The sequence below is a fragment of the Streptopelia decaocto genome (assembly GCF_964273445.1).
Source record: "Streptopelia decaocto genome assembly, chromosome: 2".
NCBI lineage: Eukaryota > Metazoa > Chordata > Aves > Columbiformes > Columbidae > Streptopelia > Streptopelia decaocto.
The window spans coordinates 12,256,602-12,537,091 of NC_138655.1; the positions used below are offsets into that span (position 1 = coordinate 12,256,602).

At 41.5% G+C, this 280,490-nt stretch overlaps 4 protein-coding genes across 6 annotated transcripts; 1 reads left to right on the forward strand and 3 right to left on the reverse strand.

Moving 5' to 3' along the window:
- Positions 1-814: 814 nt before the first annotated feature.
- On the reverse strand, positions 815-6,566 carry TRIB1 (tribbles pseudokinase 1). The gene is made up of 3 exons (XM_082046853.1): positions 5,793-6,566; positions 5,115-5,407; positions 815-3,049 (listed from the first exon to the last, which is right to left on the reverse strand). The coding sequence occupies exons 1-3, from the start codon at positions 6,093-6,095 to the stop codon at positions 2,581-2,583; spliced, it is 1,065 nt and encodes a 354-aa protein (XP_081902979.1). The 5' UTR covers positions 6,096-6,566; the 3' UTR covers positions 815-2,580.
- An 8,899-nt stretch (positions 6,567-15,465) lies between these two features.
- NSMCE2 (NSE2 (MMS21) homolog, SMC5-SMC6 complex SUMO ligase) lies at positions 15,466-146,056 on the reverse strand. 2 transcript variants are annotated; one of them, XM_082046490.1, is made up of 7 exons: positions 145,900-146,056; positions 142,437-142,584; positions 116,009-116,115; positions 84,453-84,606; positions 19,559-19,644; positions 19,132-19,238; positions 15,466-15,842 (listed from the first exon to the last, which is right to left on the reverse strand). In XM_082046490.1, the coding sequence occupies exons 2-7, from the start codon at positions 142,567-142,569 to the stop codon at positions 15,683-15,685; spliced, it is 747 nt and encodes a 248-aa protein (XP_081902616.1). In that variant the 5' UTR covers positions 142,570-142,584; positions 145,900-146,056; the 3' UTR covers positions 15,466-15,682. The 2 variants fall into 2 exon arrangements, with proteins under 2 accessions (XP_081902616.1, XP_081902615.1); XM_082046489.1 differs by lacking the exon at positions 142,437-142,584 and having other exon boundaries at positions 145,900-146,052.
- A 5-nt stretch (positions 146,057-146,061) lies between these two features.
- On the forward strand, positions 146,062-173,610 carry WASHC5 (WASH complex subunit 5). 2 transcript variants are annotated; one of them, XM_082046471.1, is made up of 29 exons: positions 146,062-146,194; positions 147,147-147,447; positions 149,750-149,895; positions 151,015-151,099; positions 151,368-151,468; positions 152,403-152,595; positions 153,487-153,639; positions 156,115-156,228; positions 157,326-157,497; positions 158,291-158,418; positions 159,218-159,347; positions 160,472-160,584; positions 161,217-161,383; positions 162,031-162,106; positions 162,825-162,935; positions 163,049-163,189; positions 164,584-164,664; positions 165,339-165,440; positions 166,084-166,263; positions 166,942-167,066; positions 167,450-167,612; positions 168,349-168,451; positions 168,557-168,636; positions 169,573-169,676; positions 170,131-170,260; positions 170,380-170,476; positions 170,875-171,028; positions 171,310-171,397; positions 173,213-173,610. In XM_082046471.1, exons 2-29 carry the CDS (start codon positions 147,262-147,264, stop codon positions 173,267-173,269), a joined length of 3,480 nt encoding a protein of 1,159 aa, XP_081902597.1. In that variant the 5' UTR covers positions 146,062-146,194; positions 147,147-147,261; the 3' UTR covers positions 173,270-173,610. The 2 variants fall into 2 exon arrangements, with proteins under 2 accessions (XP_081902597.1, XP_081902596.1); XM_082046470.1 differs by having other exon boundaries at positions 146,097-146,229.
- A 7,860-nt stretch (positions 173,611-181,470) lies between these two features.
- Positions 181,471-201,964, reverse strand: SQLE (squalene epoxidase). Its single transcript, XM_082044251.1, has 11 exons — positions 201,000-201,964; positions 198,611-198,863; positions 198,141-198,321; positions 195,235-195,331; positions 191,929-192,042; positions 188,740-188,911; positions 188,355-188,450; positions 187,648-187,790; positions 186,546-186,642; positions 185,934-186,021; positions 181,471-184,906 (listed from the first exon to the last, which is right to left on the reverse strand). Exons 1-11 carry the CDS (start codon positions 201,282-201,284, stop codon positions 184,714-184,716), a joined length of 1,719 nt encoding a protein of 572 aa, XP_081900377.1. The 5' UTR covers positions 201,285-201,964; the 3' UTR covers positions 181,471-184,713.
- Between the last annotated feature and the right edge of the window lie 78,526 nt (positions 201,965-280,490).

Sequence of the window (280,490 nt, forward strand, 5' to 3'; positions counted from 1 at the left end):
AAGCAGTTGCTCTGATGAACAGATTTCAAGGAAAAGGACAAAGTTAAACATGAGGCAAAGTATAAATAAAAATCAAGACTGTCTTCCTCCTCCTCCTCTCTACTTGTGAGCGATGATCTCACCGCGCCGGGTGGATTGCAAGGGTGGCTCGATCTCTTTCAGGAAAGCACATTCTCTAACCTTGATACTGCTGCTATTTATACTCCTCTCTTCTCACCACAAAGAAAAGCAGCTCTAATAATCTTTCCCTTCGTTTTTAACGGGAGCACCAGGTGGCCCCTGTGCCGGCTCCAGGGAGCCAGGTCCAGCCCACTGGCTTCGGCTCCCGGTTAAACCCGAGGCTCTCAGATGCTGCTTCTGCTCCTGGCTGCTCACTTTTAGACACCTGAGATCTGATTTTCCACCGGCTGGAGGGTCAGGTCACCGCGCACATGGGTGCAGGGTGGCAGCCTTGTGGTGCCGCAGCATTTTCTGCTCTCGGGGCACAGATGGAAACGAACGCATGTCCTGAAAGGCAAGAGGGTGTCTGAAGTGCAGAGGCAGAGCTGTGACCCCTCTCCCCCTTGCTGATCAGATGACGGCTCATTTCATGAAACCTTTTCCACTCCCCCGGGAGGCAGGAGACATCCCTGGTCCCCACTCATCTCCATGGGGACTGGGCAGAGCTGGAGGCATCAGTGTTCAGACCCCAAATATATATATAGGGACCATACATCAGTTCATCCCCTTTGAGGCCAAGCTATATTTTCCCATAAAACCGAACATACCCGAGCTGTGTTCCCTTTGAGATACCACAACAAAATGGGGACAAACATTATGAAACCAAGTTTATTAAAACTTTCTACAAGTCAGACTTTTATCATCCAGGTTTCCACAGACATATACATATTTACAAGTCGGACCATAGTGTTTTTAGCTTTTCTGGCAGAGTTTTCCACCAATATATACAAAGGTACTGTATCTCATAGAAGGGTTAAACTGTATCACAGATACAAATGTCAAGCAATCATGAGAGGTTTAGTGCAACGGAGAGCTGTAGCGCCCTGCTCTCAATGCTCATGATTCTGTCAAGTTAGTATTGCCAACAATAATTCACATTAAATTGCTCTTTGACACCTCTTATTAGGACAAACAAAGTACAACAAAACAAGAAAACAAAACCCCAAACAGTAAGGTATGTACAAAGTACACAGTCCATGAGGTATACATGGTATTCTCACACGTGTGGTGGGACTGCAGCTTGCTGGGGTTAACCCTTAAATGACTTCACTCAAACTGTGCCCTCTCAGGGACCTACGTTACCCACCTCTCAGCCATTTCAGAAGCCGCGCTCTCGCCTAAGGCGAATGGACATCTCTTTGCATAAGCCACGGGGTACAAATGTGAAACAGAGCAGAAATTTTAGGCAGGACTAAGCTTTACTTACCCCCAACCCAGGAAGCTAATGATTTAGATATATTCATTATCCAAGCACATTGGAAAGACTATGAACAATCATGCAGAAAAAAAAAAAAAAGGAAAAAAAATGTAGCTGGAGGCAAACAACATACCTGGAAATCAGCTAAGGGTGTATGGAGATTTTACTCTTAAGACTAACTTTTTGGGGGGTGGAAGGGAGAAAAGGAGGGGATGTGATGCTTCTAAGAGTTGAGCCTGTAGGAAAACACAACCGTGTTTACATGTACTGTACAAGATACCCCTTATCGTTTTCCAAGGGAAGGCGCGCCAGCCGATAGTGTTACGGTTTGGTAAACGGATACGTTTTGGCACTCGGAGCTAACGAGACCTGCTACTTGACGAGCAAACTGAGGGCATAAAGTTATATAGGCTACACCATGGTAACGCGAGGCTTAAGTCTATTTGAAATACTTTCCTGGGCAGCAAATGGAATCGAAGGGGATCCGGCTGGGAGATCCACCCATTTCTGCTTCGAAAAGAGCCACAGCAGTGATTTGTCTTACGGGTGGATTGAGGAGCTTCGTGCCTCTGGAAGCGAGATGAGCTGGAGGAGCAGCAGCGAGCGAGCAGCTGGCCATGGCGGGTGAAGACCTCCTTCCCTCATTAAAGTGCGCTTACAGTCAGAAAGCTACTTTGCAAGCCGGCCGGTGCGGCACGCCGAGTCCATTCCCCTTTTTCCCCATTTCTGTCAGATTTGCTCAGTCAGAGGCGCGTCTCACACCCCCACCCCATACGCGTCCCAGCCAGGGCTCTGCACCCCCATAGCCACCGCGGGGAAGCAGACGGGGCTGCCGTTCTGTCTCACACCTTGTCAGCCGTAGGACTCGGTGGCCAAGATGTGGCCAGTTCCAGTGGTGGAGGATGCGGGAGGCAGGAGAAAAGCTCTCACAAAGCTGCACGGGTCCTTGGGGCCAGCAGGACGGACCTACCAGCAGAGCAAGAGGATGAAACTCTGAGTGCACTCAGGGAGCGAAGAGCTACGGGTTGGTGTTCATTTTAAAGAAGGTCACTTTTCTGACCATACTGGCACTTTAAGATGCTGTTCAGTTCACAAACGTGGAAAAATGAAACCCTACGAAGATGTCAGAGTTGAGAACCACCGAGGTTTTTGAGATTTCGGGGTCAGCAGAAGAAGGAACTAATATCGTCACTGTCTCCGTGGTATTCTGGAACAATTTGATCTGAAGCTCCCGTCTCCTGGTCTGTATATCCAGGCTCCAAAACCGCCTCGAACCAAGGGTGGAGCAAGATCTCCGGAGCAGTGAGTCTTTCAGAGGGCTCCCGCCGCAGGAGGCTGCGGATGAGGCATCGGGCTTTGGGGGAGACGTGGTCAGGAATACAGAACTGTCCGCGCCGGATTTTGGAAAACAGAGTGCTAGGGTCCGAGTCATGGAAGGGATAGCGTCCCACCAGCAGGGTATAGAGCATCACTCCCAAACTCCACACGTCAGCCGATTTTCCAGAGTAAGTCCCCGTTGTGTTTAGGATCTCAGGGCTGACGTACGCTGGGCATCCGTGCTTGTCTGAGAGCGCATCGTCTTCACCTTTGATGATGTGCGTGTCTTCCAGGCTCTCCAGCCGCAGCTGAGTCCTGGGGAGGGCAGGAGAGGAGCCACGGGTTAGAAATAGCAACACCCAGGCACCAGCGAGCACAGCGAGCCCCCGCCACGGCAAACCCCGTTCCCCTTCTCGCACCGGCATAAAGGAAACACTTTGTAATTTGCCTGGACTCCCAGACCTGTCTGTATAATGGAAGTGCAGCTTTGTGCATTGGGTGGGCGCTCAGCAACACCTGCTTATTTTATTTACTGGGGATTTTAACAGTACAGAGGGCTCTTTAGGAACACCAGCAAGTCACCTTCTGTCTAGGCAGGTTGCACTGCAACTGCAGGAGGTTAATCGCCTACAACACATCGTACACGCTGCTATTTGCCATTCAGGCTTTGAGCAAACAGTGTCCAGCTGCTCGATTTTGCAAACTGCAAAGTCCAGCTCCCTTCCACGCTTGCAGGAACCACCAGCTCTCCTGAATTTTGTATTTGATTTTTAAATTTTATTTTAAAATTATTATTCTTTTTGCCTTTCTGGAGGGTATCGCTGCACCCGCCACCTCCCAGGTGCAGACGGGTCCATCCTGACCTCCCGTTTTGGGGGGCAAGGGGAGCTTTGCGCCAGCGAGGCAGCCAGGGCTGGCCCGGGAAGGGCTGCGCTGGGTGCGATGCGTTGGCTGCAGCCTGTCCCCGGCGTGACCTCGCCAAGTACCCATTGGTTCTGCAAACGGAAAATATGACTCAACACGAACCGTGGGCCCGGGATTGGCTGCGGGAGCCCTGAAACTGCACCTGTGTCAGGGGAGCCCGAGTCCGCCTGCCATTGCTTAACCCTCTTCTTGCCAAATGCGATGCACATGACACTCGTCTGTGCAACGCGTTATTTCCTAATGAGTGAGACTGTGTGCAATGTAACATTTCAACAAATGTTTCATCTTCTAATGGGCGGGAAAAGCTGCAATAGTTTCCTTCAAAGGAATTACTTTCTTTGGATGTCAACATATGGTTGTTTCTGTTTAAGAGGGGCAGTGCTGGTTAATTTTCTTATCACGTTTGCAAATGATATCCCAAAGAAGGGTTAGCCCAGTTAAAAAAAAAAAAAAGGAAGAAAAAAGGCATTTTGTTCTGCCTCAGTAATATCACATCCAGTTTCATCAGATTAAGCACAACTCTACTACAGCTTTCACTTATTTTTTTAGCTTTCCACGGGATAAGCAGCTAGTCGGTCAGTTCTGCGGATCTAAAATGTATTTCTGGCTCTGCCACGTGCGGTGAAGCACTACTAGAGCAGCTAAAACTCCAGGGAAATACTGAATTATTTCTGTAATCTAACAACTAGAGTCTGGATGTCATTTCTATAAACCTAGGCTTTAGGCTAAATTTTACCAAAGTGCTTTTCCTCGGTGCAGGATTCCCAAAGCGTTATTTAACCATGTCCCACCTTCCCTCCTGTGTGTGCCCACATCCGCGGGCACAGGGGGCACAGAAAGCACCACCACCGCCGGTAGTGGAGGAGGGATCAAAGCCTTGAAGGACACAGACAATCTTTCTTCAGCAGTGTAACCCTGATCAGCAGGGGATTTCAGCGAGGAGACCCCTCCGGGCACCCCTCTCCCAGCCACGGCTCTGCCACGGGCAGCTCTCCCGGGGACAAGGAGGGACCAGAGCTCCAGCTCCTCACACCTCCTGCTCCCTCCGACCGGCCGTTCCCCCTCCCTGGGCCAGCGCCTCGGCCCCCCCTCCTCTCCCTGCCTTTTATCCATTTTACACTGAATCAGTGGCCCACATGACATCTTCTGGTGCTAATGAGCATCCAAACTATCATCCCTTTGTCTACCAGAGGGTTGCACTGAACCTCTGCTGAATGAGAGGAAGGTCCCGGAGAGCTTCCTCCCTTTCGTCAGTCGAGATCAAGCTAAGAGTGAGTCCATACCGGTTAGATCCATGACCTACTACACACATGTGATGGGGACCTACTCAGATCACTCGCAGGTGATGCCTGGCTGACACAGGCGTTTCCACTCCCTGGGACACTTTTTGCATCTCTGGCTGTGGCATTCCTACCCTCCCCACTCACCCCAGGGCTGGCTGGTGACAGCCACTTACCTTTCTTCATTAGAGAAGACAAATTTCCTGAGCTTGAGGTCACCAAGTACGATGGCCGACTGGTGGCAGTGAGCTACAGCAGAGACAATCTGCTTGAACAGCCCGGCAGCCTCCTCTTCCCGCAGCCTCTTGCAGCTCCTCACGTAGGAGTGCATGTCCCCAAAGTCCTTTTCAAAGAACACATAGGCCTTGGTGTCCCCGAGGATGACTTCAACCACCCCAGTGATGTTTCTGTGTGACGGCAGCTGAATGTAAGGCCGGATCTTGTCCTGGTAGTGTTTGAGGGGGAACACCTGTAAAGAGGAAATTAAGCCAAAATTCATTCTCAAGGGCGTTGAAAGCAGCGGCTCGCGTAGCAACTCTCCCCAAACAATGACGAGGGAGCTGGAGGGGAGCCAGGGCTCGGCAGGAACGCCGTTCAAAGCGGTTACCGAGACCCTTCCTGTTCATTTTTATATTGAAAGAAGTGGGGGGAAATAAAACAAACCACCATCCCAAAGCCTTTTGGGGAAGATACTCCGAGGTAACCCGGAGTCACAGCTTACTTCCAGCCCATGTAAATCCCCACCGGCAGCAGACGGGCGTTTCTAACCGGGGAGCAGCAGCCGGATGTGTCGCCAGGTTCTCCCCCCGGGAGGATCCCCCCACCCCAGCCCATCCGCGGGGCTCGTTGCTCACCTTGCAGCGCAGCTCCCGCCCGGAGCTGACGCTCAGCGCCCGGGACACCTGCTCCCGCTCGGCCAGCGGCAGCAGCAGGTACGAGGCGATCAGGCTGGGACCCGCCGCTCCCCCGCCGGCGGGAGACACGGGGGGACAAGGCGATCCGGGGGCGCTCAGGCAATCCGGGGGTCCGCAATCGGCGAGGCGAGGGCACTTGGCGGCCGGTGCTTCTTCGGCGGGGCCGTCGTGGAGAGGCTGGAGCCGCTTGGCCGGGGCGCTGCGGCAGCGGGCGGCCGGCAGGAGGGACGCGGGGCGGCTCATGGAGGGGAGCGGGAGCGGGCGCGGAGCTCAGAGGCGGGCGGTGCGCGCTTGGCGCATCCCTTCGCTCCCTCACCTCTGGCCGTGTCCACCATCTGCTGCCGACTCCGCGCTAAAGTAGTTGGAGGCTTTTAAAAAAAAAAAAAAAAAAAAAAAAAAAAAGGCAAAAAAAATGAATGTGAGGCTCCTCCTCCCGGGTCTGACGCACGGGGAAATGGGAGGAGGGAGGATCGGACACTCCTGCGCCGCTCCGCCCGCTGCTCTCCGCGCCCCGGGTCCCAGCGGGTCGCGCAGACCGGTCCCCAGCGCCCCGCCGGGCTTTGTGACCCGCTGGGACCGGCGGGGCGCGGCGGGACCCCCCCCCCCCCCCGTGGTTCTCCAGCAAGGGCATCCCATGTCCGACTCACACTCTTGGGGATAGCAGCGCTGGGGGGGTCACCCCTTGCTTTAGGGGTTCGCCCTTTGCACGCCCAGCGCGCTCGCAGAACCTTCAAGGCTCCACCGCCCGCTTGTAAGCACGAAGAGACGGGCAGGGAGCGTTTTCTGGCAAATCTAATAGACAAGAAAGTCACCGGCACCGAAGGATGAGCGTCTCTTCTGCAAGGGCAGCCCTGGAAATGGCAGCAGCGGGTTTATCAATGACCAGCGTGTGCTGCTGCGAAACGGTGCCAGAAATTTCAAATGCCGCCGTAGTGCTTTCCAGACAGCATCGCCTCTGTGATGAGTAAAAAACTAAAAGTTAAGCCAGGCTAATTGCAAAGAGAAAGCAAGTCCAGCTCGATTCCCAGAAGCTTCTGCTTTATACATTTGCCACACTTCTCCCCAGCTCTAATTCTTGTCACTAATCACTAAATAATGAGTGTTTATCCCAGGGTTTGCGTCACGAAGCTGTTGTGTGTTTACCACTGTTCGTTCATGAGCGTGGACTTAACGTGCACCAGCAGAAAACCTTTGCGTTGGGTGTTTCCCATGTTAAAAGTACCTGCTCTCTGAAAAAGGAACAGCATGGAGAGCGAGGAGCAGCGCAGTGACCTGCGAGGAGCAGAGAATCCAGCTCAACAGCCACCATTGGGCTCACAAGTGTGGGTTTAAAAGAATAGTAAACAGATTTGCAGCCAGGATTGTGAGTAAACAGAAGAAAAATGAGAGAAAAGCAGACAACAAATCATCCCTGGAAAAAAAATGCAGACAGCTGTAGTTTTGACCAGAGTTCTTCAGAAGGAAAATCTCCAGCTTTTCTGTTTACATATATGCAAATTTTCAGTAATTCAGTGCTGAGGCTTCACTAATAGCACAGGGAGCCTGCGTTTTGTTATTCTGTAGGATCGGTTCCTGTCCCGTTTTGGTTTCCCCGCCCCTGGTCTGTGTAAGTAGCGCAGAGGGAGCGGACAGGGCCCCCAGCTCCGGAGCCCGTGATGCCACACGTGCAGGTATTTGCTCAGATTCCTGATAGATAACTGCACGGCAAACCCGTGCATGCCTTCAGCTACTTCTAGTGTATTTTAAGAAACACATGAAACTCTTGTGCGGGATGACTCATAGCATAGCAGTCCCATTAATGCATTTAAACATGAAATACATATGCCATAAAGGGATATCCCAGGGCCTGCATTTTCCCTTTTTAATTTTTTTAATTTTTTTTTTCCCAGAAATACAATTCTGTTACTGCCTACAGATTGTTTCCGAGCGATTCACCACAACTCTGAAAGCACATAACTTTATTTCATTCCTCTCATGCGTAAAACACGCAGAAGTATCCATCAGACCTTTGTTTTACTTTTCCTTTCCTGGAAGTTTTATGGTCGGGATGTCGCTGCCAGGTGAATGGAGCTGGTAGGATCCTGCACGCGTGGGCTGCTCCCTACCCCTGAGATAGTGCCGGGGGTGCCTGTGCTTTTGAGGATGGGCAAAGGGTGTAGGCACATCATCGAATTAGTAAAGGACCTACAGAAACACGCTCCTGGGTGTTAATGGTGTATCACGGCATCCCCTGTAGCTCTCTCAGGCTGAGAGTGCACCTGGGGTAAGTTTAGCCCTCGGGACCTCAGCCCCTGCAGATCCCCCCTCAGCTCCTGTGCCAGCTCACTGTCCCCACTGAGGAGAAGGGACCTGCTGAGGATCCTTTTGCACACCCTGTTGGAAGCCATGTCCTTCACCTTCCCACTCTCCCACTCATTTAACACCTCCTAATAGTCCATGGCCGGTCACCTCATGTTGTCCCCATGCCACCAGGACCAGCAGAGGTGCTTGGTTGAGGCTACTGGCAGCCGAATAGGGGATGGCACACACTTAAGAAAGGCAAAAGGCCTCTCTCGTCATCCTGTTCCCTCAAAAGCATCTGGGGAGTGAGAGGGGAGCAGAGCACAGAGGTGCACACAGCATTGCGCCCCACAGTCCTGCCACAGGCTCCTGGTGTCTGGGCAGCCTGTTCTCACAGGAGTTCCCCAGATTTCATGCTCTGCAGGGGTGTCTCTGCTAAGCAGAGCATAGAAACCAGGTGTGCAGTCCCCAAAGGGCAGGAAAAAGATAATCCCCGGGCAATTCATCCCCAAAGTGCAGGTGGGCGCCCTCTCCCAGCTGACTGCATAGACAAAAATTCAGTTGTCTACATGTTGCTGAGATGAACCCAGGCTTAAATCTCCCAGGTGTCAGGTCTTTGCAAAATGGGATGTTCTTCACAGCAGGAAACCCTCATTGCTTCCTTAAAATGTCTGGCATGCTTTCAGGTAGTCAACGCATTAATGTCATGAATAAAGTAGCAATAATAGTAATAATGCTCACTACCTTCTGTTTTGGGTATAGGTCATAAGAAAAGGTCCATGTCCAGGCTCTGCTCCATCTCCACCAAATTCATTCCAAGAGGCAGAGAAGTGATTCTCACTTCGCGTTTTCTGGTTTGTTTTTTTTTTTTTTTTTCTAATTTTGGGTCATCCCCAAAATGCAAAAACAGCAACAAAAAAAAAATGACCTGCACGGCATGGTGCTTTGCAGAGGTTTGAAACTCGTCCTCCTTTCCCATCTCCACCAGCACTGGCATGCAAGCCTGGTTTGGTTATGAACCAAAGCAGAAAACAAGAGGAACTGCAGGGAGAGGTTTGTGAAGAACAGAAGAACTGTTGCAGCACTTCAGCATTAGACTTTTGCAGAATTTTGGGCTACCACACTTGCCATTGTAGGTCACGCCACAGGCTTTTAAGCACCCTGGCACATCTCCTGCATGAGTCTCCTACTGAAATCAAAAGCCATTTGGGGTCTTATTTCTGTGCCCTGCACAAGACTTCATCATTCCATCTCCCACTCCTCCCCTAAAAAAAGGTTTGGGTGCTACCTGCTTAGCATACATGAGATGAATACTAGCATGGCAATTCTCAGCTCTGCCCATAGTGAATTGGAGTCTGAATGGCTTTACAGCCCTTCCAAATGAACCAAGGCAGCGTTGCACGTCTCCGATGGATGGCACTGTAAATCACTGTGGAGCACAGAACAGCGCAGAATTACATTAATAGACCTAACTCTGGGATACAACACTGGCTCTGTGGATAAGTCTTACTACCCAAGTGCTGGAAAAATGAACGACTGTGAGGCAGCGAGCAACAAGGAACCAAACACCCACCTTGGATGCTCTGACGGGAGCCCAGTACCAGTGAGGAGGGGCAGGGGTGGCCTTTGGGAACACAGATCTCTGTGGAGCAGGCACCTTCCAAGCGCTAAGGAAGTCTGAGGAGCTCCCAGTCAAGGGATATAATAAAACCATTGCAAAAAGTAGATCCTGCCTTGGCAAAGGATGGGCAAAGCCAGCAGGACTGCTCACTGTCTCTCTTCCTGGAGTCCCGGCTGCTGCACGAGGGGAGATGGGATCCTGTGGGATGTGCATCACAGACCTGGCACCTGCCAGCAAAGGGAAGGGTCTTGCCCAGCACAGATTTGCCAGCACTGTGGCAATCAGGATGGTGCTCTTCATGTGTTTTTTCTCTTTTTTAAAACATATAAGCAGTGCTATAGCATCTGCCAGATGAAGCACCCAGAATTTCTGATGGTCAGGCATCAACGCTCTCTTTTCCTGGCATGTTATTTTATTTAGTGGGGGTTGTTAGGTGTCATTCAAGCCTGTCTCGCCCTCAGCCACTGCTTATGCTCACCTGATCAGCTGCTTTTCCTTAGATGCTCACAAAACTATCTCTGCTGCTCCAGTTCTCTGACCCTTTATCTTTGTAACTAGAACAGCCAGAGGCAATGAGAATTGTGTAACCATCTCCCCACTTCCCCAGTGCTTGGGACAGGTCTGGTAACTTCGATAATATGTCTCATGGGATACGCAGCGTAAATCTCTATTAGATTAGGCCACTTATAAATAAACTGGCTGCTTGCTACGAGAAGAAATTAGAAAGTCATTAGTTCAGTTATCGGATGAGAGAGATGTGTCATAGAAATACTTCAGCTAATATTAAACTATCAGGCAAATGATGAAAAATATCTATATTTATTTTACAAGTTATCTCAACCCATGTAATGAAACTTAAACTACTGCTAGATTGAAAGGCAGCAATTTAAAACCAGCAGGTCGTCCATAATCTACTAGTGTAGAGAATCACCCTGCACAGACGGGGCTCTAAGAGTAGTTGTGTGGCCAGGTGATAAAGAACTTAAAAGTAATGTTTTTTTATAGCAAGAAAGGCATCAGTGATAAACCCACAACCATCCTTAGACACTGTGGAACCCAACGGCAGATTCACTGTTAAGATATAAAACACATGACAAGCACGTAGTGACATCAAAAGAAGTGCAATGTAATGGTGTTCAGATGTCTCCCCTCAAGCCCGCACAGAAGCTGCTCTGAGGGTTGCTCTTGCTAGGAAATCTAAATAATTCCCTTTTGATAAGCCAGTTGTTATCAGCTCCAAGGAGTCTCATGAGCAGCAGCTCCTGACTTTGTTCCTCTGTGGACTAAAGAGCATGAAGGCTCCTTCTGCTGCTTGAAAGACGTGTGGAGGTTCAGGTTTTAAACCTCAAATCCTGTCTTTACTTCAGAAGTGGATTGCACAAGCGGACAGTGAATGAGTGTCTCTCCATTTCCCCTGCGGTCAGAGAAGATCCTATTCATACTGAGTTTACAAGCAAACACTTCCTTTGGTGAGCTTCCCATGCAATTCAATTCATGTGCCTGCTTTCAAGCTCTGTCTTCTGGCCTAACAGCAGTACAAGCGAGGCAGGCTCTCTTCTCAGCCCAGCACAGCATTTTCTGTGGCATTTGAAATGGTGAAACACACGGTGTTTTCTGTACCTTCCTGCAGTGCTGTTAAGTCACTGACATTACTCATGCAAGAGAATAAGCACATGCATGGCTGTCTACTGTATGATGTACACACATCCCAGAATTTTACTTGATTAACAATCCATCGGATGTTTTTACTTCTTATAGTTACTGGCTGGCAGCCTAGAATCCATACAGGGTTCTCCTCTGAGCGTTGCTGTGACCACATCATGTGTTTGAAATAATAGGTATTAACAGTAAGTAATTTATGATCAGAAAATAAATCCTTATTTACGGAAGACTTGGAATTTGCAGGCAGTACTAGTCTGTACTTGTAGTGAGGAGCCATCAGCTTAAGGCTTTGGCTGTAGCAAGAGAAAGGAAGACCTGTCCTTGGGATATTCTAACATTTTCCAGTCCGGGAAGCACCTTTCCCAGGTGCAACTTCTTCACTGCATAACAGAGCAGTATCCATTATGGAAATGTTCAGTTAATGGGCCACATGGTACCTCAGGATCCATACATGTAGATTTTTAGAGAAGGCGGAGATCAACATTCACTTGAAACAGCCACGGAAGTTAATCAAGCTGCACAGTGAATTCTAAGCTAGTTTTGGCCACAATACTAGAGCTTTTCTTGAGAAAAATGTCATGAGGTACTTGTGACTGCAGGTAGGTAAGACCTTTGTCATCAGCCACTCATGAGGAAACATGAGTGTGTCCAAGAGGACATTGTCTAAAATAAGGCAGCGTGTTGGCCTCGGCTGTTGAGTCATCGGTATCACTTCCTGCAGCCCCTGCTTTTGCTCCGGGTGTTTCTCAAGGGAGCGCTGACTTAGCCAACTCTTTCTGATTCTTCTAGAATGAATAAGATCACAGCTCCGGAGCAGTAATGATGAATATGTCCTTGATTCAGAGGAATGTGCACTCCTTTTATCACAAGTGTGCTAAATCTTCCATGAGATGCCTGCCTGATTAGTTTTTATCTACATACGTCATGGCTCCACTGATTTGAAAACTTCAGAGTCTCTAGTTGTAAAATGGTGAATTCTGCTTCACGGGGAGAATCTGCTCAAGTGCAAGAGCTGTGCTAATGGCTCGTGTCTCGGGCTATCACGAAAGCTGTTGCATATAGATCTCTCTTGCCTTTATTTTTATGTTTGATTAGGCCCTTCTTTTATCACTCAAAATATTATGTGGACCTTCTGTTCTCTGGCAGAGACAGATTCTCACCAGGTTTCAGCGACAGACCCTTATCAGCTACGCTGAGGTTTGCTGCATTTGCAAAGCACCCCTTATGGAAAAAAAGGAAAAAAAACCAGCTCACCTCTGAGTTTCTTTCTTTGGATATTGTTGCAAAATTTCTGACGTCAAACAATGAGACACAAACTACCCTGTGAACTGTTAACATATGCCTGTTTACATATGATATCTTATAGCCAAAACAGATTAAGGTTTGAAGGTTTAACTGCTGTTGAGTTTCCACTTCTGTGAATCATACAGATCAGCTTATTCATCACTTATTTTTATTCTTTAACCCTTTCAAGCTTCTCTCTACCCAGAGTGGAGTTTATGGGAGACATGGGACACATGGGAACAGAGAGGTCACAAGGAAAATTACTTGTAAGAACCACCAATAAGAGACAACCAGCCATGAAAAATCAACAGGATGGTTCAGATTCCAGGTTTAGAGGAAAAAAAATCACTCGTCAGACTAGGATTCCTTGGGTGTTGTGATATAAATTCAGAAAAGCCAAACATTTTGGGGAGCACTGCTTTGATTTCAGTAAATACAGATATTTTTCTCTAGAAGTCAAATCTATGTGATGCATCATTGAATTTATTGGCACTCACTTAAGTACTCTCATCAGCAATCCTGACATAATTGCATGAAGTAATTGTCTTTTTCTGGGTAATATGACTGTGGCCATACTTGAATGAAAGTATTTCTGATGCTAAAAGAAAGAAACCTACCTCTATTTAAACACACATGCCTCTTCAGCTCACATGCAATTGTTATTAATGCTAAGCAGGCAGTCCATTTCTCTCAGCTGGAGACTGAGAAGGATTTCAGCATTTAGGCTGCACGTGCTGTTCAGTCTCTGACTCACTGACGCTGCCAGGCTCAGCCTAGCAAAGGAGGGATGGAGGATCATGCATTTTGAGGCAGGAATGTGAACATTCAGAAATACCTTTCCACTTAGAGTAGCAATGAGTGCTTCACTATTTGGCACTGCTATGGGTCAAGCCTCTCTCTTTAACATACAACAAGGTGTAACCAAGACAGCAATCTCCCTCGTAGCATTACTCACTGCAACAGGAGGGTAACGACCGTATCAGGAACTGTCGCTATCTAAGGGTAATAGTGGCACAAACACCACACGTAGCAAAGCAAACCTGCTGCCACCAGTTTGTTGGTATGAATTAATCTGGGTATAATTTAGCATTTATAATGTTACGTGTTATTGGAAGGTGCACTCAATCATCCAGACACCTACACAAACTAAATGTGTGACACTGCGGCCATGTAAAACATATGTACATCTTTGCATCTGAGAACTTGGGAGGGGGATTACCGCTGAGAACTGAATTAGATCCCTGAGGACATTAATGCACCTTTGTCAGAAACTGCAGATTGTTTAACCAGTACAAGTTACCATTTCTGAGTGTTCTGCTTACAAATTGCACTGGAGTAAATTTAACCACAAGCTTAAAGATGAAACAAAAAGCTATGAACAGTTTAGGACATTCTCCCCCCCCTCCTTTTTTTTTATCATAAATGCTATATTTAACATCCTCCCTGGTGGTATTTAACTGAAAATTGGTGACCCATATTAAAAACTATCGGTTTGAGACCTGAGATGTCTTAAAAGGGACCTATTTTTACACAGAAAAATACAAACAAGCACATACGGCTCAACTGCCCCCAGTCTCTTCCAGCTGTTCCAGCTGTGCTCCTATGGCCAGCAGTGCTCACGAGCCCTGCTCCGCTTTGCGAAGACGGACCTTTGGGGTTAGACCACATTATGAAAATTACCCAGCTAATTCCCATGAAGTGTTTTGAACACAAAAGCTCAGTGCAAATAATAATGGTTCGGTTCCCTTTTTTAGCTATGAAATCAGCTTGTAGATTAATATTCTTCAATTACAAAATAGCAATTTCAGTTTGAAGTGGTTTGCCCTCTTAAGTGCAATTGGGGTTAATAATGTTCTATGAGAGGAAAGCTGTTAGCAAACAGCAACTCAGAGTGGAAAGCTCAGTATTTAGGTACCTTAGCTACACTTTACCCTAAATGTCAGATTGTAAATTCAGAAAACTGACTTAGGAAAATACCATCAAAGCTGCTAAGGATCCAAAGGCTCAAAGAAACCTGTATTTACTCTTTCACATATGCCAAGAGAAAATTATCATCTGACCACCAAGGCAGCTCCTTTTAGCTACAGCTATTTCTGATTCATATGCATAATGCCCTATCTGCTAGATGTGTTCAGATCAGTTTAAGTAATATATACAGTGTCACAAAGTTTAAGTCCTTTTTTAGATCTATGCCCAAATGCATAGATATCTGAAACACGGGAAATGAGATTAACTGCTTTTCAATTCAAGGCATATGGTTAGAATATATTAGAATATATTTGTATTATCTACAAATTAGTTATTGGAATACAGTTGTAAATAATTCTAGTCTCCTAACCTATACTATTAAGGAAAAGCCCTCTGGGACTTCCAAACGCAAAAAGCCTGAAATGAAAGCTTTTGAATCTCAAAAGAAAAGCCTAAGTGAGGGCAGAGTGTTCAATAATTATAAGAACGAGGCCAAGATCCTCAAAGCTGAGTGGTAATTTTGCGTGTCCACATGCAAGGTACAGATGTGCAGCACTTCCTGCAAATTAAGCTCTATTAAGGCCTCCTGAGGTTTGCATTAAAGCGCGGACGCGCTCCCAGGCAGAGTTTATGACCTGGGTAAATCCTTGCTCCACGTGCCCTACTCCGGGTATTTCCAGCAGTTACAGAGACGGTGACAGAACTGCCTGCAATACTGAGCAAAGCGCTCCCTGTCAAATGCCGGCAGAATTTCTATCTCTAATGTGCTGAAAAAAATTAGCACACCCACACAGAAGGTTAAATGCTGCGAAACACATTTTATTTATCAAATGCAAGTTTTTAGAATGTCAGGAACGTTAAAAAAGCAAGTTAAACTGGAATTCCTCATATTCGGCTGTTTAAAAAATGCTTTCAGTCACAGCTGAGACCTTCAACTTTGCCTATAAACGAAACACTTTAAATAACGATCAGTTACGCAACCTACTTACAATCAGCAGCTTATCTCACAAAACCTCTAACAACAAATTTTCTTTGTGTCACCATCGTCTCCATCCGACTTCTCCAGTGTTGACCAGCTTTGTTTTTTCTGGCTGTCAATCGCTCTTTTAAGTGCTTCGTCTCGCACAAGATCTGATTCTTTTACATCGACATGGCTACAGCCAATTTTAGGACATCTGTTAAAAAGAAAAGAGAGACTCCATTCAATCGGAAGAATTGTATTTTTGTCAGATATAGGCTTCCATATAACATCTGCTGGTTTATATTTAGCTGGGATTCATTCTCTATGTCAGTTCCTCATTACCTATTTTCCTTTTCACCAGCTCTCTCTGGGGAAAAATAAATCCATTTATCTAAACTGGTGGGAATCAACAGCTGAAGGAAAGAAGGAGAACAGGAGGAGATGGAGCCTCTCACCTGTAGATCACTCCTTTGCTTCACATACACAAGCTGCCTGCATCAGTAACAGCACCAGCATGGCATGGCCATCTTTCTGTGCTGCTTCCTCTCTTTGCAGCCTTCTACAAACTGCAGGGAGCTACCTCTTACCTTATTAATCACCAGAAGAGAGGTCTAATCCTCACTGATAGCTAAATAGGGAAATTAATTTACAGGGAAATAGACAGAAGAGAATGAAACTTGCAAAGGGTGACTGGTGAATCAGTGGACTATCTCGTTGGTGTAAAAATTTACCTGAGCTTTCATGAGCTGAGAAGCACAGAAAGGAGAAATAAGGTCAAATTAACAGCCTCTAAATCATAATCACATACAAAATGACTTACAACTACTTGAAACAACCAGATAAAGGGTGAAAGATATTCAGGGATCAAAGGTCATTTTCCTTTGTAAGTAGCCCAGGCATGCACAGCTGGTACCTGTGGTCGGAAATAACAGTCCTCCTGATTTTTTCCTCTGTTAGGAGTAACTTTTCTCTGAGGCACTGAACTTATTTATGCTCAGTACTCATAGCTTTTACTCCAGATTTGTCCACAGCTTACTGTGTTTGTCATGGATAAGTCAGTTAATTGCTCTGTGCCTCAGTTTTCCCATTTATCACCTTACTAGAGCAATAACGTGACAGATTAATGAATAACAAGTGCTCAGAAAACTTCTCATATTTCCTGTAAGCATAAAGTATTAGCATGTCCTTCCAGGCAGTGGAAAACAGTGAGCAAACCGAGACACGTAGGAGTTGCCTAAAGGAGTCTATGTCACGTCTATCAGCCCCAAAGCGGTGGCAGCACGTACGTCGGCTGCAGAGCTGACCCGCAGCCGGCGCTGCCAGGCGCACCAAAGGGATCCAGTGCATCCGAACGGGAAAGGGCAAGTGAGGAAACCGCCACTTCTGTAACCCCAGAGTGAGCAACAGCTTTGATTTCAGAGACAGGACAGAGAGAATCCCCCCTATTCATGGCTCTGTTCTATCAAGATACCTGCTGCCACTTCAATATTGCTGGCGGGAGCGCAGTTGAGTAGCAACACCCTGACAACAGGGAGCTCAAACGGGGAACTTGTTGCACTACCTGGCCAATATTCCCACCACAGCAGACGATGGTTTTTCAAAACTGACTGCGTTTTCACGAGAAAGTTTAAAATTACAGCAGGTCAGTGAGACTGGGCAGAGAAAACCAAGTTGTCTTTCTTAATTTAGTTACTGCAAAGACAAGTTATTGCCGTGCTTGTGCTTTTCTAGCATACTGGAGTAACTACTGTAAATATGGGAAGGCTGCAAGCTAAAAGCTCAACATCAAGAACTGCCAGGATTCAGGCTGCACAAATAACTTCATTTTGGGATAATGTAGCTTTTGAAGCTAGGTGTTGTGCAGAATACATGAGGGGTTTTTACTCTATATTTTCTCCAAGTCTTTCATTTCTTATAAGGTAAAATAAAAATCACGTGACACTATTAGTTTTTCAGCAGAGCTGAAACTTTGGTTCACCACAACAGTCTGTGCTACCATGACATTTTCCTGATGGATTTAACAAAGAGAAATATTTAGATATGAACATGCTAAATTCAGTTCTGTATTGCAGAAGGTACTTTTGTCGTGGCTTCGGGCTGTTGAGCACATGCTTCCTGACCTGTCCCTGTGCTCCAGAACACTCACTTTCTTCTCTCAAATTTGTGAGCTATTTCCCAATTCCTGATTATTTTTCCAGCCAAGTTTCTGTCCATTCGTGTTGCTGGTTTTGTTGTAATTCCCAGGATGGTGCACCCACTCCACTTTTTCTCCCTAGACCTCATAACACAGGCAAGGTACTTCTGCCTTGTTCTTCGAGCTGTCTGGACACAGTGGCTGGACATCCCCATTGATGCTGGTTTTCACATCAGTGCTTTCCTGCAGGCAGGAAGAAGCGTGGAATAAAAAGTCCCACTCCACCTTTGTATCCCCCATGGTGGAGTGTGTAGAGCAGGGGTGTCAAACTCATTTTCACCGGGAGGCCACATCAGCCTCGCAGTTGCCTTTGAAGGGCTGAATGTAATTTTAGGAGTGGATAATTTCACCATGGCCCCCGGTGAAAATGAGTTTGACACCCCTGATGTAGAGTGTAACAGAAAAGCAAGAGCAAGGGATGGAGGAACTAAGGTGTCTGTGGTGTTATCGTTGGGGAAATCAGGTTGCTGGTCTCTGACAGACCTTCCTGAGCATGTGCAGGCTCTAGCATATATATAGTGTAAAAACAAATGTGAAGCTAATGATGTCCTCCAAATTTGGTCTAAAAAGTGCTTGAGCCCCTTTTCTTCTTTCTCTCTGTTTATTTTTGTTGTTGTTATTTTTCCCAAGCAAAACCATCCTAAATTCGAAACTTACTGGAGAGGATTTCAGGTTTAAAAATTCAACTGTTACATCTTCTCACTCACAAAAATACGTCCTGTGTGGCAAGCGGCAGGCTGCTTTGATGATATAAAGTAAGAATTATTTAATTGCATCGTAGCAGGAACTGCACAATCCTATATGATCATTCTTAAAGCTCCATCTGATCATTCTTAAACTCTGTACTACCTAAAAAGTGGTTTAACATTTCTCATTTTAATACTGATTTAAGTGTTTTAACACTTATCAGTTGTATTTGAATATAACTGCAAAAGAGGGTGCACAGAGTAGATTTTTATGTTTCCTCATTAACTTCAGGGCTTGCTAAAGAAGCACTGGGAACAAAATGCGCAATTAAATGTTGGGAAGCTAAAGTTTGTTGTTCACGGCTACACGAAAACTCTTTGCTTCTGTTGCGCAGGTACCATGAGTAGCTGTAACTTCCCCACACACTTCCTGAATATTTCCTTACACATTGTTTTCATTAAAAAGAAAAGCTCCTTCACGTGTACAGTGCTAATGAGGAGACGGTGACTTGGGCAGACACTGAAGTATTACTTCCTGCAGCCTTGCCAATCCAAATACATTTCCTAGAACAAGTGGAGTAAAATTCCACTTACACAGCAAAGCAAATAGCTTGTTAGCTTACCGGACTTTTTTCCTTTGCTGCTTTCGAGTCTGGATAATTTTTAAAATGGCGTCTTCTTCATAAATATGTCCACAGACTTTGTTCCGAACCGGCCTCTTCATTTCCATCTGTAATCAATAAAACTTGACTTAAAGGAACTGATAATGCCCATGAAAGTGCTTCTTACAGGATTTTACGTAAAACAGCAGGAAGTGCATTTGCCATTCATACACGGCATTGCGCTGAAATTACGGGGTCAGGTCCTGCATGGTAAACTGCATTACTGCTTATGTGGGGTTTTTTCCCAAGCAGTGTTGCTCTTCTTTGATAATGCTTGTCATTTATACTGCCTGGTTTTCAAAAAGTATTGCAGAATTGTAATAAACAATCCAATGGAGATTATGAAATAACTACTGCCCAATCAATTACGGTAGCAGCGATAGCATACCTGTGTAATGGGACAAATGAAGTTCGTCTGACTCTGAGTCACAGCTATGTCTTCATCAATTTGTTCAATGGACTCATTGCCATTACCTGATTGATGACAAAATATAATGGGAAACAAGACAGTTTTCATTTTCCATTTAATATAAATAGCCAATACTTAAAATAAGCAAATAAAATCCAGCATTTGCCAAGTGTTATCTCACAGTGATGTCTAAGATGCCACAACATTTTCTGTACTACTCCCTGAACAAGACACCTCAAAAAATACTGCACCATGGTCTCTGTTAGAAAATGTGAATTTTTAAATAGCAAGCACTTTTTGTGTGTGTGCAACTATATATAGCTAGAAAGGAGGGCTGGTAGGGAAAGCAAGCTGGCCTGAATCTATGCAAAGCTTTTGGTATTCTCTGTTCAGGTTCACCAAAAAACAGTGACAAGTGGATGAGTCAACAAAACCTAACAAAGGATGAGGTCTTTTGCAGATTTGGCAGTCCTACCCTCAAGATCAGTTCGTGTTTAAATGCCATAAATGGGCTTGCTATATAGCCTGTATACACAGTATATACTTTAAAAGGAATTTGTACTGTTTACCATAATGCATCATTTGTAAAGTCATGCCACTGTATTTTAAAAATACTATAATTACTGAAAAATAAAAGCCAGGAAAGTGTTATTTGAGACTGACAACAGAAACATTATTGAAGTGACCTTAAGAAGGAGAGTCAGAACAAAATACTGAAATCTCACAGCCCAATGCCAGGGAATGTGAAGCAGGAAAACTGTAAGAAATCCACCTTGAGCTAGAGAAGATGCGGGTCCCCACCTCCACCAGAAGAAGACAACAAGGTGTAAGCAGCTCTAGGTGCCAGGGGATGCCAGCCCAGGGATCCATGCAGAAACTCATTAGCCAGAGTCAAGAGCTGACGTACTGGGGCAGCCAAGGGGACTACTTATTGCTATGTATAACCTTAATAAATGTATACATGTTATTTTATCTTTTCCTGATTTTGTTCTGTTATTGTGAATCTAGGCTTTTAGTTGAATGCATTTGTTTATCTTTAAATCTTATCTGGTGACAATAGCAAACTTAACACCTGCCGTAACTTTCCATTCCTTTGGGGTAGTTCTGCAATGTTTTTGCAGCAGTTCCCCAAGGTGAGTCCTCAAGGTGTCCCAGACTGAATTTTTCTCTCTAGCTGCAGAAGCTACATTGCAATGTAGCACCTGGGACATGGCAACCCTGGCTGTACATACAGACTAGGGGACGAGATGGACTAGATGATCTTTTGAGGTCCCTTCCAATCCCAGAGATGCTGGAGAGCAGCTCTGCATAGAGGGATCTTGGGGTTCTGGTCGACGGCAAGTTGAACATGAGCCAACAGCGTGTTGTGGCAGCCAAGAGGGTCAACCGTGTCCTGGGTGCACCCAGCACAGTATTGCCAGCTGGGCAGGGAGGTGATTGACCCGCTCTGCTCTGCACTGGTGCGGCCTCACCTGGAGCACTGTGTGCAGGTCTGGGTGACACAGGATAGAAAAGATATTAAGCTGCTAGAGAGTGTCCAGAAGAGGGCTACCAAGTTGGTGAAGAGTTTGGAGTTGAAGGCATATGAGAAGCGGCTGAAGTCACTTGGTTTGTTCAGCCTGGAGAAGAAGAGATTGAGGGGAGACTTCATGGTGGCTACAGCTTCCTCACAAGGGGAGGAGAAGGGGCAGGCACCGATCTCTTCTCACTGTCGACCAACAATAGAACCTGAGGAAATGGCAGGAAGATGTGCCAGAGGAGATTTAGGTTGAACATTAGTAAAAGGTTCTTCACCCAGAGGGTGCTGGACACTGGAACAGGCTCCCCAGGGTGGTGTCACAGCCCCAACCCTGACAGAGTTCAAGAAGAGACTGGACAACATCCTTGGACACATGGTATGAACTGTGGGGTTGTCCTGTGCAGGGACAGGAGCTGGACTCGATGATCCTTGGGGGTCCCTTCCAACTCAGGACATTCTATGATTCTATGACCAGATTGTTCAGAAAAGATGAAATCTTTCCATGGCGTGTGTTGGCTTTGGCTGCCAAGAGGGCAGTGAGAAACACAAGACAGAGGGTTTTTAGTTACTTCATTATTTACCTTCTACAAAGCCTCAGCCTTGGTTCTCTTTGCTGCTATTGCACCCTATCAGCCAGTCTTTGCATTTTTGCATCCCTGGTATTGAGCCTTCCCCATCTGTTAAGGACCAGTGTTTCCTCACTTATGGTCGGTCCTGCATGCCTGTAGAACCCCATCACCTTCCGGCTGATAAAGCAGACATCACCTCTCACACCCAGCCTAGACCACGCACGCTGCCCTGTGAGCCAGCACATCCCTGCATGAGCTGCTCTCAGCATCCCTGCTGCAGCCACCGCTCCACCGCAGCACCTCTCAGTATGCCGGTTTTATTTGCATCTATTTCCTTCCTTCTTAACCGAGACTGGCCTTCTCTCCATGCCAATACACCAGGAGTTTTCCAAGCATTCAGGAATGTTTCTGACCTCGGTACTGCTGCAAATACTTAGGCAATACTCAGCGAGCATCAAGGGTGTTTCTGTTTCTGTTAGTAAGGCTTCACTCAATCAATAGGGTATGGATGCAAGGAGAAAAGGAGCTCAAATGTCCAACGTCAATAATAATTTTAAGGCTTTAATCTCCAAGAGTATTAATGCACATTTATCAGATACTGAACCCCATAACAAAAGCAAATACTTGCAAATCCGAAGGAAAAAGTAGACACAATTTAACTGTAAATTCCAAAACTGCAACGGTATAGACATCAGAAAAAGACTTGCATCAGTTATCAGTTTTCGGAAGAGAAAACCTGTCACACATTCTTACACTGATCACATACAAGGTTTATTCTATAACAAACACAGTGTTTTGAAGAAAATACAACTTTCTGAGGAAAAGTGGGGGTTTAGTGAAGGTCTTGAAATACAAAGCAATGGCTGAAATCCCACTGAGACAGCAAGGCTAAAGAGTATTCCAAATAATGGTAGGTGCCAGCTTTGGCATGGGCTGCCTTATTTAAATACCATACCGACGCAGAATTGCCTTAAATTCATGTATCTGCAAATTTCAACATCCTGCAGCTTTAATCTTTCCTGCTGAAAACATCTGGAAATTCACATTTTTCTATGTTGTACTTTGTTTCAACTCAAGAACTTGGCATGTAGGTCCAGTGTACCAGCACATCATGTTGGGCAGTGAAGTCAGAACGCAGCAGTATTAGCAAGATCTAGGACAGGCGACTGATTACAAAGGTTGATTTCTTTTGTATCAATAATATGTAGATACCAAAGAAGCTGGGTGAAGTTTTAAAATGTGGGGCTTGTGCCTGTGATTTTACTTTTAAAGCTCAGCACTCCATGTCAGGTATGCAAGTGGCCTCTTCTGGAAGAATATTCACCTTGTGTAGCACCTTCTGACTTTGCTAAGGACTCACCACTTCAACTCTGTGTGCTCACTTAGGTACCAACACAAGAATTTAGGAGACTATGTTGAAGCATCCAAGTTTGAAAATACGAGCTGAAGCTTGGGTACTGGTGTTGAGTCTCCCCTGAAGGTCTCAGGTCTCTAAATTATGTGGACTAAATCATAGGCTGGGTTTACCTCTTACTTGTACTGGCTTTGGAGGTTGACTTAGATGCCTCATGTTTAGTGGTTGAAATTCCATGAGCTGAGACCCACTCCTTGTAGATGGGATAAATTAATCTTCCTGAATTCAAATTGTCCTCTTGGTGCAAGCTTATCTTAAACACTTAGGTTGCACTTCATTTGCAACAATTTTGTACGCAGTCTATCAGACCGGGGCCCTGGTTTCAAGAGGTTATCACAGCATAAATGAATAATTATTTAAAATATTTCCTTTTCATAAGCAGCTAGTATTTTTAGTTATAAATATGGAAGACTGTGATGATGCAAGTGATACTTCAAACATGTCAATAGCAAATTAGCATAAATCAGATAAACCACCCACAGATTTGTTGTTCTTGCTTGATGTTTAGATTACAGGAGGGGAGAGGAAAAGAACTTTTTTCAGTTACAGTAAATTTTGCGGAGGTTATGCAGAGACACACATACATCCCAATCTGGTCAGTAAGATGCTCTAAACTGTAAACCTACACCTGTAAACTCATATTGGAAGATGTTTTTATTGAGGCCAAAGGGATTTTTTACCAACTGAAATGCATAAAATTTTGGAGGTTCTAACCTGCAAGTCTGACTGTTCTATAGGAAGAAGAAATAAAAACACAAGGTCCTACATATTTCAGCTAAGTCAGGTTACATTTTTGTAAAATTGAGTTTTCTCTGGAAATTAAAACCAGATGCAGAAAACAGTAACTTATTGTTACTGAAATTCAGATGTTGCCTTATGTAACAGAAGTACATACATCTATTTTGGTAGTCTGAGAGATTACATTTTAAGAGCCTTAAGAGTTTCTACTTTTCCATTCCAGCCAATTGAAACCTGTTATGAGTATTAGTAACACATTTTCTATCTGGCTATCTCAGCAATAATGTTTATGGCTAATTAGTGCCCACTCTTGTAATATAACTGCATTCTCATAAAGGTATCTATTTTTGGTAACACATCATAATGAATTTTGCAACTGCCAACTGTTTTTTCCTTATTCAATTTTAATTAAAAGCTGGTAGTACTTTATATCTCTATCACTTTCATCTCTTGATAAAAATGTGACTAATATGCCTTAGCTCAGTTTTTACCTACTCTGCTGAGGGAGACTGAGAACTTGAAAGCCAAATTTTAAAAATAAGAAAACCATGGTGTGGAGACTTTAACTGCTACATTGTGAATTATATTAGGCATGGATAGTATACATTTTAAAAAAACGTTAGAGGAAAGATCCTCTCTGTTGTCATTGTCACTTCTGTGACAGACAGAGTGCTGTCTGCTCGCTGCTTCCAGTGCCCATGATATCCCCTGTCTACCCAATTCTTGTTTCTCTAACCTGGCTCTGAGTGAGCAGATGTTGCAATGTAAACTTAATTGATTTCTTTCCTTGTGTGCTGTGCTGTTCTGCCTTCTCACCTGTCACCAGTCAGACGCTAATCCCGGAAATCAAAGGGTAACGTTAAGCCTGCAGGATTGAGTCTTTATAAGCCTGAGCCACTAGACAGACAAGGTCTTGGCTCCCAAGAGGGTCTATTGTCCTGCTGATTCTATAGAAATAACAGCAACTCATCCAGCCTGGGAAAAATTCTACCTCTGAGAGCTCCAAAAAACCCATGAATGTGATGAGGGCAAGTCAAATACCAAGTGCTCCTGCCAGCAGGACACAGAAAATGATGAAAGGTGAGGGAGGTGAAGGACATGGCCACATCCAAGAGTTGTATTCTAAGAGACAGAAGGAGTCTGGGGCACTGCCAGCATGGGCTGAAGAAGATCCAAGGCCAAGTCTAAAGGAGGGAACGAACCCAAACACTGCTTTCCATGAGACGCACTGCTGAGACCACCATGGGCAACGCTTAAGAGCTGGTGAGCACATGCATTAGTGCTCTGAGTTTGGGTTAGACTGCAGACCGGAGAAGCCGACCAGAACAACTGTCCAGAGTCCTGCCCTGGAGATGGGTCTGCAGTAAATGCTGTAGGAGGAGTGAAAGAAGAGGGGAAGCACAGACTAATACCTTCCTGGCAAACTTTCCCAGTCTCTAGCAATTTGTGGCCAAGGACTTCTTGAGTCAGAAGTAGTATCTTTGTACTTAATAAGCCCTGGAGTTTTCCTTCAATGAATTTGTCTAAACTTGGAGAGGGGAATTTGGGCCTGGACTTTTCAGCTTGATTAGAGACAGTTATCTTTGCTAGAAAGGTTAGCAACAGTTTAATTTTCCTTGAAATTTACCGCAGAGGCTGCAGGTTACAGTTTAATTTGATTTTTAAGAGGGAAAATAAGGTGTGCAAGTTACAGCTGCAGTCAAACAGTTCAAAGGCTTTCTGCTCTTGCCAGAGGCATGCGATAGTTCAATTTGCCAACCAAGGCAAACTAGGCTTTACATTAAAGTACATTACAATTTGATTACTTGCTGGTGTTGCAATACACCAGTTGATCTAAGGAAGGTGGCCTCTGACATGTTGCTCCAGATTGCAATTGCAAATTTACTTGCTCCTGCCCAGGCCAAGCAATTTGCTGGTAATTTACTAACAAGTCCCTTGTACGGGCCCTGTTTTAGACATACTTGTATAAGAAGTACATAAGCACGCATTCAGTCTATCCAAAATAAAATGACAATCCTGTAAATATAAGCCATTCTGACTTTCTTGGAGTGTGAAAAGCAAATTAGGTGAACAAATTAGCAAATTGTTAGTTCCTTTACATAATAAGAGTGGGGAAGGAAAGGACAGTAACCTGCACTAAGTAACCATCCTCTAAAAACTGCTTTAATACCATCAAATTCACAGCACTTGCATATTTTACAGTATTTGTCTCACTAGGCTACAGGCCTTTTAGAATACACTATTGCAAATGGAAATAGTGTTCCCATTTTATCCTTTGACTGGAAAAGTGGTTGATGTGAGTCTTCCAGAATGACCTTAGGATTTGATTGAAACGTTATGGGGCACTTGTTACAGAAATGTAAGTGAAGGAGATGGAAAGACACTTGAAGCTAGATACACTTAGCCATTTAATGTATTAATAAATAAAATGTGACTACAAATCCCACCTAGGAGAAAAAAACAAACAAACAAACAAACAAACACTCCAGAGGTGCCCTGTGAAACCTTTAACTCATAAACTCTTTGAAGTGGGAAGTAAGACATCATCTTTCCCTTTAGATTTGGGGAAATTCAGACTGTTGTGCAGTGGGAGCTGTGTCCCTAGAAACGTGAACATGAAGGATATCTTTGATTATAAACCACACAACTCCGACAGTTTGGTAGGCAAACATATAGAGGTGGTTTTCTTGCTCCCTCTGTTATTGCAAACATGAGAAATCCACACTTCAAAGTCCATGGATGACATTTCAAACAGCAGTTTCCTCATCACTGCAGTCTGGACTAGATCTGAAGAAGCTCCTGGGGAAGATGAAGCTTACCTAAAAAGATGCCACGAAGGCTCATCAGTAAGCTCAGAGAACTCACTGTTTCTGGAAAATCTAAGAAGGCCATGTTCTTCCATCTTAACTATCATCACCCACAATGGGTGTAAACTTAGTAAGTGAATTAAACACCAAAGGCTTGCTGAAAATAAACCTAACTGATAAACAGACTACTTAAATGACCGGGAAACTCGAGGTCTACATGAAAGCACACTGGGCATGTGACAATAGAGCAAAAGTGTTCGGGACGCCACAGTATGAGCAAAGCAAGACAAACCCTGGAATATCTTATGAGGAAAAAATATATCAGACACAAGCTACTAAATTGCAAATATATGTAAAGAAAGTTTTTATTACTTGGTTTTTCTCCTGCTCTTCAGAAGAAAAAAAGCTGAACAATCACTGATTCACACAGTATACTGTATAAAGGCAATTTCCATGGTTAGAGAACATCACTTCATATATCAGAGATTAGAAGAATATCATACACATTTAAAAAATGAATAAATTCGCTCCAGACACATGAAAGAAAAAGTTGCAAAAGATGCAATCAGAAAGAAAAAAAAAAAACCCTACCAGTTCATGAGAAGATGAACCACTTTCCATTACTAACATTGTGGTCAGAATCTGGAATGTCACTGATGCAATGCTAACCATCAAATGACATGAACATGCAGGGCTTGCCTACACAGGGAAGCTGTTGCAAAATAAGCGAGGGTGTGAATGCAGAACGCATTAGCCGCTTGGCTTTAACTCGCTGTGTGGAGACTCTCATTCTGCACCAGGAGTGCCTGTTGGCTGTTTAGCCTTCTCCACTTCCACAGCGGACTTGAGCGAGGCACTGTTAATGCTGGACAGGAGCAGTGAGAGGAAAGCTGTTGGTACTGGGAGCAATTTGGAGCCACGTTCGTTTCTGCATGAGTCCTTAGAAGTCCTTGGATGGTTTGTTCTGCAAATTTAATTCCAATTTTCTCAGAACAGTCCATGCCAAGTATGCTCTACATACTAGCTCACAAGCAGAAATCATGTCTATGACACCCCTGAACGAAAAGTAACATCATGTTTCTTGTAACTATAGAGTTGGAGGTCGCTTTGCCCATTTCAAATGTCATTTGTGCATTCTTGTAGTCACTCACTTCTGAAAAGCTGAGCTGGTGACAGATTTTCAGGTGGAACAAACTTCTACTAGGAAACACTCCTGGACAGAACTGTTCCAGGGTAACAGAGGGACAGAAAATGAAAAGAGCAGCGATCAGGCAAGGGGACCAGGCAGCGTCGCTCCCCAGCAGCCCATCCAACAGGCTGCTATGGAACCAGTGAGCACAGAGCCCCTAGTGAGCCCAAATGATCACACCCTTAAAAGATTATCATCATGATTATCATTTCAATCTGTCTCTTCACGTTCTCCTCACAAGACTTTCCGCAAAAGACTTCACTGTATTCCATTCCTAAGCAGCTCTGTTGAAAAATACCTTTAAATGTCACCAAAACAAGTGAGCCCCGGTGTCAGGAGCATGGTGAATACAGACACGTGGAGGTTGCCATGTGTTGGGGCACAGGCAGGATTATTTATAAGGTACAGGGTGAGAGGCCTAGAAGCTGTAATCTCTGAATATTAACCTGTTGATTTGACGATTGGCACTGACTCAGCAGCTGCCTGACACTGCAGCGAGGGCGCAGGAAAGAGCAATATCTCACCTTTGGACATCAGCAGGTTTGTAGGACAGCAAAACAGCTCCACTGCCTCCTTTACCCCAAGGAGGCTGGAGGGACAGATCTGCCTCTCTTTACCAGGAAAACACAGATGTACTATATCGCTCTTGAATAAAGACATGAGTACAAATACATTAAACTGAAATGATGGGGACAAAATATTATTTTCTACACCCTCTAATGCCCAGCGTTGAAAGACTTGAAATAAACTTTTAGGCGAGAGATTTTATTTCAAAATTAATATTAATGAAGAGAGCAACATTTGCAATTCTTCTCTTAGTGATGCATTTCACACCTTTGGAGTGCTTTCTAAAGCTCACAACTACTTCAAAAATTAATTTACTTCATTTAGAAATACATAACGTCAAGTTATTCCAATTCAGTGTGCAGTGAAGCACTATATATATCCACATAACTTATTTGAGTTATATTAATAAGATGTATAACGAAAGAAGTTGCGTTCATTTCCCAGGCTTTTTTCTATAGAAATGAATTTCTTCTGTATTTTATGTATATAAACTTTACCACTCCGGTTATTCTGAATTCCGCAGCTTTCCACTGCCTGAAATGCCTCTGCTGAAATGGCCTCGGGGATGGGCAAGAAGGCTCAGCTGTCTGCGTGTCACGGTCATGACTCCAGCGCCATCTCGGAGCTTGTCCCTGCTGCGGCCACCACTCTGGGCACCTGCTTGGGGTGGCACCTCCCGCTCTGCTCCTGCCTGTGGGCACCAGCCCGCAGCCCCAAAAACCTCCTCAGAAGAGGAATATTCCTAAATCAAGGAATCATCTTTAAAGGTCCCTTCCAACCCAAACTGTTCTATGATTCTATGATTTGGGGAATTAATAACACCTGGTTTCTTCTTCTCTTGAACACAAAGTGCTATAAAAACGACAGTTTTACTCCTGTGACCATTTGACTGGTGGAAAACTGGGGCACAGGGTGGGAATACATGCAGAGCCACCAGCACATCTGTGTGCTAGACCATTGTCTGTCCCATTAGACCACACTGCCTTCCCCCAGACTGACGAAGGCTTCCAAATACATTCTTAGTGAACGCATCAGTTCCATGCTAAAAGCAAAAAATACAATACAGAAACCAGTATCTCCTAGTAATTGCACAATATCTGGTTGTTTATTTTGAGAAAACTAACACTTCCACTGAAGAACACATTATCATTTTCTGTTAAGTCGTATTTATAAAATAATGCGTCTTTGCTAAACTACATGAGAAAATGAAAAAAAAAAAGAACATTTAATATCATACTGAAACAAGAAATAAAACAGTTGTTGTTTTTTAAGAGGAACTTACAGATGTGCCATTGCTCAACTGTAACAACGCAAGGTTTTCACTTAGGTTAAGGCTGAGTGACATATGGCATGTGTGTGTTCTAAGGCACTCTGCACACTGAGCAGATCTTCACTATAATAATCCTCGATAACCTGTTCCCTAAAAATAATAAAAAATGTTGCTAATCCCAATTTATACAGCATCCTCCAAAACAATGTCACAGGGGGCTTGTGCAGCTAAACATAACGCCATCATCAGCTGGGAACAGCTGAGCAGTTATTTTTCTCAGCCCGTCCTGTGATGTAAGATTAAGCTTCTTGAATGGCAGTCGGTAAAAAAAATCTAATGCTAAAGCCCTGAGCTAAAAATACTCGTGGATTATAACTGCAGCAACCTAGTAGCTTCTGATGGTAATTAGTAGTTAATTTTAAATCTGATCAATACTATTTTAAATGTCTTTCTGCAGATTCTCATTTGCCAGGAGTATAAGTGGCAGAGAGCATCTTCTTTAATGCTGCATGCATCAGAAAACCATTCTATAGGTGTAATTTACATGGCAGCACATGCATTTCAGACTTCACCTTGACATTATTGCACGGTGCAGACAATAGGCAATGTGGAATGACTGTGCTTTATGGCAAATGTGCTGGGAAGACTGTAAGAGGCTTAACTAAGGTCAAGCATGAGGCCATGTCTTTTAAACCCTCAAAGTCTCTCTACATCTACGCTTTCCTCTCCAGATCAGGTTTAACAGGGTAAAGTGGGACAGAGAAAGGACTCGAACACCCTCAGCACAGATGCACACAGCAACTGAAACAAGAACGACTCAGAAGGACAAGCAGAGCAATGGATGCTTATTTTGAACTGATGGGACAGCAGTTGCAGTGTCACTTGTGCTTCATAATAAGGAGAATGAGCATATTGCTAAATCACATGGTGTTCTGCACAGTCTTCATCTTTCTAGCAAAGCAGTTAATGTTACGCTCGCTATTTCAATCTTATAGTTTTACTAGCAGGATGGAGTAACCTTGTAGTTGTCCTCTTAAGAACTATTAACTTCCCTTATGCTCTTTGGCTGGCACATCAGCTCTTGCAGAAACACACACAGTCCCTACTGAGAAAAATCAAGATGTTTGTATCTCAAAATCAACTAAGATTAATATAAGTGAAACAATCAAACTGCACTAATTAAGGAAGGAAAACAAAACTGAATACCACAGAGCTACACTAAGGAATGACCATTTCAAAACAATGCAGATAAGGGTTTTGTCAATGCTCCTTTCACATTCAGAAATCAAGCAGTCGCCCAACTCAGAATTTAGGTTAGGTCAGTGTAACTGAGACCCTCTGGTTTGTACAGGTAATTAAGATTACTTCTTTTCTGCACATTTGGCTACAGCTAGTCAAAATATGTGGGAATTTGGTTCAGTGACTGGAGGGAATGAAAAACATTTAAAGACAGAATCAATATATAAAGGAGGATCATCAGAAAGATGGAGAAAGACTTTTTACCAGGGCATGCAGTGACAGGACAAGGGGAAATGGCTTTAAACAGAAATAGGGTAGATTCAGATTGAGAATGAGGAAAACATCCATTACTATTGGGGTGGTGAGAGACTGGAACAGAGAAGCTGTGGATGCCCCATCCCTGGAAGCGTTGGATGGGGCTCTGAGGAACCTGATCTAGTGGACGATGTTCCTGCCCATGGCAGGGGGTTGGACCAGCTGATTTTCAAAGGTCTCTTGACAAACCATTCATAACATTTCCCTGATTCCAAGTTTTTATTTGCAGATCCCAGCACTGGCAGTTACAGCTCTTCAGGATCAGGTACTACCTTGATATGGTGCTCACAGCAATACTAGAACATGTAACACAATTTAGGAAATTATTTGTTCTATTAAGAAGCTGAAAAGCACTTTTAGTAAAGACCGTAAAGGGACTATATCCTTAAAAAATGCAGCCATACAAAATGCTAGTCGCAGACAAATGACACAGTTAAGCTCTCCCCATGACAAAACACACTCGGCCTTCACGGAAAAACTGCACTTTCTAGTGTCCTGCTAGTTTTCTCATTGCAAAGCTGATCATGTACAGCATCCCATTTCATGTAGAAGAAAACATATGAAGTATCAAAAGGGCTCTTCAGAGGGCACATACTTGAATAATAAATAATTCTAGCCAGGGAGTAGAGGGGAATCAGGAAGACAACAGTGAGTTGCATGCTGATTTTGTAAACATAGGAAATGATCACTTCAAAACTTTCAGCTGCTTGAGGTGCTGTCCACCCAGATGTGACAAACCCAAGAGGGAAGAGTCACCGTGTTAGTGACACCCACAGGTATGTGGAAAGGGCAGCCATTTAGCAGTAGGCAGAGTTCCTTGGGAAGTGACAGTCTTTGCAATCATGCATTCCTGGGTTACTACATTTGGCCCCTGGCTTGTACAGCACAGAGCTTGAAACCAGGAGCTCGATTATCACTGACAATACTGATCTGGAATTTCAGGAATGGGTTGTAGTGGGTCCCAGGAAGCAAACAGCACTTATGAAGCAAAGCAGCACTCTATACCTTTGCCAACAGAGAATGTTATGCTGCTCTGAGGTGTTGCAAGAACATGCAAGCAGTGTGGGAAAAGTGCAAACAGAGCTGGAGCAGTAGGAACTACAAACAGCATCACATTATTTTTACAATGAGGGTGGTGAAACACTGTCCCAGGTTGCCCAGAGAGGTGGTGGATGCCCCATCCCTGAAGACATTCAAGGCCAGGCTGGATGGGGCTCTGAGCAATCTGATCTGGGTGAAGATGTCCCTGCTCATTGCAGGGGGTTGGACTGGATGAGCTTTGGCGGTCCCTTCTAACCCAAACTATTCTATGATTCTACGATTTACCACAAGGGGCAGGAAGGTGTATGGAACCCCACACTGCTCAGCGCCTGAAAAGATTCTTCAGCAAATTATTAAACAGTTCAGCTGTAGGCAGCTAAAGGATGACACGGTAGTAAGAGGTAGTCAGTATGTTTTTTCCCAGATCAAATCATGCCAAACTGATCAAACCTGCTTCTCTGATAGATTAACTGTCCCTAGTGGACAAGAGAAATCAGTTAACATATATATGCTGACTTTAAATACAGCTTTTGATGTTCTCCAGATGACATTCTCCCAAGCAAACTAAAGAAATTAACATAGATCTTCATCCAGATGCAAGAAACAACACAATAATTAAGCTTTCTTCTGATTACAGTTTCTTTTTTTCTGAAACAGATCCCTGGTGTAAAAATCATTAATGCCTAAAAACCATAATAGAGATCAAACAAGATTGTACAAGACACTATATACATTCATGAAAAAAAAATCTTGCATTGCAGAGCTCCAGTCTAAACAATCAGGACAGACAAGGAAAATATCTTACCAACACTGTCAGAGATGGGAAACTGAGGTAGAAAAAGATTAAGGGCCTGATTTTCAAATGAGCTCAGCATATTTGTTGCTGAGCTCGCTTGAAATTCTGGCCATAAACAACATCATGGAAATCACTAGATATTGGGCTCCTTTGAAAATCAAACTTCAATATGAAAATTTGGCCCAGAGGTCTTTTGAAAATCTACATCAAGAGGCTCACCCAAGGTCACCCAGGAAGTCGGTGGCAGGGCTGGGAACCGAACTCGCATCTTCTGACTCCCACTCTGGTGCATAACTAATGTCGCTCTGTGCTGTTTTAATTAGCTATGGGGAGATCTCAAACCAGAGAATGCTTTTGAAATGAAAGAAAAGAAAACCCTCACAAGTGCATTCTGTTTCCTTTCACAAGTATCAGAGCACAATGGGCTACCAGGGACTCATAAGAAGAAGGGATTTCGAACTTCTTCAACCAGCTTCTGTTTTCCTTTGAGAAGATAAATTGTTGTTTACTTCTTGTACATAAAGGGATTAATTGGAGAACTGTTCATTTTTCTCTAATAATATTTTTTTTCAACTTGCACTATGCCTCTGTCCCATACAAATATTTTTCCAGTGACAAATGAGGATAGAAAAAGGAAGCCTGCAGAGTGCAAAGGCTCCTAAGGATTAGTAGACAACCTCTGGGGCAAGGAGTGGAGACTTATGCTATTGCTTATTATTACTACATTTTTCCCTAGGTAGAGAGAGTTGTTTGAAGTGGTTTCCTTGCTAATGCAGTGGCAGAGCAAACTATTTACTTTGCATGTATATGTGGTTGCTTCAGTACCTCTCTTGCTGTTCCTGTGGAACACCTAAGATGCACTATTTTCAGCAGTCCACCAGTTCTTTCTGGAGCATCCAAATTCTCTGTATTTTCCCTGGCTCTGGTGACATCCATAAGCATCTCTCCTGACAAGTCTTTGTTGGTGAACTACTACAACCATCTCAAGAACAACAGAAAAAAATATAGAAAATTATAACAAAGGTGGAAAACCAAGCCAAAGCTAGAGGAGGTGTCTGTAGCAGCTGCTTTTAGCCCAACGCACTTCACTACAACCTAGATGTGGCATTATTTTGTCAAAGGCAGAATAATAGGTTAGTATTTCTATTCATATTTTCTGTCATCAAAAGCTTTAGCCTAGTTTCCTGTAAAAAACTACGCAGGTTGGTAAGTTAGAAGATCTCTTCAAAAGGAGAAGCAGGTTATTTCCTCAGCTCTCTGACCCTGATACGCTGCTTGTGATCACAGGGGGCTTCCGAGTTCACTTTGTTGTACACTGGGAATCTCACTGCTAAGATCCGATGGGAATTCTGCCCAGTTTTCCTCAGACAGAAAGCTACTTGGTGGACAGAAATAGAAATTCTGGTTCATGCTAACAGCTGGAGATTTCATAAAAAGGAGCTGCTGGGTTCATTATTCCCAGTTTCCTGCCAAAAGTAGAAAAACGTCTGTCTTTCCTCTTTCCACTTTACAGTCTTCTTGTACCTCTTTAGTGCTATTTTCGAATCCGCTGCCTACTTTGGGGCGTGTTTCTCTTGGGCTCAGAACAGTATCTTACTTCTCTGTCAAATGTACCTTCCACTTTTCCTCTTCATAATTTCCACTGCTGCAAATTTACATGTCCAGCTGCAAAGCTGTGTAAATTTAAAAACAACTTTATCTAGAAAAGCCAAGGAACACTTCACTAAAGACAAAACATGATAGCTCTGTGAAGCAAACAGATGGTGGAGTGAGAGAGATGGTGTACAAGCAGCATGTTTGTTTCTACAGATTAGCTGTGCGTACAGCTTCTACTTATGGAGCATTTGTATAGTTTCTTTTAATCAATAAAAAGATATTATTAGCTTTAGCTTAGTACTGGTTCAGGGATTACTAGTGTTTCTACAACGGAAATCATTAAAGGGGGGTTTTGACGGAAGGCAAATTTATTTTACAGGGCTCCTTTCCTTCTGGAAAGGCACAAGAAACAGCAAAGGGATGCTCAGGGGAAAAGAAGCAAAGCTGACAACTGAGGTGGGCAGTGCTACCCAGGTAGACGGGAAGAGGGCAGCTCCATCAAGTCCCACCACCCGCAACCCGAAGGTCCTCACAGGTAAAGCATTCCCAGAACCTTCTCCTGCAGGAGTCCTATCTGCCAGGTTCTTTTTTTTTCCATCTTATCTGTCTCTTGTTTCACTCCACACCCTCCTTTTCTTGTATGGCTTTCTCATTGTCTTGTCTCACTTATCTTGGATCACAAGCATTCTGGGGCAGGGAACGCAACTTTATACAGTAAAGAGGCAGAGCTTTTAGGGCTCTATACGCATGATTAATAATATTTCATTCCATATAGAAAGTGAAATAAGCATTAAAACTCAGCTGCATAGAAGAGGGGGTCTCTTCAGCTAACGAAAAGCTTTACTGAAAATCTTGGGGTTAACCTTAAAGTGTACACTTAAAACAAACCATGACCACTATTAAACACGCAGGTTGCACATGTTCTGGAATGCTGATTGAGCAGCTCATGTGGGATCATCCAACACCTCTGCAAGCTGATGCATCTGAATAATTAAGGTCTCCCTCATTACAGGTCTCCAAAGCATATTAATCAGGTCTCCACAAGAGTAAAGTTCACTCTGGAGACAAGACTACATCTTTGACTAATTGGGTGTTTTGATCAGCTGGATTTGGTAAACTGAGGCTGCATTTGAAATATCAGTATTGACTATATACAATATTATATGTTGCCATATAAGTTACGCATTCTGCTGTCCGTATACTGGCCCAGCAATAGATCTTAGTATCCACATTATTTCACTCTCTTTTCATTTTAGGCAAGTGTGAATTTCTAAGGATCTTATGAAAGACTTTCTCCTCTTCCAATAAAATCACAAATGGAGTGTGGTTTGGAGGGTTTTGCTGCTTGGTTGGGTTTTTTAACTAGGGAATTTAAGTCTATATTATGATCTTGATCATATAACCAGGTCCACAAGGGCAGTACCAGCAGTCCTTTCAGTTGTGTTGAATGGTCATCTTGTTGTCCCTAAGCTCACCGAAGAATGGAAATCCCTCTGCACACAGGCTGCTGTCATGGCTAACATCTTGAGAAGAATTTTGTCTAGTCTGTTGATCATACAAAATTTAGAATTTAATCAACACTTCGACAAAGCGTAGCCGTGCATGAAAAATCAAATACAATTACAAATACCAAATAATACAAAAAGGCTTTTGAAGACACAGGGGAAATTCTATTTGGGAGAACATAATTAGAATCCTGCTCACACTGATCTAAAACCCTGAAAAAGGAACAGAAATCTAGTGCTAACATACTAAAACTGGCATAAACCAGTAGCATTAGCACCACCCCACTGCAATCTTGCTTTAATCCTGTAAACTTGTTTGGCATAGGTAGCCACAGGCATCTTTTCTAATATGCAACATCATAAAGATCTAGTTATTGGATGCTTGAAAATTTAAATGGGTTGAGCATTATAACATTGTAAAAACAAGTTTCTAACTGAAATCTTAGTTAGCAGGACAACATCACTAATTTCTTTCCAAAATGAATTAACTATCTTGAGATAACGCAGGGCTCTAATACTTTCTGTAGAATTTTTGAGCTAGAGCACTTAACCAACCTAAACCAACTTATACTCAAATGTGAGTTGAAATGATGAAAACTTCTTTATCAGAGGCCAACATCAGATTTAATCCATTGAGCAATACTTGTGATTAGTACACAAATAGATGGGTGGAAATTCAGAGAGTTATTAACATTTGAGGAATTAAGAAACCTTATAATCAAAACATTATTTTACAAATTGATTTAAATACAGAAGAGGAATATGTTCAGGCAGGTCTTCTATTTCAGACATTTTATTTCCCTTTGAAACTTAAAAAAAAAAGAAGAAGCAAAAGAAGACGACATACATGTCAATGGCTGAATGGGTGGGTGGGTCTTCCTGTGAAATGAATCATACTTTTCATTCAGTTTTATGAAAGTCTTGCTTCAAGCATGCCTATAATTACTGTTTGTTGCAATGGCTCACCAGTCTGCCATGCAGTACAGTTCACAAGGATTTGCTAGTTTTCTGAGGGTGCACATCAATTTTTGGGACACAAATTGCAATGTGGGTCATGCTCAGCATGCACACATGGGCTGGGAGAGTTGATAAAGAAACTTCAGTACAGGATGGTCAGGAAGGTTCTTTGTTGTAATAGTCAAAATTGCTAATTGAAGATGTATAGTCATCATTGGTATAGACTGAGACAACTACCAAAATCCTGTGGCCAAAGGTAGCTCTGCCTCAGAAGCTGTGACTCCAAAGACACACAAACCAACTTAGATCATGTTTTGTCTTTGTCAGTCTTGATGTTTTATATAACTTCCTATTAATCCCTTGCTTGGGTACCTGCTGCGTAAATTAAAAGTGATTCTTTTACAAGCCATTCCACCAAAGGTGGCCAGTCACTGCGCTGGCAGAGAGGGCACCAAGTTGGTTGCTGAAGAACCTTATCTAGTGCTGCAGGCAAGTCAGTGAACTGGCAAAGGGATCTACAGCTGCCACAGACCTTGAAACTGCTGAGGATATCACACAGCACATGCTGATGACAGTATTTCAGATCTCTCATATTGGGAAGTCTGGTGCTTTATTCTGCAAAAGCCTCCTGCCAGCAGAGATTGAGAGTTCTAAGGCTTCACTGGAGTTCAAAGCTCCTTTCAAAACAATAGGAGACAATATTGCTTCTTTCAAAATGCGTCAGGAAGAGAAAGCAATGGCACCACTCTTACCCTTTCTTTCATGAAGTAAGAAGACAGAAAAAAACCCCAGTTATTCTTGGATAGCTTTCAGTCCTACTAAGCAAAAAGTAGGGGGCAGCTCTGATGTCTTCTGCTGAAGCTGGACCCCTGTGCTGCTGGAGCAACGGGTTGCAAACGAGAGCCAAAAATCCAGAGCGTGATTTTGCAGCTCCAAGAGCAAAGCATTCAACTGGGAGGGAGAAAGTTTTGAGCTTAGCTCCCTAGGTTATTTCTAGTATATATGCACATGCTGCCTAATGTAAAATGCAGCCCTTGGCATCCTGAGAGCAGCACCAGTGCCAACAACTGGCTGCATGCCCTAACCAACAAAAAGCAAAACCATTGTTTTTTGCTTGGTCTCCTGCTGTCACCCCTGCTCTTTTTGAAGAGAAGAGGAAGACAAAGGTCTACACCCAACTAAGCAAATGCAGTGTCTCAGTCCAGGCTCTTGGTTTGCTCACCGGAGACATGGAGGTGGCTCTCACAGAACAGTGCAGGGCACAAGAACGAGCTGCAGCCCTGAGCAAGGTACCTGTGTCTACAGGACTCACTGGTTCATCTCCATGTTGCAGTCCAGATCACTGAGGTGTTCCAAGTATTCTGAAGCTTGAGCTTGTTGCGTGCTCTAAATCCTACCCTTAAAGCTCTGTCTTCATTCATTGTACATAATGTGAAGGAACCTAACTCAGTATTAGGCATTCTACTACATGACGTGGTCTTGTCGTTTTTTTAAGAAACATATACCTAAATCTACAAATGTCTCCCCAGCCACTCTTTCTTTTTAGTCTCACTCTTTCAGCATCTAAATCCTTAACGGACTCCACAGAGTCTACGGCATATCTCTCTTTTAGCATGTCTTCTATGGCAATCTTATTTAAAGTGCAGATTGTCTGTGTTCATTACAATGAAAAAAAAAGGATGAGGGGAAAAAACAAAAAAAGCTTATCATCCAGAACCACACTTACTTAGAAATTAATTGCAGAAAATATCCAGCTGCTGAGCTTTAGTGAACATTTTTAACTGTGCTGACCAATTCATTCAATTCTCTTTTTTTCCTTTCTGCAACTACAAATACTGGAACATACTTATTAAAAAATATTTTTCCCTTTTTCAGGTTATCTGTGTTTTACATATTCAAAATATATAAAACATTCAATATAAAAGATTAATCACTGTCTCCTTTTAGGCTGCTTCATTAGTAGGCAAATAATGACAGATCCTTCAGAGGTATCCTGTAAAATACACTAAACCTTTCACAGACTATATTTACAGAACTCTGCTGATTTAAGGTTTCTGTGTCATAGAAACAATAGATATCTTTCATTTTGTCATTATCTTTTTTTCAGTAAGTGACCTCAACCACTCACACAGCTTCAACTATTATCTGCAGTTCATACGTCTGTCTTTCCTTTTCTAACCTCCCTTTGTTTCATTTGCTCCTCTATCTCAACGCATCTCTCTCCCATCTCATTTCACATATCTCAACAATGACATCAACATAGAAAGGGCTGAAATACAATTTTTAGGCCAGAATCTACTGTTCAGACAGATTTGCACCACAGCCTACAAAATAAGAAAGTAAAAATTATTTAAGCTCTCTAGAGCCCAACACCAAATATGAATTAGAGAAACCACATGGTCTGCCTATCTTGAAGAAGGCCACCAATGAGACCAAGGGGCTATTCTGGAGCCTGGTGATGACAAGAGGACAGGGAAGCCTTTCCAATGATGGCCTCTTACTTCCAGGAAAGTCATAGAAGTACCTGTTACGCTTCTTAGGACTGGGAATCTAGTGAGTGAATATTGGTTTTACACCACTGGAGAAAGCATGCCTTACTTCTCCTCTCAAACCCCTACACCTCTTCCCCTACCTGCCTCTCGTCATGTCTACATTAGTGTTGTCTTTGATAACTCTATTTTTTCCACAGACATATTAGCTCAAGCTGGGCTAAAAACTCTGTTATCAATATTTGCACTACCCAGTTGAACAAACTGTCTCTGCCCCTGTTGTGATCACAGCAGACACAACTCACTTTGACAAAGCCAACATCTGTGTCTTTCAACATCTTCTCTCAACTGATGACAAAACTAATGGGAAAAGCAAAATAAAGATGATAGTCACTGTTTGACATGCAAACGTGGACTACAGATTCACTAGTCAGAAGATAAAGAAAAGTTCATAAATAGAAAACCTGTAAGAAAAAGTACCTGTAAAAATAGCAAACATATACAAGAAAGACCAACACCTTGAAATTTGTTGAATGTATTATTTGCAAACTGATTTTTAGGCACCCGAACAAAAATGTCCTGATTCTTGAGGTGCTCATTATGTGTAATTCCCTTCACTTGGGCCTCAGCGTTTCTAAGAAATCAGGACACCTACTTACATGTCTGAACACTGGGTCAGTTTATGCCAGTAAATGCCATAACAGTGAATCGGCATCTCTTCTAAGAAATGGTATTGCTAGTTATTTCAGGCACTGAATGAAACCTTATGTTAAAACTGGCCTTCAGATTAGACCATTAGTTATCTACAAGCTCAAAAGTATCTAACCACATGTTATTTTCCTGTCTTCATACAAAATGTTCCAACAAACGTACTTCTTTACCCACATACGAATGCAATTATTTACACAGAAGGAACACAAAGTCTGCTACCAAAAGACCTTCTTTACTTTCCAGAAGTCCACATTTTCTCAAATACAAAACAAATCCCTTTGTGCTTATTTTTTTGGGCAGGACATTACCACAAAGACTATAAAATAGCAGTATTCTCCAAAGACACAATGAAGTCATACATGTCATTAAAGTTTAGTCAATCTGCTTGAAGTCCTCTAAGGCAAATACATTCAAGGTTAACGCAGTCAGCTCTGCTCTTCTACTGATTGTATGACTTGAACTCCTCTGAGAAATGTAGATTTGACCTTCAAATTCTGCAAATAACTAGAAATTTCAAATTAAGCACACGTAGCTAGTTTTTGACAGCAAGAAATCTTTTCAGCCTTTTCAGGAAAATGGTGGAGTGGAATGAAACAGACACCCAGTCCTGCTTCTCTATTTTCTCAACAGCAATTTGCAGTTATTTAACCAGCTTTTAAAGAACCTTCCCTCAGTGTTTATCCATCTGGAGCTGCTGACCTAAGAAATCTGGCTTTTTAATATTTCTGCACTTGAAATATACTATACTGTATCATACATTTCAATCCTCACACTGACCCTAATTCGTCTTAACCTTAAGAATCAGACTGCAACAACGGTGCAAATAAAATACCAGATGAATGTATACAGTTCAATTTTCAAAATGAACACACAAAAAAAGACGAAATATGAGAGCTGTAAAGCTAATGGAAAAGTGTGAACTGTAGCAATGTACACAATGTACACAATTATTATGGAGGATGGTAAGATGAAAAACATAATAGCAGTTGGGTTGAAGGAGAAGAGGTGGGAGTGACAGGCACAAGCAGGGGCTGGGTTGAAGAACATCAGGAAAATCCAGAAAAGGGAACAGAGAAATAGCCAAGGCTGGAATAGGAGAGTTCCGACAAACACAGCATTTCTTCCTTGAGTCTGAAACTAAACTTGAAATTCCAGAACACCGGAAAAATCTCTCACTAGTGGCTGGTCAGAAAAGAGAATCAGAAACTGTTGCTTCTGCTGCTATTTCTGTGTCTTAGTGGCAGGGGATACCACATACCCAAATGAATCAAATCAGCTGATAACATATGGGCTCAACAGAATGTTATTTTTTCAATCATTTTGTATCACTCCATGTAGATTAAATTGTGTGTAGTAACACACTGAAAAGGAGTTTCTCTGGCATTTCTTGACTCCCTCCACAGCAGGTTTGAGGGTACCCAAAACCAAGTAAAAAACAATGCCAGTTCCAGTATTTCCTAAATTTAAGTACTAAAATTTTCATCTTGCAAGTCTTGTATGAGTTTTGTCATGTTCTGGCATGATAATACATATGAAGTGGGGTAGTGGGCTGGCAGAAGGTTGGTAGGTGGAAAAGAAGGGAGGAGTAAGGCGTAACAATGAGACATATTTCTAAAGTTTTATAAGGCTATTTCTGTGACATTTCAATGAGTCATTTTCCAACATCAATAAAACTTACAAAATACTCAAGCCTCTTTATAAGCTGTTGCAATAATGGATAATAAACTAAGAAGGGTTTCCTTACATCTCTAAGAGGGAGTTGTCTAACACCACATATGCTACTCAGTATACTGTCTTCATGGAAATACAATAGCTTTTGTTCAGTTAAAAAAATCAAATATTAAGACTTAAAAAAACCCAGCCCTTCTTTTTGAAAGTATCCCCTTTCTCCAGTTGAAATATTAATGCCACTTGCGGTAAGCATTCCTTCACCCCTGCAGAAAAGTGGGAAGCTCTGTATAATTCTGATAAGGTCAGTTTTACAAAACAATATGTCTAAACACTGCTTCTTACATGAAAGGTTTCAGTTTACAGGAAAGAATGGGAAATCCCCTCTGAAGGAATTGCACAAGATGTACCAATTGCAAGGTATAACGTTATGACATAAGGGTATGTATCTATTTTGGTTCCTGACGACCATAAGAACCACAAAGACAAGACTTCAACCAGCTGCGCTCTGCGCGTGTAACCGGCGTCACGGGGCAATAAACTCACTACAGCCACTTCACACAGAGAGATATTTTTAGCATTGGTATGTAAAGAAACAGGTATTGAAAAAGAGAAGGTACTGGCAAATATAAAATGCAAAACACCAGGCATAATATTATAGAACCGATCACTTTTTTAATCATCAGAAAAACAGAAAGCAGATTTAGTCTGATGACAACTGTGACAAATCCAGTTTTCCGAGCTGCTTATATGCTCTTTAATTAAAAAAAAAAATCCTAAATAGAAAATAACATATTTACTATAACACATATGGCTGAGAATTTTACTGAAAGCAAAATCAAAAAAGCACGGAAATCAAAAATGTTGAGCTATGTGAATATATTTGTGGTTTCTCTACACATTTAGAATTTACCCTTTTGACCTCATGTCTGAGCAAATAAACATCTTTATTCAAGACATTATCAAACTAAAAATCTTCTAAGTTGATTAGCTACATCCAAATGTAATTCCATTCATATTTATTCATATCTATAATTTTGACTTGAATAATAAAATATTTCATAACAGGAGGTGTGATTAAATACTTCCACCTTCAAGTGCTGGAATTGTGAAATATTCTTCTGAAACATCTTGCTAGAATACTCTCTGACACCACTGGCGTCTTGTCCTTCCTTTTTAAAACATGCAATTAAAAAGCTCTTCATGTAAATCTTCTTGCAGTCTTAAGTGCCTCTTTATGTTCACTTAGAAAGGCATTATCCACCCCGAGCAGCCAACGTAAACTCCCTGCTACATATTTCTTCCCAAATTATGATTTATTATACTGCCTACCTTTATGTTTTGTATTACATTTTTGTAAGTCTTGGAATCCAAAGAAGAGAGTAAGAAATATCATATTATATCGAGAATATGTGTTAAAAAAACTGTCTAAAGTATTTCATTTCTTTGTTAACAGTATTTCTACATAGCATAAAACTCCAAAGCAGCAAATCTATTCTGTTGCTACAAAGAGAACAACAAAGTCACTTAACTTCTTCCTGTGATTTTAATGACTACTCATCTAAAACTCAGTGATGTAAAACATCAAATAAATCTTAATAATAGTTGCACTGTATTCACTGCATGGGAGTCCTCCAGTCCTCTGTTCCCATTGCCGTCCAGCTGTTTCACAATCATTTGGAACAGATGAATGGGAAGAGCTATCAAACTTTGACAGGGCTCTCAGCTCCTACCAGGAAGCTTAAGATCTGTTTAATAGTTTTGATGTTCCAAATGCCTTAAATGTAACATCACGCATCAGTTGTTTCACAACTCTCCTCTCAGGTTTTGTTTTGGCTTTTTCACAGAATCACAGAATGTCAGGGATTGGAAGGGACCTCGAAAGCTCATCCAGTCCAATCCCCCTGCCGGAGCAGGAACACCCAGATGAGGTCACACAGGAAGGTGTCCAGGCAGGTTTGAATGTCTCCAGAGAAGGAGACTCCACAACCCCCCTGGGCAGCCTGTTCCAGTGTCTGTCACCCTCACTGAGAAGAAGTTTCTTTTTCATATTGAGAGCTTCCATATAAGCTTATATTTTCTTACTTATGTCAATAATTTAGCTTTTAGCCTTATTTTCTGCCTTATTCTTGCTTATGCTGCTTATTTTAGCCTTACTTTATGTTTCTTATTTATCTTTTCACACACACAAAAAAATATTCAGGTTGTTCTTCCTGTAATACATATTTTTTGTCTCTTTCCTGCACTGAATAAAGCACAACAACACTAGACTACTTTAACAGGATAAAAAAGAAACTCACTGATTTTACCATTTTCCTTACAGAATCTGAATTTGGGAAGCCAGTGCTTGTCCACAAATTCTCCAGGAAGTTATGGAGAGAAAGCTACAGATAACTACTAAAAATTTATGGGTTTGCTCTTAAAAACAAATTGCATTTTACCTTTGAACTTGGAGCTAAATGAACTTTTTATATTTGTTTTACAAATTTTGAATTTCTTTGCTTGCATTTCCTGAAGGATCACACTGGAGCACATTGAGAGTTACATGTTCACTTAGAAAAAGTATTTTTCAAACATCACTCTTTCCTGAAGATAAGCTGTCACATGTGCATTACAAAACAGTCATTTAATTATACAGTTTCATACTTTAAAAAAAAAATGATACATGGGGTGCTTGTGGTATCGGTAGCACAAGATAGCTGCAGAGCAATAAAGAGATCAGTATTTAACATTTCATTCTATCATCATGACTCAGTGTGTGGTTCAACGGCTCACTCACTAGAGCCATCAAAACCAGAATTATAGAAAGAACCATTTCCTTCTAGACTTTTCCATGCCGTTGGGCTCTATTCCTGATGCTGCATTGACTGGTGGGGTGACCTTTGAAAAAACACATTCCCTTTCAGTGTCTGAGTTTCCTCATTTGAGGTGGTTTCCTTGGTAAAGCACATCAAGACCTAGTGATTAAAAACAAGGTATATATGCAGTAGTAATTAAGTAAAAGCCAGTTATTGTGTACTTAGAGCACACAGGCCTGCAGAGTCATCAGCACACCCACCAGTCTTGACACAATGGTACCCATGATAATGACTATTATTGTTAATACATGAGTATCAAATAAGCTATTTTCTGTATAGATGCTGACAAATACTAGATTAAAGTGAGGAAATTTGACATCCAGTAAAGAAGGATACTAAAAGCAATGGACTTCTGCAAGTTCATTCATCATCTGTTACGTACTCTCAAAGAATCTACTGATAAATAACTCATTTTACTAGCTTTTCTCCAATTTCCAGCCTTTTAAAGAAACTCCAAAATATATTCAATACATTTAACGGCATTGTATGTACAATGAAAAGGAAATATATATATATATATATATAAACAGTAGCAGTGAAAGAAAATCACCAAGTAATGGCGTTTATTGCTGGTTCTAATCCTAAACAGCCCATTTCTTACTTTTGCTTGGTTAATTTAGATTTGGACCTTCCATTCACCATCTTCCACTTCGTTTTCAGAATATTATTTCAAAATAGGACTCAAAGCGCATAATACTAATTATTGACAAAATCAAATGAAATCCCCTTTCATTGCCCTCTTCTCCTGCATGGAATCTCATGGTGGGAACAGTGATGGACAAAGGTGCAAGAGAAGAGGGGAGAAGAGGGGAGAAGAGGGGAGAAGAGGGGAGAAGAGGGGAGAAGAGGGGAGAAGAGGAGAGGAGAGGAGAGGAGAGGAGAGGAGAGGAGAGGAGAGGAGAGGAGAGGAGAGGAGAGGAGAGGAGAGGAGAGGAGAGGAGAGGAGAGGAGAGGAGAGGAGAGGAGAGGAGAGGAGAGGAGAGGAGAGGAGGGGAGGGGAGGGGAGGGGAGGGGAGGGGAGGGGAGGGGAGGGGAGGGGAGGGGAGGGGAGGGGAGGGGAGGGGAGGGGAGGGAAGGGAAGGGAAGGGAAGGGAAGGGAAGGGAAGGGAAGGGAAGGGAAGGGAAGGGAAGGGAAGGGAAGGGAAGGGAAGGGAAGGGAAGGGAAGGGAAGGGAAGGGAAGGGAAGGGAAGGGAAGGGAAGGGAAGGGAAGGGAAGGGAAGGGAAGGGAAGGGAAGGGAAGGGAAGGGAAGGGAAGGGAAGGGAAGGGAAGGGAAGGGAAGGGAAGGGAAGGGAAGGGAAGGGAAGGGAAGGGAAGGGAAGGGAAGGGAAGGGAAGGGAAGGGAAGGGAAGGGAAGGGAAGGGAAGGGAAGGGAAGGGAAGGGAAGGGAAGGGAAGGGAAGGGAAGGGAAGGGAAGGGAAGGGAAGGGAAGGGAAGGGAAGGGAAGGGAAGGGAAGGGAAGGGAAGGGAAGGGAAGGGAAGGGAAGGGAAGGGAAGGGAAGGGAAGGGAAGGGAAGGGAAGGGAAGGGAAGGGAAGGGAAGGGAAGGGAAGGGAAGGGAAGGGAAGGGAAGGGAAGGGAAGGGAAGGGAAGGGAAGGGAAGGGAAGGGAAGGGAAGGGAAGGGAAGGGAAGGGAAGGGAAGGGAAGGGAAGGGAAGGGAAGGGAAGGGAAGAGAGAGAGAGAGAGGAGAGGAGAGGAGAGGAGAAAGAAGAGAAGAGAAGAGAAGAGAAGAGAAGAGAAGAGAAGAGAAGAGAAGAGAAGAGAAGAGAAGAGAAGAGAAGAGAAGAGAAGAGAAGAGAAGAGAAGAGAAGAGAAGAGCAATAACTTGCCCTGTTGCCAGCCAGAGATAATTTTACAGATTCCCTCCATTGCAGCCCTGGAGAAGATGATCATTTTGTGTTAAAAAGTGTTCCGTAGTGCTAATAGTTCCTGTACAGTAAAATAACAGAATTGCTGCTAGAAAAAGGGCCTGCCGGATATTTGAGCATATCAAAGAGAGTTCATATTACAAAAGGCTCAGAAAGGATGTGAAACCTCGCTTCCAACTACTTACGAAATAAAGCATGCTTAATGAAACTTCTGCTGAAAATGAGTAAATAGCACATGATTACGTTTTGCTTCTCTATTTAAACTCCTCAATCTAATGCATTGACTTCCATTGAGAAATTATTTCTGTGACCCTTAGTGTCCTGCCCTACAATTTCTTACAGGATATTTTTGCTTGGTTAATTTAGATTTGGACCTTCCGTTCACCATCTTCCACCTTGTTTTCAGAATATTATTTCAAAATAGGACTCAAAGGGCATAATACTAATTATTGACAAAATCAAATGAAATCCCCTTTCATTGCCCTCTTCTCCTTCAATCATTACACAGTAATGATAATAAATAGTAGAGGCCATCAATATTTCTCCCAAGGAGCACTTCAAAGCAAGCATCAGTCTTGCTGCAAAGGAATAGTTTGGGACCCAGATCTGGGTGTTTTCACATGTAACCCTTGGGATTTTGCTTTACAGAAATTAGCAATAGTACTGAATTTCTCACTGCCTGTTCTGCATCTAAACTATAATCTATTCTGAGCAGAGATTATTTCTTACTGTCCATATATGTAGCACCCAGTCTGATGGGATAAGCATCTTAATTGAGACGAATGCAACCTATTCCTGTGAAAATCATCAATGCATACATAAATACGAATAGTACAGCTATATGAACAGCTTGGTGGGTGGGGAGGAACTTATATAGACACAATAGGAACAACAAAGCAATCACTCAAGAACTCTCCAAACAATACTGAAGATTTGCCTAATAACTCTGCAGACTGCAAAACACAGGTAGGTGGCCTTAGTTACTACAAAGTGGAAATACAAATATGCACATAAATAGAGCAGTACACAGCGCTAGTGACATTGCTCACAGTATTTCTACAGCACAAACGTACGCCAAATTTGCAGGTTTCACAGTAAAAATCAAGATACTGAATTATTTCCCCTTGTTTTTCATTTATAAGTGACATCCATATTTTTAGAAGTATGATGTTGGTTTTTCTTCTGTGTTACTCTCCCACAGTTCTCTTATTGCAGCAAACATCGACCAATGTCAGTTAAAGGTTCATTTATTTTCTTGTCGATTTCCTGTAAAATCATGACTCAGCCTGTCATTGGAACCTGTTACTCTGTGTACCGAGAGGACATCGAACACTTTTGCAACCCTGCTCCAGCTGCACACTTGCCACCTCCTTTTCTGTGAGCAACGTAGAAGTCATCACTGAACTGGGGGTGCCCATCACCCTGTCACTAAATTCAGCCTTCCGCATAAGAATGTCTGCGCACACACCTTGCTATCTGTGCCAGAACTATTGGTCATCTTTATTCAATAGAGATGAAAATACTTTATTCATTAGAGAAGAATTTTTCTTTCTATCAATAGTTCTGACGTTAACTACAGTCTTGAGTGATTCCGTCGCATCACTGTCCTACAATAGTTCTTTTTAAGTGAGGTCTGCTTTTAAAAATGGAGCTGTCTTTTCGAAGGCAACCCAGAATCATTCATGTGTTAATTTTTAAGTATTTACCAGAAATATTTGTGACACTCTCCTTTTCACATCTTTATGATTAACTCTTTCAGTCTGAAAAGCTGGTTATTTAGCATCATATACCTAGGACTAAAATCATTACACCCTTAAAAATACCCTTCTCACCTGACTTGGTCTTTGAATTTCTGTAAAGTTTTGGCTTCTGGGTTTTCAGACTATTTTTGCTTCAGAATGTAACTGCATTGTTTTCTGGAAGCAACCCATGAAGTCTTTTGGTTTCATTTGAGGAGGTATTCAAAATACATACTTTAATTTTTGCTTTTTATATTGAATTACTCTAAGCGTCTGCATTTAAAATAGAGTGCTTCAATCTGCAGGTTTAAACGGAACCCACTTGAATACTGTAGAGCGTATCTCTATCTGAAATAAGGAGTAAATTGTACTCCCTAATTTGTTTTCTTGGCATGATTCATCACTTTACAGGCCTCTCTTCTGTTATTTCACTTCCAGACTAGATTTCTTCATAAAATAAAAGGGGGTTTTGTGCCTTCAATAATTTTTCCTGCCTCTCTCTGAACTTTACTTTAACTGCCTTCTCTTTGAAGATAAGATCCCTGCAGATGAATACGGCATTCACAGTGAGGATAAATAATTTGTATATAATCTCTCAGCTTTCTCTATTCATTTTAAATAGGATCCTTTTCTTCTTGCTGTACTATGATGGGTCTGATTCGGGTGACTCTGAAAAGCAAGCACTCGTTGTTTTGGGCCTTTCTTGTCCATTTGTTAGTAACAAAACAAGGCAACATCTAGCTGGAGAGGTTTAGGCTGAAATCATTTCTGCACCTAAAGATCTTGGGAGGAAAAGCCTGCGATCAGGAAGCCTTTCTATACAGAAGTCAGTGTGTTTCTGGGATCAGTTCTTGGAAAGTCAGAGGGCTCCTCCACTGAGTTATTCTGAAGAACACAAGTGCAGAACAACAAAGCCAAATGATTATAACATCTACTCGACCTCATGAGCTGAGTCTGTGTTTTGAAGTGTATTTTATCCTGACTTAAGTAAGAAAATCTCTTACAGAAAATAACTTAATTTTTCCTTCTGAAATGCCTTGATTTTCTGCACTGAGTCCTTTGGAAGAGCAATAAAATAAGTAACTGCATTATGACCCCCAAGTGACCTCAAATCGCCTCTCTTTCACGACAAAACGCGTTACTTATTCCTGTTCTTTATTTTATCCTCTGCTGGTTCAGATTAAGTTGCTTTTCGAAATAAAAGGCTTCTCATGTGCCACAGAAAGTGACTTAATTTTTCCAAATCTGATAAAGGCTTTATTATCCACAACACTTTCAGATTTTGTGCCACGGGTCAGGAGACCAGACTAATTCCATGTTCAATAGTACTCTATTAAAATTATTCTCATGCTTAGAAAATTCAACAACGTTAACTTGTTCACCACCTGAACAGAAATACTTTAAAAGCTTTATGGGTTCTGGCACTCTAATTCTGAAAATTATGTCTCTATTCATTAGGGATAAGATTCATTTGCACAGAGTTACTCCTGGTGAACAGGCATTTTACGAGGGCTCCGTATGGCCAAAGATACCTTGGGGCAGCAAGTACTCTATAGGTATACATTCTTCTTTAAGGTGTGTATAGAGACAGACTGACAGGGAAAATAAGGAAAAACGTGAAAGAAAGGATGATTTGGAAGGAAAAGCATTAGCCTGTGACAGGAGAGAAGTGGGCTCAGTTCTCTGTTCTGACACTTTCTGAAGGCTCCTGTACAAATCACTTCAACCCAGAGCCACAAAAAGACTGATGTGCCCAACTTCCACCGAAGCCCCCGAAAGCGAAGTCTCCAGAAACTTTTGTGGAACTAAGTCTTGTTTTTCTGGGTCTCCAGTATCTATCTGCGAAATACGTACTACTGCAAACCAGCATTTCTTCCGAAGCAGCTCACACATTAGTATCCGCAGTACAGAAGAACTGAAAGACAGTACTGGCTGCGTGGGATATTACACAAATAGACAGGAGAAAAAGAGATCTAGAAAAACACATTTCGATCCTAAAGCTGTACTTGTCTTTAAAAGAAACAATCCCAGTGTCTCCAGCAGCTGCAGTTTCTCTGACACACGCTGCTGTGCTAAGAAAATTCCAGAAGAGCAAAAACCTGAGTGGTTGTACAAGCATGGGAAAAAGGAGGACAACCAGTAAGGGTATAGCAACCTACCTTTCCTTCTAAAAATGAATAGTAAGAGGAAACATTTCTACATTTGAAACAGAATCTAAGATTTTCTGCCAAAATATTGTTGTCATTAAGTTTCATGCATTTGATTTATTGCCATTGCCTGCTGTTCCTATTTAAACTCTCCTTTCCAGCAGGCATGTAATCAAAATCATATTAAGTGTTCCAACAGCTTGCTTGTCATGGCTATTTATAGTAAATATTTACTGATAGATACTTTAAGAGAAAAATCAAGTCCTACACATGACAATTATTTGGAAAACAGTGATCAAATTCAGTTGGATCAACACTTCAGTATAGGATCTGAGGTTCAAGGCAGAATTAAATTGAGCGACATTTTGCTTATTTTTAGCACCTATTTCATATTGCCTCACTATGAATCTACAGTGCAGTTGCATCCTACCATGTCACAGAGATGTGACGCTAAGAGAGACATTTTTGCTGCATTGAGTTATCTCATTAGATATGAAAAAAAGTTTTCTCTATGTGAAGTCTCACACTAGTGAGAGCAGCTGCCATTTGACCAACTTATTTACAATCTATTCTGATACAGCAAAATGAGTCTTAGGCTTAACGGCAGCAGAAGTTTTTGAAAAGCCATACTTTGGAGTTTGGAGAGTTCGAAAGTTCCATGTCTTGCTAGGAAATAAAATGTGTGTATGTGCGTTAAAAAGTTCAGTAACACACAATGGAAATGACCATGTATGGTCTTCAATAGTCTGCTGAATAGCTGGAATTTTAAGGCTGCAAGATTGTAAATTAAAGAGTGCCCAAGCAACTTTTCAAAGAAACACATTAATACAGCAAGCTTGTGACTGCACCAAAGCCCCTTATTTTAGGACTTTTCAGGATTTATGCCTCTCATTTCATTATTTAATTGTCAACTGAACATATTTCATGCTGTCTCAACGCAATAGAATTGTGATGAAGCTGACAACTTAAGACATCACAACAGACTGCCCAAGTGGCAGGCAGCAGGAGCACACAGGCCTCTGGATGAAGCTGACGAAGGCTTCATGTATTAGATACACTAATGTGAGGGTAATGGATACCAGTACGAAGAGCTCAAACGAAACAGATACGCTGCCAGAATCTGCTTCATTAAAAAGAAATGGTGTGTCTTGACTCTGGTAACAGTCAGTAGAAAGAATCCTAAAACGAATCATATATGTAAAGGTGCGTGCAAACTGGGGAGCAGCTGTGTTGGTGAATCAGCGAATTACGGGCAACAGAAAAGTCCATCTGTGAGCGCTGATGCATAAGGTATGTGCTGCTATTCTGATACAATTACAAGCAAAATAAACCACAGACAGACTGGGTAGTGAGAAAAAAATACATGCTAATAATCCAACACAGAAGATTTTCTGTGGAAAGGACATGGTCCTAAGAGATTCTGAGATGTGTAGCTTGGCTTTGTTACTTGTGAACACACAGCCTGGATAAACAGGGAGTAAAAGGCAGAATAAACCTCCTTGTAACAATGACCTTTACTCAGTAGCAGCACTTCAGTTTTCCCAGGGTTGAAAATACGGTAGCTTTAACACAGCCAGCTGGCAATATCATCCAAGCATTACTTCATGGGAGATGCTGAACTTTCAGGTTCTTCTGACTAAAGAGAGGCACGTCTGTATTTCACCAGCATACTGATGAGTCTTCTTTCTAAATTCTGAAGTGGTGGCTCTACAAGGCATCATATTAAACTACCTGGGAGGCAGAATATGGCCTTAGGGGCTGCTGCATTTCAAAACAGTTGATGATGACATAGAGTTGTCTGCCAGTACCTGTTAAGCCCTTTCTCAGAAGCGCAGTGAAGAGCAAGAAGAATAGCCTCCAACATATCAGCAATGTCCCTCATTCACCAAAGCAATAAACCACAATCAAACGTTCTTTTAGACATTCAGCAGAAATGTGATGATGAGGCAACCTAGATCTGAGAGTGAAGAAATGAGTGCACAACCAACGCACCAAGCACAAAACACAGAGGAAAGCCAAACTTGGCCCAGAACCTTCCCAAATTCCATTGACAGGCAAATTCAAACTATTCTCTACTCATTTTTTTTTTCCAAATGGATGAAATCTTGGTATTACTGAAGTAAAAAGCAACACTCTTCATTTAACAGTGCCTGTAATTCATCTGCAGGAAATTAACTGTCAGGCTTTCAAGCATTTTTCCTCTTGGGTAATACTTGAAACATTCATCAACTGTGCAGCAGGAACCCAGTATTTCTGTTTAGTTTTCCTCTCGATAGATAAAGATTGCAGCAGTTTCCATGTTGCTGCATTTATCTACATTTTGAATAACAGAATAATAATCTTTCTCCTTCCCTACCCAGATGGCCTTTTTCCAGTCTGAGCTCTTCATGTTTCCTCATCTGCAGCCATTAGTAAACAAGAAGCTGCTTTGGATTGCTTGAGTAGTCTACTGCTTTCTGCTCAAGAAAGATGATTCTAGGAACAGACAAGTCAGCTGTCAAGAGGTTATTTCACAGATGCGCTTGGCATCATGTGAAGCCATTTTCAGCTGGCAATAGCTTGAATAAACATGTAATTCCAGCACAGAAAAAAAGCAGGCTTAGGAAAAAGTGATGATGAAATCAAGAGTAAGCAACGTGCGCTGCTGAACTGTTTTTTGATGTTCAGCATGCCCTTTCAGAACTCAGCGTATATCTCATTTCTGCTTAGCCCTAGAAATCCACACTCCTTTCATGAGGCACCAAGCACAGAGGCAAAAGAAGACTTAACAGACCAAGGCAGGGAACTACATAAGGGTATCAACAACCTGGGCAAGCGACACAGCCAAATACATAGGCTTAGTGCCTTGTTTCACCTATTAAACTCCCTATTTTATAGGGCAATAAAAATATTTCCTTGATTACACATTCAGCTTTGTTTCTTATGTCAGGGATATGCTTGTGCTCCCCTTTCTGTTGTGTTAAAAAGTGCAAGACTCACAAGCCAAGCGAGTGTAGAGAACATGCAGCATTTGATGTTGAATGCTCTATGGCCTTGCCAACCAGAGTTTACACTACAGATCAAGTTTGATTACAGACAGATAATATTTCTCACTAGGATATTTTATGAGCTGAAATACTTTCTGATCACTCTGTGTAGCTGGAAGAGAATAAGCGGGTTTATTATCTGTTACTTCCCAGGTTTACTTGTGTTCAAACAGCATTCAAACTGTGCAAGGGGTATTACCTGGTAATTTTACTCATGTTCTCTCAGAAGAGTTCTTGATCAAAGGAAACACAATAGAAGAAAGGTCCAGCTTATAGAAAACTCAATTAAGCACTTTTGTTTCAAATAAGAAGCTTATTCATAGTGCTATAAGAAGAGATTGAAAATGCACACTACACTGTGTGGGTACCGAATCCATACCTAATCCTATATAAATGCACTAAAGCAAATACGCCAGAATTAACAAACAATGTGCATTTTCTTTTGCACATCACATTCCATCAAGTATTTGTACTGTAAGCTGCTTGGAGAGGGGACCCGTCATTGTGAATTAGTCCATAAGAACTATGTACATTAAGGACCACATTTAAGACTTTTTCTTCTTTTCAAAGTTCCAAAGAGCAGACTAGATTTTACAGCTCTCCTATGAATTAAAGGAGAAGGAAAAGTAAGCAAAATCTCATTTTAAATAACATAACTGATTACTGGGGTTTTATCCCGACTATTATTTTTTTAAAAAATTATTTATTATTTACTTCTATGTAAATGATAGGACAGTAGGTTTTGGTGTTTGGGTTTAATTTTTAAACAGGTATTCACACCAAAACATCTCCAGTCTCCTGCAGTGAGACTACATGCATAATGCTGGAAGACTTTTCAGAATCAAATGTTCAGGATACATCCTGAGCTATATCTTAACATTCAGAATTTCTACAGCTATTAAGAGATAAAAACATTTATTAGATCAAAAGATATTTTTTAAACAAATAGTAGGTTGGGGACTACAGAAACGATAATTAGTGGAAGGCCACATTTTGGTGAACTTTGGGCTATATTTTTATTTTTCTTAGAAAGTGAAGACAACACAAGTACAAACTGCCTTAAAACTGAAGCAGAGGAAGTTAAAATCTTCCAGATGCTCCAATTCATAACTAATTCAAAAAATGATCTTTGAGAACAAATAACAGAAGTCATTAAAACATCAACAAAATCTTTTATGCCCTTATTGTTCCTCCCATACTGCTGACCACACTGACTCTTTCAATATGCAACTCTGAAGAAGCCAATCCAAAAGGAAAGTATTTTTAAAATGCAATTAAAAAGAAAAAAGAAAAAAAAAGGAACCAGACTGGGCATATATGTTTCTTGCATGTAAGTTTTTGAATAAAAATCTGTTGTTTAACGGCTTTCACGGGAGACCTTTCAAGACCTGCCTGGACACCTTCCTGTGTAACCTCATCTGGGTGTTCCTGCTCCAGCAGGGGGATTGGACTCCTATCATTGCTTGTCACCAAGAAGAGCCTCGCTCCATCCTCGTGACACTCACCCTTTATATATTTATAAACATTAATGAGGTCACCCCTCAGTCTCCTCCAAGCTAAAGAGCCCCAGCTCCCTCAGCCTTTCCTCATAAGGGAGATGCTCCACTCCCTTCATCATCTTTGTTGCCCTGCGCTGGACTCTCTCCAGCAGTTCCCTGTCCTTCTGGAACTGAGGGGCCCAGAACTGGACACAATATTCCAGGTGTGGTCTCCCCAGGGCAGAGTAGAGGGGAAGGAGAACCTCTCTGACCTACTAACCACCCCCCTTCTAATACACCCCAGGTACCATTGGCCTTCCTGGCCACAAGGGCACAGTGCTGGCTCATGGTCATCCTGCTGTCCACCAGGACCCCAGGTCCCTTTCCCCTATGCTGCTCTCTAATAGGTCATTCCCCAACAATTTGAAAATATTTTAAAATGAACACTTCTGTCTTCAAGCATTTGCAAGGTAAGGCCCCATTCATTAATGAGCTATAGGTCCATCGTTTTCAGTCTGTGCTCTGTGAAACTGTAGGGTTTAAGAGAAGCAAATGAATCTTCACGAGACTTAGGCTTGTTTTTTAAGGGTCAACACCTTCATTGTGTGAAACCTGCATTTGAAATTGGTAACTACTGCATTAACAATAGACAAATCACACCAGTAATAGTAGGACCAGGATCTATAGACCAGCCCCCTCACAAACAAGAAGCTGTTTATGAGTGACCTGGATTTCCCCTAATACTCTCCTCGTTATTTAGTTCATACTGTCTACTGTATTTACCAGCTCATCAGGCCTGTTCTGGAGACAGGACTAAACTTCTGCTTGTCAAAAAATTTCACTGCCTTCTCTTTCTCTGCTTTAAAAAATGGGAAAAGATCTCTGTTCTTACAGCTATCAGTCACCACTCTGAATGTGCCTTAAATCTACCTCTTTTCAGTCTGGCTTCAGTTAGGAAAGTTGAAAACTATTTTTGTAGTAAACCCCCTAATCTCATTATTTTCTCATCCAGCACAAAGAAAACCTGTGATAGCAACTCAGCTCATAAATTCAGAAGCTATGATAAGATTTCTGCTCACAATACCTTCAGATAAACAAGCCATTTGTTACAGATGCATCTTGCTTTCCCGTTCTGACCTCACCAGACCTGATGACCAAGAAGCACATTATTTTTGCTACTTAAGGAATGTTCTGTCAAGGTATGAGGGCATCAAAAAGAATTCCCCAGCATTTCTGCTGTCCTGCCAATACTGTCGGTGATAATATCTGGATGGAAAAGCTGCACAGTTGAACAAATTGTCTGAGACAGGAATAAATATAACATTATTTAGTGTTAAAATATGGATGAAATCTGACCTGTAATCTTTCCAAAGTTTGCTGCTAGACTCTTGCAAGTTCTACAAGAGGATCAACCCTATAACATGTTTTTACAGACAACAACTTTATTCTGTATCATCCCCAAAACTTTGCGTCTCCCATGGATACTCAGAGTTTTCGGACACTTTTCTGTTCTATCTGTGAAGAAGCAGCTAAAACACTCTATTGTATATAGTAGAATAATATAGTAGCAATTTATTCAAAGAAGATTAACTATTAAAGAAAAAAGAGAGCTCTACATTTCTTTCATGTCCCAACGTAAAGCCATCTGACAAAGCTAGTATCAAATAAGTTAATGATATTTTACCCTCAAACATATACACAAACAGATCACATTCAGCAATTTTATTAAAAATAGCAGTGTTAGTAATACAGCAATATAGGGCTTATAATTTTACTAAACAGTACCCACTTGGACTGAAACAGACTGACTATTTCAGTCAAAAAAGTGCATCCAGAGCACCAAAAAGCTAAGGAAAATGATGCAGTTTCACCTCCGGAATTGTGACAATTCGTTCTTTGGACAGCTCCAACGTCCCTTTGTGCTGAATCAGGAACCTGAAGCAAAGCTCAAGTCATCTCTGTGCTGGGAATAAATGTTTGTCTTTCCTACAAGACTCTGTCCATTTTATCCAACAATAACTTTCTGAAAAGCTGAAATCTGCACATTCTCCTGTGGGCTTCTGGGCTCATTAATATTGAGATTTCATCTAGAATGGGCCTGAGTCCAGAAAGAAGGAAACTGCCTAAACTAAGTGGACTAAGTGAGGAAGAGGCTTTCTGATCCAAAGGGGATAAGACACAAGCCTTGGGGAGGAAAAAGGAAGATTGAGAAAAGCAGCCTGAGGGGGAATGGAATGGAGACTGGTAGGGAAAGGAAAAGGGAAGGCAGGAAGGGAATTTCCTTATTCCAAATTTAGAAAAGGAGCGATTCGAGATGGCCCATGAAACCCAACGTAAGGCTGCAGTCTGCTTTGCATAAATGCTGAAGTCAGTGGGGACTGCGTGCCCTCTAACAACAACTCTGATAAACCAGGTCCTGGGCTTCTCAAAAGCTACCAAAAACATTAATGTTAATCTCTCTGAATTTCGGTTTCCCATCTGTCAAGTGGGAATAATAATAATCCTCTCATATGGGCAATGTAAAAACAAATCCATTAATGCTTGCAGATACTGTTGTAATGAGTAACATAAAAAAAGCACAACAGAAGTACTAACTCTGTGTTGGGAACAGGGTTTGATCAGTCTGCAGTAAACAACAAATGAGCTTTTTGTTCTCTGTGTTTATATCATAGCAGAATGAAGTCTCAGTACTTAATAACTCATAGACTGTAAGTGATACCTGTAACAGCAGTAAGAAAAAGGCACTGACCATACAGCCAACAGAGCAAAGAACACAAAACACTGAATCAGAATTGAGAGGAAAAAGTAAACTGTGACTGTGTAACTTAAAGGCTTATGTGTGGGGGAAGGTGAAGGGGGCCAAATAACAAATTGAATTCAGACACTTTGTAAGGTTGCCTTTTGCAGCCTTCATAATTTCCTTTTAACCCCACATTCTGTTTGTGAACATATTAGTTCACAGTGTTCATGCAGGTGCCCACATATCTTCCACACTGATACTGTGTGTACACCTATATTTACATATTAAGTAATTTTCACTTAAACCAATAAAATATAACTAGAACTAACATAATCAGAGTTACTGCATAATGACATTAAAAAAATCACTTATAGCATAAATCATTCATGTACAATAGCAGCTTGAAAATATATTTTTCAATTCTTTTGAACTTAGACTAATCTTAAAACAACAGATGATGAAAGTTCAAACAAAAGCTAATTTTGTTTAATGAACTAACCGAGGAGGTATTGTGAAAGTATTGTGCAACCAAATGCTAAGCTAATTACTGTGAGATCAAATAACTGTTGCCATAGTTACTGGACACTGTTTTCCATAACCACTTTTATCTCTTCAATAAATCTTTGTGACGCAACAAATATAAAAAGTTGACTGTAAAATGACTATTATGCTTGGAACAGCTTTTAGTTATGACTGACCTGTCATTGTGCTTGTGTTCCCATGTTTGTCAGAGGATAATAAAAGACAAGTATCTGCTCAAGTTAACAGAGAAACAGTTATAGCTATAGCTTGGCTTGAGGACTGCAGTTCAGGTTGTTGATTTCAGTATAAGAGATGTTCTTTTGTGTATCAAACACATTTGTGTTGATTTGTTTGTCTTTAGACTATAAAGTATCAAGGCCAGCTGCTTGTCTCATTTCCCCTCACCAGTGTATTATCCTTTTATGTTAGTTCACATTAGACGATGCAGTGAACTCTGAAGTAACTGAAAGCTAAAACCAAAATTTGGGTCATAAACAACTGAATATGAAAGCCAACATCAAAGGCAAATACCACTACATAATGAAACAAATCCCGCTGCTCTGACTGAATGCCCCTGGAAGGGAGTCTGGACTGTATCATGTCACAGGCTCAGCAGCTGGCTTCTGCAACAACTGTCCTGAATGAATAAATATTTTACATTATCTACATTTTTATGTACACAGTTATACCAGGGGATTTATGATGAAATCTAATGCTTGGAATTCATTTAAATTTGAGAGGTCTTGAGAAAATACTAGTTTTGGCTGGTGAACTCTGGAAAATAATGATAAAGATGGATAGTGGAGAATAGGCTATCTCAGCATCCTGGTGCAATTTCCTAAATTTGAGTATAGATTTTGAAATTAAATCCCCAATAGCAGAAATCAAATTTCTCCTAGACATTTGTATTAAATGACAGTTCTTTGATTCTCTGATACCCGGCAATTTCATGTAACTCCTGCCAGCTTACACAGGATGCTGTAAAAAGTCCCGCAAACCAGATGTGGCTCCAAATCTGTTTCTGTCTTAACGACATGAGCAACTGATTATCAGCTAAAGCTGGCCACAAATTCTACAGTGAAAAACAGAAAGTTGACCCGTTTCATATGTTTCAAAAAAACACTGTGGATTTATACACCTTTTTTCATGTCACCAGTATGCTGCTGATGTTCTGATGAGTTTCTCGGGGCAAAGGAACTTCTCCAAACACAAAACAGTCTCAGTGTACTAGATGTCCCAAATTTCTGCTGCAGACTCAGGAAATCTGGCTGCTGCAAGGCCCACAAGTTCTTGCCAGACTTTGTAGCACTAAGAGGCAAGGAAGCCTTCCCGATGCACAGGAAAGGCTCCATGGCCATTGTCGTTTCTCTGATTACCCCACTAAGGGGCTGTAGGTGTTGAAGACTTGGAATGTGGCAGCCCAGAGAAGCAGGAGGTGGGTCTTGCACGGAGAGGTTGCGTTAGAGCAGGCTTAGGGTCCTTGAAGCTGCAAGTGCCATTCCTGCTGGTTTCACAGCAGTTACACAAACAAGAACACCACAGTTCAAGTCAACACTGGGACACTGAGTATCATTTCAGAGCAATAACTTGTCCATTTGTTCCCAGCAAGTATTTTCGCAATTTTCAATACACAGAAAATTTTCTATTTTAATCAGTTCAGCAAACAAAAATCCTATTTTTGGCTATTTTCACCATATGTGTCAAGCATGAGGACAAAAGAAATGAGACAGAATTTATGACCCAAAGAAATTCCAGTTCTAAAATAAGCTCTCAATAAAAAAGTTACATTGATTTCTATCAAGCTTAGATATGTGCAGACTGCACAACGGTTTTTAAACTTTGCAGCTCGGCTAATAAAGCTCAAAACATCATCATTCCTCTCCGAAGCACTTGCATGGCCACAGGTCACCTTTGCATTCAACTGGTTTTTGCTGCTCCTGTCGTCCCCGGCAGCCTCACGGTATCTGGGCAGATCAGATCCAAGCCTAGAACTGGGAATAAAAACCCTGTGCCATTCACCTTCATGCTTCTCAGCTGAATCAAAATCTAATGTATTGTGTTAAATAAGACAAGAAAATAGATGCATTTAAAAGCATCTGATCAGATGGTTAACTGAGGAATAAGGTAACTGAGAAGGCACAGCATAGAAAGTAACACTTATAAAATAAGACTTGAAACCAGCAAAGAACAAAGAGGAATTTAGTTCTACAGAACTACAGAAAAGAAGATTTTCATAGTACTACGAGGACTCTAATGCTGAATTTTGGATCACAAGTCAATGATTTGTGCCTTGCTGGGTATTTTTTCCTCCTTTCTCATTTTCCCAGCCTAGTAAGAAGCTTCATTATTAATTTACCTAAGTCTGAATGCTCAACTCGAGCTAACCTTTAGTATGCTTTTCAATGTTTCTGTAACAAAGCTGTCCTCTCCATACCACATGCCTGCTATATAAAGTGTCACTTACTAAAACTCTTTTTCAGGTAGAAAATTTTTAAAACACTACGCATGTTCCAAGGGTAACTGTTCAAAGAAGGAGACAAACTGCTTAGTTATATTCATGTCACCTTGAAACCACAACACTTCAGAAAGCTAAAAAACCTTGAGCAAATAAACAATAATACACCCTGTCAGTAGCCTAAATCCCCACAGTCCTTACTCAGGGCAAATGTATATTTGCTAGAGAAAGGATAAGCTTGCAAGAAGTTTATTCACAGTAATTACAGTATCAGCTAATTTTATAGCAACTCTATATAGTAGTTGTGAATGTTCATTTTCGTCATCTGGGGTATGTTGGAGATGAAGACGTTTACTGTAGCAAATAAAACTTTTTCTTTCTTTTTAAATATTCTTCAACTGTTCATTTGACTAGAAGACTGTGCAGATCTCGTGCTGTGATGGATTTTAGCTTTGCTGATGTTAAACTGCAAACACTCAGCGTATTACACAGGAATTTCAAGAGGTGAAGAAGATTCAGTCTGCAATCCCTGTTCACGGAAGCACATTTTGCATTGTGAGCCATGCTGCAGTTTTGAAGACATTTCTGTGCTTTTTGCTTCTTACAACACCCAAAAGCACAAAGTTATACAAACCTACACAGTGCATCTCAGAGACAGCACCTCTTTATGCATCACAAAGACCTTGATTAAACTTTGAGCCCCAGCCTGCAGGGCATTTTGGAACTTATTTCTCCAATAACTTGACAGAACAAACGCCTTATGAACCCAGATGATAAGACTGTGCAACCTCTGACAGCACAAGCCCTTCCACGATGCCAGACAGCCCTAGAAAACAGCCTGTTCCAAAGAGCAAAAGAGGTAAAGTGAGGAAGAAAAGCTCAATACTAGCTGAAAGAAGGAATCCAGGTTTCAGTGGCTGGGGAGATGATTAGATTTAGCTCAACAGCCCCACTGCAGTGATTCCTAAATTTTTCTTTCGTAACCCCACTTCTGGGATTACAAGCCTATTTTCACTGTAACTTTCAATAGTGTCCATACTTGTGAATCACTGCTCTTAACAGTAATTCTGAAGTTTTTATTAAATTTTATGAAGTTCTTCCAAAGCCTTGGACACAAGAGAAACAAAATATACAACTCCTAATTCTGCACACCCTTGCATCATTTGTTTAGTGGAGTTTCCCTTGAATTCTAGCAGTGCAAATGAAGGGGGAATGAGACTCTGCAGCAGCATTACATAAAATTCATTTTGCAAAAGACTTTTTCTAAAGCTTTTATACTATTTTACTTATTTCCTCACCCGATTAGCTTTTAACCAAATGTAGATGTTTTCCCTGACCTATTTCAAAGCTTACTAATCCCTAAATCCCCTAGTTATGAAATCCTGAAGGATTAAACATTTGTAATGAAAGAGTTTGGATTTGTTTAGCCTGAATAAATTTGAGGGGTTTAAATACAGTTCATTGATTAAATTACATTCACAGAATGCTGGCTGTTGTCACAGGGAGTCTGCCAAAGTATCTCTGTTTAGATGTATGTGATAGAAGCTTCTGCTCATAGTTAAGCCCACAAAATCTTTGCACATGGTGCATCTTGGAAGAGAATGAAGCTCTTTTTATATAAAACATTCGTACCATCTCTGCAGAAGTATTATAATTATATAATATCTAGATTGCAGGGGCACCTGAATGCCAGCCTGGGCAGAGCAGCATTATCCTAGGCAAAATGACGATCTCCGCTCAGAAGCATGCAACATAAAAGGCAAGACAAACCAGGTGGAGGAGACAAACAAGTGGGTTGTTCTGGGGGTGGTAGCAAAGATGGGGTAACAAATAATAGGATGCACAGGATTTGCAGCCAATGAGGAAGAACAATCACAACACGCCATCTGCCCACCCGTAATTAGATTAGAGTTGTCTCTATGCGGTGCAGAGGAGCAGTTTTGAAGAGACACTTGGAGGAGAGCAGGACTTTGGGAGCTTCTCCTGTGCTTGGTAAGGAGTCAAGAAAGAAAAGACAAAGATGCCCAGGGAGAAGTGGAAGACTGAGACCAGCAACAAAGGCAGGTGTCAGACACATAATGAGATAACAGGTCACAGACAGAAAGGGATATTTGCTTGCTTAGGTTTTACTCGCACAGTCAGAACAATCTTTAAAATTCACCTTCATGGTGGTTTCACCTAACTGGTTTTGCATCTCATTTACAATGGACTGGGAACTGCTATTTCCAGTTACACTATCTTAGTTGAAAGAGTATAATCTCAACGTGTTGGCATTGAACAGTTGCTTTGTACTTCTTAGAAGGCACTGAGATAGTTTGCAGCAAAAAGAAGATGCCTTTATTGGAACTCTGAACACCAACAGAGTGATTTAAAAGAACTGAAAGCATCTTTGCTCAGGGTTATACGTGAATGTCCCTAAATGAGGAAGTCAAGAATTTTTTCCTTAGTCACAATGATCACTGCTCAGGTTTTTATACTTTCTTCCAAAACACTGTGCCTGTCTCTGCCAGCACAGGACACCAGAATACATGAACTGCTTTCATGAACTGCTGCTTTCACTCTAACAGTGGTTATTTTAAACAGTTGAAATAGAATGATCATACACCATTCACCTTCAAACCTTCTAAATCTGTAGATTCAGAACTTACTCAATACATCTAGATTTGTGTTTTTCAATTCTGAAGTGAAGAACTCGAGATTTCATTTTCAATTCATTCTGATAAATCATTCCATTATGTGAGCAGGGACTATGGATTAAACAAACAGTCATGAAATTCAGGTTTAGCAAAAACAGTTATTTTAGCATTGCAACACGTCTACTGAATATAAACATGCAAAAATAGTATTTTCCACATTCCATGACATTTTCTGTAAATACAGTCTTTTACACAATTACATGGTCCCTTCTTTCTGGAAATGTAAGTAATTTTCAGTTTCTACTAGAACAGGAAAAACAGCTCATTGAACTTCAGGCCCCAGTATTGCAAAATTCTGTACAGATAAGCCAGCTCTTAAAAAGAAAGTCAAACGACTTGCTCAAATTATGGGTGGATACCCTTAGAGGCTGCAAAATACAACTGCAACCATTACCCTGTAGCAAGCAAGAGATAACTACAGCTTTACAATACATACTGACAGTGGCACATTTGCTGTATTTAAAAAAATCTGTGGGAAATTCACAGCTGTTACAGCTGTGTATCTGCATTTTTAGCATCCCAAAACAAAAATATTGATCAAGGATTAAAAAATAGCTGAGTAAAACTGAAAACAGAAAAGCCTACTCTTGAAAATAATGCAAATGAAGGAAATGAAGGGAAACAGCTGCAGTGAAGCACTGGCAAGGACACGTAAGCCTTGAGAAATGAAAGGAACTACGGTAGTACATGTGCCTCGTACTGGGCAGCCTCACCATGCAACCTTTGAACAGCTAATACTCATCAGAATATGGCTTAATGAAAACAACCTACAAAAGTCATCAGTGGTGGTGATCAAGAGGATTTAAGACAAAAACTATTTCCAGGAAAACTAGTTCACAGAAGTAAATTAAGAATACAAGATTAATAAGAATAGCAGCAAGGGCATTTTTTTTGGTTTTGATTTTCCTAACTTTTAAAGCAGGTATTTTAATGCACTGTGGGTTTTTTTTCCTAAACTGATGAAGTCACAATACATTGTCAAAGCAGCTTGATTTATTTACTATTACACAAGCCAGACTGCACACTAAACAGCTTTTACTGTGGCCTTCACACAAAAGAGTTAAAAAACATCACTGGATTATCAGCTGAATTAGCAGAAATCACCTGGAGCACTACCCCTGTTGTTCTTACTTCAAGAGCAGGCAGGATTCAAGAGCAAGGTTATAGGGCTTGTCATTAGAGATGTCTTCATGTCACTCAACACTGGCACACGGGTCTCCATGTACCTGGTGACACACCACAAGGGCAGCAGATATCTACAACCTCAGTGAGGACAAACCAGGTGGAACATCTGGACAGGGCTTTGGTCCCAGGCTGTTTCTCAAGGAAAGGACCTTCTAGGAAGATCTTCTTAAGCTGAGCATGTGGCTAGATGGCACTTCCCCTGTGAGGGCAAAACTTCAGAACACATCCTTCAGCTGTTGGCCAGAAAAAGCAAGACCACAGGGCTATAACATAAAGAAGTGAGATCCAGGCACCGCAAGGAAGGAGTGTGAGACAGGGCTCAGCTCAGTGACGTCCCCATGGCTGGCACAGTGCTCAACAGGAGGAGGTCATAGGCCCAGTTAGAGAAGTGAAGGTATGCACAGCATATAACATATGCATGGTATCTTAAAAACATCAGTAAAGGGGGAAAATTCCTGCTTAAATTGACCACACTGGTAACTATAAATGACCATAAGCACAAATTTTCAGAATAATGGTGCTGGGTCAAGTCCTGCAGTGGCCATGGGTACAGGCCTGGCTCATATATTTTGCATTCTTTAATGTTCCTGGACAGACTTTGAATTTGTTGGTAGCATGTTCAAACTCAATACATGCGTTTAGAACAGTACTTGAAGTACTTCAGTGTTTCCTTTGATGTGTGCTTCAAAGACTTATTTCTGAACGTAAAATTCATACATCCTATCCAGGAACAGCAAGCCATTTCCAGATTTACTTTCAAACCTCAACAGAGTACCGTACTTTGGGTAGATTTTGGAGAAAGAGCAGTCAAAGAGCTTCCAGTTCAGCTCATGAAGAAAAACTGACTGAGAAGTAAAAAGATTGTCAAAGCTGTACAACAGCATCTGGGGAAACTATATTGTCAGTGTCAATGCTTACAAAAGGATCTTCGTGCTCAATGCTGAACCACTTAGAAGATGTGATTTCTCTCAAAAAATGTACACTAACATCTCTCTGCCATGTTTACGGTCATCAGGTTTCACTTGAATATTCACTTCCACCTGAAATAATGTTGAAACCAAACATTTAACCAAATGCATGTGGAACTTTTGGAAAAAGTTCACTAGAGTCGGGATGACATGTGCCTCAATGCTGATGAACCTGCATGAAATTTAGGCATATTTTATGATGGCGTGACACGCTTGCTGTGGCACATATTTCCTGTAGTGTCTCATAAGACTTAGTCCATGCAATATGCAAAGTTCTCCAGATTAAACTCTAGTGATACATATATGAAACATCCCTTATTATTTAATTGCTGTTTATGAATTGATTTCTATAAGAGAATTACATTTTGGTGTTACAACACTACCATCGATTTAAACAGAACTGCCTAGAAAAAGAGCGGAACAGAACGTATTATTTCAGGTTAGATCTTTTGCTCAAGTCTTTGGTTGTTTATTTTAAAGACAGTATTTTAAAACATTTTTTTTGCCTAAAGACCCCTTTTCTATTTTAAGTCTTAAACAATCTGTTCCATGAGCCACCTGGAAAATTGTGTTGAAAAACAGCTGAAAAACATCCTTTCATTATAATTCCTGGAAAAAATGTGACAGTCATTATCCATGACGAGACTTTTTGTATTTACAAAGAGTTAATTTAAATATCATGTTGATCTCTCCTTCCCCCTCCAAGCAACACTGAATAATCAGAATCCGTCACTTTGCCTACTATGGATCAAATGTCATTATTTCTTGTTGTTATAATGAAGACAGCGTAAAAAATATACCAGCGTAGAAAATATACCAGCGTAGAAAATATCACGTGGTAAAGCAGAAATGACATTTTACATAAGCAACTCTCCTCAGATCAGATGTGCACTACAGAGCACTGGCTAAATACTGCACCGCAGTTTCAGGATCCACTCTCAAAGGCTGACTGACCCAAAGAGATAGGATCAGGGGTTATATTACTCAGCCGCACGTCCTAATGCAAAACTTTCCCATTCCTGTACCTGCAACCACTGACAGGTTGGCTCACAGACACACCTTTCTATGCATCATCCCAGCAGGTCAGTGGATTGTCCGGATGGTCTGAGAATACTAACATGGAGAAGGCAGGGAATGCTGCAGTGCCTTACGTTTCAACATGGAGAAGGTTCTGGGCTTTTATGCAACTGCTTCCAAGGAGGTTAAGGAGCTGTAATTAGCATACATCACCCCTCTGTCAGTGGCGCTAATCAGGCTGAACAATCCCAGGCATCTCCACTTCTGAGCAGTCCTGCTTCTTGCAATGGAATTTTCAAGCTCTTTCTTGCTAATTGCTTACACTGCTTTCAGACTCGCTGGCACCACAGAAAGCTTCTTTCTGGTGTGGAAATCGAGGGGGGGAAGACTTTCACTGTGGCAGTGACCTTTTCTCTCTGCTAGGAAACTCATTACAGCAATGGATTGTTCTGAAGACATCTATTGGTACTAACAATACAAGCAACTTTCAAGCTACTGTTACACACTCTGAATTTCAGGGGGTAATTCCTGGCCTCTGTCTATACGGTAAAGTCAACAGCTGTCTGAAAGCAAAGAATTCCAGGTGTCACACCTGGTACCCTGCTGCCAGCACAGCCATAGCTCAGGCTCAAAGCATCCAAATTATGATTACAAACAGCAGAGGTTATGTGATCTGCTGATGAGCTGCGGTCGTTAGGTGCCCAAATCTACCTGCACCTGATGAGATCAGAGCACATGATTGATAGCTTTGGGTCAGGCTAGCAGCCTCAAGCTTTCCTCATTGAGAGCATCTCCCCACGTCAGACCTAATCTGCACCTGAGCACACACCCAGCACAAACAGTGTGGCTGATGGACAAGTCCGCAGCTGCGAATGGGCTTCATCGTTCCTATTCAGTTATCTCAAAGAGGCATTTACTCAAACTTCAGAATCTACGCACTATTCACTTAATGCCTGCCCAGGTCTAAATATGATGTTCACACATCACAGACACAGATGATCCATGACCCAGGATCCTGCCCAGGAGCAACAGCAAAGTACTTTTGATTGCAGGTCTGGTCTTTTCTGCTCTCGCAGGTTGTTGGATACTGTCTTCATTTATCAGCTTCAGAGTAATTTTTCACTGAAGGTATTTTGCAGATTACACAGCTATTTCACACTATGAAGTAAGAGTGTACTTGTAACAAAATGCTTCATGTTGTTAAAATTCAAACTCAAAAATAAGTCACTATGTAGGGAATGTCATAAGCACCAAATAAACTCTAACAGCCAAGAACTAAACAATATTTAGATTACTTTTTATATCCTTCTTATGTCATCTTAACATGACTTAATTTTTGCTTTGAAGCTATTTTTTCAACCAAACAATTTTTAGAAATCAGGGTTTCATGAGTTCACCTTGAAAAAAACCCCACATATAAACTAAACAATAAATAATTTTGTTGTATTGATACGTGATATGTCAGAAGTATGACATATAAGGACATAGTTTAAAAATGTCAAGGACAAAATTTGCTATGTAGAAGTAGGGCACTACACTACATCCTCATTTAGTTTTTAAGTTTTAAAAAAACAAAACAGAAAACAACAAACCACCAAAAAACACAGCAATCTCCCTTCTTTATTGAAAGGTCACTGTAATGCAACAGGACACAGCAAGCAGTTGTGAAATTAAGCCCTCCAGAACCTGGTTGCAGCTTTGGAATGTGACCATTGTTGTGCAATGGAGTTTGTCACCATCATATGAAAAACCCATTGGGAAATAAATCTTTTGTTTACCTGCTCATCACAGATAACCATCGACTGATTCACATTCTGTAGTATTTTACTAAGGTCTGAAACAATACCTGAACTGCAAACATGATCTTTTTCTTTAAACAACTCTATTCAAGCAATTTTGGAACAAGGTTCATACATCCTACCTACAGAATGTTTTAATTTTTTTGTGTTGCTGTTTAAAGAGAAGACACGTCAACAGCTTCACAGCCTATTAAAAGCTTCTCAGTTCTTGCTACTTATTTTTAACTGCTTAAAAAGAATACAATAATGATGCTGTTCTAGATATCCAGTGTAATATTAATCACACTGATGTCTCAAGCAGAGCCTTGACCTCTGCTCCGGAGGAATAAGCAGTAAAAGCAAATTAACCCACATGTAGAGACACCTATATAAGCAGAAGTATGAGCACACTGTTCTAATTACAATCTTCACCCTCTGGAATTTTTGGAGAATCTGAGGGCACGTCTACATAGGTAGGTGTAAACAAAGCTCCTTCGCCCATTCCCTTGGGTGAACTGATGGAGACTAGTGCTGATTCAGAATTTGTACAGTCAAATCTGCATGGCACTGACCTGGCGAGATGTAGAGACAACGCAGGCAGAGGAGCTCAATATGTCTGCACATGTCTGCAGACACTCATGCTGAGCTGCAGACTTTCCCCGATACACAGAGGGCAACATAATAAAGATAATAATCAAATTTCTCAATCAGGGAGCTGAAGAGATACTCCAAGTTGATATAGAAACTAAAAATATGGCTCCAGATTTAGACTCCTAACTGAGGATTTAGGAAATTAACTTCAGAATGTGCCATGTTGATGCAGAAAGTTAACTTTCAGCACCTTAAATTTCTCAACTGGCACAGCTGATCTGAAATACACAACCCAGTTATGCCTTAAAGGAGGAGTTTCTAACTTGGTCAGTGAAAAGCGCATCTCTTCACTGCCATCCCCTCTGGTGACATGACTGCCCCAAGAGTAAGGATTCTCATGATTTGGAAGACCTTTTCTATTGCAAACATCTGTTTGCAGTTTCTGGTCTGTAGTTAATCTCAAATCTGTCCACTAATATTTCACCAAAACACCTGCCACCATAAGTATAAAAGACTTCCCATAGATTTTAAGGGGGGAAATGGGGGTGGTGGAAAAAGCAGTGCTAAGAGAATTTGGCAGATGTTTAGAAATGAGCAATTTAACAAACAGTCTCTTTTTCTCAAAAGGTGACAGTGATTAACAGTCAGACCAATGATGCTACTGGATCTTGCATGACTATGCTTGTGAATCAACCTCAGACAAACTGCAGCACAAAGGGCTATTTTTAAGATTAAAGGACAACCTCAGTCAGTAAGGTTGGTTCTGTAAGGGCACAGTCACATGAAAAATAGTGCAATAGAAAAATAACAGTTTTTTCTGGCCATCTGTAGCTCATGTTGTACAAGTACTACCTTTAATGGCAAATTTGCTTAGTAATAACTATATTATTCACAACTCATGCAGAATAAGGGATTACATCCTAGGCATCTCATCCATTATATATTAAAAGAATTCCTCAGGTTTAGATGTACCTGATAAAATCAATTTGAAGGGTGGGAAAAAGAGGCCTCCATTTTGCTGTTGAAAGCAGTGCTGAAACTGAATATATCCGCAGAACACAATTTGGTAGTCCAAAACTCCTATCACTTTTCTGTTGACAGCTCACAGACATATCGGTTCCAATACTGCACCTCAAACACATTTCAAGACGCAGGAGAAGAATGCAGCAGGATGGACATCCTCACAGCCCAGAGTACTTAAGTAGCTATGAATTTTTTCAGCACTGTGTTTGATTTTCAGTTTTGCGTAATGTGTTCTGTTTGTTCTATCATATGAAAATATTAAAGAAAAGATACAGATAAATTTATTAAATATAATATTCATTGGAACAGAAAGTGATTTGAGAACTGAGAGTTCTCCTGGTCATTTCAGGATGCACACTTAACAGGACGCTGGTTTCAGTTCAACAGGCCATTTCTTCTGTATGTACGGAAAGCAGTTCATACTTTGTAATGACGTCCACATTCAGTGTGAGGCTATCGGGTTCTTTTGTGTTCAGCACATGGTTTTCTGACATGTGCTAAAGAGAAAGACTCCACGTCACTGCCCTGCCCATACTCTCTGTGTCAATATGTGTGAACGTGTACACAGAAGCACTTGCATATGAGAGGGAAATAATTTGCTGTAGCTTAATAAAGGCATTACTTACACGACGTGTATAGAGATGCCCAAGAGATATCATGCCTTAGGCAGCTCCAATCTTTCTGATGATCCTCAGAGCAGAAAAACCTCCTACACAGAGCTGTCTTTTAAAATGCACAGTCTTACTCCTAACATAAATTCTCATGTCTGTATTCTGCATAACATGTCTGGAGGTGTGGCTGAGGTGCAGCCTATTCAGTAGCTACAAAGAGATTGCTAAAGAGCGTATACCATGAGTAACTACTGAAACCATTTCAATAACAGTGATTTGGGGGTCACTGTCAGAGAGGTAACACAGAAGAAATCAAGCCCCTGTCCCAGTTTGCACTGTTTGATATAATACAATTATTTTTTTTATTCTAGGTTTGGAAAATAACATGGTATCATTTTTTAGTATGATTGTTACTCAGGAAAACTTTAAGAAAAATTACATTAACCTTATTGTAGTTACATTTACTGAACAATTTTAAGCTTTAAACAGAAGTCTCTTCAGTGCAGTTATGTCTGTACTTTTACTCACAAATCCATGTGAAATAATGTAGATAGTGCATATCAGGATAATGCACAGGATGCTGCTGTTAAGCTTAACTAATTATTCTTATTTCTCTCTTGAGTCACCATAATGAGAATTTTTTCCAGGGAAAACACCTCAAGAAAAATTCTTGCAGTTGGTGTCCTAACAGATTAGATAGAGAAAATGCTTTAGCATGTATTATTAAATGTACAAATGAATGTACCGTAGAGTCTCTATTACCATAATTTGTAGCTAAAGGAACAAATACATAGTAATATTTTTAACCATACCCAGGTATGTTGGATTTTACTTTTGTAGATGTATTGAACTTAAATTATTAGCATGGTACCCGCAGAAGGTTGCATGCTGATAGCGTAAGATTTTTCTTCAGTTATCATAGTAATATTTTTAAAATATTAAAGGGTTTCATTATCTATTGTTCCAAGAAGTGGCTTTTAGCTAGAAATGACATTTAGCTGGAACCAAAGTTTTAGCGTACTGAAAAGTGATATTTGGCCCTGCCGGTGTATTTCAGGACAGCATCACATGGCTCCCTCAGCAAGTTGCTTTTGGTTTCAGGCCTCTCTCCTTACCCCTTCCCATCTGACTGCAATCAGCTGATCTGGCCCAGGCATTCCCGCCGTCAGCCAGCAAGCTGCTCGCTGGCAGATGCCGAGCACCATATTTAGGGTGTGCCTGTTAAATACAGAGGCCAATAGGAACCCAGTTGCCTGGTTCTGTCTGCCCCTTGAGAGCTGACTGCCTTCCCATCATAAAACCTCTGCCAGCCAAAGAGAACACGTTCTCAATCTGCAGGGCTTAGCTTTCTGATTCCACACATGCCTTTGCTGAAAATGAAAATACATTTTAAATAAAGAAATTTTAAAATGTTTAAAATATATCTTACATAATCTGGATAAAATGTGATTAACTTTTAACATCCATGCAATCATTTTGTTATTGCAGCTAAAAAATAATTCTCAGAATACAGCTCTTCCAGAATCTCCAAGAAAAATACTCTTTGTTTCACCATTTTTCTGATTCATTCGATGTTGGAAGCAAAATAAACACATTGCTGTGTTTAATATTGTTGCACAAGAGAATTCACAAGAATGAAATGTGTTCAAAGTTCCTAGAAAAAAATGTAGCAATGCAGGCTGCCAACTTGTTCAATGTCAAGCTCTAGGCAGTATAGCAGGACTAGCACTAAATGACTCATAGTGAGTCACGCTTTAGCTATTTTTGCTTTTAAAGTAATGCCAGGCACTGTGTTAATATTCAACCCAGAGTAAATTTAGCAATGCAAGAAAACAAGTGTTTCCATGGTTGCTCCTTCTCAATGTTTATGGTATATACACAGCCATTAGGCACAGGAATTAAGCCAAATAAAGAATATGGAAATGTTCCTCTTTCATTTACAACCGAATTTTGCTACGCTGGGTTTCGTGACTCACTCAGCTACTAGATTTTCCAACTCTAACTAAAATGTAAAGCCATAGCCAGCACACCACCAACCATACTGTTAGTGGTCAGTAGCCACTACTTTCCTCTACATTATGGCTTGTGCTGTGCACACAGCGGAGCTGGCAGCACTCCGGCGTATCAGCGACTGCGCAGGCAAAGCGAGTGTAAAACAACCAAAGGGTTTATCAGGACAATGAAGTTACACATATCTTTTTCAGGGCAAAACAAGACTGACGTGAAGGCCTCGCTAGTGAAACTAAGTACATCGATCATGGGTAATGTGTTCTGTGATACTTCTGAGGAGGAGCTGGCAGGGAGGAAAGCCAAAGAGAAGTGCAGGAGGTTGTGGCGTCACGTGAAAAGGGAAAGCAGCTGCAGAAAAATGAGGAAGGACGATGATTCAGGCTGGGGAGCAGTTGGGTAAAATGAGAGAAGAGGTAAAGAGAGTACGACAGAGCTAGAAAACATCTGTCCATGACATAGATGCGATGTGACTAACCCATATGCAGGCACGATTTCAGTGGAACTACCTGCACAGCCGTGTTTTCTTGGGTGAGCAGGTATTTGTGACATTGAGGAACATGAGCCCAACTATTACATGTAGACATCTGACATGGCACAACAAAACTGCTGGAGAACAGGAAGGGAGAAATTAATCTGAGGGACAGGGAAAAAAAAAGCAATGGATAGAGCAGCAAAGGTTAGGTGAATGGCTTATTTTGCCCATAGACAGAGCTGCCGAATGATTACATATGATTGCTTTTAAAACTTTTTTGTTCATATTATAATACAGTGATTTATTCATTAGTCCTAAATTGCCGTAATTAGTATTTTTACTGTAGAGGCTGATAAAGCAGTAAGAAAGCTTTCACATTTTTTCTCCTCAAAAATCTCTTTAGCTCTTCTGCATGAGGTCTTCTTCCATGCTGCAATAAGCAGGGATTTTTTCCCCCTTTTTCCTACCTGATTATAAACTAGCCACTTGGTTTATACTGGAAGTTTATAGATAGATCCTGATGAACAGCCTTCCTGGAAAGACTTCTTTTTATTTCATTAAGTCTTGGATTGACCCATAAACTTTCACATAGGGAGTGAGCAAGAATACTTAAGTCTGGGCCAGATCCAAAGAACTGAAGCAAACTACAGACACTAACGTCCAAAATTATGAAAAATCCTGCTCAGTGGTCTCCTAACCCTGAAGGCATCTAACTCTGGTAAGCCCCTTCCAAGTTCTCCAGGGATCTGAAATTCTGACTTTTGTACTTGCCCAGAGCTGCCCCAGCCTGAGTAACAAGGAATATGTTGCTTTTCCTGTGACCTCTTTGGCTCTTGAAAGCAAGCACAGCTCCGTCCAAGTGGAAGAAGAGAAGGTGATGCAGATGCGGAGAACCCAGTTTCCCATTCCTTGCTGAGTTACCTACCGGGGTACAGTCATGCACCCTCTCTGCATCCTTCCCAGCCCCGTCCATGGCCAGCGGCACAGGGTGCAGGTTCTGCACGAGTGCCATCTGCAGCCCAGCCCCAGCCCAGGGCTGCTCCAAGCCCGTGAGCAACAGGATGATGTCAGACCTGAGGTACATCCCATCCTGCAGCCTTTCTGATGATGAATAACAGCAAATCCCTATAGAGGGCACGAGGCAGGGGAAGCCTACAGCGATGTTTTCCTGTTATTCTTGTCCAGCCTCCAGTAATCTGATCGGGGCATTTGGAAAATCCAGAGAGGATCCAAAAGTGACATCTTCCCCATAAGGGATTTTTCTTACACGCTTGCTTGTGAATTTATTTGCATCACTTTCTGGGCAACTGCTCTAGACACAATGTTATGATATAAAACATAAGCACTCTCACCATCACTCCAATAATTGCTTCTCTCCCTCATGAGGTATTTTTGGTGCCTGCTTGAACACCTGTTAAATGACTTGCCTTTAATCCTGAGATCGAGTTGGTAACACAACAAATCTACGGCCATATTTGAGATGATAAGACACAATAAACCTATCCACACTTGTAAGGTCAGATGCTGTGTCTCAAATGAGAGCAAGCAACAGTGTAAAAATGACAACTTAAACCACTCCTCAGTCGTGACAGAACATCTGAATGCTCTAAGCCTGTTTTAGAGTAAGTGTGAATGCCATCAAAGGTGTTTGACTTCTTTGACTTTGTGCTAATGGCGACTGAAAGCAACATATCTTAGGTTACCCCTAAGAGACGGTACACAAAATTACCACTTCACCTCTCCGATAACATCAGTAATGCTTTGAGCACCTGAAATTCCCACATCCACAGATCAGAGCCATGGCCTGTTTCCTCTCCAGCTACATCATATAAGCATCTGCGCTCAGTGTCATAGGAAAAGCCCTGATTCACGCTCCTTGCTTTGCTTTATAGTTGGTATGTTTTTAGTCACCTTATGCAATGCTGTGATTGACGTACAGATGTAAAGCACACTGTGCTGACAAAACAGATTCATCACTGAACAAAGTTGTTCATTCAGATGTGCCCTAATCCTCCTTGTGAGAGCCAAGGCGCTGAACTCTGGACTCTGGCATCCAGTCTGAGCTCCACAAACCTCCAAGATGGATTTTGCAGTCCTTTAGCACTTCTCTAGCTTTCTTCCTCCATTTCAGCTCAACTTATTTAACAGGTTTGCAGTAGTGTGAAGAAGATCTCCTGTACATTTAATGTCACAAAATTCCAGTTGGAAAGAAATCATGCTTTATTGTGAGGTTATTGGTGAGAGAGAATGAAACAATATGGACACAAAAACCTATGATAAGCAGCCAATGTACATGAATTTCTGATAAAGGGAATTAAAGGAAGTTTATTAATCTTGCTGTACATTACTAGCTTGCATGTTACTGCGTGTTGCGAGTATAAATCAGGGAAATTCCACTGATTTCAGAAGCCACACTGACGCTTACCTAACCAAGATCTAGCTCAACCTGCAGCTCTTCTGAAAGACACACCAAAGAGCTACATGGCAAATAGTTTCAGGAACCATAAAAACACCAGGTGTTTTCCTTGCTCTGAACTGGAGTAATCTGAAGTTACCATGCAGTGTGATATGCACTGATGGATTATTATTTAGTCAGCATTATCTCAGATCTGCTTTCCTGTTCTTCCTCAAATGCTTTTTGTGCTGGCACTCAATCCAAATGCATTACGTGGAGAAGAGTTCTACTTGGAGCAGTATTTCCTTTGATCCCTATGCATACTAGTGGCACAAAGTCCCACATATAAATGACTAAAATGAACATATAGGAAGGGTAGAAAAAACCCTACTGTCCCTCCATGTGTAAGATAAATGCTCGAGTAACACAAAAAATGAGCAAATAAAACAAACTTTCCTAAGTTTAAAGATCAATTGAGCTTTATTTTCCTCCTTCCTCCTCAATATCCTAACTTCAAAATGAGAACATCTCAACTGAAAAACTTCAAGACTGAGATGCCGTCCCTTTCTTCTTTGTTTGCTTTCTTCTCCTTGGACTGTTCTTCACCTGTTTTCCTATGATCGCACATGAAGTTTAAGCTGTAAGCTCATGGCACAAGAGCTTTTAAATTTGTCTGAATCATATGCAAAAAACATAATGGCAACTTAAATTGTATTGAGCTGGCAGAGGCAGTCCTTGCATTTTCACCACTCAGTTTTTCAAAAGAAAAATAGCATTATTATACCATGAAAGAAGTTAATGAAAATTCTTAGTAAAACTGGTCATGCTTTCTTACCAGACAGCAAATTTTCCATAGACTATAATTCATCTATTGAAGTTTCCAGAGTTTTAGATGCAGGCAAGCTTTAGCATATACCTCTATGCTTCTTACTCATCTGAATTTATAAAACATTTCCAATGAGTTCAAATACAGTCACAAGACACAAGATTTTCTAAGTTTCCGTGTTGCACAAATGGATTACCATAGAATCAAGAAATACAGGAACTGACTTGAACTAAACACCATTGAGGGAGAACATATATATGAGATAGGGTGCAGTGCTGGCACAAGAACAAATGAGGAAAAACTTGGTCACAGACCTGCTTTGCCTGAAAATTTCTCACCATCTAAGCAAGGTTCTCAGGTTTTTCATCACTCTTCCAACAGAAGTAAAGGGGAAAAAATTAATGTATTTTAAGACAACATTTTATTAGATAATGTGACTGACTGCAACACCAAGGGAACGGAATCACCATCCAGAAGTTCCCTTTCTGACCTATATGTTCTTCCGAACAGTAAAAGTGCCACGCTGGCAGCCACCAGCGTGCTTACTTAAGAGAGAATTATCCTACGACAGTTACAATAAATCACCCAAAGTATTATTCCTATGTGTATAATAATAATAAAAAATTACTTCTATGCAACACTCCATTTCCTTTCTAGATTTTATATCTGCAGTGCTGATCTGAAAGCCAGGCTGATATAAAAGCAAGAATTACATCTTGCAAAGATTTTTGCAATGGAAAAAAAAGTAGATCTTTTAAAAATACACATATAGATCAGAAGAGTGGCACAGAAAGAGGTTAAAAGAGTTTGCCCTCAAGTATTCACTGATTGGAAGGGCAGATATTTATAACAGGAGAGACCTACATCTGATGTCCTTTCTGATATAGATACGTCCCTCAGCTGAGCACATTCACCACAGGGCTAAAGCATCAGTGTCTCTCAGTATTTCCTTCTGCAGTAGTTTCCAATTTTTTATATAGTTAAATACATGCTGAAAAGAGAGAGGGAGACTGATTCCAGAGCTACAGGACAATGACTCAGTCAGCCCAGAGTCAGCCAAGTTCTGATTTTAAATTGCTAAGACTGAAATCCAGGTCTCCTGTACTCCGGGTTACTCACGAGGGAGAAGGGCTGTTTGAAGGAGTGGGTTGATTCCTCTTTATTTTAACTATGAATTCCAAGTCAGAGCTCTAAATGCCAAAGCAAGAAACTTATTTTGATCAATCACATTAGAAAGGCAACTATTGCATCAAAGAAACCTTCACCAGACCCACTGGCAATTGATGCTTTTAATTAATCCACTAACAGAATTATTGATAATGCAGGATTCTGTCTGCTATCCTATCAACACAGCTAATTTTTGACCTGGAAAAAATGTTCCAGATTGCAAAAGAAAAGTTCTGACAGTTTCATTCATTCCAGAGTTGGTCCTTGCTCACAAACTAGCGAAGACACTAGCTGCGATGGTAATTTTGTAATTTGGATATTCACCTCAGGTTCTGTATAGCTCCCACTGCTATAGGATTTGAGCATCCTGTTGATCTAGTTTGTTTCTCTAGCTTCTTTCTTTTCCCAATAACTGTGATATAGACTGTTTGCCTGTCAGACATAATCATCGTGGCTTTAACTCCTTTCATTCCCAGGCCCTGATCTCCTAATCCTACAAAACTACAAGTAGGCTAGCTCGCTCCTGAGCAAGCCAACTAGTTCCTTCCAGAAAATATTCAGACAGGACAGTTCCAAAAGTACAAAACCATGCCAAGTTTCTCCCTCAGAGTAGCCCTTTAACCTTACCCAGAAGTCAGATCTCATTCACACAAATGCCTCTAAACATATTCATGCCGTTCCTCAGGGACTGCAATTTGCTCCCGCAGCATCATGCCATGAAAACATTACTCCGGCAGACTCAAACACAGTTATGTTATTATTTCCAGCTCTTTGAACTGAAAAAACACCACAAAAAATAAAAATTATGTTTTCAGCACCACAAGAGAGGCAGTGAAATTGAGTATTTTGCAGCACAGAGTGGACATGGCTACTTTGCTCCACAGGGTACCAGCCCGGAGCAGAATGTATATGAACCAGTCCATGTCCATTAGTTTCTCCTTGCACGGTCTACAAACACAACACATACATGGCTGAATTTCAGACATAGGTATAAGGTTCAGATCCACAAAGACTGGAGGCACCTAACTCCCGGTGATGTGTTCAGAACCTAAATAACTCGATGCAATACAAGAAGACTGTAACAAAGCAAAGAACTAAACCGAGGTCTCCTAAACTCCAAGTGACCTTCCTGAGTGTTGAATTATCTGTCAATTCATCACTAGTGAAAGGGCTGTCTATATGGAATTTTACATAAATGAAAAGTGCAGATCCCACACACACCACTGAACTGTCATAACACCAATCCCACTTACAGTTAGAATTTTAACTTTTGTGCTGAAGTTGTTTTCCCACAGTTAGTCAGTAAAGTGATTTTAAATTATTATTTTTATATTACAAATACAAAGAAAAATACACTATTGTTATTTTTCAGCTGATCCTCTGGCAACACAGCAAAGTACAAGGATGAAAAGAGACCAACTAGGAAGTCAGGTACACGTGGAGAGAAACCCAGATCTGCAAATCAGTTATGTGACTCCACACCAGTAACTTCAACTACTTACTCAAGCTTCAGCCCTGTAATATCATGAAGAATAAAATTAATAATAACTTGCCTACCTCAGTGTGATGTTGTGAGGATTAATTGGATGAAACTTGTCAAGCATTATACTACACAGTGTCTTGTTGCAGCTTGCTTTCTTATCCTGCTAAAAGCAAATCAAAGACTTTCATCTGACCTGGGATTTCCAGATAGGCTGTTTTATGAATTTAAAGATAATTCCTTTCACAGAGTCATTTTTTCTACCCCAAACTGCATCTAAAACAATATTTTTTTTCATCATTATTTGTCAGCATATGTATGGCTTAAAATACATGTATCAAGCGGGTATAATGTTGCAAGGCATCTACTTGAACATTAAATACTAAATTTAAAATCTTAAAATCCTTTCAAAATATTTGTTCATTGATAATAACTAAAAATCTGTCCTACCAAATGTTAAATCATGATACATGCCTTCTCCTTTCAAAACCTCTGAGACATTTTTCTTCAGTGGAGACGGCAAGGAAGAGCTTTACAGCTGCAGTGTTGCTACTTTCCAAACTACATTACAATGACTGGTTTCCTATGACAAGAAGTTTCCTAAGCTACTATAGCAGCTTGAAATGGTTTGTTCCGTATCAAAAATATATTATATTTCCTACATTTGCCAAATTCACTCCTCAAATTGTTTGGCACAACCGTCAATATTGCCATTCACTCAAATCTTAACACTTTCTACAAAATGAGTCCTGAAGCATGCGTCTGCTGGGTGTTCCTATAGACCAGAGAGATCAAGGATTTCAAAGTGCATGTTATCAGCTGCTATAAAAGGGTTATCGAGCCTGTCATCCTCTGTGAGCCGAATGTGAAACTAAATAACCTTCAGCAAATACAGCAGTGGCAGCTCAGGTCACAGGAGCAGAGATTATACCTTCTGATTACCTCTTTTCATACAGTATCAGAAATTTAAACTGATACATAGAGACTGAAGACAGATCTTACTTACATTTTGTGAAGGCAAAATTCTCATACCCTGTGCCAGATGATGCCTTTGAGAGATATATATACTGGCATGAAATAAAAAGACTTGGTAATACAACTTTAAACAGAAGGTGGGATGTTAAATTTACAGAGGATACAAAATGCAAAGCTACAATTCCTGCAGTAATCATGTCTTAGCTCCTATGGGCTCAGCCCTGCAAGGTTCTGTACTGTGGTTCCACTCCCATAGGGAAGTGAAACCTGCCAGCAATCTCCCTCATTTCAAAGGATCTACTCACACCACTTAATTTCAGCAACTTGCTTAAGCATTTCACTTTGAATCAAAAGGGGATCACTAAGCACTTTGCAGATCCAGGGCCCTCCTGTGTAAGGAGAGCATCAGTCATGCATTTCCTTACAAACCACACATGCAACCATTTAGAAATGTCTGGTATTACCAGATTTAGTGAATATCCCTCCAAGTGCTCAATTATTTGGAAAAGATAATGGTAGCTGTTTGGGGGTACAAGATATGGTTTAAAAAATAATTAAAAAAAAAACAACACATTTTTTCTACTGCTTACATTCTAAGCAGGTTTAGGTAGAAAAATGAAAATGTTTTCCATTAAAAGTAAGAAGTGGGAATTTAGCAATGTAAGATAGTTCTGAAAACAGACTTCAGAAAAATCACTTGCTGTTCACATAAAACCTGTCTGACAGTGTTTTGACACATATCATCAGAGGTGGAGATTTTGCATCATTTTGCACAAATTCCAGCTAAAGTAGCTGCATAATAAAGGCTCACAAATTGAGGGAAAATGCCTGCAAACTGACTGAAAGATGAGCAGAACAGAAACTGCTCTGAGGTATGATATCATCCTCACTGCCACACAGATGCACTTTCCCAATTTAATTTCTGCACCTCAGCTGCTGCTAACGTCCAAAGCCGAGAACTGCCTGGAGAAGAGGACAATCTGAAGGTGATACAGCACCGTTCTCCTCCCTGAATATTAGAGCTGCCTACCACGCTGCATGTCACTTGTCAGGTGGCAGGGAATGACCATGCAGGTCCTTTTCATCACTGTGGCAGCAAATATCAAGAGAGAAGATGTATTAGCTTTCTTAATTTTCTGCTAAAATAACTCGTTCTGCACCATACCTAAAAACTGTGTTGAAAACATTTTTCTCCTTTAAATCCTACTTAATTTCTAAGTAGCAAGACAACATGAGAATATTATGTTTCCTTGTTCAGCTGTTCTAGAGTACAAATGTCAAACCCTGCATAAAAGATAAGTAATGATTAATGGTAACTCATCATGGAAGGCAGATCATTTCAGCGTCTACCCCGTCCGCTACTCTGAGATAAAAAAGGCTGGGAAAAAAAGAAAACTCCAGGAAAGCCCCTCTGAGAAAACTTGGCTGGAGTTTTTCTATTTTATCTAACTTTGCAACAAAACCAAATCTCAGGAAAGAGCTAAAATTTGGACCAGAATGTATATGTCTGCTTGAAACAGGCCAGGACTTTTGCACTAAGTTGTGTCCAAACCTGGCAAGACTACTAGTTGAAAACAAAATATTAACCAGGTAGCTGTTGATGAAGTTATCAATAAATATAAGTACATCAAGTAGTTTTAAAGTGGGTCTCAAAATTTGCAGACACATTAGAATATGCTGTATTATGGGACCAGTATTGTAGGACTCACACTTTTGAAATCACAACTCATACAGGAAAAGCTAAAGAATACACAAATGACTTAAGTATGGCTGTTGAATATTTAGTAAAGAGACATTAACGTTCTTCACAAAAGAAAAAGAAAATAACATGTGCACACGGTGTGCTATAGGGTAAATCACCATTTTATCAAAACTAGTAGATGTCTTTTACAGATTTTATCAATCTTTCGGCTCAACTGGTATAGTGACCTGGAGCCCACTCTTTCTTTACAATAACAGTACATGGCATATGTGTTATTTTAGATAATTTTAAGAGTGCTCAATTATACATCAATTATGCAGCATAGTAATTTACTATGTAGAGCCCAACAATGAGAAGAGACGTCTTGTACCAGATGGAGCACACATGTCAGTTTAGCCTCTCACAAAGGTGTTAAGACCAGAGGCCCTGATCCTGTAAGAATGTGGCTATCTGACATTTTTAAGTTTGTGAACAAATGTGTGACACTCAGTTCTGTGGGTCTTCTTAAAGGCTACGTATGAGTGAGAAAAACACACAAAAAGGAGAGAGGGAGGACAAGGGTAATGGCAAGGAGATCATATAACTACGATAGAGAAATTGGACAGTCTGACTGGTTCCAGGTCACTGTATCATACAGAAGCAAATTTACATATGTGAATATAAACAGATTACACTGATGGTCAGTCACCCATTATTACTCAAGAATTTCTGGGAGCCTTCCTGGTAAAAGAGCCTTTTGAAGAGGAAAGTAAAGTAGGACTGTGATGGATCAACAGATTATTTGGGCAGAAGAGACAACACTGATGCAAGTTTAAGGCAGCAGAATTGTGCTTGCTTGGAAAGATTTAACTTTGAATTTTCCACCGCTTTCCTATCTGCAGACCTGATGTGGCACCGAGTTCGCCCTTTCAAATGGGCTGCACCGGGCAGTGTATTTGAATACACAACCATTATATTGCATGCAAGACTGCTTGTGAAAACTAACGATTTTGCACTCAACCTTTTAAATTGCATTAAATGCTGCAACAGGAGCAAATGTGATGGATTTACCTCATCAAAAACATCACGAATTCTACAAAACCCAGGCTGACCCAGCTGATCAACAGTCCATGTACTGAACACAGCAGTCCATCCAACATCATCATGCATTTCATTCTGGGCACAGACTGACCTCTATGCACATCCAAACTGGAAGTCGAAGTGGCTAATAACAAAAATCTGGATTTCGGGACATAGCAGCAGAATGACGTCCTCATATGTTTTTCTTTTTTAAAGAATAACTCTTATTGTGCTTATTTAATTTGAGCTTTATCAACAGGTCTGCCAGTTAGAACTCAGCCCCACAGCCTAAGCTGAACGTATTACTAGGGCATACACCCCTTCCTCAGGCAGTTTCAAGGCGGAAAGTAAATCCAAAATCAGTTATCAAGATTTTATCTTCTCAGTTACAAACACCTGGAAATTAGGAATTAGAACATAATGGTGGGGCAGTAATAATTTTATGGTTAGGTAGGGAGTGAAAATTACACTCTTTTGTGGTCTACAGCCTGGTATTTTCATTCTTAGAGTAGTGCCAAGAGCCTGTTAAACTCAGAGATCAGTGCTAATACTCAAATCCAAAATCTTAAAAACCATAAAGATTGGAAACAAATATACTAAGCACTCAAGTTCTAATCCTAGGGAGTCTTGAGATATCAGATCTAAAATTCACCTTGTCAAGCATGTCCTCACACTTCATAAACCTCTCCAGGGAAGTAATTCAAAGTCCAGTGAAGCCAGCGGGAAAATTCTTTCCGCTAGTTTCAGCAGGTTTTGGACAGGGTTCCATAAAAACAAAACTCAAGGAGAGCTACAGGAGAGCATGCAGAATATCATTTTCCAGTGGTATAAATCATTAATCTACGATTCCTGAAGTTCCTGAGATACCAGTTTATGTTGAAATCAAAATGTAGGGTAGGGAGGGAATAGGTCCAGGGGTCAAGGGACAGCAAGCAGAATAATATGATTTCAAAACACAATCATGATTGGGGAAGAACAGCATAAATAGTGTTAGAGCCCATGAACTTTCCTAGCAACAGTAATCACAATGATATTTTAATGACCGTTGCATGTCCAGGGCAATAAAAACATATAATTTTGTTGTGTTGCATAAATAGAAGAATTTTTCACTCTCCAACTTTTCTGGTAATTCAAGCACAAATAAGTTAAAATTTTAATACTTGATGAATCACATGAATTAAGAAAAATAGATTTTAATAAGTTGTAGCGTTACATGGTGCGTGCATAGAAGCCGTAAACCTGAGAACACACAGAGTAAGCATTTTCCAACAATATAGTTCTACGATTAAAGCAAAGGTCTTTTTAGAGTTGCAACACATCCTACGTTGTGAAACAGGAGCAATTTGTTTAAGTGACAAATGAAAACAGCTTACCTAATCCCTTTAGAAGATCCTATCAATTAAGAAAAAAAAGTCTTCAAATGAAAAAGCCTACCTTACGAAAAAAAAGATGTGAAGCAAGATTTTCACAATATTTGTATTCAAACATAGCAGGACCTGTGGGAGTCTAAACAAAACTACCAAGGTAATTATGCTGTTGGGTTTTTTTCCTATACAGATATCAATTTAAATACGTTTTTATATACGAACACTCACCTCAGTTTGAGCCATAACTGGCAGTTCTATATTTTAGGGTAGTTAGTCACATCTTACCATTTAGCATTCAAAGAATCTATATTTTTAAAAATAAGACTTACATTGTTTTCTCATCTCTTTAAGTTGATCCTTAAAATATATATATTTCTCATTGTTTTGCAAATCTAAGTCACTGTTGTTGCTCTCCAGTGCAGTAAATTTTTCTTTTACTAAATATTTTAGATCTGGTATATTTTCTGGTTTTTCTCGTTTTATCTGTAAGAAACAAGAAATAGAACGTTATTTATTATGACATGTATTTTAATACAAAGCAAAAGACGTAAAGTAAAAATCCATAAGCATAATCTCAGTTTCTTTTGATTCTAGTTAGGTTTCCTGCTCTGAAACCATAACCTCCAGGTTATTATTTACTTCAGCAAAAGTAACTATAAAAGGTAGTGTTTCAGTGTCATTTAACTCAGTTACTGTATATAGGGTGTTTCTCACGCTAGCAATATGGAAAAGCAAACCTCTGCGGTCAAATTTATATCTGCGAGTGGTAAAGATCAACATGTTAACAACAACCAGCATAACACTGAACGTGGATAAAATCAAAGAACACAACTCTGTCTGAAAAGTGAGAAAACGCACGAAAAACAGAAATGGCCTTTTAAAGAGTTTTCTAAAAACTTCCACTCTCTCACTATTTTTGAATCAGCTTTACAGAAGCTTACAATCTACACGCATGGTTAGTGTGATAGCACCAGCAAAAGCAGTGCAGATAGCTCACATAACTTGTGCTGTGTGAACAAGAAGCATTTTGCCATACAGGCAAAAACACAGTTTATTGAAAAGCCCCTACTTACAGTAATCACATCTGGAATGATCTGAAGAATAAACGACTTGAATTAAAAGGGAAGTCATCACACAGGCAATATTAAGGTACTCTGAGAAGGCAATAAGCATTTTGGGAACGCCCAAAAAATAATAATTAGAGTTTTCCCTTCTGTTTCTCAAGACAACATTAAATTCTAGGGAACTCTACCTTTGACAAGGTTTTCATAAAAGCTAGCTGAAGGTCGTGGGGTCTGTGCTGTGCATTGATGATCAGCAACAGCACAAACCCTGATCGTGGACATCGCACATTAAATTCTGCCGCTCACCAGACCACCGTCCTATTCATTGTGAAAGACGGGAAATGAGCCAACTGGGAAAGAAATGTTCCACTTCATTAAATCTTTTACAGGTTCCAGCATTTACAGAGACCTTGGAAATCCTGCAGAATATATTTTAATTCAGGAGCCAAAGAAATAATAAATGTTCATGCAAAAATGGACTTTGCAGATATATAAAATGCTACATAGCCAGGAAAACTTTCCTTTTGATCAAAGCAAAGCAATCTATAGAATGATTATTTCTTCCAAGAGTAAAGCCAGTTTGGCACATTTATTTTAAGCTGATACAAGTTGTGGCAAGAAGAAAAATGAGAAAAAACATGCACTGCCAGGGGATAGCATGTAGTTTTCTAAGGCACCTGGAGATAAAAGATCACCTACCACAACATCCAGCTGCAAAGGGGAAAGACTCAGGAATATCTTGGTACCAAAGGAGCACAGGGACTATGAAAGACCGAGAGCAAGTCAGCGCAGATGCTCAGATTGCTACGGAAAGCCAAGGAGTGCGTACAGTCCTCATCCCACAAAACCTGATAAAAGGAGCAAAGGAAACCAAAGCATCCTGAGCCCAGGACAATGGGGACAACCAGACACCCTCAAATGATTTGCCTGTGTCAGTATCACAAGAAACTGCTCCAAGAGACAGTCTATCACAACCAAACCCAACGCTGTTCAATACTCAGCTGGAGAAGCAATGTGCCCATCAGGTGTATGCAGGTGAAAGAAAGCAGCTGCTAAATCAAAACACATTTAAAAACTAACACATGATAAAATAACGATCTGATTTAGATAACATGTCGTGCAAACATCCTCCTTTCTGCAACAACCTCACTGGGCTGTTTTTAACGACATTCTCTTTAACATAAAACGAATGTATAAACACAGGACCACACTCACAAGAATAGCCCAAATAACAACCCATCACGAAGGCTTGCCCTCAGCACACATGAGAGCACTATGGCCAGATACCATAAAGAAGATCCATACAGTACATACTAAAAAAACTCCCAAGTGCTTCTAAGTTGCTGATATTCACACAAAGAGTAAAAGAAATGATGTGGACATTCATTACAGACATCCATCTGTAGCAAAGTCAATGTCAATAATATTTTCATCTCTAGAAGGAGTATGTTACATGTTGATACAGTTACATCAGGCTCTTTATATCTTTTTCTTGAGTCATGGAAGATGTGAGTGCAGAAATTCACCAACATTGCATCTTCAATCACACCCTCAGAGTAAGAGGTGAAGAGAAGGGCACGGGCAATGTTCGCTCAAATGGTGTTTTGCTGAACTTCAGCTTCCAGAATTAAAGGACTTTACACATGGGATGAGAAAAAGAGCAGGAACTGTATCTTCTACTGTTAATTTAGCAAAAAGGACAGATGTTTGAGAAACTGCATTATGTGCACACAAATAAGATTTGCCCCTGCCGCTGCGGAGCTACAAAAATGTGCATGTAGACATCTGTACTAACATCAAGAGGATGTTAGTACAGATCCCACAGCTTGCTGCCATATATCTAACAAAGAGCGAGCTAGCATGCTGTTTGCTAAAGGTAACAGGAACAATTCCACCAGTTACCACGAAAAAAAAGTCTTTCACACCAGCTATTTTCCCAATAGCAATACATTACTTTGGGAGGATAGTCCAGCAATGCAGCATATATGACACAGGCTCAGACAACCAGCTAATGGAGAAACCTGGAGAGTCAGATGAGAGAGATGCTCAAGGAATGCTCTTTCCTGTAGTTTAACTTCTTTCACATTTACAATTTAAATTCAGTTTCTGTTCACCTCCAGATGATTGCTTTCATTAAAATGATTAGTAGAGACACCATCCCTGACCACACTCAACACCATACCACCACCTATGTTATTACTGAAATGCCAGGTAGACCTTCTGGAAGGTCAACACATCACAGGTGAATAATAAGGCATGTCCACCCACTATAATAACAAGAAATATGTTTGCTGTGCACAAGAGATTTCTCTTTGGTGTTGCATGCACTATTCCATGAAGAGGGTTGAGGATGGTCTAACCCAACAACATAAATGAAAATAAAGAAAATGTGACATCGGTCCTACTTGCTCACGGTGGGACAGAATTGCAACACCTTATACCCTGCATCAGCACAACACCCTTACAAGTACATTACACTTTTCTTCAGTTCTCACCACCCACTCTTACTCTACAGATTTGGGATGGATGTAATGATGATGAGATCAGCATAACAAAATGTATGAGGGCAATACAAACATATGATATGCCTAAGGGACAGGGCAAAATTATCAGTATTCAGAGCAACAAGTTGAGGTCATGCTACTTTTTGGTCTTAGCAGTAGTCAGACAGAAGCTTACTAGCAAACCTGAAGTCACTGGTATGTTCAATATGTCAGTAAAAGTTACTTCACATGGGAACCATGAAAGACACGTTAAGCAAACAAGTGTTCGTTTAGTAGCACTGTCAGCCAAACCCAGCATGCTAAGTAACACCTTGCAGTCATTAGTCAATCCATTGAGAGTTACATTGATTTTGAAATGGGGTGGAGGCACACACACCCTGCAAAGCATCCTGGAAATGACATACAACTATGAACTGGGAGTGTTCAGGACATATGGTGAAAAGAAGTATCAGTCACAACAGCTTGTTTACAGCAATAGAAAAAGCAAAAGCATCTGCTGAGACAGTTCCATAGCCGTGAAGAAGCACATGAGTGTTTACATGGGAGCTCAGCAACAAGAGGGAGAACAGACATGTTAGATGATAATCACTGATACTCCACACATGATCTACCAGCAGTGCTGATAGGAAAACACATTTAGAAACACTAAAAAAACCCATTGTTTAGAAAAACGTAGCTGTGGTTTACCTATCTAAAGATACATTTGCTCATGACAACACACCACACCACCTGGTCACGGCTGAGATGTTACTGCATTTGATGGGCAATGCTTACGAAATGAGCCAGCTCATGGTGACTTCTGCCAATAATTATCTGTAAGGACGAGCCTTCCTTTTGTAGATTCTTTCACCGATAGCATGTCTATTCCATGTATAAACTGTTAGACTCTGCCTCCAAAAATCAGGCTTTTTGAAAGGCCAGCTTGCTAAGATAACTGTAAACTCAGGATATTCTAAGGGGCAGTCTGGGAAATTTTTATTTCATCAATTACCATAACCACCACATGGGAAATAATTTATTCTGTCCCAGATCAATCCCAGAACCAGTGAGGTCAAAGGTACCATAGACTAAAATTGGACCAGCTTGTTGTATTAGTCTACGTAGAGCAAGGGATCGGTGTCTAAAAAGGCCCCAATCGGAATAACTCTGCATACAGCATTGCAGCATTTAGTAATTTGACCTTCCCAGTATTACGCCCCAGAACACTTTACACACATTAAAGAATTTCGCCTCAAATGCCCATTGTGACATATCTACCATCAACCGTGTTTTACAAATGGGGAGACTGTGGCATGAAGAGATGAATAACTTGGCCTGAGGTTGCACAAGGAGGCTGTGGCAGAGCCAAGAATAAATAAACCCTGGTTCTGTGCTTTGAGCACAAAGCCATCCTTTTACCTTCTCCTTCAGCTGAGGGAAAGTTCAAATTAACATGTGCATTTGGTTCGCTCTCTACAAAGAGGCCTGAAAAAGCTTGTGGCTGCTTGGCAGCAAACTTTGTGATAAAAGAGTGGCATTCTGCACACCACAAAAATGCTCCACTGGACTTTGCATTGCAGTGCTGCAGCATGTGACACTCCATGGTTATTTTTTAGCCTTTTCTTTCTTCCCGCTCTAGCACAGAAGTCCATTAGCTGCATGTTTTTAATCCTGTCAGTGTTCCTAGATACCCTTTCTCAGGGTAATTGTTTATGTCCCCTGGTTTTGGGGCGTTTGCCAGAGCCATCCATTTTATTTCTCAGAAATTTCTTGCCGCACCTGAACCGGGTTGAGGTTTCCTCAAACCACTGACATAATCTGCAAAAGAACTATCTTTTCAAAGAATTCAGAATTCCCACCTTAATCTTGCAAGCCACACATGATTTGTTCCCCGTAATTTAATCCCTACAAAAATGGACTTTTACAGTTTAATTTATGGATATTATTGACACTTGGTATTTGTGAGGCAAAGAGATTTTCCTGCTTGCTAATGACCCTTTTAATAACCAAGTCAGCTGACATGGCAGAATTTCTTCATTTTCCAGATTCTTTGTTGTTTCATTTATGAAAGGGAGGGTGATTAGTCACTCGGTGCTGAGAAGCTCAGAGGTATGCACTTACCTAGATATTTATATCCTTTTGGGACAACCCAAAAAAGGATACGCTGACGTCTCCAGCTAACTCTAAACTCATAGTGATTTAGACTGTATTTACACTACAGCCATGCGCCTGTGCACATGCTTACGGAACGCTGATAGCAGCTGCATCTTAAAAACTCAGTATCTTAGAGCCCCTGTCAGGACAGAACTTTTTCTCTCTGTGAATTTGATATTGTAAAGGAACTCAGTCAAGATTTTTCAGACAACTTCAAGTACTTCAGGGGCTGAGGTGACTAGCCTAACACATCCCACAAAGACACAGTTTGCAGAACCTGGGTATCTCATACCTTCTGAATAGACATCACTTTAAAATGTCTAACACAGACATGGACATATCTAAGACTACTTATTTCAGAGAACAAATGCCAAGAATTGGCTGGCTACAGCAATAAGTACAGACACTGTCAAAACAGCTTTTCTGAGCATCTCCATCAGATAAAAATAATTATTCTTCCTCTATTTACATCTGGTATGCAACAAAATCAACCAAAAATGCACGTCACATTTCTTTCTTGTTTAACAATTCCTATGTCCGATTATTTCACCCTTACCTCACTAAATAATTTATTATTACAGATACGCAGGCTTTCAACACACACATTTTTTTCACCTCAGGGTAAGTCAAAGTTTGCAGTGATTATTTATTAGAACCAATTTTTTTTTCACTGAGAGGGAAAATAACATGGGAGCTAAGTAAATTTGTGGGTTGAGTCACCCATACACTTTGTGAATCATGTGAGAACCAACTCTAAGTGAGTCACCACTGTAACTGAATCAGGCTGCAAAATTTCAGCTCAACCTAAACAGTCATTTATTATTCTTCAATGGCTGGATTCAAACCCTTAGCGAATATCAGATCATTTGCTGATGCACAAATAAAAGCCAGCTCTTGGAAACATCTGCAAGGGCAGTCAGAAAGGATATGATCATTCAGCAGGAGGAGCCGCACTAGTTTGAACACAGCTCTGCTGCACTCAGGGTTGCCTGAGGGCCCACATCTGATTCAGGAGATTCAAACACCTCAACACATCATGGCTGCAGGGCTGGGGCTCGGGTTGAGCAACACCTTCGCAGACAATTGTGAAATGCCAGGAGAGGCATATTTGTGAAGGCTGACCCGTACTTATGACACATACTGTCTATTAAGCCGGGCCAGCACAACAGAAAATGACTGTCAGCACGTTTCAAATATCCCAAAACTCTGCCAGGGTAACAGTCTGAAGGCAAAGCACAGTTGCCATGGTTCAAAAGCAGCATGTCAATATGGTGGGTGTAGCTAAGGTGTCCCCCATAATTAAACTGTTGGTAACTTCCGCAGTTTCTTTTCCCTACCATGAACTCAGCTGGAAATGTTTGACCTTTGAAAGAAAGCAAGAACAGAGGGGGACCCCCTGCTCCTGTGGGTACCGGGGTACATCCCAACTAACTGCTCACAAGTCATGGCACATTCGAGTCATTTTGGCAAGGCTAGAAATGGACCTGGGCCCATCCTGTTTGCTTTCTTTCTCCTGTTTAGAAAGGAACCATATATACAGAATGGGATTAAAGTAAATGGGCACCAGGTGAAGAAACAAAACTGCCTGAGTGCCAGTGCAAAGTTTACAGCCTGAACTGCATTTATTGGGCTTCCCATCTGTTAGACGTTTCACCTCAGGTAAAATGCTTTACTCTGCACGTTTTAACAGAAGAAAAAATTGTCTTTATATATTTTCCCCATTTTTCCACTATGGTAGAGACAAGACTGTGAACATCTTCTTGTTTCTCTTCCAAAACCCCTTGTGTGCTGCTTTGTGAAGTGCAAAGGGGTAAAAAGAAGCAATGAAAGGGCATCTTATTGAAATACCAGTATTGAAACTACTTGCTACCAATAGTGTAAAACTGGCTCATTAAAGACAGCAATAAATGTGAGCATTAAAGGTGAGGTTTTCCCAAGATACCAAAGTGAAGAAAGTTAATGGATACTTAGCACCTTAATCCCTTTCAGCATTTCTGAAAGCCCAGCTGCCTGTGGTTTGCAATGAGGGTCGGACTGGATTTTCTTAATGATTTCAACCAAAGAAAAGTCTGTCTTCATCATCATATTTCTCTATAGTTTTTCAATATATGACGTACGAATGCGACAAAGCAAAAACTTCTGCAATATTTAGGAGACATTTATGAAAACACCTTAAAATTATGGTTCAAGACAGTGGAGGAGCAAATACATCAATATACTAATCCTTTCTTCTCTATGTAAAGTTCTGCCACAAGCACAATTTATGTGCAAGTTACTTTTGGTACAGTAGAGATACATGGCATCTTCTTCTAGGTAGTTTTGCCTGAGCACAAATTAAGGCCTGCAACAGCAAAAATAACTATTCTTATAAAAATGTTGCTTTAACAGCATGTTAGAGACTGTGAGGCAGATGGTGCATCTGTTCTGGCAAGGCTGATTCGGCAAATGTATCAGGCTGTTGAACCAGTTTACCAAGCTTCTGATTAATTCACATATTTAGAAAATACATTAACATGGATATTAGCGCATATTTTCATCTTTAATATCCCACTCGAACTGATGGGAATTTAGACACTGATTTCACTGGGAGCATAAGAAGGCCCGAAGGTGATTTTTAGATTAACAACCTGTTTACTCTCGTATGGCTCTGCTTGGTTGACTGAGATCACTAAACCCCACATCTTCCATTGTGTGGAAATAAAGGGCTAAATCTTAAAACAAGTACAATTCAGTGTTAGCTTCACCAGCTCCTACAAAACACTGTTGATTTATACCAGCTGTGAAGCTGATCCCTGTTTAAATACAAAGTGTGACTTATCCTTTGGAGAACGGCATACAGCACATTTTGTTAAGATCAGCTGATTTGCCAGAGGGCTGTTTTCCATGTTCCTTGGCTATACCTCCAGCAAAAGTCAAGCAGACTTTTTCAACTTTTACTCCTCTTAATATTTTTTTCATTTATCTGATTAAATTCTTGTCCCCAAAAAGTACTTCAGCACTGACAGCATTCCTTTTTCATGCTATCCAAAACAGCAACGATGTGAGTCATGTTGTCATTTTTCATTAAGACTAAATGTAACCTTTAAACTTTTGGGAAACAACAATAAGATTTCTAAGTGCAAACTCATGCTTTATTTGAATTGACATTAGTTGAAAAACATATATCCTGGCTGACACAGCCTAGACTCACCAAGTTAATATATCTGCATTGATATGTGGATCAAGATGGCAATACTTCCACCAGAGTCAGCTCCACCTTTGACACCAAACAGTGAACTCAGTGATGGTGCAGAGCTGCACTAACCAGAAAAAAAATAAAGGGTGCAACTGCATTATGCCCCCAAATTTCCTTTTAAGGAGGGAGGACCTACCTTACATCTGTAGTGAGTGTAAAACACCTCACCTGTATGATAGTCCCAGTCTGTGCCCTGTGGCAGAACTGCCTTTTCCTTAGCATTTGACTCTGAATGTCATCAAGACAAGTGTCCCTTGTGAGCCACATGTCACATTCTTCAGTCATTATTAGTGATGTTTTCTTATTCAGCTTCCTATTGGGACAGCTCTCAATAGAGTTAGTAGCTACTAAATCCCAGGTTTTATTTCCATTCTTATCCTTCTTGACTTACCAGCTTGCACCTCCTCCCTCATCTTGACAAACACTATGTGCTTTCCTAGTATAATACATGCACAAGTGGTTCTTTTCTGTTGGGTTGCATAGGACACTCTGGAATGCTAACATACCTTTTTTGTTATATAGGTGTCACAGATACCTCATTTCCATAGTTTTTATAGGCTCCCCGCGGGGAGTATATCATCTGACAGAAGGATATTTTCAACTGCAATTCTTTTCCTCCTCTTTGCTTATAGGTCCCATCTTTGTTATTAACGCAGTTTCAGCAAAGCCTCAGAAACAGAACTGTATCAGAAAATTAGCATTCAAAGGGCTTTTGCTCCTAGTATGCTTAAATTAAGCTGCTTATACATGCCTCTATAGTCACCAATTTTTGCAAAGACAACACATGCTGTGTAACAGCCTGGATTAATTTTGGCTACATCATCACCCTACATATCCTTCCCACCAACCTACCAAAATCCTTGGAGTCTATCTACCACTTTCCTGTTATCCACCAGAGCATCAAGAGGTTGGTTCTTGCCACTAGATAACTGATGGTGCCAGTCCCTGTCACTCTACCTGTTTGATTTTTGAAGTAAATGGATTCCCACTTTCTCTCTCCTGGTCCTCCTGCTGTGGAAAAGCTCCTTGTAAATATTTTTGAATAAGTCTTTAAATCCTTCTTCAAAATCTTTGTTTAAAAACGTCTTCGTTGTGATGCCCAAAACCCTTTCACAATTGACCGTTTCTGTGCTATGACAGCTGTGTGTCCTGCACGACTGAGCCCAAATTTCCGATGCTGGAGCATTCCTTTTTATACAGAATCTCGCAAAACTGGGTCCTGAGGAATTCTATGAAACCTGAACAGCTTTCTTATTACAGGTCATTAAATAGACTTCCACATCTTAGCTCAAAAGCAACTTGCTTCCTACTCTCCACATTAAAGGAAACCTGAAAAACTGTGAACAATATAATAAGCTGTAATTATACACAATATTAGCAACAGTAATATCTAACTGTAAGGTGGATACCAGATGCAATCTGATAGCTGACTGTAGACTAGAAAGCGTATAAGAAGAGTTTTTAAAAATTCAGAGACATTTGTTTTGCATCTCTCTTGCATTTTGCATGCCCTTTTAAAATCTAAATGTAAATTATCAATCCGGCTTTAAAATTATGACTAAAAATGAAATAATATTCCAGCTCTCCAGCCAGCATAGATTCCTCCAATATACATAAGCCCTTGATTTTTACATGTTGTTGGAACTAACTAAAATCCAACTTCATTTTAATACGGTGCTTAAATAGTTCATAGCCAAAATAACAATTTCTGTAAATGAGACTGGTATATCGCAGCAGTATTAACTTGCTCGTGTCTACAAAATATAACAGTAGGATGAGAAGAAACAGGACAAAAAGAAGAATCCACAACTGCAGTTGTAAGGCTGAAGAATTCACCTGCACAGCAATAGGAAAACAATGAGCATGAAACAGCAGAATTTCTAAGTGCGGGTACTCCTCACATCGACTGTTGAAGCACTATTTGTAAAAGCAATATAAATTAACAAGCTTAGCCTCAAATTTAAATCTACTTTTCTTAATATTGCCTCGGCTGACAAGAAGAGGTTACGCCATAGGAATCTTGTTTGTCTCAACAAGAACTTACACTGGAAGTCAGACCATTGCGAGTTTGGCCATAATACTGAAAAAACTCAGTATGTAAAATTCTGACTTTCATAAACATTCCCATTGCACTGGCTGACAATCCCAGAAATCTGATGTTGTTCACGACTAGAAACTGTCACTTACTGTAAGATTTAAAAGTAAAAAATAAGTTGTCGTCTTCCAAACTTATCATTTTATGCAAGCATTTCCTTTCCGTTGTTTTCCAACTCAGTAGATACATTTTTTCTTGTTCCTCAGTTTCTGCAACACTATCAAATTTATCTCCCCAAATTCTTTCAGGCTGTGAGCGTAAACCCTATGCCAGCCAGTTCTCCTGGTCTCACCTCCCCTGCCATCAAACTTCTCCCTACATCTTCCCGAATTTACAGTCCTAGCTCTTATATTTAGTATTGGTTTTGAACTCTATCTCATATTATTTTGCTCTCCTATTTTAGCTTCTTTTGAAGCTCATCACTGTTCGTCACAATTTTTCAGTACCGCACTTTCCTTTTTGTAACTCTCCTTTCCCTCATTTTTCTGACTCGTTCACTGTATATCTCATGCTAAGCTGATTCCTCTCTTATTACTAGCCCTAATTACGGGATGCCTCCAATATTCCTTTTATATATTACATTCTCACCAAACGCCAGCTCCTGAGTCACTGGCAGAGGAGGGATTCCCTCCGCTCCCCTCCCCACGCAGCTCAGCCGCAGGCTGTGCTGACCTCTTCGCAGGGTGTTGCCATGAGTGCCTTCCCAGTGTACCCACTCATACCTGGGGATATTTTGCCCTGAGAGCGCTGAAGCTGAGCACTCTCCTCAGCTGTCAGTCGCCTCCTCAAGCCATCTCATTACAAAGTGAAAATACACCACCCAAAGTGGAACACTATAGCTCACCATAAGTAACTAAACCTTATGATTGCATCTCATGCTTGAACAGGGATCTTCTCTATGAGTACATGTCGTAGCAAAATACTTAATTTTAACTTGACGCTACTCTTTAGTTATTCATTCAGAGGAAAATTCAGCTACTTCTAAACCAATCATGTGCTATTTTGGCCAGTTCCTGTAGATTAAATATTATTAATCTCTGTCATAATTCCTCCTCTTTGTTTTTGTGTTCTGCCATGCAATATACAGTCACATGATAATATTTCTTGCTTCATGCACTCCTCCACCAACCTTACCAGCACATTCTCTTGTCCAAGGGACTTTAGTTTGGACAGCAGACACAGCTCATCCCTACAAAATAAAGGGCAGGTGATATCTGCCCTTGTTTCTCAAGTTTATGACAGACTCCTGTGATGAGCAATGAGGAATATCATCTTGTTATATAAAATACTACATGCAAAAGAACCCAAGAACAGGACAAACAACTCCCTGAGGAAGTTATGGATTACAATCAGTAAACAGATGGATCATCAACTGGTCAACCATTTCATTGTTCGCATGACAGAGAGAATGAGACATGCCTCATGCCTCCTGCAACGCTGGTCAACCAAATTAAAAAAAAATAGAAAAAGAACACCCAACTCACTGGTAGAATTAAAAAACTCTTTTGCAGAGTCACTAACTCAAAATGGAATAATTAAAACTCCCACTTCAGAAGCTACCGCTTTGAAGTGGAGCTGCAGATCTCTGTTTGCACATTAGGAATGCCGGTGTCGATTTCCACGCACCATCTGGGCAAAAGGTCGCAGATGAGGATGACGAGGCTCTGAATTAGGACAAATCAAATGGATGCGGACTCATGAAATCCTGTGGAGATAATTATGAGTCTCTCAAGATGATGTAATTAGTATACTAGCATGGTTTCCTCATTTAGTAGTAAATACATTTTAACAATAGGTAACATCTTTATGTCTGCTACTTCATATGTCAGCCCTGCTAAAAGTCCTTCGCGCCCTTCTGTTTGGTCTCTCAGCACCACAGTAAGTCCCTCCTTTGTAGCAGATGACTAGATGCACAAAAGGACTAAGTTGTAGGAAAGATGCAAATTGTAGCACTTAAGCTTTAGACATTCTGCTACCTAATGCATTCCCCTCCCTAAATTAGATAGTCTAAATTAGACTAAATTAGACTTTTTATAAAATGCATGGAGAAAGACAGTGTCAAAAAACAGGAATCACAAAGGCCAGCTACCTAAGCAAAGACTGTCTAAGCGGCAGGGAGTCCTGCTGCTCCGGTGGCGACGGGAGCCTCCACCACAAACCCTTGCCTTGAGTCAGTTGCTTAAGCCAGGCAAATCCTTCCTCATAAACGATGATGAGAGAAATCCACATATTATCAGATTTAATATCTCAGTGGTTAAAACAGTCATCAGTAAGGTGAGTGACCCGTTTTCAAATCTCTGCTCATCCCATATTAGTTGTCCTAGCCCACAGGCTATTGGGTATTCAGGGGTAAGGCATCTCGATCTCTCCTGTTTGAAGTTGTTCCACTTTGTATAACTAATTAAAAGATAATTGAAGTGAGTACTTGAACCTGACTCTCCCACATCCCAGGTTATTGCCTAACCATTCAGCTGTGGACTCAATCTCTCATTTTGTTTCTGCAAGGTTCTTAAATTATGTAGGCACTTTTGAAAATCCTGTTCTCTGTATTTTACATACAAATATTCACAGAGCAGAAAGTCACATTCATTTCAGAATTACCACTACAAATATCTCCCATTCTTCTCATATTTCATACCAGCTCTTGTCCTCAAAGGTGTAAGCTAGGCAGTTGGTCGGTTCATTTGTTTGTTTGTTGGGGGGGGATGTTCTTTATCAAACCCTTTGTCACAGCACAACCTATTTGTTTAAGCGCAAACCCAACTTCTTCTGTGGTTCTTAGTTTTGATTCTTTACTTGGGGAAGGCAACAAGAAGCCTCTAACAGTATTCAAAGACAGCAGAATAAAGGGATATTTGTCTTTCACAATGACTGATGATCAGTCTTTAGATTCTAAAAATATAGTATTGGCTTCAAAAAACACATGATACGATGAACAGCTCTCTGCCCTAAAGAATCTGCAAAGTAAATGATGGACCTGGCACACAGGCAAAGACACAATATAAACCACACATCGGGAGAAACACAGATTACAAATCCAGGGTAATGAAGCACATGTGAAAGCTTGTAAGGTATTTCAAAATAAGGACAGCCTGGTATAACAGGCATTTGGTTCAAGGACTATAAGGGCATCATGAGCTGATAAAAGAAAGATAGCAGACTATGGAAGAAGTAGTTCAAGAAGCTGTGCACATGACAAAGTAATTCAAGGAAGGCTGTTCAATTGGTCTACACAAGCAATAAATGTTTACATTTATTTTACAGTTATCCCACTGTAAAACTTGCAGATCCTTTTATTTCATTTCACTTTACATGTCCTATTTGAGATAAATAAAGCCATAGTTTAAAAATGTGAAGTAACTACAGCCTGAGAAGAGATGAGGGAAAATTTTACAAATGTTGGGTGAACAGTGGCTTAGGAAAAATAAAGAGTCAAGCAACAGTATTGTGAAATGTTAAATGCAACAACATTACACAGCAAGCAGGGGAAGATCTGATTCAGAAAAACAAAATTTTGGCTGTGCAAAACCACACTGGGTATTTATAGTTTCCAGAAATGGTTTTGTGCTACAGCATTCTGTTAGTTTTCAGCTTGCAGGAGTTCTTTCCCATAGCAGAGGCTTGTGGTGACATAATACAGGCACTAACCAATCCCCAGAACAAAAGGTTAAAGTCTTTTACAATATTTAATTTCTGTAGAGATTTAAACATTTAAATATGTCATTACAAAACAAAATGACTCAGTATAGATGTAATTCAGATGTACCAAAATGCATTAGTCATTCAATAAAACAGGCACTGAGGATTTACTAAAAATACTTTACAGAAAAAAATAACAACATGTATTTACTTTCCTGAGTGGTTGTTGTGGAAAAAAAACCCATAAAACTAAAACCTGCATAAATCACCTTAATTTGCCAGGGAATTAACAACTACCCGGCAGCATGAGGAGCTCCCAGTCAGGTGGGAGTCTCACTAGAGGCAGAGTTCACCTGCATCAGCTTCCCACTCATCTAGAGATGCAATGGTGTTCCTTAGGGAACACCAGCAACAAGGAGCCCTGCCATCAGGACACAAACCAGAAGAAAAGCAGTTAATATGGCAGTTGGACTGCAGGGTGCGTAAAGAAATCCCAGAGATGCCACCGACGGAATCTGCTCCCAAAAGGTGATAACACAGGACAGGCCACTGGTTCAGCTTTTCTGGTCCTTTGGCAACCTCAGCCTTCATGGAAGTGCCGAAGGTTCATTCTGCCATCCAGGGCTCGGACTCTTCAGACACGTGGTGCTCCTCCCTGGGGCAGGGAGCCGGGGAGGTGCTTTCTGATCGAGTCGCTGCTGTGCTCAGTGAGGAGCCGCCAAGAGAGGTCTGCGGGCTTCACTGCATCAGGGGTGCTGCACCGGAGACCAGCAGGATGTTTGAGGAAATTTCTCCAAGATGTAAGCCCCACAGGGGTAAGGAGAAAGGTATGGCTGAAGGACCAGGAAGAGGATATAAATTTGCAGATGGTGAAAGGTGGAAGCCTGTAACTTCAGGTAACAGGAATAAAGCTCTGTTTCCTCCTCCACCTGTGCCTTACTAGCAGTCCAGGAACAATAGGGGCTGTGTTGGGAGGATTCTGAGTGGTTCTATCAAGTCCTTGGAGTAGTACCAGTACTAAAGAAAGCATTGGTGTTAGTGGCTGGTGATGCTCCCCTGTGTGAAACAGAAGAATCTACCCCTATTGTCCAGGTGGATCTGCTGCTTGCCCAGAACAGAGATCACTGAAGTGGCAGAGAAATTGCCAACACTCATCCAGCCTTCCAAATTCTACCTCTTGCTGCTAACCCATGTGGGACAGCAGTAAGAGAGCCACAGGAAACCTTGAGCAGCTGGAGCAGAACAGAGAGCTCAGAGCAAACATGAGAAAGCAGAAATCCCAGGGGTGCTCTCTTCAACCCTGCTAGTCAATAGAGAGGCCTGGCCAGCAGATGTGACCAGCAGACTGGCGCCTGGTTGTACAGCTGCTGTCACCAGCAAGACTCTGGTTTGATGACAATGCCTCATTCAATGAAAGGCTGATAGAAAGACTTGGAAGCCACTTGACAAAGAGAACAAATCTCTGTGAAGCCTTACTAATCTAGTGAGGATGGCTTTAAATGAAATTCACTGAGGAATGGGTACTGAGGCCCAGAGGTAAGGGAAGGGGGAGAGAAAGTATATGTGAGGAAAGTCCAGAAGGGGAAGTTAGAGATTACTATTTGGAGGGAGGGCAGGCAGAGTTTTACCTCAGGTGTCCGGATACTAATGCACAGAGCTTGGCCAACAGAGGAGAGGAACTGGAAGTCCACACACACAGAGTTCTGATGTGACCAGGATCACGAAGATTAAATGGGATGGCACCCATGACTGGGACAGTGTCATGGAGGCCATTCAAGGAGAACAAGTGAATAAGGGCAGTGGCACTTTCTCACAAAGCACCTCCTGCTCTATGCAGAGGCCCAGGGTGAAACCAGACACGTATCTGACAGGAATCTCCTGGTCAAAAGCAAAAGCAACACTGGCCACACAGCAGTGGGGCCTATTACACACCACCTGCCCAAGGGGATGAAGTGGGTGACACTGTCTACAACCAACCACCAAAAGCAACCCAATTCCTGGCCTTGGTCCTCATCAGGGATTTCAACTATGTGGGTGCCATGGCATTATGCAAACAATCCAAGATACTTCTAGCCTGCTTTGGTGATAACTTTTTAATGCAAATGCTAGAGAGACAAAACAAAGGTAATACTCTGCGTGACCTCTGTGCACAAACAGGGAAGAACAAGCGGCAAATGTGGCCACAGATAGTACAGCTTGGGAGCAGTGACCACAAGCTGATTGCATTCAGGATCCAGAACACTGGGAAGGAAAGCAGAAGAATTAGGACTCGGGACTTTATGCAAGTGGACTTTGGGTTATTCAGGAAACAGCTCAGCAGAATCTCCCAGAAGTTGAATCAGAAGGTGCCTAGGATAGCTGGTAATTTTTAATAGAAAACTTATTGAGAGCTCACAAATAAATAATTGTGTTGCACAAGAAGAGCAGAAATTTCAGTAGAAGACCCACTTGACTAAGAAAGGAGCTGGTTAGTGAACTGTAATGCAAAAAGACAGCATACAAGAAACAAGAACAGGCAACAAAAAAGGAGTACAAAAGCACTACTTTGGCACTTACAAACAAAACTGGGAAAACTAAAACACATTTAGAACTAAACCAAGTGAGAGATACATAGAGACGCAAGAGGGAATTGTGTAAGTTCAGAGGAAATGTAGGGATATTACTGAATACGGAAGGCTGAAGTACTCATTACATTTTTGCCTCAGTCTTCACAGGCCAAGATTACTCCTAGATTTCCAGATGTATCAGGATGGTTTGGGAAGGAACAGGTTAGGGACAACAACTTAGGAATGTCAGAGCAGCTGGATGTATTGAAACCTATGAAGACAGACAGGATTAATCTGAAAATGCTGACAGAGCTGGCTGATGTGACTCCAAGAGTCCTGCCTGTCATCTCAAAAAAAAAGCATGATCATTGGGGCAGGCCCCTGAAAACTGAAGAAAGGCTAGCGCTGTGCCTGCCTTTAATGAAGGAAGAAGAACTTGGGCAACTCCAGGCCGGTTAGCCTCACCTCAGCCCCTGGAAACATTACATCCCACATCCTTTTGGAATCCACCTCCAAACATGCAGGGAACAAAGTGGTAATCAGCAACAACCAACATGGACTTACAAAGGGGAGTTCATGCTTGATCACACTGATTGCCTCATGTGATGAAATGACCTGAAATGCAGATGTGGGGAGAGAGGTGGATGTAATCAAATGGTCTGGTAGGTAGACTGAAAATTGCCAGCAGCGCTGGGCTCAGAGGGTGACACTCACAGTAAACATTAGTTTGATATCCAATTGGTAGCCAGTACCAAGCAGAGTATTATAGTGATGGAAAGGAAGGTTGAAAATGTTCGATATCCTCACCAACAACCTGGATTATCAAACACAATGCCTTCACGGCAATCTTCTAGACAATGCTAAGCTACTGGTATTTGACATATCAAACAGTGGAGCTTTAATCAAGAAGGACCTCAAGAAAACTCAGGACTGGGTCAAAAGAAATGTCAAGTTCAACAAGCAGAAAAGTTCCGCAGGTTTTCTAGGGGCAGAATAACCCCATACATCAGGAGATGCCAGGAACTGACTGGCTTTGTAGCAGCTCAAAGGGTCAGGGAGGCTTTGGTAGATGTCAAGGGAAACGTGAGGAAAGGTTCTCACTGCTAATGAGGTAAACTGGATACCGGCTACATTTGGAGCAGTGTGGCCAGCAGGGCAAGGGAAGTGACTCCTCCCCTATACAAAGCATTGACCAGGCAACAGCTGAAATAGTGCACCCAGTATCAGACTCGCCAGTTTGAGATGTACATGAAGAAACTGGAGTCTGGCGAGGAGCCATGGGCTCACAACTGACAGAAGCTGAAGCAGCTGGGCTTTTGTAGGCTGATAAACAGGGGGCTAAGAGAGGCAAAAACTACTTGAAGAAGAATTACAAAACTGGCAGAGCCAAGCTTTCCTCAAGTAAATGAAACCGCGTGTAAAATCACCGTTTTTTCTGACAGGGATATCAACTTAGTGCTTTCCTTTTCTAAAAATAAGACATGCTTTGTTGTCTCGTATTCAGTATCTCCTGTAATAAGCAGCCCATAGTCACAACTTAGTTGACCATGTATTATCCCAGTTGGATCACTTTTCTAGTTGGTAACACTGTCGATGGGGATATAAAAGGCTTTTTTATGTTCACCAATCCAGGATTTTCAAGGATTGATCTAAAAACTTTCAGATCCTGATCTATTAAAATAAGTAAAAAATCTACACTGTATGTTAACTAACCATTCAGGAAAACATTTTCATCCCATTTGGTGTGGTTGACATCAGTGCAGGTACTTCAGTTGGAATTTCACCACATTGATAAGAAGGGGTCCCAACAGATGCTCACCAAGAGCTGTAGTTCACCTCCTCACATCAATATTACATGCAAGATGTGCTATTAAGTTTTTCTTGGGCATTAAGGGAGAAAAGTGGCTGTAAGACAAGGATCTAGCTGAAGATTCCTCTCTTCTTTGGTCCAAGTGGGTGTAGCTCTGCTAACATCAAGCAGGATTTTATCTGCTGGTACCTAATTATTAAATGGTTTGTGTGGTTTTATATGATACAGATTTGAAGTGAGCTTTGAGATTATGACTTTTTCAATTATGTAACAATGCCCAAAGCAGAGGCTGTTCATTTACTTACTTTTTAAAATCATCAAATATAAGAGTAAGAACAAAGAGATAAATTATTAGATACCCTGAAGACTTTCCAAGTATTAAAATTATGGATGCAAAAGGTAGGGTTTGGATAGAACTACATTCCAAAATAGGTCTGAAACAGAGTGTAAATGTTATTTGTTTAAAGCTATGTAGTAAGTCAACATAAACTTCAGGCTGCAGTAGTGCTCGTGGACTCTGTATTTTCTATGTAATTTGCATTCTGCTGCATGAAGATTTGAGTACTGCATCAGACCAAAGATCAATCCAGTGTATTCTCTTATCTTTGACAGTGGCTGAAGCAAAAAGCTGGAGTCAGAGTATAACAAGAGCACCAAATAGAAAGATTTGCCCATTTCCCACCTTTCCCTGCTTCTAGCAATTTGCAATTTAGGGATTTCCCAAGACAGTGATTGTATTTAAATCTTTACATCTAATAGCTGTCAATGAGTTTTTCTTCCATTAATTTGTCTAGTAGCTTTTTGAACCCATTAATGCTTCTGGTTTCCATAACATCTGGTGGAAATAAATTCCACAATTTAACTAGTCACTGTGTAAAAAGTTACTTCCTTTTGTTGGCTTAAAACCTGCTGCTGGATAATTTTATTAAATGACTCTTTGTTTTTATGTGACACACTGTGAACAAGCACTTCTGTTCCATCCATGACTGTACACACTGCTATTACTGTCACCTCGTATCTGAATTAACTCACGGCTTCTCCTTGAACAGACGTTAAGCTACATCTGTGATCCTCTATAGGTGCTTTTCACTTTAGCTGGATTTTCTCCTTATCATAAACCACTGTCCTTCTATTAAAATTTAACAGGCAAATAAGTACTGAAAAGAACTAGTATAAGGAGGGATTAATATAAGAAGTTTGGGGTTGAGTTTTGTGGCTGAGTGTAAACTCACTTTGAGCTGTAACACACATTACAACTATAGCTTTCTGTGCTGTGCATATAAACCCAGTTGATGGGATTTGTCTGTATATATGTTTATAAGCCTGACTGATGAAGGAGGCCAGACATATGCAAACATAACCGGTAGATTAAGGATAACCAGCTGTACTCAGGCCTAATTAACACATAGAGGGTTAGCAGAGACACATGTTGTTATAATTGATGGGGCAGATCTGTGCAAATCCGACTGATGGGCCAGAATCTCTTAAGACACTTTTCAACAGGATCTCCACTGTTCTGTCAGGTTTGTTTGCCAAGAGATACAATGCACTGCTGTGGATGGGGCAAAAAGCTTCTGCAGGACTTGTCCAAGCATGTACCACCAACTAACAAGAGCCAGCTCTGGTTCTGGTCAAAAGAAGACAAGAAAGGGATTCTGAAGCCTAAGTGGGCTGTGAGAGGGAAAACAAGGGGAGGAGCTGCCCACTGAACTGAACATAACATGAATCCAGGGAGAAGAGGTGGTGATGAGGGCTGTGGCTCCAGTCATCAGTGGAATTTAGCAGAGAGAAGTTGGGGAAGCGGGGGTCATTTTGCGGGGAGCAAAAGCGGACAGTGGGGTTGTTAACAGCTAAGTCCACAAAAGCCCTGTTTCAATAGAAAGTTTTACTGAACTGGACCAAACTGCCTCTAGTGCAGCCCAGCCTTCACCTGTATCCCTTGATCACCTCCATTTAAGCATAAAAATTTCCATGGAGAAACATTTCATCTGCAGCCCACACTTCACCATTACAACAGTTATCACACACCACAAAACCACACCTCGTAGGTTTTACCTACTACCCTGCTTCCTCCAAAAAGACAGGGTCTTATATTAATTTTTGCTCCAAAACTTATTACTTTTTCACATGTATAGCTGCCTGGACACTATTTAAATTGACTTTCTTTATGAACTGTAACAAGGGTTTATTTTTGGAGTAGGGCTTATATTTTGAGCATCCTCAAAAATCCTGAAAAATCACAGTAGGGCTTATTTTCAGGGTAGGTCTTCTTTTTGGGAAAAAAAAAAGGGTAGAGCTGCTTTCTTCCCAACAGTCCTTGTAAACTCACCATTACATCCCAGCCCTCACTATCCTCTCTTCTCCCCACACAACAGACTGCTGGGGAAAACAGCATCATAACAGCTTTCAACAAAGGATAAAAATCTATTTGAGAGAAACACTGTGAATTGTTCACAAAGCAGCAGCGGTGATGCAGTAAGGCCAAAAGGGTTAACAGTAACAATATCACTGAGCTTTTAATTTCCCCGTTTTTGTGGAATTTATCAGGCATAGTGTGTGAATACAAGTTAACATGGGAACCTTACACTTTACAAGGAAGTTGTCAGTGTATCTGATGCACGCACTTTTTCTTAAGTCTTAAAATATTTTTCATTCACTGGCACTGTTAACACACAAGTCTAAGGGTAGAAGAAATACTTCAGCTTATTTACTGGTTAAATCAGCTTAATCAGGTTATGCACTTAGCTTAGTTAAATAAGAGGAGAATCCAGAAATTACTCCAACTTGCCATCCCTTATTATGAAGCTCAGTCTTTGTAACTCGCAGTAGGTTATCAACAATGGAGCCACATTTGGGAGATACTGTGACATCTGGTATTGATTTCTGGCCAGACTGAGGGTCTTTTTTGAAACCTCTGCGTCAAGTTAGGAAGATAATATAACGCATACATACCATTAAGCGGATTTTTTTCTTTATTTTAATATGCATTAAAATAGGCATAGTTACATACTGCAGCAAATCACAAAGTCATGCTTTTTCTGTTAAAGCAAAGCACTATCAACAGGAACAATGTGAAAGGTGAGAAAGAAAGACAATTTGACATTTGCAGAACAGGTTGAGTACCTGTGTTAAAAATCATGAGGAACCCACTATGTACATAATTTAATGAAATAAACATCAAAGAGCTGCTCTTAAACTTCCAATGTCAAAAAATAGAACTAAGAAATGCTGCACAAATCATCAGTTCTTTACATTTTAACAACAGCCCTAGATACGCAGTTCTATAAAAGTTAAACCATGCAGAACGACCCATATTATCAAGTCACAAGAATTTGATACATTCTAAACTATGTGTTAACACGTTGGATGCATATCCCTGCTTATGCTCAGTATTGGGTAACTCACCAAGAAAAAGTCCCAAATAATCTAGTTTATAAGGACGCAAGGAATGAGGGGAGCAACTTCCACTAACTCCTTCTTAACTGGAATTCTTCAGCAAAAACAAATTCATGGTAGTAGCAGCCACAAAAAAGTGTGATCTAGTTAATGCTGTAAGCAACATTTTGTCTGTGATTCATTAGAAAGCTGCTAAGAAATTTGCAGAGGGAAAATCTGGATAGCTGAATATTTTTATTGATAAGGTCAGTTAAAAAACATACTTGGTGAAAGAGTAAATGTTTTTAAATGGGTGACCTAACTTTTGGACTTTTGGAGGAGGAATATTAAAATACTCCACATTAACATATGATTTCTGGAAACAATTACAGTAATTAAAACAACACTGAACATTTGGAGAGAGATATTTTATGGAAGGCATTCCAGAACTGCCTCCCCAAAGATACTGATCAATGTGGGTGTGTTCAATTAATGGGAGAAATTAATTTCAAGTCAAAACCTCTGCTGCTGAGAATCATACAGTCTTTAGTGCTCCCCTCGCTTGCCCCCTAACCCCAGAATTTAAATCTTTGGACTGTCAGCAGGATTTTTCTAGACGAGACGGTTAATCTGAAAGACTATTTTCACTACTGATCAGCTGAAACTCCAGTGTTTCCAGTCATAAGTTTCATCAACAACAACAAAAGAATCCATTATTTGAGATGAAGATGGCCTTTTAATTTGCACTGGCTATCTATCTAGCTCAACACCTACAAATTTCATTACATTTTATACTATTATCTTCTTCCTCTAGGCTAATCTAGCCAGACAGAGTTATCACAGACATTGCCTAGAAAAGCAAGGATCAAAACCACAGAGACTTTCAGTTGCTCTCCGTTGTGACCTTCTGGAATTCCCACAACAGTTCAGGCTGCCAGTTACAATCCTTAGTACTAAAATAAAACCATTAAAAAACTGAATTGAAATTGTTTGGAAATCTTCAGGTAGAAAAAAAAAAAATTCTTTACAGGCAGAACTATGGGATGTTGCCCACATGACTGAGATCGTGGTTGAACTAGACAGTAATTCAGTTTCAGTATGTCTAGTGCAAGATCAAAAACACCACAGCTGCATGACGCACTGATCGAGTGCAACTCACTCTGCCAATTCTAATTCTGCACAGAGCTGTGCTTCACCAGGTAGTGTCTGTCCGTCTGCAACGGCATGGGGCCAGCATAAACACGTTATCATGTGATGTGGCTTATTCGATGAGAATGTGCTACCAGGTGATTTGGTACCGCACAAAACTGGTATTAATGAATACGGGACCATAGCCCAAGGCACAGAGCAAAATAATTTGTCAAGGTCAACCACGCAGGCTGCTAGTAGACCTGAAAATAGTATCCAGTCCTCCTTAATCCTGGGCTAGTTTGCAGCACTGCCGCCCAACATAACACAGTTTTCAAATTACGATGGGGTTCTGAGCATTTTTTTAGCATGTTTTTTCTAAATACTGTCCCTGCTGCCACCCTGTCTGCAGAGCTCCCGGTTCCATGTGATAGTCCCGGGTCCAGACCATTTCTTTTCACCCAAATCCTCGCTCTTCTAACCAGTTGTGGCCCCTGCTGCCCCACTCCTGCCCACACAAACCAAGGGCCATTCCTGCAGCTCCTGTGTTGACACTGCAAATATTTAGGAAAATGTTTAGCTCGACAAATGTAAGCAACCGCAATGAAGTCAAATAAACCTGTGTCTGTGTGCTAGGATTTCCAGGGTTTAGTCTCCAAAAAGCAGGGCACGTCTTTCGCCTGCTATGAGACACTCAGACGTGCTACTGCAGATGTGCTACACAACCCACATAAAATCAAACACTACTCCTACTTCTTCATATACTGCTCACTAAAAAAATTATCTTTTATTGCAGCTCATCAAATGTGGACTCTAATGTGTTATTGTTGTGAACGATACATATAGCTTACCGATTCCGGGCAAATAAAAAAGCGGCTTCCAAAAGATGCTTACCCAACACATCCAGAGACTGACACAAAAAAGTAAACATTAGAAAGTAAATATCAGAAATGTGTTGAAATGCATCCTTGTCCCAGTTTCTGCAGGAAGTGGAGTGCATGCCTACAACAGTGCAACGCTGTTTGAGTTACTGTTTGGAGATGGCAGTAGGACAGAGTAAGCATTACACTATTGATTATAAATTATATCAAAGAAATTTCACTGAAGAAACTTCAAAATGTTAAAGGACGCCATAGCTAGTAAGTGCTAGAATTAAGTTTGATTGGAAAAGTTTTATTAAGCCCTATGGCATCACATATATGTGCAGAGCATAATACAGAGTCACAAATTTTCCTCTTCTGTCCTGCCTAAGTCAATATAAGGATTTGATCCCATGTCCATATTTTGCTTATTCTGCTAGGTGAAGGCATCATTAGTAGATGGCAAGAAAACAGGCAGTAAAGAACAATTTCAGTTAGCATTCAGGGTACTGAAATAATAGCCATGGAGACATCTATTGTTAACAAAAACTTAAAAGATGAAGCAAGTTCTCCAGAAATCTATTTACTATTTGATGCAAGAGAAGACATTGCACAGGTACAAGGTCTTTCACCAGGGGATTGAATTGTTGCTGCTGATGGTGCCCTTCAGTACACTGTAAGTGAACTTCAAGACAGATTCGCCAACTTCTACAATTACAAAGTCAGAATAAATGTAGTAGAAGACTACAAGAGTTCTTTTATTTTTCCTACGAGCCCAAGAAAAGATATATCCATCTCACTAAGCCCTTTTTCATGGTAGCAGATTTCACGAACATCTTCCTGAGCCTTTTCTGGGCAGCAGAGGACTTTTTCAACTAGAAGAAGGTCTCGAAATTTTTGTGGCTAGCATACGAAATTTCAGAATCAAGAAACACAGACGCATTGCACATATCAGAGAAAATGCTCTGAACAGCAAAGGTCACATTGCAGGTATGGATATCATCGGTGGGATTTGCCTTAACAGATGCTGTCATGGCAATGCAGCAAGAAGAAGAAGAAGAGCATAGTGCTCATTAAGAAAGTATCAGCACCAAACAAGGTTGTTTGTTCCATGAAACTGGGAAGCTCCAACATCAAAATATAATGGGTATCACAGCATCAGTCACTGGCAAGGTCCTGAATCAACTAAAATACATGAATCTCACGGGATTCATAGTCTTGCTGTTACTTAGCCCAACAGAAAACTAAGTGACAATCCAATTTTGCAGAACAGCGCTGTCTCCAACAGGCAGCAGAGGTCACTGATGGCACTGGCAGTGTCTGCCACACAGACTGGACTTGGTCATCGCACTAGTTTTGCTGCTACAACTGTGCCACCAAGGAGGATGGGAGCTGGGTGGAATCACAACCCCTGGCTCACTTTGCTGTTCCTTCAGAACCCACACTGCAGATGGAGCTACCACCACAGCAAGAGTTCGTTGGTTTAGTTGGCTTTGTCAATAGAGATGACTTGGATATACTGGCAGAACCTTCTCTAACAGGACCGACAGCTAACACAGTTACGCTGGCAGAGCCGGGTAACAAAGATATTATCTTCAACTCCCTTTTGTTTTTTCTGAGACTGAGGAAGACTTTCCATGTCACTAGAGCATTATATTATGAGTTTTAAGTGAAGAAACTGGAATTCCTCTAAATAGTTTGCAAGTCAAACATAGCCCATGGACTTTGCTGTACAGCAGTTTTAAATAGGATCCTTTCCTTTTCTGCAGATGCTCCTTAGATCACTCACAAGCTGCACACTTGGAATGATTATGGCCTACATTACTGAAGGGAATTATTCCTTTGCAGAATTTAAACCTACACACTTGGCCATGGTGATAACAGACCCCAGTACTGAGTAATATGCCCTGAATTACTGATAAAATGAACAAACATCCCCTCCTACCCATTGTCTAAAGAACTTCTTAGTCTAAAGGGAACTATTACCAAAACCACAAAACAAATCTAAGAGTAGTTCCTGTACATTCTGTAGAGACAAAACCACTCTTGTATAAGGAACATGGTGCAGTCCCTCATCTTTGCCAAAGGAAGCCTGAACACTTGTCACGGTGTTAAGTTACACAGGCATGAATCACCGACACATCCAGACTTCAACCCCTATGCAAGACACGTACCTACAGCAGCTGTATGTAGTTTTATAGATAACACCCAACAAAGAACACATTTCATTTCCCTTCCTGTGTTCAAACTATAATTACATGTTATCTAATTTACAGTTATAATTGCTAAAATCAGTTTCCATGCAGGTTAATCGGAAAACAAAGACGTCAGCAGCCACTGACATGGTGACAGAACTGACTCACCTAGAACATGGGAAAGCTGTAGCAGAAGGATAAAACCCAAGCATCAACACAACTTCTAATATTTCCATCTTTTTCTTCCAGCTCAACATCACCTCCTCCTCAGCACTTTCAAGCAGTCTCTCCCCTACCTGTCTGCATGACCTCATGACTTCCCAAGCCCGCATCCTTCACCTGCCTCCCTCTTCCCATTCGCAGCCCTTCCTTAATGTGGCTCTTAAGAGTTTTCTTAAATTTGTCTCCTATGCTTTTCTTCCACCTCACTCAGGTTTAGATTTGCCCTCCCTCACAGTGCTCAGGCTCAGCAAAAGGCAGACACAATTCAAGCAAGATAGACCGATGTTTGGCCACAGAGTAACTTCCAACAGGAAGTACTAAGCAATCTTTAGCAGAGGTGCCATTACCACATGCAACACTTAGTTCTCACCTGCAAAAGAAACAAAACAGGCCAGGTTCTCTTTCCTTGCAGGAGAAGAAAAGAGAGGTAGGAGTAACACAACAATAGAAAGCTAGTTATGTCATCTTTGTTCTCGAGACAGATTTACAATACATTGTGGTTCATTTTACTTAGAGAAGTCTGGGGACTTGTTCAGAAAATTTACCCCAGCTTTTACAGTCCAAATCAAGCCAAATGCTTGAAAAGCTGAGATGATAGTGATCAGAGTCCATGGCCAGCACCCCTGCCAATCTAGAAAGCAGAGTGGGAGAGCAAGAGCAGGCACAACGTGCTGGCACTCTGGCCACTTGAGAGTGCACCCAGAGTAGGGGACACTTGAGCTGGCCTGGTCAGCCTGCGTCCCAATCACTTGGGTCTGCTTCAACAGTAGAAAGAAGTCTGCAAGAGATACTCCAGCTCCATCAGTCTTTTTGGTGTTGCACTAAAAATAAGAGTGCTGTCCAGACTTTGCATGGAAATGACCCAAATATTGGCTAATTTATTTTTAAAATACCCATTTAAAATGAAAAAAGAAGCAGAAGTAGGAGTCCAGTCATTACACAGGTACTAGAAAATCCAGTAGCACAGGGAGTTTCCACAGTCAAAGGATTTCCCACAGCCTATTGTTGGAAATACTGTGATTCAACTGCTTATTTCTTGCTCAACAGGCTGCTGATTCAAATAGAAGAGGATGCTGATATGTTTCACCTTCTGCATTCCACCTACTGCAGCCTAAATCAACAAAAAACTTGACTTTTAAAAACATGTGACTATATCTCATGCTAGTTCCTGGTTATTTATATCACATACTTTTGTTGTACAATATCATCTTTCTGTCAATGTCATTTAAAGGTACACATAATAAAATAATAAATCAGGAATTTTAACTGCCGCTATCTCCTTATCTTGCTGGTTGGACATTTCACTACGAGCAGGTGGTTAGAAGGTGAAGCACAGAACACTTTTATACTTTCAGATTCACTGCTGTATGTAAAGACCAGAAAAAATGACAACAGACAAGCTCACAAAATAATCAGATAAAATGTGTTTTGCAGCTTGAGACAAATACTTATAACACTGTATATGAAAAACAGTCTGCTTGTGAAAATGAATGACCTGCTGCAACTCCCCAGCAAAAGCCCTCAGGTAAGGAATTCTGATGAAACCAGGGACCAAGCCAGCAGAGACTATTTTAAACCCAAGCCTTTCCACAGCTACCTCCAGGTGCAGTCCTAAATTCAGCCACAGGATCTGTTTCCCAGAAGCAGATTTTAAGCTGTCCCTGACAGGTAACTGTGCAGTTCTAGAGGCATGGCACACAGCTACCCTCCAAAACAAAGCACTTGCTGTTATTTTGCAGAGAACAGATTGTATCCCTGTATCTCTGCAGAAGCTTATATGCATTTCTTTCTCTAACTTAGAAAGGTTTGCTAAGGATGCTGGCAGTGGAAAGTACAGAAAATTCCCTAGAGCAACATAGGAAACAGAGATAACAGAAGTGTGGCCAGAGATTAATACACAGGTTGGCCATTACTGACTTCATAATCCACGTAGACTCTTAAATGTGATACATGTCTTGGAGCTGCATTTTTGAAACCTTAGGAATGAAAGAACAGAGAACGAGCTTGTTTTAGCAAAGCAAGGAGGAGCCTCTGACACAACATAAATGAGCTACATTAGGCTGAAAAAAAAGGAAAAAATGAAAACCAGTCCTTCCAGGACTTTATTTTTTTGCACACAAGCATAAATACGCACACAACAGATGCTGCTGAATCTGATCCTAAAAATCATGAATGTATCATTGCCCTACCTAAACCCCAAAAAAATCTTCACTTTAGTCAAGCAGTTAAAGCTGTGCCTAACTTAAAAGATCATGAGTGAATGCATTTGAGGTAAACAGGATTTGAGTGCTTTGTTGGTGAAGACATGGGTTTGTCTTTGTATTCCTAAGGATGAAGAGAGTGTTGTGCTGATACATGGGAATAACGAAAGAAGTTACATTGTTGAAAATGACTTGAAAATCTTGTTATGACAATAACACATCAATTAGTTAATAGTTACCATCAAAATACAAACCTACTATATTTCACTCAAATCTGGATATACATCAGTGATCTCTAATGATGTGAGGACTACGTCATGTTTTACTGTGAAAACTTTAAAAATCATGAGTATTCCAAACAAAAGGAAAAAGTGCTGATCCATCATGTTTCTGACAAATATAAACTAGGAGGCCTGCAATTATGGTGACACATGAGTAGAAATGTATATTGTGGAACAGTATTTAATGCTGTCCAACATTTGTTGATGTAGTCATAGTTTTCAGCTCCTTATAAACATGTCATATTTAATTATTTGGCTGAAGATTTTTCAGTTAAACACCTGACTCAGGATGATTTTAAAAATTTACTAAAGGAAAGCTGTTCTACAAAATAAAAACCATGTAGGCATTCCTCAGAATAAGACTAGTGGAAAATGCACGGCTTTGTTCTCCTGGTTGGTTTTTTTTAATAGCAAAAAACAATAGCAAGGTAATAGCAAGACAGGTTTAATTGAAAAAAGCTCTACTACCTTCATGGTTTGAAACACAAATTTCACATCTTGAAGGGAAATCAGGGATGTGCTTTTGCCTTTTCTAGAGAAATCACAGAATCATTTCAGTTGGAAGAGATCCTCAGGGTCATCGAGTCCAACCATAACCAAACTCTAGCACTAAATGATGTCCTTAAGAACCTGTATCCATACAAAACTGTCACTTAAAAGTCTACTTGCAGACACTAAAATAGGTTACTTTGAAAGTCAAGCTCTCCAAGCATGACGTGATCCAAAAATGAAAATGATCAGGTATGGACTCAACTGAAACTGACTCTTTCAATGTCTGGATCTGCTGTGGAGCCTACCTACACTTTGAACAGCTTGCTTGCTAAAGGCCAGGCTGTGATGATCAGCCAAGACAACACCGAGGAGCTGCAGGAAGAGCAATCAGGGGTAACCAGAGAGTGTACTAGAAGGGGGGTGGTTAGTAGGTCGAGAGAGGTTCTCCTCCCCCTCTACTCTGCCCTGGTGAGACCACACCTGGAATATTGTGTCCAGTTCTGGGCCCCTCAGTTCCAGAAGGACAGGGAACTGCTGGAGAGAGTCCAGCGCAGGGCAACAAAGATGATGAAGGGAGTGGAGCATCTCCCTTCTGAGGAAAGGCTGAGGGAGCTGGGGCTCTTTAGTTTGGAGGAGACTGAGGGATGACCTCATTAATGTTTATAAAGATGTAAAGGGTGAGTGTCACAAGGATGGAGCCAGGGTCTTCTTGGTGACAACCAATGATAGGACAAGGGGCAATGGGTATAAACTGGAACACAGGAGGTTCCATTTAAATATGGGAAAAAACTACTTCTCAGTGAGGGTGACAGACACTGGAACAGGCTGCCCAGGGGGGTTGTGGAGTCTCCTTCTCTGAAGACATTCAAAACCCACCTGGACGCCTTCCTGTGTAACCTCATCTGGGTGTTCCTGCTCCAGCAGGGGGATTGGACTGGATGATCTTTTGAGGTCCCTTCCAATCCCTAACATTCCATCATTCTGTGATTCTGTGAATACAGGTACAGCAGCAGCGCACTGGAATCGGGGTAACAAGATGACAGAGCCGAACGTATTACGCATAGTCCAAGAGCCAGGACTAGAGAATCAAAGCGGGCTCACAGGACCACAACCATGGGGAAATCCGAGTCACCCGCGGGGCGGGCAGGGCCGGCACATGGAGACGGGCAGCGCGGCCGCCAGACCCACTGCAGCCTCGGCCCGCCCGGCGCAGCCCCGGGATCCCCCGCAGCCCGGGATCCCCCGCAGCCCGGGATCCCCCGCAGCCCCGGCCCGCCCTGCTCAGCGCAGCCCCCGGGCAGCGCAACCGCGGCGCCCCCTGGCGGCCAGAGCCCCCGCCCCGCGCTCCGGCCCTCGGGGCGCAGCGGGGCAGGACAAGGTATTTTTTTGTTCGACATCCGTTCCTGTCCGCGAAGGGCCGGGAGGGAGAAGTCCTCCGAAAGGTGGTGTTCGGCGTCTTCCGTCGGGCCCGGTTTGCTAATGAAAGGAGCTTTCACAACGCGTGCTGCGCGCGTTTCATCCCGACAGCCCCAGCACCTGTTGTGCAACTGCAGCCACACTCCACACCGAGCCAGAAACCCCCTGAACAGCCTGAAATGCAACAGCTCTTGCAAAAAATGAGCGGTCAGCTAGCAAACCAGACCCTAGGTGATTAAGCAAACAATTAATAAGCTCACCCTTTATTAAGCACCAGCAAATTCATGTGGCAGAAGGACACTGGAAACCAGGCTTCACCAGTTCCCCACTACCACAGCCGCTGGTCTGTTCTGAGATCAGCTGCCCCATTCATTACACGGCTTCCATTTTCCGCAATACGAGAAGAAGGTATTAGCTGACATTACACGGTCCTCAGTCATTGCCAAAGCACTGTGCATCCCATATTCCAACTGGTGCAAGAGTTTGGTGGGAACGTGTCAGAAACTGTATCACACTTCATGAGTGCTAGGAAGAAAAATTAATAGTTGTACTGGCAGTTTTAGTATTTCATACCTGTCAAAGATCGATCTTTCCAGCTATGTATTGTTTTAATGTAATATTTGTATATATTAAAAATAATATTTAAGTAAGGATGTAGTTTCATAACTTTAATAGAAGTGGCAGTTTACCTGATTTACCGTTTCTTCAATTGCCGTCATATAATGCTTAAGTTCTCTGTCCATTGCAGCATATTGTAACATGACATTTTCCATACTGTTAACATCCTCCACATCATCTGCAGAACAAAATATTTTGTACATGGATGATCAGCTGTATTATTTTCAAGCAGCATTTTTTCTTTACAGATATAAAGACAAATATTAATGCTGTGAATATCTAAAGCATCTGGCAAGGCAAAGCAAAGGTTTTCAAGCTCCTCAAACATATACATTTTTCCTATTTTGCAACTGTAAACCTTGACATTTCTTGGGTAACTTGAACAAACAGCTTACTCAGAAAAACACTTCCCTGGTTTCATGTGAACAAGAGAGAGTGTGTGTAATTTCATCTACCAACACCTAGTCATTAGGCAATCAGGATATTTTCTGCAAAAGTTATATTTCGTGACTCATCACATTGCCTCAGAAATAGTCAGAAGAAACTTAAATGCCCTCTCAGTACAGTATAGTTCAGAGCTATAATTAGACCCCTTATCCCCAATAAGCATAGCTACTGCAAAATCAGAACAGAGCCAGCACTTTATAACACAGGAAATAATGGGAGCCTGAATAGTAGTGGCGAATTAAAAAGTAACATTTTAATTGCCAATGAAAATCAATTAATTGTAACATTGCTGTGCATCTGCTCGGCTGCAGGACTCTTGTAGATGCAGTAGGGCTGAGCAGCCCTGCTGTATCTCCTGACACAGGTGCATGTAACACACCAAATACTGGCAGCTGTGGGAGGACAGCCAGCCCTGACTCCATAACTCATTTAGAAAAACAAGAAATTCAGAAATGTGAGTTTCCACTGCTTGTACTCCCATTTATTCCCACCCTGCAGTTTCCAGGTGTAAAGAAAACACCTGGAAGCAACTGGAAGCCATGAAAGAGCCCCAAAGCCTGCCGTGCAGCATTAGGGGTTGCATTTAATGGAGTATTCTTCTTTATAAGCAGTTTAAGTAGCCAATCTGTGCTGTTATTTTTAGGAAGCAAACTGTGGCATAGCTTTTTAAATTACTTTTTTTTGTGAAGAAAATGTCTTCTGAGCTGGCAAGTAAGTGCACTTCCTAAGTTGCTAACTATATTAGTATTTTACAGCACAAAAATCTGTCTCTGCAGAAAGCTAACATAAAGCATTGCATAAAGCCATCTTAGCTTGAGAGCAAAACCTGAAAGTGTTGCTGAAACACAACACTCAGGGATAGAAGCTTCATACCATATGAAACAGTGATGGATCCAGGAAGCAGAAGGAAAAGCGCTAAGATATATTTACACAAAAAAGTTACATAATAAGCCATACTATTTTGTGAACATGGCAATTACATTCATGATGTTTCCCTTAATTACATATAGGTTTGGTATGTATCCATTTTTCATTAAGTAGATGAATGAGTATTGCAGACAGAAACTTGGCATTCCAACTTTCTTCTGAATAATCAGCATTTCCCTCTCCTCTTTCCCTTCCCTCCCACCCAGTTTCCATATCCTAGCTGGTAACTATGATCATGCTCTCTTTCCTTCCTGCTAGGAAGCATACGAAGTGCCTCCTTCAAGGCTGACACAAATGGCACTCCATGAATCACAGGAAAAGTTTGTGTAGCAAGTAACTGTCATTCTCCTCCCATGGCCAGAATGAATCCTATCCACGACATAAAGAAACTACAGTGGTCTGAATCTTTTCTTTATTTTCCTTAGGGGAAGAGAAGTGCATTGTCAAACACCAAGAGAGCTGTATTATCACTGTCTTTCCTAAAAGTTAAAGAAAGCTTTAGATAAAGAATAGTAATGTTGCCACTTGAGAGACGCATTAAAATAAAGCTCAAAGAGGTGGAGCACAGCTCAGGCAGAGGGACATTATCTGTAACTACATCCTGCCCTACTTTGTTCATGTCCTGATCGTTCCATCCATCCACAGGCCTGTTGTAGGTCTTGGTGATGTTCACTGCTCTTTCCCTGTTGCTGTTCTTTCATGCACATAAAGTATGATATGTATAATAGGAAATTGTTGAATGCGTCACTTAACACATGATCACAGCCTGCCCTTGAAGGCATTATAGACATAAAGATAGATCTGAAGGACTGTATATGGGTCAGTTATTGTCCATTCCCTCTTTCTGCTCTTTGACAGATACCAGAGTCCCTTTTATAACTGCAGTTCCACCTGTAGTCCAAGGTGCTGAGAGCTAAGAAGAAATTTCCCATGTTGTTCCCAGCCACTCATCTCCCTATCTCCTAAACAAGATTTAAAATAAAACTTACATTACAGGCTACCCTGTTTGCCTTAAAAACCTCTCGCTGTCCCACATTACACACTGCAGCAATCCACTGTGCGTGGCCCCTCTGCTCCCACCACACTCCCCCTTCCCCTGACGAGCTAAGAGCACTTCTGCCTCTCTCTGGTGAGGAGCAGAGCTTGGGTACAGGTGATGAGAACCTGTGGGTGACTGTATGGGAATGTCAAGTTTTACAGCTCATCAAGGCAGGAATCCCAGCACCTTAAATATTTCCTTACAACAGACTCCATAGACTAATCAGAACCATAGACTAATCAGAACACACCGGTTGACCTGATCTTACTAGGGAACAAGAAATTAGAGAAGACTTCCTCACCACCATCCTACAACTCTCCCAAATCCCACCAACCCACTAGTATAACAGTGCTAAAATATCAAGAAGGATCAAAATTTAATACTTATATCACGCTTTTGAAAGGCTCAAAAGGCATTGTCCCTTATCCACTCTTTAAGCCTCACTGCTACTTTTATTTCAGTGTGCGGAAGGCCGCAGAGACTCGTGGTGAAGGGAATCAAGGCACTGTCTCCCTTCCAGCAGACGGTGACCACGTTATCTGCCGAACAGCCTCCAGCCAGACTCCAGCTACAAAGCCAGCTGACTCCCCAAAGTACTCAAATCTTTCACTCTGCAGGCCGAAAGCCCAGCTCAACACCAAAATCAAACGCTTCACAAGTGCTGGATCAGTGCCCTTCTGTTATCTAATCAAAATTTATCCTAATCATGTTTTTCATTCATATCTAAGGAATGCATTCCAGACTCTCTGCATATGCTTTTAGCTACTGCCACAAAATACCATCGAAGCTGCATACTGTAGTTATGTCTCCTTGTTATCTAAGCTAAATATATTGAGTTTAGTAAGCATTTCTCCACAAGTCCTTACCCTCACCACCCAGAGATTATATATTTTGCAATATTACATCTTTTACTCACAGAAAGCCCAGTTCAAGGCCATAATTTTCATGTTCAAAGGCCCATGTGCATCATGTTAAAATAAGCTGGCTGAACACACACACACACTTCATGATTATGAATTCCAGCTCGCATGACTTTATGATCTCTTTTTATAATGGAAACAGGAATATTATTCTGAAAAGTCTCCCTAAATATTAAAGAAGAAAATTACATAAAGAGACTAGCAAGAGTTCAATTTCTCATTTCTAATAAGAGACCAAACTGATCATGCTCAGGTGCCTTACTGCTGATTCAAACTGTAATCAATCAGGGCTGAGTTACGTATCATGAATCTCACAGTGTTAAAACAGAAGTAGCAATAATACGGTAGATTTAAGTCAGCACTGGTTTAATACTTCCCATATTAACACGCATCTAAAATGCCACTCATTTATCCGAAGCATGCATTTCCTTCTAACATCTGAGTTCATACTTACTTTAGTTCCCTGTAAGCATCCTTAAGTTAGCAAAATTTCTAAAGATTTTTCACAACTACCTCTTTTTCTGTGCAAAAGTTACAACATCAGTATTTGCTTATTTAGGGTATTACAGCTGTCCTGAGGCCAATACACAGCAATTCTAATAAGCATTAACTTCTGCTGCAGACTGTCTCAAACACAAAATAGTCTGGAATACCATGAAATTACAGGAAGGCTCTAAGACTACAAATGTAACAGTACTTTAAGCACAGAAAACATGGATTAACATAAATATAGATATATTCTAATATCTTTATAGCGTTGGCTAACAAAAGTGAAACTTCCAATTTAAAGAGAACAGGATATTGTCAGTTCTACCTCTTGTACTACATATTAGGTTGCTTTGAATTTCAGGACTACACAGTGTTTTTTCTACTAGACTCTCCCATCATTCAAGGCAGAAGAGGAATAGCACACCACGGCCCACAAATCTGACAGTAGATTTTAGACTTTTAAAACACACATAACACAAACATCTGTCACTTGAGCCAATAGCAACAGCAGTAGTAGTCAGTTGTCTACATATGCACCAGCAGCAGATAAAATACACACTTTGCCAGCAGGTTTCAAGTTACTGCTGACAGCAGAGGAACACAAGCTCCCAGACTGCTGGATTTAATTCTGTCTTCTGGAGGAGAATATACATTCTCAATTCAGGATACAGCTAAGCACTTTTGCTGGTTTTAGCAAGTACTTCATTTTCAAAACCAAAAGTGCTAAGACACCGCAATGTTCCCCAATTTTGGTCTACTCAAAACTGTTGGTAATTCAAGTTGGACAACACATCTGGAAAAAAAAAAACAATCAACCAACCCACATTCTGTAAAAAAAGATTCACAAAACACTTGGAGAAGACAGTAGCAAGATGTCCCTCTGCCGTGTACTAGTGAGATGATAAAGACCTATGTAAGAGACCACTGTCCTATTTCCTTCCTCTGCCTATATACACTTGAACCCTGCCATGGTGCTCCAGCCTACGCAGACCAACAGGAACTTAAACAGGAACCAGGTTGCTTCTGCAGCCCTGAAGGTGCATCTTCACTCTTCCTGCAGATACATGGACAACTCTCATCAAAGGACATGTCTTTCAAAACCTCATCTCCCCAGCCTATAATGTATTTTATCTATTAGGTGGCCAAAAGAGCAGAATGCTAGTACAGAATATTCTAAACTAAAAGAAATCAGAAGCAATAAAAAGGAACAGCAAAAGACCGGAGAAAACCAATTTGATCTCCTGAATGCAGGTGTCCTTACATTAAAACCACAGAAATGGTTGAAAGTGGAATGCCCAAAAATCTCCAGGGAGCCCTTTGGTTAGGGGACTAACCACTGCAATTCATAAGAGAAGAAAAATTATTGCTGATCAGAGGGCCAACAACCATACAGGGCATGGCAACTGGTGGAGTAAAGGGGAACTCAGGGCAGTAATTGCAAAAGTTCCCTCCATGTAACAGTCAGAAGCTACTTACTGCTAAAGCTACTCCTAAAGAAACCTCCAGCTTCTCAGGAAATTACTTAACTGGGCTGTAGAGTATTTTGAGCTGGATTTCCCTCACTATCCCTTAATGAAGCCGTTCTGCTTGCACAGAAAGCTTTCATATACATGGAGTCAGAGACCAAGTGTGCATGAGTGATTTTACCCTCACCTAGATAGCAACATTCCAGTGAAAAGTAGGTACGTCTTGCAAAATGAAATGGCATCAAGAGAAACCTCCTCTAGGTGGCCCTGCTTGAGCAGGGGGCTTGGATAAGATGACTTCCAAAGGTCCCTTCCCTCCTCAACCATTCTGTGATTCTATCAAATTCCACAATATTCAACAGCCTTGTCTCGAAGCCATTCTTCTGGAAGACAGTTGAAAGTGAGTTCAAGTTCAAATCAAGTTCAAGCAAAGAAGGAAGTCAAATCTGAGTTTCCTATATTCTATAAAAGAAAAAAATCTGAGTAGAAGGAATAAAAGTGAGAGGAGTGTTGGCACAGGACTGCTAGAAATCTCCTTTGATGAGAGACCAGCACAGACGAACACCATCAGTTGACTGAGCCCACAGTTCTACCAGAACTATCACTTGTGAATGATTTCTGAAGTTTCATCTTATTTTCTATTCGGCTTCTGTTAAGAAATTGCAAATCAAACTACAATACTTGGATTCAGGTCAAGCATTTTGCTGTACATGAGTAAAGTCTTTTGAGGTTTTGTTTCAGAAAGGGCAGTGCTTTTCAGTCTGGATTTAAACATTTGCTTCATTCAACAAGTAACTGAAAAAATCTTCAATTATCCATTTCTCCATGCTTATTTAAGTAATATGAGCCAAGAGAGTCTGCTCCTGACAAAAAAAGACAAAACCCCTCATATTGCATTACAAGCCATTTCCCCGTAGGCTATGACAGTCTGAAATGGGAAGAGACAAGATTCAGTGACCCAAGAGGCTCCTGCCAATCCCATGGAAATGAAACTCAAGTACGTTATATTGTAGAGAGAGACAGAAATTCAACAGAAACAGACCATGCAGGGTCTGAATGCCCAGTCTGAAACATCTCAGTTGCTGAATGCCCAGTTTGAGACATCTCAAGGGGCCACCACTTCCAGCAAGTGGGTGTTGCACACATTCTGAAAACAGTCATCTCAGAGTGGGCACAAAGAAGCTGAGGCACCCAGTATTAGTAACCACTTTTGAAAATAACTTACCATATTATTCTATAATAAAGTAATCATGAAACTTTTGCTCAACATGAAACTCCCTTAAACTGCACAGCCAGCAGAACTAGGCCAACAGGGCTTTTGAAAGCAACTTCCTTACAGTGTTGGTTTTTTTTCTTCAAAACTACCAGGGGAAGGCTAAAAAGTCATGATGATCCCAGTTCAGACTTGAGAGCAGTAACAAAGATCTATCTTACCAGATATTTCTGCCACAGTATCCAAACAGACTGCAAGGTAAAGGGCAATACCTCTGAACACCTGTTGACACTGTGATATTACCTCATGAAATAAGGTTCTCACACAGAGCTTGATTTAGCAAAACACTCCAACATGTGCTGACCTGCTTTGTTGTATAAAATCCAAATAAAATATTATTCACCACAAATAGAGATGGTTTAATTTAAGCTGAGGCACACAAATAATAAGACATCCACTACTCTCTCATACAGGTGAACAGAGTTTTCTATCAAACAGAAAGAGACAAAAGCCCTTCTATCATATCTAAATATTTTTTGCTACTGTAACATCTGTGTTTGGTGCCACACATATGGCACCAAGAAATGAAGACAGGAACTATGTACACACTTTACCAAATAAAAATGCATGCTTACTTGACTAAGTATTAAGGCCCATAGGATTCCCAGGCTCCTTCCTTCTCTTCAGACAAGAGAGACGAGCACCTGACTAACTAACACCTTTTTCCTCCTTACTAAATTCCAAGGTTACAGTGAGGTTAATCTTTATTTTACCAATTAATGCCTACATAATTTTGCCGAAAGACCAATTTAAAGTTAACAAACACAGTGTAACTAGTAAGCAGGAGCACTGAAAAAAAGGATAAAGTATTTATAAGATGCAACAGTTTTCGAGAAGAAACTCAAGGCTCTCCTGTCGTAACTATGTATCAAGTTTCCTGGCATTCTGGAGAAATCCATCTAGAGCTACAGTGTTCTGTTCAACAAATGAGTAAATCAGCATTCCCTAACACTATCTACATCCACAGGCCCAAGAAGAACAGAAACACAAGCTCATTGACAGACAAGCAGCAAGAAAACACCAAGGCTGAGTGAGGTTCATGTACCTTTTCTTTGGCAACAAAGGGAGTTTCACAGGCCATCTCCCCAGGCCCTCATCCCTGCTGTTCTATGTTCCTCCTCTGCTGCCCCCCAGCTAGGATAGCTTTTCACAGGCTTATACTATAAATTGGATTAATAAAACCATCCAAGCTAAAAATAGCATTCCGTCCTCCCAGACTGAACAAAACAAACCCATGGTATTCCAGTAATTAAATCTGAAGCGCAGATACACAAACAGTTGTACCTGTGCAATTGAGGGGGTGGCAAAGTGGAGCAGGGTGGAGCTGGGGGGGGAAAACTTCCTAAGCCTACTTGCTTGCCAAGAAAAAGGTAGAGCAACAACACCTGTATTATCTAAGCAAGTAAAAGGCATGAGTTATCTTCACACACAAACTCGACCAATCCCTCATAAAATAAAATTTAAAAAAGCACTTTATTTTCATAACTATATGTAGATACATCCCTCTCTTCTTGCTGGATTTCATCATATTAAGGCTGAAAACAACATTCACTAATAATTTTAATGGGGAAGGATTTTCCTATGACTAACGCGCCTGTTGGCTGTGGAGGCGTGGGCATGTCTGCACCACACTGCGTGGCTGCTGACCTTGCCTTCCCCAGAGCCAGACACGGGAGGGCTGCGAATACTGAAAACCAAGCAATCTACTGCTGTCCTTCTACTCACTTTCTCCTCTCAGAGCTTGATATGGTAACATTAGAATTTGGCCAAAGATTTTACTGAAATATTTTCCTTCACAAGAAACAGTGCAATATTTGTTAAGGTGTTGTAATTGCTACTCTTTGATCCCTCAGAACACTTTCTAAAACTGCTATTTCAAATGAAGTCTTTTATTTCAAGGCTCTTAATGGGCATTTACAATTTCCACAACAGGGTCACAGGCTGTTGGATCTGTGACTTCCACTGGAAAGGAATACTATAAGCAATTTTATATAATTTTTTTATTATACCAACAAGTTAATTTCCAACTTGTTATAATTTCTTTTAAGAAGCACAATTTCTTCTGTATTACACCAGACCTCTACTTGAACATTATGAATTCTACAGAGATAATCCACCCCTTTTTTGTTCACAAATCAACAGTGTTAATGTTTTCTGTTGTCAATAACCAATTCTACTCTTATTTCAAATTCCATTGTCAGGTGGAAAATAAATATCTTAGTGTGAAGTGCAAGTCTGACTCTAATAAAAGGCATGATTGTTATTATCCAGCAGTAAACAATAACATTAGGTTTTTCACAAGAAAAAAACCCAGCACTTTTGCTTGTGTTAATGAACCAATTATATTTCTCATCTCAGAGAAGCTCATTCAAAGTGAATCTTCATTAAACTAAACGCAGTAGTTACTTAGAATTTCCTCTGTTTGGGGGAAACAGGAAATGGGTTGAAAAGTAAAAAAAAAATCAGTAAAGATAGGAAAATAAACCCTTTTCACCCAAGACCTTCAAAATTCTCAGAAACATTACTTCTCCGTCCAGAATTGGGGGCAGCCTAGCTCAGAGCCCAAGCTAACAAGCCTTCACCGGAGCTTATTTAATCAGATATAATGTTTCAGTAAATGCAACTATCTTGGTCCTGGGCTCAAGCTACCTGAGTCTGGTGCAGATATATCTAATTCAAAATCTCATTACCGAGACTAGACACGCTGCACGGGGCACCACAAGAGATCAGAGTCGCATGGTGCATCCTCAATGGCCTGGCCAGAAAATAGGGCCATGATGCAAGAAAAGCGACCCAGAGTGCAGTCACAGTCCAGAGGCATCCTCGCTCTCGGTCCCTCGCTCCAGACTCCCTTCACCCTTCTACAGGTGTTGCCACTCGTGCTTGTGCATGAACTGCTCAGCAAACTCGTCCCACTAAAACAGAGGGAGCTGTTCTTCCTACAGCCCCATGAGCAGACTGCGGTGTCCGTGAGCTCCAGAACAAGTTAGAGCAGTGGAACACATATCAAACAGAAAGGTAAGACCAAGACAATCCTTCACTTCAAGACACTCCAGGACCAAGTTATTTCGGCTCAGTTCAGTGGTCATAGTTAATTCCCACACAAGAAGAACACAGAATCCAAACTAAGCTTCCATAGCTGACAGCTTCATGCAGACACAAATGAATGCACTTCCAGCACTGACATTTTAACATTACTGACCTAAAAGGAAACAGCCGGGGAAGGAAAAATGCCAAAATATGTCTGTTTTTTAAATGTCAAATATTTTTATTAGACATTTCCAAACATAACTCTTTTTTTGTATTTTTTTCTCTGAACCCACACAGTCTCCCATTCTAAGCTTTTATATTTCTGCTTCTACAACCCTTGGCACTACTGTCTTCAGAACCGAGAGAAGCTGGAAGCCCCAGACAGAGCAAGGCTGGACTTGAGCTGACTGGCCAGGGCACTGGCCATGCCACGGCTGCAGCAGCAACCAGCTCCGGGTGGAAAAACAATCCAGCTGATAGGCAACTTTTTTTAGCCAAATTGGGCTGGCAGGCAACTCCACGTTCTATACCACTGTGGGCAGAGCAGTGATGTGTCTTACAACAGAGCTGACACTGGTCCACGTACATAAAGGAATAAACAGAAGATACATCAGATACAGAATATACAGCTAACACTGGAAAGTTTGGGGTTTTTAAATCTGAAACTGATCTGTTAGATTAAATCTATCAGAAATGGGAAGGTTAGTAGCAATAGATATGGGTATCATCTCCAGAGTTAATTGTTTGTTCAAAAGGTAGATACTGCTGTATGATTTAGATATTTTTGAGTTTCCGTTGAAGAGAGCTAATGGACAGAACACGACCAAGGTTAAACCAAAGGAGTCTAGAAAACCAATGTCTCACACAAGTAAAGGTGAAGTGATGTTCCTCACACAAAACATCCAGTTCATCACGAATCACATATTGATACAGTATTTGAAGTTCTAACCATGCAGCAGTACTAAAGCTAAGCCTTTCAGAGCCCATAATTCTTCAATATGACCAAAAAAAAAACCCAAACCCAAGACAAAAAACCAACCCACAACCTAATCCTCTTACACAGACAAGGCAAAGACTAGACACAAACTGCAAGCGTAATGAAAACCAGCAATTCATTCTGCCCCTAGCAGGCCTCCTTTGCATAAAGCCTCTTCTGTGAATTGGCAGATCTCCCCTTTTTGGCATTAATCGCTGGTATGTGGCATTCTTTCTGTTGCTTGCATACTGGTAAAAGAGCTAAATCTTTCCATTTCCCACAAACTTCATATGAAAAATTACTCCTACTATGAGGAACTGCTGCTTTGCTATCATGTGGAAAATGCACAGCCCTGTGCTAAAAACAGCAATGCAATTCTGTATTGCCTGGGTCTCTCATGAATGCACAAGTATTTATGATTTTGAGAGGAAACAGGGGTTTGTTTGATGGCTTACAGTACACCACAGATGATGGTCTCTCAGCATATTTTTTGATAACCCTGTTATCTTTGTCCATAGTAGGAAAGAAGTAGCTTTGTGGGGGCCTCATTGCCTTTAGAGGGGAACCTTTGATAAAATAAGAATATAAATTGAAACCAAGTGCAAGAATGTTCTGTAACTAGATAGGAAGAAATAGAAGGCTCCCTCTGTTCAGGACTTAAACAGAACTGGTAAACTATCACATAGCTATCAAACATTGTGCTATTAAAATAAATTAAATCCAGAACCATAGGCCTATGCTCGAGATTTCTGTAGCTGAAACATGCTAGTTGAGACAATTTTCTTCTTCCCTTTATACTAATATGATTCTGAATTTTGTTCCATTTAAAATCTTGTTTTCTATAAAAGTGACTACGCCAAATCTCTGCACTAAAGTAACTTTGTCCAGTGGAAAAGAAGATTTGACTACCTTGAGATTACCTTGAGACATCAGGACAGACTACAAAGCTCCAACAAAGCATGGATAAAAGATTAATCTAAAAATACTGAAGAAATACAGAATTTGAATGAGTGATGGCATACCTAATTCACTCAAAAACCAGCTGTGAATTAGACCCACACCCATAAGTAATAAACTTTAAAAAAAAAAAGTCTTGTGAAAATGTCACATTAATGTATCCATACAGTAAAAAGTCTACTCACCCACTGCTTACTAAGATGATTAGTAAGGAAATCACAAGTTAAACTTTATTCATCTGCTTAAGAAAAATAGGAAAGAGTTTGCAAGGTTGATTTAACTCAGAAGATATTATTGGCACTTGACATTTACATGCAATGTGTAATTCCATTCCCACTTACAGTCTGGGGAAAGCCTGTTAAAATACTTCCTTAATGTGTGAACACTTCTTTGAATTGTGTTCTTGTCATCTGCCACCTTCTCCTTAAGCCAGCTGGCTCCTTTTGTTAAGTCTTTTTTAATAAGAAAGTTCATTATATGTAATTTACGGAGCAGTTTGAGTTTGTCACCTTATACTGAATGCTAGAGTACATGCATATTTCAGAGCACTCTTCAGCATTGGTTGATAATGTCAAAAAAGTAAGGTCACATACATATATCCTGCACTACTCAAGTGTGAGACTAATCAGAAAGACCACACCTCACTTCTCATTTTCAGCCACGTGAACCAGACATCCTTTGATTTATACGCCAGACTACTCTTCCCATTTGCAGAAGATAACACCTTTGTGGAAGTGAGAGAACTTGCTTACATGGGAAACATCATTAGGAAAGCATTTAAATATCTTTTGTCATCTTGAGCATGATCAGTGTACTACCCTGCTTAATCCTTTCGCTGTGGCATTCTCATTTCTTACCTCTCCTCCTTCACTACACATCTCTACCACTTGCTTCTCTCTGCTTCTCTTTTTCCTCAAGCAGTTCCCCCATTCCTGCTCTTTTTTTCCCCTGAGCACTTGCTAGCCTGCTTTTTGATTCTTGCTCTGTTAATACGTAATAATCTTCCTGGTGATCAGAATCTTTGAGGGTCACCTCGGACTTTCTCCCATTCTTTTATATAATGGCAGCTCAAAGAGACTCATGGCTGTTGATTTTCTTTTATTGACATAAAGGTACATTAACACACAAAAGACCTCAAACTGAAACAAATAACAAAAAAAGCCACAAGTTCACGAGTCATTAATAGTAACTGTGATGTACCGCACAGATCGGGAACTAACCTAATGCAGACACTGCCTGAAAGGGTGGCCAGGGCAGCAATGCAAGTGATGCCAGGTTACCTGGCTATTGCTCTTTGTCCTACACAGAAGGTTGTGTGATATAATGCTCTCAATGAATGCCAGACCCTTGGTCAATGTCTAAAAAGGGGTACAAGGATTGTTCTAATGTATTTTTTTTTTAAAGGGGATGATTGTATGCTGACAATTTTGCAGATGTATCCCTATCTTTATATGGCACATACTGTATAATTCAGGCAAAGGCTCTTTCTAGACCAACAAGCTTGAGACTAAATCCTAATTGCATTTTCCTTCGAGAAGCTCTTTCAGTATTTCAAAGAAAGAGCAACACAAACTACTCAATGCCCAAAAAGTGTGACTTACATCAAGACTGCCTAAAGCAGTTCAATTTGCAAAGTTTAAGCAAGTGACCTTAAAGGTGACTTGCTCAGGATCTACCACTACCATTCGGAAGATTTCTGAACGTATCTGGCTCTTTGATTATGGGACAGAAACATAAGATCCAGTGCCTGAAAACTGAAACAAAGCTAATGAAGAAAGAAAATATAAGATTGAACTGTTTATTCAGAGATGGGATGGATAATCTGTCACTTCAGCTGACTTTTTGCTGGACTGTGGGTTTCACTGGTAAATTTTGTTTCCATAAGCAGTTTTAGTAGCAATTTTTTTGAAACAGTGTAGTATTTTCGCTCTTCACATAATATTATTTACTAACCAACTCATAAACATCTGGCTACCCTCCTGTAGACATGGCTGAAGGATCCACTCATAAATTTCATCTAAGTGCAAATCATTATTTTAGTGTCCTGTGCCTATTTTAGTAGTTCAAACCATTTCATATCACCTAGAATGGTTCTAGGAGATGTGATACTTCCTATTTGTTAATTCACAAGAGGTAAAGATGACATCTTTGCTAGGCTGTTGTCTTCTGCTGCCTTTTATTTCCCCTGCAGATACTTTTCCTGGCTACCCACCTCCTACCTTTCCAATCACCTGTCGCCATCACAGACAACTCGAATTATTCCTAGACTCTTGTAATGTAATTTCCACAAGCATAGAAGACATAAGCAACAACAGAACTTCATATTTACACAGGAGTTTGAGATATTCAGATGTTCATACATCCTCTCAAAACACTCCTGACATCTCTTTTTATAGAAGGGAAATTGATGCCTGGTGAACTTTAAGGCCTTGCCCAAGGCCACACAGTGGCAATGCCAGATGGAAAGCACTGTGGTTCCTTTGCCTCAAAGCCTCAGCAAAATCCAACTTGGAACATCTTACTTGTTTTGTCTCTTTCAAATAAGGCTACTGTGAGATCCTTGATCTTTTTGAGAGAAAATTGAAAAGAAAATGAGAAGGGAATAAAAAATATACATGAAAATTATAATAAAAAATATTCTAAATCTACAGTTCAGACAACTAACCTCTGTCTGTCCTGCAATGGATGAAATTTTTCATAGGAAAACACAAGTCTTGCATGTGATTCTGACTGATAAAGCAAGCACTGCCATTTAAATTCTTGGAATTTAACCAGTACACATTATAATCTTCATTCTTCACTAGAGTGTCAGCATGCTATATTATATTGGTGTAAATGGAAACATGTCATAAAACCTGATTTGAGTCAGAGTGCATTTTTAAGTTATCTTTTTTATTTTTTTTTCATCTGAAAGTAATAAAACCCTCTCATAATTAATTCTACATACAGTGTCAAAACGTTATCTGAGTATCAAAAAAAGGAAGAAAAAACAACAGCCGTAAGTTCTTGAATTCTTGAAGAAAGGATAAAATAAAAATAACAAAAGAGATGAGTGTCCTGTGCCTGTAGGTAGGGGATCAGGGTGGAGGTTCCAGAGTGATCATGTCTACAGAATGGCTGCTTTCATCTTTTGAACAAACATTGAGAATATGTCAGCACAATGCTTACCTTTAACCCAGATAAATCCATAATGGAAAGACTCAAGAAAAGAAATACAACTGCTTTCTGAACAACAATCTTTCTGAACGCTGCCAACCCCAGATTTTTTTCTGTTTTTCTGGGTTCCTCCTCCCTCCCTAGTTATTTAGGCACTCAATTAGATCACTGAAAGCTAAATACTGATCTATTCAAATTGATAAAAATTAAAACCTTCAGAGAGGGTTCTTCAAAGCCCACACTACTTTCAATATATACTGTATGCTTCTACATTTAAACAGGAGTTAGCAGTATTTTCTTACTGCCATATTTCTGTGGCAGAAATATGATGATAAGAAAATGACAGATTAATATACTACAGAGAATATTTTCATACAGTAAATTATTCACATAAAATATTCCTCTGCGGCTTTTGTTCAAAGAGGTTGATTTATCTTTGTGCTGAAGAGCCCACACAAGACCTCTGCAGTACTTCATAGTATTTTGAAGCTGAAACAGACCATTAGGATCATTTATTCTGATCTCATGCATAGTAGAGGCCAAAGGACCTCACCCAGCAGTTTTAAGCCTGTAACTTACAGCTCTAAGCTCACCCATTCTCTCAAGGTTAACATCACTAGAGTGCAGAGGGTCTGCAAAAAGGTCTATACAACATTTAAATCTCTCTTACGATCTATTTTGAAGACTGCTGAGAATTTAGGAGGTTTAGGACACAGAGAAATTTACAGTGACAATGGGTACATGAGGTAACCCACCAGGTGACTGCAAACCTCCCTAACTCATAACGACCTTTGGAGGAGAAAATTACCCACTTCCATAGAAAAATACATAAGAAAAAAGTATAAGTATACACACATACATATGTATGTATGTGTTTGAAATCAGAGACTATGTGAATACCACCTACCGAAATTTAAGAAATAAAAATTCTGCAGTTTTCATCAGCACTCACAAGAGTTCTGACAAAAAAAGAGACTGTCCAGAGTATGACGTTCCGTTCAGGTGCAAACGGCCAGTACATTTCCATGAGAACGCATAAAGACAGCGGAAGCTAGCTTTAAACCAAGCCTGGATTTCACTCTGAATGATACTCTCTAGTTCAACCACAACATACCAGTTTCACGCAAGAATAATTGTGCAAAATGCAATGATCTGTATTATGCAGGCAGTCAAAGTCAAACCATGCTGGTCCTGAACAGCCTTAAAAATCTACGATTTGGTAATATAGATTCTCTTTCTCCACTATTAATCTTAGTTCTCCATTTATATTTTAGTATTACTAAATGCAAGAGTACAGTGATATGGCACCAGCACCTCTGAATCCATCCTAGGAGTGAGTTACTGCAGTTGCACAGCTGAGCACACCAGGTGACAGAGCAAGGGCACCAGCAGCAGGACAGCCTGTGCTGCCACCTCATGGGTTTCTCTTTCCTTCAAGAACTGCAGAGCTTGAGGAATGAAAATGGTGGGTGCACTCAGCTTACTGACTAACCAAACTGACAAAGGGCCAGCAGAACAAAAGCATGCTGCTTCATATAGCTACTTTCCCCTCGCGGCACTGTGTTCTTTCCACAGTCAAAATGCCAGCTAGGAAATAGTAACAACCCCACATATTTGTTTCTTCCCACTTCGTAAGATTACAGACTATGGTCAGGGTGGCTTTAGGATAAAAGAACACAAATCTTTCATTACGAGTTTATTTTTTCTAGATTTTGAAACGAGGCACATTTACAAATTCTCATTTTTCAGACAGTTTCACTGAAGAAGAGCCTTCAGAACAAATTGCTGTGTATTCCAGAAATGGGCTCATCAGTGCTGGCTATGAATGCTGTAAGTAATTTTTACACTGTAATTACCGAAGCACAAAGGTAGAACAAAAAAAGTAATCCAACCCTCTCTTCTCAAAATTTTAGTATTGATTGAAGAGCATAATGCACAAAATGTAACTTTTTTGTCTTCAGAAAAGCAGTTCACAAGAACCCAAACAGTCCTTTTTGCTTCAAAAAATAGAATTACTTGAAGAAATACTTGAGGAGTGACACCATTTACCTACCCACTTCAAGAAAAGATACATATCTTCCTCACTGTTAGCTGAAAGGTTAAATACCTATAAAACAATTTGAGAAGCAAAACTTAATAAAGGAGAAGCATAAGTTAAGATAAAAAATAATACCTTTCCAAAAGGATGGGATTTGAAGGAAAGAAAAAATACTATTTTTGAGAAAAAGAATCTGAAACATTTTATCTGACACACCCCAAAATACAAGTTTACTTTAAACAACAGGAAACTAATGTTCCCAAGAAGAAGGATGCAATTTTGGTGCCTGCACTGAGTTTGTGCACGCCAACAATTAGTACCACAGACCAGCAGCAAAGCAGAGCAGTTGACAGATTCTGGCAGATAAATGCCAGGGGTCAGAAGCTTCCCCTGTGAACAACTCGGTATCATGAGGGATTTCTTGCAGCTTCACAGGAAGCATCTGGTAGAGGCTAACACAGAAGGGTTACTGCACTTAATGGATCACCGGTCTCTTTTAATTTTCTACAGTACCTTCTGTCATAGCTAGAAAACATTTTTATATAGCAAGCGTCAGTGAAAGGCCATTTATCTCCAGAATGGACATTCTACACTTATATTCTCTACCAATTAAAAAAAAAAAATCCTGATCCTGCAACAATTACTTGGAATTTATTCTAACCTAAGACAAAGTAAATTCTGAGAGACAGAGGCACACTCTTGGGGATTTTCAAATCCAAGTAAGATTGCTCCCTCATGTCCATAAAGAAGTAATGGATTGCTCAATTCTAATGCTATTCCTGCACAGCACATAAAACTGTTTGCTTCCCAAGAACACCTTCACAGATACATTGCCATGCTCGCAGGAGAAAAACAATGTCTGATTCCTCATGCAGGGTCCAGACAACACAGGCCACAAGCTTTGTCCATTATGAGGCCACCATGAGCTAGGATGTGAACTAAAACCATGGTTCAGATGTGAAGGAAGGTAGGATGTGCAAGAAAACATCCTGACACAGTTTATCTTCCCTGGACAAGAACAGGATAGCGAGTCAAAGTTTAAGCCCTGCTTATCTCCTCAGTCAGTGGACCTTCACGCTGCCTTGTACTCAAGCAGGTTGCACCATGTCATTCTAGTCTGTACACCCCAGGCTATTCTCAGGACAAGAACCTTATGTTTTGACTATTTTTAGGAAGCACAATGATCTCTAACACCATGGAAACTAACAGGGTATGAGAATTTCAGAAGCACAGGTGTCAGCAAGTTCATTTCTGAATCCCAAAATAATCACATCACAGTCGTTTCATATACAAGAACTTTGCCAATCTTAAGATTCATGCTATTGTACTGCAGGAATCCTGCATTTTAATTTTCAATGAAAAATAAACTAGGGGAAAAATAAAGGAGCAAAGGAAACAAATTAACCAAACCATTTCATATTCAAACACAGCTACAGAGTCTATCCTTATGCTGGAGTTTGCACCATTTGAAGTAGGAGAAGTTTTAGGTCAATGACAGAGAAACTTCCATGGAAAGGTTCCGTGCTCTCAGTGATGAATGAAATTATGTTCTTCAAGTCCGACTGTTTGTTATAGGTTGCAGCAATGTGTTTAGAAAGCCACTGCATGTAATCATAGTGGATATTCCACAGAAACTCATGAATCAACTGTGTATTAAAAGGCTGCCAGTAATTTCATAAATCCAGGCTGACCACCATGCTTATATTCTATACACTCCTTCCTATGTCAACAAGGGTCAGCAATGTTTAGAGTGATTCCTGTTTAGCACCATTTTAAGAGAGCAGTGAGAGAAATCCAGGTGCTGTGGGTAACCTCACAGAGCTAAATCCACACTGAGAAAAGATCCTACATTACCAACTGCTGTTTGGCTAGTATTTACCAGGCATCATGACATAAGTGGATCCCAAGCAATCCGGAGAACAGAAAGCAGTCAGTAAAGGGAGGACGTTGAGCATGTGAGTTACAGCACAGCACACATGAAGGGGAACAGCCAAAGCTGAGCTAAGCTCTGCTGGCAGAGAGAGCAGGTTGTGCAATAGGAAATGGGTAGACAAGCAGGAAAAGCCAGAGCTGTAAAGGGATACCTTAACCTGGGGCACATTCTGCAAGACCCAGGGGCCTGCTCTGTACATACTGGTGAGCATAAAAATCCTTCTAATTGTGGAGGAAGAGAGGAGGAATTCTCACACAAGCTGTGATATGGCTACAGGAAGATCACTGCTATGTCATACGGATAGCAAGCAGCCATGGGTAGCAGCTGACCATGACGTTTTAGAGCAAGTTTTTGAAGAAAAAGAAAAGCAATTCATTTTATTTTCCCCAAATAAGATTAGAGTTCAGGTGCAGTAACTGTTTCCCACACAGCTATTTTACATTCCAGGGCCTCTACAATTTACAGTGGGAGTGTGACTACAAGAAAGTTCCATGAAGCATCTTGCTCTCTACTAGAAAGCCTGTTCAGCTCATTAGACAAAACCCTATCTCTTAATGCTTTAACATGTTTTTCAGAAGTTTTATGCTAAGAAATTTTAATCATCTTGGCTGCAGTTAGCATACTCTCCAGCCCTTTCATTTATTTCCCATTTGTACTTGACATTCCTCCCAGTCCCACACAACTTTGGCTCCAGCCCAGAGACAAAAGCAACGGCCCCTCAAAAGAGCAAACTGCTGGGCTGGAAGCCTGGAGATGACCATGAGTCAGTTGTCTTCATTCTGATATCTAGAGGTCTCCGTACTTCACAGTCTCATATTCTTGAAAAAATTCTGCTGTTTTCCCACAAGGAGCAAGATAAAACTGCCATCTTCAGCAAGGTGACAGAATTCACATCCAATAACTTTGAGCAGAGCTGGGAATGGATGCCTGTCTTGGATATGGCAGGCCTATACCAGACCAACATACTCCCATCATTATCAGCACATCAGTCAACATATGTGGCAGGTTGGACTAGTTCCAAAATCAGAGAATAAGACTTTTCCTTGAAGTATATTTCACACAGATGTGAAAGCAATGCTTTCTAAGTTTAGAACTACTTTAAGTAGTTTAAGTAAAGACAGTTCAGCAACTAACAGGAGATCAATTAGCAGTGCAAACAGCCGTGTCTCAGTGTGCAGAGGTGTCAACACAGGGCTTACAGTTCAATACCAGGAGTATTACAATTGAGAGACATTGCCAAACAAGTACTGACTTAGTGAATTATTCTTTCAATCACACTAAATCACACAGCTTAAACAACACACTGAGGATAAATTTAGGAAGGTGCAAATTATAGCAGAACTTAGATCATGTTACTTGCATTATAACTGATTTCAAACAGTGTCACCTTCAAATTCAGGTATCTATTAGGACTCCAGTCCAGCAACAGATATAAGCACGTGCTTAAGCTTTAAAATTTACAGACCACTCTGAATGCTGGTGGACCGCACAAGAATTTCAGTGTAACCTTTCCTTCAGTATTGTTCCAAGCTGGGCCACAGAACATCCAAGAGTATTTTGAGTATGGGGAGGACACACTGAAACAAACTGTGCACAGCCTGTTTTTCTGCTTTTATGCTTTATATATATATATATATAGCAACATTTTAAAATGCTTCTATACTACAATGGTATTTTTGAAAGAAGACAAAAGTATGACATTTAGACAATGTCAGTATCTAAAGATAATCAGCAGAAAGACTGAGGACAACGTAAACCTTATCTTTCTTTTTAACTCATTAAATAAAATGAGCTTTTAAATTGGCTGTTTCCCCTTGACATTCAGTTTGGAGAAACTAGTTCTCACCTCTCACCTCTAGATACAGATCCTTAATCCCTTACAGGATCTTTTTAATTTTTGCTTTTTGCAAACATATGCCCACAGCACAACAGTATGAAGATGCTCAGTCCTAAAAATCTGCAGATTCTCAATGGACGGGGAGGTCTTAATTGACAAAGTAACTTCATGGACATCAACAGTTATTTAAAAAATAAAAGCTTATCAGGATGCATTAACATTATTCATTTAAATTATTCTTTAAAATTATTCTTCACTTAAATGAACAGCAGTTAACAGAAACTCTGAACAGCACTATTGCCTTATTTTGCTAGAGATCATGTATGTTCAGAAATGAGCAATGCTGGACCTGAATATTTGACACTAGCAATTTATTTTAATAAATACATATAGGACTAGAACAAAATGGACTTAAATATATTAGTGGACTAAACAATAGAATCACTGATGAAATTAAGACTTGGATAAGTGCAGTTTTGGCAATGAACCTGACAGTAGTCTAAATGTCTCATCCCTATGGCACACTGTGAATGGTGGGTTCCTCAGAGGAATCACTGAGAATCACTGTGGTTAGAGCTGACTTAAGATTTATCTCCAGAGCACAGCAGCAGTGAACAAGATGCTAGAAGGCAGAAAAGAAAGGGAGGTAGTACAAAGCTGGGAACAGATTGAGTGTTTATGTCATTAGAGGCCTCACAGACATTTCAGACTGTTTTAATTCTACTGTGAAATATTTTCCTTTTGGCGTCTTCGTGTGAGGTCTATTATTATTTACAATTCCATAGTAAAAAAATCCATACTTCCATTTTATCTCTCACTAGGATTCCCAAAACATCTTACAGCATGAAATAAAGCTTAAATGAACAGGAATAATTTTAAATTTACTATTGTGGAGTGCAAACAGATTTCAAGAGAAGTACACGCATAAGTAGACATGAATGTGAATCTGTCTAGAAGTATTGGGTATTAAATCTTTCCATTATTCATATGAAATGGAAAAGCATTGTTTTCATTATTATTATTATTATTTTGCAGAAAGTAGTAAAATGAACTCATTCAAGGTCATGGAGAATTAGATTAATTGGTATATTCTGTCCTACATTTAAAAATGTGGGACCATGTGATGAGAGGCTCTAAATCTTTAGATCTTCAAAGTCATCTGAATTGCAATTTATATCCCTGAAACTAATTCCCTCACTTTTCCAGACTTCTCTGACCACTATTTATTGCAGAGCTACACTGTTTTAATTATTTAATTGAACCCTTATTCCCCCATCAATTTTTCTAACAGTTGTTTAAACTCCTGGGAAGAGCTCTGTCCAGCGAGATTACTTTATCTTTCCAGAACAGAAAGTCAAAAACTGGAGGAGAAAATGCCAAGTTAATGGGAAGTTCTGAACCCAATTAATGTATAGGAGAAAAGAAAAAAAAAAAAAAAAAACAACAAACAACAACAAAGAATGCCAAACCTGAGAACTCTATCTAAACTAAAAAGCTCTGTAGTTAATGCCAGAAAGTAATGGCCTCGTGTAAGTTAACTATGAAGCTCAAAAGTGTTTGTTTTTAAGAATATAATGAACAGATGTACATAAGGCTCTGAAGATAGAATAAATTTAACTAGAGCAGCACAGGTGTGAACAGTAAGCACAGTAATCAATGGCACTATCAGTATGGGCACTGGTTTGCAGCCATGCCACCTGTACTCAGAGACAGATACATCCCATTTAAGCAGGACTAAAGTGAATCAGTACGTAGATGGCAGCTTCCTAAAAGGAATTGTGGTGCAGAGAGAAAGGATAGTCTCAGTTCAACAGGAGACTTTCTCCATATGAAATTACTGTTGAAACGAAAACCCAGTGTTTGATTTAGTTCTGAAACTTTCAAATATTATGTCAAAATAAAGGTATGAAAGATTTATTGTGATATTTATTAATGAGTTGACAATTTAATCGGATGTCCCTGATGTCAAACTCAAAAACCTTTATCTGTCTTCTCTAATAAGGTTTTCTCAGTTGTTTCAGTCAGTTAGAGGAATTTTTCTTTCTCTTTTGGATTATGATACAGTTACAATGTCTCTATATGGCAACCACTATTCACCCAAGAGTTTCATTTCAGTTGTGGTAAAGCAAGTAATCCCTATAACCATTCTTTACCTCCCAGAGAGTTGAGAGGCTTAGCCTGTGTTTGCAAAGCCTCTGAGATGCCTGAAAAAAAGGTTACCATAGGTTACAAGGTTATTAAAAATCATGGAATATTCTGAGTCAATTCCTGCCCTCAAGTCTGGCACCTCTTCCTATCAGCACCCCTTTGGTTTCATGACCAAACAAGTACTTTCATTCCCTCTTTATTCCATGTAACACTATCACCAACTGTGTACAAAGCTCAAATTCAAAATCATTCTGAGAGGATTTTATAGCTTCCACATAACCAGTGCAAGAGTTCTTTGTTCTCCGGATGGTTTAACTGGAGAGGACTTCAGGCTACTCAGGGATCATGACCAGAGCAACAGACTGGTAAAGAGGCCAGTTTCTTTTCAGGGCTATTTACAACTTAAATGGAAGCAAGTACTGCTCACTTCCTATCTTCTTCTGCCCTCTAGTGAGCTTTGATTTTCATTCCACCCGAACAATCGTGGCAGCTTAATGTAAATGCATTTAGAAGTGCTGAAACACCAAACTCTTTTTCTTTTGACACCCTTTAGAAGGGTTCTTATCATTGTCTGCTAAACAAATAAGAAATCAAAGAGCCTTTTCTAGCCCTGCAGTGCTAATATGGAGGAAGTTATTTTTACTGAGCAGGGAAACACCCACAAAATTGGGATACCATAGAATCCCATTAAAAATGTCAAAGAAAAATTTGTTAATTTCTATTTCTCTGCTTTAATAGAAGTCTGATGTTAGAAAGATCACACATTGGTTCTTTCAGAAATCACTGTTTAATTGTTAAAAAAACACAAAACAAAAAAAACCCCTATGGTGTCTGCTTCCTAGAAAGCACCTCAAATACAGCACCAGATCAAACCCACTGGCATATGTCAGTAAGTAGGGAAAAGTGGTTCAGTTAGATCTTTTGATCTAACTTAGCATCAGTTACGTTTACAGCAAGTCCCTCCATGATACTGCATTAAATAGTAGCCAGTCCAGCAAACACTACTGTGTACTATTTAATAAATATGTTTACAAGACTTGGATTGTGGGGAATAGCAATTAAGAAAAGAAACCAACATCACTTACTGCACTGCATTCAGCTCTGGGGCCCACAACATAAGAAGGACATGGACCTGTTGGAGCAGGTCCAGAGGAGGCCACAAAAATGGTCAGAGGGCTGGAACAGCTCTGCTGTGAGGACAGGCTGAGAGAGCTGGGGTTGTTCAGCCTGGAGAAGAGAAGGCTCCAGGGAGACCTTATTGCAGCCTTTCAGTACCTAAAGAGGACCTATAAGAAAGCTGTAGAGGGACTTTTTACAAGGGCATGTAGTGATAAGACAAGGGGTAATGACTTTAAACTGAAAGAGGGGAGATTTAGATTAGATATAAAGGAAGATTTTTCACCATGACGGTGGTGAGGCACTGGTACAGGTTGTCCATAGAAGCCGTGGATACCCCACCCCTGGAAGTGTTCAAGGCCAGGCTGGCCGGGGCTTGAGCAACCTGGTCTCACTGAAGGTATCCTTGCCCATGGCAGGGGGTTGGAACTAGATGATCTTTAAGTTCCCTTCCAAACCAAACCATCTGATTCTGTGATTGTAACTTTGCCTGTCTTTTCAGTTATTTATCTTCAGATGTAAATGTAACTTCTCCTGTAGTTGCTATGAAAATGTTGGTACTATTCCCAAAAAACAGAGCTGTCCAATACAGAAGTCCAAAGCAACAAAATACCTTAACAGAAATAGTGCTTGTAAAATAAAATAACAGTTACAATAGAATTCTTTGCTACTACAAAGCCTGGCAAGTAAACCTGTCAGAAGCTGGAGAAACACAGATTTTGCCAAGGAAATTAAAATAAATATCAAATGGGACAGGAACAAGAATGCAGAAGCATATTATCTAAAGCTGGTTCAAAATTAAATTAATATTTTGCCTCTGAACATGAAGGCAAAGTAGGATAGATGAGTAACAATTCTAGAAATAGAAATCACCACATACGAGTTGGAGGTAAGAGCTGAACAGTCAAGCATGACAGATCAGATGATGCTAATTCTAAAACACCAAAAGCATTTGTTTACCAAAAGTATGTCATGCCACACAAACCCTGTGCTTTTCCTAATGGCATTGTATATGGAACATAAGGACTTGAAGTCCAAGGGGAATAGTCAGGGGAGTGAAAACTGCACCTTATAAAAGTGAGGAGCTTCGTTCATTTGTTCCATGTACACATGTACATACATCTGCAAGGAAAAGTGTAAGAGTGAAGAAGACAACTATTGTAAGGAAAAAGCTAACACCATGACACCAAGCCAAAGAAGTAGGAACTACAAATACAAGTCTGGAATACCTTTTCTGTAGAGCAATAGGATGGACTATCTGAAAAGTTCATGCTTGATAACTCTGTAACTATGATTCTACAGGAAACTTGCTCCTGCTAAAATGAAAAGCGAGTATTGGTCTAGGAGCTGTTTTCCAGTCACATGACATAACTGTAACAATGACCATAGGTATTTCATCAAGAGTAATCTCCTCCTCTCAGGACAGAATGCTAAATATAGTCCTTTTGGTTACTGAATGAAACAGACAAAATAATTTCAAGATTGTAGTTAAAGATTAATGTGTCAGAAGCAGGTAAATGAGGAAGACAACGACACTTCCTGGGAGTATAATGCGCAGACTTCCAGCTGCAGATCTGCACAGTGGAGCTTAAATTGCCTTTCACCCCTCCAAATGGGAATGTAACAGGAGCTTCCACTGAAAGGTGAAATTAATCAAAGCTTTTAACTTTTGCACAAATAACTAATTTCTGTGAATCATCCTGCAGTCTTGGTACTGAAAGAATTCAGTATTTTCAGTGTATTGCTTATGGCAAAGTAGGAGGGATGGTGACTATGAAAGCAGAGAGGAATCAGAACTGGTTATACCAGTTTTACCTCAAAGGGAATCCCCAGCTGACTGTTCAGAAAAGCTTTCTGTTTCCTCTAGTCTGCTAGAAATGGCATGTCAATTGTGTCTGACAGCAGTATGGATAAAAACACCAAAGTAGAGAGAACTATCACACTAGACAAAGAGAAAAGTATTCATCTTGATTGTACATAAACCTTGGCTTAGTTGACTGGAAGATTTATAATGAACAGCATAATGTTTGTTTCAGAGGATTCTCGTTCTCCACTCTCCACTCACAATTAAAACTATTATGGTTTTGTAGCTTTAAAGTTTTTATTTTTGCCTAGTGAAAACATTATCACAGATCGAAGAAGACGGAGAAATGGGATGCCTGATGTTTGTCCTTGAAAAGTAGCTTTGCAGTGCACCTGTTACTGTGAAATAGCAATGACAACACTGATAGAAATTATTACAGATTTAAGGTATGCCAGTTAGCAAATGACCAAATTGTAGCACCCTAAAAGGGCCTGATTTTCAGGACAGAGGCAGCATTTATAAACATTACATCCCCCAACAGGTGTCTCAAGCTTTGTACTCAAAATCATTAGCATTATTTTAATATATCTTGCCCTAAAAAAATAAAACACACACAAAGAAGCAGTATTAGAATGAAAAGTCATTTTATTCACCCACTTAAGAGGCCTTCATCTTGTTCAGCAACGCTAAAGAAAGTTTTTACAAAGCTGTAGGGCAACAACCACTGGAATGCAATTAGTCTTGAGTGTTACAAAAGTTGGGACAATGTTTGGCTGATATTTACATTTTCACTGAATTTATCATTTAAGACAATGAAGTGATTGGAATGAAAACACCCTGGTCTAGCCAGAAGAGCTACAGATTCTATAATGAATATAGAGATTGCCAGTAATTAAGTCAAAATATGTAGGCCAGGACACGATACAAGAGAGAATATACTTACTGAAACTTTCCACAAGGTCAAGGGCAACATGAGTAGCAATATCCATTCCAGTATTTATATAAGACTGGCAGTTTTTCAGAGACGAAAGAGCAGAATCCACACAGTTGAATGAGATTCTTGCACCGCCTGGCATCTTGAAATCGTTACTCTAGAAATAACAGACACAACATTTTGAATGCAGTTTACACTCAAAGAATTTGGGAGAGAAACCAGAAGTACAGCCAGCTAACCATAAAGCAGTGCCAAAAGAACTGGTGAAACATCAGAGCAGGGATGAAATCGTAGCTCCCAAGATGTCAGTAATTTCAGTGGAACTGCAATTCACCAGAGGTTTTCAATTCACCTCCTAGTCAATTTTAAACAAAACTACACCGCAAAAAGCAACTTGCAGTTTTTGTCTGCTCATTCATATTGCTAAAGCACAATGAGGTTCAAACTTAATCATTATGTTTGCTCGGAAACTGCTCCTCTATTTCAGATCCAAAGAAGCCCGCATGCCCAAAAACTTGTCTGTGTTTTCTAGGCATACTACCAATTAGGCTAGAAAGAAATATGACTTCTCACATCCAGTTCAGCCTCACCACTACAAGTCTGTTTCAACAGCTGACCCTTGGAAAAAACAATCTAACAAAGAGCCAGTCTTCTAAGAATGTATTTAAAGTAAAACATCTAGCAGCATTTTTAAATAAAAGCCCACCTTCAAAATGCTGCCTGCTTCTCCCAAAGATACTACAAACTTTTAGTACCAACGTTCGATCAGCACTGAATAGTGCTGCACAGGAATCATATTTATTTTCTTTACCTCTGTCTTCCTTTCCAATACAAACCCACAAGCTACAGGCTTGCAGGGATTAACTGCTTCTCCTCACGTGGGTTTGCTTATGCTGTGCCTATCCACACCGACCATATCAGGTGGCTTCTTCTCAAAAATTCCAACTTTTGCTCTTCCCTCTTCATGCTTTGCCGTAACTTGCTCAGACAACATGCAGCTATTATAATAATCATAAACCTGGTGGGCAGCTTTATACTCCAAGTTTCAGGAGATAAGAAAAATTCTGCTCAGCTTTAGATACACAGCCGTTCACAAAAACAAGTCTTGGATAGACAGAAATACTTCATTAGTCCATGTAAAGAACTGATATGTTCAAGGACTACATGGAGATCATATTGGGGAGGGGAAAGAAGAGAATCCACAACCCAAATTGAGGTATATCATAAGTTTTATCTGAATCATACACAAAATAACAAGGGGATGAGTTGTTGTATCAACAATAGCCTTTGTCAGGCTATAATCCAACAGAAATCTACAAAATATCTAAGTACAAAGGACAGAGCTTTGCCCAAACTTTGCATACCTAAGGCTGTATCTCCCTCTACTATTTTCCCTGGGATACCAGAACTACATCACACAGTCACCCTAACCTGAACAACATTGCCACACTTCTCATGAATATCATGCAAACTATGAGACATGAATACCTGCTGTCATGCTTTTTTCTTTTTCTTTGGTATCCTTTTTATTTTTTTCTATTTAAAAATGTGCTTGGCCACTCAAGACTATTGTTTATTATGCTGTTTTTACATCATGGTCTTTCAACAGCATTTTAACAACAGTGATGGTTCAAGTTCACTACAACTTGAACTTTGGAATTACATATATTGCTTTCCTCTCTATCCCCTTCAAAACGTGCATCTTGCCACAGAGGAGGCAGCAGCCTTTAACAACAGCTCCTTATGTCAGCTCGTGCTCTCCCCACCAAAAAATAGTGATTGCTGTCTTTAAAGGTCTTTAGAGGCTGTCAGACTAACAGAAGACAAGGAAAAGGTTCCTTACAGAACTTCTTGAAAGTAAAGGAAAATGATGCTTTTAAAGACTAAACAATCAATGCTTACAGCTGTTACATTATTTAACTTTTCTTTCTTAAAAACACCTGTTTGCCATCTTAGCAAGACTGTGTAGAACCTCTGTGATCCAAATATACACTACTAAATAGTCACATAAAATCATGTTAGCAGCTTTATCTTTCTAGGCCCATTCAGTGTATCAAAGTTAACAGTGAGAACCTAATTCCCTTCTTGAACTTGGTAAATCTCACTCACTGAGAAAGCCTGCTGTTCTTTTGGAAATATCACAGATACGCACTGTGAAAGGCGGGAATCTGTAAAAAACAACAGTGAAAAGTTAAAAAGGCTTTTTCATTCTCTTGACATTTGTGGAAGCACTGAGCAAACTACACAAGAACAGAAGTTATTGTTTACAATATTATATCATACCATTGCATTGGTAGTTTCATCTCAAATAAGTCTTTTGGAATGTAAACTAAGTACTCTTGGACAAATTTTCTGTATTTTTTTAAATAAAAGATTATTTTTCTTAGAAACTGTTTATGATCACTCTTGAATTTTCTAAATGAAATCTTCAGCTTGTAGCTGTCCATTCTGCATTCAGAGGAAAAGCCACATTCCCTACTGGAAATGGTTTCACAGCAGTGTTTTTAAGGCACTTTTTTTTGGCTAGGAAGGTCAAAAATAGGTGCATCAAAGAATCACCTAAAATTTGCAACTCCTCCGCTCCAACCCCCTGAATTCTGGAAAACACAACCAGCAAAATCATAGTTGAAAAGGAGACCAAGTGAGACTACCGAAGCAGGTTTGTTTGGTTTTTTTTCCAACAGTAAGTGATCAAAAGGTCCAGACAGGATTACCAAGCAGCAAACTCAATTTATAGCTTCTGCCATTTATTTTAAAGATTTGAGCAAACGATCTAATTTCTCTGTGCTTTAATATCCCAAACGATGAAGCAGAGATTAAAAAAAGCTACTTCTGTAACACAAAATCTGTAACACACTCCCAGGATTAGTGTTTACCTCCTGAATCCACTGGTGACCAACAGGGAGACGTTACTGCCCTGCCACAAGGCCCGGGGGCAGAGCCCATCGAGCACATAGAATGTCAGGGACTGGAAGGGACCTCAAAGGATCATCTAGTCCAATCCCCCTGCTGGAGCAGAAACATTTAGATGAGGCTACACAGGAAGGCATCCAGGCGAGTTTTCAGTGTCTCCAGAGAAGGAGACTCCACAACCTCCCTGGGCAGCCTGTTCCAGTGTCTGTTGTCCTCACTGTGAAGAAGTTTCTTCTCATATTTAAGTAGAACCTCCTGTGTTCCAGTTTGAACCCATTGCCCCTTGTCCTATCATTGCTTGTCACCAAGAAGAGCCTGGCTCCATCCTCGTGACACTCACCCTTTACATATTTATAAACATTAATAAGGTCACCCCTCAGCCTCCTCCAAGCTAAAGAGCCCCAGCTCCCTCACCCTTTCGAGCAGGAAGCTCCTTGTCACCCATGCATGGAGCGCACCGGCCCCGCACCCCCTCCCCGCTCCCTCGGCCAGGACAGCGCTGCCCTCACCCCGCCACAGAGCAGCGAGGGCAGCCGCCCCGCCAGCGGCCGTTGCTCACCTGGTCCCGGCTGCCGAGGCCTCAGGAGCTCCTGCTCCAGGGGTGGCCGCCGCACCGATCGTCTGGGCGGCAGAGGCCCGGGAGAGGCGGTCCAGGCGGGCAGCGGAACCGCCTCATCAGCCGGCGCCTCTGCACATGACGGCGCTGTCATGTGATGGGAGGGCTCGGCCGCGCCGCACGGAGGGGCCGCCGCCTCCTTCCTTCACCCGCTGCCCGCGCCTCACCTGCCGCCGCAGCCGACGGAGGGGAGCACCCTCCTCGCTGCCGCCACTCACCGCACCGGCGGCGGGGACGGGTGAGCGGGGCTGGCACCGGCGGGGAGGCCGCTGGGTGAGGAGAGGCGGCGGGAGCGGGGGGGTGCAGCCGCCGCCGCCGCTCCGAGGCGGTTGGCGGTTGGTCTCGCGCCGCGGCCGTTGCCCCGAGGCGGGTTCAAACCGTGAGGGAGCGCGGGAGGCGGTGCCGCGACCCGCGGTGGCGGGGACGGGCGGGGGGCGGTTTGCAAGCTCGGTGCGGCTGCTGCGGGGCCCTGCGGAGGAGCCTCCTCCGCGGCGGCAGCGCCCTGCGCCGCGCTGGCGGGAAGGCCGGACTCCTGGTCCTGGTTGTGGGGCGGGAAAGGCGCTGTCGTCTGCAGTTTGTCTCGGAAAGTTGTTGGTGAGAAGGAAAGCCAGCTCATAAGCTCCTATATAAGTGTTTCTAAATGTAAAAGCTTAATTTTAGCGGTGCTGCGTGCTGTGTCTTTCAGGAAACACGTTAAATAAAATTGACCACGAAATGCAAACATAACACAGAAGCCAACCCTTCAGCGATAAATAAAGGAATGAAACTGGATTGTTTCCATTTGCTATAGAAGTTTTCCTTGTTACTAAAGCCTGTTACAGACAATTTGGTTGTATATTTTCAATGACTGTTATAAAGACATCTTTTAAAATGTTTTTGCTTTCTTGTATTCACTTCCTTGCAAAGTCTCAATTGCTTCAGTGTTTGAGATCGTTTCATTCCTCAACGGTTGTTTTCGACTTATTTTGTACAAAAGGTTGTGCTTCCCTTGCCAGGTCACAGAGGTGACTGACTCAAATGCTGTATGTGCTGATGATGAATTCCATGCATTTTTTTCATTTTACAAAGCTGCGGATAATTTAGATTACATAAATTGAAATATTTGACAGTATGCTTAAAAATCCACAGATATTAAACTATCGCAAATACGAATATGAGCCACTCTGAAGGTGTGTGGTTTTGTTTTTCAGGTTATTAATGGAGCAGCTAGTTTCCTCATCAGACTTTCTTCTTCCAGTAACCTCAAGACTAACAATCAGAATCTGACTGCAGGGTTTGTGCCGCGCTGCCACGGCCAGCTCCACAATGGTCGATTTTCTAGCTGAAAACAATCTCTGTGGTCAGGCAATTCTTCGGATTGTCTCCTGTGGAAATGCCATCATTGCAGAACTTCTGAGACTTTCTGAATTTATTCCTGGTGTATTCAGGCTGAAGGACAAGGCTGATCAACAGAAGTATGGGGATATCATATTTGATTTCAGTTATTTTAAGGTAAGTCTGTTTATTGTAAAGCTTCTCCTGAAAGCATTGCTGTCCTGCATGAGGATGCTTCAGGTTATGAAATAGGCTTTCCTGACTATTGTGTTTATTCACAGCGTTCTTCAGAGTTGACTATCATGACTTACTACTTAGTGTTTACCAAAAATTCACCAAATTGAGATAGCAATTGGGATATGCTTGCATGCTAATGGTCCGCTTCTGGGCTATCTTGTGTTTTATATATATCTGATTATATTCAGCCTTATCTTACATGTTTTAGTGGGCAGAAACAGTTTAGGAAAGGTTCTGTGCTTAGGTCCCTTGGCAGGATATAAGTATAACCGGTACATGCACTGAGAGTATCAGGATATGAAGAAGGAGGTAGTTTTAAGTGCATCCATACAAGAGCAATCCCGGCTGCGCATTTCTAAATGTTTGATGAGTCATTTGGTCAGTGAACTTTGATGGACATTGATTATATAAGACTTGAGTATTGGATTCTGTTTGTTGTTGTTTTTTGTTTTGTATTATTATTATTATCATCATCATTATTATCATTATCATTATTATTTTCTGCAGAAACTTTAGATTATACTTTCACCAACAGGTTCTGAGCCTGTGCAGTTGGTTGTTTTCCTCTGGAGTAGTACACCCATCTTCCTTTGGTTATCTGTAGCTTATTCTTTGCAGCCATGAAATCTACTTTCTGCCTTCCTGTTTGACAATACCGTGATTGTTCATTCACTGGAGTTGTCACATGTGCTGAATAAACAAATCAGAGACTAGTGTCCATGAAAGGCGCTTACTTCCCTTACAAAATTCAGCTTCTTGAAGTACCTCTTTCCCTCTGACATTCCCCAGAATGATTAAGAAAGAATTATAGAGAGTATCTAATCTGACTTTGTCTGGATTGTACGATGCAAGAAGTGCTAATAGTAAAGCAATAGGGGGATTTGTTAGTTTGTTTTAGTAAAAGTTGTAAATTTCAAGCACTAACTGTGAGCCTTATACACTGAAAACGCTGAACACAAAGAATTTCCCAGATACCTTTAGATCTAAGTGCTTGTTAGAAGTTTGTTGGTTTTGGTTTTGTTTTTTTTTTTACACAAATGGCTTGAAAATTTAAAAGCAGGTGGTTAGAATTGGTGAGAAACACAAGTGTCCTTGAAACTGTAAGATTTTTGAATGCTAAGGAAGCACAACAGTGCTGCTGCTTTTCAGAGTAATCACCCAAAAATCCACAAAGGATATACTTACGAAGCAGATGTTAGTGAATTTACAGATATTTTCACCACAAATGTGCCATTCCTCTATTCATGCTTCGTAGAGTTACACAATGAGAAGATACTTGAGATTTTGAAAATTCAGGCTGTTTGCTTGAACTTCATAGGCAGTGCAGGGTCTGCTTTTATCCTTTTTTTATGTAGGTATTTTGCACAAAAAAGAGAAACAGAAGAGCATTTTTTAAACCACACAGAAATTGTCAGCTGGGTATTAAGCTTGATGTTTAACTCTACTTTAAGTTATTTTTATGGAGTTGGTGTTGACTAAATCCTTTTAAGCCATGATCTCATGCTGTTGTAAGTGGTCTGTGGAATGACGTGAACTGTATTTTCCATTCAATTCTAATAATATTTTCAATTAAACATTAACAATATTTTCATTTACCTAGTGATGGTAAGACCAAATGGTGGTTATAAGAAATGTTAACAGCAGTAGATGGTTAGAAAAGTCTGTACCATTGCTTTAAGGAAGCCAGGCTCTTCGTCCCAACCCTTTTTGCCCCACAGTTGTTAGTGACATAGTTTCTGCATAACTGGGGGGACTAGTGCTGCGATAGTTTTGGAGTCTGTTTTAAAAAAAATATAAAAACCTCAAACAAAAAACCCCAGGTCAATACTTCTCTAATACTTTCAAGCAGTTTAAATGTATGAGAAGATACAAAGCTTTGAGAGGCTTCAGTGTTATGATTTCTGTCTGAGAAATCAATCAGATCAAATGTGTAAAGGAAAAAATTCCAGCAGGGAGATCATTAGCACTGTGAAAAGCACACAGTGCATCAGATGCATTGAGGCTATACCCAAAGCATTAACTATTCCATTGGTTACCTAGGACAAACCATATATAAAATTATTGTAGAGCGTAACAAAGTGTAAAACTCATCTTTATGGAATCAATGTTCAATCATAAAGTAGCTTGTTCTAGTAAGAAATATTAATTCTGGTGCTGTGCCCACAGTGGGTGGTTGTACATCTTCTATGTCTTACTGAAGATAAGTCAAATATTGTCTCTAAAGATGAATTTCTTTTCTTAGGGGCCTGAGATATGTGAGGGCAAACTGGAAGCCAAACCTGAGTTACTGGATTTAGATGAAGAATTTCGTGAAAACAACATTGAAATTTTGACAAGATTTTATCTAGCTTTTCAGAGTGTACATAAATACATTGTAGATTTAAACAGGTATGGTGTCTTAAATAAATGTGGATTTTCTTAAAGACTAGATTACTGTATAGTCTTAATAATGAGAAGTTTTTCCCTTTGATATCCAACATGCTTGCTACTGAAACATGTTCTTGTGCACCTGGAAACCTGGATGGCTAAAGTGAACACAGGCTTTTACTCCTACTGTTGCTTACTGCCTCAATATATGACTTGAAAACATTTAAGCTCTCTATCCCATTTCCTCATTTGTAAGCTAGAGCGCTGTTTTTTCTTTATCTTGGAGATTGTCTTGAAGATTTTTTTTTTTTTTTTTTTTTTTTTTTTTTTAGTAAAAGGAGGTTCCATATTATTAGACTTAAGTTTTTTGTGGTCTTGCAAAACAAAGTATCAGGCAGCTTTTTTTTCTTTAACTTTCATTGGCGTTATTTTCCTGAACTCAATTTTTCGGTGGAGTTGCCATATTCTCCAGTATGCTACTCTCACCTGTAGAAAACAATATGAAATGTTCATTAAATATTTGACAAAAAAATGTCCAGAGAATCTGAAGTGTAAGGATTTGTTTTGTTATTGATCTTAAATGAAAAGATTCATTAAAATATTAAGTGTTTAACATTACTTATTAAAAAGTAGTGTTACTGGAAGATTCTTTAATAGGAAAAAATCTTCTCTTAATCAAGAATTAACATACTCTTATTTCTAGCTCTGCCTTCCAAACTGCACTTTGAGATCACTTTATGGTATTTCCAGGATATATTTTTGATGTAACTTGGAAATATGGCAGTTTTACTAAGGTTTGGATTGGAAGCCTTCTCAGTACTCTCTTCCCAGGTTGTTATCCACCCATAAGAAGATTAAGAGGATGTTAGTTGTGAGTTACAAAGTATTCTCTTGTGTCTTTCACCTATACCACCAGGATGTGGAAGGAGGCTTTTGCCAACTGCTTGGCTCTAGCTAGGAGTTCCAGCCTCTCACTTCACAGTAGAGCATCTCTTTTGTCTGAAAAACTCCATGCTACTTGTGCAAGGAAATGTTCTGATGTGTCTGTTGACTCTCCGAGAAAATTGACCAACTGAGTTCTGAGGACACATGAGTTGAGAGCAAAATAGTCAATGACCAACTCTTTGTTATGATTCCTAGATATTTAGATGACCTCAATGAAGGAATTTACATTCAGCAAACATTAGAAACAGTCCTCCTTAATGAAGATGGAAAACAGCTTCTAGTAAGTACTGAACAGTTTTGTAATAGTAGAAAATGAACCAACTAGTTTTGTGCTAAACTAGACAAAGATTTAAGTTTACCCAATGCATGGAAATGCTATGACTCACTTTAATGAGGACTAAGACCAAAAATCTACAGCCTGCCATTTTTATTATTTTATTGACTGTGTATTTTTTGGGTTAGTTTGCCAATACACTTTTGTCTTTAAATGTTACTACAAAAATGTGTTTCTGTTATTTCCTTCCTTTGTTCTTTCTTTTTCCAAACAGTGTGAGGCGCTCTATTTATATGGAGTCATGCTACTGGTTGTGGACCAGAAGATTGAAGGAGAAGTCAGAGAGAGAATGTTGGTTTCCTACTACAGATACAGGTGATGTATGCAGAAGCATTCGAGGCTGAAAGGATGTAACGTGCAGTCTGTTCAGTTAACTAGGTTATTGAATTAAGAGAAATGGTGATATGGGTACCTTTTTGATTGACTGGCTATATGCAGTTAGGCTGTTAACTCAGCAGAGCTCTCTGAATTTTGGAAGAACTTCTTGCTTTAGCTGTGTCTTCAGGTCTAACTTCAAAACTGGAGCAACAGAGTTTTTCATGCTGTCACAATAGAAATTCGAAACCCACTGATGAATAAACTTTCAGCTAAAGCTTTAATGCTGCAAGTGTCAGCTATGAAAGTATCATAGGTTCCCAAATGTGTGAGCAAATCTTGGTGGAAAGTCCTCAGTAGCTAAATGACAAAAGTTCTGCAAGTCAGACTTCTTGTAGTTACCATGCTTGATAGTCAAATAAATAATGAATTTTCCAGGGTAGGCTGACAGCATAATTGTATGACAGGGTCTCAAAGGGTATCAGCACAAATCCTTTCACTCATAAAATAAAGGGGGTATCCTGTTCCTATGCTTCTTTGACTATGTTTATGCATCTCAGTACATAATGAGAGAGGACTCCTTAACTCTGGAATGCAGAAATGGATCAACAAGGGAAATTCAGAAATGAGGAGGTAAAAAGAAATTATAAACCCGGAACAAAACTTCTCCTCTGAATATAAAGCTACTTGTTTCTGTTCCTGAATACAGTTCTGTTTCTGCTTTGTGTGCTTATCTGGGATTCCAGTATGGATATTTGTCTGTGTCCTTCCATAATATGGTGAACATTATATTTGTGGAGTAAGCAACCAAAAATCTCCAAGACCTTAATGTCTGATCATTTTCTTGGAGAAAAGGCATGGTTAGAAGGGGAGGGAGAAGAGGAAATGGTTAGGTCATACAGCTCAATTTTTGTTCCTTTCCTTTGTAAAACAGTGCAGCCCGGTCCTCTGCTGATTCCAATTTAGATGACATCTGTAAATTGCTTCGAAGCACTGGATACTCGAGCCAACCTGGAGCTAAAAGACCTCCCAACTACCCTGAGAGTTACTTCAGCAGGGTACCCATAAGTGAAACATTCATTAGCATGGTTATTGGCCGCCTACGCTCAGATGACATTTATAACCAGGTCAGTTACTGTGAGAAGGAGAGATCTAAAACTGAATGTAAAATGGTTTCTTAGGTTAGTTCCTCAACCATGAAACCCGGATTAAAATAAATCACAAATGTAGTACATTTCCAAATGTAGTACAAAAAGTAGGGTAGAAATCTTCAGCTCAACCCAAACTGAACACAGTTTGTTTTACTAGTTTGTGTTGTATCTGATGTGTTATTTCCTTTGATACTTGCAGCTTATTCTTGATGGCAGTGGGCAGAAGCCTCCTTTTTTTCCTAGTAGTCTGAACACTTAATCTAATAAAATAACACAACAAAATGAAAGAAAAATAGAATGTTACTAAATAAAAGCAAAGAACAGTTTTCCTAATGACAAATAATTGTCTTGTTGAATACCATTTTGATATCAACTTTTTTGTTAGTATGGAGGTCTTTTAATATCCTATATATTTTTTAAAGGAAAATTAAGTTGATAATTTGAATATTTTTGATCTTGCTGGTACATGGAATTGGTGAATAATTAAATTATCTGCATCTTCTGCATCTGAAGCCTCTTTGACTAAATTAAGCCTTGTTACTATCTGAGATGACTAAGCATATAAAATAGTTATTTCTTCTCCTTTCAAGACATCTTAAGCTCTTCGGTTCATCTCTCATTTGACTCATTTACAGCACAGTAAAATCTTCTGTAGCCTGTTAAAGTTAGCAGACCTCTACACAGTCAGCTTCTGTAGGCTAAAAAATATATATGGTAAATATGCTGCATGTGTAAACATGTCCAGCTTACATATCCTCTTTGTTTCCAAGGGCCTATATATTCTGCTCTTTACTGTGCTCCATAATATTTGCAAGCAATTGATGTTGCATTATATGATTTCTGTTTTATTTTGTTCCCTTTTCTTAGGTTTCTGCATACCCATTACCAGAACACCGCAGCACTGCCCTGGCTACTCAGGCTGCTATGCTCTATGTGATACTGTATTTTGACCCTTCCATTCTTCACACTCAACAAGCAAAAATGAGAGAGATAGTGGATAAATACTTTCCAGATAATTGGGTAAAAAAATAATTCAATTCTGTTTTAAAACTGTTCCTTGGATGTAATGTTTTAGGAACAATTTACCTGTTTTTTACAGCTAGAATAGAATAGATTCTTCTCTGGGGAAATTTTACTTTGTTCAGAATGAAGCAGTCTGAGTCAAACCTTCTGGATAAGTACAGAAAGCTGTCCTTTGAAAATATCAGTTATTGTCTAAAATGTTTAAATCAGCCACTCTTCATACCTTTGTGGTAAAGTGAATCATAGAAAAATGTCGGCTGGAAGGTAATAAAGGCATCTTCTAGTCCAGCCTTTTCCTCAGAGCAGGGCTAGCTTCACAGTTAAATAAGGTTTTAAATAAGGTTGCTTGGGCTTTGCCCAGTTGTTTTGAAAATATCTAAAATGAAGATCTACAGCCTCTGTGGGCACCTCTTGCTGTGCTTAATTGATCTCATGATGTAGAATTTCTTCTGTACAACTGGAATTTCCCAGTTGTAGCCTATGACTGTTGCCTCTTGTCTTTTCACTGTGCATGTCTGAGATGGGTCTGGCTCTGTCTTGTTCATTATTTCCCTTTAGGCAGTGGAAGATCACAGTCAGATCCCTCAAGTCATCTTTCCTCTAGCTTAAGTAAACACAACTCCTTCAGCCTCTGCTTTCATAGTAGGTCCCCATAAATGTCCTTCTGTCCAATTCATTCCAGCTTGTCCACGTCTGTCTTATATTGAGGAGCCCAAATCTGGACACATCACTCCAAATGGGACCTCATGTGGGCTGACTAGATGAGAATAATCCCTTCCCTCAGCCTGCTGGTTACACTATGGCTGACATAGCCTAGCGTATGGTTGATCTTTGTTGTCCTATAGGCTGCATGTTTGATTCATGTTGAGTTTGTCCACCAGGACACTTGGGTCCTTTTCTGCAGAACTGTTCCATAGGCAGTCGGTTCCCAGATTGTGCTGTTGCGAGAGTTTTGTTCTCTCCCAAGGGCAGAATTTTGTATTTATTGTTACTGAACTTTTCGTAGTGACTGCTGATGAATTCTACCAGCTTGTCAGGGGTGCTCTGGATGGCAGTCTTGCTCTCCAACAAATCCCTCCATACTGATGTTATTTGAAAACTTGTTTAAGAATTCATTCCATGCTGTTGTCTAAATAACTCAGAAGCAAAACCTGTCACTCTATGCAATTCTATAGACCTTTTCAGATGCAGCAATCAAAATGGCATTACTGTGTATCTCAATATTAAGACTTAGGATTTCCATCCAGAAGCCCTAGTCTGCAAAAGTGCTACTGAAATAGACTAGCATGTAACAACAGAGTCCCCAGGTAGTCTATGTCAAAGGGAATCAGACTTTACAAAGAATTTGTTTTCAAATTGTATTCTTCTGTAGAACAGTGAAGAAAGGAGGGAAGAAACTTTGATAGCTGGCTATTTTAATAAACTTTAGAATCCATCAGTTTCTGAAAAACTGCAGCCTTATTGTAGAACTTGACATTGTGAGGTTTTTATTATGCTGGCATTTTTATTCACTTGACTTCATAGTACAAATTGTTCTTTTAAGACAACACATCTCCTTGTGATCAGGTACGGATGAGTTAGCTGCATCATATGGAACACTTGACTCTTGGGCTGGTTTCAAATAATTGTTAGCAGTTGAAGTGTAGCCTTTTGAGGAACTGCCATCTACAGAAAACAAGGACCTTTGCTTCAGCAGTATGAGAGGGAACCTCATGTCAGCGGATCAGTGTCCCATTTGCCTTTCCTGGCTTCCTTTTTGATGGACAGTGTCCCCATAGATGTGATCACTCCAGGGTGGAGGAATATCAGAGCAGTAGTGTGACAGAGCTCATAATGCCACAGCTGTATATATCCTTCATCTGTCCCTAACCCAAGACTTCCATTTTTAATCAAGTATCTTACAACCACTTGTAAGTCAATCACAATTCTGTGTTTTTAATGACGCTCAGACTCGAGCTAGGGGTCTGAATTCAGTTCCTCTTTGCTCCTTAAAAATCACAGTGTGGAATCATAGCTTCCTTCTGTTCGGTTTCACCATAGAAGTTGCATTACATTTCAAGTTTGTCCTTTGGGCATCTTTAGAGTAGGACTAATTCAGATTCTTTTTTCCCCTGTCATAGTCATTTCCCCAGTTGCTTTTGTCAGTCTCCTACATAGCATCATGGGAATGAAAAAGAAGCCATCAGTTCATGGGGAAACAAAAAGAGGCCAAGGATCATATCTAGTGACTAAAAGAAATATCAGCTTGTTGTCAGAACTAAGCCTTTAATTAACCATGCGTCTTTTGTTTCAAACTCTTCTTATTCCTTGATTTCCTAAGGTGGTGGAACAAAAAGTACAGCTGCCCAAAAAGTTTAGTTCTCTCACATCTGTACCCACAGCATATAACTTTCCACTCATATTGCTGAATCAGAAGTATGAATTTTCTTAATAAAAATATAAATTCAACTTCTTTTCTGCTTCCAATCTTAGGTTATTAGCATTTACATGGGAATCACTGTAAATCTAGCGGAAGCTTGGGAACCCTACAAAGCTGCTAAAACTGCCCTCAACTACACGCTGGATCTTTCAAATGTCAAAGAGCAGGTACATAAACCAGAGTGAAGTATTTTTAGCAAGATTCAAGTATATGACATCAACAATGTGTGGATCTTTTTCTTGTATATGATTATTTGTATTGCATTCAAGTACAATACTTTGAGTACATAAATTTGTACATAACTTTGAATTAAAGATACTGCAAAGTTTCAAAATCTGGTCTTCACAGCACTGCTTGCTTCGTGTCCTCTTGTAGTGTTTCTTTCCCCTAAAAAGTTTCAGGGTTGTGACTTGACTGAATAGATGGTAGCACTCATTGCCATGTTCTTCAGTACTGGAATGTCTTAAGCTGACTTTAGTATTTGGTTTCTTGTAAATAACAGTTTTAGAAGTTACATATTTATGCTGACAGAATGTGGCAGTCAGTTACTTTTAAATGGGGCCTCCCAAATTATATAAAAAACTATCTGGAAAAAGCATCTGACTTAAAATAATGACACTGGAATGTTGTATGATGCAATGCGGTTAGGTCTTTATATGTGAAATCATTTTTTCCATGCCTGAAAAACAGTGAATAGTATTGGGTTGGTTGATTGTTTGCCCAATCAGCTGATCAGTTGACTGATGATAGCTAAATGCCTCTTTAGAATCTAACTTCAGGACTCAGGGAAAAACACACAGAACTGTCTTAACTAGTAGAACTGTACTATATAATGTCTAGAAAATTCAGGCAATATGAGCAGAAGTTTTTCCTTAGTCTTTAGGGACCATGTTCTCTAAGTAGAACTGACTTTAGTAACTAATATTTCCATTCTGGAATAAATTTTTCTTGTTTTTCTTCTCAATAGGCAGTAAAATATTAGTACCCTTTTTTGGAATAATTTGTACAGAGTACATAAGTGAATACAGGAAGTTTACAAGTCTGCATTTTTGAAACATTATGCTTCCTGTGTAGGCTCTTAGCTTTAAAATTTAGCGCATGTGCAGTTGTGGTGTATGGTATTGCCTACTAGTAATTATAACTTTTAGAGCACTTTTTTTGATCTACATGCCCTTTAAGTTCTCTGAAAGCCACGATTACACTGTACACGATGCATTCCATTTGAGACAAGGATTATATTGATGCGAGCTTTGTGTATTTTAAGGCGAGCAGATATGCTGCAGTCACTGAGCGGGTGCACACCCAGGTGCAGCAGTTTCTCAAAGAGGGCTGTCTAAGGGAAGAGCTGGTGCTGGACAATATTCCCAAGCTGCTGAATTGCCTGCGAGACTGCAATGTAGCAATCCGCTGGCTGATGCTTCACACTGCAGACACAGGTAAGACTTCATCCTAAACTTTCACTACAGAGCTGTCAATCCTGTTATACTGTTGCTTCATGTTATGTCCCAAGGGAGGATTTTGTTGCTAACAGCCTCTTAAAGTCTTTGGCTGAAACAGCACATGTGCATTTCATTAATTCTTCTGAGCTAGACACAAATATAAAAAGTAGAATGAGAAGACATGATCCTGCTGTATAATACTCTGCAGAAGAAGTCTGGCAACTTTATATTTTTCTGCCTTATCACTTAAAACATCATTCTGAAAGTTTTACCTGGCACCAAAAGAAAAGCAGTAGCCAGCTTCTTAATATCTTGGTAATGAATAGTTAAAAACCAAGGTTTTTATTCTGTTGAACTGAAATTCAGCTGAGACTGTTAAGTAGTATCTCTGGCATGAGTTTGGGTCTGTAAACTTACCATTCCCTTGGTTGAATGCCTGTGCTATCTTCAAGGGTTCTTGGCATGCGAGAGGGATTCTGTTACACCTCCATGTGTTTTCTGTAATGGTTTCAGAAGTGTTCATCTCTGGGCTTCTCAGTCAGGTGTACTAAATTCACATTTAGTTTGCAGAAGCCAGCAGAAGAGTTTTAAGAAGGCTGAAGCACCACAGAAGCCTGAATTATTGTGTGTTCTAAGGAAGAGTTGTGCACAGGTGGTGAGACCCATGTAAATGGAGAACAAGCGGGGACTTACATACCAGAGCAAAATGATTTTGCTTTCAAGCTGTTAAGGACTGAAAAGCTTGGCCGAATTCTGTAACAGTGGAGAAATGTTGTCTTTCCATTTTCAGCTTGTGATCCAAATAACAAACGTCTCCGCCAGATAAAGGATCAAATTCTAATAGACTCAAGGTACAATCCCAGGATCCTCTTCCAGCTTCTTCTGGATACAGCACAATTTGAGTTCATTTTGAAAGAGGTAATGTGCTGCTGCCTTCCTCAGCGTTTTCCCATGAATGGCAGAACAGAGCTGAAGACTTGAATAGTAGTAGCACAGTTACCACACAGTCCACTTACATAAAGAACAATTATTTTGATTTGTAATTATGAGTTTTCTATAGAAAATTACAAATTACTTTTGCTTGGAAGTGACTTTTGCAGTCTTCTCAATAACTGCAGTTTTCATTCTTACCCAACATGTTTATATTTACATAACAGGCATAGTAAAATCTGTTGAGGAAGCTGCAAGTGTTTTTGTCCTGCCATATTTCTATTTTTCAGACTTTTTTTTCAAACAGAGACAAAAGCCTATCTGTGTTGAGGGTAGGCCGCTAAGAAAACTCTTACACCTACATATGAACTTTTGCCATTTATAAAGATTCCCCAATAGAGCTCAGATACTAACCTGGTAGAATGTCTAAGAGTATGCGTAACTTCATGTGCACACTTTTTGGAATTGGATTTCTCTGCATAGGCGGAGACTAATATGCAAAGTCAGCATTAGACCGGAGTCTTTTGGGATCTCTAAGCTAAAAAAGTTACTGGATATTTTAGTGACTGAAAATCAACAATATCTGCATCATACTGTTAACCTCTATCCCTGTATCTCCATCTCACTGGCTGTATTCCTTTCTAATGTTGTATTTAATATTCTGGCAAGATCTTGAAGTTATGTAGTAATCATTGTAAGTCAGTTCCATCGTTTTCAGTATTTTGTTTCATCTATTGTAGTATGCTCTCCTGCCAGTTTTGTAAGGTAAATGCTTTGTTTTCAATAGATGTTCAAGCAGATGCTGTCAGAAAAGCAAACAAAATGGGAGAACTATAAAAAAGAGGGATCTGAAAGGATGACTGAGCTTGCTGACGTCTTCTCAGGAGTTAAACCGCTTACTAGAGTGGAGAAAAATGGTAATTGTTAAAAATGAAACTGGGGGGAAAAAGGTATATTTTGTTTTTGTTTCCAACCTGACAGCAAAAGAAAATACATGAGGGTAATACTGATAATAAGAAAACTTTTCATGTCCCTCAGCTGCCACAGAGGTTTGTTACATGCTGTCTTATTCAGTTTTTCTGCATAAATTCTGTGTGTAATCCGTATTTTGGTAGCTAATATTTAGATGAACATATTTTTAAAAAGTTTTTATCATTTTATTTAGATATGCCAGGAAAGACTATGAAATGCCAGTTCACTTTTCCACGTGTAAATGGAGTTCACTTTACTGTGTTCTATGTACAAGAGAGTGTGAAGATCATGCCCACTAATTAGGGGGATGGTTTAACCTCTCCTCTCATTCTTTCCCTCAGTTGTAACCTGGATTTCTGTTACAGCAGCATTTTTCAAACCTCCTTTGTTTTCTCTTCTGCACTAAGTGCTATCTTTCTGATTCTCCAAGTTCTCCAAGGACTTAAAAGCCTGAATCTGTATTTCTTTCCAAATTTCTTGTTCTGTTTTTTGAAACATCTTTTTTTTTTTTTTTTTTTTCTTGAAATGGTCTAAGAATAAGAATTGTAAATCCCTCTCTCATTTGATCAGGAACACTGCATAAGGTGTCAGTGTAAGGGCAACATTTCTGATCAAGTCACAACAACAAAATTTGGAATACAGGCAATTTTCTCACTTGCTTCCACTCAAAAGCAGAATTACCTTACTGAAATATTTCCCTTTATCTTTTTGATGTCAGCAAACTTGTAGCTAAAACATAGAAATTGCAACTTCCAAGGCAATTGACATTGTAAAACCATTCATAAAACACAAATTTATGATTTAAAGGGCTTTATCATCTTTGTATAGATTTTATAATGCACATTTGTGTTGATAGTTGTTTTTTTTAATATTGTATGTGAAACTTACCTGAGCATTTGTCCCTTTACAAGTGTGCGTGTTGCAAGACTAGAAATGTAAGAGTAAGAGAGACTTTTTAAATAATCTACGAGTATAGTTAGTTTGTTTGTTTTGACTAGCAAGTTCCCTGTGTCTCTGATGCTTATCATCCATGCAAAGATTAGATTAAATTTTTCTTGTTGTTACATAGAAAATCTTCAGGCTTGGTTCAGAGAAATCTCCAAGCAAATAATGTCTCTAAACTACGATGATTCCACTGCAGCGGGCAGAAAAACTGTGCAGCTAATACAGGCACTGGAGGAGGTATGGCAAAGCAATTTAGAGATATAGGACCTCATCTTTTTGAAAAATAGCATTTGGTACATGTGCACTGACTTCCGATAGATAAGTTACAAAACAAATCTGGTTTTGACAATTGTTTAAGTCTGTAGATCTTTGCAGTTTTCTATATACAGTCAGCAGGACTTGCTTATAGACCTCGTGATTGTCAAATAAGGGATATAGCATGAAAAGTCATGCCACCTGTAGCGGAGGATTAGGGTTTTTTTGAATAAATAAATTCAGTGTTAAAAGTCATTTGGCAGCGTTACTCATTTTGTTAGAAATTCTGAAAATAAATTCATTTGAAGCTAGAGAAGGTATTTGAAAGGGAAAATAAAAATACCTATATGTTATGTGTACATTTCTTCTACTTCCAGGGTATAAAGAATACTCAATGTGTTGTTTCACAGTACACCTTCTTGAGTAACTTTGAAAGGTATTATTTAATGCACTCTAAAGTAGGCCAGAATTTGTTAAGTGTCTTACTGTAAGAACATCCTGAAGAAATGCATCAGCTTACTGATTCTATTTGTATTGCTGTCCTTAAAGACGAACAGAAAAAACAAGTTGGTTGATGGGGTCCGTTTGTTTGTTTGTTTGTTTTTCGAATATAGGTCCAAGAGTTTCACCAGCTGGAAACTAACCTGCAAGTTTGCCAGTTTCTGGCTGACACCCGCAAATTTCTCCATCAGATGATCCGAACTATCAACATTAAAGAAGAGGTCTTGATCACTATGCAGATAGTTGGTGATCTTTCTTATGCGTGGCAATTAATTGACAGGTATTTTAGCAGAAGCTTTTTCTTCTCTGTCAGTCACCATTTGTGAAACTTAAGGGAAGTAACATGCATAAATATTACTAATACTGTAAACTTTCCAATTTAGAAACAGTCTTGAAGCCTTGTTCTGTGAGCTTTTGAGTATGTTTAACTCTCATCAACTCGAATAAGAGTTCACAGTCATCCCTGTCATGTTGTTAGCTGCAGGTTAGGCAATGGTGTAACTTTTTACTGTCTATCCTATTCAAACTATAACAATTTTGATAAGCTTCCATCTCCAGACTTCAGATTAGTTAAGTGTTCTCCAAAATACTGGAATTCCTGTTTCAACCAAAAACAAACAAGGAAAGATAAATGCGAGAGAACTCCTTTTCCATGGTGTGATTTTGCTGAGGTGATACTTCCTGACCTTGGCTGTTAACACTCCCTGATGCCCCATTCTTTTGCCCCACTTACCTCTTTATCTTATTGATTTTTTTGTTGTTGTTGTTTTTCTAGCCAATATCTCTTCAAACCAAAATCCTCCTTTAGTGAAATTCTTTACTGATTTCCTGTGCCATTACAGTGGTGCTCGTGACATATGATTTAAGAGTTGAAAATAAGAGCTTCCAGGGAAGAAGCTAATTTGTTTTGTTTGTTTCGTACCCCAGCTTTACATCTATTATGCAGGAAAGCATAAGAGTCAGTCCATCTATGGTAACTAAACTCAGAGCCACTTTCCTAAAGGTAAGTATGAACAACAGGCAATGTACTTGAATGCTGCAGGTCAATCAAAGCATTTTTTAAATAGCCCTTAAGGCTGTGAAGCCACAAAAGAGTCAAAACTTCCTTTTACCAACATTTTTCTGTATTCAGATTTTTTAGACTGTAGTAAATTAGCTCAGCATTGGTTTCAAAGAAAATAAAACAAAGTTATGCATGTTTTTTTATGCAACCAGTTATATTGTTGCTGCTAGGCAATTAAGTCTCATCATCCATCCTCAACTCATTCCAGTTATTAGCTGGGGACATTGATGCACAGATGGGATCCTCTGCGTATGTGTCAGAGGAGGCCGAAGGAGGTATGAAAGTTGTGTTGACTGTGCCCTTGTCTGTCATGATGAAGATCTAGGGTCAGATGAAAATATTTTCTGTAGAAATAGGGATGAGAAATAGCATGGGGGGAGTGTAGAATTGCAACCAAAAGATGCCTCACACAGCTGGTAAGATTGTTTATAAAATGAAGAAGGGGAATGTAGCATTATAGACTGTTGGTCTTCTTTTACTTTTAACATTTTGTTTTGATTTTTTTCTGTTTGGAAACCTAAAGTTGTGACACTGTTGTGACACAGGAAGAATCTAGCGCTTGCAGTTGTAGGTTAAGATCCAGAGCAAGAGAATTCAAGCATGCAATATATACTAGAAAAACAGACATTTGAAGTTAAAATGTTAATTTTCTTTATAGCTTGCATCTGCCCTTGACTTGCCACTTCTTCGCATCAATCAAGCAAACAGTCCTGATCTTCTCAGTGTTTCACAGTATTATTCTGGCGAATTGGTTTCCTATGTTAGAAAGGTAGGCATTTGAAAAGGTGTAATTGTCTTGTTCTCTAATTACTCTTCCTTAATTGAAGATGTATTGTTTTTAATAAGAATATACTGTGTTTCTTTCTTCTCTCATTTACAAAGGTGCTACAGATAATTCCAGAAAGCATGTTTACATCTCTTCTCAAAATTATAAAGCTTCAGACTCATGATATTATTGAAGTGCCTACTCGGCTTGATAAGGACAAGCTACGAGATTACGCTCAACTTGGACCACGATACGAGGTGCAGTTAAAAAGGGGAATTGTAAAAAAAGCATATCTTATAGGTGGCCAACTTCAACCTCAGTTTACATAGGTACAGCTCTACAGAGTTATACTGTAACAGTGAAATTAGATTTGTTGATTGAATAAGAAATAAAATTGAGTAGTGTTATCGTGAGTATACCTTAGATTTCCTGAGGATAGATGAGTAACTTTAGTTCTTCTATTTGTAGAAGTTTGATTTTTTTATCTTGTAGGAAGTGGGAGAAAAACTGAATGTATTTATAATTGACAGTGAAGATCTGGGGGGGAAACCCTAAAAACCCAAGTCTGAAGTTAAGCTCTCCACATTTGGAATGATTGTTCCAGGAGAAGGGGAAGGTTGAAGACTGAATAAGCCAGCAGGGTGAAGGTTTTTTGCAACACTCAAATGTGAGGACAGGATGGAGACACGTGGGTTTGGTCAGATAAAGCTGCTCTGTCTTATTGGCTTTTTGTCTGTGGATTTTTTCCTGCACTGTCTGGAAGAATGAGCAGACATTGAAATTATTTGGTTTTATTTTTAATATACAAAGATAAGGAGCAAAAACCTGAGTAGACTGGTAAGTTTCCCTTAAAGAACATGTCTCCAGTTATCAGTTAAAATGCCAGCTTTTTCCAGTAGTTTTTGCCAAAGTGCTCCCTTGTTCGGTGTTTTATACGAACAAGCTGTGGTTTCTGATTAAGCTGATGTTCAGACCTGAACACTAGGTTTAGACTCCCTCATTAAACTTTGTAAAATCAGTTTATTTTTGTGTGTGGGCAGGGTTGGAGGAGGAGGCAATATTCAGTAATATTTCTCATATTTTGAGGAGGTAGAGGAGAACTTACTTATCTTACACAAAAACTTTTCACTTTTGATTTCTGTAGAATTGTAAATCTGAACTGTGTTGTCTCTGTTCTATATTGTAAATGTCTTAAAGGCAAAAGACTGGCTTGTCTGTGCATAAGGGTGCTTACCAAATAATTTAAAACTTAACATGCTAACACATTAAATCAGTGAAGATATTAAAGTGGACTCATTGCTGGCAGCAGGTTTTATTATGGAATAACTGCCTCTAACCTGCTCAAAGGGACCAACTTAGATGTTCTGTCTGTGATGTTTTGTACACACGTGATGTAGCCAGCAGGGTCGTTCCTCTCTTAATTTCTGTGAAGCCTCTGATCTGTTCTTTGCTACTGGTAACACACCTGTATTGATCTAGTTAAAAGAAAGATTATTATTGTACAGTAAGTCTAGAACAAGATGTAAAATTGAAAATATATCAGTGCAAATTACTTTAATCTAAAATAGGAAGCTGCCACTGTGGGAAGAAATTCTGTTTAGAGTAATTATTTGAATCTCCTCAATCATTGTATTTTCTCTTTCTATTAAAGGTTGCCAAGCTAACCCATGCAATTTCAATCTTCACTGAAGGCATCCTCATGATGAAAACTACTTTAGTTGGTATCATCAAGGTAACGTCCCATTATTCCAGTGGGAAAAAGTCATTTGGTGGCAATTAGCACTTCAGCACAGATGCTTCAGCACATTAAACAAGACCTCCAGGAAAGACTAAAAGACATAAAAAAATAAGTTCATATACTAATTTTCAAATGGTGATACCTAACTTGGCATCCAGATAAGAACTGTCATACTTAAGGTTTTTAAGAACCCACAGTTATTGTTGTACATAGATTCATCAACCCTAAGTGACACTTGTTTGTTTAATTTCTACTGGGAAAATGACTTCAAGCTTTTCTAAAGAGCTGTTTCTTCCATTGGCAGAGACTGCTCTTCCCACATTAACGTAACCTCTTCTGGGACATCAGGAGTGCACATTCTTAAAAAAATATACATTTCTTAATGCATTCTGGCTTTTTATAACTGTACAACATTTTCAGTAGACCATTAACAGAGTTTGAATATGGGATCTACAAACCTTTTGCCATTAAACTTAAAGGAATAATGTAAATCTGGTGAAAGTATTTAAATATTTATTCTTTGGACAAGCAGTGCTGGGAAAGTACATCTGTAAGCACTACTTTCCTATTACATCATAACTACTTAATATCTTTTTCTGGTACACATGGAATGCTTTATATTTTTAATACCTTTCTGAATTTAAGAAAAAAATGTTTCTTCCAATCAGGTGGACCCAAAACAGTTACTAGAGGATGGAATAAGGAAGGAGCTGGTAAAACGGGTAGCTCTAGCTCTTCACAGGGGACTCATCTTTAATCCTAGAGCCAAGGTGTGTAACAGCTTGATTTGATTTTATTTTTTATGTATCTTGGGATTTCTGGGACCTCTTTTAATATACTGCCTTTTAGAAAATAATTCATACTTTCCTGTACAGATTTCCTTTTTTGTAAAAATTACACTTTTTGAACTTACCAAACATTATTTGGAATGCCTTATTTGATGTTAAAATGAGCTTATAAACTGCTAAGTGTACATAAAATTCAAACACATTTTATATTCTGTTGCCAAGTGTCCATCAATTCTGAGTTCACAGTTCTGTCTTTTTCTGTGACGACTGATGACAACTCTTAATAGGTATAAGCTGGGTAAACATAGGAAGGCAGTGATAGAATAAGGAGTGTGACTCCTTGTTTTGGTCCTGTCCAGATTTTTGAGTCTCTCTCCCAGATCAATCAATAGTACCACTGAAGCCTAAAATAAACCTTAAAAGCAGGAGGAAGAAATATTTAGTAAGAAAAATTACTTCAGGTATCAAACAACCTTTGATAAATTTCTCAGTGCTTTTCAGTTTTGGCTGGAGCATAGTGAAGTCCCATAGAGGTTGTTGCGTAAAGGCATTTAGAAGCCTTTCACATTTTATTTGTATTCTACCTGTTCACAGTTTTGGGTTTGTTTTGTTTTATCATCTGTAGGCAAGCGAACTGATGCCCAAACTGAAAGAAATGGCGGCTACAATGGATGGGTTCCACCGGTCATTTGAATATATCCAGGATTATGTCAACATATATGGTTTAAAAATTTGGCAAGAGGAAGTGTCTCGTATTATTAACTACAATGTGGAACAGGAGTGCAATAACTTCTTAAGAACAAAGGTGCTGGTCAGAACCAAGAACAAGTAAAAAGTTGATAAATGTCTTCCTATTTGGATATTAATGCTTGTGACTGGTGGAGTATGTGTACCCCGTTGTGCACAGTCCGTGCTGTTGTGACTTCAATGAAGTGTGCTAACTACTGTGTAGGACATCTTCTCCCAGCTTTTTCTGCCTTAGTTGTACACAAGAAGTGCAAAGTAGCCTAAAGAGGATATTTAGTATCCTTTGCCAGTGAAATATCCTTCTTCTTTCTCAAAGAAAATGGAGAATAACTACTACATCAGAGTAAACCTCCCTGTATCTATTGTTAGCCATTAGATTACAGGCTTAGAAGAACTGCAATAGTTACCAGATCTTTTTGTGATATTTCACGAATGGTGGAGTGAATAGATCTTAAATTTAGCTGACAAAACGGTGGCTGCTCTTACTGCAGAGAGGAGCAGATGGAATTTGCACCAAGAGCGTAGGTAGTTCTGTCAACCTCCACACTTATCTTCTGCTTGTTTTTTTCATAAGACTCATTCTTCTCTTTGCTTTATTCTGTTTGTAAATTACAGCATGACACTATACAATGTTGTTTTACAGGGTGCTACTTTTAAATTAAAGGAATACAATTTCTAAGTGAATTAAAAACATGCAATGGTCACACTGCAAATTACTCTAAAACTTGTTTTTCAGATTCAAGACTGGCAAAGCATATACCAGTCTACTCATATTCCTATACCAAAATTCACACCTGTGGATGAATCTGTAACATTTATTGGTCGGCTTTGTAGAGAAATCCTGAGGATCACAGACCCAAAGTAAGTACTGTGTGTCACAAGCTTGTGTTACAGCACTGTGCCTTGGATTGCTTCTGTTTCACCATATACAAAGAAAATATGCAACAAATAGGTTTTCTATAGGTGTCATATCACTATCTTTATCTAAAACTAAATGTAAATTTTAAATATTAGTCTAGAAAAGTGGTGATTTTAATCCAAGAAGGGAAACTGTTTGTTACGCAAATAGGAGAGAAAAAACAGGGAAGGGTAACAAAACTGTTGCAGAGAGAGGAGCAACTAAACATCATTTGAGAGAGACGCTTAGAGAGGCTTTCTAATCTCTGCCTGAATAACTCATTACTCAGATTATCACAGGAACTGTCTGCACCTTATTCTGAAGTATCTGTTTAATTTTTCCTTAGAATCACGTGTTACATTGACCAAATGAACACCTGGTATGATATCAAAACTCATCAGGAAGTAACCAATAGTCGTCTCTTTTCGGAGATCCAGGATACTTTAGGTACTTTTGGTCTCAACGGTTTAGACAGGCTGCTGTGTTTCATGATTGTAAAGGAGCTGCAGGTAATTTTTGAACTCCAGTTTCTCAACGTCACAATGCTTTTATTGTTTAATAACTCGTAGTGAAATAAAACATCTGTTAATTTTTGAAATGGTAAATTGAAATCAAAATAATATGAAAACTGTGTGTTCAAACCCAAAGGTAAGAATTTTAGTTACAGATATGATTATGAGAGTTGGTGCTCTTGAATAGGTGGTGCTGTGTAACACAAGGTTGTGTTACATTAAACAGTGGTTTGCAAGGATTGTCTTTTGAAGGTGTGTACTTTGTGTGTACTTAAATTTGACCTCGGCTCGGCCTCAGTTTTCCTGTCTAGGTATCAACAAAGAATTTGATTGTTTGGGTCTACCATGATATAAAGAATGTATCAATTCTATGCAATTACTTTTTCCCTAATATCTCTGTGTGACAACAAGGAGATTTTTTGGTTTTGAGAAGCATTCAGTCCTAGCCTTATTAAAGATTTTAAGGAAAATAAGTATTGATGAAGATAGTTCTTCCTCAAAAATTGAGGTCATAGTTGTCTATAGTGCGTATTATTTATTGATGAGGGGGATCTGCTAATTGTCCTAACACTGATTAGCATAACTCAGAAAAGCACAAAGGCTAAGGACAGAATTCCCCAACTCTGGAAATATTCTTTCCCTGCTGTTAAAAAATGTGGCTCTTGTACCACCAGGATTAAGAGTAGAGTGCACATGTGAGGATATTACTTACTTATTTCTTTCATTTATTTAGAATTTCCTCAGTATGTTTCAGAAAAATATATTGCGTGACAGGACAGTACAGGATACCTTAAAAGCACTTATGAACGCTGTCAGTCCTCTCAAAGGAATTATAGGTAAGTGCTTACAGATCAAGATGGAAGAAAACCTTTGTCTTTTACACTTGCACTTATTTCTCTTCTTGTCCTTTTTTAAATGCCTCAACCTTCTTCTTTTCTCAGCAAATTCAAACAAGGTTTATTCTGCAGCAATTGCAAAAACTCAGAAGATTTGGACAGCATATTTAGACTCCATCATGAAGGTAGGTTTACGTGACTTTGTGATCTGCAGAATTTACTCTGACCTCTTTGGTTATGTCCTTTAATACATTTTACAATGTTGTATTATGTTGACCTGGAATTCTGTAACATCACAAGTGAAACAGGCCTGGATTTGCGAGAGCTCCTGAGCTTCGTTTGTGCGGACAGCTCACACTCCACAAAGTGCCCAGCATTGAGATTCACACCTCGTAGTTTCCCAAAAAATGGAGTCTGGCACTAAAGGTCGGCTCTGGGAAGGCTGAGTTAGTGCTCAGTACCAGGAGTTCTGGGTCTCCCCTTGCTGCTTTGTGAATGTCATGTGCTTAACGGTAAAGTTTGGAGCAGTAGCATGTCCTGAACTTGCATTGTTCACGCACAAGTCTTTGTGATATTTTGCAACACCAGTTTTTCAGAGTGCTGTGTATGTTTGTGTGCGTTACTGAAGGGAAGAGGAAGGGGAAGGTTGACTGCAACAGGCTGTTCTGTTGTGTTTTGTCCCTGCCATTGCTGACCCTAAGGTCTAGAGTGATGGTGGGGAAAAGAGCACAGGCATTTTCACTTACCAGTGAAAAACAAGCAAGTAACTGGGGTTTTATACCTGTTATCCTTTTAGTGGCCTTTTCACACTGCCTGTGTTTGCTGCCCTGAACTGTGTGTAAATCTTGAGTACCGTGACTGCTCCTCCTTTGTGCTGCGCAGCCAAGGTCTGGCCGTTCTGACCGCAGGTGGTCTGAGTCGGGCTCTGTTCCCAAAGTTGCTGCAGCCACCCTGGATGTCCCTGCTTTGGGCAGCCTGCGGAGGCTGTTAGCTGTCCTAAGGGCTTTGTGTAATTTATTTAGCTGTAAACTGTTACTCATTAAGTTTTTCCGTAGTTTGACTTTTCCTTTGTTGCATTCAGTGTAACACCCCACCCCTTTTTTGTTTGTTTGTTCTAACAGGTTGGTCAGATGCAGATTTTAAGACGACAGATTACCAATGAATTAAATTATTCCTGCAGGTTTGACTCCAAGCATTTGGCTGCTGCCCTGGAAAATCTCAATAAGTAAGCACTGCATGTATCACTGTGATGTAATTAGTTCAGTAATCCTTAAAACCTGAACTATGGCAAAATATGGAGTCTGATTGTATTCAGGTTTTTGTTGACGAGTATTTGACTTCAAACCCAACAAAACCATCAAAAATAAATAACTTGGCAAGTAATCTGTGTGACCATGATAGTGGGCAGCACAGCTTCTAATTTCATTTGGTTACACCTGGATTTTAGATTGTATTTGGATGAGAAGTAAGAACAGTGAAAATGGGCAGTGCTGATTTTGAAATAAGTATAGTGTTTGTAAAAAGATACTCCAAAAAAGGTGGTTTACTCTTGCTTGTAACGGTTTACAGGTTTTACGTCTATGAAGTTTTAAAATTAATATGACATGTGACATTGTGTAAGGTTTATTTGGGGATAATTTAAATAAATATTTAATATAATAAATTTGTTGTCCTTTTAGAGCAATACTGGCTGACATTGAAGCCCATTATCAGAACCCATCACTACCTTATCCTAAAGAGGACAACACTCTCCTATATGAAATCACAGCTTATCTGGAAGCAGCTGGCATCCACAATCCATTAAATAAGGTCAGCCTTACATTCTGGTGCTTGGTACAGTTTTATTTTCTGTTTTATTGATTATTTACTGAGGAAAAAAAATAATATGTGGAAGAACTGTGTTCCTCTCTTGTTTTTTTTTCCCTCAGATCTATATCACAACAAAACGTCTGCCATATTTTCCCAGTGTCAACTTCCTATTTCTCATTTCCCAGTTTCCGAAACTTCAGTACAACAGAAATTTAGGTATTGTATAAGTTGTTGTTTGTTTCAACCTAATGAAAACCTATGTGAAATTATCTGTAGATAAGATAGTAAAATTATCTGCATAGAAAATACTCAGTTTGTGACTTTAGTCCATCATATCCAGGCAGGTTTGTTATAATATTGAAGCTAAATTCAGTGGTGTAGGAAGCAGAATCCAAACCTCTTTGTCATTTCATCCTATGGCTTAATTTAAAATCATTAAGCCATTTGTGATGGAAGAAATGCAGTTGTTACATTAGTGTTTAATTTTTATGTGTGGGTGAGCAGAAGGGGAGGCACAGAAAAAGAACCTCAAGAAAGTATCTTATTTATAGCAGGAGGAAACTTGTATAATATGTTCTGGTTTCTAAACGTGTTGGTTTGGGTTTTCTGTGCAGGAATGGTGTGCAAGCGGCCAGCTGACCAAATCGACTGGCTTCCTTTAGTTCTGGGACTCCTTACTCTGTTGAAACAGTTTCACTCAAGATACACAGAACAGTTTCTGGCCCTGATTGGACAGTTTATTCGTTCAATGATGGAACAGTGCACAAGGTATCCACGTTTTACTTTTTCCCTAAGTCTCACCTCTGTGAACAGGGCTTCAGTAGTATTGTCACTGCTTTTTCACTGTGTTTTTCTAGCAGAGTGTATTTGACATAATAATAACAATGTATTTGACTAAATGTAAAATTAAAATACTGTTTCTTTTTGTAATGTGATCATATGGTAGCTAGTGGAAACAGTGTTATTTGAAGGCTGGCGTTTTCATGTAATTTTATCCAAATAAGTGATCAGCTAGTAACAATATGATCTTCATGGTGGTTTCATTTTAGCCAGAAGATTCCAGAAATGCCTGCAGATGTAGTGGGTGCCCTCATGTTCCTGGAAGATTACATTCGCTACACAAAGTTACCAAGAAAGGTAAGAAAGAATTCCATGTGTCCGGTAAGCAGCCCTGAGCAGGACTTCTGTTCAGAGGAGCGAAGTCTTGGTTCGTGCGGTGGTTACATACTACAGTTTGCTTGCACATAACTACTCTGGAATGTGGGCATCATCTATAAACAAATGCAAAGTGGTTGGACCTGTTAACCTTGTTCAAAAAGCAGTATTGACCCTTTTCAAATGTTCTGTAAAAGATTGCCAACAGGAACTACAGACAAAAAAGCTGTTACCTGATAGGAACGGGTCATAATGAATTATTTTACCCTCTACAAGCTACAGATTCTTGTAACTATTCTTACTTCATGTAAATATTCTTATAGTAGTTGTAGTATCCTTATGGATAATGTATTTTCTAGAAAATAGACAGTACAAAATACAGAAAAGGATTTTGACTTTGTGTGGATTTAAGAAGAGTTTATTCCATTTGCTCTTCAGAGATCAAGCCCAATGCTGGGGGGCTTTTGGGAAGGGAAGAAATAAAATAGAAGTTCTGAGATGCTGCAGAATTAAGTAATAACAATCTTAGCAGGTTTGTTATTACCTGCAAAACGCAGGGCAAAAAAGCTAATTAGCAAATCTCAGTTTTGGTGAAATGCCATCTCCAGTCCTTGATTTCCTGCCCTTCCTCTCCTGCCAAAGCATGGGCTCCCAGGCAGTGTCTGTATTTCACATGCAAGGGAAGTTCTGAGAGTCTGAGCTTGTAGAGAGACTTTTTTTTAGGGTTAAATGCAGCTTAGCTGCATTTTAAGAGTGTATATTATTTGTATGTAGTCTTACAGTAAGTCCTTATCCTGTTTGCTGTAGGCTGTACCTCAGTGATTGTGCAATAAGCCACTTCCCAGCCAATACTCACAACCAAGAGAGATTCTTCCCGTTTCTCTCTTCCTCCCAGCCCACAGTGCAATGTAGTGAAGGTCCCTGTGTCAGTCTTGCAGCTGATATATCTGGTACCTGTTCCAGGTCCCACCTGAGCCTGGTGCTCAGTGGCGGAGCAGCAGGGAGCGTGTCAGTGTCAGCATCCCTCCAGCCCCACGCAGAACCTCTGGGCTCAGCCTGGGTGGCCTTTCCTGCTGTCCTGACAGGCTCTTCCTTCCTCTGAGCAAGAAATCCAGCAGCACATCCTAGAGCTGGGGTGCTTCAGGTCGATTGTGTTGTGTGCTTGAGTGATAGATCAGATACGCCCGCTAGTGGATGAACTACTCTGCCCTGGTGAGACCACACCTGGAATATTGTGTCCAGTTCTGGGCCCCTCAGTTCCAGAAGGACAGGGAACTGCTGGAGAGAGTCCAGCGCAGGGCAACAAAGATGCTGAAGGGAGTGGAGCATCTCCCGTGTGAGGAAAGGCTGAGGGAGCTGGGGCTCTTGAGCTTGGAGAAGAGGAGACTGAGGGGTGACCTTATTAACGTTTATAAATATATAAAGGGTGAGTGTCAGGAGGATGAAGCCAGGCTCTTCTCAGTGGCAAACGATAGGACAAGGGGTAATGGGTACAAACTGGAACACAGGAGGTTCCACATAAATTTGAAAAGAAACTTCTTCTCAGTGAGGGTGACGACAGAACATTGGAACCGGCTGCCCAGGGAGGTTGTGGAGTCTCCTTCTCTGGAGACATTCAAAACACACCTGGACTCCTTCCTGTGTAACCTCATCTGGGTGTTCCTGCTCCGGCAGGGGGATTGGACTGGATGATCTTTTGAGGTCCCTTCCAGTCCCTGACATTCTGTGATTCTGTGAACAGAGCATGTAAATGAATCTCAAAGAACATACCTGACTGTGGCTTCCTGTTTACTGTAGGTTGTTGAAGCACACGTGCCCAGCTTCATTTTTGATGAATTCAGAACAGTTCTGTGAATATGGAGAAGGGACCAAGTCTTTCCCCTGAACGGAGGAGTGGGGAACTGAGGATGAGACAAGTCCAGCTTTTCAGAACTGTGTCTTTTCTGCGCTTTAAGGCAGTACCTACAACTGTCTCTGTGAAATGTAACCATCAGCACTAATTAACACCTGTTTAAATCTTGGCATGATATGCAATTTGTGTCTCATCCAAACTATGTACATTTTGTACTGCGCATTATAAATGCTGTATGTAATTGTTTATGTATAAATCATTTAGTTCTTTTGTTCTGAAGAACTATTTGTGGAAGTTTGACTTTTGTATTGCAAATAAACAATGAAATTGGAAAAACTCGTTGGATAGTTTGCTAAGGAGTGATGATTCCAAAGTGTCAGTTTTCCTGTTAAAAGAACCGTTAGTGAGAATGAAAAGAGGTTTGGTGTCTGCCTCTGCACTAAAAAAAGTTAATTTTCCTCTGTAGAGGACAGAAAAGTAATTAAATATCCATAGCTGAAAAGTCCTGTCATATTAAATTTCTTTCAGTGCAACTGTAACATGACCAATGGTGGGGACAAGGTTTTTATTCAAGTATCTTTCAGTCCGTATATGAAACTCTTTCTACCTAGCATAATTTTCTTGCTCAGGGCTGCTCGGGCAAGGCCAGTGGGGCTGTTTTTCTGTCACTGGGACAGCAATATTCCACCTGTACCTGACCAGCTTGGACCTGGGAGCCTGTAGCAGGAAGGGCTGTGGCTCCCCCTGTGGTGTCAACCCCGTGCCAAGCCCGTGTGGCCTTCAGCCAGCACTGTCTGCCACCTCAGGAACACCTGCACAGGGCAGTGACAGCCTGTCCCCAGTGTGTCACCCACTCCACTGTGTTGATGACATCCTGGTGATGTCAGGGAGATGCTGAGCAGTGTCATGTGCAACATGTGAGGACATGGTTGGGAAGTTAGTGCAAGGACCAGCACTAGTGACTGGCCTCCAGCTGGATGTTGTGCCGCTGATCGCAGCCCACGGGCCCAGCTGTTCAGCCAGTTGGTTAAGCTTTGTTTTCCCTTCATAAGCTGATGCTGACTATGGCCAGTCACCTTCCTGTCCTTTGCCTGTTTGGGCACAGGTTCCAGGTCTGTTTGGTCCATCACCTTTCCAGGGAGGTGCGGCTGGTCCTCTCACAACCTCTTCCTGAAGACAGGAGCGATGATGCTGTTGTCCAGTCCCCAGGATCACCACCACCACTCAGAGAACTAAGAGCGGCTGTACACTGACACCCGCCAGCTCTCCCCGCAGCCAGCGATGCAGCCCACCAGCTTCCCATGGGGTTCTGCTTGCCCACGTTGTTCAAATATGCCCCCCAACCTGCTCCTTCTCTGCTGAGGGACCCAGTAATGATCTGTAGGGTTCAGCACTGCCGTTGTTTCACCTGTTCTGAACTCAACCTTTGCAGAAGCTGAACATGTCACAGTAACGTGTTTGTCAGGAGGGAAGGAATTTAACTCCTGCATTCTGCCCCAGCAGCTGCCTTCTCTAGGAGCACAGCCCTTCCCCCTCCAGCAGGCAGAGCCTTGCCCAGCACCCATTGCACGAGCTCGGGCATGGTCACGCCAGCCAAGACACAGCACAGGCCTCCCCACTGGCAGCCAGGGCTCTTCTGGCCTCCATGGCTCCCTCCAGGACAAATTCCTGAAAAGAGAGCTGGTTCTGTGCCAGCCGAGACCAGTACAGACAGATGCACCCACGCTGAGGGAGGGGATGGTAGTTTGGTTCATGCACCATCAACAGAGACCTGACGGAACCCAGCCCGGCTGTGCAACCTGTGAGAGCTGTGCCAGGACAGCTCCTCAGGAGCTGGGGGCTGTAGGACACGTCTCGGCAGGAGCTGAGCACCAGCCCACGCCGAGACTGGACATAATTCAAACTGCTAGAGCTGCTCTCCTGCACCTACAGCAACTACACATCAATCACTTTATGCTATAAAAATGTGTCACCTCCTGCAGGACAGCGGGCTGGACAGCAGTGACGTCCCCTTGGGCAGGGACATCTCTCAAGGTCACTCCTTGAGGCTGAGAGAATCCTTACCCAGCATCTGGTATCTATAGCAAGGTAAGTGAAGTTTTACATTAGGCCTACGAGTATATTGTGTGCTACTGACATATACATCCAGCTATTATTGAAAGTATAGTAAGCAGTGGAGTGTTCGACTGCTGTCTAATCACCATCTAAATCGTTATTTAACTCATCATTTAAATCATCAAATCACTGTTTAATGTTCAATTATAGCTTAATTGCCATTTGATTACCATGTGATTTTCATTCAGTCATCAACTAATTACCATTTGTTCATCATTTGATCATTAATAAAACCCTTTTAGTTATTCTCATAACGATGACTTCTCTCAATAATTCACCGGTGACACCAGATACGCAAACCAAGATGTACAGCAGGGAAAAGAGGGAATACAATGGTAAGATGGCAGAAAAAAAAATGGATAGGATGACATAGGGAAGGAGGGGAGTAGAAATAACCCAGATTTAATAGCCTGAAGCCTTTAATGTCCATCCCTGCTGGAACAACATGCTCCTGTTTTAGTGGGTAGGAAAGCCAAGAGCAACAAAGGAAGAACGCAAACTGCCACCAGGCTTTTTTTCCTTATCTGAATTTATTTTTAAGCTCTTCCTTTAGAAAGCTCTAAACCGTCCCTAAACAAATGCAAATACCCTGTCCCCACCACAGAAGCACAGTTTCCTAAAGTTGGTTAAGAAAAGTTAAAACACACAGAAAACTTGTAACACATTATAGCTTTTGTTATTAATGCAATTACTTATGATAAGGCTTCAAGTTGTAGGTCCTGTTTGGGAGTTACAGCAGACCCTGGGGAAAAAGCAGAATACAAGGGGCAGTTGGGGGGCAGTGTAAGTTACTGCTGCGACTCTGCAAGAGGAAAAGCGGTAATGATTTTATTATTAAGGAAAATGAGGATTCACAGGCAGATTAGCAAATACTCTGGAAAACCACATCTAATTAGTTTCTGGAGCTGAAGTAGCCAATAAACATCAGCAAGTGTCTCTTCAAAGTGAGTTCATCACAGTATTCCTCAGCAGGGAATAAATATATCCCTGCATTTCTTCTTTAAAACAAATTATATTACAGCCAAAGTCTCTATAATGCTTTATGAAGTCCTGACTCTGAACTAATCTGCTTTGGGACAAATCCACGATGCCAGAGTTAACCAGCATTCCTCCCTGTGCTTTATCTGGGTATAAACAACAGTGCAAGGATTCCCTTCCACTTCAAGCAGGTCCAAACTGACCAGTACGTAATGTGTCACGTAAGTCAAAATGCAACTTATGCCAATTTTATATGATGCTTAGTTTTAACTCTTTGAGTCTATAGAAAATATTTATATATATTTTGGTATAATTCTAGCAGATATCAGTTGGTTAGACCCGTTATATTTTCTCGTCCTTCCATAGCTGAAATAAATAGAAATGCATAGAAAACAAGCCTTCCAGCTTTCACATTTTGTATTTTTTAAAAAATACTAAGTCAGACTAATGAAAATCCAGTTGCATACAAATGAAGTAACATCAAACAGCGCCCTCCATCTTCAAGTTCTCCACCAATACATCTTTGTCGTGCCAAAACTAAGTACAAGGAAAGAAGGAAATGAAAAAAGTTCTTGTCTCGCAAGAAACTCGGCTGGAGAAGGGAATCAGAACAAATGGCTGGTTTGTGCTGTCCAACTCAGCGCTCTGCGCAGAGCACCACCCCAGCACCACCAACCCCGTCCCTGGATGTCTGACATAAACCTCCCCTGAGTTTATGGTTAAAATATGAGAGAATCATAGAACAGTTTGGGTTGGAAGGGACCTTCAAAGGTCATCTAGTCCAACCCCAATTATAAATCCCAGTTCACATTCCAGCATGAATCAAAAGACCCAATGTATTGCGTTTACTTGTAAGTCTGACGGTGGCAGCCGGTGTTGTCTCCCAGCACCATGACCTTGTGAGAAATGCGGTTGTGATTCGTGCTAAGATGTTTAATGTTTACAGATATAACCAAATGAGGCACGGGCTCTGAACCTGGAAAGAGGAAAAGGTGGTTAAGTTCTATATAAAAAGTTATGAAACTTGTTTATAAAGTTAGATTGATAGAGGGAACTAACATTTTAAAGGTTAAGCAACTACATAATAAGGGCCTACTAACACACTAACACTTTAAGCCACATAATGAATATTTAGTTTAGAGCTGTAAGAAACCAATTGTGCTAAGAAAAAAGCAGGACTTCTTCATTGAATGCCGAGATAAGAAGTTTTACAGCACCAGCTGCAATCTTAAGGAGACAAGATAGCCAAGATTTACAGCAAAAAGGGGGCGCCAGTCTGGTTTGGGTCAACTGGGCAGCTTGGGTTCCAGCCAATTCATCATAATGAGCCAGAGGTAAAAAGTTCACTGTGATGAAGCTGAAGGAGCCTTCATCCAAAGACCCCCAAAGACCCCTCCTCAAATTCACCAAGTGACACTGCGCAGGTGCAACAGGGGAGGGTCAAGGAGGAGACTATGGAAATGGTTATCTGAGACTCATTTTAATAAGAAGCGGGGAAAGGTTATGAATATATATAGGCATTCCTGGGGTTATTATGAATATGTAATACCTTACTGTATTTCAGCACACTTCTTATTGTTAGAAGGTGTGTGTGTTGGGGGGAGCGAATCCCCCATGCACCCAGCGCTGTTTTGTTTATGCTCTAATGAACACGTGTTTAAGGAGTACAATTAAGGAATTGGATTAAATGTCGTTTATCCATAGAAAAAGCGTAAGTTATTTATTTCAACCTGTTGTTTAGTTGATTAACCAGGCCTGGGAAAGCTCATTATCTGGTTTGAGATGAGGGAGGGGAGGGGAGGGGGAGAGAGGAGCCTTCCCATTGCAGGCTTTAATTTATCTGATGATAAAGTTGGTGTGTGACAAATACAGTAGCTGACAGGTACTGTGTAGGCACTATATGGAGTAGAATGATGCCACGTGATGCTGATGCCATCAGATACATGAAAAAGAGAGACCTCTGATTTAAATGCCCCAATCTGGGCTCGCAAATAACAGCCATATGCATTATCTGTTTCCAGATGTTGTTTGCAGGAGAAAACAGCTCCAGACAAAATAAAAACGGGGATACCAAATACGCAGTACACTCTATAGTAATTAGCAAGTGTCCTATGTGTACAAAGGAAGCAGGAAAGTCAAAATCCAGTTTCCACCACTGTGTAATTACCTGCGGTTACCGAGTTACCGTGTGGCAAAACCTGAGCCACAGTGGGGCCACTTTACAGCTTGTGTTTGACAGAGATAAAGGCAACTGGAGATGGAAACTCAGGTACTGGATCTGATTCCTGCCTGGTGACGGCAGGAGAAATGGAGACCTTGGAGAAAAATGCAATATAGGCAGCGATCATTAGCCAGGAAAGTTGTCTGGCATGGGGCCAGGCACCAGGGAGAACAAGTGACCCCAGGTGTCCCCAGGCAGCCTGTGGCAGAAGCTTCTCCCACCTCCTGTTGTCTCCCAGTTGAAAGAGAAAACTCACCTAGAAAAAGCAGTATAAGGCTCAAGGTTAATATTAAGAATAGAATCGTGTCCCACCACTGGAAGTGGCAATAAGGGCATGAGGGCAGCGGGGATATGTGCACAGAGCTGAGATGGTTTCCTGCACATGACAGTATCTCATCTCAAACGCTTGAGGGGTTTATGTGCCTGCGATGGGATGTGCATCAAAATGTCACCATTGGCAATGAAATGCATTTCAATCTGCATTTTGAAAAGCAAAGCAAAAATCAGCCGAGGTCAAAGCACATCCACCACATTCTCAAAATAGCAACCAATTTCTTGCTACCAGTGTCCTCTTCTGCAAGAGTTTCCTCCAGCAGACACAAGGACAAAGCACTCGATAAAACGACCACTGTCCTGGCATGGAAAATGCAGAGGCAGCAAATAAACATATCCAGGCATAAGGAAGGTGGTAAAGCTTTGTAACCTAAACCTTACCACCAGGGGTTTATTTATGTTGAAATATAGGTGAGGGATGTGTTTACTCCATATTTCCCCCATGGACCAGTTGTTGCTGGGCCCAGGAAGCCCCACACGGACATTTGGGTCCAGGATCTCCGTATTCACTGCACAACTCTATAAAACACGTCTGGACCCATCCTGTGATGTTGGAAGCACCTGGCACAGCAGGGCTCACACCCAAAACAGGGCAGGCTCACCCACTCAGTGTTAGCAATGATCCCCATCGCACAGGAATCCCATTCTCCTCCAAACCACACCCAGGGAGAGCCTGGGAGAGCACAAGCTGGCCTGGACCCACACCATTGTGGACAGGGTGCCACCAGCGAAAGGGGGACAGATAGCCAGGGCCCTGGAGTCTCCCAGTATAGATGAAGCCATTCATGCCAAGAAGACATGGCTGGGACTACAGACCCCTGCCCTTCGGTGGCAGCTCCCCCGGCCTGTCCTGCCCTTAGACAATCCAGTCTTGTAGCCTAGAGGAACTCATAAAGTCAACCCCCAGTGATATGACCATATACAGACAGCAGATCAAAGGATTGGTATGTATATATATAATTCTGTATACTTTTACTAGGCAACATAAATTTACAGGACCATGTATGTTTCAGATCCTATATTAGGGCTATCAGAAACCACAGCGTTAAGATCCTATCGCCTGAAGAACGTGAATCTGAAGGCTGTGTCACAGAAACCTGAACAGGCAGGAGCTGCCTCAGAGGGACCCACAGGCAAAGCAGGGGCTGAGATGAAGAAAACCCGAACATTCCCATGACAAAACAAATTAGGCACTGTAACAGCATAGGTGGAACCGCTTAAAATCAGATATGAGACTGCAACATACCCTACCAAGTCATCTTGCTGCTCCTCCAGAGCTGCTCATTTTGTGTGTGCGCCCATTGCCTTAACACTCAGGCATCTTCCGTCCCTGGAGACATCCCAGGCCAGGCTGGACGGGGCTCTGAGCAACCTGATCTGGGTGAAGATGTCCCTGCTCATTGCAGGGGGTTGGACTGGATGACCTTTGAAGGTCCCTTCCAACCCAAACTGTTCTGTGATGCTATGAGTTCAACACCTGGCCTGTGGCCCTGCTGTTTGCATTTGGGTGGCCTGGTGACCCCGGCCTGAAGCCCCCTCCAAAACCCAGCTGCCAGCCCACAGCCCCTTCGTCCTTGGCTTTTGTTCACCTCTTCACTTCTGGAAAATGATACCAGCAATGGCCCCAAGCTTCACTCTGCACCTTCTCTCAGCTCTGCCCAAAGCATTACCGGCTCCTGCTCTGACACACACAGTTGGTGCGAAGGCTCATTTCGTGCAGAATTGTGTTTCCCATGGGTTTTTTTTGCTTTAGCCCTTCAGTAACAATGTCCCATTTACATTTTGACCATTGTAAGATGTGTGTAAGATGGGAGAGGACCCTTTGTGGGCATTCCCAGGATCTTGTTCCTGAACACTCACAGACGGACTCACCCTCGGAATTATTTTTCCTGTTTATGTTACTTTGCTTATATTACCCACGGATTTCAGTTACTATTTAAAATACCTTGTCAGCTTTTATTTTCAGTACCTTGAATAACTTTATCTCAGCAAACTCTGTCACGCTGCTGTTCACTATGTGCAGCACAAAACCTTGCGCAGCTCTTTGGAGCTCCACAGGAACAATTTAGGAACTGCTGACACTATTTTCCATGCAGTAACGTCATGCTGAGCAAGCTGGATTTTCAGGGTGCATAATTTATCAGCTGCCCATATTTATTCTGGATTGAATGGCTTTTGCTTTTGTCCAGAACACACAAACTGGTTCCAGAGAGCAACACGTGCAGGCACTGTGAGCCAACGCGAAATTACTGCCCCACTGACACAAAACAACCAGCGTGCATCAACAGCATCCCAGTAAACAGCAGCGTGGAGGTTGAAGGAGACACCGGCAGCCTTTGGGTTAGCCCAGGTCACAGCTCCCACAGCAAAACGGGCACAGGTGACACAGCCAGCGCCCTGTCCCACCCAGCAGCCCCGTCCCACGTCACAGCAAGTTTGTGGCTGCGAACGCAGAGCAAGGACCAGGACAGCGAGCGGTAGGAGGCAGAGATCAGGGGTACGACACGAGCACGAGGGAGAAAGACAACACAGAAACAGGCGTTACCAAGGAGGGAGCAATCTGGTTTAATTATCCCCTTTTTTTTTTTCAGATTTCCACAGGTGTTTGGAAAGCCAAGTAACAGCACTGATGTTGCATGGACTTTGGAACAGCTTGATTACAACCAAACTCAAGTGTGGTTCTTCAAAACCAAATCCTTGTTCAACTGAAACAGAGCTGGGGAACCAGAACAGATGAGGAATCACGTATGTTCCATGTTACTAGTTGTTGTTGTTTTTTTCCCCAAGTGTACTGCAGATATCAGTGCAACAGTTTTAAGTGTAAAGTCTTTGAGTACTATTCAGACTTCATTAACAAACCGTTTACATCTACAGAAAATGACATGCTCCCTTTTCTTCAGTTGCAGGACAAACTATTTAAGCCTCTATTCATACACTTCCCCAGAGAGGCACTGTAACGATGTCTGAGATTTCTAACATCACGTTACACCTTCACTGTCTCAGAAGCACAATCAAGTCACAAATTACAAAATCCATCAGCTGATCCAGGACTAACCAAGTGCTTTTCCTTTGTTCCAGCTGGTTAAAGTGAAGGTGGGAGGAAAACTGCCATCACTGCCTTTTACTCACTAGCACTGGAGCAGGCACAGAACACAGGTATCACCCCTGACATGAAATCCCACAGCACATGCCTGCATTAGCAGCTTCTGCTTTTAAAGCTTTAATAAAACCCCCTCTCATTGCCTCATACATTTTCCAGTAAAAGGGCTTGCTCAGAACAACAAGAACAAAAACAAGCCCCAAAAACAGAAGACCAAGAACATTGAACCTACAATAGGAATCTCTCAACGCTCTGAGGAATGCGACGCTTGCACACATGAGCCAACTCCCCACCTACGAACAAGCCCCTGGATCACCGGCACCTCCCATGTCCTCCTTCACCCTCACCATGGGCAAGTTTTCACCCTCTTGCACTGTGTCACCAGCTACGATCTCACCACCATGCAGCTGCTTCTCTTGTTCCTTCTGCTCTCTCAGCTGCACCAGCTCAGCAGTATCGGAATAACCACACAGGCACAGCGCGTCTCACCCTGCGGAGGGCGCGGGATGGTTTGACACTTTGCAGCGTGCAAATCCTCAGAATTAACCTCTTCGGAGTTTGCAGATCTATAGATAACTCACGGGTTGTATCACATACATCCCCATCGTGTTCCTCTCAGATTCTGAACACACCTGTGACACCTTTCCTGAAACGACAACCAGGATTTTTACAGACCATCAGCTGCTGTTTGATTCCATTTGTGGCCATTCCACCTACGGACATTGCCCACTCACTTCCAACTTTTCTTACTCTCATCTGACTCAAGAACTGCTTCTTCCATGACTTTCTGTCCTCCTGTGTACCTGAGAAAAACATCACAGCCAGGGGGTTCAAAGCTGCACCTCAAACTCTGCCCAGCAACTCTTCTTCACCAGGAGTCATATTCTCAGCTTGCTCTTCCTTACACATATATGCAAGATCTTTCTCTCCCCAATGTCCAACAAGTGATCGTTACCTCCATCATCAAGACACTTAACCAGGCAGCACATTCAAGAAAATAAAAGAAAAAATGAGCTTAAATATATACGTATATATGATAAATCAGAACCTAACAAGACTCATTAACCAGAGATACACAACAAAACAACCCCACAGATACCACAACTTTTTATTTACGCTAGCTGAGGGTGTGTATTTGGCTCAGGATTGCTTACCATTGACTTTAAAAAGGCTGCAAATTAGATTAAAAAAATAGAAAATGTAAAATTAATATTTTCAAAGCTGTCACAAATTTTGAAATCACTTGTATAAATTCTGCAAACTTCGTGTTCCCTTGAAGGGGCAGCATTTAGTCAGCCTATATAATGATATTTGAAAATATTAGTCCTTCACCCTAAAGTTTAAACACAGACATATTCACGACAGCTGTAATTTCAAGAGGGTATCAAAAGTGATAATGGTTAGAAAAATATACATAGTTTTGCTTCTGGAAAATAACAGGTAATTTGAAATATCCGTCAAATAAAATATTAAAAAAGCCTCTCCACAGAACGTTTTTTCACAGTCCAACATAAAGTGTATGTTTATATACAGCTTATCCAATATGACATTTCCAAGATGGAGTCAAAGTTTCACCAGTACAGGAAATCATGATCCGTTCCTGCTCTCTGACCTGTTGGCTGCACGTGGCTGCTCGTGACAAGCAGTGACAAGAAAGGTGAAGAGAAATGAAAATACATAAGAACAAAGGAAAGCACACTCATGAAGATGATGGTGAAAGGAACAGTGACCAATGGTAAAGGCATCACCTCTTTAGTAGCATAAAGGAACTTCTACAGGAAAAATACATACCACAAGTATTAAAAGGACACTTCTGTGGTTCTTGTCGTGAATTTTAAGAAGTAGCATTAAAGATTGCTGTCTACTAGAAATAGGCCAGACTGAATTTGTTTCAGTAGCTGTGGTTTGTTGCTGTGCTTCAGTTCATGGCAGTGTTAAACTGGAACTGCACACACACAAAGTAAACCAAAACAACCCCCCAAGGTTTTAAAAGGCAGAGACATAGGGAGAAAAACATGTGCTTTCAGTACCTGAGTGCGGTGCAGTAGCCAACAAACCTATGGTCTGATTATTACTCGTTTAAATTAATTCTGCTGGGAATAATTATTTCAGAAGAGCAACATAGCACCTGCAACAGTGACTCGAGTTAAAGATACGGTGACACTCCAAAATCTGAAATCCTTTACAGTGTCCTTTTAAATGTCAGTAGACTAGAATCTTAGCCACAACTGAAAAAGAACAGAGGCAAATTCTAATGAGATAACCCAAATCAAGAATGTTACAATATTTCACAGTACTAAAGAAACAGTCTATGGAACTACTGAACAGAAACAAGCATGAAGGATAATAGCAGCATAGGGTTTACAGTTTCACTTCTCAGTTTATTCATATTAGTGGTGCACTCAGCAATGGATAAAACAAGGAATGAAATTCTGACAAAACTGGCAATTATCTACCACATGTCAACACTTAATTATGGGCCTTGTAAACAGCTAACTCATTCTGAATTTTAATTGCAAAGGAGAATATTTACATATAATATATATGTATATGACCACAAAACCAAAATAAGTCAAATCCTTATCAAGGAAATTGGATTTTGAAGAAAACATAATACAATATTAAATAGTACATGTCCAAAGACTTTGAAGGCATCTTGATTTTAATGTTTTCTTCCTCCAGTCATTTCCTCCTGGATTTTAATAGACTAAATACTTCATTTCAGAGTAAATAAGTGGAAATATTACAGAGCAACTTCGGTAGAGAACAGCTCCACTACTGAAAAACGCCCGAGGTGTGGTGATCCAGGACTCGGACTTAAAGCAAAAATAAACAGCGTATAATGCCACGGCGAAGAAGTGGCCAATCAGTACCGTTGGTTTAGGAGATAACCTGTGTTAAAAATAAATAGATAAAACATGGAAATAAACAGAATCAGAAAGCACTGACAGATTTTCATTTTACAAATAGACATCGCCACTGAAGATTACATGAACAGGAGCCAGCAGTGTGCCCTTGTGGCCAAGAAGGCCAACAGCATCCTGGCTTGTATCAGGAAGAGTGTGGCCAGCAGGACCAGGGCAGCGACTGTCCCACTGTACTCAGCGCTGGTGAGGCCACATCTTGAATCCTGTGTTCAGTTTTGGGCCCCTCACTACAAGAAAGACACTGAGGTGCTGGAGAGGGTTCAGAGAAGGGCAATGAAGCTGGTGAGGGGTCTGGAGCACAAGTCTGATGAGGAGCAGCTGAGGGAACTGGGGCTGTTCAGCCTGGAGAAAAGGAGGCTGAGGGGAGACCTTATCGCTGTCTACAACTACCTGAAAGGAGGTTGTAGCATGGAGGGGGTTGTTCTCTTCTCCCAAGTAACAAGTGATAGGATGAGAGGAAATGGCCTCAAGTTGCGCCAGGGGAGGTTCGGATTGGATATTAGGAAAAAATTATTTCCTGAAAGCCTTGTCAGGCATTGGAATGGGCTGCCCAGGGAAGTGGTGGAGTCACCATCATAGAATTGTAGAATAGTTTGGGATGGAAGGGACCTTCAAAGCCCATCTAGTCCAAGCCCCCTCCAACTAGATCAGGTTGCTCAGAGCCCCAATCAGCCTGGCCTGGGATGTCTCCAGGGATGAGCCATCTACCACCTCTCTGGGCAACCTGTGCCCATGCTTCACCACCCTCAAAAGTATTTTTTCATCCCTGGAGGTATTTAAAGGATGTGTAGATGTGGCACTTAGGGATATACTTTACTGATGGACTTGGCAGTGTTACGTTAACAGTGGGACTTGATCTTAAAGATCCTTTCCAACCTAGGTGATTCCATGATTGTCCCTGTGCAGAGCTGACCAACTGGGAGCAAAGATCCTCACAGGGGCTCACAGTGCTCGACCCAGTCACACTAACTGTTACAAACACCCGAACTTACACAGACAGCAATCCAACGGGACCCGAGACACACTCTCCACCAAGTCTGAAGTAATGGAAACAGGCTTTCTTTAGCTGATGCAAGGAATCTACAAAGTGAATTAAAATGACTCAAAAAATACAATCAACATGTACCGAAAACATTTTCAACATACACGACAGAATATTAAAGGGCTTGGGCACTTTGATAGCTGTTGTTCTGCTAAATTCAGCTGGATTTTGAGCTAGTTTTATTTAAGTAAAGGACAGCCTTACAGAATATCTACGTATTCTTGAATATTAACTCGACACAAGAACAAGTGTTTTCTGTTATTTTGTTTTGTTTTTTTTCTGTTTGTGGGGTTTTTCTTTGGTTTTGGTTTTTAATACTAAATCCAGACTTGCCTTCACATCGCTAAAACTCAGTTTCCGTAACACTTGAACTAAACAAGTTGGCATAGAACACAAGCTAACTCATTAAAATCCTTTGATGTATCTTTAATTTATATCTATCTATCTATATATATACAAACAAACACATGGACATACGCTCATACACATACACATCTCCTCCCCAGGCATATTTTTTTAGCAAGTTGTAATTAATCAGAAGTTATCTTTAAAATATACTTACCATCGGTGGCAGCAAAGAGTTCATAAAGAGCCTGGGCAAGAACATTCACTACAAAAGAATGAGATTTCTTTCTTGACCAGTAAAATGTTCTTTTGGCCTGAAAAAAGGGAAATAAAAATTCTGTCAGTAAATACAGTAGAACATTCAAAAGATTCCCAAAGAGGTGGTGAGAGTCATAATCGTGCAAAACATAGAGCGGATTTAAGGACACACTAGATTGGTTCGTCAAACCAGTTATTGAGGCTCCTCTTACACTAAATACAGAAGATAAGGGTTTTCTAGGGTGTGCCTCAACTCATCCTTTAATAGGTGGCTGATGTAGGTCAGAAACCTGAAGGATAACACTCACCTAGTTCTCTCTGTTGACTGAGAATAAACAGGAAATAACAAAGTCTGAGATAAGCAGCTGAGATTAAGTGTCTGCATTTGGTCAGGTAAGTCCTGTGTTGTCATTCAGGGTCCCTCTAAGTGCTTTGCCATTTTCAAATACACTTTTTGAATAATTAACTTGTAGTCTATAATTATTCTAGTTGTAATTTAGCCAAAACAATATGCCTAACCTGATTAAACGCAGTAAACAAATAAATAAGATCTCTTATTATCTGCTCACCAGAATTTTGGGGCTAAATCTCAGTGAAAAAATAAAGCCAGCATCAACACCGATAGTGCTGATTTCTAGGAAAGAAGCACGTCTTCTAACTTACTGCTCTGACATTAATGCAAAGAGCTCAGTGGAGCACTGAGATGTGTCTTGAAAAACTCAGCACACGTCCTCATTATTCTCTAAGTGCCAGTCACACCAGCGGAATGGTCCAAACCCACCCTATTTAAGATGAATCTACATTACAAATACATGAGTAATGTGGGAACATCAGGTTCTACTAGCAAAGCACACTGACTACACAAAACACGACAGGTCAGTAAGCACAGTTTTGAATCTGCCTTTTGTGGCACAGCCACAGCACTCGCACATCGCAGCTCCGCTCTGAAAACTGCTGTGCCTTACTAATAAACTACAAGACCCCGAGTTGCATTAAATTTAAAAGTGTGTCATTAAATTGCAGCAAAAGCTGCCTAAAATAAGCCCAAAACAAAGCTTCACCTTAAGAACGTCAGAATCTTCATAAAGATCTGGAATATCCTGGAGCAAACTCCTCCATATTTTAACATCATTTAAAGCAACACTCATGCCTCCACCAGTTAGAGGGTGCCTTATATTATATGCATCTCCTAAAAGAAGAACACCTAGAGAGAAGAGAAAAATCAGTGGGATACTACATAATCTTAGAACTCAAATCCTCTATTTTATTTTAAATCAAACTTAGTAAGAATCCACTCCCTCCAGAAAATGAGATAAATAACAACCAGCAATTAAGAGAGAAAAAAGAAAGGGGACAAAAAAAAAAAGTATGTATTGAAATTAACAGGCTTTAAAAGGCTTTACGATGATCAGGGCCAAAATATTTTTTGCCTATAGGTATTGCAGGTGTTTGTGTCAAAGAACACAAACATATATACTTTTCAAGGTAATTTATTTCCTTTTTAATAAAGCTTTTCTTAAAAAGACCACATTTGTATGAGCTTGAGCAACTGAGTGATTTAAACTTAAAAATAAAGCAGGCACTGATATGAAGTCTGGTGTCAATATAAACATTCCAGTTACACTATGCCCAAGGTACACATTTTCAAAGCATTATATTTAATAGAAGAACTGTGAGACAGCAGTATTGAATGACAAACATACATCTATGACAGCAAAAACTCAAGTTTTTGATGTCTTTTCCCCTCCTTTTATTTCATAATACACACCTTTTTTGTTAACAGCCGAAGGAGGCAAGAAGCTGGCTGGCATAGTCCTTAAACGATCATTTTGAACTGCTATTAAGAATGGTTCCTTTAAGTGATCTGCAATAACCAAATATTTTAGTTACACTACTTAGATAGACTCTAAAATAACTTGCACATAACCCATTGTAACTGCTTTTTAGAGATATAAGCTTTGTGAATTGCTAATCTTACACATGCGAGCTGAACAAACTGCTATTTGATGTGGTATCAAAGAAGGATGAATAGTTACTGAAATAGTAACTGCACACGTGGAAAAAGCCCACACAGTTCCATGGATTCAATGAAATGTGCCTTTTTTGGCACATTTAATTGTGTCAATTACAGATGGAAATCTTTCTGGACTTACCAGGTAGTTGTGGATGAACGTTCTCAATCATGTATTCTTTTAAATTTTTTGGCATTTCCCCTCGAATATCCACGAGGACCCGAGTCTCAGTTGCAGAAATCTTATAGATCAGCACTGGACTAGTTTTAGCTAAAACAAGTTCAGCATAATTACCTTTAAACTGTGGTGCATCCTTAAAAGGAAAAGAAGGGGGAGAAAGATTGAGACCGATTAATGAAAGGATGTTAAACTTCAGATATACAAAACCGTTTTCTGAAATGCTTTGAAACAATATCCCCTATCATATTAAGTTTGTGTTAGTTTTCTCTCTTAAATGAACAAAAAAGTGTTTTCAAAAAGAAGATTCCGAACTTCAACAGTTATAATTCTTTTAGCAATACATTTTAATATTTACTAGAATATACGTTAAATTATACATTTCATTTGAATACCTTACTGATATTTAATACATATTATTGAAAACCTGTAACGTAATCAATGTAGTAGTTTTTGGTAACTTTTCATAAATAAGGTGGTGGAAGGGAAAAAGACACACTAGTCTGTACACAACTACATGGAGATTCCAACTGAGGAAGAATCATAGGGTCCACCTAACTAGATCTTGAACAAGTAGAGAAACAGGAGGCATTTGGGCAGTGGTAACTTTTTCCTACAAAAAGTTCCTCCAGGTCAGTGTTCCCATTCCAGTGAAAGTTCTGTAGTTTTGGTCCCTTCTCCCTTAATTACTTCTGCTGTTAATCATTGTTATTGCAGCAGCCACGGAGGGTAAGAACCAGCCACAAGTCCTACCTGGGTTCTCCAGCCACCCAGCTACCAATTCCCACTTTCTTTCTTCCGTAAAGTCTATGAGTCCTGAAGGTACAGATGTACCTGGTTGCAAGGTACGCACCCTGCAGGCAGGAGCACAGCTTGGGTATTCTCCTGGAGTGTAAAAAATACCTGGTTTGACCCATAGCTGCCAGGACAAGCTAACCCTTGAGATTTTTACTCCCTGAACAAGCACTGTGAGTATTGTGTAAAAATGTGTGTCACCATCTTAGCTATTGATATTGTAAGGACCCATTGAAGGAGGAGTGTTGTTTTTACAAAACTGGGGACCTGACACCTGACCCCAGCATAGGGGAGGACTGAGAGACATCTGACTATGGATCCTTAATGTAAAACAAAGTCTCTTTGAACTAATCCTGGAATGAAAACTGATTAGTGGATTGAAAAAGTGAAGCTAGGGGGTAAGCTAAGGGTAGGCAGAGCCAGGAATCCATATTGCTAGAACTAGGTGAATGAGACAGGTAAACGGAGGCAGGCATCGGGTAGTCTGTAAACCCTGCAGTACCCAACCAATGGGGAACAGGGGAGGGAATTTGTGGCTGGGATTTGAGGGGGATATAAGCAGGGGCTTTTTGCCCTATTCTGTGTGCCCACCTCTAGGTAAAACACCCCGTCTTGCAAAATCATTGATAAAATATGCTTTGTTGAGAGATCTTGCCTGGGCCTATTAAATTGGCAAGGTAATAGTTTCCTACAACATCTTCACACAAACCAGTCAAAGCACCTATACCTAAGGAAACAATTCTGCAAATTGGGTTCCAGCTTTACAATGGTGCCTACTTCTAATCCAGAGATTAATGTTATAAGATATAGCACTAATAGTGCATATATAGCACTTTATATGAGGTGCTGAAACTTTTTTTTCATAAAAAAACAAAACTATTTTCTATGAACTGGTCTAGGGAGTCCAGTGCTCAGTTTAACCTCGCTATGTTGAATCCTAATAATTTTTTTTACCTTCCTTTGTTCAACTACATGCATAGATTAACACTGTACTCTCTTCTTAAAATCAGAAATCTAACTTTTAACAAAAGGTATTTTACATCTGTCTCACAGTGTTTTAAGCATTAAAAATCTGATCTTCAATTGTAGCAAATACGTTAAATCTGACATAACAAGTTGAGCTATACTAGAGCTGGGATGGACTATGCATCAATAATTTATAACAAGAGTTAAAAATGTAGGCTAAAATTTCCGAGTGCTCCTCAAAGGGACACAGAAACTGATAGAACAGCTGGATAAATATTTAAAGCATAGTTCTAGTTGATTTTGTTAGAATACATTTAATGTTAGAATTCAAGACAGTCCTTGGAATAAAATGCTTTAAAAAAAATGAATGCTTGAGTCTTTTATACAGGCATATTCTCTATTCTGTGCCTCTATTAACAATATTTGATGTCTTTCTTGCATAAATCTCCTTGCACAGTATTCTGAACATTTATCTTTCACTTCACAAAGTTCTGCTATAAAAGCCCCTTCTGCATGAGTTCATATGAACAGGTTCTATAGGTACCTATACATTTGGATGGAAACCAAAACAAAGCCCTGCCAAACAGTAAACAAAGAGAGAAAAAAATACATCTTGAGAAGACAGGATGAGAAGGTTCCCCAAGGGATAAGCCCTGAAGACCAGCAATCATGTGGAATATAGAGGAACCAATAAGTGGGACACCAAAAAGTCTGCTGAATGGGTACAAGTCCACCAAGACATCAGCACCACCAGCAGCTTGTGTGACACCACCAAGAGGGTGGTGGCTGCTGTATGAGACAGAGGACACGGCATTATGTGTGCAGGGTTACACAAACTCCTGGGACACTCTCCAAACACCAACTAGAATATCACTACAACCTGGTTCTCCCGAGTGCATGGTCAGGGTTGGCCTCCCAAGGATTGCCCCAGCCAAGCAGCTGGGAATGTAACAGGGAAGAACATGAGTGAATAACTCACCATGTCTGTGAATACTTATCCTCCATTAATAACTGCAGAGTGATTCTGTTGATAACAACAGTTTAATGAATGCTTTAAAAATATTGATTGTTAGCTGTTGTTCCCACCCCAGCACAGATACTTGATCTCTTTTTAAGATAAAAGCGATTTGCAATTCTCACATACTAAATACAGTAGGGTTTGGTATCACCTTGCAGTGATCTTTCCAAGAATATTTAGATGCTGCAAGGCCCCTCTGAGACATCAGACTCAGGGAAGCACTTTTCTTCTCATTTCTCAGTGCAGACCACAAACAGCCAACATACCAAAGCATATGCACAAAGGTAATGAACTTCAACATAATCAGCGAAATTCAGACCCACATTAAGAAGCAGTAGCACATTGGCTTATAAGGTATTACAAATAGAGGTTACCTTCAATATACAACCAACGAAATGGGATGAAACGGTAACTTTGTTAGAGATCAGTTTTTTTCTGAACTTGGAGAAAAGTCCATCAGCTACAACAGTGAGTGGTGCATGAAGTTCCTGCAGCATGGAAGAAAGAAGGAAAAAGAGAAAAGGAAAAAAATGACTTTTTCAATTTTATTTCAGAACAGTGAAACAACTCCCAAGCCCTCATGTTCAATTGCATGCTAGATATTCTACAAAACAATAAGCATAAGAGGATCACAGATCAAATGTATAATACATGGATTAAGAAATAAAGTATATTTTGCCTTTCTTATCTTGATATTTAACTCTATTTCCTCTAAGAATTAGCCTAACAATTTGCTCCAGCTCTTTCAGACATGCATTCAGATAACACGGTTATGGTGGCTGTGTAGGAACCTGGATAAAACAAAGACAAGAAAGTAATCATTCCCTTCAGCCTATAATGCTCTTCAGGAGAAAAAAACATAAACAAATTTTAACTAAAATAACCAAGCATGACCAACTAAACAGAAACAAACCAAAGTATAACAAACAGGAATGCAGTAAGCATACCAAGATTTTAAAGACCAAGCAGTGAACTTTGAGCAGTTCCTAGTATACTTAGGAACTACAAGCGCAAATTGTGTATGTAGGCAAAACATAAAATAAACTCTGAGTAAACTGATAAGGCTCAGCCTGAGTGTACACACAAACCCCTCATGTTTGACACACACATTGTTCTCAAACATGAACAAATTATTCCAATCATTAAAATATATTTTTAAGCATTTTATTGTTAAGGCAATATAACAACATTATCATACTATTAAGCATTTAGAGGTAGATATTTCCTTCTACCCACAGCTTTCTCATTGTCAGTGTATTCAGTGATTTATCTGCAAATGACTATAGATTTATACTGTGCATTAGACCTTGGCCTTCAATAAGCTCATACATTTGGCAAGAGCAGACCTTTTAAGATTTCAGGATGTAAGTAACGGCAAAACGCATGCTGTGTTTTATTAGCACACCTAGCAACTATTTTACTATTGGATAGAAGGATCTGGGGAACCAGTATGTGAATGGTACATCCCTGCTCAGAACGGCTTCCTCCACAAGCAGTTCCCTCCTGCTCAGGAATGGAACTGAGTCACTTGTGACACATGGTCCTTACACCGAAGGGAATTCAGACAAAATCGAATGAGTGTACAGCTGAGTAAAACAATATACATTTCTGGCCTCTGAGCCTATGGAACTGAGCTCAAAAGCAGTGCAAGAGACGGTAAAGCAAATAAAACCTCTTTCCTATGGATTCTTGTCTCAGACAAGCTCTAATTATTCCTGCAGTTAGAGCAAAGTAACCTGCCCATAGGGGTTCCCTGGTGTCTAATTGATGCTATATTTTTTTCCAGTCAACATGTTAAGACTCTTCCTCTATTTGGTCATCTGATTTTGATAAATGTTATAACCCTGCTTTTAGGATACTGACTAACTTCAACCTCATTTAAAAGAATAAAAATCTCAAAGGTAATGTGGTGAAAAATGGGGACAGAGAGCACAGAAAAACACAGACAACATAGATCAGCCTCCTTTCCTTACGAAAGCAGTCTAAGGAATGCAAACAGGCTGTGTTTTTCATATTTGTTGTTGTGTTTTATTGTTCCTAGTGCATTGCCCAGCTGTAAAAGGTCACAGGGAGGGTAACACAGAAGAAACGTTTAGCAGAAACTTCTTACACTAGATTTCTACCATCAAAAGACATCTAGGCCAGCAAATAATAAAGCTCTTTCTGGCCACACGACTTCAGCACACAAAGCAAAACAGGAATTTGCTTATGCCCATTACACAGATAGGAAACTCAAAGTCTTAAGAACAAAATCCATACTGTCAGGAAAGATGTAGGTTAAAACACTGCTCACCTTACTGCTGGTCAAATAAAGTCATACTTAACATTTATGGATGGTGGTGGTATTATCATGTCTAAAACTTAAAAATAAACCTCAAAGCAAAATATGCACTACCGCTCCTAAAACCAAAATCTCCCCCTTCTATATTGCTGGATGATTAAGTCAACTGGATTTGGGGAAAAAACGCCAAACACCACCTTTCCTCCAAAGCCTCCCCTCCCAAAACATCTTGTCTTTCCAGTACCCACGTGTGATTCAATGGCTTATTCGACCAGAGTGGATTTCCCGATGTAGTTTTATTCACTTTAGATGACATTAAAGACAGACCCAGGAAGAGGAGCTGGAACTGCCCTTCCTCCAGCTGCCTCGAGAGGGGCCGAGGATGTTATTTCCACCCAGTTCTCTTACAGCTTCCTAGTTCCAGCACTCTGCCATCCAGGGGGCTAGAATACCCTTAGCCTGAGGAGGGCCTAAAACCAGCTCACTTACATCTGGGGTAAGCACTTTTCAAAGGGCCTTTTACATACGGTTTTATACCACCATTTCAATTTCTAAAAATGAGAGATATTTTTAGTAATGCTCAGAGTAGGATCTTCCTTCTACTCAGGAACCTTCTCAACCTCGCACAGAGGGCAGCAGAGCACAGGTAGGAGATTCCCGTCGCCCCCATCACAGCACACCCGAACACATTGGCTACGTAACTTTAGACAGCAAAGGAATTTTAAAGCCAACAAAGAAGATTACAAGTTTGTCTTTTCTAGAGAATAGGCAGTATATCCAAAACTTCAGCACATACATTCTACCTCAGGTGGGCTTTTCTAAACTTTTTTGTAAGTTCACATAGCTTCACAGTATTTAGCCAGCTGTTCAGCATTAGTTGAGGCAAAGAACATTGATCATATCAGGGAAACAATTAAAATAGGCCAGAACTCTCTTTCTGTGGTCCAAGGAATGACTGGACAGACCTATCTCTCTGAATAGGCACCTATCTTCTCATTTTCAGACACCTCAGTGAAGGGTGGAAGTGGATGTGGAAATGTAGACCATCACACACAGGCAAAGCACGAATCTTAATATATTTGGTTTTCGATGAGTAACTCTCAAGAGATTTTAAACTCCAGACATATGAATAGGGAAGCAAATAATGAACTGAATTCTCCAGAGACACTGAAAGCAGAAGCTGCACAAGAAGTTATAACAAGAATTCCCATTTTCTGGAACTGTATCCACCAGAAAGTAATCTCCCTTTATTAAAGCTTTTGCTTTCTTGATAACTGCATTATTTCTGCACCAGTAGAGTTTTACAATGAAATAAATATAAGTTTATATTTATTTTTATATACATAAACCTCTATTCTCTCAATAGTTTAACAAAGATCGTAATGGAGACTTGTCTCACCTTAGTATCTCCAGTTTCTTTGTCCTTGTACTGAACACCCACAACACAGTCGTCTTCCTCAAGTAATTGTAACACAGTCCCCTCAATGAATTTTGCACTGAAATAAAATAGAGGTTAGAACAGAATGGAAGAGGATTAATGATGCCAGCATTTCAAGGCACTAGACACAGAACAAGAACCAGATTGTCACTAATCTTGTCTCTGCCAACACAAACAGTTTAAATTTTACAAAGATACATTCTTGATCACCTTCAGAAGCCACACTGAAAGTCAAAAAGTACTTGTATCTAATTTCAGTTCAACACTATCATTTGATTTGATACTTGAGAATATTCTAAAACTGTATCGGTTGTCTTAAACACCCTACCACTTAGGAGAATCCCCTGTTGCTCTTTGGGTGCTCCACGGCCATGTGAGAGGTACAGAGAAGAGTTTGACACCTAATAATGGTCAGAAATCAGCAGCTGAGTCATCTCTGCTCAACAGTGGGAAATGCTGACAATGTGAGACACAACTTCAAGCAGAACTCAGAAGCAACATCCAAAGTAGCACTTCAACACTTAGCATGTACGGTGGGTAAAAGTGAAGTACCTAAGTTTCAGGGTAGTCCAAAATAATCTAACTTGTTTAGGACAGAGACATCTAGTTTTTCACCTCAGGAATTCAGGATGCTTGGGGTTTTTTGCTATTTATGCTTTCAAAGTTCTGCTAATGTTTATGTTCAGAGTTTGAATGGTGCATCTCTTACTTCTACCTCCCAACCAGAGCTATTTGGGGTTCCCAAATTAAATCCCTGTAAACTTTTATCCCATGTTAGGTCTGAGCTGTTAGACCTGACCCCAGCAGTTCAGACTTAGCAGCTCAAAATGGACACTCTCTCTCCCTCACAAATATTTTCATATCCAGACGGAATTTCACAACTTGGAGAAATGAGCCAAAGAGCCACATGAGAATACAACAGCTTGATATTTTAGGCTCTCAGAAAGAACAGGAGCAATTGAATTAATGTCTTTTTTCTGTCAGCCAGCACAGAGATTTCAGAGCAGTATCAAACTGGTTACACATACACACAATAGCAGAAACTTCAACAGCAAGGGAGTGCACCAACACGTCATGTTACCAGCAGGTGAATCAGAGTGCTGCAGATCCTATCAGCTTTAAATTTCTTTCGTAGTTGTCATTTCAGTTATCTAAATAAGTGCTCACTTATTTTCTGGTTCTCACCGACTATAAAAATCGTTAACTAATGATGCCCCACCTCCTTCCTCTGCAAAATTGATTTTACTTATCTGAATTAAATTCATATTGCCTAGTACTTCAAAAGAGGTTAAATTAATCAGTAATAATTTTCTCCTATATTTTAACAAGCTTTGAGATGAAAAACGAAGCCTCATGGCACTACTTAGAGTTCTGGCTCTCTCCTGCACCTTAATTTAATATGCAGTTTCCTACACTGCAATTATAATGGAAAGCAAGCATACACAAAATAAACATTAAAGACAGTGTAAAAAAAAGGAAAAACAATTAAACGTAAGTCACAAACATTAACTTACGTAAGTTTCTGCTTCAAAGATTGTGTACAGCTACTGGTGTTCTTCCCATAATCTGAGCAAACAGGTGCTCAGATTTCACTAACTTGAAGCCTCAATAAGGTGGCTTTAGCTTTTATAGCTAGTAAACGTGGTTGTCATTAATTTTAACTGTACTACAGAGCTGCTATCTTTCACTGCTACTTTTAGTAATTAGGAGAAAGCAATTTTCCAGCTCAGAATAAAGACATCTAAGGTAAAAAGACTATAATGCCATGTTTCCCTTATAGGCATTATTAGGGGGGAGAAAAAGTCAAACCAAAAAAACAGCCCACAGAAAACAGCATCTAGAATCTATTCTGTTCCAATAAAAGTTTCCTTCTCACCTCTTGTATAAAAGAAAATGCAGTTTAAGAGGAAACACTCATTCTTATTTAATGAGGAAGAGAAGGTGTCATCAAGACTCTAAAAACCAGAAGTGAATAACTGGAAAGAGCTGCTTCCATTTAGTGCTCCTTTCTAGTTACTCTGCTTGACTTCTTGTTATCAGAAAAAGCACAACAACATCCAAGTGTAAAAGAAGCTTGATTTCTGGCATCAGAGATAACATAAGTGGAAGAAATATATGTCCCTGCTCATTCCAGGAGGGTTGGACCCTTTGAAGGTCCCTTCCGACCCAAACTATTCTATGGTTCTAAGAAACGACACTGGATTTGCCGCTCGTTTCTTGATAAAAGTTCTACTCATTGCTCAGAGAAGAGGTCACTTCTTCTGATAAAATGCCAAACCCAAGAATCAGTAGAAGAGAATCAATCTTTTAACCTTGAACTGTTCTCTCACACGGATGGGCCAGTACATTGCCTAATATTTAAAGCCTATATTCCCATATTTTCATAGAATCATTTTGGTTGGAAGAGACCTACAGGATCATCAAGTCCAACCACAGCCTAACTCTAGCACTAAACCATGTCCATAAGAACCTCCTCTAAAGGCCTTCTAAACACCTTCAGGGATGGTGACTTCACTACTTCTCTGAGCAGCCTGTTCCAGTGCCTGACAACCCTTTCTGTGAAGAAGTTTTTCCTAATGTCCAAACTAAACCTCTCCCCGTGCAACCTGAGGCCATTTCCTCTTGTTCTGTCACTTGCTACTTGGGAGAAGAAGATTACCTTCTCCCAAAGGGTAACATGTGATGTATATGCAACTCATGAACATATTTACAGAAAATAGAACGAGTAACTATAGCTGTTACTTCAAGTCCTGTTCATTGCAGCCCTCTCTGTTGGGAAAGAGGGAATGGTTAAGGAATCTCATGGATGCTGGGAACAGTGCTGCTCAGTGTCTGGTCCCAGAGGTGCCATTCACAAGGTGACTCACTTGGGCTCTGCCATCGCTGCCCTTCGGAGACCCATGATGAACCGGCCATGATGAAAAGATCTTCCACTCGCCACACAGCCATCCTCAGATGTCGGGTAAGGAATTTCAACCTCCGAGTTGCTCTCTATGTCATGAATTATGTAACCATTTACTATTTGTGAATCAATACCTTCTACCGTATCTGCAAAATATAAGGCAATAGATGAGTTTAAAAAGTCTTTAAGAAAGCTTAATTATGTATGAAAATTATTTCTTTACATAGAGTCCAATCTTCTTAATCAAAACACACATACGGAAGCCCGAAAATTTTCAAAATGGCAGACTGGAAATAGACAAGCAATTTTAATTCAAATATTAAGCACAGATAATGTATTTTTTCATTTTCACCATAGGCATGGTTTTTCTACAAACATAACTGAGTGTAGAGACTGTTATGTTATAGGTATATTTACATTTTTAAATGCACTCACCTTCAAGACCCAAGTCTCTAAGGGCATTAAAACCTCCAGGTTGCAACAATTCTCCAACTATCCTGTCAGGTTCTTTCAGATCTCTCTCTATCACAGTCACCTTTCTTCCATCCCTTGAGAGCACCGTGGCCAAGGAAGAACCAAGGACGCCTGATCCCACGATGATAATTTCTGGATCGTATTGGGGTGACAATGTTGCATTTGGAGCAGTTTCTGTCAGATATACATCTGAGAAGTTCACTTCTTTTTTACCCTTTAGAGAAGAAAGCCACAGTTAAATGTGCCAGTGTATCTATACCATAACCTCATCAGAGGGCTGACTTCGGACTAATTCTACTTTGATCCAGGGGACTGAGAGCACATTGGGTAGTTGGATAGCATCTTCTAGTTTAGTTTTGTCCAAAATGACACCAGTCGTCCTCTACAAGGCAACAGAAACACAACAAGCAGGGAAAAGAAAAAACGACACAACCCAAACAAAATCAAGATACTGCCCTGTTGATCAAAGACAAACCACTATCACGGCCTCAGAGAGACTGAGAGTCAAGTTCCTACAAAGGGCAGAAAGCCAAGGCTGTCCCATATTCTGGGTTTACGAAGTAACAACACACCAATGCCTTTGTACCCCTGAGCCACCACACTCCATGGAGGCCTTAGCACTTTGCAACGAAAAAGTTATCAGATTCATTGGAAAATGTATTTCTCTTTAATTTTATTTTAAGTGAACCTACCTACCAAAATAACAGTAATAACCAAAATACAGTAATATTCAGCATGGAAAAGTGTCAGCCGAAGCACCTACCAGGGAACTGTTATGAAGAAATGGTCCTGAAATGAAAACTCATCCGAAAGTCAAAAGTACAGGCAAAATTATCGTCCACTTACACTTAAAACTGCTAAGAATTGACATCCATCAGATCACATCAGTTAACATACACACTGATACCCACAGACCAGTTATGTTATTGTACCTTCCCAATAGCATTTAATCACGTGCACTTAAAAGTGAAAAAGTCTTATAAGGGCAATTTCAATGCAAACCTGCATGTCACTTCTCCAGCTGGTAGAAGAGAGTTCAAATCACTGTTTCACACATGCCTCAGCACTACAGTGCTGACATTGGTAAAAATACAATTGCATCTGTGGAACAAATGCCCAGAACAACACTGACACAAGGATTTCTAGTGGCATACTGTTGTGTTTATATCTAAAAGGCAGCAAAGGTGTGCAAAACTAACTATCTGAATTCAGATAATACAAGAAATGGAGGTAAAGGCAGGTTTTACCAGAAAAAAAAAAAATCCAGAACCTTTGACTTGCAGCCAAAAATAGTTTCAAGTTATTTCGTGCAAGGGGTCAGTGCCCAGCCAAAAATGCCCAGAAGCACACAGGAAATTAGCCAAACAGTGCTGACCCACAGATGTATTGAATATGTATGTCCAGTGGGGAGTCCCAGATGGCAGGACTCCAGGTAAGCTCCAGGCACGAACTACAGCTCTCCGCACTGCCTCACAGCAAGGCTCACACTGGGTTCAGTGGAACAGACAGGCAATCTGAGCTTAGGTCCTGCAGCCATTGTACAAGCAATAGTTTAGCAACAATTTCCAAAGAACTTTGCAGTTGTCTAAACAACTGTGTTTTATACAGAAGCATTAGGAAGCTGATCACAGAACTACAGAATGGCCGAAGTCAGAAGGGACCTCTGGAGGTCACCTGGTCCAAAGCTCCACCCACACAAGGTCAGTTACAGCAGGCTGCCCAGGACCACGTCCAGTCGGGGTTTGAGTATCTCCAAGGATACAGACTCCACCATCTCTCTGGGCAGCCTGTGCCAGCACTCAGTCACCCTCTCAGTAAAAAGACCTGTTTCCTGATGTTCAAAGGGAACTGCTGCGTTTTGGTCTGTGCTCATTGCCTCTGCTCCTGTCACTGGACACCCCTGAAAAGAGCCTGGTTCCATTCTCTATGCGCTGTCTCTTCAGGTATTTATATACATTCATGAGTTCTCCCTGGAGCCTTCTCTTCCCCAGGCTGAACAGCCCCAGCTCTCTCAGCCTTTCTTCATAGGAGAGATGCTCCAGTCCTTCGTCTCTACAACACACTGGCAATTGAAGATGTTTTTCTGCTAGTATAATAAACCTTTACTATAATTCTTTCTTCAAACACATTTTATTTTAGTCTACAAAACCCCTGGTCTGACACTTAAATAACTTCCGCTGTTTTTTTGTCAGCCAAAACTACCACAAAATACAGCAAATCAGACATGCAGCATCTAAAGACAAACTCTCCAACCCTTAGTTCCTTTCCCTCACCAGGGCAGGGGGTCAGTGGTCAGAGGGAAGAGCAGGAAGACACTGCACCCCACATGCCACATCTGAATTCAACCTACCTTTCTGCATTTGGGTTGTTCAACTTGTTGAGATGCTGGGGTGGGTTTTGCCCAGAAGAAGCCAACAAGTGGCAAAGCTGAGAGACCATCAGAGAGCATCCCCTGGTGGGTCTTCTGCTGCTGCTGCTGTTTGGGCCCCCTGAAGCGGTACCTGTACGACAGCAGCAAGCCAAGAGAGAAAAACACCAACACGGAGAGCAGCACCTCCTTATTTGCGTAAGTCATGAGGTCCCCGCACTTTTTATACACGTAGATGAAGGAGGCGATACCCAGAAAGGTCCACATCGTGAGAGGACTGGTCACTGGTCCTGGTCGCTTCCTCCAAAGCTTTCCTGCCGACCGATGCTCCCCAAAACGGGTTTTAGTACAAGGTATGAAAAATATACGTATAGAAATGCAAAGACTTGCTTTGCTATGGTAGAGAGGGAGATCTCAATGAAAAAACAAGGAGCTCAAAAGCACTCTGTGGAGGAACAAGCCCCCCCTCGCCAGGCTGCCACAGGAGCCCAGAGAGATGTTCCAAAAACGCCAAAAAAAAAAAAAAAATCAATCAATTTAAAACGTCTTCTTAAAAACCCTCGAGCTCCGCACGGCCCCTCGAGGAGCCGCCGCCCCCGCGATGCCCGCGGAGCTGGAGCTGGTTCCCGCCCGGAGGCTTCCCCGCCACCGCCTGCCGGGCTCGCTCCCCCGCCGGTCCCAGCCCCGCCTCGGCTGCCGGGGCGGACGCGGCTCCGTTGGCGGCGATGCAGCCGGAGCCCCCACGCCCGCTGAGTGAGTTAAACGCCGCTGCGCCCGTGACGCACCAGGCGGGGGAGGGCTCACGGCCCGGGGGGCGCGGCTGATGCTCTACCTGCTCGAGTCAGAGCCCCGAGCGGCCTCTTCACGGAGGGAAGATGCGGCGCTGCCGCCTCCTCGTCTTCCTCCTCCCCTCGTCCCGGTTTCCCGCCCGGCCAACAGCTGAACCCCGGCCCGGCGCCCCGACCCCCCGGCGCCCCAGCGAGCACCCAGAAGCGCCAGGGGGCGGGAGAGCGGCACTCCGCCGGGGGCGGGGCTATGTTAATAGCCAACCGCCCCCGCCTCCTTCTGGGTACCGCGCGCCTCGTGCCTCAGCGGCATCTGGCCAATCGGCGGTGCTATGGCGAGATGGCGCTATGGCCAGGCGACCAATCGGAGCGGGGGAGAGGCGGGGCTTGCGCCCGCTGGGCTCCTAGGGCGATGTGACGACGGGGAGGGCGGGGCGGGAGCGCTGGAGTTGCCATGGTGACGGATGAGGGGCTGCCGCCCGCCGCGGCGGGGCCGCCCCGCCCGCTCCCGCTGTCCGCACCGTTCCCGGGCAGCCCGGGGTATCCAGGCACCGCCATCGCCCGTGCTCGGCTCGGCGCCTGCCCGGCTGCGGGGGGCAGGAGGCTGAAGGCGAACAGCGCAAAGAACGAGGGTGGAGCAGCGTTGGTCGCTGCGCTGGTCAGTCCTGAGGGCCGGCACTGGCCTGTAGCCTGAGGAGATCACAGAATCACAGAATGTCAGGGACTGGAAGGGACCTCGAAAGATCATCCAGTCCAATCCCCCTGCTGGAGCAGGAACACCCAGATGAGGTTACACAGGGAGGTGTCCAGGCGGGTTTTTAATGTCTCCAGAGAAGGAGACTCCACAACCCCCTGGGCAGCCTGTTCCAGTGTCTGTCACCCTCACTGTGAAGAAGTTTCTTCTCAAATTTAGGTGGAACTTCCTGTGTTCCAGTTTGTACCCATTGCCCCTTGTCCTATCATTGGTTGTCTCTGAGAAGAGCCTGGCTCCGTCCTCCTGACACTCACCCTTTATATATTTATAAACATTCATGAGGTCACCCCTCAGTCTCCTCCAGGCTAAAGAGCCCCAGCTCCCTCAGCCTTTCCTCATAAGGGAGATGCTCCACTCCCTTCATCATCTTAATTGCTCTGAGATTTTAAAACATTGTGGGCCCAGAGATGCAAAACCAATGGAAGAAATTTGGGTTGTGGGGCTAAATAAAGAGCCTGCTGTGCCCCAGCCTTACTGACAGGAAGGGGAATTTGAGCATTTGCTCCTGGGATGATTTGTATGGCTGGACAAAACCAACAAAACCTAAATAATCCTTATTTTTATGAGCTCCTCCGGAGCACACACTTGTGATCCCCCTTTGTGCTGTGAGAGGGACCTTTACTGGGCAATGTGCTTGTCGCAGCACAACCATATTGAACGTGTCTCTCTACCGCAGTATAATAATATGTAAAAGTGATGAAGCTATGAATCATGTCAGGACCCCACTCCAGGCAGAGCTGGTAAAAGAATGAGCAAACCCAACCACGTGTGAGTGGAGTGAAAGGGGATGAGATCCTTGTAGCAGTAAAATGGAGTGGATTTTGAAGAGGGAAAAAACAGGAGCAAATCAAAACCAGAAAACTCAAACACCTCAACATTTAGTAGTTTCTCATGCAGTAGAAAGGAGACTGAAAACAATTTGGTAGACTTGAATGAATACAGGTGAAAATGGGAAGCAATAATAGAAGGGGCTTTAGTTCATTCATCAGATCAGTGAGTTCAGGCTAAAAGTAAAGATCCTGTGAGCTAAAGAGATCAAGCACAGGTTTTTCTACGTGGTAAAGACACAGGTCTCATCCAGCAATGAAATGAACTCTGGTGCAGTGGAAGCATCTGTAATTTTAGGCATCAACCTGTAAAAACGTGTTCACAGCAGAAGCTGCTTTTCCCCAGTTTGAACTATGGTTATTACAGCTGTCAACAAGTTTTATGTTTAAACTACTTGAAACTGAACCTCTTAAATACATCTGTACTTGTTTTCCTATGTTCAATTTACTAATGTTCCCTGTGCCTGCTAAAAATGCCTTTTTTAAATGGACCGAGCTCCGCAGAGTCACTCAGTATGTTGTAAGACCAAACTAAACCCTGTGTAACCCTTCTGGGCACTTCATGATAGAGACCAAACATAAGAAGAACAAAAGCCTTTGAGTTACTGGAACCAACACAAACATTCTAAAGACTAAGATATGTCAATTGAAATAAACAAACCAAAACCTACTGAAAATGATACCAGAATAAAGCAAGTGCATAGTCAGAACTGTACAAAGGAGCAGAACAAGCTTTAGTGGCTAATAGAAAGAAGGATGGTGTTTAAGAAAAAGGACTGAAGCAAAATTATGTGAATGAAGATAATGATATTATGATTTTAAGATTAGAGGAAAAATTCATCTTCTGGTTTACCGCAAACTAACAAAACCCCCTTTTCACCCCCCAGTGCTTTATGCAGCTGTAAGGTTACCTGCATCAACCCAGTGATGACACAGAAGTGTAACCCACTACAGAACATCGACTTTCTGTCTCATCCAACTCACCCTGTAGTCACCGAGCCTGAACGTGAGGAGAGGGCAGTAACAAATGGCTGGTCCAGAAGGAGTGAGTGTGGGTGTCTCTTCGGCTGCAGGCTGTAATTAGATCTTATTAGGTGACCAAATAAACTAGACACTCGTTCTCCTTCCACCCCAAGAAATCACCTTCTGTTGATGAAGTATTCATGCAAACTGTCTTTCAAGATTATGTAATTTGTGAGTAATTTTTCTTGAGACTTGAAGTGGTTAGCACTATGAATTGAAGCAGCTACAGAATTCTGGGTTTGAATGCAACATTCACAGATGCATCTGTTCAAGGCTCAGATGTTATCAGAACATTTCTGAATTTCCAGCCAAGACTTGAAAGGTGGGTGTCTCCACACCACCTCTTCTTTTATTCTCGCTGACCTGGCCATGGTGAAGAGCTTGACATACTTATATGTCTTTGTTCACTGTGAGAACTAGCTTTTCCTTACATTATTGTAAATAAGAAGGTATTTCCGCAGATAGGTAGAGCTACTGATTTTTTGCTATGTCCTTATTTTCCAGCTTTACAGAACAATATTTTTGTTTCAGTTTTGCATTTGTGCACATTCTTGAACTTTATTAATAACTTCCTAGAACAAGAAACTTCTTGCTTCACTCGTGAAGCACTGTCAAGATGACTACTATGAAACATCATTTAATGATTTAAATCTCACAGTGGTAAGTATGAACAGGCTGGAATAATAATTTCTAAATTTTCGTAACAACTTCACAACCAGGAAATAAAGGCACCCAGGAAGAGGTTGGAATTGAGCAGAGTTGCCTCTTAGCCCTTACCAGAAGGAGCGTCACTCAGTGAAGTGCTGTTTTCAGGCTCAGACAAGCAGCAGTTGGCAGGGCAGCAATGTGATGTTGGAATAACCAGAAATGGTTGGCTGAACTCCAGGCTATAAAAACCAAATCACTTGATGAAGACTCTGTGGATTTTGCAGAAGCAGGCGTCGTATGTGTGACATTTTAAGATGCAGACCCATAAAACACAAGACATGGCCCTAGTTCATAGTGACAACTACCCTGGCAGCACATGCATCAGGACCAATATCTGAGGTTTCAGATCTATTGGCTATAAGCCGCACAACTGGCCAGCGTGTGCTGCATGAGCCTGAGCCTTCCTGTCTGTGTGCCTGCTGCACGTCATGTAGAGGCTCTTCTCATTAGTGGTCATCTGCTCCTGCCTCATGAGGTTATACAAGGCCAAGTGCAAGGTCCTGCACCTGGATTGGGGCAACCCCTGGTATCAGTACAGGCTGAGGGGTAAAGGGATGGAGAACAGCCCTGCAGAGAAGGACTTGGGGGTACTGGTGGATGAAGGATTGGAAATGAGCTGGCAATGTGCACTCACAGCCCAGAAAACAAATTGTATCTTGGGTTGCATCGAGAGGAGCGTGGCCAGCAGGTTGAGGGAGGTGATTTTGCCCCTCTGCTCTGCTCTGGTGAGACCCCACCTGGAGTCCTGTGTCCAGCTCTGGAGCCCTCAGCACAGGACAGACATGGACCTGTTGGAGAGGGGCCAGAGGAGGCCACACAAATGGTCAGAGGGCTGGAACAGCTCTGCTGTGAGGACAGGATGAGAGAGTTTGGGTTGTTCAGCCTGGAGAAGAGAAGGCTCCAAGGAGACCATATTGTTGCAGTATTGTTTCAGTATTTAAAAGAAACTTATAAGAAGGACAGAGACAGACTTTTTAGCAGGGCATGTTACGATGGGACAAGGCATCATGGCTTTAAACTGAAGGAGGGGAGATTCAGGTTAGACATGAGGAAGACATTTTTTACAGTGAGGGTGGTGAAACACTGGCCCGGATTGCCCAGAGACGTGGTAGATGCCACATCCCTGGAGACTTTCAAGGCCAGGCTGGATGGGGCTCTGAGCAAACGGATCTGGTTGAAGATGTCCCTGCTCATTGCAGGGGGTTGGACTAGATGACCTTTGAAGGTCCCTTCCAACCCAAACTGTTCTATGGTTCTACCCACAGTGGTAGATAGATGGGGAAAGCCTGATGTGTAGACTAAAAGATGAAAGAAAAATATCCTTATGTTTCACTGATCATCATGATAATTTTATGTCTTAGATTGCACATCATGATTTTTTAAGTATACGATCAGTGTGTTTACCTCTCTTTTATTCTATATGGAACGGGCAACTTTTAGTCAATGATATCCATAACCCCAAGTCAGCTGACTGGGACAGAAGGAAAGGGAAAGCCTAACTCTTTATTTTAAAAAGTACAGTCCTCATATGAGCAGTGACAAAGTTTTGTGGTTTTCCATGATTTTGAAGTTCTGTTCCATACACGTTTGCTAGTTGTGCATTGCTGAAGACAGGAAAATATTTTCAAAAGCGGCTACAGGCATATACAGTCCTCAGGCTTGCAGTGTGAAGGTGGCAAGGTAGGCATAGGGTTAATAAATAGCAGACTACAGATACTGAGAGGGAAAAAGAGGTTAAAGAACCAGAAGACAGAGGTAGGGTAGAGCAGCATATCAGTGTTCTAATGACATTTATTTTAAAAGACTTTCTTTTTGTGCAGTTACACAGCATTTAACAGAAATGCAGCCTCTGTAGTGCCACATGCAATAGTTGGTTCCTTCTCTTTATGGCAGACCTATCATGGATCTCAGAGGCCGTTTCTCTCCATCGGTTGGTCAGTGAGCAGTTTGTTTCTTCATAGCTGGAGCTCAGATTCTCCCAGAAGACAATCGAGTCTTCAAGGGCAGTATGGAGCAATGCTGAAACAAGAGGTGCACTAGCTCTATAAACAGGAAAGCAGCTCATTTTGGTGAATTTTCATGAGCTGAAATTGCAGGTTATGCATCAACAATAGTCCGTCCATGCACTATGTTAGGAAAGTTCATTTTCCCTGGGTTTCACATAGCAGAGACTCAGGCATGGATTCCAGAAATTCTTCTAAACCAAATAATTTATTTGCAAGGTACAGTGTAGTGCAGCTTGAGCTGGTGCCTCCTTGAAGAGGGACCCTCAGTGGAAAAAAACTTGGGCAATTATAGCCCCGCAATCCAAGCCCTCACCCCTGCCTGTCACTCCGGGCCAACTGCAAAATTGGAGACTGGGGTCTCCCTGTTTTTCATCAGATCTCTTAATTTTCATCAGGCAGGTTGTCAGTTGAAGTCCTGACCTTCAGTTGCTATTTTGCAGCTGGAGAAAATAAGTTCTTGGTAATAGCCAAAACACTCTTCTGTTAGACGCCGTTCTGTTCCTTTACTTATCTGCAGGGACGCAGCTCCCCTTATCTTCTAGCTCAGGGTTGTCAAACTCATTTTCACCGAGGGCCACATCAGCCTCGCAGTTACCTTCAGAGGGCCAAATGTAATTTTAGGAGTGATGCTGTATCAATGAGGTAGCCCCCGGTGAAAATGAGTTTGACACCCCTATTTTAGCTTGAAGACTCTGAGGCCTTTTTTACTTAATGAAACAGAAAGTTCAAAGGTTCACAGCTTGCAGAAGTTATGCTAAACCAACTTACTTATGCTAAGCAAATTCTATATAAGCAGTTTCTAATCCAGTTCTGTAAGAAGCGGTATACCAAACAATTGAATAAGCTAAGGCAGTCTATTCCCTAACACACAAGAATTCCAAAACAAGTGAGCTCTCAAGGGCAGATAGAAAGAACAAGCCAGACAACCAGAAAGGAACAGCAGAGAGAGCTTAGCAAATAACTAAAAAGAAAAAAATCTTATGAGACAGGAATTAATTCACATCAACTTTGCTGGGAGTGAACTTTTCCTGCTGTTGAGCTAACTTAATGCCCAAGAGAGTTAGTTGCCACATATTAAATTCCACATTACTTTATAACAAAAGATATTGTTTGCCTATAAAAGTTTTATATATGAATTGGTTGACATCTAGAAATGTCAAGGATAGGTAAAGGTTATGGGTTGGAAATGTCTGTAAAAATGGGGACAGCCTGTAACCACAAGCTCTGGAGGGCCACATTACAGCAAGATGCCTGACCTACAAAACTTGGAGAGAATCCACATCTGCCAAGTCCCATTTAGCAGGTTTTTTTGGTTGTTTGGTTGGTGTTTTGTAAACCAAAGTTTGTCTTTCTGGACTGTAGAGGCATATGGTAAAACTTCTGAAAATTCATCATCTCAGTGTGTGGATAAGCTCTTCCACTGAGTTCTTGTGTCTTTTCCCTGCCATCCATCTTCCATGTTTCTTTTCAGTGTTTTCTGCATCTACTCTAATTTTTCATTAGGAGGCACAATTGCTTCTTAACCTTTAAAAGCTCAAAAAAGTACTCCTAGACAAAATACTCTTTTGAACTGGAGAACTGAATATTTTCCACTGAAGTCCAAGCTTAATTTAGTGGCACTACTCTCTTATTTCGCCTCCTTAAGGATACTGAAGTTTATAGTGTTTCCCTCTGACCAGCTGAGGGTATCAGAGGCCACTTTGTTCAGGTAACTTTTACTGTGTAAGCAAAAGCCCTTCAGGCATGATAAACACAAGTGAAGAACAAAACCCCCCAAAAATGTTGGCCAAAACACCTAACAAATGCAGAGCTAGAACTAAGGAGCTGCTGGGCTAGGCATATGCTCACTGCCCTAGGTGAGAAGGCCTATAGTTCTTTGCTTTCTGAAGAACATTGGTTAAGTGGGGAGAGGCTGACCTCCACTGCTCTGCGGAGAAGGAGAGAGCCCCAGTGTTGCTGAGTTGCTATCTGCTGGTCTTCTGATTTGTTTTTTAGGATTTTATATCTTTCATATCATAATTCTGTTCTAATCCTTATGCCGCTGCTGCAATTTCAACAGCCTCACTTCTGCTTTTAATTTCCTTATCTGGCAAGGCTTTAGTTCATGCTTTTTTTATTCATGTCTTAACAATTTTCTCGATAAATGTGTCCGAAATTCACTCAGCTGTGCTACATCAAACTTGGCCTTGGATGAGAGACAGAGGCACCCCTAGATGAAAGGCTGCACTGCCTTCTCACTCTCTGCTCCCCCACCAGAGCAGTGTTACCTGTCCCTCAAATTAAGCTCACTGTGTTGTCTCTCTGGGATGAGACTGTTCAGGTGCCCACAATCATGGCTCAAACCTGCTTCACTGCTACAATTATAAGTGAACAGCTGCTGATACTGCTGCCTATCTCCACTCCTCTTGTTGACCTCACAACTCTTAGTGGTGACTGCTGAATGTCCTGCTTTAGCTCTACCTCTGCTCTAGCTTCTTTCACATGTTCTTGTCAATGCCAAGTCTGTATCGCATGGATTCTGTCTCCGCTAGCTCAGGGCAGGTCCCTGGCTCCTAGATTTGTTTTTCTGCATATAAGACCACTCTGCTGCTCAAGAATGCCAGCCTCTTTCAGCTCAGTCAAGGCTGATGAGCAGGACCAGTCTTGCTGATGGTCCTCCCTGGCCTGATTCTTCCTCCAGGGAGAAGCTGGGTCCCTGGCAAAGGACGTGCGGGTCAGGTGATGGACATCCTCTGTACAGCCATTGAGGAGGGCAGGCTTTGTAAAGCTGCCATCTGTGTTCTAGTTGGCCTCTACAACCAGCCACAAACACAAGCACTGGAAGGCCAAGAGGACTCACACTATAGGTGGGTAATCTCCCTTCCTCGGCTCAGTCATTGAGAGGGAGGAGAGAAACACGACTGCTAGCAGGTACACAGCAAGGACTGCTGGGATAAATAGTGTCTGCAAGAGTCATCTACCTGTGATAGAGTGCGGTCACTCTCTAGATGCTCTAGAGCCCCACTGGCAAAGGTGTAGATGAATAACCCTGCATGAAACCCTTGTAGGAAGAACTTTAACAGCAACATTAGGAGGCCAATGAAGCTGGTGAAGGGTCTGGAGCACAAGTCTGATGAGGAGCAGCTGAAGGAACTGGGGCCGTTCAGCCTGGAGAAAAGGAGGCTGAGGGGAGACCTTATCACTGTCTTCAACTACCTGAAAGGAGGTTGTAGCATGGAGGGGGTTGGTCTCTTCTCCCAAGTAGCAAGTGACAGCACAAGAGGAAATGGCCTCAAGTTGCACCAGGGGAGATTTAGATTGGATATTAGCAAAAATTTCTTCCCGGAAAGGGTCGTGATGCAGTGGAACAGGCTGCCCAGGGAAGTGGTTGAGTCGCCATCCCTGGAGGTGTTTAAAAAACTTATAGATGAGGTTTGAGGGACATAGTTTAGTGCTAGAGTTAAGTTAGGTTATGGTTGGACTCAATGATCTTGAGGATCTCTTCCAATCTAAATGAATCTGTGATTCTATGGTTTTGTCTGTGGCCTCCCACAGGAATCTCTAAGTGCATGTGATGAGTTGATAGTCACCTCTATTAGCACATGAGCCCACGTCTCTTTCCTCTAGACCAGGAGTTGAGGCTACAGGTATTGCATTTCCCACTGAAATCTATTGAAATACATCTGGGTTACTACAGCTTCTTTAATCTCCAGGACAACAACAGAGGCAACCAGCTTTCAAAAGGAGAAAGGAGTGCATAATGAGAACAAGTATATTGCCAGGGAAACATAAACATTAAGAAACATAAACACACTGAATTTACCAGAAATTACACACATTTCCCCAAAGGTTCTTTCAGGTACAATCTCAAGATCGTTTCTCTTAGCTAAAACTGGGATGATTTCCAAGAATGCTGGTTGCTTTCAGCTTCCATCAGTGCTGGAGAAAGCTGTACATGCTGAATTGTCTGGGTGTTCCTGCTCCAGCAGGGGGATTGGACTAGATGATCTTTCAAGGTCCCTTCTAATCCCTAACATTCTGTGATTCTGTGAAATAAGCCAAATAGGACCCCAAGTTTGAGCTTTTTCTTCTGCAGATACACAGCTATCACAGTGTCCTGACTACAGAGGTACTTCTCTACTAAACGTGCAGCATTGAGAAGAAGAGAAAGGAGCTGCATTGAAAATCAACATGTAAAACTCAGATTCTACAAGACTAAAGAGACTTACTTATTTCCAAGTCTCAAGTATGGGAAACAAACACCCAAAGTATCTAAGGAAAAAAGGAAAAGAGGTTAAACATGGGTACAGATCTTGCTCTGTATAGTGCAGTCGCATGTGAAGAGTGGGGGATTAAATTAGATCTGTAGTTTTGACTCAGTAATGTTCTCTGTAAAAAGAGGATATCTGATTTTTAGCTTTCTCATAAAGGCTTGGGAACAAATTCTACTGTTAGGTGCTGCTGTATTTCTAGAGTCAGAGTTTGTTCCCTATTACATCAAAAGCTGAAGAGATCAATAGGATAGTTTCAATCAACATTTGCTTCAAAAGTTATTTTTCAATTGTTTTATATAGAAACTGTTTCAGCTGTTTTAGAATCCTTAAAACAACCGAGGTAGGGCTGTCTAAGCAACAACCACAGTGAGGCTGGATTTCCACCTCCATCTCCAAATAGTTTAAAAAAATTAGCCTCGCTGCAAAACCCTCTGCAGACTAACCCAGCCAGACCGCGTTTACATTTTCAGGCCAGGCTTTGCTTGTGGCCAGTATCCCCCTCTTGTGGTGTTTTGCTAAATTACATGCTAAAACTCTCCTACATTTTGTCTTTAAATCAGGGTCTGATTCACAGCCGTGCGGCTGCCTGGAGGTGCCACTTTGCAATCCAATCGGGCCAAAGCTAACTGGAGGTGATTTTGATAGAGGAATTTAACTGATTTTCAATGTAATCACTGATTTGTTTTCATTGGGACTTCTCTATCTGCTTTTTGCTTTTTAGTTTTCTTTTAACTGCCTGATGCAGATTTTTTTTTTTTTTTTAAACCACGGATAATTGCGGCTCATCTCATACTTTATGTATTTTTAGCGCCACAGGTCTTTGAAGCTCTCTTGACATTTTGGTCAATATACACCAAGGGACTGTGCAGTGGAAAGAAGAAACTCTGAAACTCACTAAATGTGCATATCCATGACAGTGCTGCAGCAAGAGGTAGTAATCTTTGGATGTATAAAAAGGTGGAGTGAATAGGAAAAGTAAAATCATTTTACTGCAGTATGTGGCATTGCTGACAATGATACTAGAATGCCCTGTGGGAATTTGTGTTCTCAAGGGCAAAAACCTTAAAAATTTAAAGAAAAAAGATGAACAAAAGAGCGCCACAGCTGATTTTTTTTTAGACCAGGGAAAATGCATTTCAACAGGATATTTAGGAAATTAATTGTGTTGAATTTGTCAAATAAATGACTAAGAAGTGACTGGATTATATCAGAGAAACACCTTTGGGTAAAAAAAGACTCGTGTGCCAAGGGGTTCTTTAATCAATCCACAGTGGCTCAAAAGCAGTGGCTGCCAACTGATCCAGAGTCATCCAAGTGAGGAATAAGGCCCAAATGTTTAGTGCTGGGTGTGATTAATGCCTGGCACTGACTCTCAGGAGAGGTGATAGAGCCATCTCTTTATGTCTGTAAATCAGGTGTCATGTTGTACATATTTCAGCCAACCACAAGCTAAGATTGGGCTAAGATTTTCTTCAACAAAAGTAATTGGGTTAAATACAGAGGTAACTGATTGACACAAGATGGTTTGTATTACATTTGACAATTTAAATTACTGTGTCCCCTCCTGGAACTTCATTCTATGAATTTGTATTCTCTTGTGGTTTCAAAACCAGCTGTTTATCAGTGTGAGAGGGAGGTAGAGCTAATGAAGGAAGGAGTTCTCACACTCCTGAGATAGCCTGTGAGCATCTGTAAAATGCCAAGGGATACTAATTAAATGAAATATTAGGAAAAAATCCCAAATACAAAAGCTACGTACGTGGCTGTAGCAGAGACGACTGTTAAATGTCAGATTTGGTGGTACAAGCAGAGTTGCAGGTGTGTTACAACATTCTGTTTAAAAACACTGGCTGACATCCTTAAAGCAAAATTCAGCTTTGCCTCTCAGAGGGAAAAATGAGTTTGTTACTTCCTGATAGCTGCTATAATGAAATGAAGACAAGTGTGACTCTATTGGTGGAATCATAGAGAAAAGGGAGGGACTGAGTCCTCCATGAACAAGTACCTGAGCTGAGCTTCTAAAGAGAGCTCCCAAACATACAGTAACTGCAAGAAGATGAGAAAAACCAAGGCAAGTCTGAAGCAGATATGCTCAGAGAGAGAAAGAAGGGCCTAGAAGAAGGTGACCTCTTCCATTTTATTGTCTACAGCAGATACCTTTTATTAACATCTGTTTTCCATCTATTCTCTATTGCTACAGTCTGGGCTTGCATGTGAAGAATCACAGAATCATAAAATGGTTTGATTTGGAAGGGACCATTAAAGATCATCTAGTCCAACCTTCCCGCCATGGGCAGGGACACCTTCCATTAGATCAGGTTTCTCAAAGCCCCGTGCAACCTGACTTTGAATACTTTCAGTGATGGGGTATTCACAACTTCTCTGGACAAGCTGTTCCAGTGCCTCGCCACCCTCACTGTAAAAAATGTCTTCCTTATGTCTAATCTAAATTTACCCTCTTTTAGTTTGAAGCAATTGTCCTGTCACTACAGCCTTAGTAAAAAGCGTTTCTTCATCTTTCTCATAAGGCTCCCTTAAGTACTGAAAGGCCACACTATGGTCTTCTTGGAGCCTTCTCTTCTCCAGGTAGAACAACCCCAATTCTCTCAGCCTGTCCTCACAGCAGAGCTGTTCCAGCCCTCTGACCATTTCTGTGGCTCCTCTGGCCCCTCTCCAACAGGTCCATGTCTGTCCTGTGCTGAGGGCTCCAGAGCTGGACACAGGACCCCAGGTGGGGTCTCACCAGAGTGGAGCAGAGGGGCAGAATCACCTCCCTTGACCTACTGGCCACACACCTTTTGATGCAACCTAAGATACAATTGGCCTTCTGGGCTGCAAGTGCATGTTGTCGCCTCATGTCCAGCTTTTCATCCACTAGTACCTTCTTGGCAGGGCTTCTCTCAATACTTTCATCCCCCAGCCTGTATTGATATTGGGGGTTGCCCCAGTCCCGGTGCAGGACCTTGCACTTGGCCTTGTTGAACTTCATGAGGTTCCTCAAGCCTGCCAAGGTCAAGAAGATGTTCAGACTCAGTTACCCGTAGTGCTTCTAGCCCGTTCACTGGTGTCTGAGGTGCTTCAAGAGTGGAAGCAAGTGATGTGTCACTGGACAATGGCTTCTGTGCCAAAACTGAAGTGCTTCTACTAAAGCGGGTATCGGTGAGATGAGCCTCATCCTTCACTGTTTATCAAAGAGCCAAATGCAGACATCAGGAGGGACTGTGAGGGGGGCTCAGGGTGCTCTGACACGAGAGACAGTGGAGCAGGATGGGACAAGTAGGGGTGACAGAGCGAGTCCTCCTGTGCACAGTGCCTGCTGCGCTGCTGATTGAGCATTCCCTGTGGTCTTGGTTGTTCCTCTGCCTTACCAGACCTTGGCAAGCTGACTTACAGCCTGAACACAGACCGTGTTCTGGCACTTGAGGAATTCTGGTCTATAATTATCTAATGGGCTGTAGCCATGCAAATATTCCTGGGAGATCTGGTCTGAGAAAACAGCACTGAGTACAGAGGGAGTAACAAAGACAAAGCATGGTCATTAGAGTCAAGTCAAGTGAGGTCTCTCAATTAACTTGCCCTGTGCAGGACACCAGCAGGCATTCTTGTTGTTTGGAGCCAGAGCCAAAGAGGAGGTCCCAGAGAAATCCTGGTTTCACATCCAAAACCATGTAAGGGATTGCAATGACAAGCAGACCGCGCAAGGAGTGTCTGAATGAGAGGGTGTTCTGCTGTGAAAGAAGTCATTAGCTAGGGTCGAGATGGTTTTGGCCACGTTCATGCTACTGTGCTATAAAGAAAAAGAGCTACATGAATAAGGGTATTCCTTGGCTCCTCTACATCCTATTCCCAAATACAAGTGACAGACTAAATAGTTAAAGATAAGATAAATTAATACCTTTAACAGAACTGATCTCACCCTCAAATTTCATCTTCTCTGGCTCATGTTTTCAGTATGTTTTTCCTCACAGATCAGACTGAACATTTTTTCTCAAGCTTGTCTTGTCCAATGACATTTCTTGGCTGAAGTTTTCTCTTCTCTGCCAGCAGCAGAACTGTGCTTAATGCTCGAACACAATATGATGGCAGATTAAAATTGATGGCATATTCAGCCCACTCCACATATGTGCCTCATCCAGCCTTGGGATAAGTCAATGGCAAGTGAAGCAGCTTTTGGACCGCCACAGTTTTCAGGCTACTGTGATAAGGCAAGTTGTGTTTAGGGTTAGTTCACTTTCAGATTTTATATTTAAAACACTGTGGCATTAGCTGTGCCATAAAGGTCTGGCAGACAGCCAGACACAGAACAATTTCAGCCAACCAGATTTAATCTGTCACTGTGTATGTGTCAGGGACCTAAAGGTGAATCTGCAGCTGCAAGAAAATCCTATTCTAATCTGATTTATTGTCATATAAGAAAACTTTGTATCTGCCCTTTTTCTGAAGTAAATGGTGTTTCATTTTATTAGCTTCCCATGTTTGAAATGTTCCATCGATAAATAAACCAGATGTACATACACACAAGTATATATTTGCCTTTAAAAAATAGATTTATCTCTCAGTATCAAGCATTCATGCCAAGAATTGAGAAATTTGTTTTTCTAATTCTTTCTTTTGCAATTCCAATTATCTCTGTAGAAGTTCCTGCCTTTTCTTCAGCAGTACCAAACATGTTTGAGATTTCCAGTCATATTCAGGCTTTCTGCTGAGTCTCATTTATTTCTTTCCCGAAACTTTTCAGTTTCTTTTCTTGTGTGCTGTGGCCAGATTTGCCTGCTTTGAAGAGCAATTTGAGCAATACTCCTTTCAGTCTCATATTATTGCACATAATCACACACATTGTTCTTCAGCATTTGAGAAAAAACAGAAATGTAATTTGATGTTTTAGTTTACTTTGTGACTGTCACAGAACAAAACACTGACTAAAAGCCAACTCTCCAAAGCATTTCAAGGTCTATTGAAGAGTTTTGCATTTGAGATGTTATTGACTAGTGTTGCCCTTTTCGCTCAAGTGGGTCATCGAATTGCAAGGCCTTGCAAGGATTTTTTTTCTACTTCAATAAAAATTCCTGATACAAATTAGATATGCGCTTAGTATAATCTTGTTTATTTGCAAAAAACGTGCTTAAATCCTGTTTCTGTGTAGGCAGAAGCAGCAAATGTTGGAATTTTCATCGCCCATAAAAAGTGGGGGTGTGTGACTCCAGGGCCTGGACCAAGAAAGACCATCTTTCAGCTTCTCCTCAAGATCACACCCATAAGTCTTTCCTCTGCCTTTCTGTTGTCAGTGTTAATATCTTAAATGCCATATCCCATCCTCTTTTTCTTCAACCACTAAAACCTTCCATAATCCATCTTCCTTAGCTCTGGCTATGTATGTTCCTGTTTAATTGAAAGCAGATCTGGACTGAGGAGCAATTCAAGCCGATCTTTTCAGGGAGGCAACCTGGAAGCTCTGATGCCTGAAATTCAAAACAGCATGGAGAAGTCTCTATTTGTGATTAACTTCGTAATTTTATAACCACAAATTAATATTATTCAGAATCTTCCCTTTGTACCCACAGTAGTCTTTTGATAAAACTTGTGTTGGAGAGGTCATGTTACAAAAATAGTCATTGTGCGTTTTCATAAACATTTCAGAAAGGACAAAAAAATCGGTCTATGGCTCTTACATAAATCAAAAACCTACTGCTGGAAAAACAACCTTTTAATCAGACTTTTACATGTTTTTCTGACTGGCGGTTTTTAAATCCTTCGTTGCAAAATTAAAGCAAGTGTTACAGCATTCATGAGACAATAGAATAGCTGGAAGACCCCAAAAACTTAATCACTCATACATCAGACCTGAAAATGAAACGTGCATGGTCAGTAAGGCTGTGCTGGCATAGGTAGTTCAAAACAGAAAGCAAACAATAGAGGAAAAAAACAGAAGAAATTAGGCATTCACAAAGTCTCACATAATTCAGTTAGTTTGCTGTTGATTTGGGGGCTTTGAAAAAAAATATAAATCATAGAGAGAAAAAAATCCATGTTGTTCCATAAGAATCTTTGTAATTATTTTTTCCAACTGACAAGTTAGCCCAGTGTGGAAATAGTAGAAAGAGTTGAAAGCAAAACACAGTTTTTACAGTACCTTTTATGCATCACAACAACCAGGTGAGTCAGCCTTCTCTTGCTGTACAGAGGCAACCTGAAGATAGTCTGGCGATGGCAGAGCCCTGCTGAACAAGGGCAGTGCCTGCAGGAGCTTCACTTACCTTTGATTCTCACCCTCGCCGTGAGTCAGAAAAACAGCAGTGGGCAGAGCTGTAACAAGGTTGAATGCATCCTGGATAAAATCTCAAGGTGGTGACCCTTCCCAGGAATGGGAATAAACTAATACTCTCTGGCTTTAATGCATGTGATAGAGAAAAGCATAAATACACGCCTGAAGCGTGCGTGTGAGCAGGACGTGCTGCTCTTCATTTCATGATGATGTTTGTGTCCGTAGGCTGCTGCTCATCACATGCCAGGTCAGGAAGGTGGTATAGCTGGGCTGTTATCCCCACACGTGTGCTGGGAAGCTCTTCTCATCCCTGGAGACCCACTTTGCAATGACCCTCATAGCTGATTCACATTTTGGGGGGATGCTGACTACTCAGTTATGTTGTTTGATAAGGTCCAGCTGCTACTTACTACCCTGTTTCCCTGAAAATAAGACAGTCTTATATTAATTTTTGCTCCAAAAGATGCTTACTTTTTACATGTATGGCTGGCTGGACACTATTTAAATTGACTTTTTAAAAAACTGTAACTAAGGCTTATTTTTGGAGTAGGGTTTATATTTTGAGCATCCTCAGAAGTCCTGAAAAATCATGCTAGGGCTTATTTTCAGGGTAGGTGTTATTTTTGGGAAAACAGGGTACATTCATGGCTGTCCTGAATCACTGTTGTTTTTCTAGCAAGTCTGAGGTTTGTTTCTGTAAAAATGGGAGACTTTCCCTTATGATCAGAATTAAAACGCTAATTTTAGATAAGGTTTCTGCCTTTTATCTCGCTTACTTTATAACACTGCCTGGCCAAATGGAACAGCTTGATGACTTCAAAAAACATTTTTCCTTGGATGAAACTTCAACAAACCACCCTGAAGTATTTTATATCTGATTATGTAACCACCTCCTTTTCTCAAGCATTCCCATCTAATGTTTTGTTAACACTTCAGTGTCCCCTGCAGGCCCTGAGGAATATGACATTGAACTTGGCCCAGCTTTGATGGGGGAGTTGAACCAACCTACCTCCAGAGGTCCTTCCAAACTAAATTATCTTATGACTCTACGATTCTTACTTGCTGGAAAAACACTCACGTTTGTATTTCTTTTACTTCAGCAGTTATTATCTCACCAGTGTGATTATCCTCTTATTCCTTCTTAACCTTGCACTTGCTCGTTGACACAAATTTTAGTCAACAAGGTGAACTTAAAAATGTATCATGCCAGTGTTTTCTGTGCTAATCAGCAAATAAGATCACTATGACTTTCTCAGATAATTGGGTCCTTATGAATATTAATGTGTTCAATAATTAATTTATGTCAAACAGTCTTCTCAGACTGAAACTTTCCCATTTTAATTTCTGCAGAGCTTTTATAGCACCATGAGAAAAACCATCCAGTTGGGCAACAGAAGCAACAACACCTTCCTCACTAAATTTAACAGGCTTTGGGTTATATTGTGAACAAAAACTGCAATACAGAACAAGTCATAGGTGACTTCACAGCTAGGTGCTATTCTTGAGTTGTTGCTGGAAGAACCAATTAATTCTTAAATTTGCCAAATCTATTACAGACAATTAGTGTAACTTGCATTTTTAAGTATCTCCTGATGGAGTTCTTGCTGGGTTGTTCTAGGAAGCTAAAAAGAAGCAGGACTTCTCCACAGCATAATAATAGGGCTTTCATGAAAAAAAAGGCTAGTGGGCAAGAGAAAAAGGAGACCTTTTTGGCCATAATTCATAAAAGATTAATTATCTAGTTAGAAGACTTTATCGATGGGGGCTTTACTGTAACTCCTGTTTTCTAACCACGTGCATTTGGGGTTCTGATTTGGCACATACAGAGGTGTAATTCTCCTCTTGGCAAGAACACCTTTGAGATAAAATGAAGACCATCAGCCCTTTCAAAGTGTAGCCAGGAACTGACCACTTATCCAAATGCTCAGGGTAGTTATCTCGTTGCCTGGGTAAGGCACTCAGAGTGTGGGACACCAAAGTCCAGGTGCCTTTGTTCTGGAGAAGGTTTAAATCCAGAGCTCCCTCCTCTTTGCTGTTGCTCTACCCATCTGCTGCAGGATATTCTGGTCTCCTGTGGAAGTTCTCCTTGCTATGCCATACCTGAATACTGAGAAGGACAAGGAAAGCAAATGAGTACAATGCTACAATATGGTCATTAGAGCATTCAAAAAGTGGGTGTTGTGCCCAGCTCTCATTAGTACCTAAGCATTTTATGGAAAACAAAGTATAGAACTTCTCCTCTGAATAGCTGGGTGATTCTAGCACTTACCTAGATACTTCCAGTGTCTTGGGATAAAAACCGGAAAATAATTAGGCCTAAGTAAGTGCCTCATTTTTGAGCTATTATGGAAAAAAGACAGACTCTTTCAGCCATGGTGGTATGGAATTGCATATCAGCATATACATAATACCAAATCCTGCAGGTGAAATAGGAGGAGCAAAAAAATCTGTGCCCTGAATCTTGGTGAGATTTCTGTCTAAATTCAAAATATCTCAGTGCTGTAATACCATAGATGTTGGTATTGAGGCATGATAAATATCTTTAGGTTTTTGCAACATCTAAGTAACTGTCACTAATCTTATTATTTTAAAAACCCTGTTTATTTGTTGCAACCAGTAGCACCAAATTTTGGTCAAAACCAGATTACACAGAATCACTCGAATCCCAATTGTGTAACTTCAACATTCTATAATGGCTTAAAAATTTACAGAATTGAGTCCTAATAATCCAAGAGTAATCATTTCTCAAAGTCTTCTTGAAAGAGAAATTAGGAACCTCAATAAAGAAGAGTTTATAAGTTAAGAAATGCATGAGGGTAATACTTGCACAGCTCAGAAGTGTTGAAGTTGCCTAAAAAAAACCAACCCTAAAATAATCCAAAGAATCTTGTTGAGTCTAGCTGTGAGGCAACAGGGTTTTTTTCTCTTATTAAACCAAGACATTCAACATGTAAAAAGCTTTAGTCCAATCTGCAGTGTCTTGCACAACTAGTGTCAAATCTGGGACCTAGAAGTACAATATTCTCAGGCAGATAATACATCTGCCTCTGATACCACATTTCAAAACTGCAGCTGCATAGTCATACTGTCCTGTTACTAAAATACTTTATATCTTTCTTGTAATTCTATGAAAGAACTGCACAAAAACCATGAATTTTCCAAAAACCTGAAGATGTGTCATGAGCAATTAAAGACAGTCCTTGGCTAGAAGGGAAGATTTGAACATAAGAACAGCAGAAAGAAGTGAGAGAAAACAAGAAAATAATCCTTTTAGCCAATTAGGACAGCACCAATAGTTTGCTCATCATTTTTCTGTTCACAAAAGTGTATTCCTGGGAAGGTCTGAGTGTAGCAAAGAGATGCCTGGTGAATAGTTTTGGGAATAATATTGTAAGTACAGCTTCTGCCAAATGGTATCAGCAGTGAGAGCAAGCTAAATTTAAATATCAAAGACATTAAAATTGACACACGCGCTGGCTGCTGGCCAGAGAGGTAGGGAAAGCTGTTGTTGGGTTTGTTTTTTAATGAGTTCCTTTTTGGATCTCACTGAGCTTGGTAGTGAGCTGTCTGTCAGGACGCAGCACCACGGAGACAGTGAGATGCGAAACCGACGTGCAGAAGATCAGCTGTAGATAAGTATTTTAAAGGTAGCTGGCACAGAGGTTATAATTACATCCACATCAGCAGAAGAGGTCACCCAAGGACAGAGAACTGAGCGTGGAGGGGAAGGGACACCGGGAAGTTTTGAGGGGGCTACACTCTGAAGTGGGAGAAAAAGTTTGGTGAGAGATGCTGGAGAGAAGTCTAGGCTGAGAGAACAAGAGCACAGAAAAGTCATGATGGCCAATGTGACAAGGGAAGAAAGGACAAGCATTTAATAGTGGTGTCAAGGGCAACAGATACATCAGAGAGGCTGATGTATTTCCTCATTGCCACGACAGTCAGTTTGTTCATCCATTTAGACACAGAGAGCTCTAGGACAAGGTGTTCCACTTTTATCCATTTGGATAGCACCAAAGGCCAGAGACATGAAGGGACACTTAATGGGCCAAGAAGAGGTTGTTTTCCTTGGAAAAATTACATCAAAAGGGTGACTGAAGGGTTAATGCACTGAGCAGGGGCATAGGGAAGAAATTACACAGTCAGCAACACAGGAAGACAAAAAACAAAGATGTTGATTATCATATTAAATTGAAGTTAGTAGGCCCAATAAACATTTGTTACCTTTGCTGGGTTTGTTTATGAAACCTGTAACATTACTACAGAAAGTTTCATGTTAATTTAAAAGAAATCCAGAAGCATAGATAATATCTTTTATTGCTAAAATCAAAGCAGTCACTGGCTTATCTTGATAAGGCCTTGCTGAAGCAGGATGGCATCTTATCCACAGACAGTAAGCTCAAGAAACCTCTCAGGAACCCCTCCTGTCAGCATGCCTTCCTATGCCTTCTTTTATTTAGTTCGCATATCATTTTCTAAGCACTTCTTAATTGATTAACATGTTTTTAAATACATTAGGATATAGCTAATAGTGGCTATGCAAATTCATTTAATCAAAGTACAACCCGCAGCTCATCCACAATACATTAAATTTATGTCGGGTTTCTTGGGCCTGCTTTTCCCTGCTCGTACTCCTGCAAAGCTGAATTCATCAGTAGGGAAGGACAGAAGGTGAAATGATTTCTAGGGACTCCTCATCTACTTCCTAACAGGGTACAGCACATCTTATTTCCCAGCTTCTCTTTCCTTGGGGCCAGCATCTCAAGAAAAACCAGCAAGTATAAAACTGCATGGGCAAGAATGGTCAGACAAGAGCACATACCAACAATGCTTCTGAGAGACCTTGAACCTTCACCTGACTTACTTCTCTTGTACTCTCTGCTGCAAAATGGGCATAATTACACTAATCTGCTTTGCAATGTTTTCATTAGCTAATACTCTCTAAGTGTCTGGGAGTAACTCTTGGCTTGTCTAAAAGAGTGAATGTATACACAGAGAGAACACAAAGGCAATAAAGATCTCAAAAGATCTGTTCAGAATGAGAACTTGCTCTCAAATTAAGTAGGTGATGTTTGTTTAAAAAGACGGTGGTATGGAAGATTGACACCCAGTCTTCTCATTGTGCCTTGCAGGAGCTGGTGCAGAAACCTTCAGGATGCAGGAGGGAGGCAGCAGGTGGCTGCAGATACCAGCAGCTCCCTGGAGTGGGTCAGGCTCCCCGGCTGCCTTGCACTGGATGAAACTCTGAGTAGGTTCACTGAAGTAATTAACACTAGTTACCTTCACAAGCAGCCCTATGGCAGAGTCTAGTCCTTAGCTATCCATGCCCCAAATATGCTCAGCCAAAATCTCCTCCTGTTCTGTGCAGTGTTTTGAAGTTCGAACCACTCACACTGGGGAATTTCTTCTTCAGAAGTGCCTGCTACTGAGTAAACGGTTGTTTGGCACCATGTAAATGGCTGTGGCAAATCCTACATGTCTTTATGAAGGCCTGTCCTGACTCAATGGTATACGTCAGTTCTTAAGTAACCTGAATTTGCTCACACCACCCTTTAATACTCTGATCTCGGTAGGCTCTGAATCAGAAACTTGGATCCTGCAGCCAACCAGCCACACTCACCTTGGTATGCTGAGCGGGATTTCAAGGAGAAGGGAAGCGGTTGGCAAAGCATTTTCTCCAGTCTCACTGAGTGTGTATCAAAAGGCAGGAGTCTTGCAGATTTTCCTTAGAAAGTGATTGGGCAAGTGTTTGCGTTAGTCTGCACGCTGGACTCCCATGCACCGGGATTTCACAACAAAGTAGTGCTTTTGGGGGTCTGTGTGTCTGAACGGTCTCAGGTCAAAGGATGAAGAAATCACCAGGACCAGTCGCAGCATTAGAGAAGGGAACAGACTGGAGTCTTTCGTAGCTACACAAACCAGTGCTAAAAGAAGAGAATTATACAAGCATTGCACAAGGGAGGCTTCACTGGAAGTGTTGCCTCTGGCTCGCATTCCTTTTAAGCTGTTATAAAACTTTAAATATAATTAATAAATAACCAGGCCTTTCAAGCAGAGATGAGTCCAAAGCTCTGCCCCCTGAATGAACCGCGTTTCTTATTTCAGCTCTTGATATAAAAGTACAGCATATCCCTGGGAGCCATAACGAGACTCTGGGCTGTGGGCTTGCCAGTTGGGGTCAGCCAGACTGGCCTGGCTGCATTACTGCTGCAAAGGAAACATAAACCCAGGCAGCTTAAATAGGTGGGGTAGGCTAAATCTGAGACTTAATTCTAAGGCAGGACGAAGGTACCTCCTGCCAGCTGCTGTTTGGATACAGGGTGAAGAAGACTGTGTCTTCCCCTTGCTGCTACCCCACCCGACTTTGCGTGCTTTCCTCCTCCTCCCTTCTCCTTGCAACATCAGCTGTGGCCAAGAACTCTGTGCTGGCAGGGCTGGGAGATTCCTGTGGCACTTGCAGCCTTCACCTCGGTGTCCTGCAGTAGGAAGGAAGGCCAGGGTGGCAGGAAAGGCCAAGGAGTCACTGCAGTGAAGGAAGAAACCTCCACCTCTTAGCTGCCCGATGGGGAGGAGTCTTCACCTTTCTCATTGTGTCCCCTAGGCAAGTCTCTAAGGAAAAACTCTTTGACAATAATATTCCTGTTCTTTCTTTTGTCTATCAGCCTTTAAAAAGCTATTGGTTGGCTCTAGAATTAAAAAATTATCAAATTATTTAAGTATGTACAGAAAAAATTTTAGAGCCATGTTACATTTTGGTATTTTTATCCACTCACATTCATTTATAAACTATTAAGACATCAGTTTTCTGAGATACTTGTTGCAACTCAGTTATTGCTACGATCTGGATTTTGGTGTCCCTTTGGTCACTGCTGTGAAATATTAACCCCAAATTTAAGAACCGCCTTTCGAATGTAACAGACAATTTAACGGGAGCCTCTGGGCCATACTGGTCCTGGTAAAAGAGGTATGACTAGATACAAATATTATACATGACAGTCAATATAGACTATTTTTTTCTAATTGCTAATTAGGGATGCTAATAATTACTCTTCATTGATTCCAGTTGGGAATTTATTGGGTTTTTCATGTTTCTGAAAATCAGATCGCTTTTATCTAAGGGTATAAATAATGGATTTAAGAGTGCAGCTTCTGACAGCTTTGAAAACATTTGCTATGGTTGCTGGTCTGTAGCTGAGACAACATTGACTCAACAATTCCCAGAGCTGGGAAAATCTCTGTGGGTGTCAAATACCACACAGAAGGTTAAAGAATGAATATCATAATTGCACGCTTTATGTTGCAGTATTTTTCCTAGTAAGTGCAGACTAACAAATTCAAAGTACGAGGCAAAATAAGCACCAAGTATCAAATATTCAGCAACCAGATACTTACAGGAAGAGATGAAGAACAGGAATACTACAGCTTTATAAAATGTTTGGCTGCTGTGAAGTAATAATTCATATCAGGTCTTGTTTAGACTTGTAAATTAGTGATGCATGACAAATTGCAGCTCAAAATTGACCCAAGGAGTGCATTAAAGTTAACTGTAAAACATTTTCCATGATTATCACAGAAGATAAAGCCCTCAGGGTACATTCGATGTCTAATTTGTGACCTCTGGCTGATGGTCCATGATTTCAAAACTAACTCTTGTAGCAAGTTATTCTTATAATATGTTAATATTTTACTGTGTGTAAAATGGTGAAAGGCACCTTATCTACTAAGAACCTACTTGCAAAACTTTGGCTTTGAATTTGGAAATGTGAATATACTAACAGAATCCATCAAATGTTAGATTTTATTAAGAATACGATACAGTAAAGTCAGCAAGATTAGAGAAAGAAGAGTCAGAAACAGTGAGCAGGGTTTATACCGAGGATGATGGTGTAGTTACTCAGCTAATACATTTACATATCATGAGGCAATAGACTTGCTGGTCGTTGCGGATTTTCCTCGTCTTTAGTACAGATATGATTTAAGTGTCATTGTTGACTCATATCCTGGGGCATCTCAGAAGAACTGAGGCTGAGGTTGGAATAGGAACAAAGAGAGGATGCTGGCTTAGGAGCTTCATGTGCTTCTTAAAACAACACTTTTAAAATCTGTCTATATCTGTAGCATTCAATATAAAGCACTTTTTTAAAGAAAATGATGCTGCGTAGCAATGTCCTATGGACAATATGAAATTGCCTTCTCTGCTATTGTCTCTGTTTAATAAGAAGCTCTGTGAAGCTTGGATGACCACAGAGAACATTTCAGAAACACTCTATACAGGTTTTGTAACACTGCTGATAGTTCCTATCGTACCCAGGAAAGAAGAAAAAATAAATCAAGTAGAAATATTGTTCTGCTCTTTCTAAAAAAGAAACAAATATATTACTAATTTTGTAACCAACCATAATGAACAAACAAAACAACAAAACAACAAAACAACACAACAAGCAAACAAAAAAACCCTAACACCCTTAAGGCCATATACAGCAATTCTTTATCAACGACGTTCTTTGTGGAAACACCCCAATGTACTTTTGAGGACCTAGGTAAAGGTTGCCCCTTTGTTCTTCATGTCTGCTAGCAAACCCTTGCTGTCCTTCCCTGAGAGCGTCTAAACTACAAGTTGTGTAAGCTCTGGAAGGTTTCTGTAAGTCACATTTTCAAACAAAAGTGACAGTTATTGCAGGAAGTAAAGCATGTTATAGGTGTTCATTAGGTGAGTACAGCAACTGGATCAGGACCTGCAGGAGATGTAGGTGGGGGGATGACCTGACTGTAGAGCTTGACTGGTGATTCTGAGTAGGCCCAGAAGCAGAACGTTAAGTTGCTGGGAAAATTTATCGAAGTTGAGATGTTTACAGATCTCATACATCTCCAGTGCTAAGTGGTATTTTTGAGATTTGCATATTTTGAAGTTAGTACCTAAACACCACCTAAGTCTAGCTTCCGGTGTTTACAGCCCTTCACAGATCCAACCCAATGGGCTCAAGCAGAGAGGTTTAGAGTGAAGATCATAAACCGGGTAAACTTCAACATCTGTAATACACAGTTAGTGTATGTGTTTAAAATATTTGGGAAGGTAAATCTTTCCAGTTCTAGATCAGTTGCTCTCACATCTTCACAACTGACTTTATTGTGGCCTGCCTACAAAGGCCAGGCTACTGAATGCCTTTCTATGGGCTTTAAACATTTTCATCCACTGGACTAGCAAATTCTGATTAAACGATCCATTATAGAGAAAGGGGCAGTAAACTATTACATTCAGTTTCACAGAGAGACAGCAAATAAATGAAAACACAGATATCACGTTCTTCCAGCATTTCTTCAAAACTACTTGTATAGAAGACAACATACACGTCTCAAAAATACCAGGACACAGTCCTGATAATTCATTCCGAAAATGATTGTATGCTAAAGAGTAGCTGTAAAAGCATTTACAATATACATTTTCGTTCACACATTATTTGAGCATCGTAAAACCCAGTTCTCTCACGTGTTGCTGGAAGACTGAACTGGTGATGTGTAGGATGTTGGGTTCCAGTGGATAAACTCCCATTATAGTATTGTAATAATTGATGGCTCACAAGGATTATTTTTCTCTTGGTCTTTTTGGACTTCTCTCTATAATATCAAATGTTAAAAAGAAAAAAAAGGCAAGCAAAAAACCCCACCAACTTTAAATGGCATAATCTGCAGCAGTGTGATGGACAGAAACCTGATCCAGGAATCAAGAGACAAGGATTTTCTTCCCACCACCAGTGAAAAACACTTCATAAGATCAAGATCTTATCACTTGATGACGCGTTATATCATTCATGTGTTTAAATTTTGGTGTTTATCCAAGCAGGTGTTTTGTCATTCTTATAACAACCTTCATGATTAGAATTCTTTCACTATTTGCATGTTGCTAGTAACAAAAAGCCTTTTCTTCTGCTTAATAACTAGATAGTGTTTACCACAGAGTAAATATTCTTAGAGATACTTCTACAAAATCAAGGAAGTCTTTTTTTCTTGTAAATTATCACAGACATCAAAACTGAGTTGTACTACAGACCTACAGGTATTCTGGCTGCTCAGATAGAGAAATGTATTGAATGACAGATTCGTTTTTCCTACTTTGAAAGAAGAAGTAATACAATAAATTGGGAAGAAAAGAGGTTTATGCACCTGCCATGGTTTAACCCCAACCAGCAACGGAGCCCCACACGGCCACTCACTCATTCCTAGTGGGATAGAGGAGAAAATCAGAAGGATAAAAGGGAGAAAACTAATAAGCTAAGAGAAATAGTGTTTAATAGGTAAACAAAAGCTGCAAATGCAAGCAAGCAAAACAAGGAATTCATTCCCTACTTCCCAGGGGCAGGCAGGTGTTCAGCCACCTCCAGGACAGCTGGGCTCCACCATATGTAGCAGTTACTTGACAAGACAAATGCCATCACTCTCAACATCCTCCCTTTCTTCCTTCCCCAGCTTTATATACTGAGCATGACATCATATGGTGTCAAATATCCCTTTGGTCAGTTGGGGTCAGCTGTCTGGGCTGTGTCCCCTCCCAGCCTTTTGTGCACTCCCCACCTTCTCGTTGACAGGCCAGTGCCAGAAGATGAAAACTCCTTGACTGCTTAGCAACAACTGAAACATGAGTGTATCATCAATGTTATTCTCATACTAAATCAAAAACACAGCACTATACCAGCTACCATGAAGAAAATAAACTTTATCCCTGACAAAACCAGGACACCACCTTATGTTCTACCCGGTCTCAAAAAAGGAGATGATATAACCTCAAGCATTTTCACTCACACCTCAGCTATTGATCACTACCAAACACAGAGGATCAGCTTTGATGCACCAAGCAGCTGAGCCAACACTGCAGTCTTTTATGAGAGCACCTGATCTCACTGGCTAATTAGAGACACCTGAAACTGGTCTGTCAGAAGACCAGCAGCAGCTGGTGTATTCAAACCTGCATGAAGCAGCCCTGGTGCACATAATCACCAGAACTGAGAACTGACAAACCCCCTAAAAAAGGTGAGTCTGTAAGGTGTCAGTGCTTTTTGAGTTTGTGCAGTAATGTGCTGTTTTAGTAGAACCTCTTAAGCGCTACTGGCAATAACACAAAACCTGCAATAGTAATTTATACAGGAAAAAGCATAGTTGACCTCATGAGACTTTGCTACCCAGAAGACTGTGTTTTGTTCTGTAGCTATTTAGCAAAGCTATTTCTTTTCTGTATTACCTTGTACCTTTTAGGCTGGGGCACACTATCAGCCTGCCTTTGGTATGAGGATGTCCATAAAAAAAACAAAGAAAGAACTTTTTTATCCCTTCTCCTCCACCCTCCTTCAGTGTCTGTACTGCCTGTGCTGTGTTACTACTTAATCGTTCCTCTTGCTGGTTATTCAGGTAATGTAGATATTTACAGTTTGTCATTAAGGAGGTATGAGATTAGATATTGTAAAGACTTAACTTTTCTCATGTTATCAAACACTGATTTATAGCAGCCTTATTGATTTCTGCTGCTGATTAGACTTTGATGAGATCTGGTAGCAGCGCTGGTTTACACAACCTACCTGAACCCCCCTGCCTTAGCTTTGAGATTCGCCAGTGTTGTTGAGACAAGAAGATGGTCTGTTATTTGTTAGATCTCTAGATACAGTGCAACTTCTCGTGTCTTAGAACTGAAAGAAGCAGCACAAAAAGATGTGAGATTTCTAAATCATTAGAGTTTGCTCGAAGGCAAAAAAATTCCTTTTCATTTTTGGCTTGGGTTACTACTTGCTTTTGTTGTTTGTATCAGCCCCAAACACTGACTACTATCTTAGAATGCAGCTGTTGTAACTATTAGGAGATATATATATATATAGATATATAGATATATATATATGAGTTCATAGTGAAGGACTCTGTGAAGAATATAATTATATGTTCATCGTTAACCCAGATCTTAACTCTAAGGAAAAAAGATTCCTTATATAAGAAATAACAAAAAAGACTATTGGGTCTATTCTATTAAAGCTCAATCCATTCAGAAAACATTTCCCTGCGGTCAGAATCTAATTGCTTTCTGAATAACCATTATGTATTTGCTTTTGCCCACTGGGCCATTCCAAATGTGACATTCCTTAGAGGGGAAAAAATGACATCCAGCTGTCTGGTTTGAATTTCTTTTTTGCTGGCATATACTGATATTTCATCCAAAAAGCTGTATTAGAAGAAAATTGAGTTACAAATGCAGTAACTCTGAACATAAGTGTTAGAATTAACATTTGCCATGTTACCTTAGTTTATATCCTTTCTATGTGTTATGGTGCAGGGTTTTATTGAGTGACTACATGCTGTGTTTTCTATATGATGCTTGTTTTGTTCAGTGCAAAAGAGGGATGATGTCTGCTGAACGATCAGCTTTAACAGTTTCACTGTGCAGCTTCGGACTGTGTTCCAGTGGGTTCTGTTTAATCCTACACTGAAGTCACAAATGTTAATTTCCTAACAGGTTCTTCTGTGGTTCTTCAGAACTATCATGAATATTATTGAATTCATTTTCATACTTTTCTGGAGATAAGTATAATACCAAGTTTTGCTAAGAGAGAGCTGAAGTTCAGATAAGCAAATATCAAAGATATCCAGTTGGTTTGGGTTTCCATTTTGAGGCCATGAGAAGTTTCTTTGGATTACTTGGTGTAGATAAGAAAATACTACCATGAAAAAAACCTGGAGATGAGCTGAGAAGTGGTAAATTGTCTTTCCACTGTGACCCCATCGCAATTGCTTTTCTTTGCATAGTCCCATTCTGTCTGAGCTGTTCTACCTGTTGTCCCAGTCACCTAAATACCATTTTCCTTGACTGTCAAGGTCAAGTCACCGCACTGCTGCTCTGGTCATCTTTCTACTCAGTCTCCTCTACTTCAGCATCACAGGCTATGTCTGAAGTATTTCCCAGGAAGGGTACACTGCCAGCAGTGTGGGGCAGGGAAGTGTCCTCGTATGAAGACCGTCAGCCTTTGAAGATCCTGATGTTTGGATGGTAGGCAGTATAATTTGTGTGGGAGGTATGAGAGGGGCTTGAGGCTCCAGCAGAAATGGCAAGTATAAAGTGAAAAGACGTGTGCATGGGTCAGACCAGGAGTGGTGCCAGGAGAAAGCAAGGAACTTTGTTTTTATTTGGTTTTGTACGTGTAGTCTGAGCCTTAATGAAATAGGAGCAATAGAGGGGAGTGGGTAGGCAGGCAATGAGATCAGCGATCCCCATGGTAAGCAGGTTTGGCTAAGACAGCAGTAACTGTGTTGTGACCCCTGAGCCACACGTGGCTTTCCAGCAGTGTTACTCCTGTGAGGACTTGGTGTCTAGGACCAGCACAACCTTGACCACAGAACTCACCTGTGGGAGGAAGCAAGTCTTCACCTGCTGAGGTTGGTGTTGTCTGATCACCCAGAGGGCAGCTGGGTACACAAGACAGGTTTGTCCGGCCAGGAAGGGGTGAGGTTCTTGGGGAACAACTGTTTTCTTCTCCAGACAAAAATCCATTGGAGTTCACCATCTTTCAGCTCTCTGTAGTTTCTTCATATGGCTGATGAAGAATTTCTCAACAGATACCTGAGTAAGGTCAGGAAGTTTGGGTTCCCTGGAACTGGAAGACAGGCTGTGGTGGAGACACCTGGAGTTCTCTTAAAGGAGGACTAATCTGTGTGTCAAGCTCAACTGCTGTCTTCCAACAAATCCTGCAGTCTGAGATGGGGCACACCTGTGAGATTAGGGGCTGTGTTTTAGCATTTTTATTGCTGAATATCCCAACACTGTATCCATTCTGATAGCTGCTGAGATAATTTGGCTTTCTTCTCCATCTGTCTTCTAAGGCTGTAGTTCCCCACTCGGAAGTAGAACCTGGGCCCAGTTGGATCAGGCTGGTGTGTGGGCTATGAGTGGGCTTTTGTTCAACTCGTAAAGGCTCACAAGGGGATGTTTATGCTGGTTTTGGCCAGCCACAGGAGAACAGACAGCACGCAATGCAGCATACTGCTTTACCTCTGCCACAATAATATACAAACAATGGTTTTGATAAAAAAGAACTAGCGAACTGAGGGGGTTTTATTGAACCAGTGCTTGTCATGATGTGTGCGTGATGTTTGAGAAGCAGTACTAAGACCTCAAACACAGACCTTAGCCTATCATCGAATTGTAGCTTGGGTTGTACTCAAGCAGTCCTACTGAGCTTAGCCTGTGAAGTACGGGAAAATAAATAAAACTCTGCCATTTTATGACAGAATTTAGTGACATCTTTTTATTTCTCTTGAAACAGATTATATGTTTCTTTAAAACGTACAAATTTTTCATCTGAAATACAAGCAGCTACAAAAATAAGGTATGTAAAAATATCAGCAGGAGATTGATCTTTTTGAAACTTCTGTATAAATGGTTATTCTAAATAACCAGTATAACTTTAAAATCTATTTTTCTGAAAATATAGGTCTAAGTTTAAATGCTGGCTCCAGGCAAACTGTTTGAATTGCTCAGCTGTCTAAAAATATACTTAAAAGCTGCATATGAAGAGACAAGAAGCTGGTGTAGAAGCAAAGGAAGAGACAGAATGTCAGGGCCTTCGGGAAGCTGTAGCACAAAGACTTCACAGATGTTCCTTTCAAAGAATCCCCCATGTCCCTGCTCTTAGTGCAGATATTTGTGTAGAAGGACCATGCCGAATTCTTCCATGGAAGTGAGCTAAAAATAAAACTGTATGACCAGGAGACCTAGAGGCAATGAAGACCAGAAAGATAAAAAAATATCAGAACTGGAGATGGTATTTTGCTTCAGACAATCTTTCCAGCAAGCAACTAGGGGCAAAAAAGCACTGCTGTTTGACATAGCCCCTAAACACAGAAGACCTTGTAAGCTCCTTAGATTTTTCCTTGCAAACATAAGATAGCAGACAGTGGCCAGACTCGTTTCCTTGGGTGCTGGGTCTGCCAGGCCAGGAACTGAGGAAGATAAAAGCAGAAGATTGCAGCAGTGACCAAAGGGGCAAGGCTGATGAAACGGGCTCTTGAATTTTGTTCTCTGAGGCGAAGAAGATTTTGCAAGGCAGATCACCTGATTCTTTGCTCCATGCAATCTCTTTTCATTCAGCCACAGGAGAACGGAGATAGTTTATGTTTCTTTATAAATGGCTTTGAAAGATTTCCGATCTGCCTTTAATTGGGTTACCATCCTGTCTTTCCCTGCTGTTCTGCATGAAATGTTGCTTTGTGACATACATTTCCTCTTCCTTTCTTTACAAAAGCAAAAGACGAAGATCAAGTTATTTCTGAATAACAATGTCTAGACTCTATCACTGGACTCCATGCAAAAATGTTTAAACAGGTCATAGCTTAAGCTGGTATAAACTAGCACAACTGCACTGGCTTTGTTCTAGTTATTCTGACTAAGGCAGGTGAGGATGTAGCCTGTGTTAGCCTCTGCCTTTCTTGGTCTCTGTGCTCTGACAAAGACTTCTCTGAGATTTACTCAGGCTTATTTATTTTGGGGTATACTGAGTGATGGTTTAATGTGAGAAATTACGAATAGGCTTTAAGTGCATGACCCACTGTCCTGACTATTGCTTGCACTTAGTCTTCTGTCTTCCATGTAGCCATCGGTTTTGTACTTTTTCGCTGTTTTACTCCTGTTCCTACCTGTGTGTTGGACTGCATGCTCATTTGTATGTGCAACTTAAGGAATGCGTGAAGGGGTGGCTCAGGATTGCAGAAAGATTGCTGCAAGTGCACCGTGTTACTACTTCTTCTTGCCTTCTCTTTTCTTCCTTCTTCCTGCTCTCACCACCTTCAACAACCTTTTGTTTGGAGATAACAGCATCAACAAGGAGTTGTGAATCATCCAATCTGGGAAGAAATACTTCAATTGCTTTTCATGATCACCTGTTCTGTCATCACTAACTACAGAAGAAACAAAATACTGTCAAGATTTACCTCCACAATCTTGTAAACAATCTGGTCTTGCTGTTTGTCTGCTGTTGAAATAATGAGGTGTACATCAGACCGCAGAGAGATGGCCCAGCCCCTTTGGCCAGAGTTTTACAATGACTCCTCTCATCTGAATACATGTTCATTGCTGGCATCGCACAGGTCTCAGCACGCAACGCTTCATCACAACCTTGCTAACTCCACTTCAATCAGAGGAAGAAATCCTTTCCTTGTTAGTTTTGGAAAGATTTGAGCTATTTTTAAAACGCATTTCATATTAAAAAGAAAAAGTACAGAGGGGGGGAGACAAAATAGTTGCTCACACAGAGCTGAAAATGAGTGTGTTATCTCAAGATACCTAAAGGCACTTTGTTCAGAAATACACAAGATGCTGATTTCCTAATCTTGACTGTGTTCCAGGTGATGGCCCTGGTTAAGCAATTGAGTATATTTTAACTCTGCAAATTGCTGAAAAAGCAGGAAATAAAGAGAAAAAGAGCATGGGCCAGTGGTTGCCTTCTTGAATGAGTCATGAAGTGGGAAAGACCCGCCTATGGCCCTCCTCTTGGGAACCAAAAGTTGCAGGGTGGCACGTGTGTACAGTGTGGGGGCTGTAGAAGTGGCCACCTTGTCCCTTGGGCAGGGGTGGGCTGCTGCTGGTAAGCACAGACGTGAGGCAGAGAGAGAGATAAGCAGGTTACCATTGCCTGGGCAGTTTTAGTAATTCAGGTTTCTCTCTCTTTTTAATGTCTGATTTAGCAAAAAGAGCTTCTGAGGGCCAAGGCACCCCCAGAAAAGCTTGCTGCAATATTAATGGACAAGACGAAATGGCCTCAAGTTGCACCAGGGGAGGTTTAAATTAGATATTAGGGAAAAAATTCTTCATGGAAAGGGTTGTCAGGCACTGGAATAGGCTGCCCAGGGAAGTGGTGGAGTCACAATCCCTGGAGGTGTTTAAAAGGTGTTTAGATGAGGTTCTTAGTGACATGGTTTAGTGCTAGAGCTAGGTTATGGTTGGACTCAGTGATCCTGAGAGTCTCTTCCAACTGAAGTGATTCTGTGATTCTGTTGTTTATGTCATTTGACTACTTTACTCTTTTAATGGAAGGAGAAATGTTGTTTGGAGAGTCAATGATCATTTAGACAGTTTGAGTTAATACTTCTCATCACAGATGAGCCTTGTGTGGACAGGGAAATGATGGATCCTCGTCCCTGTGCTTCCTCATAGCCTAATAGATAATGTGATGGAACTTGAGGGTGGTTTTTTTAAATGTCTATAAATTATAATGCCTGGAATGAGGAATCTGAGGTATCATCTATAGTTTAGCTGCTAATACTTTTATAGCAAGTTATAAAAAAAGATTTTGAATCCACTCTGTTCCCCATCAACCATCACTGTTGCCAGATCACCCTCTTCTTGTCAAAGCACTAACCTTTAGAAGTTTTGTGCTCACAGGCCATGTCCCTGACTTAGCTTTTCTCTCTCTGACATATCTCAGGAGGTTTCACTCTTCCCTGGTGCCACCACACAGTGTGCACAGGAGGCCAGAACCTGCACCTCTCTGTGCATCACCCTGTTTGAACTCCATGCCCTTGCTGCATCTGGGCCTGCCCAGTCTTGCTGCTGCCAGCCCGCCCACCTCTCCTCTGTCCCAGGCCTCTCCTCCCCTCTCTCCAAGCTCCTTGTCCTGTCATGCATACTCCTACTCAGGCACACTGGCTGCCTCGATACCTATTTCATAATCAGTAGGTTAAGACTTGGGTTTCTTCAGGACTTTCCCACCTCACAAAGGGGACAGGGAAAAAGGATTGTGCAGGACCTCCCAGTGATGTGGGGAAAGAAGGAAGAAGTGTCTGGACCTTCTCCAGAAGACAGAAGCCTCTGTATCCCTGCTTTCACGGGGGACAACTTGTGTGGCTCTGGTTCAGCAGCTACTACACGTTCCTTTGGGGCCACCAGCCTGCATATGGACATGGAAAGTGAACCAAAACTTTTGAATTGCTCTGCTTGCCTCTGAAGGCTATAATTTTCCATGACAGTGCAGCTCACCTCCATCTACAGACCACCCCTGTCTTTTGGTACTAAAGGACCAGGGAGTGTTTTGCTGGGGAAAAAATGAAGCGTTTTGAGGGCATCTGTGGCATAGTTCAACATATGGCTCCTGTCTATTTTTTTGTGGAGTAACTCTATTATTTGTAAGCTGTTCATGAGTAGATTACATTTTTTTGGACTTCAGGTTTTGTTTTTGGCTTTGGTTGTATGATTGTTTGTTTGTTTCATTTTGATTAAGTATTTTCTACCAATTCTCTCCTTGATGTTTGTGAACAATTGCTTACAAGCATTTAGCAATCAACATTTGAGCTGCTTCTGTTGAGTATATAGAGCTACACTGGACTTAAACTGCACCTGGTCGTGGCTTGAGACAATTAATTTGAGTCTTTATGCAGGCTCTCATTGTGCCCTCAAGTTAAGTGAACCTTAAATTCAATTGATGGTTGAAAATGGAGGCATTAAGTTTCCTGGGAGCCCAGGCCCCTGCTCCTGTTCATTCCCAGAGGTATTGAAAGGGAGTCAAACACACTCAAATCTTTATCTCATGTACTTAGGCAGTAGTATGATTTGGGGAAGAGGAGGAAGATTCTCCCCTTTAGCCTAATGGCAACCTGAGAGGGCACGAGCCCAGGGCTCCCATTTTATTGAAGAGCATCTTAACTATCCTAACTACATATAAAGAAAGCCGGTTTTAAGGTGTTTGCTTTGGTGTAATGCTGGCATTTGTTTTTGTAATACTCTGCACTATATGCAGAAAATTTTCTGTGGACATTCCTGACAAACAAATCCATGTGCAAGAATATCCTTATCAAGTAAAAACATCTTCTGGTGAGGAGACTGGGTGTTAAAAATGTGGTCAGAAACGTGAGCATCCATGCTGAGACAGCATCAAATAAGCTCAAATATGGTCTACACATAGGTCTAGCAGTGAGCTTCAAAGTGATATGGTAAACTATTGGGCCATGTTTGTAGCTGAAAACCAATGGCTGGATTTATCTTGGAAAACAGAGCTCTTTCCGATGTGTTTTTAATGTTTATTTGTTACCCATGCAGTCATTCCTTCACACCATTTTGTTCATAGTTTATGTCTAATTAGCATGAATGCTCTAACTGGTCACACGTTTGAAGATCGAGGATGACACCTGGTTTGCATGCTTATGTGCTTATGCTAGCTTATGGAAATGTGCTTGATTTGGAAAAGCTGTTTTTGGGGAAGGATGGTTACCCCATGGTAGTCAGCATTGTGGAGAGTGGATGTGAAGCAGGTCTTACAACTGCTTCTTTTTTTTCTCCTCCAAGGAATGGAAAGAGATCACTCCCTACCCAACTGCAAAGTGACCGTAAACCATGGTGTGCTCTGTTTCCCTCCTTGCTCTTGCAAGGGCCCTCCCTGCTTGCCCTCCAGTTCTTTCTACTCTTCATGAAGACCCCGGCATAATGAGGTCTGTAGTCAATACTCCAAGTCAATATGACACTAGGTATGAACCAAAGACGTATCTTCTCATCATCCTGCAGCAGGAATAGCTTGTTACTGCACCGATGCACTGTGTGTGTGTGTAGAAGAAAAAGAGAGCTGGGTCTTGGAGATAATTCTGTTGGGTATTAAATTAAATTCTACAAGAGTTTTATTGCAAAGTCTACAAAGTATAGCAAAAGAAAAAAAAACACTAGTGTCTGAACTGACCACTATATTCTAAGTATTTTTATACATTTTATATCAAATGGTACATGGTAGGTTCTAAGTGTAATTCTCTTTGCTTCAGTTTCTTAAGCTTCATTTCTCCCTCTACTTTCTCAGCAAAGTAATTGCCTCAACCCTCTTTCTACACACACAGAAAAAGTGGTTTTATAGGCACTATCCATTGCTAAAAGCCCGGGTATGAAGGAGAGGTGCTTAGTTGGATTTTTGAAAGGCGACTGACACCTAATTGCCATGAAATTTGATGGGATTTAAACAATTGAAAAATCTCTCCCCAAGATCTGTCTACATCTGCAGTGAGCTCAATGCTGGCCCGTCACCTCTGCACAGTGCCAGCACATTCTTCCATTAGGGTATTTCCATTTGTGTCACAAGGCAAGTGTCCCCTCACCAGAAGAGCACCGCAGTAAGAGGGAGCTGCACGATAACATCTGTGCTGGATTGTGTTATTTCCAAGCTTCCAGTCTGGAGACACCAGCGGGATGAAAGGCACTGAAACCTCTCCCTGGTGCTTACTCCCTGATTGCAATGATAAGGTTTCAGATTGCGAGGGAAGTGGGATGGTTTAAGATGTTTAAGATGCCTCCCACTCCTCTGCTCTCTGCAGGTTCGGGACTTTCTACAATAGGAAGAGGATGATGATGTTCCCTCCAAGATAAGCCATCACGGTGGGCAGCGCGTGGGAGTAGGAGGTGCGGGTGGAGGTGCAGTTTTGGCTGATGCCCTTTAGCAAACCCCTCTGGGAGACCTCCCGCGGTAGCAGCCAAAGGCTGGAAACAACCCATTAGCCCCTTCCTTGTGTTCCCGCTCCTGCCCGAGTGAAGATTCCTTTTGCCCTGACCCAGGATAAACACACCTGTGTTCTCTTCTTGCCTTAGCATTTTATTTTGCCCCAGTGAATAACAGCAGAATAGAAGAGAGAGCTTTGTGGTTCAGGAAGCTGACAGTTATTAAAAGTAAGTTTTACAAGAGGGCAAGACAGAGAAAGGGGAATTCTGATTAATTCCTGATATGTATGGAATGTTTTTTTAATATGAGAATAAAGCAAAGTTCAGCGTTCCTTCAATTACATGTCAGGAGTTTTGTTATTTGAAAATAATTGTCTGTAGCTGCTTTATTTTTCCTGAGCCAGAGCAATTTTGATTGACGGAACTGGAACAAACAGGATTGCATAAGCCTGCAGAGGTTTCCTGGTACGCTGGCCAGCTACAGGCTCTGTGCTGATTTTTATCGTAACTGTGAAATTCTCACCTGACATCTGTACCAGCACATCACGTCGTTTACAGTAATGCTAACACGAGGCTTTCCCGCAGAATGATCTCTGGCACGTCACCATGGGAGGGTGGCACGGAGCGGCCCCGAGCTGCTGCTGGCCCATGGGCATAGCAAATAGAGAAATAACATCTCTGCTTTAGCAAAACAAACCCCACAAAGGCCAGGTCAGCTTCAGGTCTTCTAAAAACGGTTCAACTTAGATGAAATTTCTTTTATATCGCTTTTGAATTTAATTCTGCAGTCCTGTCGTTTTCATACGGAAGCAGTGTGGGCAGATGTGAGTGAATGGAAATAACAGATCCATGTTGGGTTTTTTTTTCCTATTTTTTCTTAATATTACCTGTAGTTTGTATTTATAACTAAATAAAATACTTCTGTTCTTATATTCACTGCTTTTGGATGACTTTAGGGTTTCATATCGGAACCCTTTGGAGAACAAAATGCAATATCCTACTGGAGACAAGTTTGATACTTGAAATGTTTGTTTGTATGTGAGAGAAATCCTTTCTCTAAACCAGATCTATAGAAACACATGATAAACCGACATCCTGAGTGTTGGCAGTAAGAACAGAAAGGACATCTGTGCTTAAGATGTCCTGTGGCTGTGGTGGCAAATTGTTCGTTACAAATGATTGAGAGCTGCAGAAGATCTTCTAAGGAGGACCATTTATGGTGACAGAGATCTCCTGACATTGACCATGGAGTGGTCCCCTTGCAGGTAATATAAAAGCTCCTTGGGACACCAACTTGCATTTACAAGACAGATTTACCAGAGCCTGGAAGGCTGTTTTTCAGCCTCCAACTGATGCTCTCTTATTTCTGCCTGGAATGATATGTAATGCTCATCACATATTAATGGAGAAGGGAAAGATGGTGAGGTTGGGGAGGACTGTCCCTGTGCAACATAACTTCATACAAATTCCTAGCAAAGTGCCATTCTGGCCTGATGGAGGCATCTAACCACCAAGCATGTTGGTACCAAGATGATTTGTAGGGTGTAACTGACAGCAGATCTTTCTCAGAAAGGTTGGGCTTTTGGACAGGCGGATGAGTAGCTATAGATTTGGGGTAAAGTTTTCAAAACCAGCCAAGACCAGGCACAAAAAATTCTTGTACAATTACAAGAGGCACTTTGGTCCTACTGATGTGTCTCACAATGCCACGTTAGAACAGCTAAGGACTCTAAAAAACCAGCACTTCGGAGTCCTTGTTCCATTTCTTATTGGTGAAACTCAAGCTCCTGGCCCAGATTCTCAAAAGTATTTGGACTTGTTGAATCCTATAGATCCCTGCGATCAGGTTACTCAGCTGCAGCTGCACTGGAGACTTTAGCTCAAGGCTTCTTGCCACTTTTGAGAAAGAAGATTTGCACTTTTAAGAATTTTACTCATTATTTATGGAAACAAAGAACTATTTCAAAAGAGAAGAATCTAATTCCTTAGCACGGGGCTGGTTGTGCCATCATTCCCTGTGGTGAGGGCAGCTCTTGCTGCGCCGGGAGCAGCTCCAGGCTCTGCTCAGCAGGACACAGGTGCTGAGGCTCCTTCCATGGCCAACCTGCAGCAACCCCGAGTTGAGCTTGGGCTTTGGCGCTTGAGTAGCCCTGTTGAAAAAGATACCTGCCTGAGGTAACAACTGATGGGTTTGTTCCTCATTCCTGCTTATTTAGAAAGCAGGCAAATAGTGATAAGCTTTAAAACAATTCCAACAAGTTTGTATTTGCAAACAGGCTGTGGGAACTCTGAACTCTGTTTTAAATCCTTTTTTTTTTTTTTCCACAGAATATATGTCTGTTTACACCAGGAAACTAACAAACATATTGTCAGAAACAACTATCAGAATAATTCTTCAGGATTTGAAGGGCAGTTTGTCACTTCGTCCAGTGACTGGATTCATTCCCTCTCCTCCCCATGTAAATCTGAGAGACGAAGGGATCGGAAACAGCAAGCGGGACCTGAGTCTTTACATTTGGGGTCAGGGATTTTTATTTCATTCTTCTTTATTGGCTTGGTATAAGCGTGTCAGTGGCCTTCAGTAAAGAACAAACAAGTGGAAACATCTTGTGTGGTGCCAAAAGTGTACAAGTGATGGACATTAATGGGAGCTCCAGTGCTCATGAGATACTTAGAAATGAGAGTCCCAAGGTGTCCAAGGTGTATGACCCAATGAATGATATTTTGTATTTTCTCTGGCAGCACAAAATTCTTAAGTGCATACATTATTTTTAAGGGGCTGTAGCTCAGTTAAAATTCTTGTGGAAAGTACAGGCAATGATAGGACTGGATAACAACTTTGTGATCTGGACTCCTGCTGTGTAAAGAACATCTCACTTTTTTTCTTCGGTTCCCTTGAGATGTCCTATGATGTAGCTGTTCCTTTCTTCTGAGAACAACATTCAGATTTTTTCTATTTTAGAAGGTCCAAAGCCCTACAATGCTTCTATAAAAAAATATAAAACTGTTTCGTACACAGTAGAAATATTGTAGTCTGATTTTTCCCTTTATTTGGGTCTCCACTTATTCGAGTCCTGGATTTCCAGTGTATAAGAATGGTTGAGTACCTCCTACATCCCACTGTCCCGTTGTGCTTCCATCCGTCCATCCCTCACCCCCACCTATGGAGACAAGTTTCCATGAATAAATGTAATAGGAACTTTACATGCTTGCGATGATAGATATTTTTGTGAAATCAGTTAGAAGATTCAGAAGTTATGAGGGTGTGAGAGCTCCATGTGAAAGAGCAGTGGAAGGGCACATAGCTTTGCCTAGGGAGAGGTGATGAGCCAGCTGAGAGCTGGTGTGTCAGGATTAAAGGCCAGATGAGTGTGAACAACTGTGTCTGCTGCAGACCACCTGACTGGGAACAAGTGGTGGATAACTGGAAGAAGTTTGCTGGTCCAGGTTCTCGATCCACCCTGGTATCTGCTGGAAGGACAAGACAGAATTGCACAAACAATCAAGGCTGTTTCTGGAGTGCATTGATGATAACCCACTTCCTGACACAGGTGATGGAGGAGCCAGCAAGAGGAAGTTCTTTGCTCTACCTGACACTTACCAACAAGGAAGAACTGGTCAGTAGTGTGAAGATCAGGTGTAGCCTTGGTTGCAGTGGTGATGAGGTGAGAATGGGGTAGACAAACTGATGATAAAGGACATGGAAAAAGGTCAAAGTATTCAGTGCCTACAGGAATCCCAGGTTCCTGAAACCAGAGAGAAAGCCTGGAGCAAGGAAGACTTGCCTTTGATGGATAAGGATGAATTTAAGGAACATTTAGCCAGACCAGACATATTTATGTCCATGGAACCTGATGAGATGCACCCATGAGTGCTGAGGGAGTTGGCCAATGTCATTGCAAGGCCATTCTCAATTATCTTTGAAAGGCTGTGGTTACTGAGGGAAATTCCTGAGGCCTGGTAGAAACTAAACGTTAGTCCTATCTTCATCAGGGCAAGAAGGAGAATCTGAGGAACTACAGGCCAGTCGGCCTCACCATGATCCTTGGGAAAGCAATGGAGCAAATAATCCCGAGTAACTGGGTTGGTCAGCATGAATTTACAGAAGTCAAATCATGCCTGACCAACCCAATGGCTTTCTACAATGAGGTGATTGGCTCAGTGGATGACAGGAGAGCAGTGGATGTTGTTTTTCTTGACTTTAGCAAGGGTCTTGACATTGTCTCCCATGACATCCTCAAGACAAAATGTTGAAGTACAGGCTAGATAAGCGGACAGTGAGGTGGGCTGAAAACTGTCTGAACTGCTGGGCTCGGAGGTTGTGACCAGCAGCTCAAAGTCCAGCTGGAGGCCAGTAACCATTGAGGTGTCCCGGGGGATTGATACTGGGGCCAGTACTGTTTAATCTCTTAGTCAGTGACCTGAATAATGGGGACAAATGCACCCTCAGTGTGTTCTCAGATGGTAAAAAACTGGGAGTGACACATGAGCCAGTGATGTGCTATTGCGGCAGAGGTGGCCAGCAGCTTCCTGGGCTGCATCGGGCAGAGTGTCGCCAGCAGGTCAAGGAAGGTGACACTTCTCACTGCTCAGGCCTGGTGAGACACATCCGAGTGCTGTGTCCATTGCTGGGCTCCCCAGTTCGATAGAGACATGGATGTACTGGAATAAGTCCTGCAAAAGGCCATAAGGATAATTAAGGGATTGGATCATCTGTCATACAAGCAGAGGCTGACAGAGCTGGGATGATTCAGCCTGGAGAAGGCACAGGGGACCTCATCAATGTGTATAAATACCTGATTGGAGGAGTAAGGAAGATGGGTCAGACTCTTCTCAGTGTTGGTAGCAAGTGACAACACCAGAAAGACAATGGGCATAAATAGAAATATAGGAAATTCTGTGTAAACACAACAACATTTTACTGTTCTGCGGTTGAACACTGGAGCAGGTTGCCCGGAAAGCTTGTGCAGTCTTGCTCAAAACCCGACCAGATGCAGCCCTGAGCAAACTGTTCTACCTGCCTGTTTTGACCAGGGCTTGGAGCAGATGGTCCCCAAAGGTGCCTTCCAGGCTCAACTGTTATGTGATTCTACAGCTGGGCACATCCACACACATACACATGTGTGAATGCACAGATAGTCTGACCACACAAACTCTTTGGTAAATCAGGCTTACAGAGATAACAGAAATACTGTGATAATTGGTTCAGGGGGAGTTAAAAAATCTGGTGCTCAAGTGCAGAGCACTTTTTAATCAGTCTTGCTTAGGTTTGGGTCTTCTGTGCAATACTGGACTCAGGCATTTTAGTGTATAATATCTAGAAGTGTATTCAATGTATTTTGGTGCAAATCCTTCAAAACTAGTCAAAAATGCACATTAAATGCGACACCTTTTATGTGAGATAAACAATTTGGATCAGGTTTTGATTGCCTTACAGTGTCCCTCCCCACATTGTGGTGTTTTAGCTCCGTGGGATCTCGGGCCACCTGTTCCACCTGCCCTGCATTTCCTCGGTATAGGGAACCATACTTCCATTTGCACTCACTCAGAACTGGCAGAGAAACATTGGGAAGAACCTTCCTGCTTAACATCTACCCAGTGCTATAATTCAAAACAAAACAAAACAAAACAAACGACGACTTCCACTTTTTTGTTCTTTCCTCTGTTGAGTAGGCACCAGCATCTTGCTTGCTTCCATTGCCTCTTCTCTACACTGACAGTACGTAAGCCCTTTTGAACAGCAGCCCATGAAAGGGGATGGGTGGACAGATTTTCTACTAAAACAGAAACGTCATTTATTGTGCAATAAATCAGCTCAAATCACAAAGTCTAGCTACTCTGTTACTTTGAATGTACTTAAATCTACATATCCTACATTTTATTCTTCACTCAGCTGCAAAGATGATGCAGAACACAAGCAGAACAGGATCAAAGGCTGCGTATTATTTCACTGTGTAAGTCTATAATGGAGACAAAAGGAAAACAATTTCTCCTCTTCGGTCTATTGTGTCATTTTATGTCAAGGATAGTAAATGAAGGCTCCTCCCTGTTCCTAAGTAAAAGATGTGAAAGAGAACCCTTGAGCTGAGGACAAGACAGAGCTGGCCCCTGGATTTCCCATTCTGGGGAAGTGCTTGTGCTCTCCATCACCTTCCAGGTCTGCTGTCAATCACCAGGAGGAGGTTGGATCTTGAATCGAGTCTGGTTTTGGGCCAGTTAGTGCAGCTAAGTTAGATAAGCTTGGGCAGTCAGGGGAAACATTATAATTGTTTTCTTGAGAAGTCCTCTTGACTCACTCAGTTTTTGTCATCTCTATTATGCTGGTTAGGATCTGAGTCAAGGAAACATTTGACCTGAGCTTTGTTCACTCCTATTCAGAATGGCATTTTAGAGCTTTGTGCACTTAAGCATTTTCCTGGAGCATGGTGGTTTTCTGAGGTAATGTCTGTAGCCATCCCACTGGAGTTAAAGGAGAAAGATCCTGTTGACTCTTGGAGGCTTGGATTTCACTTTCTCTTTAGTAATGTTGACAATACTGAAAAAAAATCAGAGATCCTCTAACAGGCATCACCTATAGTATGTAGCCCTGGAAGGAGACAGGATGAGTTAAGCCTCCTCTGTTCTTTTCACTTGGACTATCCTGGAGCTGCAGAGATTGAGACTATTTGAGTGTTTTGAGGGACCAATGACAAAGAATCAATGACAGTTCAGACAGTTGTGGAGGAGGTGAAAGTTTCTTTCTCTGCTCTCTAGGTGAGAGCAAGCTAATATTACAGCGGACTGAGTGACTTCATGCAACAGTGGAGACTAAAAAGATGAGACTGGAAGAGATGAGATCCCCAGTGCAAGTAATTTCTTCACCCCCTTCTGTTTACCTCATACCTGGCAAAACACAACAGAGCAAGCACTTTGCTGTGGAAAGGCAAGAGACCCTGGGCTGGATGAAGAGGACTTCTGCTGTGATAGGGAGGCCACACAGGTAGTGTTGTCCCAGCCCTGGACAGGAGCACAGTGAGGAGAGAGAAGCTCTGCAAAGCCAAGCAACACAGACCTGCAGTACTGCTGCTGCATGTAGAGCTGTAGTATTACCAGTAGAGCATCCCACCAGCTCCCAGTGTCACTTCTGCAGTCCTAGGACCTACCTAAGGGACGGCAGTGACATCCACCAGCCTCCGCAGAAACACCATCCCTGCCATCAGAACACATTTCTCAAGTAAGCGGCTTTGTGGATGGTCCATAGCAGCCCTGCCCTACCTGGGAACAAGGCTTTTAAACACCCTCAACACCACTCTGACCTTTCTACACTGTGTGAAGTTGCCTAGCAAGTTCACCGTCTCTCCTGCGTGCATATTGCTGCTCAAACCAAGAAACCCAGTTAGTAACACACAGCCAGGACCAGCCATGGTAGCAGTGGATGTACAGTGACCTACTTTTAACACAGCTTATGTAGCCTTTCTTGCTGCTTTATGCTTGAATGGCAGAATTTGCAACAAAAGGTCGATTTATGGCAGCCTTTTATTGCAAGGTTCTTTTGCTGTAGTGCAAAGTTATAATGACAAAATGCTCAGCTGGGTACAATGAGGACTGCAAAAATCAGCCCCACTTTTTATGTAAGGATTTAAACTTTATCTGTTTTAAAGAGCTTTTGGTGCTAAGCTAATTTTTTGTTGTTATTTGCTTGCTTATGAAGAGAGCATTATTACTTGCATGGAGAGCAATAGAGTAACATGTCTGAATATGAATAGAAAGGCTTAGCAACGGGGGATTTAAGTAAAAACATTAAAAATACTTCTAAATCTCAGTGAACCCCTCCCCGTGTGGAGGGAAAAGAGCCTAAACCACAGCAGCCCAGAAAAGTAAAAACTGCATAGCAAAAATGAAACGGGAACCTGGCCCCTGCTAAGGGAAGGCACAAAGTAAATCTGGTGTGACCCAAGCACACAAGGTCATAAACAAGCCGAGACAAATGCAGGAGGAAGGACACTGTGACAATAGTCAGCCCAGAGGGCTGAGACACACGGCTGAGTTCTTACATGTCAGCTGCGCTGCAATAGCTGACTGATTCATAAGCTTCGCCTACGGCAGCCATGAGGTAAAACACTTTACGTTAAGCCTCAGTGGAAGAGGGGTAGATGAACGTGCTCTCCTTGCTACTTGCAAAGGGGTGAGAGTGTGTACGTGAACAGTCACCACAGCTCAGGTAATGTGTGGGCATCCACCACCTCTCTGGGCATCTACCAGGCTCCCATTCCAAAATGACCCTGACCCCTTCCTAACGAGGGTTTGCCTGTTGCAAATAGTAGCTGTGGAGTGTATCATCAAAAAACCTTTTTTGCCACCAGCTCATGATGAAGCTGAAGGTCCCCCGTGCTGTGCGGTGCCTCCTGAGGCTTTAGTAACCCCCTTGCACATCTGAACTTCTAGCGGGGCCATGCTGTTGGCAAGCATTGAGCATGGGAGATGGTCTCAGCCCACACAGAGCCTTGCTGAGCTGAAAGGGTGGCTTGTCATAAATCCTGGGTGCTGGCAGCCTCTGTCAAGCTCCTCCAGCAGGATGCCAAGGACCGTGTCCCCTGTACGGGCACAGCCTTGTTTTCCTCTCTGCTCAGCTTTCTGGCAGATAGCAAAAGCAGCCTTGCCAAGGTTGCTCTACTCCTGCCAGTGATCTGGGCAATCTCTTATCTCGCCTTATTTCTCTGTTTATAGCCAGGGCAGCCGAACCCTAGACAACATGTAATGGGTGAGTTATGTTAGACATTGTTGAGCCAATAACGATTCTGGAGCAAGGACACTGCTGGCTGCACACTAGAGCTCGAAGCACCAGGGATGGGAATCAGCAACAGCAAGTGATTTGAGAAATCACTGTGTCCCAGGTTCCATTTACTCATTCACTGCACTGTCTGCTCTTCGGGTCTGATAGAGGCTTTTGCCTAGAGGCGGTTGAGCGTTACTGGTCATGAGACATTCAGCCACAATTTCAAGTGAAAGGCTTGTTAGTCATCTTCCCTTCTATCTCATGTATCATCACAGCCAATAAATATCTCGCAGCTGTCTTCCAGGATGTGGAGAAGTTAAACTCTCTTCAGTTTGAGCCTTCTGTATCTCCGTGTGTTTGCAGTGCTTTGTCTGGGTTTGGGCTGGTTAGGACTCTGGCTAAAGTGAATCTCCAACAGCAGTTGGCAAAGATACAAATAAATCATATTTTTCGTAGCTGGATTGACTCCTGAGTTTTGGCAGGAGGAAGGGAATCTTCAGCCAGAATTGAAGCTGCTAATATAATCAGCTACTCCACACAGAGCATCATCTTTTGCATGCAAACATATTCGTACAGTCCGTTTCTGAGTCTTAATTACTGTGTGGGTCTAAAGACAAAGGTGATTAAAAAACCTCATCAGACATGAACTGACATCATTGTTTGCATCAAGGAAGTAGGTTCACACTTCTGGAACATCATGAAATCTTAACACAAGCTATCACTGTAGAACTGGTAATGCTGAGAGCCTTTTTTATAATGAATATGCGAACAAAGTTTCCTTTAAAGACCTGATCTTAAGCTGGGCTGAAGATCTCATGAATCTTTTCCTGGAAAGTGCCCAGAACATTTCTGAATCAGCCTGGTTGAAAGAATGATGAACTATGAAGCCAAGTGCCTAGATGTATGAGTTTTCTCAGATATAGTCATAACCACATCCTGAGTTAGGGCACCACGTTTGCAATCATCTTATCAAACAGCACTTGCTCTTACCAGCCTATCAGTGACAACAAGGCATGAGTGTTGAAACAGAGAGAGAGAGAGATGAGGGAATCAGAAATTTCTCTGAGCAGCCAGCTGGGAAGACAAGTGATAGGGCCCCCCAGCTGGGTGTCCCCTCCAGTGTAGCAGGGTCCTCCCATTATAATGTTCCATAATAACTACACGTTTTTCATAAGGAACTGCTTTTGGGGAACTTGTCCTTTATTCCTGCTTGTGGTGCCATTGGGAACACACTTCGTTCAGGGTGGGTGTCAATACTGGCTGGCCATTAATCTTTGTGTGTTGTTGGGTCCCCTCATTGAAAGCTACCACCAAGGGCAAGGGACAGGGTAGGTATGAGTCTCACCCCTGGTGGCAATTGTTCCACTTGAGAACCAACCTCATCAACAGTGTCAGCATCTGAAGGTTCAAGGCCATGAGAATAACAGCATGAAAACAACCATGTGAGAACAACTGGGGAAAACCAGTACTATTCAATATATTCATCAACAATTTGGATGAGGGAATAGAGTGCACTGTCAGCAAGTTTGCTGATGACACCAAGCTGGGAGGAGTGGCTGACACACCAGAGGCTGTGCTGCCATCCAGAGACCTGGACAGGCTGGAGAGTTGGGTGGGGAAAAATTTAACGAAATATAACAAGGGCAAGTGTAGAGTCTTGCATCTGGGTAGGAACAACCCCAGGTTCCAGTATAAGTTGGGGAATGACCTATTAGAGAGCAGCAGAAGGGAAAGGGACCTGGGGGTCCTGGTGGACAACAGGATGACCACGAGCCAGCACTGTGCCCTTGTGGCCAGGAAGGCCAATGGTACCTGGGGTGTATTAGAAGGGGGGTGGTTAGTAGGTTGAGAGAGGTTCTCCTTCCTCTCTACTCTGCTCTGGTGAGACCACACCTGGAATATTGTGTCCAGTTCTGGGCCCCTCAGTTCCAGAAGGACAGGGAGAGGGTCCAGCGCAGGGCAACAAAGATGATGAAGGGAGTGGAGCATCTCCCTTATGAGGAAAGGCTGACGGAGCTGGGGCTCTTTAGCTTGGAGGAGACTGAGGGGTGACCTTATTAATGTTTACAAATATATGAAGAGTGAGTGTCACGAGGATGGAGCCAGGCTCTTCTCAGTGACAACCAATTATAGGACAAAGGGTAATGGGTACAAACTGGAGCATAAGAGGTTCCACTTAAATATGAGAAGAAACTTCTTCTCAGTAAGGGCAACAGACACTGGAACAGGCTGCCCAGGGGGTTGTGGAGTCTTCTTCTCTGGAGACATTCAAAACCCGCCTGGACACCTTCCTGTGTAACCTCATCTGGGTGTTCCTGCTCCGGCAGGGGGATTGGACTGGATGATCTTTTGAGGTGCCTTCCAATACCCAACATTCTGTGATTCTGTGAAAACAAGTGACATTAGAGACAAACAACTGTCCCAGAAGCTCTGGAAAACACTCCTGTGGCATCTTGGAAGAAAGGGCACAGAACTTCAAGTGAAAAGTAAGCTACAGAATGGCACCTAGACAGGCTAAGGAACCTATGGCACTGCGACAGTGAGGAGAGCTGACATCCCATAATGGGGCCCACAGCACTAACAGTCCTGAGTAGGACATTGATAAGACAGTCTGAAATGTGAAGAAGTCATCAGTCTTGGAAATGCCAACTTTCTCTTGGATTTAGATGTGTACCTGAAAGCCCAGATTAGGTATCATCTTGTACCTTGGGACATTCAGCTGTCTGGCTGCAGAATATGGGTGATCCACAATTAATTTTATAGTCCTCCATACAGCCAAGCCAGGACCTGGCTGGGACAGGTCAGTAAGTCCAGCCTGTGCACCCAATGTCTTCTTCTCATGGAAGCCAGAGAGTGGAAGGCTGTGGAAGGCTACTGCACACCTGGGTGTCTCCTGGGCACACGGTCAGGAAGAGACAAAAGCAAACATCCAGACCGGGGATTTTCAGAGCACGCCCATACATAACCATAATCCTCCCCTTGGGCAGAGATTACCAGCTCGTTTTGGTTTGTTTGTTTGGTTGGTTTTTGTTTGGTTGTTTGTTTTGTTTTTGGTGTGTGTGTGTGTGTGTGTCTTCCTGAACATAACTGGTACATATAATTCCTTCTTTTTGTGTAAAAACTTGCTGGTTCAAGCACTTGCCAAGAAACCATGAGACCTGGGTTTCACATTCTCAGCCTGAGAGATTTCAAAGCCACTGCTTCCCTTTCCACGTGAGCATCATCACAGGTTTGCTGCAGGTCAGTGAGAGAAGGAAATGTCCCCCACACTTCACATCACCAGCTGTAGTTGGGCTCTTGTGCAAAAAGGAGTGGAGGGTTTGTATCTGTGAGAGAAGGCAAGCAAAAGAGATCCTGCCTCTGTGGCATGTTGTTTGAGCTCTTCTGGGGTGGGGAATGAGGAGTAATGGTTGATCCTTGCACCAGGGACTTTTCTGGTCCGGCATCATGGTGTGACATGTATAAGTAGCACTAGGAGTGAGGAGCAGAGCTCTGGGCTTTCTCCTCTTTGGGGAGTGTCAGGGGCTACTTACCGGTGAGAGACCTTTTCTTTGGTCTCTCTTTGTGTAGGGTTCAGCTTCAACAGAAAGGGTGGGAAAGAGTCCACCTTGTCATCTCCCTGTAGTTAGGGTGCTCCTGGTGTTGGCAGCTGTGGACTTTCTGTTCTAATCTTCTCTGTTGAGTTGTGAACTAGTCTACGCAAAGCTCAGATATTTGTGATGTGTCTATGCAGCAGCTAGAATAACCCTGCTAAGCACTTCGTTATTATCTTGCTACTGTCATTAATTACTCAATTAGAGCTGGTCATGATATGTTAATGACAAACTTTATCCTGATTCCTGAGAACAGAAAATTGACTTAGTTTTCCTAGCTCTGGTCTCATTAAAGCATCGTATCATTCTCATTATAATGTGATTTTCATTACTTAAGCCATTATTTACTGCAGGGGAAATCTGAACGGCAGGGGATACATTTATTATACAATGTGAAAAGGCTACTTGGATACTAGTCTTTGAACCAGTGGTTTTTTACAAGTAATTGTTTTACAAGTCTGTCTTGTGGACACTTTAAAAAATAATACTATTTAAAACAGACGTTTAAGGGATGAGTAACAAGTCTTGGCTTTGCAAATGCAGACATTAGATCACGGTGACCCTCTGCCTCCTGGGGACAACAACTTCCCTCTCACTTCCAAGCCATCAGATAATGTGTGCTGAGTAAAGCGATCTTAGGTCAGAGAGCTGTTCACATACGCTGCTAATTGGTGAACTCCTCATTTAGTGTTTCAAGGGACCTGACACCAGATAGTGTTTCAGTCTTACTCCCCACAGGACTTCTTGATCCAGCAGGGCTCTTTCTTTTATTAGGTTTTCATTTTAAATAGCAACGTTTTCTCACCAAATTTTTAATATCCATGAATCCAAGGCATTTTTTCCTGTTTTGTTCAGAATACGGTACCTTTTCAAGCACTGTGTTTCCCCGTCTCCATCGATGGGTTCAGCAGTGACTCAGAGTGAGACACACCGAACAGTCAGCGCCGCTCCCACAGCGTCTGGCCCTCCAGAGAGCTCCCTCTCCACCCGCACGTCTTCGTGGTTTGAGAGGACTGACAAGATTGCCGTCAAAAGTGGAAAATTTGGGAAAGCCCAACTCTGTTTTGACATCAACTGTTGGTTTAAAATGCCAAAGCACAGAGAAAGCAAAGCCACGAAGATAAGGGAAATGCAATGCAACTGTTGCCAAGGTAAATGTAAACGTGGGGTTTGTAAACTGAGGCTACAATTAGAAATATCTCAGTCTTTCTTTCCAGTCTATCACAAGACCTATGGGGAGAGGCTGAGGGAGCTGGGCTTGTTTAGTCTGGAGAAGAGGAGGCTTAGAGGTGACCTCATCACTCTCTATAACTACCTGAAGGGCAGTTCTAGCCAGGTGGGGATTGGTCTCTTCTCCAGGCAGTCAGCAATAGGACAAGGGGGCATGGGCTTCAACTCTGCCAGGGGAAATTTAGGCTGGATATTAGAAAGAAATTCTTTACAGAGAGAGTGGTCAGGCATTGGGATGGCTGCCCAGGGAGGTGGCGGACTCACTGTCCCTGGAGGTTTTTAAACTGAGATTGGACATGGCACTTAGTGCCGTGATCTAGTAAATGGACTGGAGTTGTTGGACTTGATCTCTGAGGTCTTTTCCAATCCAGTTGGTTCTGTGATTCTGTAATCAGGACCTATGTTCATAAGGATGCTGGAGGGGAAATGGCACAAGAGTTCCCTTCCTTGTATGTACTCAGTGGATGGTCCACAAAGAGCCACCTCTCTTGCTGTCAGGAGGAGGTGACTCTGTTGTGCCCAAGAGAGATGGGAGATGCGGGATGAATGTCAGCCTCCCCATGCAGCAGGTCCTCAGGGGAGAGATGAACAGGCTCAAAGGCTTTCAGCAGTATTAGTGACCGTGCTTCTTCACAGCCATGTCACTCTCCTGCTACTTGGCATCTATGGCTAAATCTGGGGATGTTTGATATGCTCAGCACTGAACAAAAAGAGTTTAACAGTTTCATTTCTCCAAAGGAAAAAAAAAAAAAGGCCCTTGTCTTCAAGATCTCACATATTTTCAAGTGTTTTCACACTCAAATATCCACCTGGAAATCTTGTGAGTTGTGTGCTTAGTGCCCCTGAAATCCACAGCTGCAGAGAGTGTTATAAAGCACCATGGCTATTCAGTGTTTTGGAAGGAGCAGATGCCTGGAATTGAAATATGTCATTTGAAGCAGCCCTTTGAAATACAGTGGAAAGGCAGTCAGCTCTTGTCCTTAAATAAAGGGAATAGGAGAGGGCAGACTAAATCATATCTGGTCTTTGCCTTCAAATCCAGTCATTCATGATGCTGTCTTTCTACTCAAAACACAGCACGCCTTGAGATTTTGCCATCTGCTCTCTTTCCTCTGAGGAAACGTCTGCTTCATTTTACCTCCCTTGAAAAAATTAACATCATAATGAGGAAAGCACTTTGCTGTACTGGTTTGCAGTACACGAGGAGGCAAAATGCCCCACAGTCCATGTCCTTGACCAAATTTTCCAGTGTCTATTTGCCAGTGTCTTGGCATCTATGTGTTTATGGCCTCTAAAAGGTGTTCACAGCCAGTGATATGTGAGCTGGAGCAGCAGCGCTGAAGGGTCATCTTTCTAAAGGGAGTTAGTACCATAGGATTTTTGGTGTGGGAACATTAATAAATGCATGTTGTTGTATCTCAAGTCATTACCTGTACGCCAGGTTCATGTTGTTTCAGCTTTCTGGAAGCGATGTTGTGTTGGAACAACAGCGTTGGAAGGCTCTGTACCCCAGCCAGCCCCAGCACAGGCATTGCTCTTCCACCCACCTCTCTGCCATTGCAGCAGAAGATGCTTTTCATGGGCTCTGTTAAACTGTTCCCCTGATGAAGAAAAGCCTCTGTGATCACAGGCCCACATCTTACTATTCCATAGCACTCACAATCCACAGAGACTGTTACTCCAGAGAAAGGTTCCTCCTTCCTCTGAGCAGCCAAGGGAGATGATACTTGTACTGGGTACCCTGAAGCTGCTGCCTCTTTGGAGGAAGAGGAGATGATTTCTCTCCATCAGTGGAAATCCCACACATTGAATAACACCAGCAACAGTCCCATGCTATGTGCTGAATGCCTGGATGTCCCCATCTGGCCCACAGATCTCCCAGAGGTTTTAAAGAGGCTGTAGCCTTGTGTATTTGGGATGGGATCCACAGCATGGTGTAGACTGGCAAGGTTATAATCGCACCCATTTTGCTGAGTATGCCTTGAAACAAAGCAGGACAGCTAAGAGGAAAGAAAATGCTGATGTAGAGTCAACCCTTCATGACCTCCTTCCTCACTGAAAATACAACAGCAAGGTGATTTCTGGTAGTGCCCATAGTGTAGGAGTACTCACAGCTAGGAGTTCTCCGGCAGCTGAAAACTAACTAGCTGCACTGAGGAGGCTGAAAATGTAGGCTGAAGCAGGGGTGGATTAAGAAAAACACGATCCCAGAGTCATAGAATCGTTTTGGTTGGAAGAGACACTCAGGATCATAAAGTGTAACCATAACGTAACTCTAGCACTAAACCATGTCCCTAAGAATCTCGTCTAAATGCCTTTTAAACATCTGCAGGGATGGTGACTCCAACGCTTCCCTGGGCAGCCTGTTCCAACACCTGACAACCCTTTCCATGAATAAATTTTTCCTAATATCCAATCTAAACTTCTCCTGGCACAAGTTGAGGCCATTTCCTCTTGTGCTATCACTTGTCACTTGGGAGAAGAGACCAACCCCCTCCGTGCTACACTCTCCTTTCAGGTAGTTGTAGACAGTGATAAGGTCTCCCCTCAGCCTCCTTTTCTCCAGGCTGAACAGCCCCAGTTCCTTCAGCTGCTCCTCATCAGACTTGTGCTCCAGAGCCATCACCAGCTTCATTGCCCTTCTCTGAACTCTCTCCAGCACCTCAATGTCTTTCTTATGATGAGGGGCCCAAAACTGAACACAAGAATCAAGGTGGGGCCTCACCAGCACCAAGTACAGTGGCACAATCACTTCTCTAGTCTTGCTGGCCACACTATTCCTGACACAAGCCAGGATGCTCTTGGTCTTTTTGGCCACCTGGTCACACAGCTGGCTCATGTTCAGCTGCTGTCACCAACACCCCCACGTCCTTTTCCCCCAGGCACTTTCCAGCCACTCTTCATGAGCCTGTAGCGCTGCCTGGGGTTGTTGTGACCCAAGTGCAGGACCCGGCACTTGGCCTTGTTGAACCTCAGACAATTGCTCTCAGCCCAACAACCCGGCCAGTCCAGATCCCTCTGTATTGCCTTCCATGACCGTGGCACAGTCATGGTCAGACATAGCTCGGAACACAGGGGCAGCTCTTAAGATGCTGCCCAAGCAGGACACAGTGCTCAGCAAATTTATCATGAACAAATTTTCAAGAAGGGTTTGAATCTTTGTTGAGTTGTTGAAAGAGAGATTATGGAGACATCGCTTCATGTTTCATGTGAACTAGAAGGAATTTACTGAGATATTTGTATGGAATCATGCCAAATGTCCTGTATGGGACAAGATTAACCTCACTGCCAGCAAGACAAGGTAATCTAGCAGTAAAGAGGTGTTAAAATGCTCCATACCTGCCCTTGTGAAAGTGAACTGGTATCAGGTACAATAAAAGGCAGTCAAATCTTAGTCCAAGTGGAACTTAGGTTTCTTTTTCTAGGCCCCAATCTGGTACTGCTTTGATATAAAAGAGGGAAGGAGAGGAAAGAAAGAAAGGAAAGAAAGGAAAGAGTGAAAGAAAGAAAGAGAAGCAGTGTTTGATTTCCTGCTTGAAACTGGGTTCTGTTTGTTTTGGAAGAAAATTTTCTCTGTACAATGATGACTCACAAGCTGCAAGTCAAAGAAGATAAGAAGAAATAATCACCCGGGAAGTGAAACACAGAAACAGAAACAAAAAAGCCTGAAGTGCTTCAGGTCTATGGGACTGAGAGAATAAGTGTGTATCCTGTGATGCACTTGGTTGTATGACAGTAGTTTTCCTCCTGCGTTTCCGTCTCACTAAAATTAGAGGTTGGAGCTTGGGGGATGTGAGTTCAGCTTCTGATTCTGCAAAGCTTCCTGTGAGGTATCAGATGAATTCTCAGATCTCTCTGGGTCTCACCTGTAAAACAGTAATAACATTCTTTGTCTGTTTAAATTACTGCTTCTTCCTATGAGTTTCTACCGGACTTATGGTAACAGGGCCCTAATGTATCATTAGACTCTCTAGCTGCCACGCTGCTATGAATAATAATGCTTATTAATCATAATAAACACGTCAGCACTGTCAGAGAGTGTGCACAGAGCAAGGAGAGCAGTGTCTGACAATCACATCCTGCCATGTAAAGCTTGAGGTGGAAAAGGAGACTCATTCTGAAGACAATATAAAACCCAGAGACGGCCAAAGTCTTCCTGCAGGCAACGTTGAAGGAAAGAGAAAAGGTCAGTTTTGTTCTGAAAAAAATAAGGCAGCAGCATCCTGTGTGTTGTCTCTCTCTAATGTGCCAAGACAGCTCCTGACATTTACAGCTTCAGTAGTGAGGGATCTGAGTTTGTGTCCAGTCCAAAATATATATAATAAGAGTAGTAAACCCTAACTTATTGGCTGAAATCACCTAAGTTTACTCATTAAGTCTTCCTCTCAGTTGCTCTTCTCCCTCCTTCATCCAAGTCACCATTTTGGTTAAGAGGCAATGAAGGGCAGGATTTAAGCCATTCAATCTGATAATCCCAGTTACCAGTCCTGTGTGCCAGCAAGTGGTGGACCAGGTCCTATTTATGAATCACCAGAGCGAGAGAAAGGTGGATTGAGGTCCACTTAGGAGAACCTCATACTTTGAATGGTCAAGAATTTGATCTTATGGTAAGGCATAACTCAAAGTGGGCCAGGTTGGACCTCGTTTGCCAGAATCGTGTAAAAAACTGAGATCTTTCCAAACTCAGCTGTGGTAGGATCCACCCTTGCCCATATAAAATAGTTGCTGCTGCATACAGTGGGGAGGTAAGTTCAGATTTTGGACTACTTATCCTAAACCAAAAGAGATAAACCCTTTGAAGCTACTGGAGTTACTTGAGACTTCAGCTGGTGTAAAGGAGGTCAGAACCTGCTTCTAGGTCCTTTGATTGAATCTCATTGCTTGATCTTTGCTGGAGATACTTGCCGCAGAGTTAGTCATCTTTGTGTCCTGAACAGACCTTACAGCACTTTCTATGATTCAGAATCACCTGCTGGGAGGAATGGTCTGTGAGCTACAGGGTTGGATTTGGGAACAAATAAGAAGGAAATTCTGTATGTTGAGAAGCTAATCAACCCAAAATCTGCAAAAAGTAAATGGTTTGCTGTGCAATCAGGAAACAGTTTCCCTCCTTACCTGATTGCCTGTGGCTGATTTCTTCTCCCCTGGAGCATGCCTGATCCTTCGCTCTGGTGTAATCCACTCCTGGCCACCCCTGCCAGCCCCACCAGTGTGGGAGCCAGACTGGAGCAGGACCTTTGGCCATCGCCACAGAGCAACTACCAACACTGACCTCCGACTTTCTTTGACAACATCTCCTCAACTCTGTAGCCCAAGCCAGGAATCATTGGCCTGAACTCAGGAAAGTGCATGAATGTCCATTTTTCTATTAAGTTCATATCAAGTTGTTGTTACTTTAAATGCTGAAAGAAGTTGGACACTCAAAACCCACTGAATATCTGTGGGATCTGAAGACTCAGTTGCTTTGCAAATCTGAGCTTCAGAGGTGTCCTGGCACGTGAACTCAGTCAACATGTCACGTGTGACTGCCTGTATAATTTTCTCATTGTGGCACTGCCAATACCTTTGTGCATATCAATCACTCCCCGATTGTTTTGAAACAAAACAAACGTTATTTGCAAAGCATGTCTGCTCACAGCAGTTCTCCAAACTGTTTTCATTGTGTGCATCACCCATGCCAGGAAAACATGTATATCTCCATGTAAAAACCATTTGTGTGCCCTGCCTTCATCAGTCCACACTACTCAACCTGTGGTCCACCCCCCGGGTTATGTCAAAGGACGGTGATGATGCATTCACTGCTGTGTTCCCGTTGCTGCTGACAGACAGTAACAGCCATGATGGAAACAACAAAAAAACCCCACGATTACTTAACATATGCCCTTGCAGCAAACAGCCCCTGGAATTTCCAGCTGCTCCCATGCTGTGCCAGGCTCTCGGTACACCTTGCTAATCCCCCAGCACAAGCACTTCTGCAAGAGAAGAAATACTGCTTAGTTCAGGCAGGAGAACAGCAAGGCAGAAAAACAAAGCTTTGCCTTAAGCCACCATTTCAAATCCGTGGTGGAGCCTGTAACAAATGCCAGGAGATTCCCAGTCCCTTGTTTCAGCCACAAGGCAAATCCTATTTTTGCAGCGGCTTGAGTAGCTCACTAAGACCAATTGACTGTAGCATTCAATTAATCTTTACAAGCTTTGTGGCACTGTGGTTTGCCGGGGATCCCAGAACGCAAAATAATTTTCATTTTAACCATTTTTTAGCTGTGGATATTAAAGACATGGGTGGATTGAAATAACCCCGCCTGGTGCATCTGTGCTTTCTACACCTTTTTAATTGTCTTTGATGTGGGAGCTGGACCAGCATGTTGTCCATGTTGTTTAAAGAGTTGCTGTAATGTCAATACTACAGGGTAAAAATGTGTCAGCTTATGTTTTATCTAAACAGAGAGCACAAATGCTTACCCTGCACTGCCTTCAGGAGAAGCGGCCGTGGCTGGGGACAAAGCCGTGGTGGCAGCCAAACCATGTCTGGTCCTGAGATGTCACCCTTGACATACAGGTAAGGAGAGGCTGTCTCCCAAACACACATGTCAAAATGGTGGCATTCGTTCAAAAATCAGCCCCTGCTTTTCCTAAACACATGAAATACCTGTAAATATGTTTAGAAGCAGAACAGATCCTAGGCTTTAAAACGGAAAATCTGGAGTTGGGATGAAACAATTTAGAAAGAGATGAAGAGGTCTGAGAGGGGGAGAAACCATCCTGCCAGCTGTGCCAGCGGTTATGTGTTAATATAGTATCGCCACGAGACGAGCTGTCTTCCTAAAACAGCCTTATTTAGGGATTAGCGCTGAAATAATGTCATCTGCTCTAGATCCTTTCCAACCTTGCTCAGCTGCCATTTGGCTCCCACTCCCTACGTGATAAGGGCCCCTGAGAGCCACGGAGAGGGAGAATTAACACTGGTACCTCGTTACAGGCCACGTTACTGGGGATGATTAATGCTCAACAGCATGTAAAACCAGCCTTTCAGCAAGATGGGCCCTCTTCCTTTCAGTTATTCACATAGCATATGACAAGAAAACTCCAGACAGCCCTGACATCCTTCTAAATATTGCAGAGGAAGAGTCGGTTCCTATAATAAAGCCTTTCCATGTTCCAGCTTCCTACCCAAAACAGGCACAAAGCACTGGGTTAGCTCCTCTTGGAAGCATCATCCCACTTGGCCAGCAGGATGGAAGAACCTAATAAGATCTATTTTGGATCATCTGTATGACAATATGGAGCATTTCCTTTTTTTTAAATTTGCTGGTGGTTGAGATTGCTTCTGGGATGCTTCTGTAGCTTTTGGCTCTGGCTAAATAGCAGAAGAGCTCCTAATAGCAGGAGTCAAAGGATCTTCCATACTGACCGTGCTCCTGTGCACTCATGAATGGAAAACTCTGCATCTTCATAAATTGCAGAAATATAAAGACTGTATGCGGTGTGCAGACCTCCCACTTATCCACATGAGAGAGGGTCAATGCTAGCCAGGAAATCTGAAAGCAGAATTCTCTGTATTATGTGTTTGACTTTGCTCTAACACTGAACATAAGTGGAGAGGGGAAGAAAAAAGACTCAAATAAAAGAAAATGTCAAGAATAATGGAAAAAAAAACAAAAAGTATGTTCCAGGCTCAGAGAAATTATTTTGACACCAGCTTTCACATTTTTTTATTGTCAGTCCTTTGGGCAAAGTCATTCAAAAGGACAAGCAGAAAATCATACCACAGACTAAGACACAGAACCTGCATCTCTCAGCAGACTGGATGTGACAGATAGAATAAGACCCCAGGATCCAGCCATGGTAAAAAATAAAAAGGTTGGTTTAAAATATTGCTGGCTTAGTAAGTGGAGAGATTGAAGAACCCTGTGTCGTTAAGAGGGTTATTGTTTTACCCCAATTTTTCCCCAGTGTTAATACAGTCAGATTGAACAACCACATCCTGACCGTGATAATCCCCTGCCAGGGTCTGCTCCAGGACCCACCAGAGCTCCCCCAGATGAGACCTGCTTTGCCATGGAGTGTGTTTCTCCCCATGGGTGCTGGAGAGCCACCCAGTCTGTGCAGATAGCTCTTGTGTTTGGAAGAGCTGAATGAGCTGCTTCTCATCTTCACATGGAGCTAAAGCTAGCAAAGATTGGCTGGACTTTCCTTTGCAGCAGCTCTCCACAGACAACACGGTGTGTATCTGGCTTTCCTTGCTCTTTTCCATCGCTTTTCCTATGTTGTCAGTGCACCACCCTCTCAGCCCTCTCACGAGCAGGAGACCTCTGCAAGTCCTCCTGTCCCCCGCCTGGTGCTGAGACCTTCCTTTTCCCTCTCAGCCCTCTTTAGCAGGGTCCTACTTGAGCTTGCCATGGACAGCAGACACATCCCCATTTTATTCTACTCGTCTGTGTTGTATTCTTCCTTTCTGTTTTACAGGATTAATTTTTTTTCAGCCTTCTCAGGTATATCATTGTCATGGAAGTTGTTTTACTCACCTTGAGTTGCAGTATATGAATACCAATGACAGAACCCGAGGAAATGTCAGGAAGATGTGCCAGGGAAGGTTTAGGTTGGACATTAGCAAAAGGTTCTTCACCCAAAGGGTCCTGGAGCACTGGAACAGGCTCCCCAGGGAGGTGTCACAGCCCCAAGCCTGACAGTGTTCAAGAAGAGACTGGACAACACCCTCAGACACATGGTGTGAACTGTGGGGTTGTCCTGTGCAGGGACAGGAGTTGGACTCGATGATCCTTGTGGATCCCTTCCAACTCAGGACATTCTGTGATTCTATGACACTATAGCACACATAAAATTAAGGCCTTTGGACCATTTAATTAGCATTCCATTCTCTTTCTTTTCCCTTAAGACTTGCTTTGTGACTACTTTTGCAGCTATGACCCTGTACTATATGAACTAAGATTGGTCGTACATGTTATTACAGAGGGAAGAAAATTTAAAGGACATAAAGGCTGAGAAAAATGTGCTCCAGGGGCTGCTGTGCCAGCTTGTGATTTGGGAGAGCTGTTTCCACATCCTGTTCAGACTTTCCTCGTGACCTTTAGTGAGCTATTTAGGATCTGATCCTCCAGGCTCTTCAAACCTTGGAAGGCCTGGGGCATTGGATGTGTCTACCTTGCAGAAATATCAGCTGGCTGTGCAGACTGGGATTCGTCAGGGGTTGGTTTATCTTGCTGTGAATAAATAAGTGCTCAATTATGATTTATGATTACTTTAAACTGGATATTTCTGTTATATCCCTACAAAACTGCAGCCACTTTTGATTGTAGTGAAGACGTGCACTTTGTGTCACTGCAGACCTGCCAAGGGGACACATGCACTGGAAACTGGGGGACAATTGGGGAATTCACAGAAATTAGCACCAACTGAGCATGGCAAAAAGTCACAGAATCACAGAATGTCAGGGACTGAAAGAGACCTCGAAAGCTCATCCAGTCCAATCCCCCTGCCGGAGCAGGAACACCCAGATGAGGTTACACAGGAAGGTGTCCAGGCGGGTTTTGAATGTCTCCAGAGTAGGAGACTCCACAACCCCCCTGGGCAGCCTGTTTCAGTGTCTGTTACTCTTACTGAGAAGTTTCTTCTCAAATTCAAGTGGAACTTCCTGTGTTCCAGTTTGAACCCATTACCCCTTGTCCTGTAACTGGTTGTCACTGAGAAGAGCCTGGCTCCATCCTCATGACACTCACCCTTTATATATTTATAAACATTAATGAGGTCACCCCTCAGTCTCCTCTTCTCCAAGCTAAAGAGCCCCAGCTCCCTCAGCCTTTCCTCATAAGGGAGATGCTCCACTCCCTGAATCATCTTCGTTGCCCTGAGCTGGACTCTCTCCAGCAGTTCCCTGTCCTTCTGGAACTGAGGGGCCCAGAACTGGACACAATATTCCAGATGTGGTCGCACCAGGGTGGAGTAGAGGGGAAGGAGAACCTCTCTCAACCTACTAACCACCCCCCTTCTAATACACCCCAGGATGCCATTGGCCTTCCTGGCCACAAGGGCACAGTGCTGGCTCACGGTCACCCTGCTGTCCACCAGGACCCCCAGGTCCCTTTCCCCGACGCTGCTCTCTAATGTCCTTTAAGTTTGGAAATAAGATTATGCTAAACCACAAAGCAAGTCAGCAATTGAGCAAGGCTTGAACAATACCAGAGACCAGGCTGGTGGAAAATCAACACTGTGAAGGTGTTGGAGTGGTCTTGGGAATTATTATGGTCCAGGGTAACAACACTCTCTTAAACAAAGGTTCCAGAGTTAGCCTGGACCAGGGAATACTAATAGTAGGAAGTTTGCGCATGCTGTGGACCAAGTCACTCAAACACCTCCCAGTGAACACAATGAGGAAGAATCTATTAATTTAAAGAGTCTCAGTGAGTTTCTGTCAAGTCCATCGTCATTTCAAAGTGGCTGCGCCTTACACGAGTAGTCTGAAGGAGTAGAAGGATAAAAAGGTTTTTAATCCACCGTATTACATGAGCCACGAGAAGACCAACCAGGTCAAGCTCTGCAAATGAGTAGAAAACCTTTGTGGAACCTGACAAGGCTTAGTTGTGCACTTGATGTCTACAGAGACATTTCTGGTCTCACCCCCAAGTCATCCCTCATGGTGCCCTATAAATAATTGTGATTCTAGCTCCTCTTCCCCCTTCCCTTTACCCCACTTACTAGCTAAAACCCTTGCATCCTCATTTTATTACTATGTTATACTCCTTCACCCGGAAGGTACCTAAGACAACAAGATGCACTTGAGTTCTCAGGGCTGAGGCCTAACATTCTGACCTGGATTAAAAAGTGCTACATAAATAAAGCTAATTTTTGCCTTATTTTCTAGGGGAAATCTCACTGACGTGTGTCTTTTAGGCTTTATCCAGGTCCAAGAGGAGCACATCTATGTAATACAGGAGTCCTGAGCTCACAGCGCAGCCCAAGCATGGCCAACACTCTTCAGAATGAGGACTCTGATCTACAGGTCAACGATTGCTCAGGGAAAACAAAACGAACTTTGAGACCTTTGTCGAGGCCCACAGTAAAGATTCAATGAAAAGGATGATTCAAGAAGAAACTTTTCAGAGCAAATCAACCCTTCCACCAAAAGACACTTTTGGGGAGAAAGCGGCCTTGAAGTTTAAAGAACATATATTGTGAAAAATGGTTACAAAAGGAGGTATCTAGTGTTTGAAATATCTGGCCTTGCTTTCACCAGTTGTTGGGCTGTATCGGGTGCAGGTGGATGGCTTTGCTTGGTTAAATCAACATGATCGTCCTTGTAACACTGGCCTGACTGTATGAAAAGAAATTACAAACAGGTGCACATCACAGCCAAGCTTTTGTGACCAGCAGCAAAGTGCAACTTAGAGTGAAGGGTAACAGAAAAGCAGAAAAACATGAATTTGGGGATTAAAAAAACCATGGTAAGCTCATGTGGCTGCCTTCTCAGTTTGATTTCTGCTTGGAGTTTGTTATTTTCAACTGAGTTCTGATTTCTCTGGGTGGAGACATGATCTAGAAGAGAAATTCTGGCTTTGAAGCACATTTCCATGAGAAAAACATTGCATTTCCAATTTAGCACTGGTTTCTGAACACCAAATGCAGCTTTGCAGTTTTTCAACAGAATCAAAGGTAAATAACAAAATATAATTTGCAGAAAAAATTAATTCAGGTTGCCAAGCCTAGGATGGACCTCCTGAGCCTCATGCTCTGATGTTCACATTACATCAATAGTGAAGGGAAATGAAGAAATAAGGAAAAAATAATCTCTCTGCATCAGTGTGTAACTGTGCTATATTTTATAGATGAATGATAATGCTTAATGGCTTCAGAATAAAGAGAGGAGCTCGGGGTCTCCATTGAATGTCACCTCTGAGCACTGTAGTGCAATATTTTTGATATAATTCGAATCTGTGCAGGTCTAATTCACTCATGCTTCAGCCTCTGAAGTGAGGAGGTGCGTGAGTGGGGTCACAGCCAGAGTGAGAGCGAGTCAGTGAGTTTAAAAGAAAAATAACATTAGTAGATGTGAACATGGTGTCGGTCTGAGACCCTCACGGACGGCTCCTCTCTCTGCTGCTCTCAGGCTGAGAGTGGCTTAGTGAATTCATAGCTGTGAACTGCTTTGAGATTTCTATGGGAGAGGAAAGCGGGTGTCAAACACTGTTATTTACACTGCGTAATTGCATAAGGAAAATCCTAGAATCAGATGGATTCCCTTAATGATCCTTTTTCAAGCCTTTCTAGCTATAAATAGGTTTGTAAGTTTAAGAACTGGAAATAAGCCACCAGCACTGCGACTGACTATTGTGAGAAGGTTTTATTAATTTTGGTTTGGGGGAAGGGGCTGGGTTAAATCAGAGAGGGCAGAGAGGGCTGAATCCAGCCTGTGCCTGTTTGACCACGGGCTGGGATCCACCAGGTTGCGGCACAAGGGAAAATGAAAGAAAAGCAACACAAAATCAATGGAACCAATATTATACATGCCAAATGTTAAGGTTTTTGAAAATAAGCAGAGATAACTATAAAAGGTCTGTGTCTAGCTGGATAAAAATAGTTATAGGTTTTGTACAGAGAGGAAAAGCACAAGCAAATAGACTTGTGTTGTAAGAATTCCTTTATGCAAGTGGAAGGACCTGTGTTTCTCACAGCAGAGAATGTTACACCACCAGTCGTTCTCTTTGCAATCCAGGGCCACTGTGGCCAAGCAGCAGCAGCACACGAAAACTGAGTAGCTGTGATGGAAATCAGCAAGTCCGTAGTAAAACCCACAACACCAGCTGGAAACAAAGCAGGAGACAGCTCTGGTTGTCTACCCTCCTTTTGGCTGCCATCAGCAGGCTCTGAGAGATCACAGGGTGGTGCTGAGGTGAAGCAGGACTGCTGAATTAGGATCTCTTCCCTCCCCAGCAACTTGGAAATGCTTTACTTACCTTGTCAACTGTACAGACTCCAGGTACTGAACTGAGGACATCATCTGCTTGGAGCAAGACAGCATCTGGAAGGAACACAGCCAAGTGCTAGAGCATACAGCATCCCACCAGTGCTTCTTCCAGGAGTGGAGGCCAGTCTTTAGGCTTTAGACCCTCTTAGCCCTATTGGACAAAATTTTTGTAGCTTCTTGAGGGCACAACTTTGGTGCTATTCATCGGGAATGTAGTAAAGACCAACCAGCCTTTCTCTATTTGCAGAGTAATGCTTATTTTCATATTATAATTTGCAGAGCTTGAGGCCTATAAGAAAGATAGGGACAGACTTTTTAGCAGGGCCTGTTACAGTAGAGCAAGGGTAATGGTTTTAATTTAAAAGAAAGGAGATTCAGGTTAGACATGAGGAAGAAATTTTTCACAGTGGGGGTGGTGAAACACTGGCCCAGGTTCCCCAGAGAGGTGGTAGATGCCCCATCCCTGGAGACATTCCAGGCCAGGCTGGATGGGGCTCTGAGCAACCTGATCTGGGTGAAGATGTCCCTGCTCATTGCAGGGGTTTGGACGAGATGACCTTTGAAGGTCCCTTCCAACCCAAACTGTTCTGTGATTCTCTGAACAAATAACTGAGCAACTGTATCACTAAAGACATTTCTTAACAAACTGTGCTAACAAAAATAATTCTAATTATCTGTAGTATCTCAGATGCATACACATCTCTGGCCAGAAACTGTCTGGAAGGGACTCTAAAGCCATCCTCCTCCAGAACTACTCACAAGAGTAGATTGAAGTCCACAAAATGGCCCAGACTTCGCACTCAGTGTGACTCCTGCTGAAGACACCAAAGTAGCTTTAGTGACTTCTGCAGGACACGCTCTGTGCTAGCCCTTGGTTTATTGTCTACCTACTCCATCTTTGACCAATATTTCTGATGAAATTTGCTCTTAACAGCAGCTACTTCATAGGGTTCCCTGTGCATTGCACCAGGGTTCTGCCTCTTGGTGGGATGACCAGGTTTTTTCCTTGTGCCAAGTGAGATACAAGGGCCCAGGGATGCGGGTAGAGGTTATGGGAATTAGATGGCAGTGGAACTGCTGAGTTCTACATGCTCAAGAGACGTTTTAATCAAATGTTATTTTTACAAACAGAACAAGGCAAGTGAAAGAGTTTTTTTGCAGCTTATTTTTTCTCTTCCTTTTCTGGCAATGATCAGTTAGTAAAACACTTCCCAAATTCTGAAGTTATTTTAATCTTGGTGGGTCAGAGTTACTTTTTCAGTCTTTAAATACAGAGAACAGAGAAGTTACCTGTCCTTGTAGCCTCACGGGTGAGCCCACAGCAGAAGTGGGAACATCCCCAAGCATCCCGGTCCTGCACAGCCAGTCTGTTCCCAGCCCCACTGCCGGCTTGTCCCAAAGGACACAGCCTGAGGCAGGGCTTAGGGGTGACAAAGCCATGCAGAGGGAAACCTCACATCATCTTAGTGCATAAAAGTACACAGTGTATAAAACACTACAGTCCCATCTTCTGCCAGGGGCTTCCTAAAGCACTGATACCCCCTATCAGTAGCAGAGGCCAATGTGGTTGCACACATAGTGATTGTTCCCCACTCACAGTCGCTGTGAGGGGCAGGTTTGTGTCTGGAAACCACTTCTCATGGCTGAGTCACCCCTTGCTGCAGGACCCTGTGAGGATGGCAAAGTGTTGGCTCCAGAAGTGCTTTTGAAAGATAGAGTACAAGTGAAGAAATCAGACTGACTTCTCCCAGGAATGGGAAAAGAAAGTGAGGATGAGGAAAAAGGTAAAGTCATTGGACTCCACTAATCAGGGAATCTCAATCTTTGGATCTAACTTTTGAATCTCCATGTCTGGTCTCATCTGCTGGGAAGTTAAAGACCTTTAGCTTGAGATCCTCAGACAATAAATACCTTGGAAAAATCAGGCCAAACATATAAAAATCACTGTGTACTTAAGAAATTGTGGGCTCTGCACACTGCATTAGAAGCCTGTTTTCAATAGCCCCAGAGTTACACTTCCCAAACAGAAAATGCTTGTGCTTTTTCAATCATCGGAATTATATTGTAGATTCAGGGCTTGGCTGCTGTTGGAAAGAGCATAGAGAATGAAATGTAGTGTAGATCCTACTGGGTAACACATTCCTTAATGGCATTTTTAAAGCATTCCACATTGGCAATAAAATATAGAAAGGAGGAGAACAGAGGACAGCCTTCACTGAAAATGGAAGAGAAAAAAATCATCATCACAAGAGCTTTTCAATGAAGTGGCTGTGGCATCGCTCTGTCTGCTGCTCAGAGCAGACGTTGTTTCCAAAATACACACAGCACAAATCCAGCAGAGCAAGACTTGAATAGCTAGTCATGGTCCCCTGGATTTAAATAGGTTGCCAACTCCCTATGGAAAGGGGCACCAAAAATAACTAAATCTGGATCACTGGAATATTCCAGTTGTCCCTCAAATAAACAACCTCTGCAGAAACATTTGATTTCCAGCAGTTTCCCATTGAAACTACAAAGATCTGGTCATGGTGCCCAGTGACACGTGAAACTGTTGATCCCATTCTCAGGATGATTAGGGGTATTTATTTGAGAGAAGGATGTGATTTATCACAAAAGAGTGGAGAATTTCACAGGACGGTACCAGGCTCCATACAGTTGTGGTGGAAAGGTCAGCACCAAGCAGGAATTGTTTTGCACGGTCCTGGAAATGTTTTAGTTCTTCTTCCAAGTGAGTCCTTCTGAAGGCCAAGCTTACAAATGGGCTTAAGAGGGACTTCAGCTGAGGCATCCTACTAAGATCCATCCCCAAGTCTTTCATCATGTCATAGACGGTCAGTAATAAAGAGGGAGAGGGAAGAAATGTGACAGGCAGGTGCATGTATGACAGTCTGTTTCTCATTAATGTCTTGCCTTTAATCACAAACAATCAGAGCCTGACTTAGTCCCCAAAATGAGAGACTTCTGTCCCTTTTCCAAAATACTTTTGATTACAAACTATCATTGCATAGTCTTGCTGACTATAGAATTGGTCAGGTGTCTTTGATTTGACTTCAATGACAATCTACAGCCAGGCTGTCCACAGCCAAACTGTGTGAAATAAAAGCAATTTTCTTGTTTGGGTGAAAGATATTTGCTATTTCAGTTATATACGAGTGGTAGTGCTCTGGGGGAATGTTGCACCTGGAATTTCAGAAGATATTTTGCCAAGAAATCACTGCTTGGAGAAAATCTGCTTGCAGCAGTGCACCTTTCAGTCCTCTCTTCCTCCTTCAGTTTTGTGTTTGTTTTCAGGAAATCATCATTCCCACAGCTTGGCAAAGAAGGGAGAGCTGCATTCATAAGCCCTGCAAGGACAGCCACTGCTCCCAGGGAGCTTCTGCAAACACATGGCAGCAGGCGAGGAGCAGCACTGTCTGTCCTGAGACCAGACCGCACCAGCGAGCTGATGGTGGTTTCCTGCTTCTGGGACAGACCGGAGCAATTGCTTTGTAATCCGATTGAGTTTTGGCCAGAACACAGCCCAGGAGAGTCTCTGCTGAGCCATTCCTCTCCGACAGCTGGCAGCAATTTGTGGACGGCAGGAACGCCTGCTGAGCTTTGGGCGCAGAGGTGGATCCAGGCTTTGGCAGAGCTCGCCAATGTGAGAGACACCTGCTCCTGCCTCCCAGCTCCCACCTGCTCATAAAAGCCTCAGTGTCTCTCGAGACAGAAATTTTCCTATCACTGGTGAAATGTGGGAGCCCTCAGCATAAAAAACCATCCCTCTTCCCTTTCTTTTTTTCCTTCTCTATTTTGGCCATCATAGAAAAGAATAATCTGACAAAATTCTGCTTTAGTTTCAAGGATTAAGTTTAGCTGAGAGGGTCTTGCTCCAGATCAAGGCATGCAAAAGACATTAAATCAATTAAATCAATGCAATGCCATATCTACAAAATCCTCATTATCAGATTTCACATACGATATGCTGTTATCACAATAGCCAATCCTTTCTTCCAGCAACATAAATGGGAAACTTGCCACTAGCATCAGTGGAAAGTGCACTGAATCCTGAAGAAATTAAATAGCCACCTGGCAGAACAAGGCTCTGCCGTTACATAGACTGGGATGGTATAAATAACCACCCACATCTTGAAAAATTAATGCCCCAAAAGCTCTGTTTTATTAGGATATCAGAGAGACGAGCTGACACCGTGTTTTCAAAGAACTTCTGCTGCAGCAGCCATGCATGTGCGGTGCCCTCTGTGCATGGTCCACGCAGGAGCAGGGGGAGCAGCTCTCACACAGCCCTGGCACACTCAGCTTCTTGCCTGCGACAGAGGGATGGGATGGAGGGGGAAAGCAAGTCCAACGAGTGATCACAGTGGGAGAGAAATACCAAAATCTGGAAGCATATTTCCTCTTTGTTCTTTGGTACCGCTGTCCCAGATTGCATTGGCAATCAATGCATGGTTAATGCAAGGGAATAATATTATGTTCCTTGTAAAATTACTTCTTCTAGCTGCATTTAAATAAATTCAGAAATAGAAAAGGGAGAATGGAATATATTTATTGCACTAGCTCTGATAAATATTTTAAACGCACTGCTTGCCATCTTTGCATTTACTTTATTACTTGGAAAGCTCAGTACCTTTAAGAGCAAAGTTGCTGAATTCGACTGAATGTTGAACTCTTGGCAGGTGACAGAAAAACCAGCTCACTGGCTTCTCTTATTACCTTATTTTTAATCCGCTGGTACCACTGCAGTGCTCTGCAGTGTATCTTGTATACAAAAATAAAACATCTGCATTTTTCAGTGAGATACTCTAATTCAATAATTTGAATACAAAAGCTTCTAATAACAGATTCTTCCTCAAAAAAAAACTCCCAGATATGGTCTATACTGTCAAATAATATATGCCTGCTTAAAATATCCTATAGCCTGCAGCCTTGTATCTCTGATCACATCACACTGTCCACCTATGCAGTCTGGGGAAGATCCTGGCTTTGCGTTGTGCTCTGAGAGGTGGGGACAGCAAGTCAGTTCTCAGCTTTGGGAGCCCTTTGCGGGAAAGACAGAAACAAAAGGTCCAGCTGGTTTGTCCCAGGGCAGGTTCCAGCTCAGTTTGATTCTGTTCAGCTGAAATGCAGCTGTGCAGGACAGGGGCATGAAGCCTTTCCCCAGAGTTGTGGGGCACCAAACTTTTAGGACATTGTGTCCTCTGTCACCTGGCAATCTTAGCAAGTGTCAGCTGGGAACTGGTCTTCAAGGCTGCTGGTCTTCTTCTGATGAAGTCCAGGCCCTGTCCTTAGCAACAGAAGTGCTCTGAAGTCTTCAGAAAGTAGGAACCCGTCTCACACACACTTGTTCCTTGGGAAGCTCTTCTCAAAACCCAGTCCTGCTGCCACCTGGCTTACCTGTCACTCCCTCTTCCCACCCAGCTTCATCACTCACACTTCACCGTGGGGTTGAGGTCTTGCCCTGGCAAGACCGTGGATGTAAAAGAAAGATCCCTTTTGATCAGAGGTTAGTGAGGGAGGAAGAAGAAGTGGCATGAGGTGAAAATGGGGCTGACATCTCCCCAGACTAGCCCTTGTCACAGTCACTTCATCAACAAGAGCACTTCTGAGAACCTCAAGAAGAAAAGGATCAGCCAAAGAGCACAGGGCAGGGCTGTCAGGCCTCACCTCCTTTTTGCTTTACACTTCTTTAGGAAAATATATCACTTGAATGCAAGGAATCCTTCACTTATCTCAAGGTGCTGATCTGTACTGGATTTCTTTTTAATTGTAAGAAATTATCAGGCTCCAATATTGTATTTTTATATATCTTGGAATAAAGTTGCATAGTTTCCCCTCACTTCTGCATTATTCACCTTGCCCTGCAAATCCCACTGAGTGGATTTACGATGTTTATTGCTCTGCCTTGCAGTATTTTCTTCCCACTTATGTGAACAACCTGCAAGAAAACCTGTCGTTAATGACCTCTCCTCCTGTCACACATGGCTGAATGACCAGTGGGACTGTTCCCTGTCACACTGAATGCCAAACCGAAGCCACATCCTCCATCCTGCCAGGTAGATGCCACCACAGCCCTGGCGCAGGGGTGACCGGTCCCTCTGAGGCTGCAGTGCCCATGCAATGAAGACAGGAAGCCAAGGGACAGAGTTTGAGCGTTTTGGTCTGTATTATTCACTTCATGCCACACAAATGTGGCCTGGAGGAGCAGAGAACCCAGTCTGTGGCTCCATGTGGTTCAGAGCAGAAAGGAGACCAGGGATTTGACTTGAAGAGGTCTATAGCGCACCAGGTTCAACCAAGGGGTCTCCAGATCCACGCAGCATTTCTCCTGTAACTACCAAGGGAAGCAAGGCAGTGCAGTGCTGTGCTTCATCACGCTGCAGGGCGTTGTGTCTTCTCCAGGCCTAAAGCTGCCACATGAAGCAAAAAAGAAGGAGAACGTTTTGTTTGCCTTTTGGGATGCTCTGCTGGTGGTGTCCCTGTAGCCCTCTACAGCAAGACTCTAGGATGGACATTGCCCTTCGCTGGTAATCCCAGAGGTACCTTTACAGTTTTTAAGTGTTTTAGAGGAAAAATTAGATTTGCCAATCTAATTTGACACTAGTGAAATTTTACAGGCAATTAAGTTGGGTTGTTGGTTTTTTTTTTTAATTTCCCAGTACAAATCAGAGGCTGCAAGGACATCTTCATAGTATCACCCGTACTTCTTAAGTTGGACTGAGTGCTCCATTAATAATACATCAACAGAGTGCAATGTGGGCATCTCAGATGGCTGCTGTCAGAGGTCCAGGCTCACCCGCGCTCTGGACCCCCCTTTTTATCTAGCAAACTGCCCTCCGCAGTCTGTGTTGACACATTGTGGAGCACGCAGTGGAGATGCAAGGAAAGGAGGGGATGGAGGTGGCACGTTTCACTTCTCTTGGGGACAGCGTATGTTTGAAAGGTGGCAGGATTTCTGAGATAAAGCAATGTAATGAAAGGGCAGGGAAGGGGAGCAGTAGGGAAAGATTAAGGCAACAAAATACCCTAGGAAACACTGTTTTCCAGAAGAATCATCAGAGGAAAATGCTATTCTGATTAACATTAAGTTGTCCCTCTTATTGTTTTTTCTGCGAGGCAGGATGTAGGGCAGAGCAGAGACCAGGGGAATGGCAGCCTCCTCATGGAGCCAGTGCCGCAGCTGAGCTGACGGAGTATCTAGGTCAGCGTGCAGCAATTCTTTGCAGATGACTGGGACCTACAGAGCCGAAGGGCGGCCTTGACAGTAGAGCCAAGCGCTCTTTTTGCAACTGAAGGGCGTAAAATCTGCTCCCCCTTTCAAGCAGCATCGTGGGAGGGGACTCTGCGCCACAGCCTCTGTCAGCTGGAACTAAGGCCCATCAGCCCCGCTCACCCTCCCCTGGGAAATCAGCGTTGCCACGGGATTCAGAGACAAAAGGCTCAAAGACATGGGTGTCAACCAACACCCAGATACCCAGGGAGCATAGTTTTAACCCTAAAACCAAAACCTCTAAAAAAACGATGCTTTCCTTTCTCACACGTGAGAGCAGCGTCAAATGTTACCGAGAAATAATTTTTCTGTTTTTAAGGTCTCTACTCGTCTTTGGAGTTTGCTGCATTTCACGCAGCTTTTAGGAAAGGCTTGTGCCTTCAAACACTTGTCTACTTTTTCCAAATATCCTAGTTGGCCTAATGAAAGACATTACTTCTGCCAACAGCGTTAGTGTCCTCAGAAGAGATACAGTTTTGGAGACCAACACAATGCCCAGTGGGCATGCATAGATCGTATATCATGGGGACTTTCTCCCTCCTGCTGCTCTGCCTCAACCCACTGGGACAAGAGCATGAAAGGATCAGTGCTTTCCCTCTGTATCATCCCTGAGCATCAGTAAGACTGGCAGCTGTCTCTCAAGATTTGTGCTGAACCCTGTGTCTTCTTTAGAGGTTGATTGATGCAGCCACAGCCTTCGAAGTCAAAAGACACAGTTAGATCATCCTGTCGGGTAGCACAAGCCATCACGACTTGTACTAACTCTTGTTTTGTTAAAACATGGCCTTCAAAAAGAAGACAGTCTACTCCTCATTTGACAGATGCAGAAGATGGAAAATCTGTTATTTCCCTGTACTGACAGAAGTTTAGAAAGTCATTTATGAAGTTATTCTCAGTTGTTGAAAGCATCAGGTGAATTTTCTTGATGATCTTGATTCCTGGGAGAAGAATACATCAAATTTTGTGCTCAGCACATAAACTGTTAAGCAGTGATGCCAACCAGCTAACTAATGTGCCTTGATACTGAATCTTTAAAGACATACTACAGATGAAGTGCTGTGTAATTCAGGATTTTGAGTGGGAATATTGAGAAAAGGACAGGGCCAGAAGAAACTTTTATGTTTCTAGAATAAAGGCGGCTGCTTCTGCGTATGCTGAGAAAGGAAGGTGCCGATTAACACAGGGATTTTGGGGCAGAAAGTATCAGTTATTTTTATTTTGGGTGACAACTACCACATTACAGGTGTTAATCTAATAATATCCACCTTATTTAATACCAGCATGCTTTGTCTGAATTAGTCAGCCTCACACAGTTCACTCCTTTGTTTCTGCCATAGCAGAACTCTCTAGATCAGCATTTTTTATTATGAACATTTCTGCTTAAATCCCTCATGTTCTGATGCTGGAAAATTTCCTCTTCAAACTGGCATTACAGGGTAAAGAACAAAAAGATCCAGAGTAGAACACACGTCATTTAGCGAGTGCACAGTATTGTGCTCTTTATATGTGGGCATGTACAGGGGTGCAGCATTTGATAAGACACGAGGAGCTCACGCTAATCTCAGATCTGTCCGCGCATCTTTCCCTTGGCCCGTGGAAATGACCCCATAAGTTAAATCTGGAGTACGGAGTGCAGGGTCTGGTAGAGTCAGGACTATTGCAATCCACGTGATAGAACTGGTACAAAATGTTACTAATCAAAGACTTGGAAAGAAGACGAAGGGAAGAGAGAATGAAACTGTCATTACCCACTATTTAGACTGTTGAATCTGGACTATTCATAGTAACGCACCAAGTGTATCTATCCAATTGCAATAATGAGTGACAGATGACAACTTTGCAATTAGGTTTTCCTTCCCCACCTCCAAAATTAAGGTCACAACCTTTTCTATTTACTTTTGGGATGTGGTAAATTAGAGCTTTGGCTTCATTACAAAAATTAATTAAAATAGTCACACAATGGCACCATTCATCGCTGCGCTTGTCCCTCCCTGCAGTGTGTCCTCATGTCAGCTCTCTTTGGTTTTAGTCCCAAATTCCAGTATGTGCTAGTCTGCCTGCATTATTTGGATCAGTAGACTAGATTTTTCTTTTTGTCCACCTTCTTTGTTTCATTGCAAGGGCTCCTCTTGTTTCTAATTCTTCTGTTTCTCTTTTTTGAAGACACTGTACACTAGCAGGCTCTCAGCATGACCTGATCTCCCCAAAATGCCATGGGGTTTGCAGCAGAAGTTTAACTTTGACCCATAGCAGAAACCTCTACCTAGCGATTTCTCCTTACTGACATCCCAGGTGTCTGGGTCTGCAAAACAGGATTTGTGTTCAAGTTGCTTTCATCAGAATTTCAAAAATAAACATAACTAAAGAGACAGGAAAAAAAACAAACAAACCCAAACCTGACTATTCCACACTTACACAGAGCTGGAAGTCTGCCCATTGAAATAAGTTTCTTTTTTTTTTTTCTAAACCATTTCTTTGTGAATGTAATGCTTGTTTTAAAAGCTGGATTTATGGCCTGGCAAAAAATAATGTTTTCTTTTATAGGAGAAAGTGTTGCATTATATTTCACATGACCATGTCCTGAGGTGGTTCAACGCACTGAATTCTGTGCGTACCAACAAATACGGATCTCAGAGATTTCAGGAATAGTGACCCACTAAAAATTTCTGCTTGATGGGAAGTACAGAAGAACTCAGATTCATTTTATATCAGACCCAAAGGAGAAATGGCTGACACAGGCTTGGACTAATGTATGTGCTGTAGATACAGCCCAAGAGGCAACTGTGATATATAGGTATAATTATACTGAAGTCAAAGTTGGTGCTGCTTTAAAGAAGATAACATGAACTATTTGCAAAAGTGATACCTATCATAGGCTTTACTTCTTCAGAGCTTTTAAGTGTGTATATAACTGTAAGTATAACCTGATTTTTTTTTTTTCACTTACTGCTTGTCTACACAGGTACACTCAGGAAATTTCATCCGAATTAATTTAGGGCGTGACTTCAAGATGCATCAGCTAAACAGCTTTAAAATGTGAAAGGGAGGCCAGTTTTTGTGGAGTGAATGTGTCCACACCAGAACCTGATGTAAGGCAATGAAGCCAGTTTGAAAGAGGGTTCAGATCCACAGTTCTGGATATTTAAAGCTGTGTTGGCTGGAGATGCAAAACAAGAAGGTACATCCCAGGGAATGAGCATGGGAATGGTTATACTTTGAAACATGAAAAGGTAGTCTTCTTCTGGGCTAAAAGAATCTTTTGTTGTAGGCTTAATTTTCAGCCAAATCAGGTCCCTGCATGACCATCATACAGCAACCTGAGCTCCGGTGCCGGTGACATGGGGAGGAGGTCACACAATGAGGCTGTGGACTTGCACAGGATGAAAGTGCCCATGTATCCTCGGCCACGGGAGCTCCACTGCCCATTTATTGAGGTTCATCATGCAAGAGCTTTAAGAGCAATGGCAGGAGCATTGCTTGGATGGAAGTGATAGACCTGAGTGCCTTCTCTGCATCTGCCAGCCTGAGGTGGCAAATGCGGGCAAGAACATTTCACATTCCCACTGCTGCAAAATGCGACCTGTCCGTAACGCCCTTGATAACATGCATGCCTTGATTCTCAGCTTTTGTGCCTTGTGCACAGAGAAACATGTGGGAAGGACTATTTTTCCTACTTGTCAGTGTAGGGGAAGATTATTTTAGTCCCTTAAAAATCAGCATCTTGCCTTCTCTCTGCTCTGAATGAATGATATCTCGTGTTGGACTTTGCTGAAAATGCATTTTTGCTTTCCTTCTGAGAAAAGCTTGCAGCCGAAAATGAGACCGCATTGATATTTTGCTGCAGAGTTGTTGCCTGTAGGTAGGCTTTAGATGGAGCTCTTCTATGGAAATCAATCCTGATAAAGCAATAGCAGCTGTTACTTTGCCAGCAAGCAGCAAGCAGAAACAATAGCAGAGGTATCCCCACTACAGCAATGCTACGTGGTAGTTTAAAAGCAATTCAGGACATAAAAATAACCCAAATATAGCTGGAGAACCACAACATTGTTATTTCTTGTGTTCTGCAACCAGAGATTGTAAACAGCTGCTCCTGAGTAAAAGTGAATTCTTCCTGACCAGGTCCCCACTTCCAGGAATGACCAGTGAATAATTAAGCCTCTTTAGATTTAGATTTTTTGCTAGTCATAAAGAGGGTTAATTATTTAATATTTGTAGCGCGGTTGAGATGGCTGGATCACATGGATTCTGTTGGGTTTCCTGGCTGTATTGCTGCCATCCTACCTCTCCATCCATTGTAAAATGAGCTCATCTGCTTTTATAGACAGATCAGGATTGTCCCTGGTGAGCACCTTGGGACTGAAGGAAATCATGTTGTCTCTTGGAAGCTCTTGGGCTCTTTTTCCTCAGTCTATAAAGAAGAAGACACCACCATCCTTCAAACTATGAAGCACTATTAGAAAGCCTCCAACAGGGACAGAATACTGGTTCATTTAAAAAAAATAAAGAGCCCACATTTGCTTTTCAAGTTTATTAACATATTTTAAGAAGGCTTAGGGATGAAAGATTCTGTGGCAATATAATGAAGCAGTATAATATTAATTTGCATCAATTTCTTAAAGAGATAATTCAATTAAATAGTTCCGCCTTTAGCAACCTATTTTTTAAAAAATCGTATCTCTTTTGAGCTGTCAGCCACTTGAAGGAACAGCCCTTGATTCTTTCTTTATTGTATGCTAGATGAGGTAATTTTTCCTTTGGGGAATAACATTAGCTAAATTAGGAACACTGTAATTTAAAGGTGATTAAGTACCTTTTGTGATTGTTGTTCTATGACTTCAATCTGATAACACTGAAGTGCATGTGTAATCTGGTCTTCCACGGGGCTACTCGCATTCATAAGTAGGCTTAAATCTGTGTAAGATCAGGACCTAAATAAGCACGAGCTGAATGTTTTTACGGCACATTGACAGAGTATGTATTAGTTCTGATCGCAGTGACATTTCACACTTGTACTCAGTGCAAAACCACTCAGAATGCTTTTAAAAATGGGATTTTCATTGTACAGAAGGAGAAAGCAAGGCACAGAAATGTGAGTGGACACATTCTGGTCGTACGGCAAGTCCGCCGGCAGAAAGGAGCAGGACGTGGATTCCTGACCTTCACGGGTTTCTGCCCTGGTTCACTCTGCTGAATTTTGTGCCTCTATGCCCAGCATGGGAGGAGCAGCTGGAACAACCCCGGCCAGGCAAACTGACCAAGTCATTGCTCAACCCACCCTCTTATCTCCAGAGATATCCACCCTCTTATCTCCTGTATCAAAAATAGCGTGGTCAGCAGGACAAGGGAAGTGATCCTTCCCCTGCACTCTGCATTGGTGAGGCCACACCTGGAGTATTGTGTTCAGTTCTGGGCCCCTCAGTTCAGGAAAGACATTGAAGTGCTGGAGCGAGTCCAGAGAAGAGCAACAAGACTGGTGAAGGGACTTGAGCACAAGACCTATGCGGAGAGGCTGAGGGAGCTGGGGTTCTTTAGTCTGGAGAAGAGGAGGCTGAGAGGTGAGCTCATCACTCTCTATAACTACCTGAAGGGAAGTTCTAGCCAGGTGGGGATTGGTCTCTTCTCCCAGGCAGTCAGCAATAGGACAAGGGGGCATGGGCTTCAACTCTGCCAGGGGAAATTTAGGCTGGATATTAGAAATTCTTTACAGAGAGAGTGGTCAGGCATTGGAATGGCTGCCCAGGGAGGTGGTGGACTCGCCGTCCCTGGAGGTTTTTAAACAGAGGTTGGACATGGCACTTAGTGCCATGATCTATTAAATGGACTGGAGTTGGACCAAGGGTTGGACTCGATGATCTCTGAGGTCTTTTCCAACCCAGTCGATTCTGTGATTCTGTGATATCTTAACCAGCAGCCTTCTTGAAGTCTCAGTGGAAAAGCCTTCCCATCAGCAGAGCACCCAACGTGTTGAAGGATGTCAGAACAAGGGTTATGATTGCGCTGTTGACAAATTTTAAGGTGGACATCTGTTGGGGGTTGCCGAGTAAGATGCACGCAGCCAACCCATCATGAAGTGGCGCTGGCATTTGCCCATGTGCCGGGATATTTTACAGAATGTCATCACTTGGTAATGAAATGTTCCCCGGTAATGATGGCTCACAAACACAGAAATAGCCTTTGCCCATATGAAAGTTCTGCAAATAATGCTTGCAGGAAGTGATTTGCTAGGAATCAATCAAGCAGATCCCAGAAATAATGTGACAGATGGTAACCTGACGTTACCGCAGCATCACCAAACTACTTTTTACTCACACTTTAAACAACCGTTTGGACTCAGGTCTTTAAAAACAAAAAGTTAACTCTCACTCTACAGCTGGTTGAAGCTGAATTACCATCCCACAGAAAAATCTATCATTAAAAGTCACTAAAAGACAGAATAAAATTAGAAGTCTGAAATTTCCTTCAATGCAAAAGAAAAAAAAAGTCTGTCATCATGACCCTATTTTGCTGGCTTTAATTTATATGCCCTTGCTTTATTTTTTGCTGTGTTCTGCTACAAACAAAAATTTAAAATATAAAATTAAAATCTTCATTATTCTAAATGATACATACAACGAAAATTTAACAAAATAGGTTTTGAAATTAAAAATACTGACAAGAATAAATAGTTTTCTGTTTGCAATGTTTCATTTTGATTTTTTGTCCTATGAATATATAGTTTGTTGAAATCACCATGCCTCCATTTTTCATGACCCAGCACCATCTGACACAAAAATGTTCCACCTGGACAGTTTTGATAAGGTATCTCTAGGTTGTGACTGGGCACACTCGAGTCACAGTGGTTCAGCAAGTTACTCATCATAACCAGTGCTGAGTACGGCTTCTCCTTTCAAATCTGCAAGGTAAAAAACATTCTCTAACATTGTGTGGCTAATTTACTTATAATTTGTGGAGCTTTGAAATGCTTAGTTCCTTGGTCTATTGTATACCTGCATGCTGTTCCATCACTGCGTGAAGACCTGTTGCTTTGCACAGAGCAGAGAGCCCCGATTTATTAACTAAAGCATCAATGCAGTCCTTAAACAACAGCCTTTTCCTTATAGGAGGTTTGTTTCCCTCCTGTCCCACGTGCATTGTGCACTCTGCTACCCTTCACTTTTGCATTGGAAGTTCTCATTCCCACAAGAGGGGCAGCCAAAACCCTACTTGTGCTAAAACAAGGGCCATCCCAGAAACAGAGCAGCTGAAGAAAGCAAAGTAGGCCACCAGCTTTCCCTGCCGAACTGCTGGATGTGACACCGTCCCAGGGGACCACTGTCACGCCAGCTGTGTGACAGCACCTGAAGATCCGAGTGTGATGGACAGGTGTCATTATCGCAAACCACCGGGGCACTTGCTGGGCTCTTCTTTGGGAGAAAGGGTCATACAGAAAAAATGAATGGCTCGGTCAGACCTGGGTGGTGTTTCCTCCTGCAGTGAAGTGAGGAAAAGCACTCAATTTGTGCTTTTTGGGGAAATTGCTGCGGCAGCCTGTGCCGCCACGGTCCCGCGGGAAGCAGGGCACCTGTCCAGCCTTTCCCTTCAGTGCTAAATTAACATGGGGAACGTAATCTGTCACATGCGTGTACATAGATACTGGTGGAAAAAAAGCAAAATATCATGGTGACCACACTGGCTCTTCCCAGGCAGAGTTTGTTGCATAAATACATTTCACAACTTTTTAATTTTAATAACTTAAATTTCTAAACTTCCATCTCAGTCATGGTTGTGCATGTACTTGTGTGTGCATGTACATATGAAGACAGAAAAAACCCCAACCTCCTCACATTAAGGGCTAAGGCTTATTCTCCCATACTTAGTTTTTCCTGGTTCTGCATCTGTTTTTTTATAAAATCGTGTGGTGACACAGCCTGTTTCTCCAGGCTTGTGTTTCCCCTGGGGTTCGTGATTACAGAATCTTTAGGCCTGAGGTCCCCAAAGCAGTTGGGGACACGCTTTATATCAGTGAAATGGAGAGTCCCAGGGACTCAGTACTTTCAGCTATGTTGCTGATGTCCCTAGCAGAAGCACAGGCATCCGTGTTTGCAGGACCTGTGCCATGGCCTCTGTGCGTGTATCAATGCATAACTTTGATCGGAATGTTTTGCAAAATTTGGCATAATGTGAAAGCTGAATGACTTTAAAAAAACCCATGTTTTATATAACTTATGTTAACACCCTTAAATATAGGCTTGCGTTTGTGGGACAGGAGGGATACCCGGCCCCACATACTCTGTGATTAAAGCTGCTGCTGACTGTAGAATCACAGAACAGTTTGGGTTGGGAGGGACCTTCAAAGCTCATCCAGTGCAACCCCCTGCAATGAGCAGGGACATCTTCACCCAGATCAGGTTGCTCAGAGCCCCGTCCAGCCTGGCCTGGGATGTCTCCAGGAATGGGGCATCCACCACCACCTCTACACCAGGTTTGTATGTTCCGGTGCCTGTAGGCTCACAGAGTGCCTTCAGCTCAGGTGTTCCAAAGCACTGGGCTGAGGCGGGTGTTTTTCACCAGAACCAAATGAATTTTGGCAATTTCTGTGACTGTCATGAGAAAAATAGTCT

Bases quoted from the DNA above. Each gene is read 5' to 3' on its own strand.
- TRIB1 (XM_082046853.1), bottom strand. From the start codon at position 6,095: ATGAGCCGCCCCGCGTCCCTCCTGCCGGCCGCCCGCTGCCGCAGCGCC. The intron at 5,408-5,792 runs GTGAGCAACGAG...TCCTCTTTACAG, and splicing joins GGCGGGAGCTGCGCTGCAAG to GTGTTCCCCCTCAAACACTA. The intron at 3,050-5,114 runs GTAAGTGGCTGT...TGCCCTCCCCAG, and splicing joins GTCTTCTCTAATGAAGAAAG to GACTCAGCTGCGGCTGGAGA.
- NSMCE2 (XM_082046489.1), bottom strand. From the start codon at position 146,050: ATGACAGCGCCGTCATGTGCAGAGGCGCCGGCTGATGAGGCGGTTCCG. The intron at 84,607-116,008 runs GTAAACTGCCAC...TGTTTCTTACAG, and splicing joins TTGAAGAAACGGTAAATCAG to ATAAAACGAGAAAAACCAGA. The intron at 19,645-84,452 runs GTAAGTCTTATT...GTCATCAATCAG, and splicing joins TAAAGAGATGAGAAAACAAT to GTAATGGCAATGAGTCCATT.
- WASHC5 (XM_082046471.1), top strand. From the start codon at position 147,262: ATGGTCGATTTTCTAGCTGAAAACAATCTCTGTGGTCAGGCAATTCTT. The intron at 147,448-149,749 runs GTAAGTCTGTTT...TTCTTTTCTTAG, and splicing joins TTGATTTCAGTTATTTTAAG to GGGCCTGAGATATGTGAGGG. The intron at 167,067-167,449 runs GTAAGTACTGTG...ATTTTTCCTTAG, and splicing joins CTGAGGATCACAGACCCAAA to AATCACGTGTTACATTGACC.
- SQLE (XM_082044251.1), bottom strand. From the start codon at position 201,284: ATGTGGACCTTTCTGGGTATCGCCTCCTTCATCTACGTGTATAAAAAG. The intron at 188,912-191,928 runs GTAACCTCTATT...TTTCCTTTTAAG, and splicing joins TCGTTGGTTGTATATTGAAG to GATGCACCACAGTTTAAAGG. The intron at 186,022-186,545 runs GTAAGTATATTT...TTCACTTTGTAG, and splicing joins ACTCTTTGCTGCCACCGATG to ATTCCTTGCATCAGCTAAAG.